General features: G+C 47.9%; 10 protein-coding genes, 1 long non-coding RNA gene and 1 other non-coding gene across 21 annotated transcripts; 6 read left to right on the top strand and 6 right to left on the bottom strand.

Annotated features, from left to right (window-relative positions):
* The first annotated feature begins 19,802 nt into the window (after window positions 1-19,802).
* Window positions 19,803-25,301, top strand: LOC118095023 (perforin-1-like). Its single transcript, XM_035135882.3, has 3 exons — window positions 19,803-19,964; window positions 21,381-21,960; window positions 23,456-25,301. Exons 2-3 carry the CDS (start codon window positions 21,422-21,424, stop codon window positions 24,549-24,551), a joined length of 1,635 nt encoding a protein of 544 aa, XP_034991773.2. The 5' UTR covers window positions 19,803-19,964; window positions 21,381-21,421; the 3' UTR covers window positions 24,552-25,301.
* Window positions 25,302-33,401: 8,100 nt separating this feature from the next.
* Window positions 33,402-37,662, bottom strand: LOC148684019 (uncharacterized). The gene has a single exon (XM_088655647.1). The coding sequence runs from the start codon at window positions 37,518-37,520 to the stop codon at window positions 33,750-33,752; it is 3,771 nt and encodes a 1,256-aa protein (XP_088511773.1). The 5' UTR covers window positions 37,521-37,662; the 3' UTR covers window positions 33,402-33,749.
* On the top strand, window positions 37,268-48,125 carry LOC118095905 (perforin-1-like). Of its 3 annotated transcripts, XM_035137233.3 has the most exons (4): window positions 37,268-37,315; window positions 42,308-42,380; window positions 44,088-44,703; window positions 45,690-48,125. In XM_035137233.3, the coding sequence occupies exons 3-4, from the start codon at window positions 44,132-44,134 to the stop codon at window positions 46,783-46,785; spliced, it is 1,668 nt and encodes a 555-aa protein (XP_034993124.2). In that variant the 5' UTR covers window positions 37,268-37,315; window positions 42,308-42,380; window positions 44,088-44,131; the 3' UTR covers window positions 46,786-48,125. The 3 variants fall into 3 exon arrangements, with proteins under 3 accessions (XP_034993124.2, XP_088511774.1, XP_088511775.1); XM_088655648.1 differs by lacking the exons at window positions 37,268-37,315; window positions 42,308-42,380 and adding an exon at window positions 42,691-42,825; XM_088655649.1 differs by lacking the exons at window positions 37,268-37,315; window positions 42,308-42,380 and adding an exon at window positions 42,880-43,003.
* Window positions 48,126-49,071: 946 nt separating this feature from the next.
* LOC148684018 (uncharacterized) lies at window positions 49,072-53,562 on the top strand. Its single transcript, XR_015946625.1, has 2 exons — window positions 49,072-49,203; window positions 50,773-53,562. It is a non-coding gene; the product is annotated as an uncharacterized LOC148684018 (long non-coding RNA).
* A 1,023-nt stretch (window positions 53,563-54,585) lies between these two features.
* On the bottom strand, window positions 54,586-54,919 carry LOC148684017 (Nuclear RNase P). Its single transcript, XR_015946742.1, has one exon.
* A 350-nt stretch (window positions 54,920-55,269) lies between these two features.
* PARP2 (poly(ADP-ribose) polymerase 2) lies at window positions 55,270-73,267 on the top strand. 2 transcript variants are annotated; one of them, XM_060281799.2, is made up of 19 exons: window positions 55,270-55,388; window positions 57,121-57,329; window positions 58,051-58,172; window positions 59,005-59,217; window positions 59,956-60,087; window positions 60,440-60,510; window positions 61,968-62,018; window positions 62,613-62,709; window positions 63,748-63,823; window positions 63,922-64,024; window positions 64,118-64,277; window positions 66,735-66,873; window positions 67,974-68,037; window positions 68,554-68,688; window positions 68,811-68,944; window positions 69,799-69,898; window positions 69,981-70,079; window positions 71,485-71,609; window positions 71,981-73,267. In XM_060281799.2, the coding sequence occupies exons 2-19, from the start codon at window positions 57,178-57,180 to the stop codon at window positions 72,138-72,140; spliced, it is 2,133 nt and encodes a 710-aa protein (XP_060137782.2). In that variant the 5' UTR covers window positions 55,270-55,388; window positions 57,121-57,177; the 3' UTR covers window positions 72,141-73,267. The 2 variants fall into 2 exon arrangements, with proteins under 2 accessions (XP_060137782.2, XP_034990557.3); XM_035134666.3 differs by lacking the exon at window positions 55,270-55,388 and adding an exon at window positions 55,957-55,978.
* Window positions 73,180-135,590, bottom strand: TEP1 (telomerase associated protein 1). Of its 5 annotated transcripts, none has more exons than XM_035134664.3 (56): window positions 135,383-135,590; window positions 132,420-132,686; window positions 131,328-131,645; window positions 130,266-130,418; window positions 127,929-128,063; window positions 125,847-126,008; window positions 125,572-125,727; window positions 124,366-124,452; window positions 124,004-124,134; window positions 123,290-123,447; window positions 122,529-122,638; window positions 121,453-121,543; window positions 120,392-120,569; window positions 119,429-119,648; window positions 117,557-117,703; window positions 115,437-115,511; window positions 112,019-112,140; window positions 110,719-110,781; window positions 110,261-110,404; window positions 109,198-109,374; window positions 108,063-108,183; window positions 107,397-107,521; window positions 104,927-105,043; window positions 104,701-104,818; window positions 103,776-103,970; window positions 102,331-102,521; window positions 102,069-102,222; window positions 101,748-101,927; window positions 100,532-100,624; window positions 100,258-100,390; window positions 98,264-98,414; window positions 96,094-96,233; window positions 95,801-95,886; window positions 95,069-95,183; window positions 94,573-94,798; window positions 94,361-94,478; window positions 93,071-93,195; window positions 91,642-91,741; window positions 90,164-90,319; window positions 89,419-89,628; window positions 88,243-88,396; window positions 87,201-87,413; window positions 86,173-86,339; window positions 84,683-84,799; window positions 83,103-83,210; window positions 81,802-81,928; window positions 81,089-81,156; window positions 80,093-80,225; window positions 79,241-79,383; window positions 78,757-78,869; window positions 78,033-78,182; window positions 77,793-77,922; window positions 76,955-77,060; window positions 75,172-75,278; window positions 74,262-74,366; window positions 73,180-73,817 (listed from the first exon to the last, which is right to left on the bottom strand). In XM_035134664.3, the coding sequence occupies exons 2-56, from the start codon at window positions 132,648-132,650 to the stop codon at window positions 73,683-73,685; spliced, it is 7,788 nt and encodes a 2,595-aa protein (XP_034990555.3). In that variant the 5' UTR covers window positions 132,651-132,686; window positions 135,383-135,590; the 3' UTR covers window positions 73,180-73,682. The 5 variants fall into 5 exon arrangements, with proteins under 5 accessions (XP_034990555.3, XP_034990553.3, XP_060137780.2 ...); XM_035134662.3 differs by lacking the exon at window positions 135,383-135,590 and adding an exon at window positions 135,141-135,332; XM_060281797.2 differs by lacking the exon at window positions 135,383-135,590 and adding an exon at window positions 135,141-135,332 and having other exon boundaries at window positions 79,241-79,380.
* A 4,406-nt stretch (window positions 135,591-139,996) lies between these two features.
* KLHL33 (kelch like family member 33) lies at window positions 139,997-144,974 on the bottom strand. The gene is made up of 4 exons (XM_035136899.3): window positions 144,430-144,974; window positions 143,320-144,268; window positions 142,261-142,431; window positions 139,997-140,965 (listed from the first exon to the last, which is right to left on the bottom strand). Exons 1-4 carry the CDS (start codon window positions 144,953-144,955, stop codon window positions 140,362-140,364), a joined length of 2,250 nt encoding a protein of 749 aa, XP_034992790.3. The 5' UTR covers window positions 144,956-144,974; the 3' UTR covers window positions 139,997-140,361.
* Window positions 144,975-152,957: 7,983 nt separating this feature from the next.
* On the top strand, window positions 152,958-187,280 carry LOC118095256 (solute carrier family 12 member 3). The gene is made up of 27 exons (XM_035136352.3): window positions 152,958-153,096; window positions 161,022-161,329; window positions 162,251-162,352; window positions 163,337-163,412; window positions 164,995-165,090; window positions 167,458-167,597; window positions 168,612-168,722; window positions 169,011-169,122; window positions 169,773-169,903; window positions 170,414-170,498; window positions 171,388-171,551; window positions 171,685-171,792; window positions 172,918-173,041; window positions 173,923-174,024; window positions 175,147-175,302; window positions 176,344-176,443; window positions 177,188-177,299; window positions 177,428-177,556; window positions 179,112-179,218; window positions 180,002-180,084; window positions 180,407-180,460; window positions 180,919-181,023; window positions 181,830-181,941; window positions 182,701-182,787; window positions 184,568-184,703; window positions 185,011-185,078; window positions 186,822-187,280. Exons 2-27 carry the CDS (start codon window positions 161,048-161,050, stop codon window positions 186,961-186,963), a joined length of 3,024 nt encoding a protein of 1,007 aa, XP_034992243.3. The 5' UTR covers window positions 152,958-153,096; window positions 161,022-161,047; the 3' UTR covers window positions 186,964-187,280.
* Window positions 187,281-188,615: 1,335 nt separating this feature from the next.
* On the bottom strand, window positions 188,616-202,012 carry OSGEP (O-sialoglycoprotein endopeptidase). Of its 2 annotated transcripts, none has more exons than XM_035137079.3 (12): window positions 201,708-202,012; window positions 200,104-200,224; window positions 198,513-198,632; window positions 197,669-197,844; window positions 196,175-196,270; window positions 195,240-195,289; window positions 193,301-193,379; window positions 192,999-193,064; window positions 192,300-192,390; window positions 190,901-190,976; window positions 189,422-189,520; window positions 188,616-188,813 (listed from the first exon to the last, which is right to left on the bottom strand). In XM_035137079.3, exons 2-12 carry the CDS (start codon window positions 200,216-200,218, stop codon window positions 188,774-188,776), a joined length of 1,008 nt encoding a protein of 335 aa, XP_034992970.1. In that variant the 5' UTR covers window positions 200,219-200,224; window positions 201,708-202,012; the 3' UTR covers window positions 188,616-188,773. The 2 variants fall into 2 exon arrangements, with proteins under 2 accessions (XP_034992970.1, XP_088511023.1); XM_088654897.1 differs by having other exon boundaries at window positions 201,563-201,950.
* Window positions 202,013-202,497: 485 nt separating this feature from the next.
* On the top strand, window positions 202,498-211,294 carry APEX1 (apurinic/apyrimidinic endodeoxyribonuclease 1). Of its 2 annotated transcripts, none has more exons than XM_035135883.3 (5): window positions 202,498-202,719; window positions 203,632-203,779; window positions 205,626-205,807; window positions 208,607-208,799; window positions 209,923-211,294. In XM_035135883.3, exons 2-5 carry the CDS (start codon window positions 203,716-203,718, stop codon window positions 210,435-210,437), a joined length of 954 nt encoding a protein of 317 aa, XP_034991774.2. In that variant the 5' UTR covers window positions 202,498-202,719; window positions 203,632-203,715; the 3' UTR covers window positions 210,438-211,294. The 2 variants fall into 2 exon arrangements, with proteins under 2 accessions (XP_034991774.2, XP_088510709.1); XM_088654583.1 differs by having other exon boundaries at window positions 202,690-202,931.
* Window positions 211,295-212,909: 1,615 nt separating this feature from the next.
* Window positions 212,910-224,663, bottom strand: PIP4P1 (phosphatidylinositol-4,5-bisphosphate 4-phosphatase 1). The gene is made up of 7 exons (XM_035135884.3): window positions 224,423-224,663; window positions 223,447-223,649; window positions 218,650-218,756; window positions 217,286-217,391; window positions 216,490-216,542; window positions 215,857-215,947; window positions 212,910-215,159 (listed from the first exon to the last, which is right to left on the bottom strand). The coding sequence occupies exons 1-7, from the start codon at window positions 224,565-224,567 to the stop codon at window positions 215,016-215,018; spliced, it is 849 nt and encodes a 282-aa protein (XP_034991775.1). The 5' UTR covers window positions 224,568-224,663; the 3' UTR covers window positions 212,910-215,015.
* Between the last annotated feature and the right edge of the window lie 510 nt (window positions 224,664-225,173).

The following is a 225,173-nucleotide window of genomic DNA, read 5'->3' as shown; positions in this document are numbered from 1 at the left end:
GGAACCCGTTTAAAAAAATCGACCACCTGAGCATTCTAGGGGACAGGATTTGAGGGGTTTGTTTGTGGGGGTTGAAAAGGCCCAGCAATGGCTTGTGGTCCGTTTCAATTAAGAACGATCATCCATACACATAGTCGTAGAATTTCTTTACACCCGCTACCACAGCCAAAGCCTCTCTGTCTATCTGTGCGTAGTTCCTCTCGGTGGAAGTAAGAGTCCTTGAGTAGAATGAAATGGGTCTGTCTGACCCATCCGCCTCTCTGTGGCTGAGCACAGCTCCCAGTCCATATTGAGATGCGTCGCAAGCGAGTACAAGGGGTTTCGTTTCATCATAATGGGCCAACATGCTCTCAGCAGACAACATTCCCCTAATGGTTTCGAAAGCCTTTTGTTGTAGCTTTCCCCAATGCCAGACGCACTTCTTTTGCAGAAGCCTGTGCAAAGGTCCTGCCACTGCCGCTTTGTGCGGTAAAACCGCATGGTAAAAATTCACCAGACCCAAGAAAGATTGGAGTTCAGTTTTATTGTTGGGCCTGGGGGCATTGGCGATGCCCTTAACCTTGCTTTCCATGGGGTGCACTCCACCACAGGAATTCCAAAGCTACATTTTTCCTTTTTTAGATGGAGCCCAGCTCCCTGGAACTTTTTGAGTACCAGTCTGATTGATACGGCTTTCCAGCTCGTGGGGGTCCCTCCCAGATATTAAAACATCATCAAAATATGTGAGGGTGCCAGGCACCCCCCTTAATAATCTCTCCATAATGCCCTGAAATATTCCTGGGGACACTCTTACTCCAAATTGCAATTGGTTCACCTTAAATGCCCCTTTGTGGGTTACAATAGTTTGAGCTTCTGCTGTTTGTGGCATTACAGGTAGCTGCTGGTATGCCTGAGCAAGATCGATCTTTGCAAATACCTTGCCCCCAGCCAATTTTGCCAGCAGTTGAGACACCACTGAAATGGGGTAGGAATTTCCCCGAATTGCCTTATTTATTATGCATTCATAATCTGCGCAGATGCGCACTTCCCCATTTGCTTTTAGTGGGGTCACTATTGGGATTTCCCATCTTGCTGAGTCAACTGGTGCCAACACCCCTTGCTGGATGAGCTTGTTGAGTTGGGCTGCAAAGCGAATGGCACGCGTCTTGGCTTGAGGCGAACTGGAGCCACCCCTTGGTCCAACTTGAAGTCAATGGGAGGCCCTTTATAGCACCCCAGACTGCCATCAAATAATGATGTGAACTCCCCATAAAGTTTATCAAATGATCCTGGGACTATTGTTATTGCGTTCAGTCCAGAGATGCCCAGCCCTAAAGCAGGAAACCAGTCTGTTCCCAAGAGGCTGGAACCCTAACCCTTTGGCGATCACCAGCTTAAGTACGGCCCTTTTGTCTTTAAAGTTAACTTTGATGGAACACATTCTAAGGATGTGTATTCGGCCGGCAGAGTAAGATTGTAATGTGGCGGGGAAAGGCTCCAATGGAGGAAACTTACCCACTGAGAAAAACGACCTCGCTGTCTCGTCCGAGACGATCGTAAACCCCGAACGGAATCTACCTCCATCTGGCAAGGATGGCCCTCAATGCTGACCCGGATTGATGCTTTCCCCTGAGCAGGGAACTGGACGGTCTTGCCCTCTATCTCGGTGAGGTCGTTGCACTCGTCCAACACGTGCGTTGATGCACTTGCCTGTTGCCGGAATGGTCGCGGGGATTCCGATGTTCCTCCGGTAGCCAACCTGCATACCCGAGCGATGTGGCCCGTTTTATTGCATGCTCAGCACGTGGCGTTCCGGAATCAGCAGTTCCGGCATTCATGCGCCCCACCGCAACCAGGGCATTCTAGCTTTTCCCCTTTTTCCCAGATGAACCAAGCCTCAGGGATCCAACTCTGTGGGGTGGACTCTGGGGCGGGCTGGACTCCTGACTGCTCAAAGCATGAGCTGCCTCTGCTGCTGGCCTGGCACTTCGTTGTGGGGTTTTTTGTTTCTCCCCCTCTGTGGTCTCAGTGGCTATAGCCTCGCGCACAGCCGTTGCTAGATCCACCTCTTCCCTTGCGGCGATCCGACGTCGGGCTTTACTGCTGCTCAGACCTCCAATGAACTGGTCAAGCAGCGCTTCCTCAAGGGCCACGAAATTACAGTGCCTCGCCAGGACCTTCAGCTCTGCAAGGAATCTGGAGACTGATTCACCATCCTTCTGCCTCCTTTTATGGAACTCGATGCGGCGTGTTGTCGTGGTTGCTGCTAGGGCAAGGTGTCTCGTGAGCTGGTCCGTGATCTGCTTCAGGGTTGCTGTTTCTAGCATGAGAGGAGCCACCAAGCCTCGGGCCAACTCGAAAACCTCAACCCCACAGCAACGCAGGAAGACTGCCTTTTTCCTGTCGTCGTTGGTGATTCCTTGCGCTGTAGCAGCGAAACCAAAACGTTGGAGATATGAATCCCAGGCTTCTGCAGTTCCGGAATAAAATGGCTCAATGATTTTACTTCCTGCCATGGTGTACTCAGGAGCGTCTACGACTTCTTCCTCCTCTTCTTCTGATTCTGGATGCCGACCTCTGACATCCATTCACAGCAAGCCGGATCCCATCTTCGTCGCCAGCATGTTGTGTAGTGGGTCTTCAGTGATTTCAGCTCAGTGCAAATAAGAAACAGGAGGCGAGGATCTGGTACAACATCTCTTTACTTCAAATAACAAGTAAGAGCCAGAACGCAGGGAATGGGGAAAACTGGGCCTCATATAGTAACAGAGAACTAGCAGGGAAAAGATACATTTTGGCGGGAACCATTGGCAAGGATTCCCTCCAGCGTAAACCAATCCAGCAGCGGATCCAAATCCTGCACTCTGAACCAGCAAATTATATACGTTCCCGCTGGAACTTATACATTCAAATAAACTCTGTAATACAATACAATAAACTCTATATTACAATACATACTTGGTTGTGCTATTACTTTAATACACAACACAACACTAGACATATTATATACTCTCATATAGACATACACATCTTGCTAGGCTACAGTTTACAAAGTATATCCTAGTTTGTGCACAATGCAGGTGACCCAAGCTGAATGTCTTCTAGATAAGCAACTATTTATAAACTCTAAATCCCTTTGCCAAATTTGTGCTTTCATTTTGCTTTGTACCTGCTTCACTCTGGAACTTATCCCACTCTTGTTATCTAATCAAATAAAATGAAGAATCAATCTATATATATAAAAATGTAAAAATCTTGAAATTGTCGGCCGCTATGTTCTCCGTAACCGCTTGACCGATCGTCCTGAAATTTTGACACAACGATCCAGGCCACTCCCCGAGGGTTGTAGGGGACAAGAAAAACCTCAAATCACACACCTCGGCAGGTTTAGACCTGCTTTTCCACCAAGTCAAACAGCACCCTCAAGTGGAATTCCTCCCACAGTACACCCCCTCCCTTCCTGAGAAATCTAAGCCACACCCACAAACCGAATGACATCATCATCAACCAAGCAACTGAAACACACCAAGGCGGCCATTATCTAGGCCTTTGTTTTAGGCTCCTGACAGGCTGACAGGCCTCCACTAGGCCCGGGGAGGGGGATAACCCACAGCAACGCACTTGGGGGCACGGCAAGGGGTTTTTACTTTACATTTTAGCACCACTACCCCCCAAAATCCCCCACCCAATAACCACAAGAAAAAAATAAATACCATCCTTCAAAACGTCATGAGATACGCCGGTCACGGAGGGGGGGGGGAGACAAACAGAATAGATCATGGATCGGGACACGTGGGGGCAGTCACAGGGATTAGGCACAACGTCTGACGTAGTCAAAACAAAATAAAAAAAATCCTTCCAGCAGCACCTTAGTTGGTCTTTAAGGTGCTGCTGGAAGGAATATTTTTATTTTGTTTCAACTGAAAACAGGCCTTTTCCAGAAACAAGGTCCAATGAATAGAAGGCAGGGATACGTAATGGGTCAGAACAGGGTGAGGGGGAGACACAGGGATGAAACCTGCCTTCTCCACAGTATCTCGCCTCGACTCAGGGGAACTCTGAGGCTCAGGGGGATCTGAAGGGGGGCTATTACTCTCCATTTCACATATACTAAGACTGAATGCAACCCTCTGTGTCTTTTTTTTAAAAAAAACAACCATGCACTTTCTCTCCCCAGTTTAAGTCCTCAGATATTTGCAGTGCCCAATTCCAACCCCCTCGATTTACAATCCCCTACCTTCCCCTTGCCACTTCCTGGGTTTTTTTTTTAATGGAACTGAACAACTTGGTTGCTTCAGAACGCAACTTCTGTTGCCAGGCCCTTGCAGGGCCAGACAGAGGCCGGGGCCAGGTAGATAATGTGACCCTGTTTTTAACCCTTTTGTTACTTTTTTATTTTACTGATTGTGAATATGTTGACCGAGGCCCCCTTTGGATTCGGAGGCCCGCGCCAAGTGGCCCATATGATCCCCCTCCTTCTGTCTGGGCCAGTCTGTTGCTACAGGGCTGTGGGGCTTCGCTATTTGACCCCACACCCCGGTCAGGATTTTAAAAGTAGTTCTCTGGGTCCCAGGGCGCATCATCACCCCCAATCCTTAATCTAAATATATAGAAATGTTCACGATGCGTGCACAGGGGCCAATGTATGGAGATACAGGGGGGAGTGGACAACAGAGGGCTCACACAAAAGTAAATACTGGGAATTGGAACCCAGAAACTGACAGTTCCTTCTCCAAACATAGCTGCCAAGTTCGGGCCTGAGAAATAAGAGACTGGACCGGAAGTAGCAGACCGGAAGTAGCGCTGCCGCCATTTTGGAACTGGGCAGAGCATGCTCAGAAGCTACTTTTGATGCTGCCCTGCCCTGTTCCAAAATGGCCACCGCACCAGAAGTCACGCTGCAGCCATTTTGGAATTGGGCAAAGCAGCATCAAAAGTTGCCTCTGAGCATGCTCTGCCCAGTTCCAAAATGGCCACCGCACCACAATAAACCGGGAAGAAACAAAAAATTCCGTGTTTTTCGGCTGGGAACAGCTGGAAAAACGGGGTTTTCCTGGGGAATACAGGAGACTTGGCAGCTATGGGTGGGGGCCAATGTAGGAAGATACTGGGGGGTAGGGGCCAACACTCCCCAGGGACAACAGAGGGCTCAGACAAAAGTGCATGCTGGGAAATAGAACCCAGAACCTAACAGTTCCTTCTCCAAGGGTGGGGGCCAAGGTATGGAGATACATGGGGGAGGGGCCAACACTCCTCAGGGACAACAGAGGGAAGGGTATCCTACCGAAACACAGGGATGAGCCGGGGTGCAGGGGGGGGCAGGATACGTCATGGACCGGGACGGGACGGGGGATCACAGGAAAGAACCACAGCAACGCGTGGCCGGGTCAGCTAGTGGTTAAAAAATGTGCGCAGTGCGCTTTTCACTCTTGTGACAAAATGATTTACAACATATATTCTGCAGAAGACATAAATACCTTCTTCCTTTTCCAGAAGCTTTGTATTGAGGAAGTGGGGAGCACTCTGTACGATTTCATGCTGGGGTGCCATCAGAAACCCTCAATTTTTTACATCATAGTTTTTAGCTGGCTCCAATTTTGAGGGTTGGCCTAAGATGAGGATAGGCCCAGGGGCCTGATCTAGCCCCACAAGCAACTTTTTGTGTCCCCTTCCATACCCAACCCCAAATCCCACTAATTCGGCGGCAGCAAAACCAATCTAAAACTAGACACCGTGTTCAGCTGGTCAGAGAGACTTATGCATGTGTCCTGTTTTCACAGGCATGAGAGTGTGAGGTGACCACAGCCACTTTGGGTCACTCACCGAAGACATGCTGGTCCTGGAGAGCTTCCTAAGGGTGAATGTGCCCTTAGAGCTAAAAAGCAATAGCTCTTTTAGCCCTCCCCCTCCCTGTCCTAGAGGTACTAGGGAGGAACATTCTCTTTACTCTGCCTGCCAATTGATTACTAGCCCCAATTCAAATGCTGGTTTTGACTTTTGTGGTTCAGAATCTCAGCATCTCAAGGACCTCCCCTTCCCACATCAACCTACCTGAGCACTGCAGTGATCCCTTCAAGCCCTTCTCTGTGCACCCCCTTCAACGGAGGTGGTGAGGGGGGCAGAAAGAGAAGAGGCCTTGCTAGTGGTAGTCCCTGGTTGTGGTAGCTCTCCCTCATTAATCTTACCCACCAGTGATGTCATTTGCTTTTGAATGCCAGGCACATACATTTTTCTCCTGGCTTCTGTTTCTTTGAATTGATGCAATTTTTATCTATTCCTTTTATTTTATTTATTTTAAGAAATTGTATCCCACTTTCCACATCATAGGTCTCAAGTGGTCTGTAACAATAAACTGTACCATATACACAATTTAAAACCTCAAGATTTTAAAACCTCTCTCAGAAAAGTAAAACAACCACCAGCAGTGACCATTTTAAACTTCCGAGAAGCATTCAGGATGCAAAGGCCCTCTGAAATAAAACAGCTTACACTACACCTCTGAAAGTAGTGTCTGCCTAACATCTTGTGGGAGAAGGTTCCACCAGCCATAATTTGTGAGAGGGGATTGTGGAGAGAGAGGCGGGGGGGGGGGAGACACCCAAGAACACAGGAACTATTCCTCACTCTAATGTTTTTATTTCAACAATAACAATACAAGGTAAATGAAGTTCCAACTCTACAATTCTAGGATTCTATGGTTCTTTTTATTAATCCAACAATGGGCCTACTAAAACAGACCATGTATTTCAACAACTAATTTTGAATTTTAAAATTAAGTTATTAATTACCATGTTGTTGTTGTTTAGTCGTTTAGTCGTGTCCGACTCTTCGTGACCCCATGGACCATAGCACGCCAGGCACTCCTGTCTTCCACTGCCTCCCGCAGTTTGGTCAAACTCATGTTCGTAGCTTCGAGAACACTGTCCAACCATCTTGTCCTCTGCCATCCCCTTCTGCAAGTTCCCTCAATCTTTCCCAACATCAGGGTCTTTTCCAAGGATTCTTCTCTTCTCATGAGGTGGCCAGAGTATTGGAGCCTCAGCTTCAGGATCTGTCCTTCCAGTGAGCATTCAGGGCTGATTTCCTTCAGAATGGATAGGTTTGATCTTCTTGCAGTCCATGGGCCTCTCAAGAGTCTCCTCCAGCACCATAATTGTACCATACTCATGCACAATTACCATACTCATGCACATACTGGGCTGGCCATGGGACTCCCCCCCCTAAGCTCTAGATATTAAAAATGGTAGTATTTTGACTTATTGGGATAGGACAGGATAAATACAAGCAGCAGAGGAATTAGCCTATGGAAAATGACCTGGCCAAACTAGAACCATTAAGAACCAATACAGGGCTATTAAGGGCCCTTGGAAATGCAAGAGAACTGTACTTCCCCTGCTGCCCTGAGCTGTGACAGAGACAGGGGGGTTGGGAGGTTGCTAGGGTCATTGGGTGTGATGCCACAGGAAGAGTTGGGGGGGGGGCTTTGGCACAAGACTAGAATGGCAGTGGAGGAGGCAGAACAATCTGTGCTGACTGGATGAAGACATTTTGTGAGAGATGCCTTGGATTCTGAAGAAGTGTGCATGCACATGAAAGCCCATACCAATGACAAACTTAGTTGGTCTCTAAGGTGCTACTGGAAGGAATTTTTTTATTTGGATTCCAGTGCTGAACTGCTGTAGAAAACAAGCCCCTCTTGGCGCTTGTTAGGGGCTTGTTAGATGGATTCCCTCCAACTAAATTCCTGTGTAAATATGTGAAAAAATCCAGTTTCGTAAAGCTGTCCATCCTGTCTTCAATTCTTAAAAGGAGGTTGAGTGCCAAGCAGATCCCAAGGTCACTCAGACTCCACGGGTTTAGGAGATAGGGAAGTTGCATGCCTTTGTTTAGCCCCATCATCAGGCAAAGGGGGGGAGGATTCTGGCCACCAAGGTGGGGGTGGGCGTGGGTCAAGGAATTTTTCATAAAGTGCCCCCAGGTAAAGCCCAGTGGCAAGATTTGGATTTGGAATATGTGGCAAAAGATGGGGTAGACTGGACCACAAAGAAGAAGAAGCAGGGACCCTGAACTTCTGTTTTGAGGTGGGGTGTGTGCAACAGGATTTTGATCCAACCTTTCAATGTCCAAGAAGATCCACAACCCCATTTTCCACCCACAACTACTCTAGAAGTTAGGTAAGGCTGAGGCACCCCAATCTGTGAGCGGTGAGAGGCTCCAGAAGTTGCTGCACATACTCAGAGTTCAGTTTCTTTGGACTAAGGGTTACTGGAGTTTGCCAGCTAACCCGTTGTTGTTGTTGTTTAGTCGTTTAGTCGTGTCCGACTCTTCGTGACCTCATGGACCATAGCTAACCCATATTAAATCAAATACCATGGAAAGGCTTTAGCGTTGACCTAAAATAGGCAGGCGCTCACTGCACACCCCCACACCCCAAAGGCCCAATCAAGAAGAGGGAAGATTGTGGGGCAGAGCCGGCTTACATAACCTACCACCACCTCTCTGCATGAGAAGAATTTGCCATCGGGCCATGTCATTCTCTTCCCGGGAGATATAACCTTTTGCACGTCAAGTGCAAGTAGATAAATAGGTACCGCTCTGGTGGGAAGGTAAACGGCATTTCTGTGCGCTGCTCTGGTTCACCAGAAGCGGCTTAGTCATGCTGGCCACATGACCCGGAAGCTGTCTGTGGACAAACGCCAGCTCCCTCGGCCTATAGAGCGAGATGAGCGCCGCAACCCCAGAGTCGTCTGCGACTGGACCTAATGGTCAGGGGTACCTTTAAAGGTAAAGGGGCCCCATCAGGTCCAGTCGAGGGAGCCAGCGTTTGTCCGCAGACAGCTTCCGGGTCATGTGGCCAGCATGACAAAGCTGCTTCTGGCAAACCAGAGCAGCGCACGGAAGCGCCGTTTCCCTTCCCGCCATTTATCTACTTGCACTTTGATGTGCTTTCGAACTGCTAGGTGGACAGGAGCTGGGACCGAGCAACGGGAGATCACCCCGTCGCAGGGATTCGAACCGCCGACCTTCTGATCAGCAAGCCCTAGACTCTGTGGTTTAACCCACAGCGCCACCTGGGTCCCTATCAGGGGTACCTTTACCTAGGCTAAATAATGAACATATAAAGACCAGCAGCAGTGTCACGTACTCCTGAGGAAGACATCAGCACCACTTTAACACAAAAGGGGTCTGATTTCCATGTTTATTGTTCATGGATGCTGAACTTTAGGAATTGGGAAAGGAGAATGGGATGTAGCTTGTTGTACAACACATGGGGTTGTGTCCAGAGTTTATTCTGCATAGACCTAACGGGCATGCCTGAGGTCTATTATTTTCAGTGGTTGCACTCTTGAGTAGAACTTAGTTGGACACAACCCATACTTTTACATGAAGGCTGCCAGTTCAGTTTCTGGCAGCTCTGCCCTAGATCTTTGAGAATCGCTGCTCATCAGAACTGGAAGCACTAACCTAGCTGACTTCCTGATCCAGCATAAAGACTCATTACACAGGTGTTGCAAGCCACTCTTTCCTTGTCTCAGATTCCCTTCACACCCAAATCTTCAATGTAACGATTAGGATATAAACTACATTGCAGAATTGTTGCAAGCCGCTCCCCCCCCCCGCCTTACCTACTGAAACATGGACATAACTTCTTTCGGCCTCAACCTCCACACATTTGAAGTACGGAAATAAGTTTTAAAAACCTGGGCAGATTATTTATTCCCTTCAAGATAATGTGCTGTCAGGCAATTTTTAAAATGTTGTGAACATTGAAACCAAGAGGTGGAGAGGAAACCTTTTTTAAAAAATCCTCTCACACAAGATGCAATGAGTTCAAAAGAGACAGGAGGCTGCCAAATATTATAATGATATGGTTGCAGTGGATTTCTGCATAATTCTAACCAGTCTAATCAGACAGCCAAAATGTTACATATTATCTGTCGGCAAAGAGAAGCGCTCCCTCTCCGCAAACTGATCCTTCTCCCTTTCCGCAATCTGTACAACTAAGAGGCAACAAATGTGCCTACACTGACGCTTAGTGGATGAATTTGGTTATAATCACTCTACATTTTAAGCCGGAGGTAGACAAAAAGTTTTGACTCTGTGCAAATGTACACAGTTTGAACTTGTTCCTCAAGCCTGTTGGTCTATACTTGCCAGCAGAAAGGCAGCAAGGAGGGAGATCCAGAGTCTGGGAGCATCCATGGAGAAGCTCCTTCCCTATAAAGCTGTTGAGTAGTTCAACCACATGCCACCCGCAACCTCCAGGGAGTTCCAGGCGCTTACCCAGGGTCCATGTGTCCTTTGGAAATTAGGCACAGTGGAAACGGTGGTGTGTTTATGATGTATGGTTTATTTACACATTTACAGCCTGGATCTGCACTGGAAGGACTTCCAGCATTATACCCCAAGCGGGTCCTGTGTCTCTCATGGGTGCCACATTGGATCTAAAGCTGCCAGCCCCCTTGGTGTTCCGACCGCCTCCCCAGCTCTCTCTTGCAAAATGCAGCTGTTTTCCCTCTTCTGCTTACATCTTCACCCACTGCAATTCTGACCCTCCCTCCTGGCCTTTTTTCTTTCTAACTAACCTCCTGTTGAAGGAGGGAGGCTCTCCCATTTGCCCTCTGGCACAGAGACACTCCATTGTCCCAGCTAAATGACTTATCTTTAATGTTGCAGGTATCTGAAGAAGTGTGCATGAAGAAGTGTGCTCATACCAATGACAAACTTAGTTGGTCTCTAAGGTGCTACTGGAAGGAATTTTTTAATTTTGTTTCATCTTTAATGCACCAGCAGCAGGCTTTGTTCTCCTTAATGGTTTCTCTGTCAGGCAGCTTCCTGGATGGGGAAAAACTGGTTTGGCTGGTCTTGTATTTTCAATGCCCCAAACTTTGATTTGTGGTCTAACTTTAATTAGACCCAGAGATTTAGTGAGATCTGCCCCACCCCACAAGCTCATAACAGTATATTTGAAGGAATACATTTCTGTTACCGTGTTTCTCATATTATAAGACATGTCTTATATTTATTTTTTCCTCAAAAAAACACACTATGGCTTATTTTTAAGGGATGTATTATTTTTTCCCTCCTCCTCCTGCCACGGCCGGCATTGCTGCTGCGCCTATCACTATGTCTTATTTTCGGGGTATGGCTTATATTCCTTGAATGCTTAAAAATCCTGCTATGGCTTATTTTATGGGTATGTCTTAAAATATGAGAAACAGGGTACTTGCAATACAGTTACCTTAAAAATGGGGAAGGAACAGTCCTACCATTAGGTAAAGGGAGGATTTACCTAATTACCAGCAACTGATTCTGAGCATTAGGAAATTTAATGCTTGTTTCTTTAATGTTGTTGCTTCTGCTGCTGCTGCTGCTGCTGCTGCTGCTGCTGCTGCTGCTGCTGCTGCTGCTGCTGCTACATTTCTCTTCTAAGGGAGAGGTGCTTGTGGGATTCTGCTTCAGGTGCCACAGTAACATGACCAGTCCTGGGTAATCTGTGGTTGAAATGGCGGGGGCAGGGTGTCCATATGCTATTCTGCATCAGGTAGCAAAATGTCTTAGGCGGGTGTTGCTATCTGTTTTTCCTGCCTGCATTTGTTCAGTTCTGAATGCCTTTTCTTAATTTCGTTTCCTGACTTATGCAGGAGATTCATGTGCGTGACGGATTTGCACACACAGATATGATCACAGTCACCGGGATCAGTCATGCCTCATGCTGCCCACCACTTGTGATGCAGCTCTGCCAGCTTTGCAAATGAAGACAGATGGTTTATACTATTTGTTTCTGCTGCTGAATGGAAAGTTGAGAGGACAGTCCAAGAGATGACAACAAACCGCATCCCCCGGCCTGAGTCATCATGCCCTAAGCCTAGCATAGCTGAACACTCCACTGATGCTCTTTTGGGGCATTCTAGATGTGGGCTATTAACAGGAATATGAGGGATGGTCTCTTTGAAATAGGCTCTGCTCCTAACCTGCAGGCACTCGTGTAGTGAGACACCACACTTAGGACAGAGTGCATTGCAGGGGGTGGGATTAGACGACCCTTTGGGTCCCTTCCAAGTCTACAATTCCATGCTTCTATGAGAGGGATGGAGCCTGCCGCCAAGATGCTCTGAGCCAACCACATTCATCATGCACGTTTATGAGTGCCTGAAAAGAGCCGGAAAATTGACCCATGTCTAGTCCCAGGGTGGGCTATGTGTCCTCTCTCCAGACCATCTTCCAAGAGAGAGATGTGGGTGCTGAGCTGCATGGTATCCTATTTTGTCCTTCCGATTTTCAATGTAGCAGGAAGTTCAGGGAGGTCTTTATGTCTTTATGGGGGGAGCAAGTATCTTTGGGAGGAGGAAGTGCCCTGAGCTGCGTACACACTATACATTTAAAGCACATAATTTCGCCCAAAGAGTCCTGGGAACTGTAGTTTCTGCCTCTCTGTAATACAATTCCCAGCACCCTTAATAAGCTATAATTTCCAAAATTCTTCAGACTGAAACCCTGAATTAGCAAATACTAGTTACAGGTAGGTAGTCGTGTTGGTCTGAGTCGAAGCAAAATAAAAAAATTCCTTCAGTAGCACCTTAAAGACCAACTAAGTTTTTATTTTGGTATGAGCTTTCGTAAAGAAGTGTGCATGCACACGAAAGCTCATACCAAAATAAAAACTTAGTTGGTCTTTAAGGTGTGACTGAAGGAATTTTTTTACTTAGCAAATACTAGTTTTTGTTATCCTTTGGGAAGATTTAAGCACAAAATTAATATCAAGTCTGGCAACTGCATAAACTGTTTACCTGCATAAACAATTAAAGTTACAGGTAGGTAGCCGTGTTGGTCTGACGTAGTCGAAACAAAATTAAAAAAATCCTTCCACTAGCACCTAAAAGACCAACTAAGTTTGTCATTAGTACCATATGAGCTTTCGTGTGCATGCACACTTCTTCAGATACAATTAAAGTTTCAGGAAGTGGAGGAATTGCTTTCCTTAGATTAGACAACATAAAAACCATCTCATCAGCAAATGAATTGATGGAACATTCCGCTCCCTGAATGCCTACCTGCTTCTTATTACAACTGGATCTAGTTTTATTCTCCAGAGTTCCAGTGACTGATACAAATAGCAGTGAGATCAAAGGATGCCCTGCTTAGTTCCTGTCTGATCTATAGATATAAGCTGACCAATACATTTAACCTGAGAACTATAACAGCTGCTAACAGTTTGTGGGTCTGCATCCCTGACTATTGGCCATGCTGCCTGAGTTTGATGGGAATTAAGTGTCCAACAACATATGGAATTTGCAGGCTTCCCTTCCCTTATAAAGATGGAGGTTTGTGAGTGTCGGTGGTTTGATTAACACTTACAGCCTTTGCTGATAATATTCTTCTGCTCTTTTTTCTCTTATTGAGGAGGCTGCGACTTTGCAAGAGGCATTCACTGCTGGCCACCCACTTTTTCTGGGATGTAGCCAGGCTGCCAAGGAAGAAAAATTTTGAGGAATAGCAGCATTTTATCAACATTTTATCAGCGAAAGCATGTCAAACTGCAAGTAGATAAATAGGGACCGCTCCGGCAGGAAGGTAAACGACGTTTCCGTGCACTGCTCTCGGCCAATAATGTGAGATGAGCACCACAAGCCCAGAGTCGTCCGCAAGTGGACCTAACGGTCAGGGGTGCCTTTACCTTTACATCAATGATGTGCAGCTGGGTGTGTCACCTGCTGGCTGTGCAGACATGCAAGATGGCTGGGGGGGGATTGCAGCTTCCAAATTAGAGCACTGCCTGAGCTTGGAGGTTGCTCTGGGAAACACCTGGTTATTTGAGTGTACTTCCCAGAATGCTGGAGGAACTACATTCTTGGAATCTTCCATGATGCTTATGCCAAGCAGTGCACTGAAATTGTGGGAGGAGATAATCAGGTGGAAATGCTCTTCTCAAAACCCGGAGAAGCCCAGAACTTGTCCAGCCTGGATGGAAACTGCAAAAACAAAGTCTGGGCTGATTTTCCTATTTGCAAAGCGAATTTTGTATGTGTTACTATTTTGTCATCCCTTTGGAGCTGCATTGTATCTTTGTACTTTTGCCTTTCCAGACTCTTGTGCTTTATGGTTTAATTGTTTTGACTCTGTGTTTCCTTTGTTTTTGTTACGTTTGCACATCTTTGATAACAATCAAGAAATTTGATTTATTAATTTTGGAGGGGAAAGCAATCTGTTTTAGTCTATTTTATTGTGGCCTTAATTTTCTGTTTTAAATTATGGTTGGAAAATCTTTAGTGCTAATTTTATTATTTTATCTTTTTCGTAAACAGTCAAGCGGTATAGAAATGGTTTCATTTTAAAGAAGGATAAAGAACTTCATATTTAATGTGAATGTGGTTTTGGATATTGTAATATTGAAAACTATAAATAAAATTTATATTTTTTAAAAAACAAATTTTACAACATAAACAAATAAATGAGTAATATGAGGTCTCTCCATCCACTGCACTACCATTGTAGGGAAACCTCTGAGGAAGACTTTTGTATCTCGAGGAGATAGGTATTGGTTTGTACAAATCTTCCTCCCTGCTTATTAGCACCCTGGGAACTGACAATCGTTTTTGGATTGGATTTACTGCTTGGGCTCCAGGGAAAAGTTGCACCAGGATGAGGGAAAATAAATTTCTCAAATGGGCTCTAATCCTTGAGCTTTGATGTAGACCCAGACTCCAGCGACTGGAGTCTGTTATCGATCCCTGGAGCGCCTGATAAATGAATGGGGAAGTATACTATCTTGTTTGTGCTGTGTGTTATCTTGCTTAAAGACTATTTTGGTCGTGCTGGCTATTTAATAAAAGCATTGAACTTCCCTCCACTTGTGTTGCTGTTGCCTTTTAATCCTCAAAGAACACTTGCATTTGACAAAAAAACAAGTGGTGAGGAAGGAACTACTGCTCCAGCTCACTTCATTCCAGGTCTGGATTCCCATCTTCACTGGGAAGGGAACTTGGAATGCAAACAAAGTTGCTGAAGGGAACCAAGAGTGAAAACTACAGCCATGAGTTCAAGTTGTCACTTGATACCACTATAGCCTTATAGATCTTGTCGCCTGAGGAGACATTGCAAGAGAAAGAACATGCATAACGGGCGCCAGTACATGAAGCTACCCATGCCCCTGACCATTTTAGCAACAGACAAAACTATATGGAAGAACCTTCTCCATCTAGTTACAGGTAGGTAGCCGTGTTGGTTTGATGTAGTTGAAACAAAATTAAAAAATTCCTTCCAGTAGCACCTTAGAGACCAACTAAGTTTGTCATTGGTATGAGCTTTCGTGTGCATGCACACTTCTTCAGATACCAGATACTTCTCCATCGAGAGGAAGCTTCTCAGATCTCTGTGCATTGGCAAGATCTTGCCATGCCATAAGAACCAGTGCATTCATCCATCTATTATTATTATTATTATTATTATTATTATTATTATTATTATTATTTCTTGGCGGCTCCCAACAGAACATTAAAAACGGAATAAAACTTCAAACATTAAAAACTTCCCTAAACAGGGCTGCCTCAAGATGTCTTCTAAAAGTCAGATAGTTGTTTATTTCCTTGACATCTGATGGGAGGGCTTTCCACAGGGCAGGCGCCACTACCAAGAAGGCCCTCTGCCTGGTTCCCTGTAGCTTTGCTTCTCGCAGTGAGGGAACCGCCAGAAGGCCCTCAGTGCTGGTCCTCAGTGTCTGGGTTGAACGATGGGGGTGGAGATGCCCCATACTAGGCCACGACTGTTTAGGGCTTTAAAGGTCAGCACCAACACTGAATTGTGCTCGGAAATGTACTGGGAGCCAATGTAGGTCTTTCAGGATGGGTGTAATATGGTCTCGCCGGCCACTCCCAGTCACAAGTCTGGCTGCCGCATTTTGGATTAGTTGCAGTTTCCAGGTCACCTTCAAAGGTAGCCCCACGTAGAGCGTGTTGCAGTAGTCCAAGTGGGTGATAAACAGAGCATGCACCACTCTGGCGAGACAGTCTGCGGGCAGGTAGGGTCTCAGCCTGCGTACCAGATGGAGCTGAAAAACAGCTGCCCTGGACACAGAATTGACCTGCGCCTCCATGGACAGCTGTGAGTCCAAAATGACTCCCAGGCTGCTCACCTGGTTCATTTTATTGCAATGGCCTAGCAAGGTCAAGCGCAACAAGCCCTAAAAGTAGGGAGAGGTGGGAGGGTGTTCTGAATGCACGCACCGAAAGAGGAAGCTCTGGGTCACGTGCATGGACATATATAGGTCCCTCGATCCGTTTGGACTGCGCCCCATTGGCCAGATTGAACCCAACATTGAGGGACCTACCAATCGGGTGTTGTGGCTGACCAATTTTACCCACAGGGTGTCGGTTTCCAGGTCTCACCACAACACGTGCCCTCTTTGAGGGAGGACCCGATCTATCAGAAATGTTTCCCAAGTTTTCCAAAGGGGATTATTTGTCGAATAAAGGAGGAATGAAGACAAATTATTTTACATTTAAAGAGCACACTTAATTTAATACTGAGCTGTCAAAAAAACCCACTAACATTTCCATGTGTAAGCCATAGCCAAGTTAAGCATACTGCGCAGACAACTAACCTCTACCGAGCATATTCCAGGAATTCCTTATGACAATGAATTGAAAACCCTGAGGAAAGAGGGGCAACTGTACCTTTACAAAAGCTAAAGGAGAAGCTTCACTAGAAAAAGGACAGCCCTGTCTTGTAGTTGGTCATTCCAATCCACCTTCTAGGCGATCCCTTCAAACTTCTTACAGACTCATTAGGCAATCATATTTATTTATTTCAAACTGCAGCTACTTACAAGGGCCAATAGCCCTTGGAAATGCTTCCACCTATAGGGGCCTAGGACATACCCCTAGCGTGAAAAGAGAGGGGTGAGACCTTTTGAAGCCTCGTGGGGGAAAAAATCCTGGGTGAATGAGGTGTTTTTACATTTATTTGACGGTGGCCCTCCAGAGGCTGTTGTCTTGGGAGAGAGAGAGAGAAGCAGCTCTCTTGTTGAGAGAAACGTCTTGATCCAGAAATTTTTGTAACATCATAGTGGAGGAAAATGGGAAGGCTCCTCAACTAAAAGACAATCCCAATGTCTCTGCCCAGTTTGCTCACATCCCTCTTTGTTCTGAGGAGACAGGGTTGCCATAAATCTGGAAAAGCTCAACAACTTTGCCAAGAAAAGCTCAACAACCGTTTTCACTTTTTGAAATATGGCAACCATAACCTCTCCACATAGACAACGCTGGAACTTGTTAAGAATCCTCACATCCCACCCTTTAAGTCCCTGAGGTAGGAGAGAACAGACACAGAAAGGCGGAAGGCTTAGAGGAATCTCTTTGTAACCCCTCAACACAGATGGAATACACTGGATGTTCAGATAACCAGAATCCTAATGGGTCGATGTGTAGCAGTTTTTATTTTGCTGATTTTGGCTAAGGAAACGGAGCCACTGTGCATCAGCAGGGAACTGGAATGTGCCTCCCTGTCTTTTATTTTTTAAGCCAGGAATTTCTATTTCATATTGTCCACAGAAACACATGACAAACCATAGGGCTGAGGCAGGCTGTGTGCTGTTTATGCAGTTTTATGAACATGGTTGAAACAGAGCGGAATACACCCGGCAATTATTTGTAAACAAACCTTTCAGGTTAAAAAGTCCAGCTGTGCAATGATTTCATTCTAGATTGTGATATACGCTTCTAAATCTAATCACATTATTAGAAGCTGAAGTGGAAAAGGAGAATTTGCACCAGAGAGAGTGCAGTCACAGAAAATGTCCTTCAAACACACTGCAGATGTTGGTGGGACACACAAAATGGCCTCCACAGGAAATCACCCATTCATGGACATGTCAATATGGAGGAAGGTAGTCCTTTAAGTATTCTGGTCCAAAGCTATACATGGCCTTGGAAATCATTAATCTGCACTTTTGAGTTCCTCCAAGAAACTTTGGGTGAATGGCTCCCCTGACCATGGTTGTCACCTGGTTATTCAGGTTTCAAGCCAGAATCAGCAGCATTCCCAGACTGTGAAAGAACATTTTCAAAGGAAGTGCCACTTTCAGCCCTGCCCTGTCAGATTTCACCCACTAGGCTAGATCTGATAAGAATTTAGCCTGTGGAACCAAAAATGTTCCCCACGCCCTGGCATTGGCAGTGCCACTCTTTTTATGAGGCGTATGATGCCTCTTCCATTAAAAACAAACAAAAACAATGGCTTCTTTATAAGGAAGTTTCTCACAAAAAAGGTTTTTTTCACACCAGGGGCCTCTCTCTATTTCAGTATGATTGTTCTTGTTTTCTTAAATTTTGAACCCCAAAAGAGAAGAATTTGAAGTGGTCCTCTCAGACTTGCTAGCCCAAGGAACCTTTCGTAGTCACTGGGATCTGGTAAGGCAAACAAAGAATAGCCCTTACAAAATCTTTTGTTTTGTTTTTTTTAATGTGCAAAGGAAGATGTTCCTGACTCCATGATTGTCACAGTCCTTCTTTTGAACCAGGAACGGCACACTGGAAGCATTAAATTGTTCCCAGATGCCTTTAGTGCAATACAGTGGTACCTCAGTTTATGAACACAATTGGTTCCAGAAGTCTGTTTATAAACTGAAGCGTTCATAAACTGAAGCGAACTTTCCCATTGAAAGTAATGGAAAGTGGATTAATGTGTTCCAGACGGGTCCGCGGAGTACTCAACCTGAAGCGTACTTAACCCGAAGCATGGGTGTAATTGGTTCCGGAGGTCTGTTCATAAACTGAAGCGTTCATAAACTGAAGCGAACTTTCCCACTGAAAGTAAATGGAAAGTGAATTAATCCGTTCCAGATGGGTCCGCGGCGTTCGTAAACCAAAAATTAGTAAACCGAGGTGTTCATAAACCGAGGTTCCACTGTAGTAGAATGGATCAGGACAAGGGTGCTGAGGGGGCTCAACATTGGGGTTCACCATCCTTCGTCTTGTCTTACACACACACACACACACACACACACACAATGTTTTCAGAGAAGCCGCCAAGGAAGCCATCCTCTCACCACCACACATCCAGCCATTGTGGTTCTCTCACTCCTTGTTGTCCAGAATTGGAAACAGCTAGAAAGGAGAAAAGCAGCAAGGCAGATTAATCTTATTTGTTGTGAATGTCCTGTTTGTGTAGGGGAGGAGGGGTGAGCGAATGTTCACATATCCAGTATTGGTTCATAGAGAATATGAAAGGTCGGTGGGAGAGGCTGGGAACTGACAAAAAACAACAACATGTGGGTAAGAACATGGGATAAAAGCAACTTGTAGTGCAGTGTAATACACTGAGAGGGAGAAGCAATTTGGGAAACAGGGAACAGGTAAGGTTGCCATTATTATTATTATTATTATTATTATTATTATTATTATTGCTAATTCCACTACTGTTGCTGCTGTTTATGAATGAATGCATACCTCACCAAATACCCCTGATGAGAACCACAGGCTGAACGTCCCTCATGAGCTAAACTTAAAAAGGTGAGAAATGCCCACACGGTGCAAACAAGAACTCTCTGTTTTATTCCCTAGGGTAATTTACAAGCTTTTTGATCGGAGCAGCCATGTCCAAACAGTACCTCTTCCTAGCAGCCTGAAATGATGGTTTCAGTTTTGTCTTGAATTTTCAACCTCAAAAGAAAGAAGTCTGAAGCAAGTCCTCTCAGGCTCACCAACCTGCAGAAACCTTTCCTCGCCACTGGAGCTCTGCCAAACGTAGGAAAGAACAATCCCTCCCCCAAAAATTATTTATTATCCAGTTTTCTGAGAATGCCACTGGGTGCGGTCCTGTTCGTTCAGGGGTGGAGGGGTGAGTGAGTGTCCACCAATCCAGTCTGGTTTAGAGACATGCAAAAGACAAAGCAGATCAGTTGGCAAGGGAGGGAACTGGAAGAACAGCTCCTTGTAGTGCCACCTACTACACTGAGAAGGCAAAGCAGTTCGGAAAGTACAGAGCGGGTAAGCTTGCTGCTATATTCATTATTTATTATTGTAAATGAGTGTATAGTCCACCATGTACTGGAAGCTGGAAGCCCCTACCAACCCACAGACGCTCCCAGCTTAAAAGATTAACATGCAGAGTGTATCTGGGCTTACACCAGACTGATGTTCTGCATTCCCAAGATGTGAAGAGATGCAACAGTTAGAGTTTTCCTCCTTTCTGCAGCTCTATCCCGGGGGAAGTGACAAATGTTGGTCTTCTACTTGTCACCAAGCTAGGGAAGAAAAGGCAACCGTACTAGGCCAGGAAGAATACCTGGTGCCCAGATTATACATGTCTGCTTTTAGATGGAATTCGGGACTTTTATGGTTATGGTAGTTCCAGGGCTTTCTCTTCATATTTATGTTCCTGCTGTGCATTCAGTCGCCTCCTCAGCCATGAAGTTCACTGGGTGGCCATCATTATGGAATAGCCAATGTTCAGACATTGCTCAGCTAAAGAAACATCCCTGATCATTGACTGTGGTTGATGGGAGTTGCAAGTCCAGCAACATCTGAAGAGCTCCATGCTGGTGACCCAGCCTGTAGTCCTCCAGGCTGTTGCTGAACAAGGACTGCTAGCTGAACAATAGCTCCTACATTCCTGGCAATTGAGCCATGGTTGCTAGGACTGATGAGAGCTTTAGCTCAGCAACATCTGCAAGGCCAACGGTTCCCCACACCTGGCCCAGCATATACCATTAGGAGTGGCCATGGCCAGTGGTAGAGCATATATTTTGTGTGTAGAAGCCAACAGGTTCAGTTCCTGGTAAAGTAAAGGTAAAGGGACCCCTGACCATTAGGTCCAGTCGGGACCGACTCTGGGGTTGCGCGCTCATCTCGCATTATTGGCCGAGGGAGCCGGCGTACAGCTTCCGGGTCATGTGGCCAGCATGACAAAGCTGCTTCTGGCAAACCAGAGCAGCACATGGAAACACCGTTTACCTTCCCGCCAGAGCGGTACCTATTTATCTACTTGCACTTTGACGTGCTTTCAAACTGCTAGGTTGGCAGGAGCTGGGACCAAGCAACGGGAGCTCACCCCGTCACAGGGATTCGAACCGCCGACCTTCTGATCAGCAAGCCCTAGGCTCAGTGGTTTAACCACAGTGCCACCTGGGTCCCCTCCAGTTAAAAAGGGTCAGGTAGCAACAGGTGATGTGAAAAAACACTCCACCTGAGACCCTAGGGAGCCTCTGCCAATCAGAAAATATTGCACAAGATAGACCAATAGTGTGACCTCATAAAAGATTGTACCCAGCACCAGGTACAATGAAATAAAGTTTTTTCTGAGCAAGGCCGTGCCCCTTATTAGAAAAGAGGGACTCAAAAGTCGGAAATGTCTGAATGGTACAAATAAGTCTTCTCTGTTTTATTCCTCATGGTAATATGAAGACATCTGTCTCACTGGTGGGAAGGATCATAGCAGAATAATCATGTCCAAACAGCGTCTCTTCCTAGCAGCCTTCCTCCTCCTCCTCCAACTTCCACCGACAACTCCCAGCCCCTGCCAAATATTCCACAGATCCATCTGCATGAAGCAGGACAGCTTTGTGCCTGGCCATAGCTTCATTGGCGAGGGGGTGGACATCACCTCTCTGGAGAGAAAGGGAGCATATGTGGTGGACACCAGCCAATGGCAGGGCCCCAACGGGACATGCATCCTCTGCCGGAATCCCTTGCAGAAGGGGAAGCTGCAGAAACTCCCCTTGGCTGGCGTGGACTGGCGAGTACTCCATACGTGTCATCGGGATGTCAGCAGTTCCGTTGAGAATTTGGATGTGGATGTCGCAAATTCAATGGCCAAGGAGGTGAAGAACGACTGGAAAGTAGAGCTGGGGTTAGGGCTGGAGCTGCCTAAGATGCGGGTGGCCTTTGCTGGATCTCACTCCTGGATGGCTATTTATGCACATGAGAAATCCCGTCAGGACAGCCATATTTTTGTGAGGCAAGAGGTCTCCTGCCCATACTACAGGTGAGCATGGGTATCGGTACCCTACAGAGCCACGGTTGGCTGGTCAGAGTAAGTAATGAGCTAGAGACAGCCTGTTTCTTTGCAGCACAATATGCTGTAAAGTTACCAGCATCTGACAGCAGAAAATTGATACATGTAAAATCAGTATTTTTGTGCTTCTCGTTTTTTGAGTTGCAAGAATTTCAAAGAAGCCTTTACGAGGGGAAGAAGTATCTTTGGGAGGAGGAAGAACACATGACTTCCCCCAAAGAAGCCAGGGAACTGTAGTTCCCCCCTCACAAAGCTACAATTCCCAGCACCCTTAATAAATAACAATAACTCTGAATTGGCAAATATATGTTTTGTTCTAATATGGGGAGACTGAAATGCTTAACAGATATGGAGCAATTAATTTCAAGGCCAGCAATGGCATAAAAACCATATAAATTTTCACAAAGGGGAGAGATTGCTTGCTCGGGATTGGACAACATTATGATGTCATCAGCAAATGAACCGATGGAATGCTGAGTCTACCCCCTGAAGGCATACTCCCTTGATATAAGAAGTGGATCTAAATCTATTATCCAGAGTTTCTATGATGAATGCAAATAGCACTGGGAACACAGGATACTCTGTCTTCTCTTAAGGTAGAGAGCCCATTTGTGACTGTTTCTGATGACAACCCCAAGTATTGTTGGTCAATTAAGTATAAAATGGCTTCTGAAATAAAAAAAATAAAACAACATTTTCAGAAACACCCATTACACACTGTCAAACTTTGAATGTGTCTAGAGAGATAAAGAATTTCCAAATGAATGGGTCTAGAGAGATAAAGAATTTCCAAATTATTTATCTTTACCCTTTGGATCACATCAACAATGTTCCGTTTAGGAATAAAGTCTGATCAGTAGATATAAATCAACTAATATGTGCATTTTTTCCTGCAAACTATAACTGCCAATAACAATTTATCAGGCTGCATCCCTGACCATTGGCCATGCTGGCTTGGGCAGATGGGAGCTAGAATAAAATTTAAAAATGGACCCCTCAGGCTTCTCTTCTGTCATATACAGGTGAAAATCGGAAAATTAGAATATCATTGAAAAGTGCATTTATTTCAGTAATGCAACTTAACTATTTTTTGTTTTTCATTTAATTTTTACAAATGCTTTCTTTTGGAAATTCCACAGTAATAAAACAAATAGTTACAATAATACAAAAATAAACAAAAATAAACATCACTATTACATTTCATTAATTACATTCCATTTATAATTGACCCGCCTAACGACAAATAATTACAATTACAACAAATAAAGGCTTGACATATCTTGCTTTGCATGTCATGCATCTATCTCATATATTGGTTTCACCTTTTAAGTTGCATTACTGAAATAAATGCACTTTTTGACGATATTCCAATTTTCCAAGTTTCACCTGTAGATGGAAGTAAGTGGTTGTGGGTAACACTATTAATCTTGGCTTATTCTGCTCCACCTTTTGTCTTCCTGAGCAGGCTGAGACTCCGCCATAGACCCTCACTGCTGGCCTCCCACTTCTCCCGCGCTGTGGCCAGGCTGCCAAGGAGGAATAACTCTGAGGAATACCAGCATTTTATCGACATCTATGGCACCCACTACATCAGCAATGTGCAGGTGGGCGGGCGATTGCGCCGCCTGCTGGCTGTGCAGACATGCAAGATGGCCCTGTGGGGGATTACCGCTTCCAGCTTTAAGAGCTGCTTGAACTGGGAGGTTTCTCTGGGACACAAGTGGTTATTTGGGTCTGATTCCCTGAGTTCTAAGTGCGAAGATCTCCGGAGGACTTACGATCGTGGAATCTTCTACGATACTTACGCCAAGCAGCACACTAAAATTGTGGGAGGAGAGAAGCAAGCAGAGATTCTCTTCTCTAAACCTGGAGAAAGCCAGAACTTCTCCGCATGGATGGAGAGTGCAAAAACAAACCCTGACCTGGTTTCCTACTCCCTCCTACCCTTACACACCTTGTTGAACCAAAGAGATCCAAGAAGGGATTTGCTGAAGCAAGCCATTGTGGGCCATATAAACCAGAGAGCCCTCAAGAGGGACTGTCCACAACAGTGTCCACGCTGGAGCTCCCAGAGCTCAGGTGAGCAATGCACCTGCTTGTGTCAGCAGGACGGCCTCAACAATGAGATGTGCTGTGCCTGGCAGCGAGGCAGGGCACGCCTCAAGTTTGTTGTGGTCAAGGGATCCAGGCTTTGGGGCGACCACTTCACGGCCACTGACGCTTATGTCAGGATTTTCTTCCAAGGTCAAGAAATGAGAACCAGCATCATCACAGACAACGACAACCCTCAGTGGTCGGAAACCCTGGACTATGGGACGGTCACATTGGCAGACCACAATTCTTTTGAGGTTGAGCTCTGGGATGAAGACGTCTGGCATGATGACCTTCTGCAGAGCTGTTTCCATCGGTTGGAGGCCAGGGTTGGGACTTTCCGGCACAGGTGTTACGCGCCTCATGGATACATCGAGTATTACTACTTGCTGGAATGTGGCCACACTTTGGGTGGCCCCAGCTGTCAAAATTATGTCCCCCTACGACTGCCAACTTCTCATTTCAACTAGCCACACCCTCCTAATTCAGTGCTTTTTCTTTGTTCCATTTATTTCAGGACGATGGGTTTCGTAGTCCAACAATGGCCAGAAGGCCACAGGTTCCCCCACCCACTGAGGGCAGAGTTGGGACAGACCCTATTGAGACAGATTCAAAAGAAATCTGGCAGATCTGGGGTTGGGGCCTCGTTGGTCCACATTGTTATAAACATACAAAGCATCTTTATGCAGATTGAGACCACTGGTTTGTCTGGCCTTATACTCTGCCTGGTAGAGGCCAGGCTCTCAGGATCCCGCAGGCAGAGAAAATCTCTGACTGTTTCCTATCTCTGCTGTTTCCCTGAAGCTATGAGTCAGTGTCTGGAGATTCCCAGCCCTACAAAAGTGGGCGAATCACCAGTTTCTGTCTCTCCAACTCCTGTGTTACAACTCCTGTGTTACAGCAGTCTGATTGGTCCGCAGGAGCCACCCAATCCAACTCCAGGTGGAAGTGAATCCTCAACCTGATTGGCCTGCAGGAGCAGCCAATCAGGCGGCTGGCAGAAGTCAATCCACAAACTGATTGGCCTGCAGGAGCAGCCAATCAGGCTGCTGGCAGAAGTCAATCCACAAACTGATTGGCCCACAGGTGTAGCCCTGAAGTAGCCAATCACGCAAAGCCCATTGTGTAAATAATGTATATAAGCAGATGGTTTTGGGAAAAGGGCATTCTTCTCTTCTTCTCTTTGATGACTATGAGCTGAATAAAGAGCATGAAATTCACTCTCGACTCCAAGTATATTTCAATACAGATGCCCAGAATAACAAAAGTGAATTTGTTTTTAGACCTGTAGAGGAAGAGGTAGAATTCCACACCATAGTCTCAGCTGGGTCCAGTTGCTCCTCTTCTGGAACAATTTGCTAGCAAAAGAGGTAGCTATGGCTTTTAAAAGAGGCTCTGAAAGAGGATTAGAAAGATTCATGGAGGTGAAGGTTATCAATGGCTACTAGGCATGATGGCAGCCCTGACCATGGCTGTCCCCTACATATTCAGGTTCAAAGCCAGATTCAGCAACATAACCCTGTCCACCTATCAAATTTGGCCTGTGAGGCTCAAACGGATAAACATCTGCAGAGCCAAAAGGCCCTTTCCCCCTGGCATGGAGCATTCACATTGCAACTCTTTTTATGAGGCTGCCTCCAAATTTTTTAACAATGGCTTCTTTATAAATCGGAATTTCTCACATAAACAAATGATTCCTTCCCTTTGTTTCAAACTAAGTTTTATCGCTGTCTACTAGGAATCCCTTCCGGTTTGTCTAACATAGCTGTCCGCCTGGAGGTTGGACAAATTTCTGTCAGTGCTCGGATATGGATTCTAAAGATCCATTATTGGTTAAAAGTTATCCTTTTCCCTGTTGGGTTGGCACCCTTAACCCTACTGGATTCCTATCAATACATTTTTTTTAAAAAAATGATTTTTATTAATTTTACAATAGAAAACAAGGTAACATAACATGGTTCCACCTACTTCCATCCTTCCCTCCACAAGCCCCCTCCTGCCACGAGCGGGTCCCATGAAGGTGGACAGCCGATGATGGTTCAATTTAGGATTGGGTTTATCCTCCCCCCCTCTCCCCCTCTCCCCCGTCCCAAAGCCCCCCCCCTGCCACCGGGGAGCTCCAGAGATACAAGGGAGAAACCAGGGGAGTATCCATCCAACCACTTTTCCAAAAAAGAAAAAAGAAAGAAAAAGAAATAAAAAAGAGAAAAAAGAGAAAAATAAAAAAATAAAAATTATACACACACACACACTCATTTCTATGCTAATAAACATTATTTTAGGGGGCTTCCCCAATCTCCCCCTTCCCGGTTTTCATTTTTAAATCATCTTTGACAATTTTCATTTTCCAAATCTCCTTAATCTTTAACAATTGTTTTAACCTTGATTTAAATATGATAATTGCTTTTATTCCTTATAAATTTTTTAAACTTAACTTTTATCACTTTCATGAACATTCTTAATCCAATCTATTCACCATCAATACAAATGGAAAGTGTTCTCGCTCCATCCAGATCTCGTTTATTACATAAATGGGCAGCATATAATTTACTGATAATGCTTAGAAGACTAATTGTCCTGTAATTAGGAAGGTCCAACCTACTCCCTTTCTTATGTATTGGAATAATAATTGCTAGTCCCCAGTCCTCTGGGATGATAGCCGATTTGTCTATGCTGGTGAACAAGTCAGCAAGCACTGGAGCCCACCAATCAGCATTGGCTTTAAGAAGCTCAGATATTGGACGGCCCGTAACGATGGAAGAGTGGGAACACCGTTGGAAATCGGAAATAAATTTTACCGCGAGTTATAATAGTAGAGAAAACATGTTAAAAATGCAACACCAATGGTACCTTGCTCCCTCCAGACTCTCCAAGATTTACAAGAATCTGTCAAACCTGTGCTGGAGGTGTGGAGGGAGTAAGGGCGATCTATACCACATGTGGTGGAAGAAATTTAAAAAATGTTAGGAATAACATTTCAAAAAAGAGCTGAGGCGCTACTATTAAGCATAATAGGGAAAGACATACCAAATCCAATGTAAGAACTATTTCTTTATGCAACTGCGGCGGCCAGGATTTTGGTCGCCAAAAGCTGGAAAGAAACTGAGGTTCCTACAATTTTGGAATGGCAAGGCAAACTACAAGAATTGGCGGAGATGGCCTTTCCTAACAGCTTACGGGGCAAATCAAGACAAAAAATTGCTGCAAAGTGGGAAAAATATAAGATATATGTGGAAAAATACAGTAAAGGTACACTGCCTATATTAATACTGGATTGAAATTGAAGATTGGCGGGAAGAAGGAAATACCTGATAGTAAAACATTGGTGCACTAAGAAATAAGAACGCATCTGACATTTGACATAGAGAAATGTACTATGTTACGTACGTTCAATGTTAAGACAAAGAAATGCATCGGGGAATGACAGGAAGTTCGAGGAATAAAACAAATTTAAATATAGAAGATATTAAATAGGCCCACCTCCCCATCCCACTCCTTAAATAATATATATATGAAAATAATAATGCTAATAATAAACAACAACAAAATGATTTGGATAGATAAAGATTTTATTAATATGGGTGACATTCAAATTGTAACTGTCATCGAATAATTGGCAAGATAAGTAAAAATGGATGAAACGGGAGGGGGAGGGGAAAGTGGACGGGTGGGGACGGGGGGAGGGAAAGGAAGGGGTGGGGGGTAACTGTCAGGAGTATGGGCAGAAGTCAGGCTCTGGGGCCTGTAGTGCTTTGCAGGACTGGGGGCTGCCTCAGCTTGTGCTGGAGAAGCAAGGCGTGGCCACACAGGTGAAGACCTCAGCTTGTGCTGGAGAGGCAAGGAGTGGTCACTCAGGTGAGGCCACTTGATACCTCACTGCACCTGGTGGCAGGAGCTGGGAGGGATAAAAGCTCAGCATTTCCCTTCAGCTCTTTGCCACAGCAACGCTATCCCTGCCTGGTTGCATCTGGCCTCTTGATTCTTGCTCCTTGGACCCATGCCTTGCCGACGCCTTGATTCTTGCTCCTTGGACCCTTGCCTTGCCGACACCTTGATTCTTGCTCCTTGGACCCTTGCCTCGCCGACGCCTTGATTTTTGCTCCGTGGATCCTTGCCTTGCCGACATCTTGATTCTTGCTCCGTGGACCCTTGCCTTGTCGACGTCTTGATTCTTGCTCCGTGGACCCTTGCCTTGTCGACGTCTTGATTCTTGCTCCTTGGACCCTTGCCTTGCCGACGCCTTGATTCTTGCTCCTTGGACCCTTGCCTTGCCGACGCCTTGATTCTTGCTCCTTGGACCCATGCCTTGCCGACGCCTTGATTCTTGCTCCTTGGACCTTCGCCTTGCTTCTTGACCCTTGGACCTTCGCCTTGCTTCTTGTTCCTTGAGCCTTCGCCTTGCTCCTTGCTCCTTGGACCTTTGCCTTGCCGACGCCTTGCTCCTTGACTCCCAGACCTTCGCCTCTGCCTTGCTCCTTGACCCTGCGACTGCCTGCTGCTGGACCCTCAGCCCTGCACCTGTTCCTGCTTCTACACCACCATCTTGCCTCTGGTCCTGACGCCCGCCGACCGGACCGTGACAGTAACAGTGTATTTATTTATTTGTAAATCGGTGTATTAGGGACCCAGGTGGCGCTGAGGTTAAACCACTGAGCCTAGGGCTTGCTGATCAGAAGGTCGGCGGTTCGAATCCCTGTGACGGGGTGAGCTCCCATTGCTGGGTCCCAGCTCCTGCCAACCTAGCAGTTCGAAAGCACGTCGAAATGCAAGTAGATAAATAGGAACCGCTACAGCGGGAAGGTAAACGGCATTTCCATGTGCTGCTCTGGTTTGCCAGAAGCGGCTTTGTCATGCTGGCCACATGACCTGGAAGTTATACGCTGGCTCCCTCGGCCAATAATGCGAGATGAGCGCGCAACCCCAGAGTCGGTCACGACTGGACCTAATGGTCAGGGGTCCCTTTACCTTTACCTTTTTAAATCGGTGTATTAGAAATGTATTGGAAATATTCGGGATTTTGATTATGTATTTTGTGAGTATGTTGAAATTGTTTTTTTGTTTTCTCTTTTTTCCTTTTGTCCTTCTTTTTCTTTTTCCTTCCTCCTTTGGACTTTTTCATTTTTTGTGATATTTTGTTTTTTCTATAAATGTGTACATTGAAACATTTTGCAATAAAAAATATTTTTAAAAAAGAAGAAGCTCAGATGAAATGATGTCAGCACCAGGGGCTTTGCCGGGTTTAAGAGATTGAATGAGCCTATGAACTTCTTCAGATGACACCGGCGGCCACTCAGCATCAGTATCACTCAAAGGTAGGGGCAAAGCCTGTAGAGGCCCACTATATATGTGATGCTGCTCGGTTTAAGTACGCCTCGGTTTGAGTACTTTCAGTTTAAGTACTCCGCGGACCTGTCTGGAACGGATTAATCCACTTTCCATTACTTTCAATGGGAAAGTTCACTTCAGGTTAAGTGCACTTCAGGTTAAGTACGGACTTCCGGAACCAATTGTGTACTTAAACCGAGGTACCACTGTAATGAGATGGGGTCCTTGATAGAGACAGCCCGTTTCTTTGCAGCGTAATGTGCTGTAAAGTTACCAGCATTTGACAGCAGAAAATTGATACATGTGTTTTAGGTAAAATCCGTATTTTTGTGTTTTCATTTTCTGAGTTGCGAGAATTCCAGGGAAGCCTTTATGAGGGGGAGAAGGATCTTTGGGAGGAGGAAGAGCCCTGGGCTGTGTATACACCAAACATTTAAAGTACATGACTTTAAATGAAGCCAGGGAACTGCAGTTTCCCCCTCACAAAGCACCCTTAATAAATAACAAATCCCAGGATTGTTCAGGATGAAACTCTGAATTAGCAAATATATGATTTTGTTCTAATATGGGGAAATTGCAATATGTAATAACTTCAAGATTAGCAATGGCATAAAAACCATATAATTTTTCACAAATGGGGAGAGATTGCTTGGGATTAGACAACATTACAATGATGTCATCAGCAAATAAATTGATGGAATGTTCTACTCCCAGAATGACCGCCCCCACATCAAATGGGGGGTGCCTTTTGCATGGTTGCGCGCAGCCCCCCCCCCGATCCCAGTGCGGATCCCGGTAGTACGGGTTGACTTCGTCCTCCCCAGGCTGGATATCTGGATGTCTCCGCATACCTCAGCCAATCGCCCAATCCCGCCTGGGGAGGCGTTGCCAGGGGATTGGCCAGGTAGGGGGAGGGACCGACCTGCCCACACAACGGAAGGTGAATCTTACCTGCAAAGTGAATGTTCTACTCCCAGAATGCATCCCTCTTGATATTAGAAGTGGATCTAATTCTATTATCCAGAGTTTCCATGACAAATACAAATAGCACTGGGAACACATGATGTCCTGTCTTCTCTTAAGGTAGACAATCCATTTGTGACTGTTTCTGATGACAACCAAGTATTGTTGGTCAATTAAGTATAAAATTGTTTCTGAAATAATAAATAAATAAAACTACATTTTCAGAAACACCTGCTCCACACTGCCAAAATTTGAATGTGTCTAGAGAGATAAAGAATTTCCAAAGTCACATTATGTCACCCTTTGGATCATGTCAACAATGACAATCTGTCTGATCTATATATATAACTAGCTGACCCGGCCACGCGTTGCTGTGGTTCTTTCCTGTGACCCCCCCACCCTTCGAAAAGGAACTGTTAGGTTCTGGGTTCTATTTCCCAGCATGCACTTTTGTCCAAACCCTCTGTTGTTCCTGGGGAGTGTTGGCCCCTACCCCCAGTATCTGCCTACATTGGCCCCCATCATTGGAGAAGGAGTTGTCAGTTTCTGGGTTCCATTTCCCAGTATTTACTTTTGTCTGAGCCCTCTGTTGTCCCCTCCCCCCTGTATCTCCATACATTGGCCCCTGCGCACGCATCGTGAACATATATATTTAGATTAAGGACTGGGGCTGATGATGTGCCCTGGGACCCAGAGAACTACTTAAAGAATCCCAACCGGGGGGGGGGTCAATTAGCGAAGCCCCATAGCCCCGTAGCAACAGACAGGCTCAGACAGAAGGAGGGCCTCCGAATCTATTCACAATCATTAAAATGAAAAAAGTAACAAAAGGGTTAAAAACAGGGCCACATTATCTACCTGGCCCGGGCCCTGTAAGGGCCTGGCAACAGAAGGCAGGTTCTGAAGCACCCGAGTTGTTCAGTTCCATAAAAAACCCAGGAAGTGGCAAGGGGAAGGTAGGGGATTGTAAATGGGGTGGGGGTGGCCACTGCAAATATCTGAGGACTTAGACTGGGGAGAGAAAGTGCATGGGGTTTTTTTAACAATCAGTTGTTTCTCCTAAAATAAGAGATTTGTGCAATATAAGCCATACCCCGAAAAAAAGACATAGTGATAGGCGCAGTTCTGGAGGGCCCCAAGGAAGAGGTAAGGCTGGACGCGTAATAAAAAATAAGACATCCCCTGAAAATAAGCCAATGTGGGGTTATTTTAGGAATAATAAATATAAGACGGTGTCTTATTTTTGGAGAAAGACGGTAAGGTTAAAAGGGGCACGACTGTGGCTAATCCCTGTGACTGCCCCCACGTGTCCCGATCCATGATCTATTCTGTCCCCCCCCCCATGACTGGCATATCTCATGACATTTTGAAGGATGGTATTTATTTTTGTCTTGTGGATTTTGGGGGGGTAGTGGTGCTAAATTGTAAAGTAAAAACCCCTTGCCGTGCCAAGTGCGTTGCTGTGGGTTATCTACCCCCCCACCCTACGTCAGCCCATGACCTATTTGGGCTCCTCCTCCCCCCACCTCCCACCCAGGGCTCCATTTGGGATAGTATTTAATGGGCTGTAGACCTTAGGCCTAGTATGTAAAATGGAGCCAATCGTCAAACGCAGTTTCACGATTTTTACATTTTTATATATATAGAAAATGTAAAAATCATGAAACTGCGTTCTACACTTTTCTCCGTAACCTCTTGACCGATCGTCCTGAAATTTTGACACAACGATCCAGGCCACTCCCCGAGCGTTGTTGGGGGCAAAAATCCCTCAAATCACACACCTGGGCAGGTACAGACCTGGATTTTCACCAAGTCAAACAGCGCCCTCAAGTGGTGTTATACCCTCCTCCACCCCCTCCCTTCCTGTGAAATCTAAGCCACACTCACAAACCAAATGACATCATCAACCAAGCAACTGAAACCAGCACGGCCAGCAGCACGGCCTCTGTTTTATGTAGCCTCCTGAAGATACCGGGGGTAGGGGCCAACACTCCCCAGGGACAACAGAGGGTTCAGACAAAAGTGCATGCTGGGAAATAGAACCCAGAACCTAACAGTTCCTTTTCAAAGGGTGAGGGCCAAGGTATGGAGATACAGGGGGGAGGGGCCAACACTCCCCAGGGACAACAGAGGGAAGGATATCCTACCGAAACACAGGGATGCGCCGGGGTGGAGGGAGGAGGGGCAGGATACGTCATGGATCGGGACAGGGTGGGGTGGGGGATCACAGGAAAGAACCACAGCAACGCGTGGCCGGGTCAGCTAGTATGTGTATAATTTTGTTTTGTTTTACAATTTAAAATACTCATTTTACATTCTTAAGATATCAATGACTTCCCTTCTTCTCTTTCCATGCTTCATTTTACATATTATAAATCCCTGCATATTTTTGCAAAAACTATACCATTCAGTATTCCATTATTGCATCCATCAAAACTTGTTTACTCTGTTGAATTTATCTTAATGCTGTCAGCATTTTCAGCTGTTCACAATTATTTTCCATAAATTCAATAAACGTTTTCCAATCTTCTATAAATGCATGTTCTTCTTTCTCTCTTATTCAATATGTTAAGTCTCCAAGCTGCGCATATACTGTCAATTTAAGTTGCCATTCTTCTTTGGTCAGGACCTTGCTCATTTTCCATTTGGGGGCTAACAAAACACAAGCCGCAAGTAGTAGCATACATAAACAACCTTTAAGATAGAGTGCATTAAGGATTTCTGAAAAACTGATTGAACAACAGAAGCAAATATGGACCTCATGCAATATGCAAGAATGAATAGTGGTGGACAGACAGAAAGGAGGGCAGAACCCCTTAAACTCTGTGTGATTTGAGCTAAACATTTTTGGGCTGAGCTCATGATTTCTGGAAATCATGAGCTCTAGGCAGGTCTAGCACAGATCTCCAGTTTCAAACCCCAAGCTAAAATTCTGATAGTTACATGGTGTTCTGTCCTCACTGCCATGCCTGGTGACCTAGGTAGCTCGACATACAGCTAAACCTTCTTGTCTTCGACAGAAAAAAGAGACCTTTTTTTACTTTTAATCCTATACTTTATTAACAGTCAAGAACGAGGTAAAACAAATCGAATAAGACAAATAATAAGTGTGAAGACTAGTATTAAATGGTAAAACAACAATACAATCTTGCAGGTGGAGAACATGTAACAGCACTCCCTCTGGTACCCTCACACCCACTGAACTCCTCCTCTCTAACCTCAGCCACCAACTGTCCCCAACTGTCAGCAACTGCCGTTCTTGCAATATTCTTTTTGGCCAGTAGGTGGAGCCGCGCTACCCAGTACAATAACAGCCCATACAAACTAAATACATTTATGAACTTTGCCCGTGCCAAAGGCACGACACTCCCCGCTTGGTATCAATGGATACCACTATTTGATTCCCCCGATGACAACAGTAGAACCAGTCTAAGAAACAACTTTGGTTGTTGGTTTTTGCATACTTTAATTTCCACTTTCCTGACTCTTCCATCTTCACTTGGAAAGACTTTGGTGATGCAGGCTAATGGCCATTCATTCCTTTGAGACTGACAGTCTTTAACAAGAACGATGTCACCAACGTTTAGATTAGGCTTGGCAGTTTGCCATTTAGATCTTGATTGTAGAATAGCGATGTACTGTTTCTTCCACCTATCCCAGAAGGTGTTTGCAAGACTTTGAACCTGTCTCCATTGACGCAAATGCAAGTCTTTGTTAGTGAACTCACCAGGAGGTGTACTGACTACTTCAATTTTTTGAGTAAGGAGAGTTGCCAGTGTCAACAAAAAAGGTTCTTCTGGGTCATTGGAGACAGGGGTCAAAGGTCTAGCATTAATAATTGCTGCAACTTCTGCCATGAAGGTTGTCAGACTCGTACGCCTAGTATTCCCTATTTGTAGGAAGATGGAATCTAAGATTCTACGAGCCACTCCTATCATTCTTTCCCAAGCTCCTCCCATGTGGGAAGAATGCAGTGGATTGAAGGTCCATGTACAAGCTTGACTGCTCAAATATGTTTCTACTTGTTTTGTGTCTAAGTTTGAGAGAATGCTCAGTTCTTTGGTGGCACCAATGAAATTAGTGCCTCTGTCAGAGCGAATGTGTTTTATAGGGCCTCTAATAGCAATAAAACGTCTTAAAGCATTAATAAAGCTAGACGTGTCCATAGACTCAATCACTTCGATGTGGACAGCTCTAATAGACATGCAGGTGAACAAGACTGCCCAGCACTTGCTGCTTGCATAACCTCCTCTAGTACGACGTGCGGAAACAGACCAGGGGCCGAAGACATCGAGGCCTATATTGGTAAAGGGAGGGTCTGTGCTGAGTCTGTCAGCTGGAAGATTGGCCATCTTTTGTGTTTGGAGTATGCCATGAAGCTTATGGCAAGTAATACATTTATAAATTTCAGTACTCACAAGTCGTTTGGCTCCCACTATCCAAAAACCAGCAGAACGTAAAGCTCCTTCTGTAAATAGACGTCCTTGGTGTCTGACTTGGTGGTGGTAATGCAGTACAATCAGAGAAGCGATGTGGTGCTGACCAGGTATAATTAGAGGGTTTCTTTCATTTAACTCTAATTTAGCTTGCTTGAGACGACCACCTACTCTTAACAGGCCATTTCGACCGAGGAATGGGTCAAGTTTCCTAGGAGTACTGTCCTTAGAGATAACATTTTTGTTCAAGATACAGTTGATCTCTCTGGCATAGACTTCATGTTGCACAATGCAAATGATCACATTTTGCGCATGTTGATGCTCTGATGGTGTGCGGATGTTGGGACACAGATGCCAGCCTTTACAATTACTCTCTACTAGAGGTGTGACATGTTTAAATGAATGAGCTATGTGGGTTAGGCTAACAATGGCTCTAATGAGTAACTTCCAGGTCGAGAAACTACTGAACCTGTGAGACTCGAGATGACTGACTGTAGTCATTGTCTGAAGTGTAGAAACTTCAGGACGGACTTCAGAATCAAGGTCTGAGTCCACTAGTTCAAATATGTCATTCTGGGGGGCAGTCAGCTCTGTCTTGTACAAGAAAGCAGGTCCTGTCAACCATGTAGTGTTTCTGAGATGACTAGCTGCTACAGCCCTTGTAGCATGATCTGCAGGATTGTGTTCAGTAGGTACGTAATGCCATTGAGTTGGACCAGTGGATCTCCTAATCCGTAGAATTCTGTTGTTAACATAGACATAAAAGCGTCTACTCTCGTTGTAGATATACCCTAAATGATCTGTGTCGCTGTCACAATCGACGTCCTCGTTAAGGAGGTTGACGACAGGGCAAATTGAATGATTTTTTTGAGGTAATTCCTTTATAAGGAAGTGGTTGTGACTTGGTTGGAAAAGAGAAAGGCGTCCATTCTCTAGTGTATTCGTGAGCATGCTGTTGACAGAGTTTGGTTTGTGCATGCTTCCAAGGCAGACGTCTCCTATAATGACCCATCCTAAATCCAGCTTCTGGGCGTAAGGGGCAGTGTGAGGACCATTAATCTGGGCTCTTGCTTTATGGACTTGTAAGATATCTCTCCCTGGGAGTAAGATAATCTGAGCCTGCGGGTCTAGTTGAGGTATTAGATTCACTATGCATTTTAAATGTAGGTGGTGACGTGCTGCATCTGGGGTCGGAATCTCAGATCTTTGATCGGGAATCTGGTTGCATTCAATGAAGGTTGGTAGAGTTAAAGAAGTTTGGCTGTCTAAGGACTCTACTTTGTAGCCGGATGCTCTTCTCCCCACTGTCTCAACGTTACCTGAACACGTTTTCAAGGAGTATGGAAAGCTAGGGCCTTTGATATCAAACATATCAAAGAAGGTTGGGCTGGCTAGAGACTTATTACTCTGGTCGTCTAGAATGGCATATAGTTTGATATCTTTATTCTTGTTACCTGCAGGGTAGACTCTAACTAAACAGATTTTGGAGCAGGACTTGCCAGTTATGGTTCCTTTACAGACCTCAGTGCATTTTGAGATAATCTCTGGCGTAGTTGTAGTAGTGTGTTTTTGCTCCCCGCCATGCTCAGTGAAGCTGTCTGTGTGTTGTAAGGACCATGGGGCAGACCCAGTGTGTAGAGCCGTATTGTGATCTGAACTATCACATTCTCGGCATTCCAGACTGACCTTACAATCCTTAGCGAAGTGAAAGGCTGAGCAGCACTTGTAGCAAAGGTTGTTCTGCTTCAGGAAGGCCTTACGTTCTTCTAAAGGCTTCTCTCTGAAGGTTCTACAATTCTGCAGAGGATGAGGCTTGCGGTGTAGAGGACACTGTTTACCAGGATCCTTAATTCTTGCCTCCCTGAGAGAAGAGTTAGCAGACCTGAAAGGAGAATCTGGAGAGTCTACATTAATTTTGTGTACTGATATTGGGGGCTTGTTCAGTCCGTGGGGAATAACACATGACAGTGAGAAATCAAAACTGGGATCATTCCTCATCTTAGCTTGCTGGTTCACGAAGTCCACGAAAACAGAAAAGGTAGGATATGGAACGTTGTGTTTTCTCTTAAATTTAGAACCATGTGCAATCCATTGTTCTTGTAGATTGTAAGGTAACTTTTGTACAATGGGGTTGACACCTCTAGCTGTGTCTAAAAACGTAAGTCCAGGTAAGTCTCCTTCAGATTTAGCTACTTGAAGTTCCATTAGTAAATCACTCAATTCTCTGAGTTTCTGGTAAGCTTTGGCAGGTACCTTAGGAACACTATCGAGTCTTTTAAATAGTGCGTTCTCTATAGCTTCTATTGAACCGTAACACTCCTCAAGTCTATTCCAAATCATTTTAAGGCCGATGCCTGGGTAATTAATGTTTATTGTTCTAATTCTTTTGGTGTGTTCGACAGACTCTTTGCCAAGCCACTTGTTTAAGAGATCCATCTCTTTGCAGCACGATAAGTCTAGGCCTTCGATAGCATTTTGAAAGGAAGCGCGCCAGGCTCTGTAACTTTCAGGTTGGTCGTTAAACTTTTCAAGTCCCTTTGTGACTAGTTCACGTTTAGCAAGGAACTTGGCAAAGTCTATTGTGGTTGGATCAGTGTGGTGAGGGTCACTACGATGTAAAGGTATGGGATAATCGTACCTTTCTGATGATTCTGATTTCATGTGATCTCTGTTGTACTGCTCCGGTTCGAAGGTTGAGTTTGCCGGGTTGCTCATAGTAATAGGCTTGTCTCTGTTTTGCAGCGGCACCGTGTAAAAGTCTTGGGTTGACGTTTTGATGTCCTATTCTCTAGGTTGTTGCAGAGGTACATAGTCACTTGATTTGGAATGCTGATAAACGTACTCTGAAGTCCGTTGCAGGGAATCTTGTAGTCCCGGATCCGGGCTGAGTACACTGTTGCATTCACTGCCAGGAATTAAAGTCGCTTCTAAGGCGTCTGCCTCAGCTATGGCGGCTGCTGTTTCTTTTTCTACAATGAGGTTTTCTAGGCTTGCTTCCAACCTAGCCTTTTCCTGTTTCATCTTTATTTCTTGCTCTGCGAAGGCTGCTCGTGTTTTAGCCGCTTCAGCCTTGGCTCGAGCGATGGCAAGTGCATTACTCATAGTGGAAGATTTAGAAGTACCAGAGACTTGGGACCTTGCCTTTCCCGAAGATGCCCGACTCTGAGACATGTTGTTACGGAGATGTCTGACTGTTTGAGCTTGCTATTGTCGTATGCAGGCGTGTGTCAGCAACTGCAATATTCTTGCAATATTCTTTTTGGCCAGTAGGTGGAGCTGCGCTACCCAGTACAATAACAGCCCATACAAACTAAATACATTTATGAACTTTGCCCATGCCAAAGGCACAACACATGGGATACAACGGGGACAATGGTTCCCCTAATCAAACAGGATTAAGATGACTCTGCCTTATTACTTGCCTCCTTTCCAGCGATTTTCAATTCTGGAAAACAAGGGTTGAATTATAAGTGAGTCACAAAGGCTGGATGTGGGGGTGAGAGGAGGAAGGGCTTCCTTGGCAGCTTCTCTGAAACGTTGTGTGTGTGTGTGTGTGTGTGTGTGTGTGTGTGTGTGTGTGTGTAAGAGAAGACGAAGAGTGGTGAACCCCAATGTTGAGCCCCCTCAGCCCCCTATCCTTATCCATTCTACTTCGCAAACACTAAAGGTATCTGGGTGCAACTTAACCATTCTGCCATTCCCAGCTTGAAACAAGGACTGCTAAAATCATGGCGTCAAGAAGGCCTTCCTTTCCAGATTTTCCCCAAAATGGATTTGGGGCAGTTTGATCTTTGTTCCCCATAGCAGAGCTCAGTGGCAAGGACAGAGACTTGCCAATTTGGCAAGCCTGAGAGGACCGCTTCGAACCCTTTTCTTTTTGGGTTTGGAAATTCCAGTCAGACCAGGAAAACAGGAACAATCATGCAGGGATAAAGGCCCCCAGAAGGAAGGGAAGGAATCTTTTGTTTATGTGAGAAATTCCGATTTATAAAGAAGCCATTGTTAAAAAATTAAAATCTGGAGGCGGCCTCATAAAAAAGAGTTGCAATGTGAATGCTCCCTGCCAGGGGTGAAGGGCCTTCTGGCTCTGCAGATGTTTATCAGTTTGAGCCTCACAGGCCAGATTTGATAGGTGGACAGGGTTATGTTGCTGAATCTGAATATGTAGGGGACAGCCATGGTCAGGGGAGCCCATTGCCCAAATGAGGATGGTTCAACAGTTACTCCTGTTCCTTGAGAATATAGCTCTGGTCACGGTGACACATGCCTTAGTTTCTGGGAGGAACTCAGAAGTGCTGGTTGTGATTTCCAAGGCTATACAGGTGAAACTCGGAAAATTAGAATAGCGTCGAAAAGTGCATTTATTTCAGTAATGCAACTTATCGTTTTTTATTTTTCTTTTAATTTTTACAAATGCTTTCTTTTGGAAATTCCACAGTAATAAAACAAATAGTTACAATAATACAAAAATAAACAAAAAACAACATCGCTATTACATTTCATGAATTACACTCCGTTTATAATTGACCCGCCTAACGACAAATAATTACAATTACAACAAATAAAGGCTTGACATATCTTGCTTTTCATGTCATGCATCTGTCTCGTGTATTGGTTTCACCTTTTGAGTTGCATTACTGAAATAAATGCACTTTTTGACGATATTCTAATTTCCCGAGTTTCACTTGTACATGGCTTTGGACCAGGATACCTAAAGAAGCAGCTTCATCCATACAGACATGGTCCATGAATAGTGATTTCCTATGGAGGCTCTTTTGGGTGTCCCACCAACATCTGAGGTGGGATGTAGCAAAGGGCAAATCCTGTGACTGCACTCTCTCTGATGCAAGTGTCTTGAAAGATCTACATTGGCTCCCAGTACGTTTCCGAGCACAGTTCAAAGTGTTGGTGCTGACCTTTAAAGCCCTAAATGGCCTCGGTCCAGTATACCTGAAGGAGCATCTCCACCCCCATCGTTCTGCCCGGACACTGAGGTCCAGTACCAAGGGCCTTCTGGCGGTTCCCTTGTTGCGAGAAGCCAAGTTGCAGGGAACCAGGCAGAGGGCCTTCTCGGTGGTGGCGCCCGCCCTGTGGAATGCCCTCCCATCAGATGTCAAAGAGAAAAACAGCTACCAGATTTTTAGAAGACATCTGAAGGCATCCCTGTTTAGGGAGGCTTTTAATGTTTAATAGATTATTTTATTTCATTTTTCTGTTGGAAGCCGCCCAGAGTGGCTGGGGAAACCCAGCCAGATGGGTGGGGTATAAATTATTATTATTATTATTATTATTATTATTATTATTATTATTATTATTATCATCATCATCATTATTGTTCTTATTCCCCCCCCCCCTTTAGCTTCTAATGTGATTAGATTTAGAAGCTTTTACCAAAATCCGGAATAAAGTCACTGCATAGCTGGGCTTTTTAGCTGAAAGGTTTGTTTACAAATAATTGCTGAGTGTATTCTGCTCTGTTTCAGCTCTGTTCACAACACAGCCTGCTTCAGCCTTGTGGTCTGTCATGTGTTTCTCTGGATATGAAACGAAAATTCCTGGCTTAAATAATAAAAGACAAGGGGAAACATTCCAGTTCTCTGTTGTTGCACAACTGCTCTGTTTTCTTTGCTGAAAGCACCAAAATGAAATATTGCTACAGTGTGTGTGTGTGTGTGTGTGTGTGTGTGTGTGTGAGAGAGAGAGAGAGAGAGAGAGAGAGAGAGAGAGAGAGATAATGTCTTTCATCAGAACATCCAGTGTTTTTTTCTCTATCTTGAAGGGTTACAAAAAAACAAAGCAGTTTCCTCAAACCTTCAGGTTATCTCTGTCAGGTCCTCCCTCAAAGACTGAAGGGGTGAGATGTGTGGTGAGGAATCTAACAAGTTCCGATATTGTTTATGTTGAGAGTTTGGACAGTTCTCAAAAGAGACATGGAGGTGAGCAAACTGGGTAGAGGTATGGGGATAATATCCTAGCTGAGCAGTTTCCCCACTTTCCCCCTCCGCTATGAAGAATTTCAGGATCAAAATGTTTTCCACCCTAGGGGCGGGGGGTTGTTGTTGTCGGCACCCATCTGTCTTAAAAGTCAATGGAGTATGCTTCCGGGGGTGAAGTCGAACTGCGGCATTAGCAGCCCTGAAGTGATATTCAGTGGTGTGCAAGCCTGGACAGTGAGCATGCCCAGATGACAGGCCCCCACTCTCGGCCTTGCTGATATGGTCCAGAGAAAAGCAGAACAAGATATACAGGCTCCTATTTGTGGAAACATTTACAAGGGGGGTTGGCACTTCTGAATAGCTGCCATTTGAAATAAATAATTACCTCGTGAGTCCGTAAGGGGTTTGAAGGACTCCCCTAGAAGATGGGTTTGAATTACTCTGCAGGATGAAACTACAATATTTTTTTCTAGTTTCTCCCTTTGCTCTTGAAAAGGCACACTTCAATTCATTGGGTTAAGAAACTCCTGGAATATGCTCCATAGAGGTTAGCTGTCCATATATTATGTGTAACCCAGCTATGGCTTGCACATGAGAGTAGATACAACCTCCTTGGAGAAGCCCACATTTTACCACTGGATCAAATGAAACAGGGCCTGGGCCTGGGGGCGGGGCAAAGTATACCTCAATTTTTTTGTGCACGGAGAATACGACCTTAGGGGTGACATCTTCAGTGGCACCGTCAAAATTTTCTCCCAAGGTCAAGAAAGGAGGACCAGGCTCATTGAAGATAATGACAACCCATGAAACCCTGGATTTGGGACTTCAATGCTAACAGGCTACAAATGAGGTCAAGATAGAGATCTGGGACCAAGTTACCTGGTACGATAAACTTAGCATTCAGCCTGAGTCCCTCTCATCGCCATGGATACCAATTAAGAATGCCTGGAGTGATATTTTTTTAGTTTGTAGCACATGCGGAATGGGTGGGGTCCCTCTGACCTGTAGGCCAAATGTGAGTCACCAGGGGTTCAAATTTTGCCTGCAGGGCTATTCCCCCTAAAACCACACACCCCAGTCCCACTCTATATATGTGATGACAGTATGGGGCAGACTTACATTAGGCTCCTTATCATGCATGCTGATGGATTGATGGGTGGTTGAGCGAAGGTCAGCAGAAAGCAGGCTTTGGCGATGCAGCTATGTGTGGTGTTTTGAAGTCCCGACATTGGGACTTCAAGGAGCCCAATCACTTGACACCATTGTGGTGACTGGCAGACTTGCTCACTTGTCATATTTGGCCCCATGAGGCTAGCCCTGATAAGGATAAATAAAGATATGGCCTCTTGGAGCCAAATGGTTTCTCCACTTCCTGGCGCCATTGTAGCTCTTTTTATGAGGTCCCCTCCAGACATTTTGGGTTTGTTTGTTTTTTAATAAAAAAAAATTGGCTTCCTTATAAGGATTTTCCTCACAAAAATAAACAGTCCCTTTTCCCCAGTAGTGGCCGCTCACTATCCTGTTATGATTGTTCCTGTTTTGTCTTCATTTTTAAACCTCAAATAGACAAGAGTTTAAAGCAGTTCTCTCAGGCTCACCCATGTAGAAAACTTCTCTTTTCCACTGGACGCTGCCAAAGGTAAGAAAGAATCACCCTTCGAAGCTCTTGTTTTTTTAAGGTGCAAATGCTTTGTGACTGTAGCAGTCCTTGAATGTCAGGCTGGAAACATTAAATCACACCCAGAGGCCTTTAGTGTTTGCAGAAGTGGGACAGATAAAAGGATGGGGTGTTAAGAGGGTTTGAGATTGGGGTTCACCCTTCTTTTTCCTTTTCTTCTTCTCCTTCTCTCTCCCTCTCACAGAAACCACTTTTCAGGAAAGCCACCAGGAAACCCCTCCCTCTTACACAGACACAGAAACACACACACAACACACTGGCCTTTGTTATTCTCCTGTAATCCAAGACATGTGTGCCAGAATTAGAAGCAGCTGCAAAAGAAGGAAGCGGCAAGGTCAAAGAAGCATCCTATTTGCTGAGAACGTGATTGGAAACTGTCCTGTTTGTTTTCGGGGCAGAGGGCTGAGTGAGTTTCTACCCATCCAATCTCTGTTTAGTGAGAATATGAAAGAGAAAGTAGGTCAGTGGGAGAGGGAGGGAATTGGAAAAATAGCCTGTGGGTAGGAACAGAGATGGAAAGACAAGTTGTTATAGCGCCATGTAATACACTGAGAGGGCAAAGCAGTTTGGAAATGACAGAACGGGTAAGGTTGCCACTGCATTCATTTTTAAAATATTTTGAATGAGATTATATTGCACCGTATACCCTTAATTAAACCCACAGGCTGGAAGCCCCCCCCCCCCCTGCATAAATGAATATCATGAATGAATATCATGCAGAGTATATTTGGGTTCCTGCATTCCCAAGATGCAAAGATATGTAACACTTAAAGCTTTACTCCTTGTTGCAACTCTATGGCATGGGAAGTGACATCTGTTGGGTTTCTGCCTGTCACCAAACTATTAAAGATAGAGGGCAGGATAGGCGATGGTGCCAGGTCAGGAAGAGCTTCTGGTGACCAGGTGGTACCTGCCTGTTTTTAGATTGCAGTCGGAACTTCCATGCTTAGTTCCAGGGCTTCCTCTTAATGTTTACGTTCCTGCTGTACGTTCGGTGGCCTCCTCAGCCATGAAGTTCACTGGGTGGCCAGTCCTTGGGCAAGTTGCTGAACTTCATCCTAATGAGGGAATAGCCCATGTGGTGCTCTTCAGACATTGCTAGGCTACAGCCACACCCTTGACCATTGACGGTGCTGGCTGGGGCTAAAGGGAGTTGCGAGTCCAGCAACATCCGAAGAGCACTATGCTGGTCACCCATGTCCTTAACCCAATGTGGATAAGCTATGGCCCTCCAGGTTCCCATCATCCCTAGCCACTGGGACATGCTTGTTGGGGCTAATGGGAGCTGTGATGAACCAAAGTGTAGGGCCAAAGGTTCCCCACACTGGGCCTCAGGTACATTAGCAGTGGCCATGGGTCGGAGGGGGGGGGAGACCTACTTGGCATGTATAATGTCCCAGGCTCATCTGCTGGTAGCTCCAGTTCAGAAGGATCAGGTAGGAACAGGTGGTTTGAAACACCCTCTGCATGAGACCCTGGAGGGCTGCTGCCAGAGTGGACAGTCTTGGGTTAGAGATAGACAAATAGTGTGACTAGCTCCCTGACGCCCAGTACGATGAGAGAAAAGTTCATTTAAGCAAGGCTGTGTGTTTTGTTTGAAAAGAGGGGCTCACAGATGTGGGAAATGCCTAGACAGTGCAAAGAAGCCCTCTCTGTTTTGTTCCGCAGGGTAACTTACAAGCCTCCTGCCTCCTGGAGTGAAGGTTCCCATCATGTCCCAACAGCGCCTCTTGCTAACAGCCCTCCTCCCATTTCTCTTCCTACTTCCAACGACGACTTCCAGCCACTGCCAGACGTTCCACAGATCTGCCTGCATGAAGCAGGACACCTTTGTGCCTGGCCATAACTATATTGGCGAGGGGGTGGACATCACCTCTCTGGAGAGAAAGGGAGCGTATGTGGTGGACACCGGCCGATGGCAGGGTCCCAACGGGACGTGCAAACTCTGCCGGAATCCCTTGATGGACGGGCACCTGCAGAGACTCCCCTTGGCTGGCGTGGACTGGCAGGTGGTCCGCTCCTGCCATCGGCAAGTCAGCAGCTCTGTGGAGAATTTGGATGTGGATGTTGCCAACACAATGGCCACGGAGGTGAAGAACGACTGGAAAGTAGACCTGGGTTTAGAGATGGAGACGAACAATGGCAGGGAAGAAGACCCGGGGCTGCCTAAGGCCCGCGTGGCTTTTGCTGGGTCCCGGTCCCGGATGGCTATTTATGCGCATGAGAAATCCCGTCAGGACAGTTACAGCTTTGTGAGGCAAGAGGTCTCCTGCGCATACTACAGGTGAGCACCAGTAGCCCTCTCAAGAGGGACTTGCATAGTCTGGTACATTTTAAAGCAACTGCCCTGGTTGGGTGTTCGTTTCTGGGGCCAATTTAAGGTGCTCACATTAGAGTTCAAAGTTCTAAGTGAGTCAGGACCTAAGTACCTGAAAGACTGGCTCCTTCCCCACAGACCCCCTCGGGTGTTATAAGCAGCAGAGGGGCCCCTCTTGGTTTCTCTGCCACTCTCAGAAGCGTGGCCTAGGAAAAGACATTCTCTATGGTAGCTCCTACGCTGTGGAATCCTTCCCCACAGAGGTGTGTCTGGCATCTTCATAATTCAGCTTTCAGTGAATGCTGAAGACACACCTCTTTACCCTGCCATTCATTCTTTTCACTTTTATACATTTCAATGATTTTACAATCATTTTAACATTTCAAAAACGACTTCTTTTCCCCTCTTTCTGCGGTTCCATACATACATACATACATACATACATACATACATACATACATACACACATACACACATACACACATACCTACACACACTGCATATTCCAAATTAACTTAATTTACTCATTTATTCATCTACTTTAAAATATATACTCTTAAAAAACTGCAGGTTATTACAATAATCCTGCCAATGTTCTTATCTGTTTACAGTTTATTTGTAAATATTCCATAAACCATTTTCATGTTTTAATAAAATGTTTGTTATCTCAATTTCTTATTTTTTCCCCAGCAAGTTTTGCCATTTTTGCATATTCCATAAGTTTTTGTATCCATTTTTCTTTCGCTGGGACTTCTTTTGCTTCTTTCCCTGCCTTTTGACACTTGCTGTCTACATTTTTAGGACCCACCTTGTTTCTGTGATTGTTATGGTTGTTTTATACATGAATAATAGATAATAAAATAATAATCTTTGCTCCTTCAGTGCAGAATGCTATAAAGTTGCTATAAACTTGACTTACAAGATTCTGCTCCACTTTTTCTCTGCCTGTGCAGGATGAGACTCCTCCAAAGACCCTCACTGCTGGCCTCCCACTTCTCCCGTGCTGTGGCCAGGCTGCCAAGGAACAATAACTCCGAGGAATACCAGCATTTTATCAACATCTACGGCACCCACTACATCAGCCATGTGCAACTGGGTGGGCGATTGCGCCACCTGCTGGCTGTGCAAACGTGCAAGATGGCCTTGTGGGGGATTACCGCTTCCACCATCCAACGCTGCTTGAACTGGGGGGCTTCTCTAGGAGTCGACTGGCTGTTTGGCTCCACTTCCCTGAGCTCCGAGTGTGAAGATCTCAAGAGGGCCTACTCCCGTGGAATCCTTGAGGATGCCGATGCCAAGCAGCACATTGAAGTTGTGGGAGGAGATAAGCAGGTAGAGATGCTCTTCTCCAAAGCTGGAGAAGCCCAACTCTTCTCCGCATGGATGGAGAGTGCAAAAACAAAGCCTGGGCTGGTCTCCTACTCCCTCCTACCCTTACACACCTTGTTGAACCAAAGAGATCCAAGAAGGGATTTGCTGAAGCAAGCCATTGTGGGCCATATAAACCAGAGAGCCCTCAAGAGGGACTGTCCACAACAGTGTCCACGCTGGAGCTCCCAGAGCTCAGGTGAGCAATGCACCTGCTTGTGTCAGCAGGACGGCCTCAACAACGAGATGTGCTGTGCCTGGCAGCGAGGCAGGGCACGCCTCAAGTTTGTTGTGGTCAACGGATCCAGGCTTTGGGGCGACCACTTCACGGCCACTGATGCTTATGTGAGGATTTTCTTCCAAGGTCAGGAAATGAGAACCAGCATCGTCAGAAACGACAACAACCCTCAGTGGTCGGAAACCCTGGACTTTGGGACGGTCACATTGGCAGACCACAATTCTTTTGAGGTTCAGCTCTGGGACAAAGACGTCTGGCGTGATGACCTTCTGCAGGGCTGTTTCCACCGGTTGGAGGCCGGGGCTGGGACTATCCGGCACAGATGTTATGCGCCCCATGGATACGTCGAGTATTACTACTTGCTGGAATGTGGCCGCACATTGGGCGGTCCCAGCTGTCAAAATTATGTCCCCCTACGACTGCCAACTTCTCATTTCAACTAGCCACACCCTCCTAATTCAGTGCTTTTTCTTTGTTCCATTTATTTCAGGACGATGGGTTTCGTAGTCCGACAATGGCCAGAAGGCCACAGGTTCCCCCACCCACTGAGGGCAGAGTTGGGACAGACCCTATTGAGACAGATTCAGAAGAAATCTGGCAGATCTGGGGTTGGGGCCTCGTTGGTCCACATTGTTCTAAACATACAAAGCATCTTTATGCAGATTGAGACCACTGGTTTGTCTGGCCTTATACTCTGCCTGGTAGAGGCCAGGCTCTCAGGATCCCGCAGGCAGAGAAAATCTCTAAGACTGTTTCCTATCTCTGCTGTTTCCCTGAAGCTATGAGTCAGTGTCTGGAGATTCCCAGCTCCACAAAAGTGTGTGAATTTCTGTCTCTCCAACTCCTGCGTTACAAATACATATTTGTGTTTGCATATGCGCTTCTTTTATCCACCTCACCCTGCAAAATCCTTCATGGATTACAGACATTCCGGATTAGAAACTTGGTATTTTGAAAAAAATAAATATGTTGCAAGGGAGCAGATATAATGAGCTTTATTCGTTATAGTGGTGGTGAAGATAATCACCTTCTGCAGGACACAATAAAGGCCCACAGCAAGAAAACCTGGCTATCCCACCTCTCTTGATACAGATGCCCAGAATAACAAAAGTGAATTTGTTTTTAGACCTGTAGAGGAAGAGGTGGAATTCCACACCACAGGCTCAGCTGGGTCCAGTTGCTCCTCTTCTGGAACAAGAGGCTTTGAAAGAAGATTAGATAGATTCATGGAGGTGAAGGTTATCAATGGCTACTAGGCATGATGGCTAGATTCTACCTCCACTGTCAGAGGTGGGAACAGTGCTGTTGAGCTCAGGACCTGCTTCCAGCCTTCCTATGGGCATGGTTTATGGCGTTTCATGGGCTTTTCCTTGTGCCTTGTGCCCTTAAGCAATCTTCTTAGTGGCTATCCAACCTAGTGATTATGTAATCGGGATGTTTTGGTAAACACCATATGGGACCCTGGGTAAGAACGCCTAGTTCCCCTGGAATTTTGCACTGCTCAAAATTGGGGTGCTGTGTAATATTACAAAAGAAATAGTAGGTCTGTGGGAGAGGGTGGGAATTGGGGAAAAACAGCTTGCAAGTGAGAATGATCAGAGTAGGGAGAGATGAGTACCCTCAGTTGAGATTTCCTTCTTCTTTGCAGCATATTATGTTATAAAGTCACCAGCATCTTACAGATGTTTTACAGAATTTTACAACATTTTACACATGTTCTATTGCTTCTTTTATGATTGGACGTAAAATAAATTGATGGAGTGTTCCACTCCCTGAATGCCTACTGGATAGTACGGTACAATCTCATTTTATTCTCCAAAGTTTTAATGATCAATGCAAATAGCAACAGGAACAAAGGATGTCCTACTTAGGTCCTGTCTTAAGATGCACACTCAGGTAAGAGAATCCATTTGTGGCTGTTGTTGCAGACAACCCCAAGATCAATTAAAGATAAAATCATTTCTAAATTTAGATTTTTTTCTATAAAAACACCCACTCCACATAGTCAAAATCTCTGAATGTGTCTAGAGAGACAATTCCCCCTCCCGAAGTCAGATTCTGTGTCACACTGAGTACCCTTTGGATCAAGTCAACCATGTTTTGTCCAGGAATAAGCTTGTCTGATCAGTAGATGTAATCCAACCAATATGGACATTTAACCTGAAAACTATAAGTGGCAATAATAATTTGTTAGGCTGCATCCCGGGCCATTGACCACGCTGGCTGGAGCTGATGAGAATCATCATCATAATTAAACAATTGTACTTAACATACATATATGTGTTGTTGATCTATGGGATAGGTAGAGAGACGACTGCCAGTGCATAATCGGGAACAGTATAGTATGCTCCTGATCATGCAGAGGCAAGAGAAAGCAGGTTTTGGGTCCACAGCCCATCAGTTGAGCCAAGGTCAGTGGAAAGCAGGCTTTGGCGGTATCGCTCTACATGGCGCTTTGAAGTCCCAACATTCCCAATCACCTGACATCATTGTGGTGACTGACAGATGGGTGTCCCTGCCCCTTTGTCACATTTGGCCCACAAGGCTAGATCTAATAAAAATAAGGATCTGGCCTGTGGAGCCAAAATGTTCCCCCACTTCCTAGAACAATCGGAACTTCTTTTAGGAGGAGGCCTCTGCCAGACTTTTTGGGTTGGAAAATAAAAAGCCTTCCTTATAAGGAATTTCCTCACAAAAGCAAACGGTCCATTTCCCCCACTGGTGGCCAACTCACTATCCTGGTATGATGGTTTCAGTTTTGTCTTGACTTCTCAACCTCAAAAGAAAGGAATCTGAAGCAGTCCTCTCAGGCTCACCAACCTGCAGAAACCTATCCTTGCCACTGGGGCTCTCTGCCAAAGGTAAGAAAGAACAACCCTTCCAAAAAAATTATTTATTTATTAATTATGCGCAAAGGAAGGCCTTCTTGGCTCCATGACTGTAGCAGTCACTGACAGGCTGGAATGGCAGACTGCTTTTGGTATTTACAAAGGTATGGAGTAGATAAAGAATTGGGTGATAAGAGGGTTTGAGATGGGCTTCATCCCTCTTCTTGCCAGAGAGAGGGAGAGAGAGAGAGAGAGCGCCACCAGGAAACCCCTGGGTCCACCACCTTCTCTCTCTCTCTCTCTCTCTCTCTCTCTCTCTCTCTCTCTCTCTCTCTCTCTCTCTCTCTCACACACACACACACACACAATACACTGGTGTTTGTGACTCCTATAATTCAAACCATTAACACAAGAATCTGAAACAGTGGGAAAGAAGAGAAGAATCCAGTTTTCTGAGGATGCCACTGGGTGCGGTCCTGTTCGTTCAGGGGTGGAGGGGTGAGTGAGTGTCCACCAATCCAGTCTTGGTTTAGAGACATGCAAAAGACAAAGCAGATCAGTTGGCAAGGGAGGGAACTGGAAAAATAGCTCGTCGGTGAGAACAGAAACCAAAGTCAGCTGTTGTAGTGCCACCTACTACACTGAGAAGGCAAAACAGTTCGGAAAGTACAGAGCGGGTAAGCTTGCTACTATATTCATTATTTATTATTGTAAATGAGTGTATAGTCCACCATGTACGGTAAGCTGGAAGCCCCTACCACCCCACAGACACTCCCAGCCTAAAAGATTAAGATGCAGAGTGTATCTGGGCTTACACTGGACTGATGTTCGGCATTCCCAAGATGTGAAGAGATGCAACAGTTAAAGCTTTCCTCCTTGTTGCAGCTCTATCCTGGGGGAAGTGAGATACGTTGGTCTTCTACTTGTCACCAAGCTAGGGAAGAAAAGGCAACCGTACTAGGTCAGGAAGAACACCTGGTGCCCAGATTATACATGTCTGCTTTTAGATGGAATTCAGGACTTTTATGGTTAGTTCCAGGGCTTTCCTCTTCATAGTTACATTCCTGCTGTACATTCACTCGCCTCCTCAGCCATGAAGTTCACTGGGTGGCCATCATTAGAACTTCAGTCTAATTATGGAATAGCCAATGTTCATACATTGCTCAACTAAAGCAACATTGACAACTCTGGCTGGAGATGATGGGAGTTGCAAGTCCAGCAACATCTGAAGAGCTCCATGCTGGTAACCCAGCCTGTGGTCCTCCAGGCTGTTGCTGAACAAGGACTGCTAGCTGAACAATAGCTCCTACATTCCTGGCAACTGAGCCATGGTTGCTAGGACTGATGAGAGCTTTAGCTCAGCAACATCTGCAAGGCCAACGGTTCCCCACACCTGGCCCAGCATATACCATTAGGAGTGGCCATGCCAGTGGTAGAGCATCTACTTTGTGTGTAGAAGCCAACAGGTTCAGTTCCTGGTACCTCCAGTTAAAAAGGGTCAGGTAGCAGCAGGTGATATGAAAAGAGGCGCTCTCAAACGTGGGAAATGCCTGAATGGTGCAAATAAGTCTTCTTTGTTTTATTTCCCGTGGTAATTTGAAGCCATCTGCCCCACTGGGGGGGAAGGATCCTAGCAGAACAATCATGTCCAAACATCACCTCTTCCTAGCAGCCTTCCTCCTATTTCTCTTCCAACTTCCACCAACAACTTCCAGCCACTGCGATCGGCATGACAGATCCATCTGCATGAAGCAGGACACCTTTGTGCCTGGCCACACCTATATTGGTCAGGGGGTTGACATCACCACTCTGGAGAGAAAGGGAGCGTTTGTGGTGGACACCAGCCAATGGCAGGGCCCCAACGGGACGTGTATCCTCTGTCGGAATCACTTGATGAACGGGCAGCTGCAGAAACTCCCTTTAGCTGTTGCGGACTGGCAGATAGTTCGCTCGTGCCATGGGCAAGACAGCAGTTCTGTGGAGCATTTAGATGTGGATGTTGCCAATGCAATGGCCACGGAGGTGAAGAACGACTGGAAAGCAGATTTGGGATTGGACATAGAAATGTACAACGCAGGGCTGCATAAGGTGGCCTTTGCTGGATCTCATTTCTGAATGGCTATTGATGCACATAAGAAATCCCAGCGTGACAGTTACAGCTTTGTGAGGCAAGAGTTCTCCTGCATACACTACAGGTGAGCATCGGTAGCCCTCTAGAGATACAATCAGAGTAAATAATGAGTGGGAGTCCTCAATTGGATCAAACAGATACAGTGGTACCTCGGGTTAAGAACTTAATTCGTTCTGGAGGTCTGTTCTTAACCTGAAACTGTTCTTAACCTGAGCTAATGGGGCCTCCCGCTGCTGCTGTCATGCGATTTTTGTTCTCATCCAGAAGCAAAGTTCTTAACCTGAGGTACTACCGGTATTTCTGGGTTAGCGGAGTCTGTAACCTGAAGCGTCTGTAACCCGAGGTACCACTGTATAGCAATTCCAGTAGAGGTTTCTAGTGAACTGTGTTCTGCCCCCACAGGGTTCAGTTATTCATTTGTCCTTACTATTCCATTGTTAGACTTCTCTCTCAATTCAGATAGCATTCAACAAAAATCCACAAAGCTATCATACATAGAGTTACTGAAGATCACAGGGCACATGTAGAAATATTCACTTGCATTCCAATAGGCTGTTCTTTGGCTCTGAATGAAGATGGTTAGAAAGCTTTTTTATGAAGTTCTCTTAAGGAATTCATGGAGTTATGTAAGAACGAGTGAGTGCACCCATCTTCCTGGCATGCAAGAACTAGACTGAAGCAAAGGAGGAAGAGAAGGTTTCTTCTTGCTCTGGGCAGAGTCAATAGAAAGAAAGGATAATAGGAAGCAGGAAGCAGATCATCAGCTTGCTTGCAGGCCCAGATGTTCAGGATCAAGGAATTAGGGAAGTGGGCTGGAGAGGGTTAAGTGGCCAGGTCAGGCAGGACAATTGAGACCAAGAGCTCAGCCCCAGAAGAGCCAGGGGTGGGTCCTGGGAAACAATGTGCACTGGTTGATTGACTGATTGTCACTGGAGGCTCAGGTAACCCAGGTGCAGTATTTTGCTCCAGCACTGCCTGCTTCACCAGTTATGGGCCCCTTTGGAGAGAAATTATTTGGCCACTGTCTTCCATGCTCTGGTAACTCCCAGATTGGATTACTGCAATGCATTCTACACGGGGCTGCCCTCGAAGAACATTTAGAAACTTCAGTTGGTCCAAAATGCTGCAGCCAGTTTACTGGCTGGGATTTTTTCAAAGAGGGCCAGATTTGATGAAGTGAACATGCATGAGGGCTGATCAAAGTTTTTTTTTAGGGTTGAGGTTGTTGAGCTTTTTTTAATATTGAAGGTTTGAAGGTTAAAGGATTTTACTCCAGGAGATAAACTGCCACAGGGGCCGGATTAAATCGACCAGCGGGCAGGATTAGGCCCCCGAAATAGACATTGGACATGCCTGGTTTAGATCTAACATACCCCGCTACATTTTAAAGCAGCTGCATTGGTTGCCAGTTCGTTTCCAGGTCCAATTCAAGGTGCTCAAATTTGTATTTAAAGTCCTCTCGTATGTGTACTAGGGTGATGACTTTTCTACAACCTCATTTCCCTGTATCATAATTTGATGAGCTTTCATTAAAGATTAGATAAAATCTTACTTTCAAAGAGATTTGATAAAAAAAACCTCATGCACAAAATGATTTTAAAAAATTTATTTATCAGTTTTTTGACCATTTTTGAAGTCACTGTAAGCAGATATAAAATTGAACCCAAGCTTACATTACAAAGAAGCTTTTTTTAGCTGCAGTAACAGTATAGACGCCGCTAGAGGACGATGTTTTGCTACCTCTCCTGTGGGTTCTTTTCCCAGCATATCCGGCAGGGTCTGCTGGCTGAGTTTTGAGGTCCCAAAAAGGGGCTTTTACCTTGTGAGCTCTGACTCTTGAGACCCTTTGACAGCAACCACATAATTGTTTAAACTCCCCTAACCCTGCCGAAGGTTCTTATAATCATACAAAGCATCTTTATGCAGAGTTAGACCACTGGCTCATCTTACCTAATACTGTATACTCAGCCTGGCAGAGGCCGTATCCAAGCCTGCTTCTTTTCCTATCTTTGCTGTGTGTGTTTTTGAAACTGGGTAAGCCGCCAGTTTCTTTCTCTCCAACTATGTTACAAACACATATTTGTGTTTACATATGTGCTGCTTTCAACCCTGCAAATCCTTAACTGGTTAAGGATAGTCCAGATTTGAAATATGGTATTATAGAAAAATAAACATATTGCTAGGGAGCCAATATTCTGTGACTTTGCAGGCTTATAAGGGCAGTTTATAACAATTAAATAAATAATATCTTTTTATCCATGGTGGACTTTGTGCTCTCATATTTCGGCAGCGTCCTGTTTGACTCAGTGAAACTCAGTGCCCCACCACCACCACCTCTCGCACTCCGTTCTAAAACCACCTCTGGCCAATTAAAGAGATTACTTTCTGCAGTAAAGGCCCATAGATAATGAACAAAGTGAATTTGTTTTAAGAACTGTAGAAATAGCAGTGAAATTGCATACCGTAGACTCAGCTGGGACTAGTTTCTCCTTGTCTGTGGAGCAAATTGCAGAGGTCACCAATTCCAGAATGGATCCTGCCAGAGTTGTTCTGTTCAGGATTTAAATCTTTTTTTAATCCATTCTTTTTTTAATCTATCTACAGTATAAATAAAAATGTAGGCATTGCGCACGCGGAGGTCACAGCCTTTCTCCATAACTGCTGAACTGTAATGTAACAAATTTGGCCACAACGTCCCATGCCCATCAGGGAGGGATCTGGCATTAAATTTTTTCCAGAAAACCGCACCTTTAACACCTAAAATAATGATTAAACACACACACAAAAATGGCACCCAAATTAGACGTCACCACCAGAAGCTCTGAAGACTCCAGCAGCATCCAATAGAAAGGCAGATCGCACGCTGCCGCCTCCAAAGCTGTGCCGCCAGATGACATCACAAAATTCCACAGCAACCAACTGAAACAGTCTTTTTGCAGCAGCAAGGCCCAGCTTTTTCAATACGCCACACCATTCAGTAGGTGTGGGAAACAAACAGAATATGGGCCTTTCACAGGGTGAGGGAATCACAGGGATGCAGCACAACAAAGGGAGGGGGGGAAACATGGCGGGAGGGAGGGAGGACCCTGAGTTAGCCAAAGCAGTGGGGGGTGGGAACATTTTCAGGAATGGGGCGAGTCTTATTTTTGAAACTTACATTAGGGGAGTCCCAGGGTCGGAACAGGGCAGGTGAGGGGACTCTAAAGGGAGACTCTGAAGGTCCATTTGACACGAAAACTAGCCGTATAAAAATAAAAACAATCCAAATTTAAATGGTGGAAAATGCTGGATGGAGACTAGTCTGAATTGGGTTATGAAGCCGCTGTTCGCTTATGCTTCACCTCTTCCCATTGTACTCAAGGTCGCTGGCCGTGAGTCATTCCCAAATCCCAAGCGAGCCACGGAGGCATCCGCGGGAAGGGGGAGGAGTTCCCCGCTTCCGGCTTCTCCTGCCCAATCTCGGGCTTCGCCGGGACCCGTATCGCTGGGGACTCACCCACCTCCAGGAGGCGGCACCCTGCTAGGGTGATGCTCGGCCCTTCTCTCAGACCTTCCCAGAGGCGCAACAAGGGTGACAGACACCCAGCACGTGGCCTCTTCGGAGAGCTTCCGCCCAGCCTGACGGAATATGAAGCCCCCATTACAATATATAGTGTCCGGTTTGTACTCACCAATGAGGTCATGGTGCAGAGAATCCATTATATTGGAATCCATATATTGGCCCGGTCCTTTGTGGCCGCAATCTCGGAACAGTAAAAAAATAAAACAATAATAATAATAGCGGGATAAAAGAAACACCGGGGCGGGGAATGCTAAACTGTGAGCGGCGACCATCATGCAACGCTTCTTAATTTGCATTTCCCTGCCTCCTCAATGGCGCAAAAGCTTCTAACAAGCGGGAGGCCTCCTACGCGTGCGCGCGCAGGTTGCTTTTTATCGATTCGCCGGAGGCGTACCATGCAAAACACGTATGCAAATAAAGTAAAAAAGGGCTGGCCCGTGGAACGTTCCCCGGGAGCAGGAAAAAGGCGCCGTTTGCAGCCGCGTTTGCAGCTGGGGGGGGGGGGGAGAAGGCAACACGGAACAGGTTGGTTGGAAAAGCGGGTCAGCCTATTCAAGCGGGGGTGTTAATAGGGAGGCAAATCGGTGGAAAATATTGCACAGAGCGGTAGATTTTTTAAGAAGATAATAGGAAGCGGGAGGCAGATCATCAGCTTGCTTGCAGGCTCAGATGTTCAGGATCAAGGAATAGGGAAGTGGGCTGGAGAGGGGTAAGTGGCCAGGTCCGGCAGGGCAAGAGCTCAGCCCCAGAAGAGCCAGGAAATAATGCGCACCAGTTGATTGACTGATTGCCACCCTATCCTTAGTTTATATTATGATAAGCAAGGTTTGGTCATGCGGGGGTGGGGGTGGGTAGCGGTTCGGCGTCACTAAGGTGGCTGAGGAATTCGCACTTCCCGGGAGCAGGGTTTCTATCTGCGGGACCTCAGTAGGGCGGAAATGGTGTCTCGAGGGCATGTGACGAATGCATTTCACCGCAGCTGATTTGAAACAGTCCTCCGCGGCCATATAAATGTTGGTGAAGTTCGGTAGATAAAGCACAGGGGGAACCCCCCCCCCCCCAGAAAGACCAGCGGGATTGCTGCAGCAGGAGCTTTTTTATGGACACCTCATTGGGTACATGAAACGCCCTCTTGTGTGAACATAACAGCAATTGTTTGCTTGTGTGTGCTTGTACATAAGAATTGTGAACATCGGGGCCATAACGGCAGTGATGTGCAAGAGTTACGGCTTGTGACATTTCTGTGTTTGTTTCATTTCAGTACCTTTTGGCCACCGTGTTTAAAATTCCTGTCCTTGTGCATAACAAAATAAGAAAATTCCTTCCAGTAGCACCTTAGAGACTAAGGTGACAAACCAGTGACAAACTAGATACTAAGGTGACATTAGAGACTAAGGTGAGAAAGCTTTCGAGTGCTGTGCATGCACACTTCTTCCTTGTGCATGTATATCTGAACAGCATTGGCACCAGACGCCAGCATTGTTGGGCATCTGCCAAGCCCAGGAAGGGGCCCCCTTGCAAACTTCTGCTCCACTTCCTTTTCATTTCCCTAGTGGGAATGGGACCCAGAGAGCGGGGAATAGCCACAGGCTTCCTTGGTCTGAGTGAAGGCAGGAGAAGGGCCTGACCCAATCCAGCCAGGGAGTACATACCACCGGCTCCTGACAGAACCGTCATCCCACCCTGCTCCCCTGGGATTCCTTAAGACCTGAGGAAAAACCCAGGCCAGGGAGCTTCTGCCATCAGCCTGAAAGGAATTTGCATCATTTGTTTTCGTATTTTAAAATTGCATCCTGCCTAGGAAGCCTTGGCAGAAAGACAATCCGAGGCACGAAGCTGTGCCCACTCAGACAGAACAGCCCCGTTGGCGTTGCCTGGCCTGAGCGCCCCCACCCCAAAAGCAGGAAGTGGTGCTACAAGCAAGGATAAACTTTCCACACATATGACTAAGTGTTCTCTAGCCCTCGATGGCTTTTGCTGCAATAATTTCTTTTGGTCTATATAAGCTGCCACAAAACTCTTATTAAGTATTTGCCATAGTGCGTGAAGAATCATAGAATTGTAAAGTTGGAAGGGGCCCTGAGGATCGTCTAGTCCCAACCCCTGCAATGCAACTGTCTCATAAGGGGATCGAACCTGCAACCTTGGTGCTATCAGCACCACACGCTAACCAACTGAGCTATCCAGAATGAGGCATCTTCTTGTTGTAGCGGTCACCTGCAATGATCCCCAGTGACACTTCGGCTTCCTTGTTTAGGTGATTGTGTGAGGTGTCGACTCAGCCTTCTTTGCACGCTCTGACGCCGCCTCAGGGATGAGACGGAAGCGGAAGGCCCCCGAGCACAAGAACGGGGAGCCCAGCACTGCCGGGGCCGAGTTGGAGCTGCGCTGGGAGTGGGAGACCCCTGGAGACAGGTGGCAGCAGTTCTTGCCCGAGCAGAGCGAGATCCTGAGCCAGGCAGCCCGGTGAGTTAACACAGGAAGCTGCTTAATATTGGGAGTCGGATCACTGGGTCTCTAGACATTGGCTGGCAGCATCTCTCCAGGGGTTGAGGGTCTTTCCCCAACCCTATCTGGAGATGCTGGGGATTGTGGCACTCCAGACCAACCTTTATCAACCTCGGGTCTCCAGATGCTGCTGGACTGCAACTCGCATCATCCCTGACCAGTAGCTAGGGATGATGGGAGTTGTAGTCCTGCAAAATCTGGGAGGGGGCAAAGGTTGAGAAAGGCTGCTCTGGGTGTCAGACGGCAGCTCCCATAATTCCTCACCTAGGAACATGGGACGTTCCCTTATACCAGGCATCCCCAAACTTCGGCCCTCCAGATGTTTTGGACTACAATTCCCATCTTCCCCGACCACTGGACCTGTTAGCTAGGGATCATGGGAGTTGTAGGCCAAAACATCTGGAGGGCCGCAGTTTGGGGATGCCTGCCTTATACCAAGCCAGACCATTGGTGTTGTTTTCACTGACTGGCAGGCAGGGATCCCCACCCCACCCCCCCCCAACATCACTGCTTGGAGATGTTGAACCTGTGACTCTCAGTATGTGGAGAAGATGCTCTCCTACTGTGCCAGGCCCTTTCACCACATTGGTGCTCCCATTGTTGACCCCCCCCCCACATGGAGAAGGCAGGCCAAATTGAGTCAGGGCGATGACGCTGGAGGCTTCTGTGTTCCCTACAGAGCAAGGAAGCTCTCTGTGGACATTGGGGAGTCCTGTGTGGACCTGCGCAAGATGCTGCAACGGAATAAACAGACGGGACTGGAATCGCGTGTGGCTGCGGCTGTGCGGGATCAGGATTCTTGTGAGCAAACTTTTAATTTTCTTGCATTTTCTTAGTGGATTCCGCCAGCGGACCAAGATTCTTTCCTTTCCCATGGGCCAACTTTGAAAGATGGGCAAGGCCACACACCTGTCAGTCACCTGATGTCCTTGTAACATCAGGCAAAACTTCAAAAGAGTCACTTGGGTGCTGACAGCATGCCTTCAGAGGGGTTTGCTGTGAAGTCCATTTGCAGTTTAAAAGCTGAAAGCTTCCAGGGGTCTGGTCTGAAGTCATGCAGTGATGCAGTTGCCTTGAGGAAGCTGAGCAGGTCAGTCCGTCTGGTCGGCGCATGGATGAGAGACAGCCTGGGAACCTCCATGGATCCCACCATGAGTTCCTGGAATAAAACATAAAGTGCTTTCCACGGTGCTTTCCCTGGCTGCAGCACCACCTACAGCGTCACTCCAAATGCAAGACAGGTTTGCGGCTCAGTGTGGACAGGGGTGTGTCAGCAGGTTAAATGCAGCCCATGTTGGGTGGCAGAGCCTTGTTGGGCAGTATCCGGACATCACTGCAAGGTTTGGCCCTTAGCGCAGGGATGGGGAACACCTGGCCCTCCAGACCGTGTTGGACTACAATGTCCATCATTCCTGACCATGTTGCCTGGGGCTGATGGGAGTTGGAGTCCAGCACCATCAATACCACCCCTACTGTGCCCTTTGCCCTGAAGGCAAGGCTTCCTCTGGGCACATGCTCATTTGCCCGTTTCTCCCCACTGAAGGATTGCTAGCCCCTAAGTATTTCCTTCGCCAGGTTTTGACCCAGAGATCTTCTCTCTTCTTGCTCCCTCCCTGCCACCGCGCTGGCCCAGATTTTGTTTGGTGCTGGCGAGGAGACGAAGAAGGCGAGTGGCTTCCTTACCCTGTGGACACCTGCCTGGCCCTGCAGGCAGCCAGAAATGGCCACGGAGAGCCCACAGTGGAAACGATGGTTGGGCGGACACGCTACAAGCTGGACACAGCCCTCATGGTGCAGACCAACAGCCGGACCGGGTTTGAACGTCTGATGGATCGCAGGGAGTCAGGTACGAGGATGTAGGGTTTTATGTTAGTGATAGTACTTTGCATTCTTCCAGTCCTCATTGAGGCTTCAGAGCAGTGTTGCAAGAAAGGCCAGCAAGAAAGGTTGGGAAATCTCAGGCCTGTGGACCTAGCTAGCATGCCCGTAGGACTCTCCCTGTGCCACAGCCCTGTTTTTGCCAGGCCAGAATGTTCCCTTCCCTTCCACTAATGCTTCTTCATTGCCCGGGTGCAGAATGGAGAGGGGGCGGGGCCAAAATGTGACGAAATTTACAGTGAAATCAAGAGGACAAATTGACGAAGCATTTAAGGAAGAATGGAAACCGCTGATGGATTATCCATCAAATTATCACCCATATATGAAGTCGCTGGCAGGATTTGAAAAATAAGCAGTGGATTACTGAAAGAATTAACGGTAGTGGGATTTAGATAACAACAAAATATGTGTTATAAAACAGCTAATAAAAAGAAGTTTAAAAAAAATAGTAATCAGGAAAGGAGGGGTGGGAAGTCAAGAGGAAGCTTCGTTTAAAAATGTATATGATGATAAACGTTTTGAAATATTTTTGGAGACTTAATAAAAATGATGCGCAAACATGAGAGGGGTGTGTGGGAGATATATAGATGGGAATATATTTATGCCAAGGTAGAACCAGCTCATAGCCTCCCCAAATCTCTCTTACACTTTTCAGAACCTGCAACTAGCAGGCCTGCTCCACCCTGGGCTTTTCTCTCTCTTTCAGACGCTGCAGAGACTGAGGAGGGAGGATCCAAGCCAAGCAACAGCATCTCAGGCACCGAAAGCCCCGTTCCTGCTAAGAAGGCTCGGGGCGGAGGGGACCGCGCAGCATCTCAAGGAGAGGCGAATAACAAGGGTAACGGCCAAGGGGTTAGGGTCTTAGTAGATCGGCCTGTCAGCCAAATGCCCCAACAACTTGAGCCTAGCAACTCAGACCTTGGGGATATAAGCAGGTGGTGGTTGATAGCACGAACTGAAGAACCTTTCCCAGGAGGCTGCTGGCTGTGTTTATTGTCGGAACGTACTGCCTGCTTTTAAGCATCTCGGCATTAATGCTCTTGGGAACTAGAACCATTTGTCTTTTAAAGAAATGCCGAGGTTCTTAAGAGGCTAGCTAGCAGCGTCGTAGATGCCAAGGTTGTGAGGGGTTGGGGTGAATTTAACCGGTGCATCTGTGCTCCAACCCACCTCCTCATTTCCCCCCGCAGAGGCTGTGAGGACGCTGATAGTGAAGGGGAAAGCACCTGTGGATCCAGAATGCTCTGCCAAGCTGGGCAATGTAAGGCACCTACTGGCATGAATGGAAAACCATTGGCCTCTAGTTTGCTGAGACTACCATTCCTGACCATCGGCCTGTCAGTCTGGGGCTGAAGGGATTTGGAGGCGAGCACCACCTTGGCTGGGACGCAGGTGGCGCTGTGGGTTAAACCACAGAGCCTAGAGCTTGCTGATCAGAAGGTCGGCGGTTCGAATCCCTGCAATGGGGTGAGCTCCCATTGCTCGGTCCCAGCTCCTGCCAACCTAGCAGTTCGAAAGCACCTCAAAGTGCAAGTAGATAAATAGGTACCGCTACAGCGGGAAGGTAAACGGCGTTTCCGTGTGCTGCTCTGGTTTGCCAGAAGCGGCTTTGTCATGCTGGCCACATGACCTGGAAGCTGTACGCCGGCTCCCTCGGCCAATAATGCGAGATGAGCGCCGCAACCCCAGAGTCGGTCACGACTGGACCTAATGGTCAGGGGTCCTTTTACCTTTACCTTTACCTTTTTACCACCTTGGCTAAGCCTCATAATAGCAGCCCCTCCTGGCTGAAAACATATAAAAAGCACGTTCAAAAACAGAAGGGAGGTGGTTTTTAATTTACAGTGGTAGCTTGGTTCTCAAACTTAATCCTTTCCGGAAGTCCGTTCCCAAAGCAAAGCTTTCCAAAACTGAGGCACGCTTTTCCCATAGAAAGTAATGCAAAATGGATTAATCCCTTCCAGACTTTTAAAAACAACCCCTAAAACAGCAATTCAACATGAATTTTACTATCTAACAAGACCACTGATCCCTAAAATGAAAGCAGTAAACAATGTACTGCCGTCACACACAATCAATCAATCAGTAGTTGAACTGGGTTCCACACAGTCACAATAACAAACAAAACAGAGCCACAAAAACAAAAAGGCAAAATAAATAGCAAAAACAGACAGACCTCAGCGTAACAGTCAAAATGGAAGTGAGGCACTCGAATCAGAAGCATAACACTCAAATGGAGCAGGTTCAGCTTCCAGAAAAAGTTCGCAAACCGGAACGCTTACTTCTGGATTTGCAGTGTTTGGGTCCCAAGTTGTTTGAGTGCCAAGATGTTTGAGAACCAAGGTACCACTGTATTGTACTACTCTTTGAGTAACAGGGATGGGCCTTCCCTACGGCCTTTCAGATGTTCCAGACTTCAAATTCCCTCATATTGCCCCAGGGCTAGGGGCAGTTGGAGCCCAACAACAAGGTCGGTGATGGAGGATGACAACAAGCACCTCCATTCTGAAGTAAAAGCTTACCAAGGACTTAAGAACAGGCATGTTGGGCCACAACAGTTGGCTGGTCAATCTAGCTCAGTAGCTTGATGCTGCTGGGCTAAAAAATTTTTTTTAAAAGGTTAGCCACCCCTGCTCATGCTATTTTCTAATCATTTTGCCCTGAAAATAACCATCTTTTTTCTTCTCTCGTTCCTGCTGCTCTTCCTTCCCAAACAAGGCTCACGTTTATTGTGAGGGAGACGACGTTTACGATGTGATGTTGAATCAGGTAAGCGGGCTTGTAGGCTACTTTTCACCTGCATTTTAATGGATAGTTAAACTAGATGCCTGTATAACGCAGGGAGATGGAAGCAAACCCCTCGTGTTCAAATCCCTACTTAGCCACAAACCTTGGGCCAGTCTCTCTGCCTAACCTACCATTGCAGGGTTGGTGTGAAGATTAAACAGTTGCGGGGAGGCCAGGCATATATACTTGGCTTGGGAAGGGAGGGCATAACTTGCTCACGAGGAGACGCTTTTCTCAAATTGCACAGCAGCCCAGATATGGAGCTTTGGGGGCTCTGAAATTATTTGAGACCTGGAAGTGGCTCCACCTCTTCCTCTGACAGCTGCAAGTGTTCTTCAGCAGGTTCCCAACTGAGGGCCACTCAGCTGTGGTTCTAGGGGACCCTGCTCGCTCCTCAAGTTCCTCAATCTGTGGAGTATCTGGTTTGTCCTTCAAAGACCCCCGTGCCCGGTCAGGGCTAGGCATGACTATAACATATGCACCAGATGAACTTCTCCAGGGAGGGGTATTCAATAAATGGGGTGCTGCTGCCCCTGATCTGCTCTCACAGTCTTCCTTCTCCTTGGTTCCTCACAGACAAATCTTCAGTTCAACAACAACAAATACTACCTAATCCAGTTGTTGGAGGATGACAGAGCCCGGAACTACAGCGTCTGGATGCGTTGGGGGCGTGGTGAGTCGGGACAGGGAACTTGGGGGCAATTGTATGACACATTTGCGTTGGATGAGCCTTCAGTGGCTTTTAGGCAAAGTCTAGAGGGTGGAGCCTCTAGAGCAGGCATCCCCAAACCATACCTGCCAAGTCTCCCACTGAAAAATGCGGGATCAGCAGCAGCGCGGCACCGGAAGTTGCATAGAAGCAACTTCCAGGGCCGCTCTGACCATGTGTGGGCACTGGAAATAGGACAGAGCAGCACGGGAAGTTGCTTCTACGCATGCCCATGTGGCCACCACCAGGATGGTCACCGCCGTGCGTAGAAGCGACTTCCGGTGCCCACACATGGGCAGAGCAGCACCCAAAATGGAGGCTCCCTGGCAGGTAGGAAATCCGGGGGATTTCCGGGATTTTTCTCTATTTGGGAGAACAGCGGGAAACGGATTAAAATCTGGGGGTTTCCCACGAAAAAGGGATACTTGGCAGCTAAGCCCCAAACTTGGCCCTCCAGATGTTTTGGGACTACAACTCCCATCCTCCCTAGCTAACTAAGTGGTCAGGGATGGTGGGAATTTTAGTCCCAGAACATCTGGAGGGCCGAGTTTGGGGATGCCTGCTCTAGAGGCTGTATAACTTTGGAGTTGTATCCAAAGTTAGTCATGCTTAGAGTAGCCCCACGGAAATCCAATAGACATGGCTCACCTACGTGCGTTGATTTCAATGGGTCTGCTCGAAGTTGTTCAGGATGGGTTGCAACAAGATGGGAAATCTCACTTTCAAGCCTTGCTCGTGAGCTTTGCCCCCGCAATCTGGTTGACCACTGTCGGAGACAGAGCATTGGATTGGCCCTGTAAAGCAAAGCAGTTCTTACCTGCTTCTCCCATTCCAAAATGTCTGGTTGTGGCTCTAAAGAAACCACCCCTTGGAGCCACGGCTCTTGGACTTTCTTCTCAGCTCCAGAAAGCAACACGTTGTCTCTTCCACTGTCCCACACTCTGCAATGGTTTTCTTCTTCTTAGCCTTCCCCCATTCTCTCTTTGTCTCTTTCCTTCTCAGTTGGTAAGCCGGGTCAGCACTCACTTGTGAGTTGTGCTGGAGATTTAGCTAAAGCCAAAGACATCTTCACCAAAAAGTGAGTCACATTGGAAATTTTGGAGGTGTTCCCCCATCCCATCCAATGTCTGCCCTCCTTGAACTGGTTTTGCGTCTTCTTTCCTCTACCTCTTTTAGGTTTTTGGACAAAACCAAGAATGAGTGGACCAAGCGTTGCAGCTTCCAGAAGGTTCCGGGCAAATATGATATTCTCCACCTGGACTATGAAGCCAATGATTCAGTGAGACTTCGGGGAAGGAAAGAGCAGGGAGGGGGAGGTCTTGTGGCTGAAGGACGCTCTGCCTCATAATCTTTTGTTTTATGTTCTTTCCAGAATGAGGAGAAAGATGCCTTGCAGAAGACAGCCTCATGCCCCAAGCCTGTGTCACAGCTGGACCAACGAGTTCAGGCCTTGGTGGAGCTTATTTGCAGCATCCGCACCATGGAGGAAATGGTGGTGGAGATGAAGTATGACACCAAGAAGGCTCCTCTAGGCAAGTGGCCCTAATTTGTCACTTTTATATCTAACTTAGTTCAGGAGCTCTAAAGAGAGAAGAGCGGCAAAGAGGAAATCTTTTAATACAGAAATCTGGAAACCACAAGAGGGGAGAGTGCTCTTGTGCTCGAATCCAGCTTGCGGGTTTCCCACAGGGATCTGGTTGACAACTGTGTATTGGATGGGCCATTGGCCTGATCCAGCAGGCTCTGCTTGTGCTTTTATGTTTGGAGTGAAATCTGGAAACAAATGTCATATACTATATAATAAAACCCTAAGGATGTCATCACGCTGCAGTTCTCATGGCTGACAGTAGACTTTCGCCCTTTCTTTCCCCCACAATAGCGGCAGTGGCGAAGTGTAAAGGGAGGGGTGAACAGTTGTGGTTTGGGCAAGGGGGTCATGTAGGTGAGTGATGTGAGCAGGGGTGGGAGCCCCTAGTAGATGTTGCTGCTGCTGTTTTAATTCCACTGCTCTACACCATTGGGAGAATTGTTGCTTTTCATTTCATTACATTTCAAACGGGCTGAATAAAGCCCAGTAACTTTTTTTTTTGGCAGACGGAAACATAGAATCATAGAATCATAGAGTTGGAAGAGACCACAAGGGCCATCCAGTCCAACCCCCTGCCAAGCAGGAAACACCATCAAAGCATTCCTGACAGATGGCTGTCAAGCCTCTGCTTAAAGACCTCCAAAGAAGGAGACTCCACCACACTCCTTGGCAGCAAATTCCACTGCCGAACAGCTCTTACTGTCAGGAAGTTCTTCCTAATGTTTAGGTGGAATTTTCTTTCTTGTAGTTTGAATCCGTTGCTCCGTGTCCGCTTCTCTGGAGCAGCAGAAAACAATCTTTCTCCCTCCTCTATATGACATCCTTTTATATATTTGAACATGGTTATCATATCACCCCTTAACCTTCTCTTCTCCAGGCTAAACATACCCAGCTCCCTAAGCCGTTCCTCATAAGGCATCGTTTCCAGGCCTTTGACCATTTTGGTTGCCCTCTTCTGGACACGTTCCAGCTTATCAGTATCCTTCTTGAACTGTGGTGCCCAGAACTGGACACAGTACTCCAGGTGAGGTCTGACCAGAGCAGAATACAGTGGTACTATTACTTCCCTTGATCTAGATGCTATACTCCTATTGATGCAGCCCAGAATTGCATTGGCTTTTTTAGCTGCTGCATCACACTGCTGACTCATGTCAAGTTTGTGGTCTACCAAGACTCCTAGATCCTTTTCACAAGCCAGGTGTCTCCCATCCTGTATTTGTGCCTTTCATTTTTTTTTGCCCAAGTGTAGTACTTTACATTTCTCCTTGTTAAAATTCATCTTGTTTGCTTTGGCCCAGTTGTCTAATCTGTTAAGGTCATTCTGAAGTGTGATCCTGTCCTCTGGGGTGTTAGCCACCCCTCCCAATTTGGTGTCATCTGCAAACTTGCTCAGGATGCCCTCAAGCCCATCATCCAAGTCATTGATAAAGATGTTGAACAAGACTGGGCCCAAGACAGAACCCTGTGGCACCCCACTAGTCACTTCTCTCCAGGATGAGGAGGAGCCATTGATGAGCACCCTTTGGGTTCGGTCAGTAAGCCAGTTACAAATCCACTGAATGGTAGCATTGTCTAGCCCACATTTTACCAGCTTCTTTACAAGAATATCATGGGGCACCTTGTCAAAGGCCTTGCTGAAATCAAGATAGGCTACATCCACAGCGTTCCCTTCATCTACCAGGCTTGTAATTCTGTCAAAAAATGAGATCAGATTAGTGACTTATTTTTCAGGAACCCATGCTGACTTTTAGTGATCACAGAGTTTCTTTCTAGGTGCTCACAGACTGTTTGCTTAATGATCTGCTCTAGAATCTTTCCTGGTATTGATGTCAGGCTGACTGGGCGGTAATTGTTTGGGTCCTCTCTTTTCCCCTTTTTGAAAATAGGGACAACATTTGCCCTCCTCCAGTCTGCTGGAACTTCGCCTGTTCTCCAGGAATTTTCAAAGATTATTGCCAGTGGTTCTGAAATCACCTCTGCCAGTTCTTTTAATACTCTTGGATGTAGTTCATCTGGCCCTGGAGACTTGAATACATCTAAACTAGCCAAGTATTCTTGTACTACCTCCTTACTTATTCTGGGCTGTGTTTCCCCTGCTGAATCATCTGCTCCATATTCTTCAGGTCGGGCGTTGTTTTCTTTCTTGGAGAAGACTGAGGCAAAGAAGGCATTGAGGAGTTCTGCCCTTTCTCTGTCCCCTGTTTGCATTTCACCATCTTCTCCTCTGAGTGACCCCACTGTTTCCTTGTTTTTCCTTTTGCTACGGACATACCCATAAAAGCCCTTTTTGTTCATTCTGTGCTTTAGCTTTTCTGACTTTGTCTCTACACGTGCTGGCTGTATGTTTGAATTCCTCTCTGGAGATTGGGCTGAGTTCCTCTCTCTCCCATGTCCTCTCCAGGAAAGCTGACGGCTCAACAGATCAGTGCAGGGTACCAATCGCTGCAAAAGGTCGAGGCATGTCTCAAGCGGAAGCAGACCGGCCGTGCCCTGGTGGAGGCCTGCAATGAATTCTACACGCGGATTCCCCATGATTTTGGGTTAGTGCTGCTGGGCCAGGGGCAACTCTCCATACCTTGGGCTCCCAATGGCTCAGGGATGGGACTCTGTACTCAAAACTCCATACAGCAATATGCATCTCCTCCCACAAATATTTGGTGCTTCTCAACCCACTTCCCAAGTCATGCAATATATGCCTTCCCCACGCCTTCCTGCCACGGTGTGGATGCAGAAGGGCCAATAGCCTCATCCACCGGGCTCTTTTTATGTTGTCAGCAACAACAATCTTCTACGTGCTTTACATGGGGCACATAAGAAGCCCTAAACAGCCTCGGTCCTGTATACCTGAAGGAGCGTCTCCACCCCCATCATTCAGCCCGGACACTGAGGTCCAGCACCGAGGGCCTTCTGGCGGTTCCCTCATTGCGTGAAGTGAGGTTACAGGGAACCAGACAGAGGGCCTTCTTGGTAGTGGCACTCGCCCTGTGGAACACCCTCCCAGCAGATGTCAAGGCAATAAGCCACTATTTTACTTTTAGAAGACAATTGAAGGCGGCCCTGTTTAGGGAAGTTTTTAGTTTTTGATGCTGTACTGTTTTTAATACTCTGTTGGAAGCCGCCCAGAGTGGCTGGGGAAACCCAGCCAGATGGGGGGGGGGTATAAATAATAAATTATTATTATTAGAAAATATTGATCAAATCAAGCATTAGAAACTAGAATCACGTGTACCAAAAAATAGATAAAATCAAGAGTTTTTTTTTTTTACAATCTATTTTTATTAATTTTCCAATTAAAATACAACTATATCACATCCATTGTTCCAAATTATACAAATCCATATCAATGATAAAATCAAGAGTTTTAAACCAAGTATATATGGTAAAATTCCCAGCATAGATAGGCATTCCTTAACAAAGTTTGTAGCAGCTGTTGAAAACGTCCACAGTGAAGGTACCTGCCTAATATTTCATAACTGGGGAGTTGCAGAGAGCAGTTGCTGCCACATAAAAGGACTAGTTCTTTGCAAGTGCAGAACAGTGTTCGTAGGAGTGCAAAACCCAATACATGTATATACCCCGCCCCTTCGTTTCCACAACCTTTCCTAAAGTCTGTGCCCCCCACCCCGATCCCCTTTTGCAGACTGAGGACCCCTCCACTGATCAGCACAGAAGAGGAGCTGCAGGAGAAGGCCCAGCTGCTGGAGGTAAGAGCGCTCGAATGCAAACGCACAACTGAAGTGGGGTGTGTGTGAATGGGGTGCCCCGAGTATATGGCCAGCAGAATGCCAAGATCATGCCAAGAAAGGGAATTTCATTTTTAAAAAAAGCAAAGAAGAACAGCAATAACAAAGTAACCCATAAGATATAATTAAGGCTATACTATAACATATTCTTTCTTCGTTCTTATTTACTTTAATAATCATCGCAACAAAATTGTAAATATATCTTTTTAAAGGAATTGAATTTCCTCCCCATGCAAATTTGGAGCAATAAGTGACTGGGCCTCAAGCTTTCTAACTCCCCACATTCTAGATGGGGGTGGGTGGGAGAAGGAACTGGTTGAGACTATCCCAATCAATCAATCAATCAATCAATCAATAAACAGACAGACAGGCAGAAGATGCCCACCATGGATGGATCCATTTGGGTAGCGCTGGTGGTCCTGCTGCCCTGTGAAAATGCTGCTTCCGCTCCCGCCTGCTTTCCTTTTGCCCCTCAAGGCTCTCAGCGACATCCGTGCTGCCATTAAAGTGGTGCGGTCAGAGCAACTGGACAAGGAGCACCCGCTGGACCGGAACTATCGCGGCCTCAGCTGTGAGATTCAACCTTTGGAGAGGGAGAACCCTGACTTCCCAGTATGTGGGGGACTGGGACTGGGTGGGTAGGAAGTCCCAGGAAAACTCTGCCCATGCTTTTAAAAAGATAAAAAATATTTGGGGAGTTGCTTCTCCTCTGATAGTTCCCTACTCCTTCCCAGGTCTTGGAGCGCTACCTGTTGTCCACTCATGCTCCCACCCACCAAGATTACACCATGACGCTGCTGGAGGCCTTTGTGCTAAACAAGGAGGGCTCTGATCCAGACTCGACCTTCCGCTCTGACCTCCCCAACCGGTGAGTGGAAGGAGCTGGCCTGGGGGGGGGGGAGACACCCAACTTGAGCCTGTTTTTATTTATTTATTGCATTTATATAGGCCAGGGGTGGCCAAATCCAGAGACACTGCAATCTACTTTCAAATTTAAAATCTGGCGGTGATCTACGCCCATTTTTTAGGGGTTCAGCTCAAAGTTGTTGAACTTTTTTAAGGGAGGGGAAAACCACACTATTGGGGTTCCCGTCAGGCTTCCCTTCTGCAACAATAGAGGCCAGTGCAGGGAGAGGGGGCGGGGCCGGAAGGGGACCAGCGACCGACTGCGATCTACCAAAGCCTCACAGGGATCGACCAGTAGATTGCGATCAACGTGTTGGACATCCCTGATATAGGCCACCTTTCCTCCAAGAAGCTCAAAAGTGTGGCCTACATATCCGTTCCGGATAGCTCAATCGGTTAGAGCATGGTGTTGGTAACGCCAAGGTTGCAGGTTCGATCCCCGTACGGGACAGCTGCATATTCCTGCATTGCAGGGGATTGGACTTAAGATGATGCTTGGGGTCCCTTCCAACTCTACAGCGCTACAATTCTCTTCTCACAACAACAGCAACAACCCTGCGAGGTACGTTAGCCCGAAAGTGAGAAACTGGCCCAAGGTCTCTTAGTGAGCTTTGTGACTCGAGTGGGGATTTGAACCTGGCTTTCATGAGTCATATCATTCTAACGTTGTAGAGTTGGAAGGGCACCCCCAAGGCTCATCTAGTCCAACCCCCTGAAATCCTAGCCCAGCACTGTAACCTCTACACCATGCTGGCTCTCAACCTAGAGATCCCCATTGTGATTTGTGTCTCTTCTGGGCTTCTTCCCCTTTCTCAGGACACTGCTGTGGCATGGATCGCGCCTGGGCAACTGGGCAGGGATATTGAGTCGTGGGTTGCGGGTGGCCCCCCCGGAAGCCCCCGTCACTGGCTACATGGTGAGTCTCCCCACTTTGTCCTCTGTTGAGCTCTTGGCCTGTAGCTCCTGGACTTACTAACCTTCCTTTCCCTCCCTTCAAGTTTGGGAAAGGGATCTACTTCGCTGACATGTCCTCAAAGAGTGCCAACTACTGCTTTGCCACCCGCGAGAAAGACGTCGGCCTGCTGCTGCTGTCAGAGGTGAGATCTGCATCCCGTTTTGGGGGGAGGGGGCATGGGGCAAAGAGCGCCTGCACATGTAGACTACAATTCCCATCAGCTCCGGGCTTTATATGTAACTGTGTTTTTGTAATACAGGTGAAACTCGGAAAATTAGAATATCGTCCAAAAGTGCATTTATTTCAGTAACGCAACTTAAAAGGTGAAACCAATATATGAGATAGATGCATGACATGCAAAGCAAGATATGTCAAGCCTTTATTTGTTGCAATTATTTGTCGTTAGGCGGGTCAATTATAAATGGAATGTAATTAATGAAATGTAATTGCGATGTTTATTTTTGTATTATTGTAACTATTTGTTTTTTTACCGTGGAATTTCCAAAAGAAAGCATTTGTTAAAATAAAATAAAATAGTAAGTTGCATTACTGAAATAAATGCACTTTTCAATGATATTCTAATTTTGCGAGTTTCACCTGTATTTCATATGAAGTTGTCTGTTGTTTCTTCAGGTTTTGGTTTGGGTTTTTTTGCACACTGGTTAGAGGTGTTTTAATACTAAGCAGCCTCAAAACTAAGTAATAAAAAAACCCCACAATTTATATGAAGGGAACTGTAGTCCAAAATAACTGCTTACCACAGCTCTAGCCTTCTCTGGAGTGTAAACAAGTACATAGAAGACTCTTGGTGGGGCAGCCCTGTGATTCAAATTTGCAGAGTATACGCCCAGTTTAGGCTGACTTTTGGAGGGGAAGAGAGATTTTGCCTGGCAGGACTTGTTGCTGAGTTGAGGAGTGACAGCAGGGTGTTATGGGCTCTGTAGACGGTGGGTGGATTGAATCCTCTGACTAGCGTTTAGCTCACTGGCAAGAACTGCTGGTTCAGTACGAATTAGCCATAGTGGTTAGAGCATCTGACTAGGACGTGGGAGAGACCAGGGTTCAAATCCCCACTTGGGCCAAGTCACTGCCTCTCAGCCTAACCTACCTCACAGGGTGGTTGTGGGGATTAAGTGAGATGGAGGAGAACAATGTCCCCCACTCTGAGCTCTTTGGGATCCAAATGCAAGAATTAATAACTAATATTAAAACTTAAAACAAGTGCCTCTGTGCAATTAAGGTGGCAGTGGGCCGAGATGGCACTACCCCATACATTGCTTAGAGGACAACTGAGCATATTACATTTTTTTAAAAAAAAACACCAAACATTTCAACTTTTAAAGAGTGCAAGGGAAAGGGGGAGATGTGTCTGGGGCTCAGCCTTGTAAAACCAGTATCCCCACAACTCATCACCACCACGTATTCCTCCTTCCTCTGATCGCTTCTCAAACTAGAGGCCATTTACAGGAGTTCAGCTACAGTGTTTTAAATATTCAAGTGATGGATGTATGAACTGGGGCTGAAGTTCTGCCCTCTTGCCTCCGTAGGTAGCTCTGGGCGAATGCAACGAACTGTTGGAGGCAAACCCCGAAGCGGAGAAACTGCTGGCCAGCAAACATTGCACCAAAGGACTTGGCAAGATGGCGCCGTCCCCGGCCAACAGCACAACACTGTGAGTTTGGGGTGGGTGGAGGAAGCCTAGATGGTTGAAAATTCGAAGGCTGTCCTTAAGGCAGCAGAGAGATTTGTGGACCAGGGCGTTTCCATGCATCTCTGTTTAAATAAAAAAATTCCTTCCAGTAGCACCTTAGAGACCAACTAAGTTTGCACACGAAAGCTCATACCAATAACAAACTTAGTTGGTCTCCAAGGTGCTACTGGAACAAAAAAAATTATTTTGTTTCGACTACGGCAGACCAACACGGCTACCTACCTGTAACTAGATCTCTGATTAAAAACACTCCTGGCATAGGCGAGGAACATGGGTGCTTGTGTGCAACATGAATTTCTAAACAGTGTGTTCTCTCTTTCCTTCCCTGGCAGCCATGGGGCTCTGGTGCCCCTGGGCCCTGCTGCAGAAACCGGGGTGGTGAACCCCAACGGCTACACCCTGAACTACAACGAGTTCATTGTCTACGACCCACGGCAGGTGCGCATGAAGTACCTCCTCAAGGTGCGCTTCAATTTCACCCAGCTCTGGTGAAGTTCAGCAGGCAACGCAGAAGACGACGGCAACAGAAAAACCAAAGGCCTCGGGTTTTTCCAAGCTGATGTCTCAAGTGCCTTCAAGCCCAGAGACTTGACCTCCTTCCATAGAATTTTATTCCTAGTGTGCAGTTTATTAAGACTTGAATTAATACACTGGCCTTGTTAAGGGAGTGGACGGCGGCACCCCTTTTGTAGAAAGCAGGCTATGGTGTTGTGTTCGGAAGACTGTGGAACAACTAAGGCCTTGGAACAACTGTAGGCCTGCAAAGCCTTTCTAAAGTCATTTCAAAATTCAAAAACCCTTCCCACCCTTGGGTTTAAGGTGCTTCACCTGTTTCCTCACCCTTCTAAGCCCACAACTGCTGCTTCTGCATATCGGTCAGTACTAACACTCCTCTTCTGATGCTTGCCAAGTGCTCTGGAAACACCTTGAAGCAAGACGAGGAGGGGGTGAAGGAAGGCGATGTCTCAAGGCCCTTGAAGCAGTGGGTTGCAAAGGCACAGGTGCCTCCTTTGCTGTTTCAGTGTCAGTTGAACAATGTGCTCAGTGTTGCTCAGCTGAGTGTCAGAGGGGTACTGACACTCTTGCTGTCTGCATCTTGCTCAGGGTGGGGGGGACAATCAATAGTGAAGTGGTGGCCTCAGTCTTTACTGGCATGTTCTCCCCCTCCTCCCAGGAAGGCATGCAATGAAAGAATGGGGGCCTCTTGTCTCAGAAAGCTTCCCCATTGCATCCCTTAAAAGAGTTTCAGCCCAAGAGGTCTCTTATTACCCAAAAGGCAATTTTGGTCACATAAACCCTTTTATCAACTGCATAGGATGTCATGTGTCAACAAGATGACCCGGCCAAGCCAAAAGGAGCTTCTGAAGTCTTGCCACAAAGCACAGGGACTTTCAAAGAAGCACCTATGCTTTCCCTTGAAGGCCCAATATCCGGGCTTCAAAGTGCAGCACCAGCCCACATTGCCATTTCTCAGCCCTGCTGCTCCTCACTTTTTACTAAGTACAGGTTTTTTCACAGAGGAACACAAAAATGGTTGACATTGCTCCATTTTATTTCTTAATTGACTTGTAAAATAAGGGAAGGCACATTAGCAAAATAAAAACAATATACAGAAGGCATCAGTGGTTGCAAATTTGTCATCACAGTCTTTTGAAGGCAAAGGGGGCGCAGGGGAAATCTGTACACACGATAGATTTAGCCCTTCTGAAACTTGTTTTTCACCTCTGTGGTTAGGTAGAGGTGAGCTACAAAGCTTGATTGGCTCAAACCCAGACTCCAGCCAAGTTTCTAAGGTGGTTCCTCACATGGTTATCTGAGCTCTGTGGCCTACAGTTGCTAAGCAAGCATAGGCTGCGACAGAATCACGGCCTCCACATCAACTAAGAAGCCATGCGGGATCTGTAGATTCCAGCTGGGCAAGGGTGGGGCAAGGCTGAGGAGGTAGCAGCGAAACAGCTGCATTCATGTCTGGAAAGGAGACGTGCCAGGCTTAAGAGGCTGCTGGCAGGAGCTCGCCCCAGGAAGACACGTCCCTCAAGCAGAGACGGAGCCCCACTCTAAGGAGTAAACGTTGCCCAGAGTGTCACCCGCGTAGAGGAGAAGGGAGAAGTCTGCATCGATCCAAGGCTGGAGCTGTGAAACTGGCCCGTGGCATCGGAACTGGCCCAGCTGTGTAAAGAAAACAGGATAGAGAACAAGGAAGGGTTAGGAGAAAAGCTTTGCATACAGAAATGAAAGATGGGGAAGAGGTGAGGTTTGTTGAATTCATATATATATATATATAGTGCTTTATTTACATCCTGAAGCAAACTGACAGCCAAGTTTTTTAAAAAAATCCACTAAGGCATACAAGATATGACTCCCCCAAAAGAATCCTGGGAACTGTAGTTTAACCATTCACAGAGCTACAGCTCCCAGTACCCTTATACTATATTTCCCAGGATTCTTTGGAAGAAGCCATGTGCTTTATGGTGTGTCTATATTGGACAGCTCTAGTCCAAACACACTAACGGTGCCAGTTTTGGAACATAAAGGCTAAGTCTGGTTGAATACTAAAAGTGCAATGTAAGAAATGCCCCACAGGGAGAGGAAGGGGAGTGTGACGTTACTCACCAGTTTCATAGTGTTGCCATCCCAAATCTTCACATCTCGGTCATGTGATGCTGTTACAATCCTGTCTCCAAGGACATGCAGGGCTGTGATTTTGTCACTGTGAATCTAGTAACAACAGAGCCAGAAGAATTTTTTTTAAAGCCTGCTAGCACTTGTAAAGTGCTTCCTTGGGGCCACGGGGGGGGGGGGGGGAGAGGAGAGAGAGAGAGAGACATCAGCCTGCCTTACCCCACCCTCTCTGTGACCCAGAGGATTCAGGCCAATTAAGGAAGTCCCAGTTCTCAAGCCCCAAGAGCATTTTTAAAGTCACTTTGCATACTCACAGTCTACTGCATTTACTAAAATGCATCTGTGCTCACATTTTAAAAACAGCCAGTCTAAATGCAGCATGATGCACTCAGGGCCATTTCATCTCATTAAAAAAATAGCATGTAAAGTAATTGGTTTGGGGTACAAGAACAACAAAGTTAGCAGAATTCCAGTGGATTTTTTATATATATATTTTTTACTGTTCCCCACAAGGCAGGATTTTCCTGCTCCACCAGAAGAACTAAAGTGCATCCATGCCACAAACATAAGATCTTTTTGTAAGCAACTTCTGCTCTTTTGGTTTACACTGCATAACCTTAGGCATTGTAGGTTTGTCGAGGAAGCTTAGATTTTCCTCCTAAGAGACCTAAAACTACCTTCCTTTAGAGAACTGCAGTTTCCCTAGATGTGGATGCACTGCGAGTGAACTCTCTGGAAGCATCTCCAAACTGGATCAGGCCCCAGAGGTAGGCAAGGGCTCAAAATCCCTGTCACTTCCACAGGCACATGACTCAAAATCCCGCTCGCTGCTCAGGCTGACTATTCAGGCGCTGCTGGGTCCCCATTTATCCCATCTTCTCCCCCCATCCCTAGGACTTGCCTTTTTCCTCTGCCAGCCGTCAGGCTTCCATTTATCCACTCTCTCCTCAGTCTGCCGGGTCTGAGTCCAGAGGCATCCCTCAGAGTCTGCACATAATAGGAGTTTACCTGCCCCAATGGAAAAGCCATCAGATCAGCTGGAGCTCTGCTAGATCAGGCCTACAGTCTAGCATCCTGTTCAGAAGTAGACTGGAAAGAGAAGTTGCTGAATTGCAACTCATTACCAAGCTTAGGGCAGATCCTGAAGCTAAGACTCCCTGGAAAAGACCCTGATGTTGGGAAAGATTGAGGGCACTAGGAGAAGGGGACGACAGAGGACGAGATGGTTGGACAGTGTTCTCGAAGCTACGAACATGAGACTGACCAAACTGCGGGAGGCAGTGCAAGACAGGAGTGCCTGGCGTGCTCTGGTCCATGGGGTCACAAAGAGTCGGACACGACTAAACAACTAAACAACAACAACAACAACCAAGCTTAAAACCATGGAGAGACCTGGTCTGAATAAGGACACTGGATTCTTATCTCATTCATTATACATGATCAAGCTTTCTTTAGCACCTCAGCCCTTGCTTTTTCCTGCAAGACCAATTGCAGTCGTTAACAGTCGTTAACAGTCATCAACAGGTTTACCACTCCTATCAGCCAATCACCCATTCCCACCACCCTTCTGAGTAATACCCCTCCCCTCCCTCTCACTATATATAAGGGTCTGGTGACTTCTGTTTCAGTGTATCTGAAGAAGCGTGCATGCACATGAAAGCTCATACCAATGACAAACTTAGTTGGTCTCTAAGGTGCTACTGGAGGGAATTTTTTATTTTGTTTCGACTACGGCAGACCAACACGGCCACCCACCTGTAACTAGTCCAGCATCCTGTTCTCACAGTGGCCAACCAGGTGCCCACAAGCCCGTATCCAAAAAATCTACCACTTACGCATCCACCTTTCTAATGCAAACTGCTTTCTGCTGTCTTTTACAGGGCATTTCATATTCTATGCTATGGAATAGCCAATAGGGTGCCTGCCAGATCTCATTTGACTACAACTTCCATCACCACTGGCCATGCTTGCTGAGGCCTATGGGAATTGCAGTCCGGAGTATTTGGGAGCGTGACCTTCAGCTACCCCTGCACCGTGCCAATCTACAACCTTTCTCCCTCCTCTATATGACATCCTTTTAGCCATGTTCAAATATATAAAAGGATGCCATATAGAGGAGGGTGAAAGGTTGTTTTCTGCTGCTCCAGAGAAGCGGACACGGAGCAATGGATTCAAACTACAAGAAAGAAGATTCCACCTACACATTAGGAAGAACTTCCTGACAGTAAGAGCTGTTTGGCAGTGGAATTTGCTGCCAAGGAGTGTGGTGGAGTCTCCTTCTTTGGAGGTCTTTAAATGGAGGCTTGACAGGCATATGTCAAGAATGCTTTGATGGTGTTTCCTGCTTGGCAGGGGGTTGGACTGGATGGCCTTTGTGGTCTCTTCCAATTCTATGATTCTATGATTCCACCCAGTTACAACCTACTAAATTATTGCACCTCATTGGAATCTTAGCTATCAAAAGCTTTAAGCCCATTAAATGTGATTTCATTCCAGAAGCAGGCCGTCAACACAGGCCCCTCTGGGGTTGCCAAGCAGGGGACGCCCCCAGAGTTGCAAATACATCTGCACAACACTGAGCAACAAGAAGCTTCCGAGCGCAAGAGTGGCACTTTGCTTGAGCAGAAGTCTCTCTCAAAAAATATACGAGACCGGGAAAAGCAGGAACCTGGTCTCGGCCTCACCTTTGACCTGCCGGGCAACAGTGACCCAAACAGAGGGCCTTTGGGGTACCCATGGTATCTTCTCCAGGGCGTCTGTGTCCTCCAACTCCCCAGATTCGGTTACCCTCTAAAGGAACAAACAGAAGACGGCTCCGGTGAGGAAAGGGCAACTCAAGAAATTAGTAGGCCTCTCCTGGCAGAAGATCCATGCCCCACCTGCCTTGGGAGTTCTGAGATGGTCAGACCAGAAGAATAACTGAGGCAGCCATGCCACAATGGCAACCGAGCTGCAGGATCTTCTTTTGGACTGGACAGCCAGGTGGAACAAGTCCTGGAAAACCAGGCATCACTGGCAGTACCTGGAATGAGGGTGGGTAGCGGGAAGCTCAGGTGCGGGATGAGCAATCTGGGGAGGCCTGCAGAGCCACATTTGCCCACCCCCAGGCCTGAGGTTCTCCGCCCCTGCACACAGAGACACATATATGCTTGCTTAAAGCCACCAACGGAGCTGCTTTCTGAGCTGATATCATCCCTGGGCACTTCTTTCAAAGTGTTAAAGGGATAAGGAGACTTTGGTTTCCGCTAGGACTGGGGGAACCTGTGCTCAAGTCCCCATGGAGCTCCCTGGGCCAGTCACTGTCCCTTTCACCCTAGCCTACCCCACAGGGTTGCTGTGGGGATGAGAACCATGTAAGACACCTTGAGCCCCTTTGAGAAAAAGGTGAGGTGTCCATGCAATCAATCCATCAATAATAAGCGGGGGTTCTGCAGGTAGATGCAGCCTGGCAGGCTCAGAGCTCACCAACTGGCCAAATCCTGTGGTGATTCCCACCTGGGCCTTGCCCCCGTGGTCACTCACCATCTTGAACAAGGTCGGGCTGTGCATGGAGTCCCAGATGTGAAATATATGCCCCTCCTCCTCCTCATCCTCGGACACAGATATGTCAAAGCTCACATGCTGCTGGGAATCCCACACTTTGTCTGTGTACCTGGGATGGAGGTGGAAAAGATCAGCATTGGAGCCATGAAAGTAAGACGGTTCCACCACCCAGAGATGTCTTCCCCCGGCCCCTCGAGGGCCGCCGTTCTCCCAACTCACGGGTTCTGCTGGAAGCTCTCGGCTCCAGGCTGCAGCACCAGCAGGTCTCCGTTGGCCATTCCTAGGACTATGGGGCCGCTGGGCCCGAACACCCCCACACAGAGCGCAGATGACTCCTCTGCTTGGCGCAGGGACTTCCTGTGGGTCAGGCTGCGCAACAGGAAAAAGGGAGAGAGAGAGAGAGAAGCAGCATACAAAAAACTCAGGATTGGCAGCATGCCATGGAGATTGAGTTGCGCAGAAGCAGAGGCATAGCTGCCAAGTCTCCCGTTTTCCCCAGGAAATCCCTGTTTTTCCAGTTGTTCCTAGCTGAAAAAACGGATTTTTTTGTTTTTTCCCGGTTTATTCTGGCGCGGCGTTCTTTTTGGAACTGGGCGGAGCATGCTCAGAAGCGACTTTTGATGCTGCTCTGCCCAGTTCCAAAATGGCTGCAGTGCGACTTCTGGCGCGGCGGCCATTTTGGAACTGGGCAAAGCAGCATCAAAAGTCACTTCTGAGCATGCTCCGCCCAGTACCAAAATGGCGGCAGCGCTACTTCCGGTCTGCTATTTCCGGCCCGGTCCCTTATTTCTCTGACAGCAACTTGGCAGGTATGAGCAGAGGCCCAGAGGAGCTCGCTCTTGATTATGGGGCTGAGAGCTCCATCGTGCAGCCAGGCACTCCCAGGGCGAGTGGCTCACATTGGAGACCCAGCACTCTTGGGATGGTTTGTGCAACACCTTACCTGACGGCTCCATCGTGCTGCCTGCTTATGTACCAGAGGCTGATCCCATCAGCTGCCACGAGGATGGTGCGGGTGGAAGTGAAGGCTAAGGCACTGATGCAACGCAGGCCGGCCTGGATGGTAAAAGAAGCAAAGCCTCTCACACAACAGTTTGCTACACCAAAAGGGCTGGGATGAAGCCCAAGGTGCATTGGGATGACAAATCTCTCTTGGGATAGCTCAGTCGGTAGAGCACGAGACTCAATCTCGGGGCCGTGGGTTCGAGCCCCACGATGGGCAAAAGATTCCTGCACTGCAGGGGGTTGGACTGAATGACCCTCAGGAATCCCTTCCAACTCGTATGATTCTCAGTTTGCAGTCCCTCTTCTGACCACCAGGGGGCGGCTTCTCCCTCCAAGCCTGCTTTCCGGCACTGGAGAGGGGAGGGGTGAGGAAGCTGTGGCCCTTCAGATGATGTTGGAGAGTCCAGCGCCCTTGGGCTTACCTTCACTTTCTCCACAGCCTTGGCTTTGTGCCAGAGGACCAGGTCTCCGCATTCCCCACCAGATGCAACGAAGTCCCCATCGGGGGACCAGGCCAAGGCCGTGACGGCACCGTGGTGAGGGGGGAGGTCTTTGGCGGCCCCTGCTGGTGAGCAAAGGGGGAAACAGCTCAGCAAGACAGCGATGAGCTGGGACCAACCAGTTTGCAGTTTTAAAAGCATATTGGGTCACATGCACACATGCAGCTTCTCCCCAAGAATGCTGAGAACCGTAGTTTGTCAAGGGCACTGGGAATTGTAGCTCTGTGAGGGGGTAGTTCGCAGGATTATTGGGGTGTGTGCTTGAAATGGATGGTGTTTGTGCGACCCTAATGTGCACAGTGAGGCGAAAGGGTGGAGCCACAATGTGTCGTCATGAGAGGTCAGCTGGAAACCTCTCCCTCCTCCAGCCTCAACTCCAAACACAGCTGGTTTAATCATGTGAACACAAAATTCTGACACCAAATGAACACACCCAAGTTGGTCGTTAAGCGTGGGAAGGCCTGTAAGCTCAGTGGGAGAGCTTAACTGCCTTGCATGCAGAAGCTCCCGGTTTCAATCGCCAAGGAGGGCTAGGGAGGATCTGCCTGAATTTCTGGAGAGCCCAGAGCCAATCCACATAGACAATACTGAGCTAGGTGGACCAATGGCCTCTCTCGGTATAAGGCGGGGTGGGCAAGGCTCCATCGTGCTCTTTGGTAACGGACGCAAAACACAAGCAATCGGGCTCCTCTGGCCCAGCCCACCTTTTGGTTAGACCCACAAATGCAAGAAGAGCAGGGAGCTGCGAGCAGCCCCCCCCCCCCAGATACTAACCCTCTTCCTTGGGAGCAGCCCACACTCGGACTGTGTTGTCTTTGGATATTGTCAAGAAAGAGGAAGATGCTGGAGAAGAAGCAGCCCCACAGATGGCAGCGCAGTGGCCAGGGAAGACGTCAGGTTCCGCCAGCTGCGAGGAAACAGGAAACGAGTGAACAAGGAGCTGGGAGGCAGACCAGGGATTGGGTCTAGGTGCCAAGAGTTGCCCAGGCGGAAGAGATTATTATGGTGTAGGTGCCGGGCAGACCAGGTTGGTTCCTATCCACTAGCAACAAGAATGATACTTAAAAGTTGATCCATCAGGTAAGAAGACTTTAAGCAGTTTTCTAACTGAGTTACCGGCAAGTGTTCCAGCAGCTCTGAAGTTCAGCCAACTTTTGTCACTTTCCCCTCATGCGTGCCCTATTTGTGAGAGGCAGACAAGCCCAGGGTGTGCCCAAGCTGTACCTTTGAAGCACATGCCAAGCACACCCTTTCCCTCGGAGGATTCTGGGCCCTGTAGTTTGTTATGGGCTGCTGGGACATGTCCCTCTACGAGGGGTAAACTACTGTGCCCAGAATCCTTTGAGGGAAAGAGTGTGCTTGGAATGTGCTTTAAAAGGTATATTGGGTACACAGCCTCAGAAGAGGTGATGTGTATAATGTTTAGGAGACATTTAAACTGCTGCTGTGGCTGGCTTGCCCAGCCTTACAAGTGTAGCCAAGAGGTTGTGGGTTTTTTGGGGGTGTGGGGTGGGAATAGAGCCTAACAGGTAAATGTTAAGGTATTTATCACCAGCCAAACTTTCAAGGACATTTTTGTTCAGGACAGCCTTCATCAACCTGGTGCCCTCTCCAGATGTTCTGGACTACAACTCCCATCAGACAGCACAGGGCGCTGGCTAGGGGATAGTGGGAGTCATAGTCTAAACATCTGGAGAGAACACAAGGTTGGCAAAGGTTAGTTTAGTACATCAAATCCCCCACACACACACTTTCCCCCCCATCTCTTACCTTCAGGGGCTTCCAAAGTTTCACTGTGCCATCACCGCCAGCTGCAGCCAAAATAAACTCTTTTTCCCCTGTGAAAAGAGAAAAAAGGAATGTACCAAGAGCATGCTTATGAAGGTAGGGCAGAGGGCAAAAAGCAGACCAGCTGTTCAAAGTGACAATACCCCTCACTCCCCAATTTTAAGGGCAACACTTCCCCACTTTGAAAATCTATTTTCACTCCCCCCCCTTTAATTCTGGCCATTTATAAAATCATATCTGGCCAATAATAAAATTATTATTTCCACATTCACTGATATCTTCCTCATCTAACTGGCAACTAAAAACAGCGAACTTTCTCATGGAGAGGTGACTTTGCAGGAACCAAGGAAAGGCCCTCAGCCATGTAATTAAGCTTCGGTGAGGCCAAACCGCTCAGCAACCCACAGCCCTCTGCCATACCTTGGTATTCTTACATTACTAAGTTCAAAATCTGCTAGACAGCTCAGATCTACAGTCTTGAAAGGGCTACTTGCAATACCTTTGCTTACTTGGACAGTGAACAATTTGAGCATTCAAACTTGTATATATTCATGTGAATCTTAACCATATGCTCATCTAAAATAAATGCAAATATGAACATGGATTCATTTGTAACATACGGTCAAGTAACGGAGACCAGAATTTCAGAGCTCATTTCCCTTCCCCAGTTTTTCAAAAAGTGGTGGCTATCTTACGTGGATCTCTGAAGCCTGCACAGTGGTTGGCCCGGTCAGGATGAGCCAGGAAGCGAGTCATCTCCAGCCCCTGTTGGTTCCACACCACCAGCATCCCATCCCTGCCCACGGAGAACACATGTTCTTTCTGTCACAGGAACCAGAAAGAGTAGCGGTCAATAAGGGATAAACCAAGGCCATGCATATTTATCCAGAGGACGACTGCAACAAGCGTTCCATGCAGAGTTAAGGCAGGGATGGGGAACCTCAGGACCAGGGGCCGCATCTGGCCCTCGGATTCCTCCCCGCAGGATGCACTCCTCACTTCACCCCCCAAGTGGTTTAGCCTGGGTGGAACAGGCCCTTGCACTCTGATAGTGCTTCTTGCTTGCATGGCCAGAGGAGAGGGCATTGTGCGGGGATCGTTTACATTTGTTGCTCCACCCACTTTTGCCTCTGGCCCCACCCACCACTGGCTTGTGGCCCCAGGAAGCCTGCCCAGAAAGGACTGCAGTCCCCAGGATGAAAATAGGGTTCCCCACCCCAGGCTGAATGACTGCTTGTGTCAAAGAGGAGCCAAGGCAGGATAGGCCACAGAGACAAGATCAGTAATAGAGCTGGGGAGGCTAGAATGGACCTGGGAGGTCCTGGGAACAGCACTGAGTGTTTTTTTATGGCATCCCTAAGACACTCAAGGCCAAACTATGCAAGATGGTAAGATGCAAGATAGCTCAGCCCCACGCTGGGCAAGAGATTCCTGCATTGCCGGGGGCTGCACTAGATAAACCAGCTTTTGGTGCCTTCCAACTCTCTGCAATTGAACTTGTACAGCAGTGTCCCTTTGTTTTTGCTTTTTAACGTAAGGATTCGCTGTGGCGGCTGGTATCTGTGGGAGATTTCCTCCCACATTTTCCAAAAAAAGGAGACATTCTCTCTTCAGGAGGGGAAGAGAAGGTGAGACGTTAACCCCTCCACACCTGCTGCAACCCAGATAGGTTTTTCTCCCACCCACCTCAGATGCTATTTGCAGCCTTCACCCACCCTGGCGCTTCCCAGAGTTTTGGAGTACAATTCCCTCCAGCCCCACCCAGAAAAATATGCACATTAAAAGCAAACATGTATTTAATGTGACACGTCTGGTTTGTCCCCTCAGGTGCCATTTCAGGCAGATGAAGAAGAGGGTGTTCTGTGACTTGTCACCTCTTCATTTTAGAATCCGCAAAGCCCAATACAGAGTGCTTTGCAGAATTCGGGGAAGCGTCTAGGGCCAAGGTAGAAAAATGAAGGGTGATGCCTCAAAAGGATTCTATTGCCTTCCTTACCTCACTCGTGACACTGCATACTGGGCTTTGGTGGCCCAGGAATTCCTGGAGGCGCTGGCCAGTTTTGGGATCCCAGAGGCAGACAGTGCAATCGTTGGAGCCAGTGAGCTGTTTGGAGATCAATGCAAGGACAGGCAGAGAGTCAGAAATGGTGGGATGTTTGTCACAAGACATCATAGGCTGCTAGATTTAGGAGACCTGCCATGAGTGATACTCCCAACCACCTCCGTTTGGAAGACGACAGGAGGAATCAGATGTTCCGAATAATCAACTGGCAAATTATCACCAGGGTACCAAACACATCAAGGCCAGTATCAGCACCTAGCATCCTTGGGGCAGATGCCACTGTCCCAACACCCTGACAAGGGCCCACTGATGCCTGCTCCAGGGCCTAGGGATGCCAGAGAATTCAGAGGAACGTAGAAAAGGAAGTGAACAAATGCTGTAATTCACATGTCCGCCTGTTGTCAGGAACAGAAATTAGTCAAATGGGATTCATTTGTTTGAAAGTCCGCAAAGGATATGTAATAGACAAATTTTTGCCGTAGTTTTGATGTTACCTTGACGCTCAAATGAATGTAAGTTACGTAAGTTATGTAAACAGTTTTGTAATTTATGTTTAACGGAGGACTTGTAGCATTTAGCAGAAACCAAACTGCAGTGTAATGGAAACAGTGACAAGTAGGATGAATACAGGTCAGAACTGAAATCCCTGCCATCTCCCATTTCTACCGGGCTGTCCTTTGAATCCAAATAATAGAAGTTAAGAGTTGGAGAAGATATATTTTCTTCTTTGTTTATGTCTGTTTTATATGTGTGTTTATTGTCTTGTACTGTATAAGCTATGTTTTTGTTCTGTTTTGTTTTGTTGCATTCTATTATAAAATGAATTTAAAAAATTGGGGGGGGGGGAATTCCACTATTGGCCCTGCTGTTGGGACATGGGTGGCACTGTGGTCTAAACCACTGAGCCTAGGGCTTGCCGATCAGAAGGTCGCTGGTTCGAATCCCCGCAACGGGGTGAGCTCCCGTTGCTCAGTCCCAGCTTCTGCCAACCCAGCAGTTCGAAAGCACGTCAAAGTGCAAGTAGATAAATAGGGACCGCTCCAGCGGGAAGGTAAACGGCGTTTCCGTGCGCTGCTCTGGTTCGCCAGAAGTGGATTAGTCATGCTGGCCACATGACCTGGAAGCTGTCTGCGGACAGCGGCGAGATGAGCGCCGCAACCCCAGAGTCGTCCGTAACTGGACCTAACAGTCAGGGGTACCTTTACAAAGCTTTACCTTTTATTGGCCCTGCTGGCTGCAACTGATGAGAGCTGGGAGTCTAACACAACCCAAGAGTAGCTTGTTTAGTGCCCCCTTGTGCCCAAACACTAGCACTGCATGCAGGAGCCAACTGCATGCAGGATGAGGCTACTGCAAAGAGTTGCTAGGTTAAATGGGTGGGCGCCCAGACCTGCCCTTTGGGAAGGTGTCATAAGTGGGTCTGTGTGGTCCCCCCGCCCTCCATTTCTGGGATTCTTCGTGCATGGAAAAACCCACCTACCCACCCACTCCGTGTGGTGGCCGTCCAAACTCACCAACATGGGGCCTGCCCAGCTGCAGCAGGCGATCCAGTCCTGGTGGCAGAAAGGCAGGGAGTGCCAGAGGGAGGGTGGCTTCTGGGAGGGGTCCCTGACATCCCAGAGAAACAAGGCCTGGACACCAGAGCAGAACACAGTGAAAAAAATTAAATAAGAACCTACGTTTTGTTAACATTACACCAGTCTTTTGCCCTGTTCCTTACTCTGCTCTGCCTCCGAAAGCAGTAATTTTTTCCACTTGCTGCCTTTTCATATCACAGGAATGACCAACCTCTGGCTTGGAAGCCAAATGTGGCCCTCTAGGGTTTTTTTAGTGGCCCTCAGGACTCCTCCATGTCACTGCTCTGCACCCTCCATTGAATACTTTTGCCTGGCTGGAATTTGGGTCACTGAACTCCGATAGTGCCGCTTGCTTGCCTGGATGTAGAGTAGGGTGAGGGGGGTGTTGCAGATATTTGCCCAGTGCACACGAGGCAAAATTTGCATCTGTTGCTCTGCTCACTTCTACGTCTGGCCCCGCACATTACTGGCATGTGGCCCTCAAAAGGTTGCCTTGGAGGCAATGCAACCCCCTCAGTCTGAAAAAGGTTTCCTGCCTCTGCCACAGCATCTCCTCTGCCAAGAAGTATGCTGCAAAGGATTCTGGGGCATCTCGTTTGGTGCACAGGCTTGCCCACTGAGACATTAGTTAGGCCAGTCTCGCCTCGCAATACCTCTGAGCGCATATCAACATCTACTTGAAGGTGTGCATTGCGAGGGGAAGATCAAGGAAGCTGCTCTTCCAGAGGAGCTCTGTGCCACCATTGCTGGAGCTTGCGGAGGAGCCAGTAACGTCTTAAGGGTATCCAGCGCTGTAGTGCAAAAATCCTCCAGCGCCCCCCCCCCAGCGGCAGTAGCATGCAGCCATTGAGCCTCCTCTCCTCCTCTTCTTGCCTATGAAGCAGAATCAGCGAGACTCCTGCCTAGAGCGGCAGCAGGCGCATAATGTCACTCTAGGCAGGAGTCTTGCTGATTTGCTTCATGGGCAAGAAGAGGAGGAGACACCATCCCATGAAGCAGAATCAGCGAGACTCCTACCTAGAGTGGCAGCAGGCGCATGGTGCCACTCTAGGCAGGAGTCTCGCTGATTTGCTTCTTGTGCAAGAAGAGGAGGAGACACCAGCCCATGAAGCAGAATCAGCGAGACACCTGCCTAGAGCGGCAGCAGGCTTCGTGGGCAAGAAGAGGAGGAGACACCAGCCCATGAAGCAGAATCAGCGAGACACCTGCCTAGAGCGGCAGCAGGCACGTGGTGCCACTCTAGGCAGGAGTCTCGCTGGTTTGCTTCATGGACAAGAAGAGGAGGCGACACCAGCCCATGAAGCAGAATCATGAAGCAGATCGGCGCCCCTGGTGGCCAGGCGCCCTGGCACCTTGCGCCACCCAGCCCGGGCCTAAAGACGGCCCTGGGAGGAGGCCTCTCCTCGAGACAAGGCTGCCTTACTCACCCGGTCTTTGCCTCCCGTGGCAAGGTAGCGGCCATCAAGGCTGAAGGCGCAGCATGTCACCCCTCCAGTGTGACCCCGGAGGACAGCAAGGGGCAAGATGTCAGCATCTGTAGGAAGATCCGTTGGTCTCAGAGTCTCTGAAAGCCACAGCTGGACAGTGAAATCCTCTAGAAAAGAGAAAAAGAATATGAGAGGGGGAATTCTGGAGAAAAAATGGGGCACCTCAGCCTGAGGGATCAGGTACAGGAGGCCTCTAGGCCTCTTTGTCTGACCCTCGGACTCTACTCAGTCCTCACTGACCCAGATGGAGGATAGGGCTGTGTACAGCCAGCTTCTCCTTTGCCAGAGACACCTCTAACAACATGGCGACTGCAGCAAGTTGCTTCCGTCTAGGTCTCTGACCTTTGCCCTCCCCACAGACTTTGACAATGGCGGACCCTAGTTGCTCTGCTAGAAGTTGCTCTACTTTCATGACCAGCCAAGTCACTGGGCCAGCAAAGAAAGGCAACTCTTTGAAGGCCTACTCTAGAAAGTGCAGAAGCGCGCCAGGGAGGGGCACCCATCCCTGAGGCACCAATCACTTCCTGAGCTCTGGAGAAATCTTGACACAAGCGGTTCTCAAGTAGGCTGGTGTAGCCAGAATACAACAGGGGAGAGAGAGAGAGAGAGAATTGGAGGAATATAGGAAGCTCTTATCAAGACTACTGGGTCCATCTAACTCAACTATGACCGAAAGCGGATCGCCAAGGTTTATCAGACAGAGGGAAAAACACAATGAGCCCACATGATAAGTGGAGCCTAAGCCCACAGCCCATATCAGCTCTGCCTCTTACTACAAGCTTCCTTCTCTCTCTTCCACTGTCATGCAGTTTGCAAGGAAGGTGCTCAGGTCGTGTCCCCTGCATTATCCAGCCCATCAAACTCTCCCTTCCTTTCACCCACAGCTTCTGGCTGAAGCCCCAAGGAGAGGGAGGGATGGAGAAAGGCAAGCAACGTAACGCCTCCCACCAGGGGCTTCTCCAAATCACCTGACACCGACGCCACCAGCTTCTCGAAGACGGCAAGGCCCGTCACGGCTCCTTTGTGGCCGTGCAGCTTACGGAGGCAAGGGCGGCTACGCTGAGAGGTGTTTGTGATGTACAGGGACCCGTCGCTGCTGCCCCCAACCAGGTGGAGGCTGTCCAGCCAGGCCAGGCTACAGAAAGCTACCCCCGTTGCAGCACAGTGAGGCAGTGGAGTGTCTAAGAGAGACGGAAATAAAATGGAAGAACTTGGGAGCTCTGAAGACCAGTCCTCCAGGACAGAATTGCACCTGGGTAGCAATTCATACTGGGGCAACCCAGTAAGATGGGCAACATACACATTATTATTATTATTATTATTATTATTATTATTATTAACAATAATACAGCAAGCCTCAAGCCTGTGTGCTTCCTCCCTCCTCCTGAATGCCCAGGGGGAGGAGGGGAATCATTCATGCCCAAGACTCATTGTGTCTCATACACATAGTATTTAGCCATGGTCTAGTGTCCTGTCCAAGGGACCCACGTGGCTCTGTGGGTTAAACCACAGAGCCTAGGGCTTGCTGATCAGAAGGTCAGTGGTTTGAATCCCAGCCACGGGGTGAGCTCCCGTTGCTCGGTCCCAGCTCCTGCCAACCTAGCAGTTCGAAAGCGTGCCAAAGTGCAAGTAGATATATAGGTACTGCTCCAGCGGGAAGGTAAACAGCATTTTCGTGTGCTGCTCTGGTTTGCCAGAAGCGGCTTTGTCATGCTGGCCACATGACCTGGAAGCTGTACACCGGCTCCCTCAGCCAACAAAGCGAGATGAGCACCACAACCCCAGAGTCGGTCACGACTGGACCTAATGGTCAGGGGTCCTTTTTATTATTAACATCAGGAACAGCCAACAGGGTGCCCTTCAGATGTTGTTTGACTGCACCTCCCATATTCCCTGACCACCGGGCTGCTCTTGCCGAGGCTGATGGGAGCGGAAATCCAACAACATATGGGAGGCTGCAGGGTTTCGCCGAGGATTCAAATGGCTTAAGGAGACAAATGCTAAACGTACACCAAGGATGCATGAAGATCCGGAGGTCTCCCGAATGGTGCCCCACAGCCAAGCGGCCGCAATCGGGACTGACTGCAGTGCAGAGAGCTGGGGAGGAGATTCCCGACCCCAAAGTGCTCCACAGCTGCCCCTGGTGACCTGCCCAAAGCTGGACCTGCAACTCAGAATGCACGAAGTCAGTTATGCTAGGTACAAAGACAAACACACATCATACCGAGAAGAGAGCCCTCCTGTGATGCTGTCAACACGAACTATCTCTTCAGTGGTCGTATCCACACCGTTTAAAGCACTATTGTGCCACTTCAACATTGCAGGGGGCCCTTCCAACTCTTAATTCTGTGATTCTACAAGGTATGACCGGAAAGTTCAGTGAATGGTCACAGAAACTGGACAGCGAGAAATATTTGAACGTACATACCTTACAGGCATTCAAAGTAGGCACCCTCTGATATGATGCACCATTGACAATGTTCGTAGAACTGTTGGAAGCTTCTGGAGAAGGCCTCTTTTCGTATTGCTTTCAGTTCCCTCGTCACAGCAGCTTGGACGTGTGAAATGTTGGAAAATCTGTGCCCTTTCAGTGCAGATTTCAGTTTTGGAAAAAGAAAGAAATCCGGTGGGGCCAGAGCGGGAGAATATGGAGGGTGGGACAAGTCAGTGACCTCGGTAATGATTTCACGCGGAATATGCAATTATTCCGCCATCATTTGGATGGACAAATATTGTTCCCGCATCAATAACTCACAAACTCTGCCAACATTTGCCGCCGTTCTGCTTGTCAACGGTCTGCCAGACCGAGGGTCATATTTGATGGTTTGCCGCCCTTCACAGAAATGCTTAAACCACTCATACCCCGTCTTTCGAGTCACAGCTTCATCTCCATACACAATTGTGAGCATGTTGTGGGTTTCCGATGCCGACTGTACGCTCGAATATTTCTCGCTGTCCGATTTCTGTGACCATTCACCGAACTTTTCGGTCACACCTTATACGAACAGTCCTAGCTTCCCTGCTGCCCTCCCAAAGGACCCTGAGAACTGTAGCTTGTTAAGAGTGACCACGCCATGAAGCTACAATTCCCAAGATTCGGGAAAGGATACGCCCAACTCTCCGTATACTTCTTCCCAACGTTCCACCCATTCCCAATCAAGACAAAATAAATAAATAATATACCACCTTGCAATCTTCTCCTGCTGTGAGCAGTTTGCCCCCTGGGAGGAACAGAGAAGCAGAGACACAACCCGAGTGACTTGAGAATGTGTTCAGGACAACAGCCTCCTGCCACGACCAGAGATGGACAGATCCCATCAGGGTTCCTGCTGCCAAAACATTTCCAGCCGAGGAGAAGGAAATGGAATGGATGGAGGCATCGTGGCCTTTCATCACCTATAAGGGGAAAGTGGAGTCAAGATGGGGAACCTGCAACTCTGCCGATGTGGTTGGACCCCCTCTGCCAGCAGAGGCAATGGATCAGGGGAGTTGTGGTTGTCAAAAGTGAAACAGCAGGGATGCTTGAGTTTGTAACTTAAAGGTTAATTCTGTTATCAGTAAGACAGCTAACCAGGTACGGAGGAGGCTTAGCAGAGTGGCATGATTTCTCGTGAGGTAGCACATGCTCTGATTGGCTGTGTACTTCTGAGAGAGTTTCCCCCTGCATATTTGGCTGAACGTCTCCCTATTTTCTATTTACTTCTCAAATTATACGCTGCTTTGTTCAGTTTCCTCAGTCAAACGTTATCAAGACTTTTCTCTCCAGACTCCAGCTGAGTTATTTAAATGACTTTGCTAATAGGAGTTCGGCAACATCTGAAGATCACAGATCCTCTCATCTCTGAAATGGACTAAATCTGAACTCTGTTTTCATTTGTCTTGATCTCTTTAACCCACCCCTAACCAAGGACAGTATTTCCCCCTTCCTCACCGAGGTCACACTCATCTTATTCGCATCCAGGACGGTGACAGTTCTGTCCCACCCTCCGGTAGCGACCAATTGACCCTCGGGGTGAAAGGCCACACAGTTCAAAGGACACAAGCAGTCTCGTTCATGTGTCAGCTGACCATGAGTAGATTCCCAGAGCTGAAAAAGAAAATTACAAACAAGCGTTATTGCTACTGCATACTAAAAGGATTCCTCCCCTGTTAAAAAATAAAAGTGTGTCACTACTGGCAATCTCTTAAGTTTCCCCGTCCCCTTAAGGAAGCATTCTGTAATTCCTTCCACATGAACGAGTATCTGTCCCTACCACCATACCCTGTTAATGCAAGTAAATTGCTGGCAGAGCTACAATCCCCAGAGTGGTTTATCCATCAATCCACATTCCCAGGGGACTCTGGAAACTGTAGGTCTGTGAGGTGTGTAGGGGTCCCCTAACAACTCTCAGCACTCTTGTAGCCTTATCAGCTAGTAAGGGTCCTTTTTAAGTTGCACCCAGGCAGGGACAAAAGATAGTCAAAACGACACCAGGGGTTGAGTTTCAGAGAAAGAGTTTTAATCTCTATATAGAGAGACTCCTGATGACAAGAGTAAAAAGACACTTTTACATGAGGCTTTTATCCACTCCTTTGTGCTCTTCTCCCCCTCCCTGTAAATGTGCACACGCAAGGGGGTCACACACGCAAGGGGGTCACTAGTACACGTCCTGTGCGTAAACACATGCTGGCTTAGGCAGGGGTAACATAAACAGGGCTATAGGGGACTATGGTGATTTACGCATCTCCCCCCCCCCTTCACATCATCTATGCGTATTGTCAATTACTGTTGAATTCATATCTCTGGGTGTAAACTCTAAACACATGCTGGCTCAACAAAGTCTTTAGCCTTCAGTTTACGCGTCAAACTAGCAGCCTTGAGTAAGCAGCAGCCTTGAGTAAGACTACGCATCAGACATAGCCAGCCATCATCCAGCCTCGAGCTGGGCATCCTGTTCCTTTTGCTTTGCCCTTTGACACACTTTGGTGCAGAGACACAGCCATCATCCAGCCTTGAGCTGGGCATCCTGTTCCTTTTGCTTTGCCCTTTGACACACTTTGGTGCAGAGACACAGCCATCATCCAGCCTTGAGCTGGGCATCCTGTTCCTTTTGCTTTGCCCTTTGACACACTTTGGTGCAGAGACACAGAGGCACTGAAAGCATTCTAGACAAGACATCCCAGGGCTACAGCCATACAGTCAGAATTCATACAATGCAAGCAATGCAAACTATAGGATCCGATTCAGCTCAATAATACAATTTGCAAATCACTCTCTTCACTCTTAATCTACAGTTTCCAGAATTCTTCAAACTGCTTAAAGCGGTGTGATAGTGCTCTAGCGCGTGGCCTTTGTCAAAATGGCCGTCATCCCCCTCAAAGCTGGGACAGAAATAAGTTGGAAAGAAAAGTTTGGAAGAGAGCAAATACCTTGAGGTGGCCATCCAGGGAGACAGTAGCGAGCAGCTTGCGGTCAGCATTGGTGCAGCAATCTGTGATCTGGGTCTTATGGGCATCTGTGCCCATGAGCCTAAACACCCCACGAGCAAAACGGAAAGAGGAACATGTCACTTAAAGGTGGCACCCAGCTAAGCCAGTCAAGCAACATTAAGCCAGAAGCAGGACGGAGGAGTGGAAAAATTAAGAATTAGCAAATTAGCTACAGCAGCCATTTCGGATTCAATTATCCTCAGGTCTTGCTTGCAGACTTTCCAGAGCTATGCATCTATTTGGTCAATGTGGAGAACAGGATGTTGGACTTGGGCCTGACCCAGGAATGCTTTCCTCAAAATTTCTATCCCACTCTTAATGAATGAATAAAAATAAATACATTTTAAATGGCCTTGGCCCAGTATACCTGAAGGAGCGTCTCCACCCCCATCGCTCAGCCTGGACACTGAGGTCCAGCTCCGAGGGCCTCCTGGCGGCTCCCTCACTGCGAGAAGTGAGGTTACAGGGAACCAGGCAGAAGCCCTTCTTGGTAGTGGTGCTCTCCCATCAGATGTCAAAGAAATAAACAACTATCTGACTTTAGAAGACATCTGAAGGCACCCTTTTTAGGGAAGTTTTAGATGTCTGATGTCTTATGTTTTTAATCTTCTGTTGGGAGCTGCCCAGTGGCTGGGGAAACCCAGCCTGATGGGCAGGGTATAAATGATAAAATTATTATTATTATAAACATCAAATCCTTGGGTGAACAGGAATGTTGATAATGGAGAGAAAAACACACGTCATCAGGGAAGAAACGTGGACTCAGGGCCGGTGGTCTGACATGAGGTTGGCCGGAGGGAAATGTCTCCCATGGATCTGTAGTGCCGCTGCCGCTTCCTTTCTGCTCTCAGCCGCATACCACTCGGCCCAGAGGTGCTCCTGCAGCCAATCAGAAGCTGCGGGCGCCTCTGGGCCGAGCGGGAGGAAGCGGCCGGAAGACATGGAGACAGTGTCCGCCGCCCAGGCCAGCCTCCAGAAGGCGCGCACAGCGGCGGCGGTCCTCCTCCCCACAGTGCCCCTGTTCGCCAGGTGCCCTGGCGCCCCCCAGCCCGAGCCTAGGGACAGCCCTGCAGGCAGTGGTGGGCTGGCTGGCCAGCGCAGCGCCCCTCAATTTCGGCGCTCTAGGCAGTGGCCTAGTTTGCCTTTATTAGCGTGCCGGCCCTGCGTGGACTGCCAGATCCTTGTCAGAACATCTAGATCTGGGTGCCCTGCCTGCCGTTCCAGCACTACAGATCCATGGGAGACATTTCCCTCCGGCCAACCTCATGTCAGACCACCGCCGCTCATTTTGCCTCACAGGTAAACAACGAGCAGCCATCACCATCTGTGCTATGAAACCCGCTCAGACCACCATTTTGGAGAGGCTTACCTGCACCCTTCCCTCAGGCTCCACAGCTCCAAGTGTCCGTTGAAGGCCCCGAGACAGACTGTTACCTCCGACAGGAACTCGCAGGCTGAGATCCCATCACAAGCACTCAGCAAGGACTTCAGTTCCTAGGTAGTTGGGGAGGGGATGTGGGGCATGTCAGAACTTCAGCACAGTCTTTGTAAACATCACACACACACAGCAGCTGCCAAGTACCCCGTATTTTCTGGGAAATCCCCGTTTTTCCGTACCGTTTCCCAGAGGTCTCCCGTTCCAGCTCCTCTCCCGTTAATTTCCCTTATGTTGGTTCCTGTCAGCGGCCATTTTTCTGTTGCCACTTTGCCAACTATGGGCACCAGAAAATGGCCGGCGCCGGAAGTCACGTCTACGCATGTCCAGAAGTGTGTACACAACTTCCGGTGTTGCTTTGCCCATCTATGGGCACCGAAAATGGCTGCCGCTGACACCGGAAGTTGCGTCCATGCACTTCCGGATATGCGTAGACACAACTTCCTGTGTCGCACGGCTGTCGATCCCGGATTTCTCCGCGAGAGACTTCGCAGGTATGACACTGACACTGACACACACACGGCAATCAAGCTCCTGGGGTCATAGGTAGAAAATGCAGAATGTCCCAGCATTCCCCAGCTAGGAATGCCCCTGTCTGAAGCCTTGAATAACTGCAGCCCATCAAGTGCAGACAAGATGGACCAGTGGTTTCTTTTCTTTTTTTAAGCAATTTATTAGATTTTTCAAACAAACACATTGAACACATTAACAAAACAAAGCATTCAACAACACAAACACACACAAATTTTCTCTTTTTAACACCTATTCTTCTATCTCGAATTCCCAATGCTCTGCCGAGCTTTGACTCCCCTCCCTCCCCTCATCTGGTTTTCTTATCCACTCTTATCTCGCAGTTCCTTTACTCCTTCTACTTAAAGTCATTTCGTAGGATTTATTTCAGTCCTGCAAGTGTCTTTAAACTTCTACAGTTCCTCTCCATATAGTCCACAAATTTACTCCAGTCTTTTTGGAACTTTGCCTCTCCCTGGTTTCGGATCCTGCTAGTCAGTCTTGCTAATTCCACATAGTCTATCATTTTTGTCTGCCACTCTTCGATCGTCGGTAACTCCTGAGTTTTCCATTTTGGGGCTAACAAAGTCCTTGCCACGGTGGACCAGTGGTTTCTATGTTCTCCCCAAAGTGGCAATTTGAGCCTGGCAGCTACTTGGTGTGTGTTATATGAGGGGGTGCTATTAAGTGGGACACATCAAACCAGGTTTTTACCTGCCCAGTCTCTACATCCAGGAGGTGCAGGGTTCCCTCAGCGGTGCCCACAGCAGCCAGCTTTCCAGAAGGGGCAACGGAGACACAGGAAGGAGTGGCAGGCAGGCTCAGGACAAGGCTGTTGGGCATCAGGGGGGAGAAACCAAAACAAGATCCGTGAGCCATACAGAAAAAGGAAAAGATGAAGTACAGCAAATACTTTGCAGAATTACCTATTGGTCTTCTGAGCTTCCTGGGGCTTGTTAGCCCATTTCAGGATAGGCCTCCCGTTGTCAATGAGCTCTTTCGTAGCCTGATCACACAGCGACGAGTCATGCGGTTCGTTGGCTGCCTGCTGCAGAAGCAGCAGAGGATTCTGGGAAAGCAGCACCATGTTTCTTTGCAGGAAGTCCTGGAAGGTCCTCACAGTCTCATCAACCTTCAAGTCAGACGCAGTCTCTGAAAAGGCCAAAGAATCCTTTTTCAACAGAGAATGACTGGATAAATTCACATCTCAGTATGTGCATCTGACCTGAAATGACCCTTTGCATTGCTGCCTTGCATTCTGGCCCAGCCCAGGAGCAGCTTTGCCAATACCCAGCCTGCAAATTTCTCATCTCAGTCAGGAAGAGAGCAGCTTAGTCTCCAAACCTCTAATCCAATGGGGGACAATGGCACCTTATGAACTGCTACCCCCATTCCAGCCACTAGGGGGCATCAGTGGCTCACCATAGAGTGCGTAGGCCTCAGAGAGGCAGTGGAGGAGACCCAGTCGGACGTGAGCACTCACAAAGCTCAGGTCCGTCAGCAAAGCACCCAGCACTTCAAAGTGTCCACATTGGGCCTAATGGAGGAAAGAGTGATGGTTTAAGAAGGCATCTGCAGAGCTCACAAATTTACTTGACAGTTCTAGACACTAAGCTAAGAATAACTGCATTTAAAAAGACTGGGTGACTAGAATAGGTAGGTTGTGGGTCAAAATTCCTTCCACAATGGAGAGCGATTATTGCTCTTAAAAGGTTTATGTTGCAGTACACCACTCTCAGGTTTTGCAAGAGGGTGGCATACAAATAATTTTGATAAATAAATGGGAGGGGGTTCATTTCGCTGAAGGATACAGCTCAGATCCACGCCTCCATACAACAGCTCTATTCTCAAGTCTCTCTCTCTCTCACACACCCCATTTTCATCTCGGTAATCTTGAGATCTACAGTTGCTATCAAAATTATTCAACTCCCACTGCAAATCAGGTTTATTATCAAAATTTACAGACTTTGCGCTGTTTGCAATGAGCAAATCAAACAAAAGCATCAATGAAATAGCTCAACACAATGGATGCTCCAAGTGGCTTCCCTAAATTCAGCTGAAAATGCAACTTATACTGGCTTCTCCAGTCTCAGTATTATTCAACATGGCCTCCTAGCTCCCCAGTCGTCAATGGCTAGCAGAGTCATCACATACCATGTGATAGGGAAGAGCCATCAAGGCCTCTGCCTCACAATTCTGGTTCCAGGAATCGTCCAAGCCTACCAGTTTCCACCAATGAGCTGTAAGAACAAAAGAGATCTGAGACAACTGCTCTGTTAGCACCCACTACAGGCCACTTGGCTGAACCGCAACACCCCTTGCTGACCTATTGAGCTGACTGCCACCTAGAGATTGGTTGGAGTACTACAAAGGTCTGCTGAAACGTGGCACATTGCAATCCGCTAAGACCAAGAATTCCATAGTACCTAAAAGATGAGAAGGGTTACCTGCCAAGAGCATATGAGCTGTGTAGTCTAAGCCTGAATCCTTCAGATAGCGCCGTTCTACTGCCATCCTCAAGGGGGCGCTGGAGAGATGCAGTCGAGAGCCTGAGGGCCCTGAGGGGGAGCCACATGCCCCAAGCAAGCTGTGGGGTAACAGCAGAGAGTGATAAACCCAGTGCTCCCCAAAAACAGAGCCAGGATTTTTTTTGCTCTCAAAAACTACCTAAATGTGTTTGGGTAGCATCCTCCACCCAGAATCAAGGATGGGAGCCCGAGTCTCAACTCCCCAATAACAATAACTAATTAATTAATTGTTTATACCCCACCCCTCAAAGAAGCATTCATTTCAGATTCAGAGCAGCAGGGCGCTGCCTAGCCCTACCACTTGGCCAAGTGAGGGAACTGCCTCAGGTGGAAATACCTGGGGAGAGGGCAAACCGAGGACACAGCTGTTCCACACAGGCTCATATCTGCCAAGTCCCGGACTGCAGAATCCAGAACCGGCAGCCGCATGACACCGGAAGTTGCGTAGACGCAACTTCCGGTGTCGCTTTGCCCATCTATGGGCACCAAAAATGACCGCCGCTGGCTTCAAAAGTCGCATCTACGCATGTCCGGAAGTGCGTAGACACAACTTCCGGTGTTGCTCTGCCCATCTATGGGCACCAAAAATGGCTGCCGCTGACACCGGAAGTCGCGTCTATGCACTTCCGGACATGCGTAGGTGTCCGGCGCTGGCCATTTTCAGTGCCCATAGATGGGCAAATCAGAAAAAAAAGATGGCCGCCGACAGGAGAATATAAGGGAGAATAACGGGAGACGAAGTGATACGTGGGACCGCCGGGAAAAGGTAAGAAGAAACGGGGTTTCCCGGGGAAAACGGGGTACTTGGCAGCTATGCACAGGCTTGCCCTGAACTCCAAAGGGAGCCTATGGACTCTCCATGTTCTGAGGCAGTTGCCACCTGAATACCAGCCGCTGGGCAACAAAATGGAGGAGGACAATTGCCCTCATGGCCAGCTTTGTGTGGGCTTCCTAAAGGCATCCAGCTGGCTGCTGTCGGAACAGGATGCAGCTACCCTCCAAAATATTCTCTGCTAGAAAATTCTCTGGATAATACTCTCCACAAACTGTAAATTCTAATGTAAGGACCAGTTTTACAACCCACATGCTTTGGTTCAAAGCTTAGCAGAGTGGCTGTGGATATTTTAAATATTCCACCAACGACAGCTGCAATAGAACTTAGCTTCAGTACTTATGGACTTATTCATTCAACAAAAAGGAATAGGCTTACTATAGTCAGAGCAGGAAAGCTTACATATGTAGCTCATAACTTAAAACTCCTAACAAGCTCACTGAATTTTACACAACCATCAACTTCGTTCTATAATCTTAGAGATGATCAGTGTGGAACTGAAAGCTCCATTACCAGTGGAGACAAAGATGGTGACTTATCCTCTTAAGACGTTTGAGGAGTCAATATAAATTTATAGCCTATTTTTAAAATAAATTTCTTTCTTGTGACAATTTATCAGTTATAATTTAAATATGTTGTGTGTTGCCTTACTTGTCTAAGCAGATAGTAATTTGCATTTCTGATGTTATGTAACTCATTACTGATTATTTGTGTTTTATTTTCTGGAAATAACATTTATTTTAAACTTTATATTGATTTTATTAGTGCTGCACTGAAAATACTGTACCATGTAGATATGCTTATTAAAGAACGTACTCATGTAGCTGACATGAGGTTTTTTATATCCCTTTTACTTTAAAAGCAACATTTCATACATACACAACATAATTAGAATTCAAAGTTGATGGTAAATATATGGTTAGTGCCAGGCTTATTGATTAACGTGAGTCATTCACAATGAATTTTCAATTTCAAGTTTGGTGCAAAAAATCAAACAATGTGAATTCACTGCATTGCCCCATCGAATAAAAGTATCTGTATAGTTTTTGGTTGCCATCTGAACAAGTTTACCCATGAATAAACATGTATATTAACTAATTATATCATTTTCAATGCATTAAAATTATATCATTTTCAATGCATTAAAATGAACGCTCTTCTATTTTAAATGAAAATTCTCTAATATTCTCATTAATCGAGAATATTCGAGAATTTTCTCCAAAATATTATTCTCGAGAATTTAATATCACTACTCACCCCCTCAGGCTCCGCAGGAAGTCAAAGAAGGGGGCCATGGGATGGCTCCTGGCTTGTCTTTCGACACAGATGGCGTGTTCCATGGTGAAGTCAATCCCATTCAGGTCCTTCAAGTCACCAAGGATGGTGTAGAGATCTCGCTCCATTAGGCCTGCAGAGGGTCACGACCACAGTCATCTTCTCAGAGTAGGCCCAGGGGTGGGGGAATCTGCGCCTTCCAGGCCTATGATTCCTAGCGTCCCCCAACAACTGGCCTGCTCTAGATCAAGTGCCACTGGAACCTGAATAGCTCAGTTAGTTAAAGCATGGTGCTGGCAACACCAAGGTTGCAAGTTCGATCCCTGTAGGAGAAAACTGCATACTCCTGCATTGCTGGGGGGTTGCACTAAGTGACCCTCAGGGTCCCTTCCCAACTCTACAATTCTATGACATTGTATCCGAGCCTCCAAAAAACCAATTTTTTAGTTAGTGGGGATAAGAGGGAAAATCAGCCTGCCCCTTACCTATCAGTGAGAGACACAGCTGTAAGTGGGACCAGGCTTTTCCCCTGACAGAAGGAACGCTCAGATCGAACTGGAAGTCGCCTGCCCTGGGGTTGTAGAACTGAAGAAAAACATGACCTGGCCCCATGCATCCACCAGAGGATTATGTAGCCTATAAGCCAGGCATCCCCAAACTGCGGCCCTCCAGATGTTTTGGCCTACAACTCCCATGATCCCTAGCTAACAGGACCAGTGGTCAGGGAGATAGGAATTGTAGTCCAAAACATCTGGAGGGCCGAAGTTTGGGATGCCTGCTGTAAGCAGAATCAGAAATGATTCTGAGAATCATTTAACTGGAAGGCAGGCCATCAGATAAATATAATCAGAAACACTGGCCATCTCTGCCTCAGATACATCACAGTAGGACCCTGCAGACTGGTTTGGGTGCATGTGTGTGTGTTGCGGGTGGATTTTGCTGATAATAGTGCGTTAGTGGTGATTTATGCCAGACCAGCCAAACATCATCCTGCTTTTGTTTGTCATTCTACATTGCTTCCCAAGCCTGGACGCTGAGGTCCGGCTCTGAGGGCCTTCTGGCGCTTCCCTCACTGCGAGAAGTAAAGTTACAGGGAACCAGTCAGAGGGCCTTCTGGGTAGTGGCGTCCGCCCTGTGGAACGCCCTCCTATCAGATGTTGAGGAGACAAAAAACTATGCAACTTTTAGAAGACATCCGAAGGCAGCCCTGTATCAGGAGGTTTTTTATGTTAGAGGTCTTTTTATTTTTATGCATTGGAAGCTGTCCAGAGTGGCCAGGACAACCCAGACAAATGATGGTGATTGCAGTGCTTAAGACAAGAGGGGTACTCTTGTGTAATTCTTCTTCTTTGGCAATCACTCGTAACCGAGTAAGATTGTCTTCCATAAACGCAATTTTAACAATGGGTCCTTAAGTGACTGTGGAGGCCAATTCTGGATCCACACGTCCTTCCACAGTGAGGACATTGGTTTCCAGGCGGGAGTTGATCACGGTGTGGATTTGCCAAGCGTGCCTCCTTCTTAGCACGTTTCTCCCTTGCGTCCTGAGATCGAGTTTCTTCAAAGCCCATGACACCTTTGGTCAAGGCTGCTCTCCAACTGGAGCGCTCTCAGACCAGTGTTTCCCAGTTGTCAGTGTTTATACTACATTTTTAAAGATATGCCTTGAGACAATCTTTAAACCTCTTTTGTAGAAGGACAATAACCCCACCCCATCCCCTGTCACATCTGTGGTATTTGAAAGGTTGGAAGGATTTCAGCAGGAAGCTACGGCACATACAAAGCAGTGTGTCTCCCCTGAAATATTTACAGGTGGAAGAATTACTGAACACAGACAATCACCCTGAGACCATCACAAACACAAATAATCACAAACGGCACCACGGGAAGGATATCTGGTGTGGCCCTCACAGGCCCAATAGCCTCTGGTCTGTGCGCAATGTCACCATTTAATTCCCCCCTCGCGTGGAACTTACCATCTCTGCTGGCCCAGAGACACACGAGGGCAACAGAAACCATCTCCTCCCCGTGATCTTGCTCCAGGCAGCCCAGCAGGTGCTGCAGCAGCAAAGGCAGTGACACAGGCAATTTCTGGATCCTCTCCGAGAGCTTGTGAATAAGAGAGGAGGGGCGGAGGGGAGAGAGAGGAGAAGAAACAGATGATCAAACTGTGCAGAAAGACCCTTGAGGTCTGGAGCCATGTGATGCTCCTCCTCCCCAACCCACGATCTGTCTCAACAGCTGCCTCACCTTCTCATACAGGGCAAAGAGCCGCAGGTCCTGGGTCAGTAGGGTCAGGTACAAAGGTTGCCGGGAGCCTCGCTTCAGGAGCACCAGCCGCATCTGCAGGGCAACAGGCGGAATCAAGAGTCTCAAAGACCTGGACGGCCTCAGGCCCCAAAAGCAGCTCCCCAAGCCTTTCTCTTTATCCTTTGGGGCCTTCAGCAGCCCCTCCAAGTGTTTTTGCCTACCTAAAATGTGCGCTTGCACTCCAATAATGCCCTTTGTTTGCCTACAGAACGGAACCTGTGATTGTATGGACGAACTAGCCTACTATACAACACGTACAGTTTACATCTGTTGCTCCGACCACCTTCCCCACCCACCACTGGCATGTGTCCCCCCCCCCAGGAGAGACTGTTCAGAAGGTGATGCAGCCCTTGAATCTAAAAAAGGCTCCCCATTTCCGTTCTAACCACTGGAGAATTTATCACTGGAGGGGGAAAGGGGAGAAGCAAGGACACAACGTTTTACCCCAACCGTCCCTCCAAGGAGCTCAAGGTGGCCCCTTTTATCCTCGCAACCATCCTTGCAAGGTAGGTTAGGTGAAGGAGAGAGAGCGGCTGGCCCCAACGTCACCCAGAGAGTTACACGGCAGGGTCGGGATTTGAATCCAGGACTCAGTAGTTTTCCAGCCACTCCAAGGCCATCCTCTGGCTCTGAATAGCCCAGGAAAACCACTCCTTTTCTTCCCTGCTTCTTTCTCATTAATAATCAGGAAGAAAACACAGGTGGAGCAGCAAGCAAAGACCAACCACTTCACAGCTGATCTGGAACCTGCACTGGGACATAGGTGGTGCTCAAGAGTCAACACGGTGCAAGGAGCGAAATTCTGCATGTGCTTTACCAATGTTACATGGGGAAAAGCAAGCAAGCAAGCACTAAATGTTCATTAGAACAGCATGCTTCCTTCTCTTTAACCCCAGCACATGCATTCCTTTTCAAAACCATACCAGGAATTGCCCACACATTTTCAGTTCCATGAGGGCTAGTAACTTAACCAAAAGGAAAAGGCTGAACAGCCCTGGACATGGAATCCTACAACCGATATTTAAATCCCACACTTGTGCAGAGCAGTCCAGGTCCCAGAATTTACACAGCTTACTTGTAGCTTTCCAGACCACACCAGCAAATAATTCATCCTGCCATCCAACCCCCAAACACAACGTTTTATTGTTCCATTTACTTGGTTGTTGAAAGCCGACTCCTCCAACTTTTTGCCATACAAGGCCAGGTCTTTGCGGACCATGGCAACTCGGTCAGGGGGGTCCAGAGGTCCAAGGGGAACGGAGAAGGCGTCCTTCCGCCGCTTGAGAGACCCAAGGAGTACAGATCCCTCAGAGACGCTGAGGACAAGGCTGACTCGCTGCAGGGAGAGTCAGAGAAAAGACAGGAGGTTCATGCAAAGAGCAGGTGCAAGGGAACTTTGGGCCATCATCGGCATGTGGCTGGTGGGAAAGGATGCATGCTATATTCACACACAGGTGAGGGTAGCTACAAAGCTCACCTGGGGCAGCTCCTCGGGCAGCCAATCAGAAACCAGCTGCCCACCGGCCGTGTAGGTAAGGTCAGCGCCATCCACCAAAACCACCAGAGACTGGCGTCGCTTCAAGCACAGGGCCACAGAATGGAGGAGGGACTCAAACTGGCCAACCAGCCCCCTGAAAGGAAACAGAGCAGCCCTCTTTTATTCTCTTACGCAGAAGCTTGCAGGTGAAGCAGCGTCACCCCTGATAAACCAGGCTCCTCAAGATGGCTGCCGTGCTAACCTGTAGCTTTTGGGTGGGGCTGGAGGATGCTCCAGCAATTTCCTCAGCTGGGCACACAGGTGGCCCAACATGACCTGGGCTTCGGCCTGATCAGGCCGGGCTTGGGTGAAGTGGGTCACGACGTGGTAACTGGGAGCAGGGTCTTCTTTCTGCTGCGGGGCTTTTGCTCGAAGCACCTGGGAAAGGGCCGCCTGAGGTAAAAGGAAGACAGCAGAAGAGGAGGATTCAGCAACAGGTCCGAGCCGAGCCAAATCAGGCCTGGCCAGTGTCGACCCCAGAACTCAGTCTCCTAGCTTTTATTCCCTGCTAATATTGACGAACAGCAGTGTCTTGCAGTAAATGAAAAAGAACCACGCAGAGTCAAAGATCCACAGTAAAAGAAAAACTTTACTGAGGCAAAAACTTCGTTCCATACAATGCACAAGCAGAGTAAGAGAGCAAAGGGATAAAGCAGCTCGCTGAGCCCAGGACTTCATCTCTCCTGGCTCCATGTGACCCTGAGTTAGTCAAAACAATATCAACCTTCCAGAGTCTTCCAGTACATTCCAGAATCTTCTATAAACTTCCAGTAGTTTCTAGTAGTAGTTTCTGCCCTCACATACTTTAGTCATGAGAAATATGTGCTTTCCGTGGGTTGAGGAAGTCACTATTCCCTCAGCTCTCAGGTTTATCAATTCATTTATATCTCACCTTTCCTTCAAGCAGCTCAAGGTGATAAACATGGGTTTCCCCCTCCCTACTTTCTCCTCACAACAACCCTGTGAGATAGAGGTTAGGCTGAAAGAAGAGGGAGAGAGGGGGTTGACTGACCCCAAGTCAACCCATTGAATTTCAGGGCCAAGTGCAAGATTTGAACTCTGGTCTGTGAGGTCCTAGTCCAACCCTCTTAAACACTGACCCTCTTTTGATGAAAGCTTTACTGCCGCTTGAAAGGGTGGCAGAGCTGTAAAACCCAGCAGCAATTAACGTTCCCCACTTCAAGCATCCCAGTGGAATGATCCTGCAAATAGCATGCTGTCATTCCCAGGGACAATGTCAGGAAACAAAAAATTAATTTAAAAGGTAGCTAACCACACCAGCAGTTTCTAGCCGGCCAGCCTGCCTGCCTTTGCTAGGCTGTTCTGTTCCAGTTCCTCTTATCACCCAGTCTCAATTCCATCCCCAACCCCAAAAATTCAGCGTTCGATGGTTTACTGAACATGCTCAGTTCTCGTTAGGACATTTAGAGGTCCTCCCCTTTAGCATTTTTAGGTTTATTGGCTCTTCTTTTTTTTTGTACTACCGCAAACAAAGACATTTCCCCAACCCTGCAAATGTATCTCCTTGGTGCATGGATGGTCTACTGGCTACCTACACACTTTGAGAATCGAGTTCAATATTAGTATCTAGTGGCTCATCCACAAACCAACTCCTTCCCATCTCCAAATCTCGCTTCCTTTACTTACCAGGAAGACAGTCTTCCCTTGGCCAGGTTCTCCGCTCACAATGCAGAGCTTTCCTCCACGCAGCTGGGCAGCCACAGTGTGGATGAGTTTTGCCCGGGCACAAAACCTCCTCTGCTGCAACTCCTGGAAAGAGTCTTGCAGGCCATTTTCTTCCTCCTTTTCTGCTTTGTCATCAGCCAGAGTGGAGCCATCTCCCTTGGGGGGGGGGGGTGTAAAAGCAGGGAAGAGGAATTGATGAGAAACGCAGACAGGCACCCAAGGGTGATTGGTTTAAAGACAAACACCCGCAGGTTTAAACTGCAGTGTCTTAAAAATGAAATAAAAATTTGCCTTTAAAAAAAAAGGTTGATTATTGTATTTTATTTTTGCTTTTCTGTTTTTGTTTTTGGTTTTTTTTTCTTCTTCTGGGCTATCTGATATTATGTTTATGTTATGTTATGTTATAGTAGATTACGTTATATTTTTTGGGTGTAGTTGGTGCGTTTATGTTATGGCTATGTTATGTTATGTTATATTATGTTATGTTATTTTATGTCATATTTTGTTATATTTTTTAAATATCAAAATAAAGATCTTTTTAAATCTTTTTTTTTTTTGCAAGAGTGGTTGATGTTCTTCACTGTGCCTCTGAAAAGCCTCCATTACATTTCACTCTTTACTCATTTAGTCCATCCCCCCGCAATGCAGGAAGCTTTCGCCTAACAGACTCGAACTCATGACCTTGAGATTAAAACTTATTACATTCCTTGCTGGAGGGCATGTTGCTGTCGATGTTGGGAAGGGGGATATTGGGGAACTCTTCCCACTCCACAAACTCGCTGTTACAGAGGATGCTTGTAGACATAACTGCTGGGAACAAGCTTCCCTCCATGCAAAAAGTCCTTTAAGCGAAAAACCGAACATGCTTGCTTTTTTCAGTCCTTACCTCTATAAACTGGCACCGGAGGCATTCCCATACATCTTGCAGGACCTTGACACCGAAATCATCGAGCCCCTTGACATATGGCCTGCCCTGGACAACCCCGCCCCATTGACAAACGTATCTAATATAAAAGAAAAGAAGGAGAGGAGAGAATCCACAGATAATGAAAATGTTTGTGGAAGGGTCTTGGGATCTCTCACTACCCCCACCAATATCCCTTTCCCATCACCTGCTACACGAAGCCAGGCTGCCATGGTTCTCAATGCACTCCTTCAGGTCTGCCAGCCGGCTCTTGGCCTCCTCTGACTCAGCCACGAAATCCGCCTTCCACGTTTCTGGCACGGAGCTGCCAAGAGTGACAGAGGAGAAAAGAGGCACTAGATTATGACAGACCACAATTCTCAATCAAAGGAAAACCCACATTCTGTGAGATTTGCTTTCAAGTTTCATGTTTCCGAAAGAACCTGGGTGTTTTGGTTGAAAATCCAAAGCTGGACAACCAAGAAGTTTGGGTACGAGTTATACACATATGCATATATAGTCGTACCTCGGTTCTTGAACGCCCCAGAACTCATACGTTTTGGCTCCCAAACGACTGAAAATTGGAAGCTTATCCAACAGGACTTCAGCGGCTTCTTATTGGCTGCAGGAGCTTCCTGCAGCCAATCAGAAGCTGCACTTTGGAAGTCAAACACACTTCTGGAACTGATTCCATTTGACTTCTGAGGTAAGACTAAGTTTATTGGGGGGGGTTATGGAGGGTTGAGAGAGCTCGTTGTTGTTATTGATATTATTGTTGTATCTTTAGTTTTAGATCTTATGATTTACATGGAAATTGTTTCCATCTGGTTGTGTATGTTTTGATGTGTTTTATTGTTTATGACTTCTGCCATGTTTGTAATTATGTAATTTTGTAATTATGTAAACCTTGTCATGTTGTAAGTCACCTTTAGCGTAGTTGCAACTATGGAAAGGCAGCATACAAATAAAATGATGAGGATGATGACTATAATCCATTGTCCCTCCTGAGCCATGCCTTCTTTCAAAGGAACTGGTCAAGAAACCAGTTTGCTTTGCAATAAACATGTCCATGTTTATTCATGTTCAATCTCCCTTTTATGATGGGAGTTGCTTGTGATCAGCTATTCTACAGTCACACCATATATGCAATTTTACAATGGAAGGGAAATTTGTCACCCCAATTATTTCAGATGTCTTTCACTCTCTTCTTGTGGGCCTACAGCTAGAGGAATCTCAGGTCATGTTCCAAATCAGATTTAACATCTTTCCAAACCGTTTTGTAGCTTTGCTTGTACGTATCGTGGTTGCATACCAAGGGATACTGAAAAAAATGTGATTCCGCAAGCACATGCAAAAGAAGAGATACCCAAGAGAGACAAGAAGGCCAATGAATTAAATTCTCAGCACCTCTCGCAAGAGTTGCAATCCTCTGAGGTTAGCACAAACAACATAGCTATAACCAGAGTTTATGTTTGGAGCAGAGGTGTTGTCACAGTACTGTACTGTGGGGGGAGTGGAGCTTCAGGACCCTGGAGAGCTCCTTGCCTCCCCTCAGAAGCACTACAAATTGTATGCACACATGCACAAATGTGTTTTTAATGTCCATAATGTATGCCAGATGTAAAGCTTATGTGTTGTAGTGGAGACAGAGTAAGATCAGGGAAACATGATATTCAAATCCCCACTCAACCACAATGCTCTTGAGCCAGTTGCTATCTCTTGCCAAAACCTACTTTGCAAGGCTGTTATGAAGATTTTGAACTTTGTACCCAAAGTAGAGAAGGCCTGAGGGGCCCACAAAAACTTACGACGATGACAACGAAGAAGAAGAAAGAAGAAAGAAGAAGAATTTGGATTTGATATCCAGCTTTATCACTACCCTAAGGAGTCTCAAAGCGGCTAACATTCTCCTTTCCCTTCCTCTCCCACAACAAACACTCTGTGAGGTGAGTGAGGTTGAGAGACTTCAAAGAAGTGTGACTAGCCCAAGGTCACTCAGCAGCTGCATGTGGAGAAGCAGGGAATCAAACCCAGTTCACCAGATTACGCGCCTACCGCTCTTCCAATTTTTCTGATCCCTCCCCCCACAGGTCTACACATCTCTAATCCTGAGGTCCTTAGAGAAACAGGGTAAATGAAGGTTCTCTTAAGCACAACTCACAGGAAGACAAAAAGGGAGGGATCAGAGGGACACAGCCCCATTCACAAGCCCAATCCTACAGTTTCACCAGATACTCACACAATTCAAAGTATTTTGTCCACAGCTGACAGAGACGACTAGAGATCTGATGGGCTTACTTTACTCAAAAGAAACATGAATCTTCAGGATGCACGATTCTCCTCCAGAATGCCAAATTTCAGCCCAGCGTGGCATCTGGAAAATGTTGCACCAAAGTGCCCTTTCCATTGGGATCAGCAAATAACCCGAGTTGTAAAGCACCACAAGAGTCATCTAGTGCAATGCCCAATCTTTTGCCCAACACGGGACTCGAACCCGTGACCCTGAAATTAAGAGTCTCATGCTCTGCCGACTGAGGTATAAAGCAGAAGTATTGGTGCTTTTGTGTAATAACTATTATAGGTTAGGGCAGGTTAATTGATTTTTTTAAAAAAAATTAAAAGCATTAAGCTACACTACATTACAGCATATGGAAATATTTTAAAACAAAATGCGTTACTCAAGAAAGTCTGGCTGCCGGAGGTAGAAGAAGCCCCTGGATGATGCAGCAGGGTTCTCACAACCGTTCAGGAACTGAACCACCTCCAGCTCAGTGATGGAGCGGCCCGCTGGGTAAGACTTCACCTGCGGAAACGACATACAAGCTTTGCAAAACCCAACCTCAAAGACTCCTTAGGGCCATTTTGAGGTCATCTTCTCTTTGACTGCATTCTTGCTCTTTTAATGTCAGTTCTCATCACATCCTCTTCCCCTTGAAGTTCAAATAAAAAAATTCCTTCAGTAGCACCTTAAAGACCAACTAAGTTTTTATTTTGGTATGAGCTTTCGTGTGCATGCAATACGGTGATTCCTTCTCCCTCTCCCAATTAGTTTTCTTTCTGTGCCATGCCTTTTTTTAAGATCGCAAGGCTAAGAATAGGGAGTGCATTCTTTTCACAGATCTGTGAGCTATGCTGGGAAAACCCTTTGGGAACAGAAATGCACATACCAGAATGCTGCTCATGTGGCGAGCAGATTTTATATATATATATATATCTTGTGTAGGAAAAGGAGAAAACTGCTAACCAGACTGTGCCCGTTTTGTTTGGGAAAGGATGCTTCCTCCTGGGCCCTAAGTGCAACGGAGCAGCACTAGAAATGGCAAACTCAGTGTCTCTTCACTCACCCACTCAAAATGGGGTTCATCTGGCAAGGAATACTCCGTAGGGACGTGGCCATATCGCTCCCCAAGGATCCCAATGAACAGCTGACTCCGACAGACTTCTGACAAGCAGAGCTCCAGCTGCCTAGAGAGAGATGATGAACCTTTAGAACATCTGTCTGCTGAACCTCCAATCCCACCACCACCTTCCTAAATGCATTTATAGGAGACAAGTTACACGGGGAAGAAAAACAGGTCAAGGTGTTCTGACAGAACTCCCATAATGCCTTGCTTCCGACGCACAGAAACTTTTGATGCTGTGTTTTCTTTATTCACTCAAGTCAATAGGGGAAAGAAGAAGAAGAAGAAGAGTTTGGATTTGATATCCCGCTTTATCACTACCCGAAGGAGTCTCAAAGCGGCTAACAATCTCCTTTCCCCTCCTCCCCCACAACAAACACCCTGTGAGGTGGGTGGGGCTGAGAGACTTCAGAGAAGTGTGACTAGCCCAAGGTCACCCAGCAGCTGCATGTGGAGGAGTGGAGACACGAACCCGGTTCCCCAGATTACGAGTCTACCGCTCTTAACCACTACACCACACTGGCTGTTGCACATTAGAACCCACAGTTCAGTGGTAGGGCATCTGTTTTGTATGCAGAAGGGCCCAAGTTCAACCCCCGGCATCTCCAGGTGGGGCTGGGAGAGACTTCCTGCCCCAAACCCTGGAGAGCTGCTGCCAGTCAGTGTAGACAGTACTAAGCTAGAGGACCAAAGGTGTGGCTAATTATAAGGCAGCTTCCCATGTCACTTTTCCAAAGAACAAATTCGAAAAGATCCCCCCCCCCCGAACTGCACAAGAGAAATTACAGATATGAGACTGGGGGTGGCAATTGTGGGCATCAGGCTCCAGCCCAAACATTAGGCAAAGTGATGCAGCTGCCTCAGGCAGTAGCAAAGAAGGACTGGAGGAGCAGAACTGTGGATGGGCCACATGGCCTGCCCTCTACCCTGTAAGCTAGGCTACTACCCTCCAAGTGTAGTAAAAGGGTGCTGAGCTAAACTAAAATTCAACTATCAGACTAGTTGACTTTGGTATGCAGAACTGAGGAAGTTTGGAGCACCCCCAATAACCCTGGTCTTTCCCCTCCTCTCCTCATACTTGTTCTGCTGGCTCTCGTGCTCAGTGATCCCCCAGCGGAGGTCGATGTCCTCTATCGCCAGGCAGAACTGGGCTGCCCGGGCTCGTAGCTCAGGGAAGACGGAGCGGATCAGCAGGTCCCGTTCGCCGTGCATGTCCCGGAAGGTGGAGGAGACAAAAATCCTGACGGAGCGCCACCTACAAGGGAAATGATGCAGGATACAAAAGAAGTCATAACCCTGAGAGGTCTCAGCACCACATGTGCTCACTCGGCCATTTTGATCAGGCAGGTGCCTTCACTGTACAGTCATATCTTGGAAGTCGAGCAGAATCCGTTCCATACATCCATTTGACTTTCAAAACGTCTGGGAACCAAGGTGTGGCTTCTGATTGGCTGCAGGAAGCTCTTGCAGCCAATCGGAAGTCATGGAAGCCTCGTTGGACTTTCGGCTTCCAAAAAGAGTTCACAAACCAGTCACTTCCGGGTTTGTGGTGTTCGGAAGCCAAAACATTCAAGAACTAAGCTGCTCAAAAACCAAGGTACGACTGTACTGTTTTTGCTGCCTGATAAACACATTTTTGTTTAGCCTATTCAGTTTGTCGAATGTGGATTGGTGTTTTGATGTGGATTTTAACTTATTGTTGATTAAAAAAAATTTTTTGATGTTTTAAATACAGTGGTACCTCAACTTACGAACGACTCGACAACCGAATTTTTCGACTTACGAATGGGGCAAATGGCGGCACGCTTACGAATTTCTTGACATCCGAACGGAAACTGTGGCGGTTTTAGATAGGTTTTTTTTCGACTTACGAATTTTTCAGTTTCCAATGCATTCCTATGGGAAATCGCGTTTCCAATGGCGCTTTTCGACTTACGAATTTTTCGACCTATGAAGGTTCCTTCAGAACAGATTAAATTTGTAAGTCGAGGCACCACTGTAGTTGTTTTTAACCTGCTATTCCTTCTGTGAATTGCTTCGAGGTTGTTATTGTTTTTACAATCAAGCAGTATATAAATTTTACGAAGCTCCATGTGTAGGGCAACCCAAGTCATCTCTCATAAAATTCAGTTCACAGTCACCTGCTCTTGGGGGCTGGTATCAAGGAGGCAACCCTGGTTTCCACCTCTGCCGCTGCTGCCTTTCGCTTCTTGGGCAGGCCATGGATCTCATCGGCCTTCCCAACATGCTCTAGGAACCGGGAGTTGCCACATTCGGCCATAAACCTGCAAAATACAGAAAGGGGTTATCAACCCAGCACAAAATGCAAAAAAACAAACACCAGAATAAACAAGGTGCTTCTCAGGTTTCTGTTTCCATGGCTGGCTGCATGCCGAACTGCTAGTAGCCACCAGCCATCAACGCTCATAAAAACACACTTTTTAAAAATCCTTTTCTGGCTTTCAGCAACCATTTGCAGAATTAATCCTCGTCTATCCAAAGGAACAAAGATGTAAATACACATTGGTAAATAGTGTCATGCCAACCAGCAGTTCTTCTGCATCTGCTTCCCATGCATTTGCTCAGTTCTGAGACTCACCTGAGCACTTGCTCATTGAACCCGCTTATCACAACATTCCTGGAACCGGAAGTACTTGAACTCCTAAAATTGGATAGGGGAAGGAACAGTACTCAGTAAAGTTTATGGGGTATGTTTCACCAGACACCCCCCCATGCTTTCCCCCCACTCTCTCTAATGCTCCAAACCCAGGTAGAGCTATAAAAAATAAAAATAAAAGTGGGAAATGCAAGTAACGTATATTTCCGTGTATAAGACGAGGTTATTTTATTGGGGGGAAATGCTAAACATTTGGGATCGTCTTATACACATATAGTGCTGGGATGGGACGGGTGATTGGTGGGTGCCTCGAGCAGGAGATTGTCAGTGGCGTTTGGAGGGGGGGGAATGATGGCTGCGGCAAGGTCTGTTTGTGACTTGCTGCTGCGGCAGCCGGTCGTGCGATTGTTGGCTGCTGGCTTCGTGGATGCATGCGATTGGCAGCGGTGGTTTGGCGGGTGAGCAATTGTCAGCCCCCCCCCAAAAAAGCTCAATAACTGTGGGCAATCTCTCCCCAAAAAAGCTCAATAACTCTGGGCAATCTTCCCCCATTTCCTCAATTTTGAGCTCCCCAAAATAGGGGTTGTGTTATACACAGGGGTGTGTTATACATGAAAAAAAACAGTATATCAATGGGGAGCTGCCTACTAAATAAGGGCAGAAAATATTTCAATAGATGACTTAATGAGTTAACAAATAGTTTAAGATACAATTAAACAGTGATAGAATGAAATGACTGATTGATTAATTGAATGAAATGATACAATTAAAAATGACTGGTTTTTCTAAGTTTTTAGCAGTTCTTGTAAGCTGTCTTGAGTCCCGTCAGGGAAAAAGCCATGGTAAAGGTAAATATATAATAATTATCTTCAAAGAAGGGTTGTAGCTCTCTCTACCAAGGCAGGGCATGTGGTGGTGGGGGGGGGGGAGAGACAGCTATATTGGGGGGAAAGCTCCTATTGGCCAGTAACGCACATGAAGAACTTGGATACATTTACTTAAGAACGTGTTGCTATCAGTCTTCCCAAAAGCACTGGATTAAGTGGATGGGATTGGGAAAGACTAATAGCTGAAACAGACTTCCAAAGCTAAGCAGGATGCGTTATGGTTTCAAAATGGATGGGGGAACCACATGTTGAGATTCCTGCATTGCAGCGGGTAGGAATTGAACTGGTCAATCCTTGAGCCCCCCCCCTCTAACCCTACAGTTCTACGATTGATTCTATGCACCTGTTCAGTATAAGGCAGCTTCCCTAGTCCCTGCGACTTCTCCCCTACTTACGCTGCATTCGCACAGACATTGACAAAGAGGCAGTCTGGGGACACATGGTGGCGATACAGCCAAAGGGCAGAGCCAAGGAGCGGGACGTGGGGCTCAGCGCTCAGAAGAAGAATTCTGTCCACCTGGCGTGGGAGAAGTGAGAAGCAAGCAAGCAGGAGTCAGGGACTTGCAGGAAAACAGGACCCTCAACCAGAAGCCCAAAGCAAATGTTAATCTCCTGAGCGCATGGCTAATCCTCACAGGGCCTTCCCCATTAACCGGCAGCGTTCACTGGTGAACTGAAATTAAATCATTCAGCAGCTGCGCTCTGCAAAACCATGGAAAGCTCGGAGGAGTTGGGACCCCCAGACCGAGGCTCTCTGTTCCCAAAGGAGATTCACAGATCTGCCTAACGCTACCCTAGAATAGCATCCTCTATGGTTCATTGCTTGCATCAGGGCCACACCACCCCCTCGCTGTCACTGCCCAAAGGGTCATCATTGTACAGCCCGGCACGCTGCTTCCAAAAGAGGACAGCCTTGAGGAGGCTCACTGCATGCACAAGGGCAATGGCTGTTGCTGTTTGGCCTCATCATTCCTTAAGTCAGAGGTGGGCTGCCCTCTCAAAACTGTTCATAAATCTTTAGAGCCCCCACCTTCTACCATTTATACAGGCTGCCAACAACATAGTTCTCTGGGCACATCACAAGTGACAGAAGAAAAAAGCAGAGCTTTAAAATGCAAAAAAAACAAAACCCAAAAGGGGCTCCTCCTTTCGAAGGAAGGATATAAATTTGATCAATAAACGGAAGTGTAACGCTTTTTTTAACCCACAGAGAGAAATGTAAGTCCTGATATGAAGAGGATCCCAAATTATTTTTAAATGCCAAGGTCAATAAATGGGTCTTCACCTGGCACTAAAAGCACACACTAATGTCTGGTGTGGTACAAGGTAGCTTCAGACGCAATCATTTAAAAGGCACCCTTCATTAAAGTGGGCACATGTTTTATTATATATGTTATAAAAATTGCAAATGGCAGGCTCCATCCAAGAAGATTCATTTGCTGGCAATACTAAAAGCTTTGTATTGTTGCCTGGAAGAGATACTGTGCATTACGGTCTCAATGTGCGTCACCTTTCAGGGATTTTCGCTCTGAAAGGCGGCATATACTCATTTGAAATAAACGAATTCCAACACTGTGTTTGCTGTAACAAATATAAAAAGGGAAGGTAAAGGGACCCCTGACGATTAGGTCCAGTCGTGACCGACTCTGGGGTTGCGCGCTCGTCTTATTGGCCGAGGGAGCCGGCGTATAGCTTCCAGGTCATGTGGCCAGCATGACAAAGCCGCTTCTGGCGAACCAGAACAGCACACGGAAACGCCGTTTACCTTCCCACTGGAGCGGTTCCTATTTATCTACTTGCATTTTGACGTGCTTTCGCACTGCTAGGTTGGCAAGAGCTGGGACTGAGCAATGGGAGCTCACCCCATCACAGGGATTCGAACCGCTGACCTTCTGATCAGCAAGCCCTAGGCTCAGTGGTTTAACTCACAGCGCCACCTGGGTCCCGATGTAACAAATATAAGTACCGCTTAAAAAGGAAATGAAGGAGTGCTTTATTGAGTCGTACTCAAATTCAAATCAATTACCATGTTTCTCATATTTTAAGGCATCCCTAAAAAATAAGGCATGGCAGGATTTTCAAGATCTGGCGAAATATAAGGCATACCCCGAAAATAAGACATGCTGGTACGGTATGGCAGGGCACGCCGTGCCTGTTAGCATTTTCACCCCTCCCAATGTGAGAATCAGAAAGTCTCCAGAGAGAGAAGTGGGCGGGAACTGTTCCTTCACTCAATTGCCTTCCTGACTCAGCTAATTTAGTAAGGCGTGGTATTGCTATATTGCTCTGTAGCTGTTGTGAGTATTCTGGCTCTCTGTTATGCTGTGTGTTTGTAGTGAGAGCTGTTTGTATCAGCCTATGTATATATTTTGTAAATAGCTTGAAATAATAAAGAGGATTAAAAACCTCTGCCGCACATCCATTGTTTATTGAAGCAGGAGGTGCTCCAGTCGTCCTGTTAGCCCAGTTGGGGCAGAAGAGGGACTGAAGACGTGGATATAACCTCATAAAACTATCAGTGCCAAGTCCCAACCCAGCGGGACCCGGCAAGGGCAGCAGCGCGCGCTTTGCGGAGCCCCGACTGGCGGTAACCAGCAAAAGCAGCAGCCCGCCGCCGGCTTGGAGCTCGGCAAAGCGCGCGCTCTGTTGGAGCTCCATGCCGGCGGCGGGCTGCTGCCTTTGCTGGTTCCCGCTCAGTCGGGGCTCGGCAAAGCGCGCGCTTTGCGGAGCCCCGACTGGCGGAAACCAGGAAAAGCAGCAGCCCGCCGGCGGCTTGGAGCTCGGCAAAGCGCGCGCTCTGTTGGAGCTCCATGCCGGCGGCGGGCTGCTGCCTTTGCTGGTTCCCGCTCAGTCGGGGCCGGCAAAGCGCGCGCTTTGTGGAGCCCCGACTGGTGGGAACCAGCAAAGGCAGCAGCCCGCCGCCGGCATGGAGCTCGGCAAAGCGCGCGCTCTGTTGGAGTTCCTGCCGGCGGCGGGCTGCTGCCTTTGCTGGTTCCCGCTCAGTCAGGGACCTGAGCGCGCGCTTTGCCCTACCCTTCAAGTGGGCCGAGGCTGAAGCGGACGGCTTTCCCAGCCGCGCTTCGTCCCAGCAGGGACCGGCAGAAGTTTGCGCTCGCATGGATGACAGCGAGCTGGTGGAAAATGCTGCGCTTAGCTGCCGGGCTCTTGGGGGCTGCCCTCGCTGTCATTCAAGAAAGGCACAGCCCTTCTTTGGGGCCCGAGCAGTTGCGGCGCCAGCCTCGCTCCTTCTCTTCTGAGCCGGCGCCCGGAGCGGAGGCCAACAACCTCTTCTGGATAATTCAACCTCTTCTGGATAAGTCTCTTCTTTCCCGCCCTTTTCTGTGAGGGGAAAACTCCTCCGTTGGTTTTTTCCCCTGGGGGGGTACTAGGTCCATGGGGCGGTGAAGTCCTCCCCCCACTCTGAACACGTCAGGAAGGCTGAGAGCTGTTATTTTACTACGGTAAAAGTTAAACAGTAAAACAGACACGCAACAAGTAGCCAACGAGGGGCGGGGCGGGGTAGTTTTGCCGAGCTCCAACGGAGCGTGCGCTGCTGCCTTTGCCGGCTCGAGCTCCAAGTCGGCGGCGGGCTGCTGCCTTTGCTGGTTCCCGCTCAGTCGGGGCTCAGCAAAAAATAAGACACCCCCGAAAATAAGCCATAGGCTTATTTTCTTGAGTTAAAATTAATATAAGACATGTCTTAAAATATGAGAAACACGGTAGCTAACCCCTTCCTTTCATTCTTAAGGTAGCCACCCAAATAAAGAGGCTGTGGTCCATTAATTCATCCACAGTGCAAGCCCAGAGACTCACCATTTGGCGGCGAGCGATGAGGTCCATGATGACGTCTCTGACTCTGTGATCCTCTTCGTAGGTGTAGTATTCACCCTAGAGGTGGAAGCAAACAAGACAGGCACAGTGAGTTCGGTGCAGAAAGCCCCAGATTCAAGCTTCAGCATCTCTGGGTAGGGTTGGGAGAGAGACCCGCCCTCCCCCCATCTGAAATCCTAGAGAGCTGTTGCCAGTCACTACTGTGGACAACCTGAGCTAGATGGAATAATGGTCCGGAGCTCAGTGTTCAGCGTAGCTTCTTGGGATCCTGAGGCAAGGCCTGTTTGGCCTAGAGCAGCGGGCAAGCCTTTCTTGTGAGAAAAGGGAAACCAAATTGAAAAAGACTCACACACAGGAAACACTGCAAGCCCTAAACTCCCATGTTGTTGTATAATTTGGGAGGGGGGGGGATAAAAACATACATTGCAAAACCAGCACAGACAGAGTGCTTTTTGAGGGCTCCTGTGCACATTTTTTAAAAAAAATGATTTAAAAGTACGTGCATTGTGTCCCTCCCTCCCAATAAAAATGAAGACACTTGACACATGTGATAGATTAAAATGGGCGAAAAGGCCACAACTTTATTGGTTACGGATGTCGAGCGGTATTGGCTTAGGCATTGGACCCTAACCATCTACGTCCGACTCCAACCTGTGTGTTGGAAGTCCGGGAAGAGTTAACCACCAGTAAGGAGCCCCAGTGATGTACATCAACCAAAACTCCTCCTGTGATCACTGTTAGGGGCGTGCCTTATGGCCCTAACCTCCCTAGGTTTCGGACCAGACCACGCCCCCGGAATCCTTTAACGGAATACTCCTCCATTTGCAGGGCAGGTGATGGCACTACCTGCCCTCCTCAGTTCTAACGCAATTTCCAATGCCTACCGCCAAAACCAATAGTTGTGACGAATTGTTATGAGGTAGGTGAAAAAACCCCTTGGCTAGCCCAAGTGGGAAAAGTCCTACCAGGCCCCCTGGCCAACCAAGGCGACCAGTTCATAGCAAGGTCAAAGCTAGCCTAAAGGGTGGGTGGGCAGGTGAATCGATGCAGCTGGTGAGCAGGGAGAAAGAGAGCGGGTTCCCGCCCTATGCCTGCTTATAGAAAGCAGGACATGCCCCCCCCCCGGCTGACCAGATTGGTCGGCCCTCTACTGATGCAGGCAGGAACCCTCCAATCGCTCAGGGGCTGAGCTCTCACCCCCTGCGCATGTGTTCGGGTCATGACGCTCACAACACCACTTCCGACGCAGGCGCGGAAGTGGTTTTGTCTCTATTTTCAGGTCATAGTTCCTTTTCTACATATCAAGCACATTCAATGTGAGACATTAATGTTGTAGATAGTATAAGGTTGGGGAAGAAAAGGGGGGGGAGAAGAGTTGACTAAACTTTCCGTTGTGTCAGAGGGTCACCCTTGGCCAACCTTTCACACACTGCATGAAAGCAGTCGGCGTGTCCGAAACAAAAAACAGGTGTACGGGCACACACAGACAGAGAGAGACACTGCCCTCTTTCTCAGCTAATTTGCGTCTATTTTTTCTTTTTTAAATGTTGTTCAGGTGGTGGCATTTTGCCCAGGGGGTGAGAAACAAAACAACGAAAAAGGGAAGCTGTAACAGGAGTTTGTAACCCCTCCTTTAAAAAAAAAAAATGGAACACTTCCTCTTTGCAAGCTCAGAACTCAGCTCCATTTTAAATTTATCCCTTGTGATCTGGGTTGCAAAGTTCGCAAAGAACATGCCCTTAATAAGCTGAAAATGCCAGGTAAGTATGGAAAGGGCTAGGGAGATGTGACTGATTCTCTCCCATATCATTATTTGCTTAATCCTATTTGGCATGAGCCGGCAGCAGCTCAGTGGCAGAACACCTGCTTGGCATGCAGAAGGTCCCAGGTTCCACCCTGGGCTCTCCCAGAAGAATTAGGAGATAGCCCTCTCTGAACTATATCTGCCAATCAGCAGGTGGATCAATGGGCTGACTCTGCTTCCTATCTTCCTCATCTGTTATGATTCAGAACCTGCCCGGGGCAGGGGGAAGGAAGAGGAATAAGTCACACCCTTGGACCAGGAAAACGAATTCCACACAGACCCCAATTCCAGGTCTTACCAAATCCCGCAGAGTTTGCACATCCGTCAGCACAGAGCCCATCATGGCAGCAGGCCTGAATTCTTGTCCTTCGTGGCTGAAGAGAATCTGGGCTTCCTCCGACGCAAAATGCACCATGGAGCCTAACAGTTTGGCCACATCCAGCTTCTAGAGGAGAGACAGCAAGTCTTTCCTTTAAAAAAATACGTATGCAAAGCTCCAGTCCCTTTGAAGGCCACCCTTATGGCTAGAGAAGCAGTCGCCTCAACATGCCCAATCTTTGTTTGGCTCTAATGTGGAAAGAGCCAAGCCGCTTCCAGAAGATCTATTCACTGAGCATCCACACCGATTTGATTCTGGGGAGTTTAGACGATGTCTTGTCAAGCAACTAAGGAGCACTTATTCCATACTTCCCTTGTCACACAAGGATTTCGGGGAGGGGTAAGGGGAGCCAAGCAGGTCAGCAAGAGTCCAAAGCTACTTTAATTGCACATGACTGAATCCCACCTAAAAACAGCTGCAGTCTGGAAGCAATCCTCAATTATCCTAGATATAACTATATCTGCCAGAGGCAAGCTCAAATCACCAGTGGATTTCCCAGGAAGAAATTTCAGGAGGCTGTTTTACATGTTATTATCTTGCAATTTCCAGACACAGGTTTTAAAACTAAGGGAATGGCAGGAACCATCTTGCTGCAGAAACTCGCATCTGAGCTGGTGTTGTGTGAAAAATAAGAAGATTTTCGGCCTACCAAGCTGAAATTTCTCTTTTACTGACTAGAGGATTTTATTACTCATCATCCAATGTTACCTTTTCCTCTACAGCAGGTGTTTCATTTATTATTATTATTATTATTATTATTTACTTTTATTGATTAACAACAACAAAAAGTGCAAACTTAACAACTGAGGTTGACAGCTGTTTTAAAAATTAGGTTGTAAGCCAGCATCTGCATTTATTTTTAAGTCAAACAGAGGGGGTACAAATACTAAAATAATAAAAAGTTGAAGATTAAATGAATCAAACATACAGTTCCTGCAAACAACTGGTACATTTTGCTGGTTGTAAAGCGGGGGCATGGGCAGTGGCGAACGGTGCCACTTGGCTGCCCGGGGCGTCACCCCCTGGGGCCGGGGCGTAGCTCCGCAGCGTGCATGCGTTGTGATGTCACAACACACGCGCCAGGACGGACTGCACAGTCTGGGTTGGCGCTGCTGCTCTGCTCGGCCAGTGCGCTCTGCTTCTTCCTGCTCGGGCGGAGGAGGCCAGCCAGAATGGAGCTAGGGGCAACCCGCCCCCTTCGCTTCTCCCTTGCTAGGCGCCTGGCCATGGGTGGGGTTGTTGTCATATTAATAGGGCAGGAAGTTGAAGTACAAGAAGCCCCATCAGTATTGGCATCCTGCAGGCTGCTGAAGACACACCTGTTCAGCCAAGCACTTGCCCAAACTTGGGATTCCTTCTTGTTTTACCTGATTTGTCACGCTTTTAAACTAGTTTATTTACACATTTTAAACTAAAGATGTTTTAATGCTCTGATGAATTGTTTTTATGTATTTCAATCAGGTATGGGTTTTAGGACTGATTTTACATTTGTAAACTGCTTAGAAGCGGCATATAAATGAATTCAACAGTGGATCCGAAGCCAATGACAGAGTCAGCTAGTTAAAGGTTTGCCCTCCCTCCTGAGTTCTACAAGGGCAATACAGAGAACTTGGGAAGAAGGTGGCAGCCAGTGACACCCTCTGGACTGATTGTAAGGAAGGAAATAGACAGGTGGGGGCCAAGCAAGGTTGGCGAGGAAGTAGCCCATTCACCCTGATGCAGCTCCTATTATGGAACAAGTCAATAGGGAAGGGAAAACAGAGAGAAAGGTTGCTTTTAAAATGAACAAACCGTAAGCGGTTTGGAGGCCTGTCCAGTGTCATCCTGCCTGTTGGTGCTGGGGCAGCAGAGATCCTGGGCCTTCACGTAGGGCTGAAACATGTCTGAGTTTGTTATCAGGATGAGGGTGCGGCCAGGGATGGGGGGCAGATTGTGCCGAACGGCAATGTGGATTGCTTTCTCCAGAGCCTCCTGGTAACGCTGCAGGAGGGCGTGGCTGCAGCGAATCTCTCTGTAAAGGAAGACAAACGGAACCAATGAATATACACATGCCAGTCAACACCTGTGCCACTGCTGCAATGATGGAAGCCTCCCCTGTAGTGTTTTGCAGCAAAGGGAGATGTAGTGTTTATGTTTTTATTTTAAAAAGTAGGTGGAATATACAAACAACCTTGAATAAAAAGACAATAGCTATGGCACAATGCTCTTCTCTCCAAGTACCCTGCTATATCAGACCTCACACCCACATCTATTCCAGCATCCTGTACTCACTGTGGCTGATCAGATGCCCGCTGGGTGGTTAAGTCCAGTCAAAGGCGACTATAGGGTTGTGGCGCTCATCTCACTTTCAAGCCAAGGGAGCCGGAGTTTGTCCACAGACAGCTTTCCGGGTCATGTGGCCAGCATGACTAAACTGCTTCTGGCACAACAGAACACTGTGACAGAAGCCGGAGCGCACGGAAATGCCATTTACCTTCCTCCTGCAGCGGTATCTATTTATCTACTTGCACTGGCGTGCTTTCAAACTGCTAGGTTGGCAAGCCCAAGAGGCACTCACAAAGGCACTCTCCCCTCCTGTAATTCCCAAGCGTCTCGGAAGCATCTGATTGGCTGCTGTTGGCCGAACAGGATGCTGGGCGAGAGTGAACTTTCGCCTCCTTGTGGAAGCACGTACTTCCCCTCTTGCTTCCTTGCACGTCTGATGTGAACAGTCCGTCTCTCACTTCTCACCACACAGCCAGCACCATCGCTAACCTGGTCTTGAGGAGTTTCCTCTTCTCACGCTTCACCATACTGAAGATAACAGGGATCTCCAGACAGCCACGCAGACTTCGGCGTGTCCAAGAATGCGATGACCCCCTGTAGGAGATGCTCAGCCCATGTCGCTGTACGATCCTTAGGATGATGTCCTTGTTGCTAGGGAAGGGGGTCTCTGTAGGGCAGGGGGAAAAGAGAGGGGGGAGGGAAGGTGTTTATCCCAGCCAGCAACTCCCAGCCCACCTGGCTCCCTTCAAAGGCTGCTGCAAATTTGTTTCACCTACAGAAAACCTAGCTGCCCCTGCTGCCATACTACCTCACTCAGGTGCTTTGAAAGTCACCCAGCCAAACTCCATCAATCCCTTTTGCCATTCTCACTTTCATAGACACCCCCTCCCCATCATCAACCTTCCCTCTGTTGTTGTTTTTTAGATCACCGACACCTGAGGCCAGCAGTGAATGAATCCATTTCATATCTAGGGTGGGGAACCTTATTCAGGCTGATGGACAGTCCCCCTCCACAAGGGGCAGAGTAGTCCAATGCGGCCCTCACCAACATTTCACACACAGAGCCCTCGCACTGCCCTCCAAAAGCCAGATAAGCAAGTTGCTAGGCTCTGGGAAGAAGGTGTGAGGGCTCTAGGCCCCTACCAGAGTCTGCTGCTTCACTTATCCAGCTTTGGGAAGGCAGCACAAGGGCTGAAGGGGCATCCAATTTGGGGCTCGCTTTCTCCCACCAGTGCAACAAGGCAGGGTGCAGGCCATGGGTTCCATTGCGGACAGCTTGGTAAGTAAAGCTGAACTGCCCTGTTACGGAGCCTACATGCCAGTGGCCCCTGGGGCCAGAGGCAGAAGCGGGAGGAGCAATGGATAGGACCATTACTTTTGTACTGCAAGCTACATGACAGCCATGCAGAAGTCAGATGTTCACACACACAAGCACATACACCTCCTGGGCAAGGCAAGAGGTAGCAACACAGGCACATTCCAGTCAGGCAAATGCACTCAAGGTGAGTGTGGGACCCTCTAGTGCATCTTGGGTGGTGCACAGGCCTTACCCTTCTCTCTGAGGTCATTTTCCAGATCTTTCAGGACCTTGAAGGCTGAAAGGAACCGGAAAGGGAGCTGCCTGCTGCGGATGACGGATTCCTGGGAGGGGAAGAAAAATGTCAGCAGGAGAAGCAAGGGCAGTGGGGGTGGGAATTGAACAGACTAAATCAGGCATAGGCAACATTGGCTCTCTAGATGTTTTGGAACTACAACTCCCATGATCCCTGACCACTGGCCCTGTTAGCTAGGGATCATGGGAGTTGTAGTTCCTAAGCATCTGGAGAGCCAAGGTTGCCTATGCCTGGATTAAATCAATGCACTGAGCATTAAAGTTGCTATTACAACCGAGGTACTGGAAATTAAGGTTGTCCATCAGGGGCAGATTTTGCTGCCGTGCCAACAGTTCCCCCCCCCCAAAAAAATACTTTACTTTTCTCCCATAGGTGCAAATGGAAGCCATGCTCTTGTTGCAATACAAGACCAGTCAAAGGGCCAAGGCAAAGTAAGAAAAAGCACTCAGACACAGAGCTCTGAAGCACAAACCTGTGTCTAGAAACACAGCAGAAAAAGGATGAGAGCCTTGAGATTCAGGTGGCAAGTGACCTCTCTCTAGGAAAGAACCTGGAGAGTTTAACCCCGTAATCCTGGGTTAGAGAGGCAAATCCCCTGACCTTCCTATGCTGCTGTTGAGGGACGTGGGTGGCACTGTGGGTTAAGCCACAGAGCCTAGGGCTTGCCGATCAGAAAGTCGGCGGTTCCAATCCCCGCGACGGGGTGAGCTCCCGTTGCTTGGTCCCAGCTCCTGCCCACCTAGCAGTTCGAAAGCACGTCAAAGTGCAAGTAGATAAATAGGAACCGCTACAGCGGAAAGGTAAACGGCATTTCCATGTGCTGCTCTGGTTCGCCAGAAGCGGCTTTGTCATGCTGACCACATGACCTGGAAGCTGTACGCCGGCTCTCTTGGCCAATAATGCGAGATGAGCACCGCAACCCCAGAGTCGGTCACGACTGGACCTAATGGTCAGGGGTCCCTTTACCTTTATGCTGCTGTTGCAAATAAATAAAAGCTGTACGAGGGCCTCACCTTGTCCTCCAGGCGCTTCAGCAGCCGCATGTGGTGTCGATCGCTCACGCCAGCCCGTAAGATGTTGCGCAGATTCCGCAGCATGGCCATGAAAGGCAGCTTCCCTGCATCTGCGAAAGGTCAACAGAAGAAGCTTGGAAGGGATTCAAAACTTTGGGCCGAAGCCAGAACTCTGCACCAACACAAGAATAATTTTGAGGCTTGCAGGCAGCACATCCCCTCCCACTCATGCTGAAGCTGCCTAGAGCCTAGTTAACATTCGAGATTCAGATCAGAAGGTTCCTCAATTTTGAAAACAAGCCAAAGTTTTCACATTGTGGAAGGCATGCTCATTCTACAGGCAGAATCCTAGTGGTCTGATGGTAAGGAGGAACACAATGTGCTTATTTAGAGCAGCTGTACCTTGCTGTTCAACCAAAATGGCTTTCAGAACAGCATATAAAGTAATCAAGGATGAGCAAAAGGAAAAAAAACAGACAAAGAGGAATAAAGCAAACAGCTGTTGATTCTCAAAAGTAATTCTGTATCATGACCAGCTGGAACAGAAGCAACTGAGGGTCCGGGGGAAGCCGGATGAAGCTGGTCAGCTCAGCAGACCCAACTGAACTGAGTCCTGCTTCTCCCACTGCTACAGAAACGCATATCAGTGAACAAAACAATTGTTTTCTTCACTCGCCACAGATGTGAACTGGGATATTGCGGCACTTTTCAGCAGATGGGGAAACCACCACTACAAAAATCAACTTCACTCTCACACCTACCAATCAGCTCTTCCCAGGCCTTGGCCTTGTTCCCCAATTGGCTGAGGTCCCGCTCCCAGGTTTGAGGCTTCGGCAGCCTCATGCGAGTGCCAGCAAGGCTGGAGTCCCAGGGCCCAGGGAGGCGACTTCGCGAGAAGGCGGGCAAATCCGAGGGGTACCTGGAGAGTTCGAGCAAGAGGAGGAGATTTAGGGCGGGGGTGGGCCCACAGGTGAATCATGGCCCAGGTGGATCACCTCCTAGTACGTGCTGGTTGCTAGAATTCTTGCAAAATGATCTGTTAGCTCAACCATGAAATTTAACAGGGTAGGTGGGTTTTTCAAACCAAGGTTGATTTTCTAATTGCCATGCATGCCTCTGCTTCCACTGCAAGCCTGACACAGCTCTGGGGCTCATCTAGGATGCAGTTCAACAACCAGCTGAAGCATTCCATCAGCTGACCCCCTCCAAGGGCCAATCGCTGCCTACCAGGCGCTATAAGAGCCCCATCTTCGGAACCTGCCGTCCAGTCCAAGCAACATGCTTCCTTTTGGTCCGACCGAGTTCAGTGGCAGAGCATCCCTTTTAACATTCAGAAGGTCAACAAGTTCAACCCCTGGCATCTCCAGATAGAATTGGAAAGAAACTCCTGCCCGAAAGATTCCACAGTTCAGAATCCGAAAGGCTACCATTGGCCAGGAGGAGGGGGAATTCAATGCTATGCAGGAAAGCCTCACCTGCGTCCCAGGAGACTCATAACAAGCTGGGCCGGCTCAGAGATGTGAAGGCGCTGTATCAAAGCCTTCAGAGAGAAGAGGTCCTTGGGGGCTGCGGGACGCATCTTTTCTTTTTTCAACTCCTCTTCAAACTGGTGAGAATCAATTGACAAGAGGACTAAGAAATCTCAAAAGCCACTTTGCGTCTTCAGAGAAGTTTTGAAAGGGGCTCCCCACAGCCCTTTCCTTGAAGACAGGAGACCTCAACGTAACACTTCAGCGTTTCCTAGCCCTCAGCTATACACAATTAGAGACTTTAGTGTTAGGAAAGGAATGTGGTACCCAGGACAACACTTTCCTCTGCTCTCCCAGGTATGTCTTACCTTTGTCTGGAGTAATCTGGCTTTTTTTGCAAATAATTTGTTCCGACCAGGCCAATGCTCTTCCCAGTCAGAAGCTCTTGGCTCTTGCTGAGGAAACAAAATGAACAAGCATTAGCCACATAGATAAACACTGGTGCAGGGCTACTAGGCCAACTTCACATCACAAATACACCTGGTGCTACAGATATGCCCCAATAGGGAAAAGTATGGGGTCTGTATTTTACAGTTTCTGGCGCTCAAAGCTCACAAAGCAAAAGATAAATACCCGATTGGAGTCTCCACCCAAAAAAAGAAAAAGAAAAAAAGTACAGGGGAACAAGACATTTCTGTACATTTTTCCAGCACAATAGTTTGTCACACTCCACAAAGTTTTTTCCCCATGACTGATCTTACACAGGAGCAGCTATAGACCAGGCACATCCAACAGTTAGATCATGTTCTACCGGTGGATCTCTGGACCTCTGTGGTAGATCACTGGCTCCCCCAAAGAAGCTCAACAACTTTGGCTCCCCTAAAAAAGCTCTCTTTTTTTGCCCCACCCCCCCCAAAAAACAGGGCTTTCCTCCTCTCCAAAAAAGCTCAACAACTTTGACCTGAACCCCCCAAAAGGGGGTAGATTACTGCCAGTTTTAAACTCTGTAAGTACAGTGGTACCTCGACTTACGAAGGCAATCCGTTCCACGGCGCTCTTCGGAAGTCGAAACCTTCAGAAGTCAAAGCGCCCATTTTGCGCATGCGCAAAGCGTGATTTTGCGCTTTGTGCATGTGCAAACCGTGTGCACCGCTTCTGTGCATGCGCAGAATGCACATACGGTGAAAATACTTCCGGATTAGCGGACTTCAGAAGTCGAAACCTTCAGAAGTCGAGGCATTTGTACGTCGAGGTACCACTGTAGATCACAGTCTCTTGGGAGTTGGCCACCCCTGCTATAGACTAGTTATTTCCAAAACAAAGCAAAACCCATATTTAGCCCTATAGCCACTTCCTGACCCTGGGCTCAAAACCCATTCAGCCCAGTGATGCAGGCTCTGTCCCCCCCCCCCAACTCTGTCCCTCACGCTAAGAGTATTCTCTGCTGCAGAAACTTTCCTCCAAACTATTAAAATGTTTTTGAACACTCCGTGGTATCACAGCAAGTCAGCTCATGTTTAGCCTATATTGGAAAGCACAAAGAAGATCAGGAACTCTGAAATCAAAAGACCCACCTTCCTGGGTTTTGGGCGACGTTTTTTCTTCCCCTTGCTCTTGCGGTTATTGTATTTGGCCAATTGGTATGCATCGAACTGCCGGAACTTATCGGCCATTGCAGCGCGAAGACAGCAAGGCATTGGAGCCAGAGCTTTTCCTTCCCCTGCTAGGCCCTGCATGCAAGAGAAAAATAATAGCACCGTGTGATCACAAGGGTGAGAAACAGTTCTGCATCCTGGATTACCACTGGAACGCTCTGCTAAAGGATTTTGTGCGGTCGTTCTCTCCTTACCTGAAAGAGTTTGGCCACCTCCTTCCAGTCAGAGGGGAGCTGCACAGTGTGGCAGAAATACCGTCGCAGATGTGGGCGGCAGGGCATAAGGCGGGCAGAGAGCGCCAGGAGAAAATTGGCCGTACTGCGGATATTCAGTTCCTGGCGAGTGTACAGGGCAACCTGTCATTGAGGGAGAGAGAAATTGCACAGAAAAGTACGTCAAGGGAGGTTTCTAGAGATGTTGAAGTGAATATGAGGACACCACCACACAAAGATGAGGCAGCTGGTCTAGACATTTTCCTAGAAAGGTGGACCTCATTTGTATCCTGTGTTTGTCAGACCTCCCGGGTTCTGTAGGTTGAACTCCAAACACAAGAAGGACAACAGCATAACTATTGTGCCAAACCCGACATAGAGCACCATCGTTTTTGTTGGGCAGGCAACTGCACCCAGCAATTCCAGGTTAGCACTGAAAGCTCCAATGCAGATAATGCTCTTAGCACAGATTCCACGCTTTTGGAGATGCAAGTTTCTAGCCCTCTGTGATCACACGATAGAAGGAACAAAAGCAAAATGACACAATTCGATATGAGGATTCTTTTTTTGCTGTCCTTTAATTTCCTCATTCCTTCTGCAGCTCAAGATCTTTCAAGGACCAGTTCCCACCTCCCACCTGGAGAGAGTTTCAGAACCAGTCTATTTTAATTTGTTACAACCAGATAATTTGCCAAGGACAATGGCAGCTTCTGGAAAGGAACAGCATCCCAGAGCTTAGGAAAGAAGATCCATCTACCTCCAGGGAAGAGCTCTAGAGAAATGAAATGAACTCTGCAAAATTTCTTTTAACATTCCCAGAGTTCCCTGGGGGAAAAGATTGTTTAACTGATTGTTTAAATGATTATACAAGAAAAAGTTGGAATATTGATGTCATAGAGATGAATCATGTTTTTAAAAGTTGTATTTTATAACAATTTGGAAGCTGTTTATTTGGGGATTAAATTGGACTCGGGAAGGTTGGGACAGGGAAGTCAGAATTGGTTATAATCAAGTGATATTAATTAGATTGAGTATTTTTCTCTTTTTTCTTTTCTTTTTTGTCCTGTGTTTTTTATTTTATTTTTTGTCATTTTTGTTTTTTGCAATTATTGGCGATGTAAAATTTGTTTATTCTGTATTTCAAAAAATCTTTCAATAAATATATTTTTTTGGGGGGGAGAGATTGTTTAACTGCTCTGGGAATTGTAGCTCTGCGAGGGCAAGAGAAGCTTCCAATCAATTTTCAACACACTTAACAAACCAGAGTTCCCAAGATTCTTCGGGGGAAGCCACTGCTGTTTACAGTGGTGAGATGATGCTTTAAATGCAAGGCATAGATGTGGCCTAACAACATTTAGGAAAACTGCTTCATGCCACTCTGAGCCTAGGGGGGCAGAACAGGACATAAAAACACACAATAAAATAAAGAGTCAACATAAAAAGGACACGAAAGATACTAGCGTACAGATAAAAAGAGCCACGTCCTTCTGCACTTTAATTTGCATTTATCCTTATGCAATAATTTAGGTACTTTATTGGAAGAAATTATCCCACTTGCGATTCTCAACAATTGGCACTCAGTCACATTGCCACCAACAAAATAACTGCCAGTCCACTATATAATTGGCAATATCCTCAGTTGGGAAAGATGGAGGGCACAAGGAGAAGGGGATGACAGAGGACAAGATGGTTGGACAGTGCTCTCGAAGCTACCAACATGAGTCTGACCAAACTGCAGGAGACAGTGGAAGACAGGAGTGCCTGGCGTGCTCTGGTCCATGGGGTCATGAAGAGTCAGACACGACTAAATGACTAAACAACAACATCCTCAGTTTTGTTTTGTTTTTAGAGAAATAATTATTATGACATTTAGCAACAAGAGTGCCATCAGCACTTGGGGAATTCAATGGCATTCATGAAAACAATCTAGGTAAATATTAAACACACATCAAGAACAGGCAAGCTTTTCTTTCCGGCCCAATGATTGCACCGCAATGCCTCTCTTGTGACTTTTTGGGTGCAACCCCCAGAAATCCAGGCTCCCGGTTAACTGCCCCCTCGTACCTTGAGAATGAATTCAGGATCGTGCTCTGCTAGGCTCTCACACACTTGCGTCAATGCCTGCTGAAGTTCACCAGGAGGATTTCCAAACTTCGGCCCTTCCACCAGCGAACAGCAGGCCAGGCTCAACAACATCAACTAAAAAGGGGGGGAGGGGTTAGAGGAGAAAACCTTAGGAAGCCTCTTGTGGGAGTTTCCTTCACATTTCAAGGTTCTAGTCCAGTGGACACAACCCACTCTTAAGCTTCTAAGAATCCATGATTGGAGCTGGATGAAAAGCTGGAAGCTCTGGCTTCACCTAGGGCTAGATTTAGGGGCAGGTGACTGCCTTGGGCATCAGGCTTGGTGGGTGGGTTCTGGTTCCAGTTTGCCCATTCCAAGAAGCCCCTATCAACTCAGCAGTTGAGATGGAAACCTAATACTAACAGCAAATCTTCACCTCTACATCTAGGAACACTCGGCTGTATGGCTCATGTTGTATTGTGTGCACTATTTTCCAGTGCCCATCCAAAAGCAACAACCCAGAACCACTGGGTTCCTACTAGGAACAAGCCAGTTTGTCCATTTCAGTTCCTCTTGTTTCTCCAAACTCGGCTCCCAAAATCAGTTTTCAAGTTAAGAAAAAACCCTCATGAAAGTAATAAATAATAATAATAATAATAATAATAATAATAATTTATTTATTTATACCCCACCCTCCCCAGTCAAAACCAGGCTCAGGGCAGCTAACACCAATAAAATTATAATAAAACATAAAAAGCAATTAATTAAAATACAATATTAAAATTTAAAATGCAGCCTCATTTAAAGTAGTCCATAAATCCAAACCATGAGGGAGGAAAAGACAGGGGTCAGACTAAGTCCAACCCAAAGGCCAGGCCCTGTGGAAAGATGACAAATCCCGCAGGGCCCTGGTCTCCTGTGAAAGAGTGTTACACCAAGTTGGGGCCAATACTGAAAAGGCCCTGGGCCCTAGTAGAGGCCAATGTAGCCACTTTATGGCTCGGGATCTCCAGAATATTGTTGTTTGTGGACCTTAAGGTCCTCTGTGGGGCATACCAGGAGAGGCAGTCCTGTAGGTACGAGGGTCCCAAGCCGCATATACATTTCAGTGCAAATTTCTCCTAATATACACCTGCCTGTATACCGTACACTTTTGGGGGGGCAAAGCAATTATTTCCATACGCAAACTGCATTCCGCGTTCATTTCATAAATATTTGCAGTTTTATGCAACTTTACCCTATTACAGTATAGTGGAACCTCGGTTTATGAACACCTCGGTTTATGAATTTTCGGTTTATGAACACCGCGGACCCATCTGGAACGGATTAATCCACTTTCCATTACTTTCAATGGGAAAGTTCGCTTCAGTTTATGAACGCTTCAGTTTAAGTACCCTGCGGACCGTCTGGAACAGATTAATCCACTTTCCATTACTTTCAATGGGAAAGTTCGCTTCCGTTTATGAACGCTTCAGTTTATGAACAGACTTCCGGAACCAATTGTGTTCATAAACCGAGGTACCACTGTATATGCTTTTTTCCCATATACTGTTGTGTGCACTCCAATCTCTGAGTGGTGGAGAGACTCCAGGAGTGGCCTCTGCTTTCCTGGGGTTTAGATCCCTTGAAATGAAGGTCAATGGAAACTGCAGTGTCTTTGGGATATTTCGGTTTTATTAACACAACCCAAGCATAGGATGGAGGGGATCAACACAGCATTAACACCGCAGCAGATCTATCTTTCCCGTTACATTTCCAGGGAAGTTGCAAACTCAGTTTTGGATCCAACAGAGAACAAAACATGCCTCTATCTCTCCAGCATCAGCAAAACACTTTCTGTCTCTCTCTCTCACACACACACACACTTTCACATTCATTCATTCACACACACACACACACACACACACACATTTGACCTATTCTTCGCCATCCCAGAATGACCCGACATCCAGCCAAGCATGGCGGAAGAAGGCCCACCCATTTGTCTCCATAGCAACAGACCTCACTCTTTAAGAAGCAGGTGAGGAGTAAAATTAGCCGAGTTGCCACAAAGGAGCTAGTCTGACTGGTTCCGCAAGTTACCTCCGATAGATTCTAACACCAGATACACAAAACCACAGGTTTGGAAGGGTCCTATGCTCATCCAGACTGACACCCAACCCATAATCTGTCACTTGGCCAGAGAACTGTACTTCAAAATTTGGAGCAATGTGAACTTAGAAAGAAAAAGACAGTATTCCAGCTCACATGGAACTTTGGAAATTGCAAAACAGGCAATTTGTATTTCATTCCAATGTCTCCCCAGCCCCTAGTTCCTACCAGCACAACACCTCTCACCTTTTGATCTTTCACTTGCTGCTCTTTGCTCTCCACAGGCAGCTCATCAGCCCCAAAATCGTCCTCTTCCGACTGCACTTTCAGGTCATCTTTGGGCAAAGTCAGAACGTAATCTGGGATCACGTCAACAGCTACTCTCTCATCGCTTTTCTCCTGCAGGGGAAGAAACCCCACTTTCCCTTAGTCAAAACTGCAACCACTCTACAAGCTTCATCCAATATTCATTTTCCAAATGTCTTTTACCAGTGAGTATGGAAGCACCAGCAAAATTCTCAGGCACAAGACCTGTGCAAATGCTTCATCTGAAACTCCTGAAAACAAAAAAAGCATCCACAACCAGGAAAGTTAAAAAAAAGCATCCACAACCAGGAAAGTTGTGGCCACATCTAGCTATACTCCTCAGATGTAGTTTGTAAATTAATAATAATAATTTATTATGTATACCTTGCCCATCTGGCTGGTTTTCCCCAGCCACTCTGGGAGGCTTCCAACAAAATATTAAAATACAATAGTCCTTCAGATATTAAAAGCTTCCCTAAACAGGGCTGCCTTCAGAAATCTCCTAAAAGTCTGGTAGTTGTTTTTTCCTTTGACATCTGGTGGGAGGGTGTTCCACAGGACAGGCGCCACTACCAAGAACCCTTCACCCAAGTAAAAATAGCAATGAACATGGGTGGGCTATGACTGAGGATTCCCCCTCCAGCTCAGGGATGGGGAACCTGTGACCCTGCAGATGTTTTCGGACTTCAAATCCCATCAACCCCGGCAAACAATCAGGGATGATGGGATTTGTAGTCCAGTGGAGGGCCACTGCTTCGGCTGCTTGCCCAAATTTATGGAAGGAAAACTCTTTTTTAAAATTCAGGTTTTCCTAATTGCCTAGATGTGTTTCCCCTCTGCTATAAAACTTTCCTCCATTCCCTTTGCCATCCAACCCAAGCTTCTCCAGCTCGCCAAAGTTACTGTTGCTGAAACCTCTCTCACACAATATCCTGTTGCCACAACAATACTCCAGCAACCGGGCCCAGGCTCTATAGGCCCCTTGCCTAACTGAAGTCTTACTTGCAACTGTGGCTCTTCCAGTTTGGTGCTTGGTCCAAAAGCCTCATCCTGGGCTCTGTAACCCGCTGGCAACCCCAAGGATGTTGAGGTAGTTTCCTGATGGTCCTGTCGGCGAGACAACTGCACATCCAAAGGCTTTGATAAAGCAACAGAGGTGGGAATAGGGCGCAGCAGGCGAGCCCTGGATTCCTCCAGCCCCTGAACAGCCAAGTTGGCAGGCTGCTTCAGAAGAGAATTCTCCAAGCAGAGCAGCCTTGGTTCAGAGAAGGCAGAATACGACACAAGCTTCTTCGCGTCAGATGCTGCAGGCTGCCTTGCCTGGAGTAGGGAACGATAAAGGAGCAATTAGTGGCAGGGATGAGGGTGTTCATGCAGTACCACCCACAAGTGTATATACAGTGTGTGCAAAACACTTGGCTACGTGAATCTGCAAGTGTACACTCTTTCGCACAAACACATGTACCTATATAGAGACAGCCTGCACCCGTGTTCAGCGTAACACATGAAAAAGCCTAACGCCAAGTAGGATCCCATTCGCCTTTACATCTGCCATACAACTCCGACTTCCCTTGGCTGGAGACAGAACACTGGGGAAGGAAAGGAGGTATAGCAGCAGCGGCACACCGGCCTGCAGAGCAGATCTACACATTCAGGTGTAGCACAGAGGGCCTATTTCCTGGTACTACGCTACTTCTGAAATGTTGGAACGCTCTCCCTGCATCAAAATCTCCCCGCCCACAGTAGGGATGTGCAGGAACAGAACTGTTCCCACGACACCCACCCATCTGGGAGCACCCAAAGGGGGGAAATGGGGGGGGGGAACACCCAGCTACGTTTGAATCAACTCCTGGTGACGCCTTGTGGCTTCCGTTTCTGAGCACACCTAAGAATAAGCGTTTTGTTTAAAAAGCTGCCTTTCTAGCATGGTCACAAAACAGTATTTCCCAGGATTCTTTGGGTGGGTGGGGTTTGACCATTAACCCCATCATGGATCAGACATGCATCCAAATAAATGATCTCTTGTTAAATAATAATTATTATTGGTGGTGGTGGTGGTGTTATTGCTACTAGCCTTACCACAGCCATGCTTACCTGTGTCTGCTCAAGGACTGAGCCAAGCCATTTGAAATCCAGAGCATTTGGCGTTGTCAAGGAGCCTGCCACGACCTGGCTCTGGGTACGGAGAGGCTTCAGCGAGGCTAGCCATGAAGCAGACGGGGCAATGGGCTGCAACAGTCGGGCCTGGACTTCCTCCAGCTTTGGAAGGGTGAGAGAAGCATGAAGCAAGGGCTTCTCCCCAAAGAGAGAGGCAGAGGGATCCATGGACTTCACTGGGAAGGCCGCTGGGTGCTTGGCCGTCTGCAAAGAGAAAGAATAGACTTTGGTACTCAACACGAACAAGCCCTATGCAGATTTGAGACCAGGATACCTGAAAGAGCATCTCATCCCTTATAAAACCAGCTGAATGCTACACTCTTAATGTATTTTTAATCTTTTGCTGGAAGCCGCTCAGAATGGTTGGGGAAACCCAGCCAGATGGGCAGGGTATAAATAATAAAATTATTATTATTATTATTATTATTATTATTATTATTATTACTCCTCTGCAGGAGGAGGCTGTGCTGCACATTCCATCTCCTCAGGAGGATCAGCTCCACACTATGTCATAATCGGGCCTTTGGTGTGGTGGCACCTATTTGTCGGGAAACACACACACCTGCCGCAGCCATTATTTATTAGACAGGAACTCTATTGTATTTAAAATAGTTTCTTTTTTAACCAGTTGTCTTAAGTGGAGATCTTCGGGCCACTCAGTACCCATATTGGATTTGTAATTGTTTTCATGGCTTTGCCATTCCAGGCGATGCCTTCAGAATACTTATAGAGGGGTGTAAAAATACTTGCAGAACTGCATCTCTGTGGTGCTCAATAAGCAGAAGATATTTATCATTGTTTATTATACAGTGGTACCTCGGTTTACAAACACAATTGGTTCCAGAAGTCTGTACTTAACCTGAAACATACTTAACCTGAAGCGAACTTTCCCATTGAAAGTAATGGAAAGGGGATTAATCCGTTCCAGACGGGTCCGTGGAGTACTTAAACTGAAAATACTCAAACCGAGGTGTACTTAAACCGAGGTATGACTGTACTGTTCTTTGTGTTCTTAACCAAGGGAAAGTTTATTTTGAATTTGTTAACCAGGATACCCAATGGAGATGATCAAGCAAAATCATATATTTGCTGTGTGACTCTTCAACAGATTTGTGTCTGATAAGAGTGGCAAGATTTGCAGTGGCTGCTCGAAGGTTTTTATTAAAAGGCTGGCTGGTCACCTAATCAAGGCTGCTGTTGCAGTGGAATACCTGCATGGGCTAAGACGACCACTGTGGTCCCTTCCCAATTCCTGGGTTTCTACCTTTGTACCTTCACGTTGCACATAGCACCTAGAAAGCTTCCTGCAAATCAGCTGCACAAGTTAATGAATAAACTAGGCATCCTTTACTGTGATTTTAACATGCTGGTGTTTTAATGAAGTGTTTCTTAGGCCCCATACTGCCACTTCTTTAAGCGAACGTTGCTGGGTTTCAACCGGGAATGAGAAACCTATGGCTCTCCAAATGTTGTCAGGTCTCAATAGATCTGAGCAAATGCTTCACACAGGCTCTCAATGAGAAATGTTGCAGTTGTGGGATTGTATCCTTTCAACACTTGGGGTGTAAAAGACCCCAGGTTTAGGGTTATGCATCCTTTCAACACAGCACCCCCTTGTGGCACCATAACATGGTGAAAATAACTAGATTTTTTTATTTTATTTTTAAAGCAGAAAACTTGAGGGAATGAAGTCAGAAGATTCCCTATAAGTCCGAAGGCCAAGGCAGGCCACCCACCCACCCACCCACCCTGCCATTCATAGCTGCAGCCACAGTTTTCCACTCTATCCAATGTTCACTGAGTCACAAAGCCTTGCACAACCACCCCTAGCCACAACCCCATGCTCTTCCTGCCTCCTGGATAATTCAATTAATTCCCTTGTTTATCCGAAGCCACTATCTCTCAGTTCTTGCTTTCAGTTCCTGGATTTCACTGCAGCGTTGGCACCCGGCACAATGAAACTCCCTTCCTTATTTCCTATTCTGCACATTTAACAAACAAACAAACAGATTGGGCATATATACCATATATACCAAAGCCAGACCACTGGGTCCATCTGACTCAGTAATGCATGCACTGACCTGCAGCAACTCTTCAGGGTTTCATGCAGTGATCTCTCTCTCTCTCTCTCTCTCTCTCTCTCTCTCTCTCAGCCCCAAAGCAGATATACCTGCAACTGAACCTGGCAACCTCTACATGCCGAACTCTACCACTGAGCCACACCCATGGCTCGGAGAAGCTTTAAGTCAATGAACGTTAAAGGCACAGGAGCCACACACACACCCCAGCAGCCTCTTATCGCTGCATGCCAGTCGGCAACCAGAAACCATGGTTTGTGCCACAAATCATCACCTAGGCACGTTGCAGGAAACCAATTCCACCCGAATTCATTCATGTTTGCAAATTCGGTAAAGGTTGGCCAAAGAGTCACCGCTATAAGCTGCTTCCTCTCTCCATTTAGTTTTGATGGTGATGATATACCACCTGAGCTGATCACAATCTTTCTCTTTCTCTCTCTCTCACCTTCCACAATCTTTCTCTTTCCTCCTATCAGGGATTCCCCCCCCCCCCCGCTTCTGCGAAATTTGCAAAAGGACTCAAGGCGGGGTCTGCCTCTGCTACAACCTACAGTTTCTTTCCCTGAAATATTAGTCGTACCTTTGGAGAGGTACGGGTGGCCCCACCAACAGACCCCGTTTTATCAGTTTTCTTGGAGGGATCGGTGCTCACCCACCCCAAAAAAACCGAGTCGCCCGCGCGCCTCCAGCCAGCCCTTCCCGGACGCGGAAGCTCAAGCGGAGAAACCACAGCCGGCGCAAGCACCGCCTAGGCGGAGCCTGGACTGCGCCCAAGAAGCGCCTCCCTCCCTACCTCCCTCCAGGCAGCAAAATCCCACGCACCTCCGGAGGGACCCAGGTGTCCGGGTCACGGGTTTTATTCCACGCGTCCGCACTAGAGCCCCCGGAGAAAGAAGGCGGTCCCGGCTGGTGGCTTATGAGGCGTCACGTTTCAGAAAGAGGCTTTGGGCGAGGAAACCCGGGAAGCATGCCCTCTCTGGTCCGCCGCGGCTTTTAACCCGTTAGAGCTCGTGTTGCACGAGAAGAACCCAGGAGTCCTGGCTCTTGAATCCGGAGAGCGCACTCACCGTGCAAGGAGCTGGAAAGGGAGGAAGCGGAGTCCTGGCTCTAGCTTCGACTTAAAGTAGTCAACTTTTTTTAAATAAATCACTCGACTGCAAGAGCGTCCAAGCAGTTCACAAAGATGGGATACAAAAAATATTTTTTTAAAAAATTAATCAGTTATGACTATAAAATCAAATGCCAATTGAAATATCTCATGGGTTGTATTATTATTATTATTATTATTATTATTATTATTATTATTATTATTAATTTGTATGCTGTCTTGTACCCACAGGTCTCAGGGTGGTTACAACAGAAAATCACCATATAAAAACACAAAATACATAATAAAAACAAGAACAGCCCAATAGTGCCTCTTTCCCAACTTTTTTTTTAAAGTCTTTGTTAGGTGTGGAGAGGTCAGTAGGAAAGGGACATAATTAGACTTTGATTGGAAGAGAGCCCTGTAAAATTGAGCCCACAATTAAAGATTTGGGGGGTGAGGTGTCAAGAGGCATGAAGTTTTACTTGAGTGCCCCCCTCCCAATCGTATTATAGTATACAGTTTGTCACACTTTTTCTCTGGGCCACACTTTCAGAATAAAAATTTGCTCACGCCACACCAAATTTTTTATTGATAGCAATACATTGGAAAACAAAAGGGTGGGCACTCCTAGCAGTGCTTGATTTGTAGCAACAGAACACAGCTACTTTATAAAATGATTGTGGGACTTCCATAAAGTAGCTACATTTGGCAGAAACATTGCAAAATATAAACGAGCCTCTTACATATGTGCCTTAAGTATGTATACAGACTCAGAATTGAAAATCCCTGTTCGTAGCAAATATGCAGTGAAGGACTGTAGAAGAATAGCCAATGCACTTGAAGATTCTTTGGGGGAAAGCCTGACCCATTTAAAGTGGTATGATATTGCTTTAAATGTATAGCAATGAATCAGCAGGATAAGGTTTCCCCAGCAGGAACACAAGCATTGTCTGCAGGCTGCCTTTAAAGCTGCAGTAGCCCGTTTGAAAATCTGGCAAGGGCCTTGCAATAGCATAAAAAAATCCAGGAAGAAAAGCTGGCAACCCCAACGGGAAAGTGAAGTAATGTGCCTTGAGAGCAGGATTAATCACAGCTGTATTTTTTAAAAAAACAAGCAAAACGCTGCCTACAGTAACATGTGTTTTAAAGCTAAATAGAGGGCAGCTTAATTGTTGTGTACACATCATTTTGCAACTCATGGCTTAATAGAGAAGATCTTGCATTGAGTCCTATCTTCTAGCACAGGGGGTGATGAGCTTTTCTCAGAGGGTGGGCTGCATTATCTTCTGAGGGGGCAACAGTAGGCAGGGCCAAAGTGGGTGCAGCAGTGAATCTAAATGTTACCCTCTTTTTCCTCCAGGCAGTCAAGCAAGGGTGTTAACAGAGTCCAAGGCCACATTCCTGCCAGTCGAAAAGATTCCACCCCATCAAGACTGAAGAATTCAACTCTTGCTTCTGATAACTTCATCACATTGAAGGAAGTGGGGGGGAATCCCACCCTCGCCCATAGCATTTTGCCTCTCTGCTTGTTCCTCACAGAAGTGCTTGCCTTTTAAACAGCTGCACAACAGGCAGAAATTCAACAGATGCAACTTTAACCAAGCGTAGTGGAAATGCAGTGGTGGTTTAAAAACAACACTGCTGCCGTTTGGTTTTTGCTTGGTGTGGTTCCTTTAGGCTGGTTCCTCCAGGCTGGTTCACACAAGTCATGGTTATTTCTTGGTAGCTGCAGCATCAAACGGTATTAACGCCTCGGGCAGAATTCTCACATTGCCTCCCTTGCCATGTTTTTTCAGGTGAGTCACCTGTATCGCATAGAATCATAGGACAGTAGAGTTGGAAGGGACCTTGAAGGTCCTCTAGTCTCTGAAGTATACAGCAGGGGTGTGGCAATGAGGCATTGCCAACCTCTTTGGGGCCATGAGGCGGGTGAAATGACCCAAAATGGCTGCCACATCACCTACACCAGCCACCGTCACACTCGCTCTGAGAGGGGAGCTCTGTTCAGAACGGAGGTTGGGTGTCAAGTCTTGGCATCCAATGAAATGTGAGCATGTTTAAGGGGTAAAATAAAAAAATTCCTTCAGTAGCACCTTAAAGACCAACTAAGTTTATATTTTGGTATGAGCTTTCGTGTGCATGCACACTTCTTCAGATACACTAGAAACAGAAGTGTCAGACCCTATATATATACAGAGGGTGGTGGGGGTGGGTGGGAATGGGTGGTGGGCTGATGGGAGTGGTAAACCTGTAGATGGCTGTTAATGGCTGCTGATGGCTGCAATTAGTCCTGGGGTGAGGTACTAAAGAAAGCTTGATCATGCATAATGAGATAAGAATCCGATGTCTCTATTCATCCCAGGTGCTTCCATGGTTTTAAGCTTGGTAATGATTTCCAATTCAGCAACTTCTCTTTCCAGTCTGTTCCTGAAATTTCTCTGTAATGAAACAGCTGCTTTGAGATCTTGTATAGAATGTCCTGGGAGATTGAAGTGTTCTCCTACTGGTTTTTCAGTCTTATGGTTCCTGATGTCAGATTTATGTCCATTTATCCTTTGGCGTAGGGTTTGGCCTGTTTGTCCAATATAGAGAGCTGAAGGGCACCGTTGGCATTTGATGGCATACACAATGTTAGAAGATGAGCAATTAAATAGTCCTGAGATGGTATGTTGGATGTTGTTGGGGCCAGTAATGATGTTGTCCGGGTGTATGTGGCAGCAAAGTTGGCATCTGGGTTTATTGCAGGCTCTGGTACCAGTGTCCATGTTAAGTCTGGTGGTTGTATTATTGTGGGTGAGGAGTTGTTTAAGATTGGGTGGCTGTCTGTAGGCAATGAAAGGTCTTCCTCCCAGAGCTTGAGAAAGGGAGCTGTCATTGTCCAGGAGAGGCTGTAGATCTCTGATGATGCGTTGTACTGTTTTAACTTGGGAGTTGTATGTGATGACTAGTGGTGTTCTGTTATTTTCTTTTTTGGGTCTGTCTTGCAGCAGGTTCTCCCTAGGTATCAGTCTGGCTCTGTTGATCTGTTGTTTAACTTCATCAGGTGGATATTTTAGTTCTAAAAAGGTTTGCTGTAGATCTCTTAGGTGAGATTCTCTGTCTGTAGAGTTGGAACAGATACAGTTGTAACGTAGGGCCTGGCTGTATACGATGGATTGTTTGGTATGTTTGGGATGGTAGCTAGAAGCATGTAGATATGTTTGTCGGTCAGTTGGTTTTCTGTATAAGGTGGTGTCTATACGTCCATCCTGTATTTTTATAGTAGTGTCCAAAAAATGTATTTCTTGCATGGATTGGTTCATTGTTAGGTTGATGGTGGGGTGAAAGTCATTGAATGTCTGGTGGAAGGTTTCCAGGGTCTGTTGTCCATGTGTCCAGATAATAAAAATATCGTCAATGTATCGTAGGTACAAGAGAGGTTTGAGTGGGTAGGAGTCTAGGAAACGATGTTCTAAATCTGCCATGAAGATGTTGGCATACTGTGGGGCCATGCGGGTGCCCATGGCTGTGCCGCTGATCTGGAGGAACAGGTCATCACCAAATTTGAAGTGGTTGTGGGTAAGGACAAAGTGGCAGAGTTTGGTAGCAAAGTCCGCTGTGGTTTTATCTGAAATGGTGTTCCTTATGGCTTGTAAACCATCATTGTGTGGGATGTTGGTGTATAGAGATTCCACATCCATAGTGGCTAGTATAGTATTGTTAGGAAGATTGTTCAAAGATTGTATTTTCCTTTAGAAAATCTGTGGTGTCACGTATGTAGCTGGGAGCACTGATAGCATATGGTTTCAGAACAGAGTCCATATAGCCGGAAACACCCACTGTAATGGTGCCAATACCTGAGATGATGGGGCGTCCTGGATTTCCTGGTTTGTGTATTTTAGGTAGAAGGTAGAAAGTTCCTGGTCGAGGTTCCGCTGGTGTGTTTGTGAGGATCTGTTCTTGGATGTGTAGGGGTAGCTCCTTGACAATCTTGTTCAGTTCTTTTTTGTATGCTTGTGTGGGGGTCTGAGTCCAATTTCATGTAAAAGGCTGTATTGGAAAGTTGTCTGTGGGCCTCTTGGATGTAATCAGTTTTGTTCATGATGACGACAGCTCCACCCTTGTCTGCCTCTTTAATTATAATGTTTGGGTTGTTCCTGAGATTTTCTATGGCTCTCCTTTCAGCATGGTTTAGATTTTGTTGTAAGTGATGGTGTTTTCTGGTCACATCCGTTTGGATTCTGTGGTGGAAGCAGTCGAAGTACACATCTAGTGTGGTATTGCGTCCATCAGGAGGGGTCCACGTGGAGTCCCTTTTTGTGTAACTTCTTTTCGGTGCGGTGTTTAAGGGGTGCGTTCAATGCAGGAGAAGCTCAGCCACAAGTTGAGCATGGAAACAAAACTTTCTGTTATGCCTTGCTGGGTGGTTGTTGTTGTTGTTTTTTGAGGGGATAATCACCGAGACTTTTTGCAAGCACCCTAGAAGGTGGGTACCCTGGCACCCATTAGCTGTCCTTGTAGGCTACAGCTCTTATAATCCTCAACACCTGTCCATGCTGCTGGCTATGGCTAATGGGAGCTGGAGTCCAGTTAATGTGCAAAGGACTGCCAGGTCCGCCTGCCCCTGCTGCACGGGCACAGAGAAATCACGCATGCATGTGCAAACTATTCCTAGAGTTTCTGCCCCTATTAAAGCTGTGCAGGTGATTCCACAGAAAACTGCGGAGGCGTCTCAGGAGTACTGATACGGCAACTCTGTTGAAGAATCAGCAGGGATCTCCACACTTGCCGTATCTAAGGGCGAGGGCTGTTTCCTCCTCAGAGAAGGAGGAACTTCTAAGATGCAGGCCCTGAGGTCGGCGTAAGCCTGAGGCAGCGTCCCGACACTGACCCAGCGGTCATGGGTCGGGTTATAGCAGTGGATCATGTGGGTATCGCGATAGGTGTTGTGGCTGTAGCCTCCCATGATGTAGAGCTCTCCGTCCAAGACGGCGGAGGCGGCGATAACGTGGGCCTGGGGCAGAGGGGCAAGGGCGGCCCACACGTCCAGGCCCGGGTTGTACACTTCGCAGGCCAGCTGGTCAGCGTAGCCCCCGTGGCCATCCCGCCATCGCAGGCCTCCTGCCACGTAGAGACGCCCACCCATGGCTTCCATGTTGTGGCCTGCGCGCTCCTCTCGCATCATGGCCTGCGGGATGGGCGCTGCGCCCGGGCGGTACTGGATCAGGGAGGATTGGCAGCGGCACGAGCCATCGCTGCCCCCGGAGACGTAGATGACTCCGTCCAGGATGCAGGCTGCGTGGCCACAGAGAGGAGCGGGCAGAGGTTCACACAGCCTAGTGGGAAGGAACAGGAAGGAAATGTATATTATTCACACAACCACATAGTTAAACCATGGAATTCATAACGGCAAGAGGTGGTGGTGGTCCCCCAACAACAGCAACAATAGGAGCATCACAGTGCCAGCCCTTTCCTCAGAAACAGTCACTTCCCCCAAACCTGTTGGAATATAAAGGTCTTCATCAGCTGGCAGAAGAACACAAGGAGGGAGCCAGTCTAACTTCTCTAAAGGTAAAGAGGCCCCTGACCATCAGGTCCAGTCGTGTCCGACTCTGTGGTTGCGGCGCTCATCTCACTCTATAGGCCGAGGGAGCCGGCGTTTGTCCGCAGACAGCTTCCAGGTCATGTGGCCAGCATGACAAAGCTGCTTCTGGCGAACCAGAGCAGCACACGGAAACGCCGTTTACCTTCCTGCCGGAGCGGTCCCTATTTATCTACTTGCACCTTGATGTGCTTTCGAACTGCTAGGTGGGCAGGAGCTGGGACCGAACAACGGGAGCTCACCCCGTCGCGGGGATTCGAACCGCCGACCTTCTGATCAGCAAGCCCTAGACCAGGGGTCAGCAAACTTTTTCAGCAGGGGGTCAGTCCACTGTCCCTCAGACCTTGTGGGGGGGGGGGCGGACTATATTTTGGAAAAAAATATGAAAGAATTCCTATGCCCCACAAATAACTCAGAGATGCATTTTAAATAAAAGGACACAGTCTACTCATGTAAAAACATGCTGATTCCCAGACCATCCGCGGGCCGGATTTAGAAGGCGATTGGGCCGCATCCGGCCCCTGGGCCTTAGTTTGGGGACCCCTGCCCTAGACTCTGTGGTTTAACCCACAGCGCCACCTGGGTCCCTGTAACTTCTCTAGGAAACTACAAATCCCAGGGTTTCTTAGCGTAAGCCACAACTGTGTAAAGTGATGCAATGCCACTTTAAAAGTGTATCCTAAGTTTCTAGCATCTGTACAACCTGAAATTTAAGGCAAAATGTACAGGCACTACTGATATTGTCATTTTTTGCACTCCTGAGAAACTTGTGCTCCTTGTTTCAATATTTTACTTTGTCACTCTCTCACACACACCCCAAAATCATTTGTTACCTGGGTCCCACCTCAGGTAACATATCCCACCCAGGTTAAAATTTATCCAGTTCCTTCACTCTTGGACTTGTTTTGCTGATGGTTCCCCTCCTCTGAACCCATTCCATGTGTCTATATGCAGATGAAAATGCTGCGCCCGATTCTGGACTCCAGGTGAGGTTTGACAAAGCCCCCCCCCCAACACGCAATTCCTCACCTCCAGGCATTGGTCTGGGGGTCATAGCACTCCACTGTATCCAGGCAGTAGGCATCGTTGGAGCTGCCCCCCAGGGCATAGAAAAAGCCATCCTGGTAGAGCACCTGGAAATAGCTCCGGTGACTTGTCATGTCGGCCAACCGCTCCCAACTCCCACAGAGAGGGTCGAACCTGCAAGAGAGAAGTGTCAGGGAACAAAGATGGTGCTTGGAAGCAACCCCACCTCCCTGCAATTCTGAATCTGTTCCTAAAATTAAAGGTTCAGAAGCATCCCTCATGTTGTCTGTCCTTCACATCTTTCCACCTTTTCCACAGTGGCTTTAGAACATCCATGTCAAATTTCTGGACAGCAAATGCTGCAAATGCTGCACACCAACAATCCTATTTTTCATTCTCTTGAGCCAGTCAATCACTAACATCCAGGGCGTATGTTACTGGAACCCAGGGATGAGCCAAAACCTATTGGGGCTGCTGCTCCTGGTGGCAGCTGCAGCCAATCAGGACTGAGACGCGAGGGGAATCTTCTAATCCAGGCATCCCCAAACTGCGGCCCTCCAGATGTTTTGGCCTACAACTCCCATGATCCCTAGCTAGCAGGACCAGTGGTCAGGGAAGATGGGAATTGTAGTCCAAAACATCTGGAGGGCCAGAGTTTGGGGGTGCCTATTCTAATCTTTCTCACTGCCTGTGTACCAGGCTTTGATTGGCTCCCAGCCCAGTCTTCTGGTTGGCTGGAGAGCCCTATAAAACTCTACAGGTCAGGCCAGCACCAGTTATGGACATTCTGATTGCTCTGCACGCCATCTCTGACCTGCTTTTGCCCCCCACCCCTCTTTTGCCCCCTCATCACCATGTTCAATAAGCTACTTCTCCAAACATCCACCTCCACTCTGGCCTAACAACTGTACTGATTATCTCCCTGCTGAAATACTGATTCTGAAGAAGACCTGTTTATCATTCCCATGCCCCACCCACAACTCTTCTCACATCGCGGAGTTTGCAACCTGGTTCTTTCCCTCTCACCCACTCTACTTCCAAAGGCAAGAATCCTCGTCTCACTTGAACACTGAGCACATGGTGTTCCTGGTGCCATAGTAGTCCTTTCCCCCAAAGATGTACATCACATTGTCCTTGACCGCCACAGCATGCCGGAAGCGTGCCCCCTCTGGGAGCTCCCCAAGACGGCGCCACTCAATCTGCTTGACCAATCCGATGCTGCTAACGAACCGGTGGGCGAACCAGAAGTCCCGGCTAGGGCTGCGAGTGGCCATATTCTTTGCCAGCGTATCTCCTCCGCTGATGGCAATCACCTTCTCTGGGTACCTCACCCGGCAAGGGAGTTGCTCCAGCTTGGAAGGGCCTGGAGGGATGCTAGCTAAGGACTCGACCATGAGGCTATAGAGCCGGCCTGGGGAGGCCATCATCTCTACCGCGCGAACCTGTTTGAGCTCCCGGGTGGACATCAGAGGGAACCTGATGCAACGCAATACTTCCTCGGCACGGTCCATCCGTCCATCCCAGTCAGCTTCCAGCCACCGGACGGCTCCTTGGAAGGCCTCCAATTCATTGAGGATATAGAGGGCATCGGAGCTGAGGAAGTGCACAAGCTGGCTGGCCGGAAGGTCCAGGAACTTGGGCGTCCTCGTGACGTGAGCAAAGTTCCTCAGCACAAAGTTCTCTGCGGCGCTTTCCAGATCATGAAGGCCGTAGGCACGTGCGAAAGAGAGGACATCCAAGCTGGATTCAGGAGTCAGCTTGTGGCGGAAGAAATCCAGGCAGAGTTCCAAGATGCCGGAGACCTGATACTGGAGGGCAGCCTGGGCAGCATCAAAGAGGTTGTCCCATCCACCTCCCACTGTTCCCGAGTACACGAAGGAGATGACCAGGCCCAGGTCAGTTGCGGTGAAGCGGGTGCAGAGAGGGGCGTCCGCCTGGCGGGATTCCTTCATGCCACTGGTGAACATGCCATGGAAGAACTCGCAGCCGCAGGCCAAGGCTAGTCGGTGAACTGGAAGGAGGGAAGATGAGATCAGGGGACCAAACAGCTATATCTCGGTTAGGAACCCATAGTCCCAAACCCAAAACATCTAGCCTTCCCATTCCATCCCACCTCACAGATCCCTTTCCTATCAGTATGTGGGGCTTCCCCTCAAGCTCTGCCTTGTTCACCTCGATAGATATCTTCCTCGGCTTTAAGCTCCAGGTCCCAGCCGACGCCTTTCTTATAAAGCTCCTCCAGGCCCCGCAGCGTCTCCCATTTCTCATCTGCTGGACTCAGCCTGTCCTCTGCCTCTATCCCAATTAACACCGCCTTGCAAATCTCGGCCACGCGAGGGACGCCCAGGGCCTCTGCGGCATCTAAGATCTCCCCAGCCTTCTCCGGTGTGGCCTCCAGCTCCCCAGTGTAGGCAAAATTCAAGAGGGCCTCCCAGCCACATGGCGTGGTCACGCCATCCAGCTCCACCACGCCATGCTCCCCACATTCCAAGCGTTGCCGGAAGACCGAGCTCACTGCAGCAAGGATAGCGCTGTGGGCTTCGTAGTCCCTTAGGCCCAGTTTGACAAACACGTCCACGAGATGATGCTGCTCTCTCAGCTGCTGAGCCACAGCAAAGAACCCATCGGCGTGGCCCTCATTCCGCAGCTCCAGCTGCTGCTCCACAGCGCCCTCTGAGGGGCTGTCGGTGCATGACATCGCCTCTTGAAAAGAAGACTGACCTGTGGGAAGAGAAGGAATGAAAATCATAAGGCAAGGCAGCACCTGCGAATCATAGAACTGCAGAGTGGGAAGGGAGCCCCGAGGGTCATCCAGTCCAGCCCCCTGCAATGCAGGGATCTCAGCTAGAGTATCCATGACAGGTGGCCATCCAACCTCCAATGAAGGAGAGTCCACCACACCACCTTCAGAGGGAGTCCGACCCAAACCATGGGCTTTGTGTTACAAGAAAGGAGATTCCGACTAAACACCAGGAAGAACTTTCTGAAGGTAAAGGAATGTCATAGAACTGGAGATGGAGATGCACAGTTACATCCCAAAACAAAACACGCCCTCAAGTAACCCAAATTTAAAACACTGCCACAGTCCACACTGCAATTGCTTGTGTGGTGACAGAGCTTCTTTCCCCAACAGCTGCCACCATCATAATATTTCACACCAAAGAATAAAAAAGATTTCGAGTGTAAAAGATTCTAAAATTGTTGTCTAAGGCTGCGTACACACCGTGCATTAAAAGCACATTCCTCGCAAAGAATATAGGGAATTGTAGTTTACCCCCTCACAGAGCTACAGTTCCCAGTGCCCTTAACTGTCCTGGGTCCTGCCCCCCAACAGAGGCTCTTATTGTCCGTAAGTTCAGAGGAATAATAGCAGCAGACACTAGACTCAGGAGTCATGGTTCAGGAGTTCAAGAGCAAACAAGAAGTTCAGAAATGGACGGAAACTATTCTCCATGCTCCACCCACTAAGCTTTTAAAGAAGAGGTGCAGCATGCTCACTTGCGAGACTCATTCATGTTGCGGCGAGGTCGGGGTTTCAAACGCACACTCCAAGTGGGTAAGTCGGCTCCCATTTGCAAAGGCAGTGCCTGGTTTTTAGGTAGCAGAACTAGACCCTCCCATTCATTCACTCTCACCTCTGGTTCCATCTCCCCACTTGGCTTCTCCAAGTCCTTCCCTGCCTCCATGGAGGCTCTGGGCTCTGCAGGAAAATCAGCCGGCAGGTGAGGGAGCAGGGAGCCAGCATCCTGGCTCTTTAGTTCCCTGTACTGATTGTTAAAGCACTCTGGGAATTGTGGCTTTGGGAGGTGTATAGGGGTCTCCTAACAAACTCTCAACACACTTAACAAGCCACATCTCCCAGGATTCTGTGGGGGGACAGGGGGCAGGGAAGCCATGACTGTCTAAAGCGATGCCTTGTGCTTTATATCATAGGCGTTGAGTTGCGCCCAACATTGTGGGGGCCCGTTGCGCATGCATGACGTCCCACGTGCGGCACCCTCCCCAACCTGGCCAGGCCGATTCAGCCCGCCATCCCTCACCGACCCACCGCCAGCTCCTTTAGCTTTGTGAAAGGAACATGTGGGGCAGAGATGCTTAGCCCCATGTGTCCCTTTGACGATCCTCAAAAGGACACGGCAGGGCCAAGCATCTTCGTCCTGGCATGTCCTTTTGAGGATTTCCATGGGATTTGGGGGGGCACAGATCTGGCCCGCTTCTTGAAAATATTGGGAGGGGACCCACGGCCCCTGTAAATGGCAAATGGCACCCCTGCTTTATATCTATGGTGTGAATGTAGTCCGTGTCTCCTCACTGAAACATTTTGCTGCCTGAGGTGAAGGACAAAATGGCGTCTGTACTGTTCCATCTGGAGAATCTAATTGAACTGGCACAACTGACTCCTATTTCAATATTGGCAAAACCGGTACAGTGGTACCTCGCAAGATGAATGCCCTGCAAGACAAATTTTTCGCAAGAGATCTGATGGTGACTTGCAAGACGAAATTGTTTTGCAAAAAAATTCATCTTGCGAAATGCGGTTTCCCATAGGAATGCATTGAAATTTAATTAATGCGTTCCTATGGGCAAAAAAAAAAATTGCAATGCATTCCTATGGGAAACCGCGATTTGCAAGACGAATTTTTCGCAAAACGATTTGATTCACGGAATGAATTAAATTCATCTTGCGAGGCACCACTGCATTCTCCACCACACCTGAGGCAACAGGAGAAGCAGGCCAGGCCTCACAGCTTTGTTCTCCAATAGAAAAGTACAGGCAGGAGCCTGTAACTGCTGAGCCCCCTCAAACCCATCCTTGAACCCGAGGTGGTTGCCTCCCACCACAGTGCTGTGGACCAAAGCTGCCTCATTGGACAACTGAACCCTATTTTGGCACCGGTAACAGAGCAGGGTTGTCCACTTCTCTCCATCACCATGTGAGAAACACAAAGCTCTCTGTCCCCAAATGAGAAGAATGGCTGGAAGAGGAGAAAGGAAGGGGGAGGGGAAACTAGCACTGCTGCCAGCCTGCCTTCTAGCACCCTCATTTTCCCTGCAGCAAACATTGGAAAACCTTTGGCGGTGTGGGTAGGTGGGTGTTATATAGATGATGCATAAAAAGCAAGTGTGCTTTAATTACAGCCGCAAAGAGTGTGCATGTTACATTTGCGTGATGTGTGCTTGTGATCCGAATCGGAGAGCAAGCGGCGGAGCTGTGCGCAAATTTCTTGGAAGCCAGAGTGATCGCAATGTTCTAGCCAGCGCGGCATTTTTGTGGTATCTCCGCAGGGACATACCTGTGCTGCTATAATGTGTTGCACATGCATGAGTGCGTTGTATGACTCAGTTTGCGAGGAGGAGGAGGGCTGGGTGTCTGTCTGTGTTGTGCTTTCGCACCTGGTACATTCTTAGAAAACTGCCGTAGGCGCTTAAGTTGCAAAACCTTAGGCTTAGATGGAGTTAAGACACCTGCCTTTCTTAAGAGCTTAATTGGGGGAAAGGCAGTGTGTGTATATCCAAATCCCATAGTACAGCCCACCCCCCCACCGCTAACCCCCCCTCGCCCCACAATAAAGCTCTTCCTAAATACTCCCGGCATTGCTGAGCTGCTCAGTACCGTCCTGGGGGTCCCAAACTCAAGTCTCTCACCTGTTGGGTCTGTCCAGACTGGGGGGGGGGCTTTCCTTAGCCTATGAAGAACCCGTAGCTGGAGTGTTGACCCCTGGGGAATTTGGCCCACGTGGAAACTTGTGAGGTTAATTATAGCCCAGCCTGAGCTATTGAAGGAAGAGAGAGCAGGCAGAAGTCAAAGCCAGATGTAACTGGTCCAAGGAACTGAAAAATTCAGGCTGAATCATTCAAGTTTTTTTTTTTATAACACCTTGAACATTGCTGGGAATGTTTACGTCGCTGAAAAGCTAGAGATTATGGAACGTGGGGCTGAAAAAGACGGGAAGCTTTTTATATGTAGCATTTTTCCAGGGTCTGAGGCCGATCTTTAAAGCATATCTTTGTCCCCTACAAAGAAACTTACTTGAGGACTGTAGTTTGTTAAGGGTGCTGGGAATTATAGGTCTGTGAAGAATAAACTTTTTTTTTTTTTGCGGTGGCCGGGAGGGTGGGTGGGTAGGCTTTGAATGCTCTTCCACAGTCTGGTGGTCATGCAGCCTTGAATAATATCCCCCTTTTCTCTTATATTCAGAGCGTATGGAATTCTAAGTAAGGTGATGGGGCAATGATCCTGGGGGTTTCTTCACGTTCTATGATTCTATGTGACTGGAGAGCAGAGACTCTGGAAAACATGAGGAAGGAGCAGAGTACGATGGAGGCGGCTGAGCTGGGGACAGAAATGTGCCCAGGTTCTGGCCCGAGATCTGGGAAAGGAATGAGAAATAAGTATGGGCGTGCCCTTTTTTAGGACAGGGCTACACCTCTGGAAAAGGGCTCTTTAATCTCCTCTTTGCCAGCTTCATTTGCATCGTAGGGGAATTCCATCCACAGTCTCGGAAAACTTTTTGTCCAGACTGGTTTTTCCAATGGGCCATAAAGAGAATTAGGGGATTTGCATGGGGGGGGGGGCAGAAACACCTGGAGCATGAGTAAGCAAACTAAGGCCTGGGGGCTGGATCCGGCCCAATCACCTTCTAAATCCGGCCTGCGGATGGTCCGGGAATCAGCGTGTTTTTATATGAGTAGAATGTGTCCTTTTATTTAAAATGCATCTCTGGGTTATTTGTGGGGCATAGGAATTCATTCATTCCCCCCCCCAAAAAAATAGTCTGGTCCCCCCTAACAAGGTTTGAGGGACAGTGGACTGGCCCGCTGCTGAAAAGGTTTGCTGACCCTTGACCTGGATCATAAACATGGAGAGGAACTGAGTTGGGGGGGGGGAAGGCAGGTGGAAAGAGGAGCACTTCGTTTTTTATTGCTTTCAAATGAAGTTAACAAATAAGTTAACAAATATATTTACGTATACAGTGGTACCTCGACAACTGAACGACTCGACTTCCGAAGGTTTCGACTTCCGAAGTTGACAACCCCGGAAGTCTTTTTGCCCCACGCGCGTTCTGCGCCTGCGCAGAAGCGGCTCGTGTGGTCGGTGCATGCGCAGAAGTGCGAAATCGCGCTTCGTGCATGTGCAGAACAGGCACTTCGAGAACCGAAGACTTCGACTTACGAAGACGGCCGCGGAATGGATCGTCTTTGTAAGTCAAGGTACCACTGTATATGGAACTTGCTCCCCCAGGAGGCAAGTCACGGCCACCAACTTGGATGGCTTTAAAAGAGGATTGGATAAATTCGTGGAGGAGACAGCTATCAGTGGATACTAGCTATGATCGCTATGCCCTGCCCTCTGCAGTAATGTTTCTGAATGCTTGTTGCTGGAAGCCACCAGTGGGAAAAGGGCTCCTGTGCTCATGTTCTGCTTACTGGTTTCCCACAGGCATCTGGCTGGCTGCAGTGAGAACAGGATGCTGGATTAGATGGGCCATTGGCCTGATCCTGCAGGCTCTTCTTAAGTTTTTATGTTTTTATACGCTCTCGCTCTCTCTCGCGCACACACACAGGTGTAAGGTGTACACTTACAGGTGTAAGTGTATACTTCTGATAAAATTAGTAAGGGGGGGGAGAATTATCAGGGGTAAAACACATATCAATGCAAAATAAAAACAGGAACCAGTATAAGTTCTGGTGAATTACAGGCTTTACAAAACTGGAAAAGGGTTAGCACTAGCAGTCATCTCCAACATATTTTAAGGAGGTAAAAAGGTAAAGGGACCCCTGACCATTAGGTCCAGTCGTGACCGACTCTGAGGTTGCGCGCTCATCTCGCATTATTGGCCAAGGGAGCCGGCGTATAGCTTCCAGGTCATGTGGCCAGCATGACTAAGCCGCTTCTGGCAAACCAGAGCAGCACATGGAGACACCGTTTACCTTCCCACCAGAGTGGTACCTATTTATCTACTTGCACTTTGACGTGCTTTCGAACTGCTAGGTTGGCAGGAGCTGGGACCAAGCAACGGGAGCTCACCCCGTCACAGGGATTCAAACCGCCGACCTTCTGATCAGCAAGCCCTAGGCTCAGTGGTTTAACCCACAGCCCCACCTGGGAGGTAAAGAGCTACAAAAACGTTTAGAAGACATCTGAAGGCAGCCACGTATTGGGAAGTTTTTAATGTCTGACATTATGTTTTTATTTGTACTGGAAGGTGCCCAGAAACTCATCCAGATGGGCCGGGCATTATTATTATTATTATTATTATTATTATTATTATTATTATTATTATTATTATTATTAAACAGGACTCCTTCTTTTCTCTCTTACATTATCCCAAAGCATCCTGCTTGGAGTTACAGACTCCCATAACTTCATATGCCCTTCTCATAACTGAGGGCACCCTCTCTTTCTTTCTTTCTTTCTTTCTTTCTTTCTTTCTTTCTTTCTTTCTTTCTTTCTTTCTTTCTTTCTCCCCCCACCCCGCCAGTACTTGGCATAAAGTATCCTTGCTGCTACAAACCATACGAAATACTGTAATGATTTCTCTTTTATCTTTTGGAACAGCGTCTCTCAAGTACGTTAATGAAATCAATTTGGGTTTGGGACATCATCTGAATTCCAAAATCATTTGTATGTCCCTTACAATACCTTGCTCAATACTTCCTTGCGACACAGAGCTGGCACACCAGCGAAGGGACAAGTCCATCAGCATTTCTTAAAACATTGCACTGCAGACGGACCGCGGGACACTTTGTTCTTTGCAGATGGCCTCGTTTTCTTCTCTCCAATGCTACAGCCACGTGGGTCAGAATTAAAACTCGGCTCCTTCGACATTCCAGTGACTCATTACCACACACATAAAAAATGTGGGGCAGAGGGGGAAAGTGGTGTTTCTAAGGAGGAGGTGGGCATTGCCAGGTTCACACCTCCTCTGCGGCATAACTTGAAAGCTTTCTCAGGGCAAAACTGTTTACCTATTAATATGCGCACGTGGTGCAGTTTTCTGGGAGCACAGAAGGATTAGAAGATATGTGAGGTTTCAGCACTTTTCTTCTGGAACACATGCTTTCAGCATTTCCCCATTAATTCCGGCTGCATACACGTGCAGAACTTCCCCCAAAGAAGCCTGTGGGTTGCTAAGGATGAAGGGAAATGTAGCTCTGGCAGGGGTAAACTACAATTCCCAGGCTGCCTCTGCCAAATATCAAATGTTCTGCCCTGGACTCCGAGAGGAATTCTCCTTTTTGTTTTGTTTATGGAAGTACGAAATGGGATGCATTCCAGATCTCATCTGAACAGCTTGAAGCGTTTGGGGAAATTCTTATTGTTGTCACACAGCCAATGGTTCTCTCTCATCTCCGTTTTACAGGTGAATTCATCACCTTTTGGGACCCAGGTGGCGCTGTGGGTTAAACCACAGAGCCTAGAGCTTGCTGATCAGAAGGTCGGCAGTTCGAATCCCTGCAATGGTGTGAGCTCCCGTTGCTCGGTCCCAGCTCCTGCCCACCTAACAGTTCGAAAGCACATCAAAGTGCAAGTAGATAAATAGGGACCGCTCCGGCGGGAAGGTAAACGGCGTTTCCGTGTGCTGCTCTGGTTCGCCAGAAGCAGCTTTGTCATTCTGGCCACATGACCCGGAAGCTGTCTGCGGACAAACGCTGGCTCCCTCAGCCTATAGAGCGAGATGAGCGCCGCAACCCCAGAGTCGGACACGACTGGACCTGATGGTCAGGGGCCCCTTTACCTTTACCTTTAATCACCTTTTAAACCAATTTAAAAGATGATTAGACAAACTTTCAGAGGAGAGGGCTATCGATGGCTATTAGCCACAGCTATGCTATCTTGCCACAGCTGGAAGCAACAATACTTCTGAATACCAGTTGCTGGAAACCACAGGAGGGGAGAGTTGTTCTTGCATTCCAATCCTGCTTGCATGTTTCCCATAAGCCTCCGTTTGGCCACTGTGAAAAAAGGATGCTGGACTAGATGGCCCGTTGGCCTGATCCAGCAGGCTTTGGGGAAGGGAAAGTTTCCTGAGACTTTTTTTTTTTAATACTCCCAGGGAGCTCCCATTTTGTTTCGGTTGCCCTCGCAGATAAATGTTGTTGCAGTTCGTAGATACAGCTTCCTTAACACTCAACAACCCCCTAAGGCAGAGATTTCTCCTTTTACGCCTAACCAGTTTCAGCCGAAGGGGTGCCAGGGAGAGTGTGAGACTCATTATTTCATAAAAATATATATGCATGTGGTTATTACCACAAAGCAAGTGCCGGTAACAAAGCAAGTGCTTTCCGCCTCCAGTGTGTGCGGAGTCTCAACCCGTTTACAAGTTGCTCCCTACGCGGCCTGCCAAAAAGCTCTGAGCCTTCTGCGAGCTTCCTCAGGCCTAGACAACCCGAAGGGGTGTTGTAAGAGGAGAGCCTCGGGCGGGGCGGGAGTTTCGGTGATGGTGCGTGGGCTTCTACATGCTGCATGTGTGCAAGAGCATGGCAAGGGGGCGGGGACATGGATTTTGCCCCAAGGATTAGGCCTCATCCCATGGGTTTATCAGATGTGAATCACATCAATCTGGAGTGCGTGCCTCTTTGCACTTGCGAGTTGGCGTGCAGCGCTGCAGGGAGGTGAACCGCTGTCAAGTCTGGTCTGTGCGGTGTCTTTTGAGCGACTAGAAGAGTGGATTTGGGGTTGGTGTGTCACCGAGGCCTGTCCCTGTGCCTTGCAGCTGTGGAGAAAAGCTCTCCAGGTGCCACTTTTTTTGCCCACCTGCGACTGATGCAGTTCTACCTACAAGAGTCCTTTGAGAGTTTGACTTTAACGCTGTGCGACAGGCAGAAATTTAGCAGGTGAGCCTTATTTATTTCTTCGTTCCCATGCCATTGCGTTCCTCTGCTGAACGTATTTCTGTCATGCAGGCACCTGGCAAAGAATACATGGCAATCCTGAGGCAATCCTGAGGCAAAGAGAAACCCTCAGGGCACCTGTCCCTTTAATAGAGGGAATTTCAACAAGTCGCATAGGGATGGCCAAAGCTGTCCATTTTTCTTTCTCTCAGTTTCTCATTTTTCCAATCTTCAGTTCACCACATTTCCACATAGGTTTGCTTAACAAACAACAACAACAAAGTCGTTTTAGTGTGAATTTCTCCTAACAGACACTTTTGCATGCTGTTTTTCCCTAATATACACACATTTGCAAACCAATGTCCCCATATATAACACATTTTGCATGCCTTCTGAGGCACACTTTTTTAACCTGACATATTGCACACATTTACTTGCTTTGAGAACTGCATTGCAAAATTCAGAGTATTGCACCTTTCGAAATATACGGCTCATCCAAATTTTCACTTTCCCCAGGGAAAACCTGCTGAGTCAGAACAACTACCAATAGTTTTCTTTCCTTGCATTGCTTCAGAAATAGGTAGGTTCGCTTTTAAATGTGAACTGAACGTGAACTACCCCCTCCCTAAGCAGGTGTAGGTTGTTGTGAAAGCTTCACCTGCTGAAATTCCCTTTTTTACACAACTATTAAAGGTGTAGCTGCATTGCGTGTGTGTCCCAGCCAGCATAGCTGATGGTCAGAGATGGGTGTGTGTGTGTGTGCAGTCCATCAAATCTAGAGGCCCACATGTCCCTGTTCTCTGTTGCGCCCCTGCAATACTTCCAGACCCATTATCATTTCCTTTCTTTTTGGATTGTTGACCCGTGGCTAGGTAGTTAAGGGGACTTAAGTAGGGAAATTTGCTTCAGAATAATTTCTGGTGCTCTAGAGCAGCTGTCTTCAACCTTTCCAGACCCACTTAACCCAAACATGCACATATATTTTTACCCATTTCTTTTCTTTCTTTCTTTTGAACCATAGATTTGTTCGGTGGTAGTGCTGCTGTTACAGCGACCCACCTCAGATTTGGTTGAAATAGTGGGTCCTCAACTCACCCACTGAAGACCAATGAAACGCTGATCCAACTAAGCATGTTTATTCTCCTCAAATGTAGTAAACAAAGCTAAAAGCTTTGAGACTGCTATGATTCTCTAATATTGGGCTACAGAGTAGACCCACTGAAATTCCCAGCCTGCATCACTGCTGCTGCGAGAAGCTGCCAATTGGCTAGAAAATAATTGGTCACCTGTGCCTTAATATATATATATTTTCAGAGCCTAGAGATTTATTTATTTTTAAAATAGTTCTGTTGTTTATTTATCTTTTATATCTGTACTCAGCCCTTCCTCCCAAAGCAGCCCAGCGCAGCAAACACATGAGCGATAAGAAATAAGCACGCCACTTGGTAATGTAGTAGTTATGTGGAAGTGCTGCTTTTAATTACATCACTATCTCCCCTAGTACATCTTCCGAAACAAGACTCATCTAATTGCCGCTTTGCATATTATGTAACATTTGGATTTATGCTGCGCTGCCAACTTTTGCCTTTAACCAGGAATTCGTTCTGCAGAGGTGAGCGGAGGATAATCCCATCCCCCACCATGCCCTGCAAAGCTGATAATTAGGGTTGCCAGACTCAATAGAGGACAGGACTTCTGTGCCTTTAATTGCCCTGCGCTCTTTTGAGTTTAGAAACCTTAAAGAGAACCAGCAGACCCTTTGTTTAATTTCCAAGCAAAGGGTCTGCTGATTTCTCCCTACAGGGAGCCAGCCCCCATCATCCTAACGTCCACCTCCTCAAGTCCAGAGAGCACCAGTGGTTCTGAAGCAGCCAGAGGGGGAGGAAGAGACTCGGAGGGGGAGAGAAATCAGAGTGAGGAACAATGGGGAAGCTCGGAGGTGGAGGGATGCAGGCAGACGCTTGGGGATACTGCAGAGCCAGGGAACCAACTGCTGAGGGAGGAAACTGAAAGGGCATTGCTCCTTCCGGCGCCAGAAATGAGGAGAGCACCGCAACGCAGGTCAAGGGGGCGGCGTTTTGGGGTGCCCAGACTACTTTGCTGGCATAGGAACAGTCGTACGCCATTGCCGGATTCTGATTCAGGATGAGAGGTCATGTTTTGAGCTGTCTCTACACTGTAAATAGATAGCACAATAAACTTCTTTGAAGACAAACTGGACTCAGGCAGAGTTACTCTAGAGCAGTGGTTCCCAACAGGTGGTCCGCGGACCCCCAGGGGTCCGCGAGCTATGCCAGAGGGGTCCGCAAGATGCTAAAAAATATATTAAATATATTTCGTATGATAACAGATTTTTTGTTTTGGCCGCTTCCTGCATGAGCAGAGTCTAGCGCAAAACTAGAATTAGATAGAGGCAGTATGCCGTTAGGTGGCGCTTTACAAACACTACTGTTTTGCAAAGAGGCAGTGCGCGCATTCTACTAACGCTCACCTCCCCAAGATGCTTTGCACGCGTCGGCTTCATTTGTGCGCTACTGCGCAGGTACCCTGTCTTCTCCATTCCCCTCCCTCCTCCCTGGAACCTAATATTTCAGAAATAATGGACTCAAAGGACAGATTTAACTCATCTCATTAAGAACTGAAAATTAAAACTAACTGTATACTGATGGAGTACTCTGTTGTAACTGTAAAAAACGTATAAATATAAAATATAAAAAGACTCTTAATTTTGCTCTCACTTTTTAATTTTAGGATTAGGAATTAATGGGGGTCCTTGTCACAATAGCGGCTCGATGAGGGGTCCTCGAGAAAATTTTGTTGGGAACCCCTGCTCTAGAGTAGCCACGACGATCCTCTGACAGCCGCTAAACTCTTTTAACCTAGATATGGGGAGGATTGTTGGTGGACTACAAAACCCATCACCCCTGAGGGCTCCCTGACACCGTCCCATCCAAGGGAGTGGGGTGCTTCACCTGTTGGTTTTCTAACACAAATGCTATAGGAGCATTGCGGGGGAAAAAATAAGGTGAGTGGCAGCCCTATGCCAAGAAAGAGAGGCAAGGCACATGGCACTACCTGTGACCTTTTCAGGCATCCAAGAGCTCCTCAAATAATAGAGCTGAGCAACTCATAAAAACTATTTTCCGATACCACCGTCTGTCTTGCATAACTTTATGGGAGAGAATCCCAAGGACCAGCCCTTAACAAATGACCACGTCGGACGGCTGGCTGCCTGCCTACGATACACAACAACAACAAGAGTTTTGAGGCCAAAAAGGGCACGCGTATTAATTATTTTATTTCGACGGGTAAATATGCCTTGCTTGTCGCCGCAGGCCATTGCAAACAGTGTGGGTGAAAAACGTGTCTACAGAGACATAAAACATGAGCTCTCTAGGGGTTTTGTTGTTGATGATGTTCTCATTTTAACCTACAAACAAGAGCTAAAACAAACCCCTTTACATATTAATAACTTCTGGAGAATGCTCTCAGATTAATGAGTTGCCTTGTTTTGCTGAAATGAGAATCCTATTGCTTTCAACTGGCCTGGTATGTACACAGTAGAGGCCGAAAAATTCGGCCAGGTCATGTCCCCCCCCCCTTTTATCAAGTCACATTTGCCTATAACCCACCCCACCAACTCCTGTTCATGAAGCGAGCCTATGCACACATGCAAAGACTGCCTTGAATGTGCATCCCTCAGCTTAGCTGCTAAGTGAGCCTGGCTTAAGTTTTCCAATCAGGTAGACGCTGTTTCGAGAAGAAACGTGTCCAGCGGCAATTTATCTCTCAAGAAACTACAGGGCAGGTACAGATTGCGGCTAATGCTATGTGTGCTTGGTTTCAGGGGACATTCCCAGACCTTTCTGGGGATGCTGGGAATTGAACCTGGGACCTTCTGCATGGGAACCACTGAGCTCCAAACATTTCTTTGGGGCACTGGTGTGGATTGGGCTTCGGAGGAGAGGATAAGCCAATGGACAGGGGTGATAGTGGCAGACATTGGCGGAGGGCCCACCTTGAAGAACTTCCCCAGCTGTCCCCCCCAACCCTGGAAAGAATACGGAGACAACCAAGGGCGCTGGCTTGCCCCTATGATTGCACATTGTGCGGCACCCCTCCATTAAAAATTGGGGGCATTGGCTTCCCGGCTCCCCAGATGATGCCCCTGGCCACATTCTTTCCCCCACACAAATATTTGAGAAGATAACTAGAGCCACACAAATATTTGAGAAGATAACTAGATCACTGCAGGAATTGGGCCCCTTCCAGAAGTAATTTCAGGCTCCTACATTTTAGGGGACACAGGTGATGCTGTGGGTTAAACCGCTCAGCCTAGGGCTTGCCAATCAGAAGATCAGTGGTTCGAATCCCTGTGATGGGGTGAGCTCCCATTGCTCGGTCCCAGCTCCTGCCAACCTAGCAGTTCGAAAGCACGTCAAAGTGCAAGTAGATAAATAGGTACCACTCTGGCAAGAAGGTAAACGGTGTTTCCGTATGCTGCTCTGGTTCACCAGAAACAGCTTTGTCATGCTGGCCACATGGAAGCTGTACGCCGGCTCCCTCGGCCAATAACGCGAGATGAGTGCCGCAACCCCAGAGTCGGTCATGACTGGACCTAATGGTCAGGGGTCCCTTTACCTTTACTCTACATTTTAACACTACTAGACAGATAGATGATAGATGATAGATAGAGAGATAGAGATAGATAGATAGATAGATAGATGATAGATAGATAGATAGATAGATAGATGATAGATAGATAGATAGATAGATAGATAGATAGATAGATAGATAGATAGATAGATGATAGATAGATTAGGCTATAGCCCAGCTTACTTTCAGGGATATATGGAGGAAAATGGGGATTACATTATTCTCAACTGCTCAGTACGAAGCACGACTGTTCCTGCCTTCTGTTCCTGTTCCTGTTTCTGGGCAATGAGTGCAAAGAAGCTGGGTTTATTGACAGGTGCAAATTTTGTTAAAATTCTGTTTTGCTTTTGGTTTTCTGGAGCCTGTTGAAGACCTTCCTCTTTCAAGAAGCCCTTTATAAGTTGCTTTCAATACATTTTATTGTTTTATCACTTTATCACTTGTTTGCCACCCTGGGCTTCTTTGGGAAGGGCAGGCAGGGTATAAAACAAGCAAGCAACCGAACAAGCTTACTACTTTAAACATCTTTAAATGTAAAGGTCACCTGCCGAGGTTAGTTTTTGCTCTATTGACTTACACTGGGTGGCTCTTAGCTCCACCGCACCTCACCCCAGAGTTAATCATCATCACCATCACTATCCCCCTGCTCCACTTGCTTAACAAAATAGCTTCCTCTACAGATGATCTCCATGGAAAGCCAACTTGATTCCCCCCCCCCATATACCAAACTGCTGCTAAAGGCCTGAGGAGGAGGCCAGGCTGCTGCTGCTGCTGCTGTTGTTGTTGTTGTTGTTGTTGTTGTTGTTGTTGTTGTTTCTCTTTCTCTGTGTGTTTGTGTGCCTTGGTGAAATCCATGCGAAATATTTTGGGTACACAATGAGTTCTCACACAGGGTTGGATAGGCCCCGCTGTTGCTCTGTGTGAACTGATGGTGCACCCTAGATAAGAATCAAGAAGATTGCCGGTTTGCAAAGGCAGCAATAAAAACCCCTCCTGTTGCTGGCAGGTAGCCAGTCATACATGAAGCGTTTATGCATCAATTGCTTCAGGTGTCTTGTTGTACAGTATCCTTTTTGCCTGCGGCATAAGATCGAACCCTCTTACTGCTGAATCCCTGTCTTTATAATACTGTTTTTACTGCTTTTTTTTTAATAGTCTCTCTGCTTTACTGCTTTTAGGTTCATAGAATCATAGAAATGTAGAGTTGGAAGGGACCACCAGTCTCTCTCTCTCTCTCTCTCTCTCTCTCTCTCTCTCTCTCTCTCTCTCTCTCTCTCTCTCTGTGTGTGTGTGTGTGTGTGTGTGTGTGAGTGGTCCCTCAACTTACAAATTTGATCCGTTCCGAATGCACATTCGTAGGTCGAAAAGTTTGTAAGTCGAAAAAAGCGGTTTCCCGTGGGAATGCATTGGAAATGGAAAAATCCGTAAGTCGAGTAAACCGCATCTAAAATTCGTAAGTCGAAAAAACCCTGTCTAAACTGCAACGGTTTTCCTTTCGGATGTCGAAAAAAACTTAAGCGTGCGGCCTTTTTTTTTCATTCGTAACTCGAAATTTTGTAAGTCAAGTACTTCGTAAGTCGAGGGGCCACTGTATATAGAAATCCTTCTAATTAACCCAGACATATAGCACCTTTGCACTTGTACATATGAGTCATCCCAGTGTGTGTGGCTCATGGGGTGCAGGAGGCAATTGGTTTCCCACCCCCCATGGGCCGCCATTTTGCACCTGGTTATGCCCCCCCGGCTTCCCTCAACACTATTTTGCAACTGATTGGTGGACCTCAGGGTTCCAGCAAAGAAGGAAGTAGCTCCCACAAGTTCCCACATCTTACCCAGATCATGGCACCCAGGACTGTTTGGTGGCAGCTCATTGTAAGGTCAGCTCAGGTCAGCTGGGGTGCCGGGGAAGCTGCCTTTTGCAAAAGTTTGTCTGCCCTGATGGATCTCCTAACGGAGGAACCCCTTGCTCGTTTCTGAGCTTCCCCAGAATGCACTTTGAAAACGACTGCAATGTTGCGTCAGCGGCACCATGACCCAGGCGGCTCAGTCGCAGCATGGAACAGAAACACACACACACCCAGCCATGAGCAGCCCCAATTAAACCTGCCTGCCACATCGGTCGCCTCACCTGGGGCGCGTGTGTTCTCGACCCCATTGGCTGGGTCCCCTGGCGCATGGGCCCGGCGTGTGTCCAGCCAGGCTGATCCCTGTGGCTCCAGTCTCCCCGTCGCCCATTGTCTTTTTTCAAGTTTCCATTGCCCTGTGCAAACTGGCCCCAGTGGAAAGAACGTTGTAGGGGCAGCAGATAAGGCAATGCAAATAGGATTTTTAAGTCACCCGTCAATGTGTAAGGAGTGGACAGGATGTGCCTTCAATCATCTCCCTCTCCACCCCCCACCGCACTGCTGTGCACTCGGAAAGTTTGTCTGTTTGGAGAAGGGGTGGATATATGGGAGGGATCAGGGCAGCCAGGAGCTGTTGGGTCCAGTTTGGGAAAAGCTAGGCCTGGCATTATCCAGGACCTTTATAAGGCAAAGGGGGACAGGAGTTGAACCTGCTGCCTGGAGAGAGATAAGTTGCCAAAGGCTGGCTGAGTGGAGAGACACATCGGAGGAGCAGGTAAAAAAAAGGGAGTGTGGCATCTATATACCTGTGCCTGCATCTCTGTCTGTCCATCTCTCCTTTGCGGTTTCCCTCTCCACTCCCCGTGTAACAATTTACCCTCTTTACTCTGCTGTTGACCACCTTACGCATGCCTGTCTGAACACCCTGCCTTTCTTCATCTCCCCCAGCCAGTGTGTGTGAGAGAGAATCAAGGGAGAGAGAGACTGCCTAGTTGCATTTTAAGCAGCCAAGGGGTCAGAGTCTTCGTTATCCTGCATAGCGCTCACACTCCAAGAGCAGCAGGACCAAAATTGCACATGGATTTGCTTTTGCTTTATTCATTTGTACAGGTTGTGGTGTCCAGCTGATTCCTCAGGTGCAAAATTACAGACCCTATTTTAGTGCAACAAACACCCTGCCACCAAATCTCGTGTCCCCCAAGTCCCTTTCTCATATTTAGATGTCTGGTTTAGATGTGGGGTTTTTTTGCACTCTGTATATCCTAAGGGACACTCATGCCTTTATTGCAAATTCATATATTGTTGGGCTGAGTCCTGTGAATGAAAAGAATGTTTCAGAGCCCAAGAATGGTTTGAGGCATACAATTAAGAACCATCTTTTAACTCTGTCATCTCTGCTGCTTCTTCCCCGTGCTTCTCGCCTGACAGCTGAAAAGAGCGACCCTGCTTAGACGATGGAGGAGGACTTATCATACAAGACCATCTTTTCCCTGGGGCGGTTTAAGATCCGCAAGATGCAGAATGGACCCCCCTCGGAACAAGCCAAGAGTGCCCCCAAATGCCCGGCGGAGCTACCGCCACCTTCGCAGATGGAGGAAAACGGATCTCTTTCAGCCCCTCCGGATTACGAGACCACGATTGATGCCTGCCCTCGCTATGAATTCTACGCCCTTTCAGCACCTGCTGGGCGGCGGAAGGTCCGCCCTTCACTGGACATGCTCAGAAATGCAGATCTGGTGAGACCCGTTAGAGGACGCTTTCCCGCAAAAGGTGGCGCCTGCCAGAGTTTTCCAGAAAACGTACATCACTGGGTGCAACAGCACACTTTTGAAAACAGCTGGCAAGGAAGGACCTTCTCCTGCATGTGAAGTGGAGGAGGGGAACCTGTGGCCCTTCAGATTTTTCTGGACTACAACTCCCATCATCCCTGGCGGGGGCTGATGAGAGTTGGAGTTCATCAGCTTCTGGAGGGCCACATAGGGCCGGCCCACTCATGAGGCAAGGTGAGGCGACCACCTTGGGCAGCAGGATCCACAGGACAGCAGATCCAGCCTCCAAGGGATGCATTGCCCACTGCTGCTGCTGCTGCAGTGGCAAAAGCAGGCCCAGCACAATCATTGGAGGCCAGATCTCTGTCCTCCTCAGCAGCCTCCCCCTAAGCCACCTCTACAGCGGCCTGTTGGCAAAACGGAGGCCCTGCTGGTCTCTTCCCACCCTTGGTCCCAATGTAGATCTTTATTCCACCCGTGTTGCGGGTGTAGATCTTCACTCACCCCTTTTTCTTCTCTGACAAGGCATGGCTGTGTGCCATTTTGCAGTCCACCTCAGGTGGCAAAATGTTTTGAGCCGGCTGTGACGCCAGAGGTTCCGCACCCTTGGTGTAACACGATAGGATGGGCCTTCCCACTTGGAGACAAAGGTTTCTATTTCTACAGAAGACCACTTGGGCAATTAAAATATCACCCTCCTAAGTGACCCAAGTTCTCCTCTTTTCCTTCTGTCCATTGCGCCAAGTAAGACTTAACAAGAAGCGAATGCGAAATTCACAGAACGCTGGCATCCTCCCAAACTTGGGGTGTTTTATTCTGTCCCTAAATTCCAATGCGTGCTTGTTAACTCCCTCATCCCATTCCCTTGCTTTATTATTATTTTCACAGGGTAAAGGAGGCCCCAATGCCGTGGAGGCAGAGGAGAAAGATGTGGAAGCTGACGAACCGGAAGTGGAACCTGTCCGCTTTGGCTGGGTGACCGGCGTCATGGTAAAGTCAATAAATGAAATGAGTGGATTGATTGGATTGCAGGAAAAGGAGAGGGTGCTCATCTAGTCCCAGGGGTATACAATAATGTTGGGAACAGCAGCAGCCAATGAATTGGTCCTGAATTATATATACAGTGGTACCTCGGTTTACGAACTTAATCCGTTCTTAAGTCCGAACTTAAGTCCGTTCTTAAACCAAAGCCATTCTTAAACCGAGGCACGCTTTCCCTAATGAGGCCTCCTGCCGCCCGTGGCCTTCCACCATTCGGCTTCCATTCGTAGACTGAGGTAAAGTTCGCTAACCGGAACACTACTTCCGATTTTGCGGAGTTCATATACCGAATAGTTCGTAAACAGGGCTGTTCTTAAACCGAGGTACCACTGTACATAAAAGGCAACCAGTAAGACATACAACATAGATTCAACCTTTGCTGTTCTGGTGCCCCCCAGATGTTTTGGGATTACAGCTCCCCTCAGACTCAGCCAGGGCCGCAGTGCTGGCTGGTGCTGATGGGGATTGTAGTCCAGAACATCTGGAGGCACCAGAACTCCCAGTTTAACTTTTCAAATCTTAAATTCGGTTCTCCACATTTTGCAGCAACTTGTGGTTTTATTTTTTTAAAACCCTTCATGAAAATTCACCAGCATTTTGGTGTGAATGTCCTAACCAACCCCTTTAAATGTGCAGTTTGGAATAATGTACGCAAGCAATTTTCCCCAATATAAATCCACTTTTGCATGTTATCGTCACTATTAATGCACACTTTGCACCCAGTTATGCAAACATGGTTGAGTTGGAGAACTACATAGCAAAATTCGGATGAGTGCGAATTTTGAAAGATAGTGGTGTGTTGGTTCGCATCTTGTTCCGGAAGCTGAGAATTTGCTCACATGCATACTGAATCGAGTTTCTCCTCCATCCCTAGTGTCGGCGTGCTATTAGGTTCTCAGCTTCTTTTTTCCTCTTCTTCTTCTATTTCTGAAGATCCGGTGCATGCTGAACATCTGGGGTGTGATCCTTTACCTTCGTTTGCCATGGATAACTGCACAAGCCGGGATAGGTGAGAGTCTTTTTACCCATGGACAGCTGGGACTAAAAGGAAAAGAGACTGTCCTCTTTTTGTGGTGTGTTTTTGTGTGAACTGTTTCACACAACCCTTTTGTGCTTGGTCCTTGATTCCTGATGTGGGCACCTGTACATGTTTGAAAATACATTTACATCATGTATGCATAAGGGGGGGAGAGAAGAGGGAAGAACCATAGAATTTAAGAGTTGTTGACTATGAAGGGTCATCTAGCCCAACCCACTGCGATGCAGGAATCTTTTGCCCAGAATGGGACTCGAACTCATGACCCTGAGGTTAAGAGTCTCATGCTCTACCAGTTGAGCTGCCATATGTGAAATAAGAGATATAAATGTGTTGAGGTTGTCAGGTTGTTCTGTCAACCAGGATAACCGTTAGTAATTAATGAAAGTGGGTTTTAACTATTTAGAATCTGATTTTATTTTTTAAAATGAAACCATTTTCAAATATTTGTGTGAAATCTTGAGTTGTAGCCGGTGCTACTCAGAGTATACCCACAGAAGTTAATTAACATAACTAAGGCCCCCATCTGCTTTATACATCTAAAGCAGTAGCTTACCTTTAAACATTCATGGCTTCCCAGAGCTATATTTCCACACCTCTCTGTGAAGACAGACTGTTAAACCACTTGGAATTGTAGCTTTGCGTGGGGATTAAAGTGGCACGACACAGTTTTAAATATATAGTGCAGATTGGGCTTTGGGGGCTCATTAATTTCAACAGGACTACTCTAACCTAGTCCGATACAATCTCTTGTTTGCATTCCAGCCCTTATTCCTCTTCTGAATTTTTCCATTATGGCTTCGATTATTTGTAAAACAAAAATCGCTCACATCTGCCTTCCGTGTGTGTGTGTGTGTGTGTGTGTGTGTGTGTGTGTGTGTGTGTGTAAAAACCAGTCCAGAATTTCATCCCTATCTAGCAAACAAAGAACATTTGGGTGAACACAATTGGGAGACTTTGGAAGGGAAACCAGGAGTAGCCTTTTCAACGTTTTTGAGTTCATGGCTCCCTTGACCAACTGCCTTCTTTCTATGACACCCCTGTGGGGCTCAAGAGCCCAGTTGTGTCACCCCTTGCCTGCAGAGCTGGCAGCCTCTCACCCTTTTTCAAACACCCTCCCTTGTGGAGTGTGTCCACTCAGCCTCCTCTCCCTCTCCTTGGGAGTCCTCCGGGCAGCCACCACCACTGCCCGTGGTCAGCTGCCCCCCACCCCCTGCCCCAAAGAGAGGTGCCTCCTTCCTGACCAGCCCCAGAGGCACAATTCGCCTGCGGAGCTTGTAGCCAGGACAGCTGTGACAAACAGCCGCACAAGCCTTTGGGAGGCAGAGATGTGAGAAGGCATCATGGGAGGGAGGGAAGGAAAGACGGACAGAGGTCAGTGTTGCCTGCAGCACCCTTGAATATCAGTCAAGGCACCCCAGGGTGCCACGGCACACTGGTTGAAAACCACTGGCCTGAACCATTCGGTTCAGAAAGTGGGTGTTGGTGAGGTCTGTTGGTGATGCTGACAGGATTGCTAACCCATTCAGTTACCTCCTTTCCCCCCCCTCCCCAGGGTTAACCTGGCTGATCATTATAATGTCGTCTGTGGTGACCAGCATCACTGGGCTCTCCATCTCAGCCATCTCCACCAACGGCAAGGTCAAAGCAGGTAAGCCATCTTCCTTTTCGCCAAATGGAAGCCAATCCTTTTGCCCCCATGTACTAGGCAATGGCCACGTTCGCACCATACGTTTAAAGCACCTCGAGGCCACTTTCAGCAGCCGTGACTTCCCCCAAAGAATTCTTTGTTAAGGATACTGTGAGTCAATAGAAGACCCCCTATTCCCCTTGCAGAGCTACAATTATTATTATTATTATTATTTATTATTTATTATTTATTATTTATTATTTATACCCCGCCCATCTGGCTGGGTTTCCCCCGCCACTCGGGGCGGCTTCCAACAAATACCAAAATACATTAAAATATCACAGATTAAAAACTTCCCTAAACAGGGCTGCCTTTAGGTGTTTTCTAAATGTCAGGTTGTTGTTTATCTCCTTGACCTCCGATGGAAGGGCGTCCCACAGGGCGGGCGCCACTACCGAGAAGGCCCTCTGCCTGGTTCCCTGTAGCTTTGCTTCTCGCAGTGAGGGAACCGCCAGAAAGCCCTCGGTGCTGAACCTCAGTGTCCAGCCTGAACGATGGGGGTGGAGACGCTCCTTCAGGTATATAGGACCAAGGCCATTTAGGGCTTTAAAGGTCAACACCAACACTTTGAACTGTGCTCGGAAACGTACTGGGAGCCAATGTAGGTCTCTTAGGACCAGTGTTATGTGGTCTCGGCGGCCGCTCCCAGTCACCAGTCTAGCTGCTGCATTCTGGATTAATTGCAGTTTCCGGGTCACCTTCAAAGGTAGCCCCACGTAGAGTGCATTGCAGTAGTCCAAGCGGGAGATAACTAGAGCATGCAGCGCTCTAGTGAGACAGTCTGCGGGCAGGTAGGGTCTCAGCCTGCGTACCAGATGGAGCTGGTAGACAGCCGCCCTGAACACAGAATTAACCTGTGCCTCCATGGACAGCTGTGAGTCCAAAATGACTCCCAGGCTGCGCACTTGGTCCTTCAAGGGCACAGTTATCCCATTCAGTACCAGGGAGTCCCACACAAACACCCGCCCGCCCCCTGTCCCCCCAAAACAGTACTTCTGTCTTGTCAGGATTCAACCTTAATCTACAATTCCCAGAGTGGTTTAGCAATCAATCCCTCTTCACCGGCAACCTGGGAACTGTAGCTCCGGGGGGGGGGGTTAAGGGTCTCCTGATGACTGTCAGCACCCTTAACAGCCTACAGCTCCCAGAATTATTTGAGGAAACCTACGACTGTTTAAAATGGAGCTTTACATGTATGGAGCAAATGTGGCCATTGATAAAGGTGGAATGAGTGATAATTGGCAACATAGCTGTCAAGTTCTCCCGTTTTTTAAGGGAAATTCCCTTATGCTGAATATGCTTCCTCGCGAGAAAATGGAAAACTTGACAGCTATGATTGGTAAGTGTGTGGAAACAATATTTGAACATGCTGAAACTGGGTTGCTGTGGTGTTGCCACAGAGAGCTGCAACAAGGCTGGAGTCAGGAGTCAGCGTTTGCAGACACCTGCCTCACTGTGGGGCCCACTGCTGGCCTTGCTGCCTGTTCCCCTGACCTCTCCGAATGTCTGAACTCTTCCAAGAGTGAGGAGAAGGCTCAGCAGCTTCCAAATGAAGAGAAGAAGAGTTTGGATTTGATATCCCGCTTTATCACTACCCTAAGGAGTCTCAAAGCAGCTAACATTCTCCTTCCCCTTCTTCCCCCTGTGAGGTGGGTGGGGCTGAGAGACTTCAAAGAAGTGTGACTAGCCCAAGGTCACCCAGCAGCTGCATGTGGAGAAGCAGAGACTCGAACCCGGTTCACCAGATTACGAGTCCACCGCTCTTAATCACTACACCACACTGGCATTTCTCCTTCCTTCCAGGAAGAGATGCACCTTGAACCTAGGGTTGGAGGCAAGAAAATTAGTGCTGTGTTGACAGTGGGGGGGGGGGGTCCACCCAGGAAAGGAGCCCCAGTGTGGGTATCTTCCCCTAGGGTCTCTCAAAATATGGGGCCCACACTAAGCTACACAACTTTGCTGGGGGAAATGCTTCCTTCGGAGAAACTGGCTTGAATCCAAATCGCTTCCTCTAAATCAGGCATCCCCAAACTTCGGCCCTCCAGATGTTTTTGGACTACAACTCCCATCATCCCTGACCCCTGCCTGGTCCTGCTAACTAGGGATGATGGGAGTTGTAGTCCAAAAGCAGCCGGAGACTCAAGTTTGGGAAACTGCTCTAAATGGGCTTCTAAGGGACTCCATGTAGCGGCCAATCGGCTGGTTGGTGGTTATAGCCGGCCGCTTCGAAGGTGTGTTCCCAGCACCAATCAGCTGCTTGACACTACCTGCACATCTTCAGAGCCAGCCCTGAGGAGTAAATAACATCTGAATTGTCTCCTGGCGCAGGTGGTACCTACTTTCTCATCTCCCGAAGCTTGGGCCCAGAGCTGGGCGGCTCCATCGGCCTTCTCTTCTCCTTTGCCAACGCCGTCGCTGTGGGTATGCATGTGGTGGGCTTCGCCGAAACTGTCAAGGACCTCCTTGTGGTACGTGTGGCACGCACTCCCATGCCATCTTGCCCCATGTATTGGCCCCCACGTCCATTTCTTTAGCAACAGTTTGATCAGCAGAAATAGCCGGGTGGCCCTTTTGAGCTCTAGGCTATTCTAGGCTAGTGTTAGCTGTGGTGCGTTTTTTCTGGCCAAATTGGCAACACTGTATAGGCCAGGCATCCCCAAACTGCGGTCCTCTTTGGCCTATAGCTCCCATGATCCCTAGCTAAGAGGACCAGTGATCAGGGAAGATGGGAATTGTAGTCCAAAACATCTGGAGGGCCGAAATTTGGGGATGCCTGGTATAGGCCCTTCTTAGACAACAACAACAACAAAGTAAAAACAATATTTATTTTTAATTTATATGCCACCCATCTGACTGGATTGCCCCAGCACTCTGGGTGGCTTCCAACAAAATATCAAAACACGAAAACCTTCAAACATTAAAAAATACCTCCCTGTACAGGGCTGCCTTCAGGTGTATTCTAAAACTCAGATAGGTGTTTATTTCCTGGGTGCTGATCTGGGGCAAAAATGGGGGGAAAAATTAACGTCACATGGCAGCAGTCTCCTCCCCCAATTTGCACATGCTCGTTAGAATATTCTAGTGGAGATGCATGTGCTGGGAAGAGGAGCCTTGGGGAGGAGGCAGGGCTACAGCTCGGTGGCGGAGCATTTGCACCACATGCAGAAGGTCCCAGCTTCAGTTCTGAGGTGGGATAGGAAATGCCCCTTGCCTGAACCCTTGGAGAACTTCTGCCAGTCATTGTAGTTCTGGGTGAGGAAACTCCCACCTGATCAGTGCCTGGTGGTGTGGCTACCTGGGAGCGACGTTTATGTTCCCCTGGGTTCCACAAGGGCAGAGGGCACCACTCAGCTGGTAGCTCTGTTCTCCTGTGCTCTGAGCGATGGGCATGAACCCAAGGACCTAAAGAGGAGAAGGCAATCCCAGGGGAGCGGGTCAGACCTGCCTTTGAGGCCTATCTCACCTTCACTCTCCTCCGGCAGGAGTTCGATGCGGTGATGACCGACCCGACAAATGACATCCGCATCGTGGGTGTGATCACCATCACTGTTCTCCTGGGCATCGCCCTGGCTGGCATGGAATGGGAGGCCAAGGTAAGTGGGAAGGAAACCATGTTTGGATTGGGGTAACGGGGTGCAGTTAAAACAGAGCACAGAGTTTCAGGAAGCCAGGAGTCCTGGGGCTGTGGTGGTTGGGCGTGCGCATCAGCTTTCATTTTAGAAAGAGCAGAAGCAAAATCCTTGTCCCGTGGAGAGGAGAAGAGAGGGTGTCAGTCAAGAAGAGACCCTGAGAAGCAGGACCAGATAGGACTGGCTTCCAGCTGGGTGAAGAAAAAGTTTGCTAGTAAGCATGGCTTCTTTTAATAATCCCTCTCTTTCCAGGCTCAAGTTGTCTTCTTCTTCGTCATCATGATCTCCTTCATCAATTATTTTGTGGGCACCTTCATCCCAGCCACTCCAGAGAAGATGGCGAAGGGGTACTTCAGCTATCGAAGTAAGGGCCACGTCCTCCACAATCTGTTGTCACCAGCTTCCTCCCAGAACCATTCACCCTGTAAGATTTGCCCTGCTGGCACAAAGCAACCCCAGCCTACCTAAAACAGGGGATCAGCAGACTTCCCCTTGCTTTCAGCCCAGCTGTATCTTTATCTGATTCCCCTACACCTGGCATCAGATGTGTCTGCCTTGGCTTGGCCAGAACAGCCTTGCAGGTCAAATGGAGAAGCCCGCTAGGCTAAATGTTCTTCACCAAGGCTAAACATTCCTCTCGGTAGTGGCGCATGCCCTGTGGAATGCCCTCCCATCAGATGTCAAAGAAATAAACAACTATCTGGTGGTTAAAAGATATCTGAGGGCAGCCCTGTTTAGGGAAGTTTTTAATGATTGATGTTTTAATGTATTTTTAATTGTTTGTTGGAAGCCGCCCAGACTGGCTGGGGAAACCCAGCCAGATGGGTGGGGTATAAATAATAAATTATTATTATTATTATTATTATTATTATCATTATCATCATCACCACCACCACCGATTCAGAAATTTAGTTTGACTTGATTATCTCTTTAAAAAGCTAGAACATTCTGCTTCCCCCCCCCCCATTGCGTTTGCGTAAATCACCTTTCCTTTTCTCTCCTCCTTTTCCAAAGCCAGTAACTTCTTGGACAATATTGGCCCTGAATGGCGAGGCGAAACTGGCAGCTTTTTCGGCATGTTCTCTATCTTCTTTCCTTCGGCTACGGGGATCCTGGCTGGTGCCAATATCTCGGGAGACCTCAAGGTAAATTGCTCTGGGTCTGTGTTTTGCTTTTGTTTAATTTAGTCAATAATGAATTGCATTTATATCCCACCTCTCATCCGGGCAGCTCAAGGGGGTGACGTTGGTGGTTCTCCCTCTCCCCATTCCATCGTCACAACAACCCTGTGATGTGGTTGCTATGCATAACCGTGGGCCCCCCATCAGGTCTGCTGGGCCCCAGGAATTGTTTGAATCTGGTGCACGAATTTTTGCTGGCTCTGCCTTTCCCTCGGAAGCTGCTAGCTGGAGTTGCAGCAGCTGAAGGGGGCGAAGGGATGTGTTGTCAAACACCTAGTGGTTCCCAGCCCTCTCACCTGGTGGAATGGCTGCTGGTGTGAACAGTTGTGGGAGGGGAGGGACCAAAGGGCAACCAGGTGAAGAAGGCCTTGGCTGCCTCACCTCTGCCTCCGAAGAGCAGTGAGGTGGAAACACCCTTGGCCAGTCGCGCTCTGAACCCTGCAATTATCACTCATTGTGCTGTTTCCTCGGCAGGACCCGGCAGTGGCCATCCCCCAGGGGACGCTCATGGCCATCTTCCTGACAACCTTGACGTACCTGGCTATCTCTGCCACCATAGGTAAAGAGCTTACCTACAAGAATGGCGCATGCCAGGGTTGGGCCAAGACACTTCTGCTGACCCTGAGAAGCCTAGCGGGACGACAACCATTGATTTAGACCATGTTTTCTGCTCGGTCTCCCAGCGACTTATTTTAAAACGTGAACGCCTTACAATGCTGACTCGTTCCTACGAAAACACACATCATTCATTCGGAATATATACAAAACAAACCTCTTCCCTGCCCTCAGGGAAGGAGCAGGGTGCTTTGGTAACTCACTGCCACAGGAATCTTGGGTGGCACCTTTCACAGCAATGTAATTATCCAAGACTACATACACCCGGGGCTTTTTTTCAGCCGGAACTTGTCAGAACTCAGTTCTGGCACCTCTCAGGTGAGCACCATTGCCATAATAAGAGAACAAAGGAGGTGTTCATGGTGAGTTCCGGCACCTCTTTTTTCTAGAAGAATAGCACTGCATACACCACACACACACAATCCTGGGAACTATTGTTTACCCTTCACAGACCCAGCGCCCTTAACAAACTACAGTTCCCAGAATTCCTTGGGGTGGAGGGAACATGTTTTATACGCATCATGTGCATGGAGCCATAGTCTGGGGTGGAATGTTTTTACCTGGTGCCTCCCTTCCTCCATTCCATGTACCAGAGGTGCAGCTGAATCTGACACAGGCAGAGTAATTGTGTCTCCCACGGCACCTGAAGCCAGCTGGATCGCATAGGGGGCTGGCGGCACGCCGCACAGCTCGGCCTGCTCCCTGCCAACTGCCCCATAGCAGCTGCTCGACCTCCTTGCTTTGCCCCTCCCTTGCCCAGCCAATGGGGCTCTCATGGCCACAAGCCCTTCAGCTTAAAATAAATAAAAAATGGCGGCCTTTCCTCTTGCCAGGCACCTGCATGGTCCGTGACGCCTCTGGCAGCTTGAACGACACCCTGGCGTCCGCCAACTTCACCAGCGGGGACTGCGTCGGCCGGGGCTGCGAATTCGGGTGGAATTTCACCGAGTGCACCGTGGCTGGGACCTGCGAATACGGCTTGGCCAATGACTACCAGGTAGGGGAAGCCGGTGTTCCTGCCTCCCCTCCCTCTGTGGGGCAGGATTGAGGCCTTGTAGCTGCACCTTGGGTTTACTGGGGTTCTCCTCCCCCTCCCATAACACGGTTTTGTCGCCTTGCTTGTCTCTTAGACCATGAGCTTGGTGTCTGGGTTCAGCCCCCTCATCACAGCTGGGATCTTTGCCGCCACCCTCTCCTCAGCATTGGCTTGCCTCGTCTCTGCCCCCAAGGTCTTCCAGGTAATTTGGGGGAAAGCGGGGTTTGTGTGTGTGTTTGTGTGTGTGTTATCCCCAAGCTCTACTTGGAGTTCAAGATGTTAAGAAGGCACCGCCCTGTCAACCTGTCTGCCCACACCTGCCCTGTCCGTCATTTTTGCTTATGACTACCCCAGGGGTGACCCTGGCTGTCAAGTTCCTTCTAAACCCCACAGAACTCAAATTACAGGCAACCCCCGCATTTACATGCTTTTCAATACCCAAGCAACTGCACCCACGCACATTGCGCTGAACCTGGAAGTGACCTGCAAACCTCACCGAAAGGGGCAGGGGCACAAACAGGCTGTTTGCAGGCTTTCTCGGTGAGTTTCGCCAGCGCTTGTACTGCCTCGGAACCTAAACTCTACTTAAATGGGGGGGGGGCGAGTTTGGCTGTAATTGACCCTGCCTGTTATCAGCTGTAGGAAAACCTATGGTTTCTTTGTTCTGTGAAATTTATATACTGCTTGATTGTAAAGAAACCATGGAAGCACCTGGGATGAATAGAGATATCGGATTCTTATCTCATTATGCATGATCAAGCTTTCTTTAGCACCTCAGCCCAGGACTAATTGCAGCCATCAGCAGCCATTAACACCCATCTACAGGTTTACCACTCCCATCAGCCCATCTCCCATTCCCACCCACCCCCACCACCCTCTGTATATATATAGGGTCTGACACTTCTGTTTCTAGTGTATCTGAAGAAGTGTGCATGCACACGAAAGCTCATACCAAAATATAAACTTAGTTGGTCTTTAAGGTGCTACTGAAGGAATTTTTTTATTTTGGATCAAAGTTATCTCAACTTTCTAAGGGTCTGGGGAGGCTTGTCTCAACAAGAATGTTTTTAGCAGATGCTGAAAGGGAAGCCGTGGAGGTCCATGCTTAATCTCAATAGGCTTCGCTGCCTTCCATCCTGCATTGCAGGGGGTTGGTCTAGATGGCCCTCAGAGTACCCTTCCAGTTTTACAGTTCTATGATAGCATGATTCTTCCGGTCTCAATGGGCACTACCCACTGCTGGCGGGAGTTTGAAATAACTGTGAAGATCTCTCCCATCGGACATCTCCCTCCTTTCTCACTTGTGCTCCTCTCCTCCCCCCCCCAGTGCCTTTGCCAGGACAATCTCTACCCCCTCATTGGCTTCTTCGCAAAGGGATATGGAAAGAACAATGAGCCGCTGAGGGCCTACGCCCTGACCTTCCTCATAGCTGTTGCCTTCATCCTCATTGGTAAGCGAGACCACCTTCCCTCCCTTATTTATCAGACCCACAATTTACAACCCCGAAAGCTATTATTTTGCCATTGACACAGTGAGCTTGAGAGTGGAGTGGAGATTCTAAGCCTGGTCTCCCAAGTCATTGTCCAATATTCTAACCAGGACACCACACTTGCATTTGGGGGTCAGGCCAAGGCATTCCAATTTTCCCAGGCTTTGGGTCATTCGTTGAGATCATAGGGTGGTATTCAACTATGTTGAGTTTTATGCAGAGTGGACCTCTTGAAATTAATGGACCTCACTCAGCCACATGTCTTCATTTCAATAGGTCTGCACTAACTAAAACTTAGTTGCATAGTACCCAACTGTTGCATGCTTTCTGGCATGTCTCATGGTGTTCATTTTAGTAGGGTGGGGGGTACAACAATCCTTTTTATAATTTTAGGGATTTTGTTCCATTGTTTTTCTTATATACTTGATTTTTTTTTCCTGATGGGGGCCTCACTGCTTTTGTTGGTCACTTTGCGACTTTTTGTGTGTTTGGGGTTGAGGAATAAATAGGTGTAATAAATAAAATAATAATAAACAAACAAATAGCACAGGCATGAATGGTCTCCCTCGGGAGGTTGTGGACTCTCCTTCCTTGGGGGGTTTTTAAGCAGAGGTTGGGTGGCCATCTGTCATGGATGCTTTAGCTGAGATTCCTGCATTGCAGGGGGTTGGACTAGATGATCCTCAGGGTCTCTCACAATGCTATGATTCTGTGAAATTAGCAGCGTTGAGGGCTAGCTGCTTGAGTAGAGCATACAAGAGCACCGCCATCCCACCCCATCCCCTGTTCTGTGCCAGAATACAGTGCCTCCTTGTTTACCTTTCCTTTCTTTGCCTCTGCAGCGGATCTGAACACCATCGCCCCTGTCATCTCCAATTTCTTCTTGTGCTCTTATGCCCTTATCAACTTTAGCTGCTTCCATGCCACCATCACCAACTCCCCAGGTAAGGTGGGTGGTGGGCAGGTGGGCCATGTGGGAGGTAGAAATGGTGTAAGGGGGGGTATGAGGTGGGAAAGGGCAAACATGTCCTGCTGGGAAAGATGAATGAACGAACAGGCTGGACAACTTGTGCCAGGCAGGAACGGGTTGGTCTGCATTGCGCTCACAGCGAGCTTTTGCCAGATGAGCCACTGCCAGGAAGGCTGGAATGAGAAGTAAAAGGGGCAGAGGAAGGTCCTGATTTGGGCCAAGGCACTCTCCTTTTGGCTACACTTCCTCCCCTTCCCCTTTGCCACCTGAATATTCCTGCTTAAACAGCTTGCTGCATTTCCTCCCTGTGCTCCCCCTTCCTCAGAGTGAGGGAAGGAAGTAGGAAAAGAGGTTTGTGTATGCAAGGGTGAGAGGAGTGGCGTGTGTGTGTGTGTGTGTGTGTAAAAGTGTGTAAGGTATGTGTGTTTTTAGCCTTAATAATAATAATTTTATTACAGTACTTATACCCTGCGCATCTGGCCGGGCCTCCCCAGCCATTTTGCGGGTTCCAACAGAATATGAAAAACACAATAAAACATCAAATATCAAAAATTTCCCTAAACAGGGCTGCCTTCAGATGTCTTCTAAAAGTCAGATAGTTGTTTATTTCCTCGACATCTGGTGGGAGGGCGTTCCACAGGGCGGGCGCCGCTACCGAGAAGGCCCTCTGCCTGGTTCCCTGGTTCTTGCAGTGATATTTAGTCCCTGTCCACTTTTCCCAGAGTAATGTAACCATTAGCAAAGATCTCCTCTCCATATTCTCTTCTGTCTTCTCCATTTTATCCTCACAACAGCAACCCCTGTAAGGTAGGTTAGGGAGAGAGAGGGGGGGCAAATTTAACCCAGTGAACTTCATGGCTGAGTGGAAATTTGAGTGTCTTCTGAGTTCTGCACAAAATTCTGGACCCGCATGTCCAACCAGCAGACATTTGGAGGGTAATCGGTAGCCTCAAATACTTTTGAGGGGCCACGTGCATGTGTTTGTAGAGTTGTGCTAGGTCAATGATAGGATAAACCAGCGTGACATCTGGGCTCCCTCTCTGGGTGCAATACCTTTTGATCTCACCTGTGTTCCCCCATCATCACCATCCTCCAGGCTGGAGACCTTCTTTCCGCTACTTCAGCAAATGGACAGCCCTGTTTGGTGCCATCATCTCCGTGGTCATCATGTTCCTGCTGAATTGGTGGTCGGCCCTCATTGTCATCGGGATCATTGTCGTGAGCTTGGCCTACACCACCTACAAGAAACCAGGTGAGGGGAGCCTGGCGTTGGACCTGAGAAGCAAAGGGTGGGGTGGGGGTAGAACGCCCCAGATCTCCACACCTTCTTCCCAGCTTAGTTTATAGAAAGAGCTGTGAGCTCCAGGGCCAAATGTCAAGGAGTCCTGGTCAAGGCTTATTTACGAATTCTTCATCATTGTGAGGAGTTCTGTTTCGGACTCTACCACGCTGCGGGTGCTATGCCTCCCCTGCTTAAGGCAGCGTATGCCTCGCCAGTGCCAGCCACTGGAACCTTCTCAGCTGGAGGAGATTTTATTTCTTAATCCAATTCACAGAATCCCAAAGTATCATACCACATTAAACTGTCATGACTCCCCCCCCCCGCCCCGGAATAGTTTCTTAAGGGTGCTAAGAGTTGGTAAGGGAGCTCTCTCAGAGCTACCATTCCCAGAGTAGTTTAATAATAATACCTTTATTGTCAATGTACAACCTGTGTACAATGAAATTAAATTTAACAATCAATCCCTCTTCCCTGGGAACTGTAGTTCTGTAGTTCTGTGAGAGAAAGATGGGGGTTTCCTAACAACTCTCAGCACCCTTGACAAACTACACTTCCCAGGATCCTTTGGCTTTGATGCAGCTGGGCCCCAATCCGCTGATGGCCAGGGCTTGAATAGCACCAACATGCAGCTCCTTTCAAGTAGTGTGCTGCCGAGGGCTGATGGGAATTGTAGTCTGAAACTTCTGGAGGGTTGGGAAGCCTGGGCAAGGAGGGCAAATAGCCTTACGCCAGGCAAGATCATCTCCCTGTGTCCTGAAGCAGATTCTTCAATGGGGGATATCCCTCTAGGACAGGAATAGGCAACCTTGGCACTCCAGATGTTTTTGAACTACAATTCCCATGATCCCTAGCTAACAGGGCCAGTGGTCAGGGATTATGGGAGTTGTAGTTCCAAAACATCTGGAGAGACAAAGTTGCCTATGCCTGCTCTAGGTCCTTCCAGTATCTGAATCCACCACAGAAGGTAAATATGGACTAAAGCTCTTCTTCATTTCTCTCCCTTGCCCACAGAAGTAAACTGGGGTTCCTCAGTGCAGGCTGGCACCTACAATATGGCCCTGTCAAATGCTGTGAACCTGAACGACGTAGAGGATCACGTCAAGAATTTTCGGTGAGGGAGCTACTTTAGTTTATCAAGTGAAGAACAGAAGGCCCGTGAGCCAGATTTCCTTGGTGCTGTTCCCCTTTCTGGGGTGGGGTGGGTCAAAGACTGGGGAGGCACAGCACAATCCCGTGCATCGTGTTTACGCGGAAGTAACTCAATGGAGCTTGCATTTTAGGATTAGAGCCTTCAGCGTAAACTCAGAGTTAAAAATGGTCACACCCACGCCATCCATTTAAAGCACGCTTATACAATTTTAAACAGCCATGGCTTCCCCCAGAGTAGCCTCCTCCTCAAGAGGTCAGGAGGGTGGCAACACGGCAACGGGCCTTCTCTGCAGTGGCTCCCCGTCTGTGGAATGCTCTCCCCAGGAAAGTTCGCCTGGCACTTTCATTATACACCTTTAGGCACCAGGCAAAAACCATTATACACCTTTAAACCAGGCCTTGGGTTGATCTGATTTACATTCTATGCCCTTTTAAAAAAATGGGGGGGGGTGTTGAGGGCTATTGGGTTGTTGTTTTTGTTTTTATTATGTATTTTGTGGTTTTGTATATCTTGATTTTATTCTGTGAACCGCCCTGAGACCCCCAGGTATAGGGTGGTATATACATTCAATAATAAAATAAAATCCTGGGAACTGTAGTTTGTTAAGGTTACTCAGAGTTGTTAGGAGGCACCCCCCCCTCACAGAACTACAAATCCCAGTAACCAACTAAGTGGTCCCTAGTTACAGCTCTTTCACCTTCCTAGGCCTCAGTGCCTGGTCCTCTCAGGCCCACCCAGCTTCCGCCCAGCCCTGGTGGACTTTGTCAACGCCTTCACCAAGAAAGTGAGCCTCATGATATGTGGGAACGTGGCTGAGGTGAGTTGACTTGCCTTAAGTAAGAGGGCCTTGTGGGGGTTGATGGAAAGGAAAGAGGCCGGGGAAATCTGACGAGCTGGGATGCTGCCATTTTTAACAGACTGTCAATCTTTTTATTGCACGGTCAGCTGGAAGACTCCTCATGCGTCGAAAACTACAACGAGCAACTCCAGTGGCTCAGCACACGCAATATCCGCTCTTTTTACAACTTCATCACAACAGGGGACCTGAGAGCTGGAGCCAGGAGCCTCATGCAGGTGGGTGTGGGTGTGTCTTGACCTAGAGGGGTCATTTTAACGTTGGGAGTGGGGCAACAAAGGCAGAGGGCAGGTCCACACCATAGATTTACAGCGCATCCAAAGTACAAGACTTCCTCCAGAGAATCCTGGGAACTGCAGTACAGTGGTACCTCGGGTTACAAACACTTTCGGTTACAGACTCCGCTAACCTGGAAGCAGTACCTCAGGTTAAGAACTTTGCCCCAGGATGAGAACAGAAATCACGCGCTGGCGGCAGCAAGAAGCCCCATTAGCTAAAGTGGTACCTCAGGTTAAGAACGGCTTCAGGTTAAGAACGGACCTCCGGAACGAATTAAGTTCGTAACCAGGGGTACCACTGTTAAAGGTGCTGGGAATTGTAGTTCTGGGAGGGGGAAATGACAGATTCTTGGGGGGGGGGAGCCGTTTGCTTAAAATGTGCATCAGATGTGCTTAAAGTGTATGGCACGAACTGTCCGGAGATTCCAAAAAGCATGAGGGGATGGAGGACATTGATGTGCGTAGTTTGAGAGAGGAGCTCTTAATTCCCCTGTACGCATGTGGATGCTAGGGTGATCCCTCATGCAGCAAGAAGGGCCAGGGAGATCACCTTCCTGTCCTTCCAAGTCCTGCCCCTCATCTAAGATGGGTGAGAATGGAGCAAAAGCCCCAGGTCCAATCTGTGAATCAAACAAGGAACCTTAAGACCTGTGTGAGGCTTCCCCTGTGTGGTGAGCCACACAGCTGCATGTTGCAACATCTGCTCCCGGCAATTTAGTGTCTGCAGACCCCTGGACCGGCCTTGCCCACCAAGACTGGTCCCTGGTTCCTCCTGGACCATAAGAAGGTTTTCTGCGTCTAGGGACGCAGGTGGCGCTGTGGGTTAAACCACAGGGCCTAGGGCTTGCTGATCAAAAGGTTGGCGGTTCGAATCCTTGTGATGGGGTGAGCTCCTGTTCCTCGGTCCCAGCTCCTGCCAACCTAGCAGTTCGAAAGCACCTCAAAGTGCAAGTAGATAAATAGGTACCGCTCCGGCAGGAAGGTAAATGGTGTTTCCGTGCGCTGCTCTGGTACGCCACATGTACAGCCAGTAAAGCGAGATGAGCGCCGCAACCCCAGAGTCGGTCACGGCTGGACCTAATGGTCAGGAGTCCCTTTACCTTTACCTCTGGACTGGCCTTGCCCACCAAGACTAGTCCCAGGGTCCTCCTGGACCATAAGAAGATTTCCTGCTCCAGTTATGTCTTCCTCAAGAAACAAGTTCTTCCTGAGACCTGTTGAGCCATCTGGCTTGGCCTCTGGTCCCGAATTCTGCCTGCTCTCTCAACCCTGGTCCTAGGGTTTTCCCTTTGTCTTCGCCTTCTCTCTGCTTCTGAATATTGGCCTCACTCCTGGTTCTTGGCTCACCTCGGAGATCAGCCCATGATGCCCTCTGAAAAGGATCTCGAGGAGGAAGAAGGGGCAGTTGCCAGGCATAAGGACATGAGCCCTGCTGGATTTCTGTCCTTTCTATGGCTACAAGTTAATGGCAGCCCCTGTGCTTCTCTCTCTCTAGGTCTCAGGTCTCGGGCGACTCAGACCCAACACCATGGTCCTGGGCTACAAGCAGAATTGGCAGACCGACAGTCCGCAGAACCTGGAGAATTACGTGGGCATAATACAGTAAGGGCAAAGAGGCGGTGGGAAGCGGAAGCGGCGGAGGGTTTAGAAGACTGGGCTCAAACAGGTTTCAACAAGACGTACCCGGTGCTTAGAGGAATGTGAGTTTGCAAAGCCAGTGTGCTGTATGGCCCATACATTCCAGATGGCAAGACCTCTGCAAGATAATGTTTCCTCCCTTTTATAGCAGGGTTGGGGCTACTCTAGCCTTCTAGTTGTTTTGGGACTCAGTCCATCAGTTAGTCCCCGCACCCAGCCAGCATGGCCAATGGGGAAAGGTCACCTTGGCATGCCTGGAGGGAGTGTGTCGAAACCTCTGGCTATTGAGTGGCTGGAATGGAGGCACCTGCTTTTGCCTCTGGCCCTTGCCCCACCACTCATATCTGGCCCCTGGAAGGTTGCCCACAAGGCAGTGCGGTCCTCAGGATGAAAAGGCTTCTGCACTCCTGGTTTCAGCCAATTCCAGCAGCAGCAAAGAGTCTTAGTCAGGTGCATACAAAATTCAAGTGCAAAATTCAAGTGCATACAACATTCAAGTGCATACAAAATGTCTGGCAACACTTTTCCTTGGCACAGAGGCCCTGCTTTCTCGAAAGGACTAACCAGGCGGAATACAACTTTGCACATGTTCAGAGGTGCTCTCTTCACGAGATAACCTCATTACGTAGGGAAAGACCACACTGACAGCCACATGCTGTTGGGGATTCCAGGTTCTGTCTGGACGGATGCTGCATGTTGATCTCCACGACTCTCTCTCTCTCCCACCCCCCCTTTCCCCGGTTGCAGCGACACTTTCGATTTCGGCGCTGGAGTGTGCCTGGTCCGGATGCGCGATGGGCTGGATGTGTCGCGGAAGGTGAAAGCGCAAGGTGGGTGTGTCCAGGAAAAGGGGCGGGGCCTGAAAATGCTGGAAGCTGTAAAGCCTCCGCTTAGTTCTGGAAGAAGAGGGTGCTTGAAAGAGGGAGCTGTGCTTGGTGGTAAAACGCTCAACGGCGTTTGTGGTTTCTTCGTTCTTCTCCAAGGCTAGCAGAAGCAAAATAGATTTGGCAAAACAGTAAATGCTATGCTTAAAGAGAGAAAGAGTGGATGAAATATCTTAATTTGCATCATTCGTTCTGGTGTTGTTTGCTTCTTAGAAAAAAACAAAACACAGCCCCCGACTAATCCTCTCTTCATCTCTCTCCCCAACAGTGAACATGGGCTTTGAAGACTCAGAAGGAGCGCTGGGCAAAGAGAAGCAGAAGTGTAAGTTGGACGCCTTGAGTGAGGCTGCTGTAAAAAGAAAGAATGTGGTTTAGTAGAATGAGCTAAAGGAATCTGAGTAGACAAAGCCCTCACTGGCTGGGATGCTGAATGAAAGTGTTCCAGGCCCAAAACTAAGGAGCTTCAAAAATGAGGACTAGAAGCTTAAAACATACTCTTTAATTGTAAATTTTAATTTAGGTTTCTGATATTTTTATGCTTTAGTGGGTTTTTGGTTTTTTTACTGTGTGTTTTAATCACGCAGCGCCTATTTGAATTGTGGATATCTTAATTATGGATGTTCATATGTTAACTATTGTGCAATTGACCTTTACGCTAGGAAACCACTAAGAAGCCAATTTTGGCACCAAGCCTTAGATTAGTTAATTAACTAATAATGTGGGAGTGCTAGAGGGGAATCGCTGCAAAGGCTGCCCCCATTCATTTACTCTTCTCTGCAGGTGACAGCTACAAAGTAGTCGGTGCTGACACACACCTGGAAACCTATTTCCAGGGCAACCAGAAGAAGAAAAACATTGACATCTATTGGCTCTTCGATGATGGCGGTACGTATGGTTCCTTCCCAGTTTAAGTTTGCACTTATTATTATTATTATTATTATCATCATCATCATCATCATCATCATCATCATCATCATTTCGATACCACCCTTCTTCCAAAGATCACAGGGTGGTTTACAATATTAAAAACACAAAAACACATAGCATACTGACAACCAAAGCAACAGCCTCCCCGCATAGTTTAAAAGGTCCTAGAACAATTGTTTAATTCAGGCATCCCCAAACTTCGGCCCTCCAGATGTTTTGGACTACAATTCCCATCATCCCTGACCACTGGTCCTGTTAGCTAGGGATCATGGGAGTTGTAGGCCAAAACATCTGGAGGGTCGCAGTTTGGGGATGCCTGGTTTAATTAATAATGTGCTGTACATCTGAGCCCACCCCAACCTTCCTAGCAATGTAATTCCCCCCTCACTGACCGTCTCCCAAGGAAAGCCCAAACGGTACAATGTGCTCCCTTTCTAGAGGAGCGGAGGCCTTGCACCCCATTTCCTTCTGTGGGCAGGGATTTGAGCAACAAGAAAAAGCTACAGGGGACACACGGCTGTTGCTTCTCTTCCTAAATTCGGAATCCATCTTTGTGGGTGGAGGGGCTGTGAGCAGAAAGGGAGCGTTGCGTGGTCCGAGACTCAACAGGGTGGAGAGCACTGCCCTTGCAAGTTGGGCTCTACTAGCGGACTTCCATCTGGTTGGCCGCTGGGAGAAGAGGGTTTTGGACCAGATGGGCCTTTGGCCTGATTCCCTGGGGCTTCACTTACATCCTTATGACTTTCCGCCTCCTGCTTCCACAGGGCTCACCCTCCTCATTCCCTACCTCCTCACCCGCCGGAAGCGTTGGAATCATTGTAAAGTCCGGGTCTTCATCAATGGGCAGATCGCGAATGCTGAAGAGCACAGAGAAGAGTAAGAGGCTGGGATTGGGGGCTGGAATATTTTAAAAAACCAAATAAAAATGCTTGTGCTGTAAAGGAGGAGGAGCTGGTGAGCTTCTCAGAAGTTTAACGGGGCCTGCTCCAGAACCTCAGGCAAGGTCCATTGGAAGAAAGGTTGCCCTTGGGTGCCATATTGTCTCGGACACTACAAGGGCGTGGGCCATTAGTCATTGTTCTGCTTTTTGCCTGTGTTCTCCTTAATTCCAAGCTTTTATCCATTGGCTTTCTTCTCTTTTTAGACAATCAGGTTTTTGACGTATATTAATTAATTAATTAGAAACACACACACACGTACATGGGCAAACACAGAAAGTGAAGGAAATCCATGCAGAAGAGAGAATTTGGACAGGTCCATCTTTTCACATCATCATGCCACAGGAGCAGTGAGAAGGGCTGCGCTTGCTGACATTCCTCCTTGTGCACATTTATTATGTGGTTTGTTTAAGGCACTTTACGCGCCACTTAAATTTACGCTGCATTTCTTGTATTTAAGACACTTAACATGCCGCTTAAATTTATGCTGCCTTTCCTGTGTTTAAAGTACAGACAAAAATGGGGCAATGAAACAATAAAAATTGCAGAGAAAGAGTGAGAGAGAGTAAAAGGGTAGGAACCATCGCAACCACAGTGAAACGTCTTCGTACCTTCTGGTCTCCTCGAGGTTGGTAGAGAAATACTTGTCCCCTTTTCCCCCATTCCCAATTTCTGTCTTTCTCATCCTGATTTGCAGGATCCAGCTTTTGTTGAACAAATTCCGCCTGGGATTCACCGAGGTCGTGGTGCTGCCTGAAATAATGTGGAGGCCGGAAGAAACAAGGTGAGTGCCCTGGGTCCGTCCCCCCTCGTTCTCTGCTCCCTGAGGTCTTTGTCTCACAAATAATCCCTCTGCCCCAGCCTCAGACAGACACTCCTGTTCTAACTCAGCAGCCCTCAAAGCTAGTAGCTTTTTGGGGGGGGGGGCTTTTTCTGCAACATGTCACTGATGCAATAATAGCAGTGGATTCATACCCATCCACACCGTTGGGAGAATGCTCTGGGCTATCAGCAGCCACACACACACACACACACACACAGGATCTCCGAGCATAGCTCTGGAAAAGGCACCCCCTTCTTCTCCAGGGCGCTCCAACGACATAAATCAACTTGATTTATGCACACTAGCCTTCTCTCTTGACACAACAAAAGAAAGAGGCATCGTAGTTCTAAACTACTATTTATTTACACTATATTACACAAGTGGCAGGGATGCAGGTGGTGCTGTGGGTTAAACCACAGAGCCTAGGGCTTGCTGATCAGAAGTTTAGCGGATCGAATCCCTGTGAAGGGGTGAGCTCCTGTTGCTCAGTCCCAGCTCCTGCCAACCTAGCAGTTCGAAAGCACGTCAAAGTGCAAGTAGATAAATAGGTACCACTACAGCGGGAAGGTAAACAGCGTTTCCGTGTGCTGCTCTGGTTCGCCAGAAGCGGCTTTGTCATGCTGGCCACATGACCTGGAAGCTGTACGCCGGCTCCCTTGGCCAGTAAAGTGAGATGAGCGCTGCAACCCCAGAGTCGGTCACGGCTGGACCTAATGGTCAGAGGTCCCTTTACCTTTACATTTTATATTACACAGACACATGACACACTCTCTCTCATCCAGCTCCGATAGAGAACAGGCAAAAGTGAAAGTACATCACATAATACATACAGATAGGGCTATATCCGGTTCATTTGCAGTATAAAAAAGCTACAGGAAATTACAGGGTATGAACAGATTGGAAATGAAGCAAGATGTCTGCGTGGAAACCTCTGCAGGCACAAACAGTATTGAAAGTGGAATCATGTGTAACGGCCCCAACAACATAACAAGTACAAATCATTGTGAAAGTGCAATAAAAACAGAGGCTTGCCTGGAGCGGCATTTAGTGCAAGTTCCTCTTGTTACAATTCTTGCTCACCAGTGGTCTAGCAAGGTTGCGTATTTTGTGAACGATGAGCGCTCCACAAAATGTGTGAGGCTGTTTTGAAATACACAGCTGTTACTCAAGTTGCCATTTTGAGCTTGGGATTTTCACCCAGGAGAGAAATAGGGCAGAGCAAGAGAATTAGTCAAGGCCCACATCTGCAGCCCTTAGCTTTGCAGTGAGAAAGAATCTTTTTCTTACTACTGTCCCTAGTGGGTTGGGACATTTCAGGGTCTTTATGACTTTTTGCCGTTTGTTTTTTTTTAAAAAAAAGTCTCACAGATTCCTCCCTTGACTTTCCCATGCCTCTTGACAGTACTGCTTTGACGAAACACTTCAAGCAAGCAAAGGCAGACTGGAAAACAGATGTCTAGACCATTTGTATATCTATATATATTTAAAGCTAACTTCTGTACATTCATACATTTTGAAAGCAACAGGTTTGGTGCCTCCTTGCTTCCCCCACTTGGGAGTCTGTGCAAAAAGCCTCGAGGTTCCACCGCCAAATTGTTCCATAGGCCTTGGTTGTTGTTTCCACTTAAGAATACAGTTCCTTCATGTGGTTTGGGCCCTTCCTCCCGTTTCTCCATTTTGCTCCGCTTGTCTTGACTTGTTCCTCTTCCCTCTCCGCCCCCCCACCTTCCTATCATGGCAGTCGCAAAGAATTTGAGGACCTCATAGCTCCCTTCCGGCTCAATGAAGGCCAGAAAGGCCAGGAAACCGTGGAAGAGATGCAAAAGGGAGCGCCGTGGAAGGTCACGGACGAAGACCTCCAAGTCTACAAGAAAAAGGTGGATTTTTTGTGTGTAGATTCTCTCAGTGTTTGAGGGTCCTGGCGAGGGGGTGCCTTAATTCGGTTCATATTAAAAGTCAAACCTACCTAATCCGCGCTTCCTGAAACAATGTGCGAACCAAAACAAAGCCGTCCTTCGTAATCCGAAGTGGTGGGAGTCTTCTGGACGCCGGTAGCTTCCCATTCTGGTTCCAATAGGGCGAAAGAGTCTACTGGGGTTTAAAGGAGCATGAAAGGGGGAAGGGGTGACCAAAATTCACTTTTAACACGCCTCTCCTCCCCCTTTTCCAACGTGCCGTCTTCAGTCTGAACAGCACATGCGTCTGCACGAGATACTTCAAGACCACTCTAGGAATGCAGCCCTCATTGTCATGTGAGTCAGTTCCCTACTTTCTTCTTCTTCAAACATTGAGGTCCCTGAATGGGGTGGTTTTGCCCCCATTTGCCCCTGTCCCATGATTCTTCTGCACACACCCCATCGGGTTCCTTCTGATTTCTGACAGAAGATCCACACCAGGCGGTTGAGACGTAAGGTACAGCCTTCATAGGAATGGGGAACCTGTGGCTCTCTAGATTTTGTTGGACTACAACTCCCATTATACCTGACCATTGGTCATGCTGCCTGGGGCTGATGCGAGCTGCAGTCAATAACACCTGAAAGGCCACAGGTTCCCCATCCCTGCTCTAGGGCAAGGTTTGCCAAATTTTATATATATATTGTCACAGGACGTTTGTTGTGACTACTCTAGAGTAACGACTCTCCACATTCTTGCCTTTTAAGGTTTTATTAAGTGCAGTCTATATACAGTGATCCAGCTATACAGGGTACATCTTTCTAGTCCGAACCAGAACCCGAGAATGGCGCGCCCCGCGTTCTCTTCCAGCATAAGAGTCTGGGCACGCCAAATCGTCTTCCCCGCCTTCTCCTGCGTAATTCCAGAACCGGAGGAGGGAAGAAGGGCCTCCTTTCCCTGTTTTCCTTCTCCCCCTTTTCCTCCTCTCTCTCTTCCTCCCCTATGTGTAGCAGGGGCTCTCCTATGCTGCCAGAGCCCTGTCTCCTCCTTTCTCTTTCCTCACTCGACTCTTCCCCCTCCCCGCTGGCTTCGCTGCTGGTGGAGGAGCTGCTCCTCAGGATGGAAGGGGGCTGTCTGTACTCCCTGCCCCATATATATATATATATATATATATATATATATATATATATATATAGGCTACAACTCCCATCATCCCTAGCTAGCAGGACCAGTGGTCAGGAATGATGGGAATTGTAGTCCAAAAACAGCTGGAGAGCCAAGTTTGGGAAACCCTACTCTAGAGGCTTGTAGGCCTGGTGGCAAACTCTCTCAGGGTGACCCCAGGCTACCAGCTGCTGGTCCCCATTTTTCTGAAAGGTGGGTGAAACAACAGTCCCATTCCCCATGTTGTGGTGGTGGTGGTGAGGGCCACATATATTCCATTTCTGCTCATGAAGAAAATTTGGCACTGGATGCAAAAAATTCAGGAGCTAGTTCAAAAATAAAAGTATTGGCTTTCTGAATGCAAGTTCCTAGCGCACAAAACTGCCTTTATACTAAACATTGGGTCCATCTAGCTCAGCATAGTTCACACGGACCGGCAGCAGCTCTTTTTGAACAGGAAACGTTCTTAGCCCTACTTGCATATGAGAGGACCTGGGACCTGCTACATGCAAAGAGGATAATCTACCACTAAGTTATAGCTCTTCCCTGGAATAATTTGTTCCAGAGGAGGGGGACAAGCGTCAGTTTTTTTATAGCAGTAGCTCCTTTCTTTCCCTCAGTGCAGAACGTTGGCTGCCATAGGCCAAAAGAAGCCTGGGCCTGGTCTAAAGCAAACATTTTAAATGGATTTCTTACCCACAAACAGCCCACCCTCTCTCACATGCCTTCCCGTTTTATTTATTTATTCCACCTTTCTTCCAAGGAGGCATACCTAGGTAGTTCTCCTCTTCCTCCCCACTTTATCCTCACAACAACCCTGTGAGGTAGGGTGAGGCTGAGAGTGAGTGACTGGTCCAGGGGGGGGATTTGAACCCCGGTCTCCCGTGTCCTAGTTCAACGCTCTTAACATTCTCCCTACCCTCCCTCTGTTTTTCTAGGAGCCTCCCCGTGGTACGGAAAGGGGCCTGCCCAAGCGCCCTCTACATGGCCTGGCTCGAGATGGTCTCCAAGGGCCTCCACCCGCCGGTCGTCTTCATCCGAGGCAACCAGGAGGATGCTCTCACCTTCTACTGCCAGTAGGAGGCAGCGCTGTATCAGGGGAGTGCCATACGAGAGACTATTTGAAGCCTCAGTTGTGACACTGCAGCCTCACTGCTAACACAGACTCCAGAGACAGGCATATTTTGGCTCTGCCACCAGAAAAAAAATAAGCCAAGGGACTGCTTTCCATATCTCCAAAAAGCAGGGACGTGTTCGGAGGGGATTCTGCAACCAAGCGTTAAGTTTCCCCGTTTCCGTTTTCCAGGATTGTACCTGATGGACTAAGTACTGATTTCCTGGGGGTTCCGTGCTTCGAAGCCTGGGAGCATCTGTAAATATTAAATACGTTTTAAATATTGTTGGTTATTGACATCTGGGGCTCCTGCCCTGGGAATTGCTCTTGGCTTTTTCAAGCAAAACCGCCGAAATCACACCACCAAGGGAGCCACTGGAGAGTGCAGTGCCAGAACAGGTTTTAACACCAGGGACTAGAAGCTTGATGTTGATGTGGAAATCCCAGGTGGGGGAGAGAAGGTTCTGCGAATGTAGCAAAGTGGGAGAGAAAGGAGAGTTTAGCAGAGGAATTCTAGAAAGGAGTATTATTCCCATTTTAGAGAATGGCAAACTGAGATGTGGCAAACTAATGCCAATGACATTCTGATCCTCTCTACCTACACTGGAGTGTGGGGGACACAGGCCCTGGGGCCAAATGAGTCCCTCCAAGGCTCATCTTATGTTTATCTGGCCCTCTAGATTCTCCACAGACCTTCCCTGGCCACCACCACTCTGTGTTCCAAGGACACATCTGGTCAGACCTCACCTGGAGTACTGTGTCCAGTTCTGGGCACCACAGTTCAAGAAGGATACTGACAAGCTGGAACATGTCCAGAGGAGGGCAACCAAAATTGTCAAAGGCCTGCAAACGATGCCTTATGAGGAACGGCTTAGGGAGCTGGGTATGTTTAGCCTGGAGAAGAGAAGGTTAAGGGGTGATATGATAGCCATGTTCAAATATATAAAAGGATGTCATATGGAGGAGGGAGAAAGGTTGTTTTCTGCTGCTCCAGAGAAGTAGACACGGAGCAATAGATTCAAACTACAAGAAAGAATATTCCAACCAAAACATTAGGAAAAACTTCCTGACAGTAAGAGCTGTTCGGCAGTGGAATTTTCTGCCAAGGAGTGTGGTGGAGTCTCTTTCTTTGGAGGTCTTTAAGCAGAGGCTTGATGGGCATATGTCAAGAATGCTTTGATGGTGTTTCCTGCTTGGCAGGGGGTTAGACTGGATGGCCCTTGTGGTCTCTTCCAACTCTATGATTCTATGAACAGTTCTGCTTCACACCCTCCTTGAGTGTTTCTGCCTTGCTGGAATGTGTTCTTGAAGCCTGAGAATGCCTCTTGCTGGCCTGGGTGACGATGGAGAGGTGTGTGGTATACAAGCTAGCAGACTGCACAAAAGATAACAATTGCATGTGTGGCCTCGCAGCAAAGAAGATGGCCCTCAGGCTGGGGGGAGGGGAGATTCCCCATCTCTGACCTCCATGGTCCCTCTTGGTTAGGTCTTGGGTTCCTCAAGTAAGCCCATCCACAAATCACGCCTTAGTTTTCCGAAAGGAAGAAAGTATTTTGCACCCCCCTTTTTCTATTCACACAATAGCTCCTGCGACCTACGACAGAAACACCACAGGAGCTTCTAAACAAAAGCCAGTGTTTATTCTGGTTGGAATTAGTTTCCCATCAAATGTCCATGGCGATTCAAGCAACCCTGGTATTCCTGCCCGCAATGTCTATTTATCCAGCTGTTTATTGCCTTCAGGAGACATGGCTTCCATGCAGAGATAAGGGGTGGTCAGTCACGCCAAGTCACCTCCACTTCGTCCGTACGATACCTGCAGAAAGGTGGGAAAAGGCCAGACTGAGGCTGCGTTCGGGCAGTGATTTATTCTGTCTTCCTAACTTTCCCTTACTTATAAAAAAAATACTTGTTCTGTTTCCCTACCATTGAAGGCAGGGCTGGCAACAAAAATAAGGTTCAGCCATCTCCATTTGATAGCTGCTGAAGCAACATCAGCATAGCTGCCAAGTACCCCATTTCCCCCGGGAAACCCCCGTATTTTCTTACCGTTTCCTGCAGGTGTCCCGAATGGCAAAATACCCCGTATTCCCCCGGATTACAGAGCTCCTGCCGGTGGCCATGTTCTTCTGGTGCCGTGCTGGCACCGGAAGTCGCTTCTACGCACTTCCGGACATGCGTCGAAGCGACTTCCGATGCAGCTGTGCCCATTCCCAAAATGTCCGCCGCGCCAGAAGTCGCTTCTACGCATGTCCGGAAGTGCATAGAAGCGGCTTCCGGTGCCACAGCGCTGCTGATCCCGGATTTTCAATCCGGAACTTGGCACCTATGAACATCGGAGCTCTGCTCTCCTGCAGCACAGGCCTCGCCTGAGATCTGCACTCAAGATACCCTCCCCCACCTCACAAAACAAGGCACAGTCACCTCTGTGTAATCCATGAATCCTGAAGCGCAGTGATTTGCCCTGATCGGAACATCTCCCAGCCAGCTTGTGCAATCATGGCCCCATTGTCAATGCAGAACCTGGATGGAAAACGGGCAGAGAAGAACAATGGTTAAAGGGGTGTTGAGGTGGTGTCGGTGATGCTGGGACTTCTGGGCTCACTCCTAGCTTGGAGTTTTACTGCCTCTGTATTAATAAAACAATAAGCTGTGGGAGGCCACACGTCCACAAAATGCAAAGATGACATTTAGGTGCTTCTAGGTAAAGCTCGGGCAGTGGCGCTGTGGTCTAAACCACAGAGCCTAGGGCTTGCCAATCAGAAGGTCGGCGGTTCGAATCCCCGTGACGGGGTGAGCTCCCGTTGCTCGGTCCCAGCTCCTGCCAACCTAGCAGTTCGAAAGCACGTCAAAGTGCAAGTAGATAAATAGGTACTGCTCCGAAGGGAAGGTAAACGGCGTTTCCGTGCACTGCTCTGGTTAGCCAGAAGCGGCTTAGTCATCCTGGCCACATGACCCGGAAGCTCCCTCGGCCAATAAAGTGAGATGAGCACCACAACCCCAGAGTCGTTTGCGATGACCTAACCGTCAGGGGTCCTGTAAGGGGGTGGGCTTACAGGGAACAGCCACCCCTCATCAAATCCAGCTCTTCAAATGGCTCGGACAACAGCGGAGGGACAGGAGACAGGAAGGAGGAAGTGAGCGGAGCGGGCCAGGGCTCAGGCAGCATACAAGAGCCCTACCTGCAGCCTGTGATATCAGCAAGGAAGGAGGGGGCAGCAGAGAGTTCAAGCGGGGATACAGCAGAGGGGCGTCCTTTCAAATTCACCCCGGAACTGAGGCGATCAGCGGCTCGCAAAGGCAGGGGGAGGAGATTTGGGGTCCCCAAACTACTTGGCTGGGGGAGGAGCTGAAAAGCGCCATTGGGATAATCTGATAGTACTGAGTAGACATGTTTTCATGAAGCTCTTGCATTGTAAATAACTTTCACAATAAAAGTATTAAAGACAAGATGGTTTGGAGTGTCGTTGCTCAAGGGTAGCCAGCAACCACCCTGACAGGTCCCTTTACCTTTACCTTTAGGTAAAGCTCAATGCAGTATCATTCACAATGCAAGTTCCCTTATCTTGCGGTACAAATTTAACATTTGCAGTGGGAGAGCAAACTCTTATCTCGATCAAGGCCCATGTGAATAGAATCAAACTTGCTCAGCCTATAATTTGCATATCTGACAACTTTGCCCCGGCCCACAAAAGCTTCCAAAAATAAGGCTTTAAGATGCCATGAGATTCTTGGTTGCTTTTGCTGCAAAAGACTTTTTAACAAAAGGGCACAGCTACCCCTCTGCATTAACCATGTTTATGAGTTTGAAAAAAACAGGTTTGGAAAACCATTCTGCTGCAGACTCATGAGAGCCTGAATTTGGGAGGGTCTTGGAATGGAAGCAGGCAGGTGGAAGCTTACCTTTCATCCGTAGCAAAGAGTTTTGCTCCTCTTTCCTTGCACATGACTCCCATCATCTCCTGCAGCCGCTCGTTACCTGGAGAGGAAGAACACAGGGAATGCATGCTGTCCATTAAGTGAGGGCAGACAGACAACATGCCAGAAAAAGCACCTTTGTATGTTCGGCACCTGCCCGCCTCCAACAAGGGAAGAACCTAACTCAGGCATAGGCAAACTCGGCCCTCCAGATGTTTTGAGACAATTCCCATCATCCCTGACCACTGGTCCTGTTAGCTAGGGATGATGGGAGTTGTAGTCCCAAAACATCTGGAAGGCAGAGTTTGCCTATACCTGACCTAACTGGTGGGTGGGTGGGTCTCAGTCTTGGCTGTCTATAGCAGGCATCCCCAAACTGCGGCCCTCCAGATGTTTTGGCCTACAACTCCCATGATCCCTAGCTAACAGGACCAGTGGTCAGGGATGATGGGAATTGTAGTCCAAAACATCTGGAGGGCCGAAGTTTGGGGATGCCTGGTCTATAGCAAACCCAGCCTTCTTTAAGATCAGTTACCCCTAGGATAGTGTTCTTCAACTTTGGGTCTTGTTAGACTACAACGCCCATCTTCCACAGCCAGTTTAGCCAATGGTCAAGGATGATGGGAGTTGTAGTCCATCAGCATCTGTGGACCCAAGGTTAAAGAACACTGCCCTGGTAGTTTGGATTTTGTTTCCACAGAACAGCTGTGGGTATAAAATGAAGAACACACGAAGAGTCTACTGACCAATAGCCCATCTAGCCCAGCATCCTGGTCTCAAAGTGGCCAAACAGATAGATGCCCCTGGGAAGCCTGCAAACAGGACCTGAGCACAAAAAAGCCCTCTCCCCACCTGTGATTCCTAGCAACTGGGATTTAGTCATATGCTGCCTCTGGCTGTGGAGAAAGAACAGAGTTATTGTGTCTAGTAGCCATTGATAGCCTTATCCTCTGTGAATTTGCTTAATCCTCTTTTTAAAGATGTCCAAGTTGGTGACCATCTTGGATCAGGAATGGTAACTTGGGTTGAAATACATATGTGGAAATCTCCAAATTAGAAAGGGTCGAGTCAGAGCTTTTAAAGAAGCATTTGTTGCTGGATGAAACACAGGTGAGAAATTTGAGGATTTTGAAATGGTGGGGAAGCAATTAGATGTGACACCGTTCAACGGAGGCTGGAAACAAGAGGGTCCCAGCTCAGTTTTGAGAGCATACTGGGAGCGATGAGAAAGCACTGGGGAGGGGGAGCGACGCAGATGGAGCCACTGTATGGGTCAAATTGCTCTGAGGTCATGTTTGGGGAAGGAGAGATGGGAGGAGAATTCAGAAGGCGAACGGGGCAGCGGCTTCAGCCATTCGCACCACACTTGCTTGGTGACACCTACAGCCAACGCCGCCCACGATCAATGCCTCACGAGAGCCTGTGTGCGCCATGGCCCGTTCCGTTATCTCCACCAGCATAGCAAACAGAGTCTCCTGGTGGGCAGAGAGAAACCAAAACAGACAAAACAATTACGAAGGCATCCATTTTTGAGTCTCGTGTGTAGGCCACAGGTTGAGACCCCGGGCCCTGGATTTATGTGGGCATCATAATTAGGCACCCATTGCCACAGTGGGTGCCCTTGCCCACCCACTGGTCCCACCCTCTTCCATCTCTGGGCACAAAGTGTGTCACCCTCTCCTGCCTGCCCTGATGGGTAAGGAGAGGAACCAGGCCCTTCATAGTTGCTAAGCAACCTGCCACCTCTTTCTTAGTTGACCTGGAAGCAGCTGATACACTAAGTTGGTCCTCAAATAGGACTGAAAAGCAGCCGCTCAGGAGGAGGGACCAGAAATGCTTTTGCCCAACAGTGGGCAGCCTTGAAAGGCCCCCAAGAGCATCAGAAGATCCCAGCATCTCCAGACAGGGCTGAGAGAGATCCCCTACGTGAAACCCTGGAGAGCATCGATACCTGTCCTTGTAGACAATATTGAGCTAGAAGAGGCACTGGTCGTCCAACCCAAGCAACTTCCTATGTTCATATGGCAACCCTAGAGGCGGCATATCAGCCCCATCCTAGGCCTTGGTCTGGTTAGTTCCTCACCTGTAGAGAGAAGCAGAGGTCCTCCGGAGTACATTCTTTTGCAGCTAGCATCCTATGAGCCACTTCCTGCGCAGAGAGAGAAAGAGAAGGGGGGGGGGGGAATGAAGAAGGGTTGCCACCGTTTTTGCTGGCAAGGCTGCTGCGCAGCTACAAGCAGGCACAAGCTCGACCCGTTCTCCGGCCTTGAAGTCAGGCTATAGTTTGAAAGAAGTCCCATGCCTGTCATCCAGCACTCAAGGGCAGAAGAAACCCCAACACAGAGAGAGAAAAGTGGCATGGAAGATAACAAGATTGAACCTTACCTCTATATGAGACAAGATTCCCGAGAATGACACATCCATGCCTTTCACTGTATAGGGGAGTTCGACCAGCTTTTGGCCCCTGTGTAGGAAGCAAAATGTGTTAAGTCCCCCTCTCACAAACCCAAGGCTGTTTTATAGGGGCCCAGTCCCCTTAGAATCCGTTTTTTTAAAAATACACCTCAATGCGCTAGGCCTCATTTAAAAAGTGTGGGGAAAGGCATCCAATACGTGCACCTTCGGACACATTTACACGATTGTCTGTGACAGGAATGAAGTGGGGTGTGTGTGCGTTATATGTTTAATACATAAAACGAGTCTTCCCAAGGATATAGCTAGGCATTGGGTGACCTAAAACCTTGTTGATGAGAAATATACACAATGGGGGTATCTCAGGGATTTTCCTGCCACAAATAATCTTGTGAACTCACATTTTATTATTATTATTTACTTGTACAATAAATTTTATATTGTGTTAAATCGTTGTTATTCATTATTTTGCTTTTCATGATAAATAAAAATGTATTACCGGGTATATATTATTATTAAATATCTTTTTTTATCACCATCCCACTTTCCTTCTACGTGATGCCCTAACAACAACAACAACAACAACAACAACAACAACAACAATTTATTATTTATACCCCGGCCATCTGGCTGGGTTTCCCCAGCCACTCTGTTTCCAACAGAAAAATAAAATAAAATAATCGATTAAACATTAAAAGCCTCCCTAAACAGGGCTGCCTTCAGATGTCTTCTAAAAATCTGGTAGCTGTTTTTCTCTTTGACATCTGTTGGGATGGCATTCCACAGGGCAGGCGCCACCACCGAGAAGGCCCTTTGCCTGGTTCCCTGCAACTTGGCTTCTCACAACGAGGGAACCGCCAGAAGGCCCTCGGCACTGGACCTCAGTGTCCGGGCAGAACAACGGGGGTGGAGACGCTCCTTCGGGTATACTGGACCGAGGCCATTTAGGGCTTTAAAGGTCAGCACCAACACTTTGAACTGTGCTCGGAAATGTTCTGGGAGCCAATGTACTGGGAGCCAAGGCACAAGAGTCATGTCCCCCATTTTAGGGTCTTGCCAGCTGCCACACTCGGAGGACTTTCAGCATCCTCTTCTGCAGCCCCCCCCCCCCCCGAGTGAGGACGTGGTTCTCCTGTCATCCTCAGACTCTGGGAATGACTCCCTCTGTAGCTTCTGCTACTCTGCAGTCACGCAGGTGCACGAGACTGCAGAACTGGCCACAGGGCCCTTGAAGGGTTGCAGACAGTCCTCCCCAGGGACGTAGAACCACTGAAAGAGAAGACTCTGCCAGCCTTGGGGTAACTTAGGACCTTCGCTGGGAGAGCATCTTCCATACCTCAGCCAACAAGGCTCGCTGGAAGCTGTTCAGGGTCCTGATCTGCTGTGCCTTGACCTGACTTGCCTAGACTTGAAGAGACTAGAAGAGGTGCTGGTAATTGTGACTACTATCCCTGTGGGGGTCCCGATCCCCAGCTGAACAGGGTCTAGGTCCCTGCCCTGCAATCTCAGCTTTGCTTAGTAAAATTTATTATATATATATCGATATATATAAATTTCGCACATTGCATATAAAAGGCTGAAAATGGGGAATATAGCATTTGGGGAAAGCTCAGGAAGCCCAAAAGAATCCTATTAGGATGGACTTTTAGCAATTGGGGCTCAATCCCAATTTGGGATGCACCCCAAACAGGACACTTTTCCTTTTGCATTTATTGGCAATTCCTAGTCCCTTTTCTTCTCCCAAATTCTGGGTGTAGGTCAAACGATTACTGAACAACTTTCTCCGAAGCCGGGGTGGGATTGAGAATGAAACAGAATACCCAGTGCAACTCATGCAGCACGTGAAAAATTTAACATGTTTGCACAAAATGTGTGTATGTCTTTTTTTTTTTTTTTACATTACAGTACTCACTTCTTGGCCATCTGTTCAATGTTGTAGCCCGGGCTGGGATCGTTTGAGATCTAAGTCGAGAGAGGCAACACAGCTGTCAGTACTCTATACGGCCTCGTAAGGCACCATCACCCTTCCCATCACACAGAACCAGCCGGATCGACCATTGGAGAGCCATTTGGCTACGCACGATACTCATCCCGTGAGAGCAGCCCTACGAAATGAGAGTTCTAGCTGCTGAGCGACAATCAGAGAAAGGTGGAGAGGGATAGAATTTGCACACGAGGAGAAACGGGGAAGCTATCACTTGGCTTTCGCCTTCCATTTTCTGCATCTCTGGCAGCTGGTGTTCCCTTCTCTACCCCTTCCAAGTCATTAAGGAAAATCAGCCTCCAAGATGAAGGAGAAGGAGAGATAGAGAAGGGGAATGTAAACAGGAGGAGAGAAGAAATCAATTATTTCTCCATCGCTTTGTGTGTCACTTCTATCCCCCACCGCTCTCAATCTCAGGCAGGTAAGGTAATGGGCCCAGAGTGGCCTGGGGGGGGGCGGGGCGGAACTGGCCTGCTCTTATTTATTTATTTATTACATTTATATACCACTTTTTCCTTGAAGGAAATCAAGGCGGTGAACAAGTTTCTCCTCCCCCCCATTTTATCCGTAGTTCTCTCTAGGGCTGGGCGCTATATCAATATATCATTCAAAACCAGTTTGAAGTCCGTACAGTGACATCGGTTCCATAATTTTTGACCTGGCGATATACTGCGAACCATATGTGTGTGTGCTGTGCAAAAAATCATGACGCGACAAAAACTGTGAAGCTAGTCAGTGCCTCTACGTAGCTTCATCCTCATTTCAGGCGCGGTGACGTATCAGGATACCGCAGTGTTTAGCTGGTGACATATCGCGATGTCGAAAACCAGGTATCCTAGTTGTCTCTCCTTTCAATTGCTCACCTTCAACACCCGAGCAAAGCGGTCCAGGCAGTTCCCTACGGCGATGTCGATGGTTTCTCCAAATATACGATATCGGTGCTCAGAATACGCAATAACCTGGGTGTGGGGGGGAGAGGAGAGGAGAAAGAGAGGGGCAACATTACAACGATCAGGACACCTCCAGACCTTACGTCTAAAGCACACTCAGCGAGTGCTGGACTAGGGTTGAAATCTCCAAGCAGTGGGATGGGGAGGAGCCAGCCAATACAAAAGATGAAATAAATTAAGAGGGGGAAGAGCTTGGGAGAGAGCCTTTCTGATCCAGAGCCTTTCTGGATCAGCCCACAAGCCAGACCTGAGCACAAGAGCCCTCTCCCTGCCTGCAGTTTCCAGCAAGGATACTGCCTCCTACAATGTAAGTACAGTGGTACCCCGCAAGACGAATGCCCCGCGCGACGGAAAACTCGCAAGACAACAGCGTTTTGCGTTGTGCGAGGTGTCTCGCAAAACGAAGTTTTATATGGCCGTGCTTCACAAGACGAATAGGGACGCATTACAGTAAAGTCCCTTGCCCTCGCTGCCGTGCCGCGCTCGCCCTCGGGGATCCGCTGTTACCCGCTGCCGTTGCTGGCCCGGAATCGGCCCCCTCAGCGCCGCTGCCGTGCGCTTTCTACTGCTCGCCCTTGGGCCGGCCCGGGATCGGTCCCTCAGCACCAGCGCCGCCGTGCACTTTCTCTTGCTCACCCTAGGGCCGGCCCGGGATCGGCCCCCTCAGCGCCACCGCCACGCGCTTTCTCCCGCTCGCCCTAGGGCCGGCCCGGGATCGGTCCCTCAGCACCAGCGCCGCCGTGCACTTTCTCTTGCTCACCCTAGGGCCGGCCCGGGATCAGCCCCCTCAGCGCCACCGCCACGCGCTTTCTCCCGCTCGCCCTAGGGCCGGCCCTGGATCGGCCCCCTCAGCGCCGCTGCTGCTGCTGATCAGCTGAGAAGTGGGTACAGTACTCTACAGTGTACTGAGTGTTTGCGAGTGTGTGTGTGTGGAGGCAAGACGAATAGGAACACATTAATTAAATTTCAATGCATTCCTATGGGAAACCGTGCCTCGCAAGACAAAGTTTTCGCAATACGAAATGACTCGTGGAACGAATTAATTTTGTCTTGCGAGGTACCACTGTAGAGCAAAGTGGGACTACGACTCCCAGCATCCATGACCGTGGGCCATGCTGGCTGATGGAAACTGGAGAACGTCAACAACATATGGAGGGCCACAGGTTGCCCTCTCCTTGCTGCAGCGTTCAAAACACAGCAAGACTAGGCACGGAGAACTGCGGAAAGGGTAGGAAATATACATTTCACGCCCCCCCCCTCCCAAGGGGCTAACGGGTTCATTGAGAAGCACCCAAGTTCAAAACTCTGGATACCAGCTGCCGGGAATCACACCTGGGGAGAGTTGCTGTTGCATTTGGGTCTTCCTTGTGGGCTTCCCTGTGGGCCACTGTGAGAACAAGATCTTACCTGTGTGTTTCCACCGCTGACGTACAACACGGTCGGGTTCTGGGCACCAGTTATCAGCCTCCCCATCTCGATGTGCCCCACGCAGTGATTCACCCCAAGCAGAGGCTTCCCCCACAGCTGGGCCACCGTCCGTGCCACAACTGCTACAGTCACCAGTGGGGCACCCATGCCTGGACCTGGATAAGGGAGGGAAAAAGATGTTTAAGTCCAAGAGAAAGAGTGTGGAGAAGTGGTTAAGAGCGGTAGACTCGTAATCTGGGGAACCGGGTTCGTGTCTCCGCTCCTCCACATGCAGCTGCTGGGTGACCTTGGGCTAGTCACACTTCTCTGAAGTCTCTCAGCCCCACTCACCTCACAGAGTGTTTGTTGTGGGGGAGGAAGGGAAAGGAGAATGTTAGCTGCTTTGAGACTTCTTCGGGTAGTGATTCTTCTTCAACAGGACCAGATGGAATTTGCCTCTCTCACATCCTGTTCGCGACTGTGCTTTCCTCAATACTCTCTTCATTGTCTCCATCCAAGAACTATTAGTGTTATTATCATAAAACTGCCACCTTATAAAATGTGGGATAAAATAGAAAATGTGGTCCTCCGGGCTTCTATCTCTGGCCCTCAGACCTCTGCTCATGCCCCTCCCCCTCGCTGGACCTGCCCCACACTAGCTCAAGTGCTTTCACCTGGCTGAAATGTTTCCTTGAACTGTGGTAATGCTGCCTCTTGTTTGCTGAATGCAGAGAGATGCATTTGAAGGAACCTCCGACCTGGTCTTCAAGGGCACCCGTCTGGTGAGTCTCTTTGAGGAATCAAAAATGGCGGCTGCCCAGCAAGAATTATGTGAGGGACTCACCCTTGGTGAAAGCCACAGCATCAATGTCCTGTGGCTTCAGCCCAGCCTCCTGTAGGGCCTCCTGCAGCACAGCAAGGACACAAGCCCGGTGGTGGCACGCAGTGTCACTTGGCAAGAAACCTGGAATGTGGAGGGAGAAAAAAGGCATCAGGACAGGGAGGCATGGAAAGTTTAAAAGCTGAAGGCAGATCTCTTAAGGAGGGCTGTGTAAATTCAGTGTATATTGCACCCCCTTCTCTCTGTACACACTCCTCTGCACTAGAATCCCAAATTGTGTATCAAGAAAAGAATTACGCAAATGCTTGTAGAACTTGGAATGGTAAGGAAGAAGCGTACTCAGGGCTGTGTCTGCGTACACTGAGATTCTGCAAATAATTCAAATCCTGAAGATTACAGCTTTTTTTAAGAAAAAACAGCAGCCATGTTCCTAAACCTTACGATGGAGAAGCTATGCTTGAAAGTGCATTGGCAAAGCTGATGGACTTTGCAGAACTGGTGAAACTGACGGGAAGAATCCTGAACCTGCGAGATCAAGCATTCCAAAAGGACTGGAACAATTTTATATTATACTAGCTGGCCCGGCCACGCATTGCTGTGGCTCATCCCTGTGACTGCCCCCACCCTGTTCCGACCCATGACCTATTCTGCCCCCCCCACCCCCCAGCTCATCCCTGTGACTCCCCCCACCCTGTCGAGATGCTGTGGAGAGGGAAGCTTTCCTAGGTGTAGTACCAGTGTAGCCATCACTAGTGGGCGCTGTTTTGCAACCTCTCCTGTGCTCCCAGCATTCCCGGCTGTCTGAGTTGTGTGTTCGGGAAAAGTGGGTTTTACCTGCTTTACCTGCCATAGGTGTGACATCTATCTACGCAAACGGTATGCAAACCCTCGCATATCCGCATGGGACGTTGTGTCCAAAATTGAACGCGATCGGTCAAGCGGTTTCAGTGAAAAGTGGAGACCAACAAACATGTCCCTTTTACATTTATATATATATATAAATTTGAAAGACAACCGTAAGCAATTAACATCATTAGCAGGGTTATCTGAAGGTTTGTAAGATGAAACTGCTACCTATTCAGGTTGAGTAATATAATATTTTAGGTAATGATGTAACAAGGATAGGAAACGAAGCGAAAGGTAAAGATGCAAAGTTTAATTTTGTAAACCACAAGACGGGAGGAAGGAAAGTTGTTAGGCTAAACTGAGATAAAATAAGAGGATGTGATGTGATGTTACATAATGTGATTATATGCAAAACCAATACAAAATTATTTTTTAAAAAATGAAAGTGCATTGGCAAGGTCGGCTGCAGTCTCAGAAGCCAGAGAGACAGTCAAATAGTGCCCTGCCCGTAACTAGCAAAATGGGAATTAATAAAGAAACCTGGAATTATGCAAAATGTAATTCCAGAACGGCAAAAGGGGGGGGGGGAAGAGACTCACTCAAAGTTGTTCAATTCACATACCTTGCATAGGTTCTGGTTTGGTGTAGGATTTGGACATAGCACAAAATATGACATTCCTTCAGTGCAGGGTACATGCACCCCAGGGAACACAGGGCGGAGGAATAACGTGGTAGAAAGGCTACTCACCCTGCCCCGGAGGGGTGACATATGTTCGCCGAGGGTTGCTCAGCACCTCTCCATCCCGCACAATCCCCACTCCAATCTTGTTGGCACTGCCCTCAAAGCCTATCACCACAGGCATAGCATCCTGGAAAGCCAGAGAGAGAGAAGAATTTTATTTTGTTGTAAAGAGGCACCATATTGCCTCCAACCCACCGGAGGCAGTTTTAGCGTAGCATGACCAGTTTTGGCCGCACTGGGCACTGCACTGCAAAGGGGCACCACATCAATGCTGTAGAACAGAGCACAAGAAGCACGTGCCAAATTTTCATGTTGCACAGGGGGGTGCCGTAGAAATTTGAGCGCCAAAGTCTGCCACTGAGCCCACTATGAAGAAAACAGAGTTCTGTACAATCACAAACACATATCAGAACCACCACCACCCCCACCCCCCATTTCCCACTTCTCCCTTCCCTGCCCTACCTGGTAACTTATTTATTTATTGCATTTCTATCCCATCTGCAAGGAGCTCAAGGTGGTGTTCCTGATTCTCCTGCTCCTCATTTAATCCTCACAGTAACCCTGTGAGGTAGGCCATCTGAGAAGTGATGACAGACTCAAGGTCATACAGTGAGCTTCATGGTAGAACCCTGGTATTCAGGTCCTTATCTGACAATCTAAACTGGCTCTCCATGCTGTTATAATAAGCATGCAGTAGCAGCCATGCAGTTGACAGGCAGAGATGCCTGTCCACTTTTTTTGCCACCCTGGTGGGCATGTGCAAGAAGGTGGCTAAAGAGCATGTGCTTGACATTTGTATGACCTGAGATTTTTCTCTTTCTATCCAAGATTTAGCTCAGGCTTTAGTTCCACTGGGAGAAAAAACAGGGCAGTTCCAGCTCTGGCTACCAGGTTTTAATAAAGTCGTTGACAAAAAAAAAGGGTATTCAGGATGGTGTAGGTTTTGCAAACTCAGTCCAGGTTGAAAAGGCTGAGCCAGTTTAGCTTGGAGAAAATTAAGGGGAGATGGTGGCAGTTGCCTCCAAACATCTGTTACTTTGAAGATGGAGCAGACTTGTTCTCTGTTGCTCTAGTGGTTAGAACTAGAATGAATAGGTAGAAATTGCAGAGATTTGGGCCAAATTTTTATGGGAAACTTATTAACTGTAAGGGCTCTTTTACGGTGAAGCAGATTGCCTCTGCAGGCGGTTGTGGACCACAACTTCCATCATCCCTCACCACTGGCTGCACTGGTTAGGGCTGATGGGAGTTAGAATCCAATAGATAGACTGTGCGCTATTGGGTTAACCCAGGCATCCCCAAACTTTGGCCCTCCAGATGTTTTGGACTACAATTCCTATCATCCCTGACCACTGGTCCTCTTAGCTAGGGATCATGGGAGTTGTAGGCCAAAACACCTGGAGGGCCGCAGTTTGGGGATGCCTGGGTTAACCCCTTTTAAGGACCTGAAATGAAGGGTTCTCGCCTTGATCTCGTCTTCCATCTGTGGGAGAGGGATGTTGCACGTGTGAATCAGGGACCTCCGGGGGCCCTGCCTCCTCCTACTAGCATTTCAGAGCATTTGCTTAGCGCACTGGGAGCTGCAAAGAAATAGCCAGAGGCGGGCTTACAATCTCTTCCGGCCCCCAGTTCAGAGGGTGGCGATGGGCTCCACGTGGGTTCTCTGTCTCTGACCCAGGCAGGGTCTCCCCGCTTCCGTGTCTTTGCCCTGATCCAAGTTTGCAGCTGCGAGATGATGATGATGATGATAAGAGGAAGAACCGGGGGCAGGGATTGGAGGGGGAAAGGCGGGGGGGGGGAAACTCGGGAGAAATTTAAACTGCAGCGCCTCTTCCTCTTTGATTTTAGGCAACGAGAAAGAGGCAGAGAATCTAGAGATAGAAAAAGGCAATCAGCTCTCGACTTCCGGTTTTCATTCGGCCATCTCCATAAGCGGGGGGCTCGCAAGCATAGGCATTTTAATAACAATTTTTTTAAAAGCACTGCTTCTCTTTAAGAGCCTTACTGGATCAGACCCAGCGCCACATTCTTATCATCGCAGAAGGCAGCGAGATGCCAACCCCTGGCATGAACGCCTGGCTCTCTCACTCCACCTGCGAGTCCTAGTTACTCACTGGCATTCAGAGGGATGCTACCTCCGGCAGTGGAACATGGTCATCTTTTAAAAAAAAAATCCTGTGCAAACTCTCTCGCCACCCCCGATTTACTGTATTTTATTTTGCAGTGGCCGGCGTCCCACAGTTCAACTGAGAACCTAAGGTGTTGGTATAATTTCCATTAAAACTTGTGACTCCCCTTTGGGGCGGAGGCTGCCCGGAGAGAGTCCCGCTACGTCATCAAACAGCGAACTTCTTCTACTCCCTCTCCACGTGACACACTCTAAGTTTCTTTAACCCCTTCGTGCCACTACGGTCCATAGCCTTTCCTCCATCAAAACCAAGGCATCTCCCCTCTCGCTTTCACAATTAGAGCCCCGCCCTCTCAGGCCCTTTTCAGCAACCTGTGTCACGTGATACAAATCCACTCCACGTGCTTTTCTCCGGGGCTCTCCATTCTCCTTGCGCGCGTGCGAGCTCTGCAGTCTCCGCCTTTGTCTCTGGGCAGCGCAGGGATCCTGGTGCGGTAAGGAGAAACAATTGGAGTTTGATCTTAGCTGCTTATTAGCTATTATTTAATTTTATTAATTGCATTATTTATACAAAAACGAAGGGGGAAGCTGGTCTTCTGTCTTTGCAGAGGGAGAGTGTATTGATAAGGTGGTTTCTCCTCCCCGCTTTTTGTTCCCCCTTCTCCCTGGAAGGCCTTTAAAGGTGCCCTTAAAAGTTGTGCGGCAGGTAAAATCTCAGCTGGTGCTGATTTCATTATAGTTGCATGGCGGGGCGGGGGGGGGGGACCCACAACCCACAACCCACAGCCCAGTGGTGCATATGCAATCGTAGTTGCATAGCGGTTCAAAATCCAGTTGGTTCAGAATTCATCGTGGTTGCATGACAGGTAAAATCGAACAGGTTCAGCCCCCCCCCGTTGCATCTTGCTAAGATTTGAATTAGCCAGAAGCTTAATCCAGTCTAGTGTCTATGCCTCCTCATATATTATTTCTGCGCTCTGGGCAGCTGTCAGGGCACTGTCATTTGAACTGGGGGAATTATCATAATTGGCTAAGAATGAGCAGATATTTGTAGAGCAAAAAGACACTTTGCTGGGTGGAAATAATAAATAAATAAAAATAAATAATAACTAGGGGATTTGTCTTAAGAAAAGCCTGCCGGATCAGGCCAAAGGCCCATCCAGTATCCTGTTCTCATAGCAGCCAGCCAGATGCGTATGGGAAGCCCATAAGCAAGACTTGAATGCCAACAGCACTCTCCCCACTTGTGATTTCCGGCAAATGGTATTCAGAGGCACAACACAGTCATCTCATCTTTATCCACCGTGAATTTGCCTAATCTTTTAAAGCCACCAAAGTCAATGGGATTTATGGCACTAGAAGGTGCCGGTTTGGGAGTGTTTACCATAATGATTCTTCCTCCCCAGAAGACGACTTCGCTGCTCAATAGCCTGCTGCAGGCGAGGTTGCACTGCCAGCTGCCTAGGGTAGGATCCAGGTGGGCACCTACGATGCCAAAACGGGGCAAGAAGAAGGAAGGTGAAGCCCTTCCTGAGGAGAAGGAGGCAGTAGCAGGTCGGTGTCTTCAGTCTTGGCAATAAAGATGGATTTGAATGTGGATGAGGCTTATAGGATACTTGTGATAGATATTTTTAGGACTCACCCTATTCTTGTGGCTATAATTTGTTTTAAACTTTTTAATATTCATATATTTAATGCTGTAACCTGCTTTGGTACTATTTTTGTGAGGGATGGATAAGAAATTAAATTATTTTTATCATTACTACTACAGTGGAACCTCGGCTTACAACTACCTCTGTTAATGAACGCCTCCGTTTACAAACGCCGCGGACCCAGAAGTGTTTACATCCGGGTTCCGCGGCGTCAGATGCGCAGATCGCTTCTGCGCAGCTCGTGCATGCGCAGAAGCGATCCAATTTCCATTATGGCATCAGCCAGGTGATTGACAGTTGCAAGCCTCAAAGAGCAGGCAGGCTTACTTACCTTCGATTTTAGTGCTGTGGGCCCATCTTTCAATGAGGTGTCACTATCTTTCCACCTAACTAGCCTTCCCCACAATGTTACTGTGAACATAAAATATTGGGATGGGGAGAAAGAGAACTTTGTACACTGCCTTGAACTCTGCGAAGGAAATGTATTAATGAAGCAAGTAATCTATTTTATTATTTATACATGTAGTGGTACCTCGCTAGACGAATGCATCACAAGACGAAAAACTCGCAAAACGAAAGCGTTTTGCGATTTCAATGGAGACTTGCAAGACGAAGTTTCCTATGGCGTGCTTTGCAAGACAAATTTTTTTCGTCCCATAGGGTGCCTCGCAAGACAATTTTTTTTCCGTCTTGCGAGGCACCCTATGGGAAACCACACTTCAATGCGTTCCTATGGGAGCCGCTTCGCAAAACAAATTTTTCGCTATACAAAGCGACTCGTGGGACGAATTAAATTCGTCTTGCGAGGCACCGCTGTAATAAATAATATTGCATGCCCAGCGGGTTGTATACTGCTTTGTAGCTGAATAGGAATTTGAACCCTGGTCTCCTAGGTCCTAGCTCAACCCTCTAACCAACACACTGGCTTGTAATTCTACGTTGCTAGCCCTGGAGTTAAGTAAAACCACTTCCCTGGTGGAGGTGTTCCTCTGCCCCAGTCTTGGTTACTGTGTGGCATCTTTATATGTGTGTTTGTTTTCTGTGGTGAATGAATGAATGACACACATGTGTTTGGATCCAATTTTGCAAATAAATCCACAGAACTAACCAGCCTACCTCCCCACCCCCAATCCACTAGGCTACACTGACAGTATTCAGATACTAGTGTATTTCAGCCCGTTCAATAATGGGCGCTAGAACATCCTGGGGTTCGGAGAAGCGCTTGCGCAGCGCTTCTCCAAACCCTGGGACCTGTCCTTGCTGTCGGCGGCAGGGGGACAGGAAAGCGCTTGCGCAACGCTTCTCCGAACCCCGGGACCTGTCCTTGCTGGACGCACACACGTGCGCGCTCCCCCCCCCCCGCCAACGCTCAGTCCAGCCAGGAGCGGCGGTTGGCAGCCGCAGGGAAACGATAGGTGGGGGGAGAGCGCGTGTGTGTGTGCGTCCAGTCTCTGCTGTCCAATCCCTGTGTCCCTGGGGCCCATGCGCAGTAACCCAGGGACACACGGGAAATCTGGATGCAGAGACACTTGGACTTTTGTTATATAGGATGGACAAAAAAAAAGAAAAAAAAGAAAAACTGATGCTTATAAACCACCACTACATAGTTTCTTGGAGGAAAATGTTATTTGCTAGAATAGATGAAATCGGGCAAGTAGGTATTTGCAAACCTTACAGGGAACCCCGATGTCTCTTATGACTGATGAAAAGGGATTTGTTTCTTACTCTTCACTCTTTATTCTTGCCAGAACCAGAGCCTAAGAAGGCTAAGAAAGGTGGGGCGAAAGCTGAGAAGGAGGCCGATGGTCCAATCCTGTACCAAGACCCCCCTGACAAACTCACCTCTCCCAGTGGCAAGAAATACACCTTGAAGGTCACCTCCTGGAATGTTGACGGGATCCGAGCCTGGTTCAAAAAGAAGGGGCTGGAGGTAAGGCATAAGAATAGGCTCAGCCGGTGGAGGCTGACCCCTGCGGGGGAGTGGGGGGGCACTGCCCCCCTAACCCCAGTCTGCCCTCACAGCCCCATCTGCCTGCCTTCCTGCTTGCATCTTGTCCTGCCGGCTGCTTCCTCCTCCATCTCAGTCTTGCCCCTTGGAGACAAAATGAGAATGGAGCTGGCCAGGCCTCTCTCCTTGGCTGGCTGTCCCCCTGCTTTATGGGCTCCCTGCCTTCCACCCTACCAGAATCTGACCTGGGATCCATTTATCCCATGACTGTTCATAGATCTTGCTCCCCTCCTCCATGAATTTTTTAATTCCATTTCAAAGAGGCCGTCGCCGCCACATCTCGTGGTCCGTGAATTCCACAAATTGGATCTGGGTTCCATGAAGGAGTCCTTCTCGTTTGCGTGTCCTGGATCTGATGCCAGTTATTTGGGTGACTCCTCCTGAATGCAAGGAATGGTGTGGGACGTAGATCTTCCCCCTCCCATGTGCCTCCCTTCTCTCTCTGTACTTTATTTTGAGAATACAGTCATACCTTGGTTTAAGTACGCTTCGGTTTGAGTACTTTCAGTTTAAGTACTCCGCGAACCCGTCTGGAATGGATTAATCCACTTTCCATTACTTTCAATGGGAAAGTTCGCTTCAGGTTAAGTACACTTCAGGTTAAGTACAGACTTCCGGAACCAATTGTGTACTTAAACCGAGGTACCACTGTAATTTGGTAAAAAGCTTATACAGTATTGAGTCTCTTTAGTGATTCCCCCAACCCCAGTATCTAAAGTAGAAAAAGCCCCACATGCTGTAGTTCAGAAGTGGGGAGATTGTGGTCCTTCAAATGTTGCTGGACTCCAAATCCCATCAGCCCCAGCCATCGTGGTATGATGGGAATTGGAGTCCCCGACCTGGAGGGCCACAGCTGAGCTACGTTGGAGGAAAGCCTCTGCCTGGCGGTTTGTCTCCTTCCCTGCTCCCCTTCCACCTTCGTTACAGCCATTTCCCCCTAGTTGTGCTTCACCATGGCTACCCATTGCGTTAAATGTTTCCTTGGAGATGATGCAGGCCCTCAAGGGATAGTTGCATTCCCACCCTCTCGTAGAGACACAGTTAGGAGCCAGTGGTATGGCAACCAGATGTCCTCCTGGGTAAACCAGGGAATCCCCCTGGGGCTGCAGGAAGCAAGCAACTGAGCCGATAGGCTGGGATTAAAGCTCTTCCCCTCCCAGAACAGACTTCTCAGTAGGGATGTAGGAGTGCAAGTAGAGCTGTAACAAAATGTTGCTGTGCAGAATGCTCCCATTCTGGGTGCCAGCCAGCCAGGCCTTTTTGCAGGATGCTCCATTCCATTCTCCCACCTGGCTTTCTTTGTCATCTCTCCCCCACCCCCCACCCCCAATACTCAGCATTTCTTTGCATGCTCAGACTTTATTGGGCTAGGTTTTTAGTTTTGTTTTATAGGGATGTTCTTCCTCTTCACGTTTTTGCTCCCCTAAAGCTTACAGTGGTACTTCGGTTTAAGTACACAATTGGTTCCGGAAGTCTGTACTTAACCTGAAGCGAACATTCCCATTGAAAGTAATGGAAAGTGGATTCATCCGTTCCAGACGGGTCCGCGGAGTACTTAAACTGAAAGTACTCAAACCGAAGCATACTTAAACGGAGGTGTGACTGTTTTTGCAAATATTGGGGATCCCCAGATCTTGCTTGACGCCCCTCTCTTGTTTCTGTGCAGTGCTGTTTTGGTACATAAGACCCAAGGAATTTGGGAACTGTGACGGTTATTAGTATGTGTCCGTTGTACTCCATATTGTCAGTGATGACTGGCAATGGCTTTCTGGGTTTCAGACGTGGGTCTTATGCCAGCCATTCTTCGAGATGTTGGGGAAGCATGTTGAAGACGGCATATAAGTGAATAAATACACATTTTTCTACGTTTTATCATCACAGCACTGCTGTGAGGGAGTTTTGCCTGAGAGGGCAACAATTAGTCCACAATCAGCAAGCTTCATAACCGGGTGGGGATTTGAACCCAGGTCTCTCTGGTCCTAGAGTTGACTCTATTACTACTACAATTGTACCTTGGTTGACAAACACCTTGTGACTCAAACGTTTTGGCTCCCGAACGCCGCAAACCCGGAAGTGAGCGTTCGGTTTGCGAACGTTCTTTGGAATCTGAACATCTGACGCAGCTTCCGTAGCTTCTGATTGGCTGCAGGAAGCCGCACCTTGGTTTCCAAATGTTTTGAAAGTCCAGCGGGACTTCCGGAACGGATTCCGTTCGACTTCCGAGATAGGACTGTACTACTACACCACACTAAGGCTCAGCTGGTAGAGCATGAGGCTCTTAATCTCAGGGTCGTGGGTTCGAGCCCCACATTGGGCAAAAGATTCCTGCATTGCAAGGGGTTGGACTAGATGACCCTCATAGTCCCTTCCAACTCTACAGTTCTATGACTCTAGGAATCCCTTCAGTACGAAGCTAGTTTCGTCAGCAACCTAACCCAGGCCCCTCTCTCAGTCTGCTCCCCACCCTGCTAAATCCAGTTTTTCTTTTCGCCTCCAGGCTTGATTATTGTAATTCGCTTTAATTAAATTTTAAATTTAAACTGTATTTTTACTCGCATTTTAATTGTTTTTCTTTCTTTTACGTCTTATTGTAATTTTATTGGTGTCAGCCGCCCTGAGTCCGGTTTTGACTGGGGAGGGCGGGGTATAAATAAAAATTTATTATTATTTATTTTTCATGAGAAGATGGGAGACCTGACCTAAAGCCATCTCTCCCCACAGTGGGTGTGTGAGGAGAAGCCAGACATACTCTGCCTCCAAGAGACAAAATGTGCGGAAAAACAGCTGCCGGCCGAGATCCGGGACCTGGCCGACTATCCCCACAAGTACTGGGCCTGCTCTGATGACAAGGAAGGCTACAGTGGGGTGGCCCTCCTCTCCAAAGCCAAGCCTGTAGATGTCACCTACGGTATCGGTAAGGACTTCTGAAACCCCATGACAACCTGTACTGGCCCTCCAGGCCTCTTGTCTGGCCCCCAGAACTCTCCTCAGGCCTTGCCTCTCTTGTCTGGCCCTGTCTTCACACCTCAAGTGTTTTTATGTGGCTTGAACGTGTCCTTGAACTCTGATGGCTTTCACTTGTCCAGATGGAGAATAGAGAGGAACGTGTGTAGAAACTGTGTGAACGTAACATTTGTATGAATTACTTTACCCACTTTCCCCTCTGGCCTCCCCCGCCACCGGCATGTGGCCCCTGGAAAGTTGTCCAGACAGAAATGCGGCCCACGGGCTAATAAAGGTCCCTCACCCCTAAACTACACTGTCCTCTGCCACAAATCTATCCTGGGTTGTCTGCAAGTCCTGTGTTTCTTTTGCTTTTGAACGATGCCCTTGTTTATCTTACAGCTAGCATAAACAATGGTCAAGGATCATGCTGTAGTCCAAAACATCAGGATTTTTTTACAATTTTCACTGTTAATCAGTTTGGGACAATTGGTCAACTGCCGGGTCTTGCATAGTCCCTGGCGAGGTGCTTTGAAAAGAGCCCTGTAGACAAAAGAGAAAAAGGTCACCTGGCGACAGCTGGTGTGGTGTAGTGGTTAGAGTGTTGGGCTATAACCTGGGAGACCAGGGTTCGAATCCCCACTCTGCCTTGTAGCTCACTTGGGCCAGCCACCGTCTCTCAGCTGGTGTATGTAAGTGTAAGAAAAGGGGTATATAAATCAAAAGAAGAGTTTGGATTTGATATCCCGCCTTATCACTACCCGAAGGAGTCTCAAAGTGGCTAACATTCTCCTTTCCCTTCCTCTCCCACGACAAACACTCTGTGAGGTGAGTGGGGCTGAGACTTCAGAGAAGCGTGACTAGCCCAAGGTCACCCAGCAGCTGCATGTGGAGGAGTGGAGACGCGAACCCAGTTCCCCAGATTACAAGTCTACTGCTCTTAACCACTACACCACACTGGCTCTCAAACAAACATTGTGACTCAAACTCTGCCTGCAAGGCCTGAAGGAGACCTAGGTTCCCCACCAGATCCAGTTGTCCGCTCTGCTGCTCCTGTAACCAGTGACTGTTTCCGTTCTCTGCCCCTCCTGCAGGCGAGGAGGAGCACGACAAGGAAGGCCGGGTGATCACGGCCGAGTTCCCCTCCTACTTCCTGGTGACGGCCTACGTCCCCAATGCGGGCAGGGGCCTGGTGCGACTGGAGTACCGCCAGCGATGGGACGTGGCCTTCCGCTCCTACCTGCAAGGCCTGGCTGCCCGCAAGCCCCTCGTCCTCTGCGGGGACCTCAACGTGGCCCACCAGGAGATCGACCTGAAGAACCCCAAGGGCAACAAGAAGAATGCCGGCTTCACCCCCGAGGAGCGGGAGGGTTTCGGGAAGCTGCTGGAGGCCGGCTTCGCCGACACGTTCCGCCACCTCTACCCCGACACCCCCTACGCCTACACCTTCTGGACCTACATGATGAACGCCCGGGCCAAGAACGTGGGCTGGCGGCTCGACTACTTTGTGGTCTCCAAAGACCTGCTGGAGAACGTCTGCGACAGCAAGATCCGATCCACAGCCCTGGGGAGCGACCACTGCCCCATCACCCTGTACCTGGCTGTCTGATGGAGATACAAGGGGATGGAGAGGGCGGTTACTAACATGGGTCCTCTGATATTGCAGCTGGAGCCCAGAGGTGGATAGAGTGACCCGGCCCTAGAAAACCTAAAAGTCCTGCTTGTGGGATTTGAGAAAACGCCAGGGGTTGCCAACACAGTGCCATCCAGATGTCTTGCTCTTGGGAGGTGCAATCCACAACATCTAGAGGGCATTATGGTGGCAAACTCTGGTCCATGTTCATGCCCACTCTTCTCTAGTGGGGGCTTCAAATTTCCCTGGTATTTGTTCACAGCAGGATATCTGCAGAGGGCGCCCACTGGGTTGCCTGCTCCTGATCTGGGAGACCGCCTCTTTTGCAGTTCTGCCTCTCCCCAAGGATGGTTTGGGGCTTGTGAAATGGTGCAGAGTGCTGGGGGAATCCAGTGCTGCAGAAGTTCATGCACCACCACCACCACCCCCCCCCCGCTGCCTGTTGCGAGTCAGCAGGGTCTGGTTTTCCCCTCTAGAGCAGGTGGGAGTCAAGAGGCGGGAGATGCAGGGTAAGCCATATGGTGTCTTTCTGACTCCAGGCTGTTAAATGTGAGGTTGGTATTGCCGGTTCAGCAGCTGGCAACCCTTGTGCGATGTAGTTCTCGAAAGTGGAAGCTTCTCTGGTATTTAGGAAAAGCTAAGAGTTTTCTCTTTCCAACTCCTTTGGCCTCCCCTCCCTTATTTTTCTACCTAGCAGCTACCCGTTTTCTCCTTACAAAAGGCTGCCCCCCTCCTCTAGGCAGCAATGGTGCTCCGAGACAAAAGATTTAACTCTTCTGGAAAAAAGTGCATTAAACTTTCCTTTATATATATATAAAATGTAAATTTCTACAGCTGTCCTGGTTATTTTTGCGGCATTATTCTCAAGGTTGGAGGGTCAGCAGAGGTGAATGGGCACTGCCACACCAACGCTCAGTCTGCCTTCCCACTTCCAGCCAGCCCAAGGGGTCACCTGACCTGTCAGCTTTAGTCTCTGTTACCCCTTGTGTCACTCAATAGGGGAGACCATGGGGACAGGCTCCACCTAGTATTTGGCTCCGTTCCAATGGGCTTCAGCCACTATAGTTGGAGTCTTGAGTGATGGTCTTCCTCCCTGCACCCTGCTAATGACTATTTGCTTCATTTTTATCCTGTCCATCTCCCAGAGTCACAGGAATTACTTTCCCCATCTGTTGGATCCTCCAAGAAACCTATGAGGGAGACCTCTGGCAATGACTGACTCATGGTCATCCAGCGACTATCACACTTGAATGAAGATTTAAATGCAGGTCTCCCTAGCACAAGGGTAGCCAACGTGGCACCCTCAGTTCAGATATTCTTGGACCAAATCTCCCTTGACCTTTGGCCGTGCTGACTGGGGCTCATGGGAGTTGCAGTGGACAATAGGTGGAGGGTCCCACATTAGCTACGCCTGTAATAGCCTCAGCCTGACAGCAACCCTGGCTCTAGATTACTATATACCATGTCACCTTTTTTCTCCACATGCAGCCTATTGCAGCTGAATTAGTTGAATTCTATTCTATTCTATATACTGCTTTTAAGGTAAGCATCACAAAGTACTTTGCAGAAATCATTTTTTTTTAAAAAAAAGCTTATCTAAACATATTGGAGGGTTGGGAGGGTGGCAACACAAGACTGGGGGCCTTTGCAGTTAATAAAATGCCACATTTCTTCCCAAATCACACTGCCAGCAAGCCATCTGTTGAGGTGATGTAGCAGCCCTGCCTGTAGGCTTGGATTGGAATCCCCGTGAGGCATGATTAAGGGGTAAATCTGGATGACTACGGGGCAATTCAGGGCTCTCTTTCAAAAAGCAGAATTTCCTGGTAGACTGTGTCCACATCTTAAAAGGGAACATTCTCGACAAGCAGAATACCCCACCTTAAATGCCTGTCAGTGCTAGTCAAAAGCAGCCCAGACCGATGGAGAAGATGGTCTTGAAATAGTTCAAAGGTTTCTTAACCTGTCATTTATATTTCCCCATTTTGGTCCCAAAATGGTTTAGGACTAGGATGGGGGGCAAGGACCTGTAGCCCTCCCAATATTGCTGGACTACAATTCCCATCACCTCTGACCAGTGGCCATGCCAGCTGGAGCTGATGGGATTCATAGTCCAACACCATCAGCAAGGTCACAGGTTCCCCCATTCCTCAGTTTAGGGCAGCCCCATATTAGCAACTGTGAACAAGGGATCAAGACCAGGAGAGTTTTTGTTTGAAGGGCACAGGATTAAGTCCGCCTACAAGGGAGACAGGGCAGCTGCCATCATGCCTGGCCATTGTGTGTTGGCAGGGCACTTGTGGGGAGTTGTGGGCCCTCTGGAGGGCACCAGGTTGAAATTAGGAAACTGCACATCCCCAATTAGCACCCCCCCCCTCAAAAATCCAAATATGGTCCAAACCACACTCCCAAGAAAACAATCACCCAAAGGGCGTCCAGCCCTCAGAAGACGTATGGAATCTTTCACTTTATTTACAACCATCCAATCTGCATTCCTCCTTTGGCTGTGTGGAGGCAAAGAAGAGCGAGAGGCGAGTTTCAGCATGAGCGAAGGAGAGACAAGGTGCAGGCACGCAGGTGGGCGGGAGCGAGGGAGCCACCGGATAGGAGAGCGAATCTTAAATAGCTCTATGTACACATCAGTTATTCTTATATATACAAAGCTGCAACGGCAACAAGTTTGGGGCCACAAGCTCAAAGCCATGGGGGCACGAGGAAGGGGGAAATCTGAGGGAGGGACTTAAAAACACCCCATTGACAAAAGCCAAGACATGCACGGAAGCAGGACCAAGACCCGTTCCCCTCTGGTTGCGCTGCCAAGGCTGGCCTCCCTCCAAAACAGATGGAGCCAAGCCTCCCTCCCATGAATGTCTCTCGCAGGCCTCAAGTGACCCAGGCCAGGGAGTGGGGTACATTGGGGCCTCCAGTTGCTGTGCTTTCAACAGGGTCCAGCAGCAAGGGATGATGGGAGTTGCAAGTCCAGCAACATCCAGAGGCCCAAAGGTTCCCCCGATTTAAGGAAAGGAGTACCACCACCACCCAAAATGGGGTAACACAAAAGCATGTTCTTGGAAGCAAGTCGAAGGGGCAGGGGTGGAAAAGTCTGTCCAGGATCAGAACACAAAGAGATGAGGTTGGAATTTCAAGCCAGGAGGAAAGATTGCAGACAGAATTGCAGGTAGAATGAGGGGAAAGGACTTAGCTGTCCCACCCAGCAGTAAATAAGGGAATGGGAACCCACTCCCCTAGATCCAAGGGTAAAACTTGACAAGTCTCAGTGCATGATAGGATGGGATTGGGGGGCCGGGGGGGGGCTTGTTAAACCAGGCACAAATCAGTGACATGATGCGTAAGATGGGGGAGGGTCCCTCAGCCCCACCATCCCAAGTAGGGATTTGGTTCTTGGAGGGGCAAGAGGGGGAAATTCCTCCACCAAGGAATGTGCAAACAAAAAAGGGCGGAGAGGGGGAGAGAAGCGAATTAGGATCAAGGGACGTGGTTGTTTCTTTAAAAAAAAAAAGTGTCAAAATGTAGTACCAGAGATTCTGTCAGCATGAGCCTTCCAGATCTTGGGATTGCCGCTGGTCACAGAATAGAGGGCTGTTGGCTGGGTAGGGGGCATTTAGCCAAACGCCAGGCGGTATTAAGGGACAGGAGGGTCTGGGGAGAAGGAGGGCCTGGAAGGAGTCTGGAGCACCCACGCCAAGGTGCAATGTACTGGCCATTAAGTAACTGAGTTCTCCCAAGTGCCACGGGAAGCCAGCAGCCGAGGATCTGGTCGCCTTCCACGCCTCTCGTCACAGGCTCACCATTTAAGGAATGTGCAAGGTGCCTCGACACTCTCTGCCCCAAAGTCAGGGAGCAAAGAAAAAGGATGCAGTACTGATGTCCTGTAGCTCCTTCCAGCCTGGGAAGTGTTTCACAAGCAGCTCAAAGAGCAGCCAACGGATCCTTAAAACGTACCGCTCTGCCAAAAATGTCCCAGCCGAGTCACTGTAATTTTTTAAAAATCTCGAAGTGGTTGAGCCCATCGCAACTGGGATTGGACCGCTTCAATCTAATCACCCGACCACTCCGGCCCCTGTTGCTCATATGTCCCAGCGCAGTCACCATAGCTCTGATGTCTCCCACACACGGGAGGCACTCAGGAATTTATGCCAGTTTCTTGGAACCCACAATGTCTAATCGCACATAAGCCCCTCTTGACGTTGGTCCCATTTAGTGTTCTGTTGCCCCCGGAGAACTCTGCTGGCACTGGGGTAGCCCCCCTCCTCCCAGATTTCCGCAGGTTAAGAAAGTTCTTCAGGTCAGATCGTCCCTTTTTGGCACCACCAGATCCAGGGTGAACGACCAGGAAAGAGACTCCTGGGTAAGGGTTGTAGCAGCTGCTGAGATGACTGAAAAATGGGGTGCTGGCACAGCAGGAGGGTGGCCCCGGAAGGTCCCAGCCCCAAAGCGGAAGGAGGGGGGGGAATAAATGAGGACGGACAGGGCTGGCTCTCGGTAGATGATGTGCTCGGAGCAGCAGCAGGAGCTGGAAACGGAGGAAAAGGCTCAGGAGAAGTTCTGGACAGGGTGGCTGACCCTCATGCAGGCCCAGTATGTGGCTCGACCAAGGCACACCAAGGCCAGGAGAATAACCAGGGCCCAAGAGGCGTAGATCCCGCCGTATATCCTGGCTTGCTTCCACGTACCAAACTAGAGACAAAAAGGAGAGGCAAAGAGGAGTCAGCAAATGGTGATGCTGCCAGGCTCACTTTCACCACCAGTCAAACGGATAAAGGGGTTTTCTGTGAAAGAGGGAGGGGACTGAGGATATTGGGAGGAGCCTGAGGGCATGCCGTTGCTCAGGGTGCAGCATAAACACCTATGGGGCACAGATAAGCTAGTCTCATGCCAGAAGTGGATGGGGCTCTAACTTCCTGCTTCGCACACACCGCAGTGCTGATATATGTGGGTGAGGTTAGGACCAAACTCTGGGAACCACACTCTTGAGCAGTCCAACGTGCTCGTGTTTCTCTCCAAAACATACCCACCAAGTTTTGCTACCTAGGGACTTTTCAGGAGTTTCCCTTAAAATGTCATCTGCCCCTTTTTAATGTTATGATTTTCTGTACGTGCCCCGTAATTTTGATACCTCAACAAAGCCATTCCACAAATAAGGAATTTGTACGACTTCCAAGATACGACTGTACTGAGAAATAAGCAGCCTGTTCAATGCGTGGGGAATCTCAGGGTCGTGGGCTACTTAAAGCCAAAAGCTGTCCCAGGCCCAGATCTAATGAAACTTCCTAATATTTTGCACTGAAAACTGAGCAGCAGTGGCTAGTTCAGTTTCAGACAGCAAACACCAGGAAGGGCAACACTGGGACTGTGCCTTCTTGCTCACACTCACCGCAAGTCCTGTTGCTGTCACAGCCATCAACACGCCTAGCAGGAAGCAGCAAAAGCATCTCTTCCGGGGATAACGTCGCCCGATGGAGGATCTGGGGGCAGATATAGGCAGCCCATCAAAATGTGCTTAGGGAGCCTCAGTTCTCTGGAGGGATTTGAACACTCAGATCTTAGGGAAGCACTTCAGAGGAGTTTGCCGCACTGGCTGGCCCAGAGCAAGCAGCCAACCTCTGCTCAGGTGACTTAACAAAAAATGCAGCTTGTGCTCTTGAGCAGCCTGGCTCAAAATACATAACACACTTCCAGGTTCACCTGTCCGAGAAAAAGAAGTGCCAGCCCCACTCCCCCAATCCAGCTACTAGTTCATCAGTGGAATGGTCTCCCTCGAGAGGTGGTGGGCTCTCCTTCCTTGGAAGTTTTTAAGCAGAGGTTGGATGGCCACCTGCCATGTATGATCTAGTTGAGATTCCTGCATTGCAGGGGGCTGGACTATAGAAGACACTCAGGGTCCCTTCCAACTCGACAGTTCTGTGATTCTATGAAATGGATACAGCAGCTATTCAGAACATTCCCTCAATCTCCCCCTGCCCCATTAGTGTGGCTTGTGTGTTAAGGAAGAAGGGAGTTAACTCACACTTTACGGCAGTGAGGACATCGTGCTAATGTGCGGTCCGTGAACTCTGTCCACTGAAGGGAGGAAGAAAAAACAAACAAAAAGAAAACATGAAGTAAAACTACTCAACTCCAGAGGTGCCCACCCATCAAGCACACCACCTGCTCATCTGGCTCTTCAAGCAGGTCTGCCAGGGTGCCACAACAGAAGGGTCAAGATTATCCCTTGCCACCCATCCCAAAAGGAATCCCAAAAGCAGAACAAGCCACTCCTTAAATGTAGCATGTGGACCAACTGATTTGTGAATTACACTTTTATCCTGCCCTTCTGCCAGCGAGCCCAGAGCAGTGGATGTTGCTCCCCCAACAATTTTTCGGTGTAACAATCCTGCAAGGGACGTTCTGCCCAGAGATCCCGATGCCCAGAGGCCACCCAGAGGTGAAATTTGAGGCTGACAATTTGATCATGGGCTTCCCAGGCCAAATAGCATCCCAGGGACAGGCAGCCAACCCACTTCCCTCCGCATGTTTTGAGACTGCAACTTCCACCACCCCTGACAATCGGCCACACGGGGGTTGATCTGAGCTGCAGTCCGACCATAACTGGAAGGCCCCACGTTGACTACCTCTGCTCTGTCCATTACATACACCACTGGTTCAGTTGATGTTCTGGAGAAAGGGTATTTTAGGCAAAATAACAACCTACTGTTTCATTTCCAAAAACTGGAGACGGTGGGAAGATCCCAAGTCCTAGCCTTCTCTCTTTCCACCCCGCTCCACCCCCAATGACCCTGGCCTCCCGTCCAAGCACCCCTTACCAGGAAGTTGTTTTTGCAATGTCCGCAGTTGACGCGCACGCCGACAGGCTGTGGCTCAGGACTCAGAGGCCCTGGATGCACTGGGCCCAGGTTAATGATCCTTTTACTGGGAACAGGGGGGGGGGGAGAGAGAAGAATAAGATTAGATGGCTGCTCTCATAAGCCTTTCCGTGCCTGTACCAGTGGTACAGCCTGGAAACTGGCACACCACCCACTTCCCAATCCCAACATTACTCCTTTATTCCCTGCTTGTTGCCAATATTGCCCCGACATGCAGCTACGGTAGGTCTGTCCTCCCAACAGATCCAGCTTGCCCAGCTAAATTCAGTTCCGCAGCAATACAACTATTGATCATGGCAAGTAAAAAGAAGTGCTCCATCTCTCCATTCCTCACCTCCTAAAACAGGCACCCCCAAACTTCGGCCCTCCAGATGTTTTGGACTACAATTCCCATCATCCCTGACCATAGGGATCATGGGAGTTGTAGGCCAAAACATCTGGAGGGCCGCAGTTTGGGGATGCCTGTCCTAAAACAAGCATCTATGGCCCCCTGCTTCTGTGACATTGTTTTCACAGTTCACACACACAACAATCATCAGGCATCTCTGATCACACAATGCAGCAAACGTTTCCTAGTAAAGACGTTTTTCTCCCCAGGATACAAGGATTCTTAATTTTTATTTCAAACAGCACCAGGCTCCTGGCCGCATCCTGTTCAGGGGTGGGAGGGGTTTCAGATTAAGGCTTCGAGTGAAATTAAAGCCATTTATATCCAGTCAATTGGTTGGTCCTCAAGACAGTGCGCACAATATAATCACCAGAAACAGACTAACTCGGAGCTTATATAACAACTCATTTACAGGTGCCTCCTAGTTAAGGAAATGCCACTGGAAAAGGAGGAGTGGGTAAACAGCTCTCCGATGGTGTCTAGGTCGAGGTGCAAGAGGGCAAAAGGGAAGTCAGGATCAACAGATCTCTGGCAACAGACTTGCAATAGATAAGCAAAAGGTTCCGACTGCCTTAACAAAAAGAAAAATTCTGCCCAATTCTTTCCTTTGATGTTAAGTCACCTGAAACAATGGTGTCAGGTGACTGACAGGTGAGAGGGACTACCCAACTGTCATAGTGGCCCACATATGAGTGAGAAAATTAGGACCCAGATCCTGTAAGTCACCACTCCATAGAGCATAGTGGGGGTGGGGTTCTAGGGTACCCTCCCCCCCACAAGCATATCCCAAGTTCAGAAATCAAACTTCTTTCACCTGGGCTGCAGAAGTGGGGGTCCCACCCCCAAACTCCCCAATGGAATTGCAGCAAAGCTGCCATGTCCCTTTCTCAGCACCTCTCCCAGCCCATTCCGTTACCAGTATATCCGAGGACAGGCAATGCGCTGCGATGTCACTTTGCAGATCAGGAGGCAGTTGCAGGGGCATCTCACATACTTCTTACCAGGCGGGGCATTTTTGATAGGCTGTAGCAGAAAAAAGACAAAAGGACACAATCTGTAAGAAGCAAACACACATCCTGGTTGAAGAGTGAAAGGAGGAGGCCATTAGGGAACGTGAAAGGTCTATTTCTCTAGGGAAAGATCTTGCAGGGTTTCTGTAATTTATAGGGTGGGGCTGCGGAAGGAAAAGGCACAGAGATGGGAGTGTGAGGATGGCTTAGTGGCAGCCAAGATGGCAGAAGGGTGAGAAGCAGGGGCTAGGTGAAATTCTCACTCAGGGCCCAGAATAGCAAGCTAAGGCTGAGAAAAAGGAGTATTCATTGCAGCAGAAGAGGTGGGACTTTAGGCCAGAGAGCCAGTAGGGCAAATGGAGGAGAAAGGCACAGAAATTTGCAGGTTGATTTCCACCCCAGGTCAATATTTTATTCTATATTTGGTCCCAAGTATCTTGAACTGTGTATTATATGACAAGCAACAGTCAGTGCTAAGCAAGGGTTCAGAGCAAGTATTCTGGACCTGGGAGACTCCTTTCGCCGTAAGGCTTTGTAGCTGGTCATAGATAAATCATTAAACTTGCAGCCACACCTCTCCTCCCAATGCAGAAGTGGAGATAAGAATTGTGAAGTGCTTTAAACTCTAGTACGGAATGCAACAATACCTACACCACCCAATTTAAGCAGACCGTCCAATGAATGGCAGAAGTAATAGTAGTTCAATTTACAGTGCAGAAGAGAATGTATGAAAATAACAATGAACTAAGTCACACTGGACTCCAGTGAATATGTCTATAATCTGTCGTGAAGGTTTAGAAGAGGAATGAGGGCTGTGGCCTTGCAGTGTTGCTTGACTTCAATTCTTGTCAACCCTGCCAAGCATGGACAATGGCAAGGAAGGATGGGAGTTGAAATCCACGAACATCTGGAGGACTGCAAGTTCCTCACTTTGGGTTAAGGCACACAAGCCTCCCTCTGCTGCTAAACTACAGCTCTTGATTAGCCCTGTAGTCCAAAACATCTGGAGGGCACCAGGCTGGGGAAGCCAGATATTAAGGAATGTTTCAACACATGAAGAAATCGACATGTGAATGAGCAGGGGCCCCAAATTAAGGCCTGGCAGCCGGATGCAGCCCAATCATCTTCTCAATCCGGCCCACAGACGGACAGGAATCAGCGTGTTTTTACATGAGTAGAATGTGTCCTTTTATTTAAAATGCATCTCTGGGTTATTTGTGGGGCATAGGAATTTGTTCATATTTTTTTCCAAAATATAGTCCAGCCCCCCACAAGATCTGCGGAACAGTGGACGGGCCCCCTGCTGAAAAAGTTTGCTGACCCCTGTGAATGAGGTTTGAATGTGTATTGGGTAATATATAGAGTGATGATTATGTTGGAAGTCTTCACTCTGCTTCAGTGATTTAATTCTCACTGGGGCCATAACAGACAGCTCTGAGGAAAGGCTGGTGGTGAAATTCACAGTATGCAAAACAGGGATTGAAGATTTTTGCATATTTTGATTGGTGGACGGAGGCTTAGAATTTTCATTTGGGCATGGCGATTGGCTGGGGCTAGACCAGTGGGGATTAGAAGTACTGTAGTATATATATGGCCAGGTGTGCAGTAAAAAGGAGGGGTCTGGGAGCTGGAAGGAGTTGGTCAGAATGAATGGACAGCAGAATAAAGGAGGGCCAGGGAAGAAGACAGTCCGAGAAGCACGGCCTCAGAAACACAGAGAGTGGCTCAGTGGCCAGAGATCTGGTTTTATTGAAGATCGCTGAATCACTTGGCTCAATGAGTTAAGTGGAGAATCTGCCTGCAGCCCCAAGGGAAGGAGAGAGAAGCAGCTCAGAGTGTTGGGCTCTGCTAGTGGTTAGGAGTGCTGGAGAGAAGACTTCCAGGGAACCAAGGAAAGATAGATCTGAATGCCAATAGGTCAGCAGAGGACTGATAGAAGAGGCTTCTAGTGGTGACCTCCATTAAGGCTTAATTGGAGAGAACAAAAGGACAATCTGACTAAAGGGTTTCAACAGAGCAATTATTTCCTTAAAGCTAACTTGTTTAATGTTTATAGCTGACCCTAAGCTGCTGGTGGTATTTATAGACTATTCCCATTTAATGATAAAGTATCATATTAAAACAACTAGATAAGCTTGTGCATTTCATGATCTTGAAATATGAATTCTTTCTTCAATTTAGTAACTGTCTGAAAAGCTTTGCACCATACCTCTACCCCACAGATGATGTGTTATTGGTAATTTGAGGTTCCAGAGGCAGAAAGCACAACCGGAATGTGGCAGCAGCACAGCAAACCTGTATAAACCTAGCTCCAAAGTCCAACAGACCATACCTCTTGAACCACACTTTTGTGTTTGTCAGCACCCATAAATGAGATTTCACTTATTGGATGAGAAGAAGCTGAGCTAACTACGGTCAGACAGGTTTCTCCAGGTGATTAAAAAAAGGGGGGGCAGGTTAACTCTAGGTAATTATTCTGGAAAATACATGAAACAACAGAGTGGAGATCTGTAGCTTTGATTTAAAACTTTGGAGGGTGCCCAGACAGCAGTGCATCACATCACAACAACTCTGTGGAATCTGCTTGTCCAAGCATCAAGGCCACTGCTGAGCTGCAATTTCAGCTTCCAAGATTTATGTTCGTATGCCAGACTAGGCTTTAGCGAAATTTTAGCCTATTACCCTCTCTCTCAAGTTTAACACAGAATATTCTAAACAAAGGAACAGTGCAAAGGGAGGAATGGGGAGAAGCAAAGCCAAGAAAGGAAGCTCTGCCCCACTGTGGAAGTGTCCTCATAGCAAGACTTTGCACCAGCCAGGCACCCTGTGTGTTCAAAGTAGTCCATGTACATTATCTTAGTGTAGTGCTTTCAAGAACCCAATAAATCAGAGTCTTATTACCTCCAGAAGGTTCAGACCTACAAGGAACTAGGCATGGGGATAAAGAAAAAGGAAATCCCCACTAGCTCTGTTGTGCAAAGGAACCATCCCCAAATCCTTCACTAACAACATGAGTGCAGGATAAGCTTTTCCTCCTGCTATATATTGGGAACAAGGGATGAGGAACTGAGTCAAGGATGTGCGTCTTTCACCTTCTATTTTCCTTCCATTAAAACTGTTGTGACTAGGGCTCCCTAAGTTGCCCCTTTCATATCTATTTATTGTAAGGCTTTGGGGAGGTTGGGAGGAGATAGCCTTATTTTGGGGAAGGGTGTTTTGCTGTTGCTGTTGGTCTGTACTGTATTTTGAGGTTGTTTTTCTGCAGGGGTTGGTGTTTCACCTGCTTTTTAAGTGTGTTTCTATCCATCGCCCACTTTTCATCTGTAAAATGAGTATGTTTCTTATAATTCCCAGGTGTACCCCTAAAACTCCAAAGAGGTTGGGAACACCTGTGTCAGAGGGCCTAACACTCTTGTTTGGTTGATTGGTGAGGTTGACTGGGATTGCAGAAAGAAGTGATTCATCCCATCCAAATTCATTGCCACCTTTACTCTATTTTTTTGCACTTCTTTCTGCAATCCCAGTCAACATTTGTGGAGGAAGTTCCTCAAAAAGTCAGAGTATATTTTTTAAAAATAAAAAACCTCAAAAGGATCCTGGAGTGGATCCACGATCTCCATTTCCCATTTAAGATGATGAACGCTGGTAGATGAGACAAAATACCTGTTCCCCAACATTTACTAACCAAGTGCAAGTAACTGCCCTCTCCTTTAGATTCTTGCTGAGCAAATTTTAATTCAGAGGTATGTTGCCTCTGTAGCTGGAGATTCCACATAGTCACCATTGACAATTTATAAATCTCTCCTCCTCCATGTTTCTGCGTAAGCCACTTTTAAACCTACCTAAGCTATTGACCCAACACCCTGTCTGGTATCATTAGTTAATTATGTGGGGGTGTGAACAGGAACTGGTATGTCCTCTTCGTTATCCTGAATGTCAATTGGTTTTCACTGTGTGACCCCAGGATCTAATATTATGAGAGAGGAGAGAGAGAGAGAAAAGTTCCTACCCATTTTCTTCTTTTCTCATTAGGTCCCAAGTTAAAAGGAAGTCAGCTGGTTGGTTTCCATCAGCCTAGCACAGCCACCAGCAAGTTGGTGCCCTGAGATGTTTTGTATTGTAACTCCCATCAGCTGTAGTTGGAAACAGCTTGCCAAAGGCTGACTCAACAGTTACCTGGCAAACCAACAGCTTACAGACGAAGCTGACTTATCCCAAGTCAGGCCACTTGTTCACCTAGCTCAGTAGTGCCACCTACACTGACTAGTAGTGGGACTCCTGAATTTCAGGCTGGAAGCCTTTCCCAGATCCACCTGCATATGCCAAAGTTGGAACATCACATCTTTTAGAATGGACACGATGCAGATGTTTTAACACCAAGCTAGATCAGTTGTGCATCTTTTGCCTGAGCTCCAGTCTCATAGTTAAACAAACAGTCCTGCTACAGAAAAAAAAGACCCCACAACTATATTTATGTGTACCTAATGTGCCACCTGGGCTACAACTTGGCTATTAGAAGTGATGTTGTGGATAACAGCTGAGGCTGAGAAATAATGGCTGTTGAGCTAAAGATGAAACAAGCCTAGAGCTTCGCTAATTGAGACAAGATCTGAGCCAAGGATCTCCTGGCACACATCTCCTCCTCTTCACCGCTACCTCAGCCCCACTGTCATCATACCACCCGCCCTTCCAACAGTGCTCACCGTGGCCTCGTTGCAGACGCTGCATTTCACGACATGCTGATGCATCTTGCCCTCAACATTGATGGGGCTCTGGCAAACCCGGCAAGTGATCATGGGAGCACTGCCGCTCTCTGGAGATGCCATAGGCGAGTAGGGTGGGGGGTCCTCTCCGGGAAGCACAGCTGCCTGGCCCCCATCGTTGACCCCACTGAAGGAAGGAAACCCTTTCAAGAGGAAAGAAAGAAGTGTCTGTGGAAAGGGAGCATGGACTATTGCTTCAGTGTCCCAACCCCTCTTCACTCTGCTTCAACCAGACCTGCATCTCAGCTGCCTTTTCCCAAAACACCACACATCACATTTCACAAATACTTCAACAACCCCTTTAAAAAAATCTGTCATCGGCTCTGCCCAAATTCATCCCACGAAACTCCAATATCTACTGGCACTTGGCTTAACTCTTCACCCACTCCACCCCATCGAGTGGATCAGAAAAAGACAAGGATGTTATTCATTTGTTTGTTTATTTTTGCAATCGGACCTCCAACTGTCAGCCAACATATTATTGCCTCCTGTAAATGCTCAAACTCAGCCTTTGGGGGACCCCTCCACAGGGTGATCCACCTCTCCTCTAACATGTTGCCCATCAGACTACTGTGAAGCCAATCATGCCCTCACCTGTCCCTTTTTCTTATCTACGACCCCCCCCCATCCTACAAAAACCTTCCCGGACCACCCCTGAACTTCTCAACTTATTGCCTCACTAATTGCTGGGCGGGGGCGCCTAGAACCCCCATTGCCTGTAGCCCAGCCCCTGCAGCACATGGCCACGCCTTCATTCGAAGTAGCCACGCCTACGCAGCTAAAGACCCCGCCCCTGATGTTCTAACTCCGCTTCTTTTACTTGGGAGGCTTCCCTCGCCTTCTCCCCCCATCGCCCCTCCACTGCTCCCCCACTCAATTGGAATCTCATGCATATCAATGAGGGGGCGTGGCTCACCCTGAGGCGGGTTCGGCTTCCCCGGCGGGTTCGAGGCGGAGGCCGAGACCAGCCCTGCGGGCCCCACCAGCCCTCCAGCGCCGAGGCCGCCCCCATCCCCGGGCTCGGCTGGTAGTAGCGGGGAGCGCTCGCCGTCCGCAGCCATCGCTGCTACTGTTGCTGCTGCAACCGCCCTGTTCTGCGTCCCTCTCGGCTTCCGTAGCGCACGACCCCGCCCCTTGCCCCCCCCCGCGCGCTACTCTAGTCACGTGATGAATGACATCCTGTTCCTGTTGACTGCAAAGAGCCTCATCACGTGAAGGGAGCTAGGGAATTTGTTTAGTGATTGGGCACTCGTGGTGGCGCCCGTGCAGCTCCCGCGCGCCTTGATTGGGCAGGAAACGTGCCCGCCCACAGCATACAATTGCCCCTCAATGCACCCTCATCCCGTGATTCTTCTCTGGCCTTTTCATTGGCTGCTCCTGCAGTCCGCTCCCTCTTGTCCCCTGAGTCATTTCCTCCCGCCCCTCCGTTGATTTACAATACGGCTGTCAGAGCGGTGCGAACTGAGGAACGGTTGACCCACGTGACAAGCAAGCCAAGTGTTTTCATTGGCTAAGACCTGCCGCTGTTCCATAGTATGATCCCATGTCTCTGCGTGTATTGGCAGAGACAGGGCCTTATGTTTCACGTGATAAAAACTCTGTTCTCCCATTGGATAGACTCAAGCTCACCCCGTCGTTCACTCAGGAAGTCTCCTCCCGTTCTCTGA

The sequence above is a fragment of the Zootoca vivipara genome, chromosome 12 (assembly GCF_965207765.1).
Source record: "Zootoca vivipara chromosome 12, rZooViv2.hap1.1, whole genome shotgun sequence".
Classification (NCBI taxonomy): domain Eukaryota; kingdom Metazoa; phylum Chordata; class Lepidosauria; order Squamata; family Lacertidae; genus Zootoca; species Zootoca vivipara.
The sequence above is the reverse complement of the archived record's forward strand: the minus strand, read 5'-3'. Positions and strand labels throughout refer to the sequence as shown.

Coding starts and splice junctions, on each gene's coding strand:
- LOC118095023 (XM_035135882.3), top strand. CDS start 21,422: ATGTCCAAACAGCGTCTCTTCCTAGCAGCCTTCCTCCTCCTCCTCCAA. Junction 21,961..23,455: donor GTCTCCTGCCCATACTACAG/GTGAGCATGGGT, acceptor CTTCCTGAGCAG/GCTGAGACTCCGCCATAGAC.
- LOC148684019 (XM_088655647.1), bottom strand. CDS start 37,520: ATGAGCAACCCGGCAAACTCAACCTTCGAACCGGAGCAGTACAACAGA.
- LOC118095905 (XM_035137233.3), top strand. CDS start 44,132: ATGTCCCAACAGCGCCTCTTGCTAACAGCCCTCCTCCCATTTCTCTTC. Junction 44,704..45,689: donor GTCTCCTGCGCATACTACAG/GTGAGCACCAGT, acceptor CTGCCTGTGCAG/GATGAGACTCCTCCAAAGAC.
- PARP2 (XM_060281799.2), top strand. CDS start 57,178: ATGAGACGGAAGCGGAAGGCCCCCGAGCACAAGAACGGGGAGCCCAGC. Junction 63,824..63,921: donor AAAGACATCTTCACCAAAAA/GTGAGTCACATT, acceptor TACCTCTTTTAG/GTTTTTGGACAAAACCAAGA. Junction 68,038..68,553: donor AGAAGGCCCAGCTGCTGGAG/GTAAGAGCGCTC, acceptor TTGCCCCTCAAG/GCTCTCAGCGACATCCGTGC.
- TEP1 (XM_035134664.3), bottom strand. CDS start 132,650: ATGGATCCCTCTGCCTCTCTCTTTGGGGAGAAGCCCTTGCTTCATGCT. Junction 119,649..120,391: donor AGGAAACTCCTCAAGACCAG/GTTAGCGATGGT, acceptor CTTCCTTTACAG/AGAGATTCGCTGCAGCCACG. Junction 109,375..110,260: donor ATACCAGCCCCCAAGAGCAG/GTGACTGTGAAC, acceptor TTTCCCTTGTAG/GTGGCGCTCCGTCAGGATTT.
- KLHL33 (XM_035136899.3), bottom strand. CDS start 144,955: ATGTCATGCACCGACAGCCCCTCAGAGGGCGCTGTGGAGCAGCAGCTG. Junction 144,269..144,429: donor CGAGGAAGATATCTATCGAG/GTGAACAAGGCA, acceptor CCCTCCTTCCAG/TTCACCGACTAGCCTTGGCC. Junction 140,966..142,260: donor CCCCAGACCAATGCCTGGAG/GTGAGGAATTGC, acceptor CCTTCCCACTAG/GCTGTGTGAACCTCTGCCCG.
- LOC118095256 (XM_035136352.3), top strand. CDS start 161,048: ATGGAGGAGGACTTATCATACAAGACCATCTTTTCCCTGGGGCGGTTT. Junction 176,444..177,187: donor GATCACGTCAAGAATTTTCG/GTGAGGGAGCTA, acceptor TCACCTTCCTAG/GCCTCAGTGCCTGGTCCTCT. Junction 180,085..180,406: donor GCGGAAGGTGAAAGCGCAAG/GTGGGTGTGTCC, acceptor TCTCCCCAACAG/TGAACATGGGCTTTGAAGAC.
- OSGEP (XM_088654897.1), bottom strand. Junction 193,380..195,239: donor ATTGAACAGATGGCCAAGAA/GTGAGTACTGTA, acceptor CTTCCTACACAG/GGGCCAAAAGCTGGTCGAAC. Junction 189,521..190,900: donor CTCTTTGCTACGGATGAAAG/GTAAGCTTCCAC, acceptor TTTTCCATCCAG/GTTCTGCATTGACAATGGGG.
- APEX1 (XM_035135883.3), top strand. CDS start 203,716: ATGCCAAAACGGGGCAAGAAGAAGGAAGGTGAAGCCCTTCCTGAGGAG. Junction 203,780..205,625: donor GGAGAAGGAGGCAGTAGCAG/GTCGGTGTCTTC, acceptor TATTCTTGCCAG/AACCAGAGCCTAAGAAGGCT. Junction 208,800..209,922: donor AGATGTCACCTACGGTATCG/GTAAGGACTTCT, acceptor CCCCTCCTGCAG/GCGAGGAGGAGCACGACAAG.
- PIP4P1 (XM_035135884.3), bottom strand. CDS start 224,567: ATGGCTGCGGACGGCGAGCGCTCCCCGCTACTACCAGCCGAGCCCGGG. Junction 218,757..223,446: donor GCGTCTGCAACGAGGCCACG/GTGAGCACTGTT, acceptor TTTCTGCTACAG/CCTATCAAAAATGCCCCGCC. Junction 216,543..217,285: donor ATTGCAAAAACAACTTCCTG/GTAAGGGGTGCT, acceptor TCCTCCCTTCAG/TGGACAGAGTTCACGGACCG.